The sequence below is a fragment of the Tripterygium wilfordii genome, chromosome 4 (assembly GCF_013401445.1).
Source record: "Tripterygium wilfordii isolate XIE 37 chromosome 4, ASM1340144v1, whole genome shotgun sequence".
Classification (NCBI taxonomy): Eukaryota; Viridiplantae; Streptophyta; class Magnoliopsida; order Celastrales; family Celastraceae; genus Tripterygium; species Tripterygium wilfordii.
In genome coordinates this window covers 4,707,307-4,981,493 of record NC_052235.1, presented here as the reverse complement: position 1 = coordinate 4,981,493, position 274,187 = coordinate 4,707,307, and the positions used below count along the sequence as shown (strand labels likewise).

General features: G+C 37.2%; 37 protein-coding genes, 5 long non-coding RNA genes and 2 pseudogenes across 70 annotated transcripts; 23 read left to right on the top strand and 21 right to left on the bottom strand.

The window, feature by feature from the left end:
• Positions 1 to 2,286: 2,286 nt before the first annotated feature.
• On the top strand, positions 2,287 to 4,174 carry LOC119996399. Its single transcript, XR_005467854.1, has 2 exons — positions 2,287 to 3,000; positions 3,782 to 4,174. It is a non-coding gene; the product is annotated as an uncharacterized LOC119996399 (long non-coding RNA).
• Positions 4,175 to 5,792: 1,618 nt separating this feature from the next.
• On the bottom strand, positions 5,793 to 8,820 carry LOC119996325. Its single transcript, XR_005467838.1, has 3 exons — positions 8,663 to 8,820; positions 8,184 to 8,292; positions 5,793 to 6,117 (listed from the first exon to the last, which is right to left on the bottom strand). It is a non-coding gene; the product is annotated as an uncharacterized LOC119996325 (long non-coding RNA).
• Positions 8,821 to 9,219: 399 nt separating this feature from the next.
• LOC119997320 lies at positions 9,220 to 11,533 on the top strand. Its single transcript, XM_038844250.1, has 3 exons — positions 9,220 to 9,509; positions 10,008 to 10,397; positions 10,698 to 11,533. The coding sequence occupies exons 1-3, from the start codon at positions 9,335 to 9,337 to the stop codon at positions 11,405 to 11,407; spliced, it is 1,275 nt and encodes a 424-aa protein (XP_038700178.1). The 5' UTR covers positions 9,220 to 9,334; the 3' UTR covers positions 11,408 to 11,533.
• A 25-nt stretch (positions 11,534 to 11,558) lies between these two features.
• Positions 11,559 to 17,190, bottom strand: LOC119997321 (serine/threonine-protein phosphatase PP2A-2 catalytic subunit-like). Its single transcript, XM_038844251.1, has 11 exons — positions 16,843 to 17,190; positions 15,499 to 15,555; positions 15,266 to 15,349; positions 14,372 to 14,443; positions 14,073 to 14,144; positions 13,769 to 13,809; positions 12,916 to 12,982; positions 12,475 to 12,666; positions 12,287 to 12,376; positions 12,094 to 12,201; positions 11,559 to 11,997 (listed from the first exon to the last, which is right to left on the bottom strand). Exons 1-11 carry the CDS (start codon positions 16,933 to 16,935, stop codon positions 11,932 to 11,934), a joined length of 942 nt encoding a protein of 313 aa, XP_038700179.1. The 5' UTR covers positions 16,936 to 17,190; the 3' UTR covers positions 11,559 to 11,931.
• Positions 17,191 to 18,074: 884 nt separating this feature from the next.
• LOC119997289 (DEAD-box ATP-dependent RNA helicase 37-like) lies at positions 18,075 to 24,323 on the top strand. Of its 2 annotated transcripts, XM_038844196.1 has the most exons (7): positions 18,075 to 18,258; positions 18,728 to 19,635; positions 19,726 to 19,809; positions 20,564 to 20,806; positions 21,125 to 21,292; positions 21,510 to 21,623; positions 23,017 to 23,505. In XM_038844196.1, exons 2-7 carry the CDS (start codon positions 18,886 to 18,888, stop codon positions 23,503 to 23,505), a joined length of 1,848 nt encoding a protein of 615 aa, XP_038700124.1. In that variant the 5' UTR covers positions 18,075 to 18,258; positions 18,728 to 18,885. The 2 variants fall into 2 exon arrangements, with proteins under 2 accessions (XP_038700124.1, XP_038700126.1); XM_038844198.1 differs by lacking the exon at positions 18,075 to 18,258 and having other exon boundaries at positions 18,886 to 19,635; positions 23,017 to 24,323.
• A 694-nt stretch (positions 24,324 to 25,017) lies between these two features.
• LOC119997906 (F-box/kelch-repeat protein At1g55270-like) lies at positions 25,018 to 28,585 on the top strand. The gene is made up of 2 exons (XM_038845136.1): positions 25,018 to 25,417; positions 26,766 to 28,585. The coding sequence occupies exons 1-2, from the start codon at positions 25,352 to 25,354 to the stop codon at positions 28,014 to 28,016; spliced, it is 1,317 nt and encodes a 438-aa protein (XP_038701064.1). The 5' UTR covers positions 25,018 to 25,351; the 3' UTR covers positions 28,017 to 28,585.
• A 1,444-nt stretch (positions 28,586 to 30,029) lies between these two features.
• LOC119996153 lies at positions 30,030 to 32,034 on the bottom strand. Its single transcript, XM_038842687.1, has 2 exons — positions 31,501 to 32,034; positions 30,030 to 30,296 (listed from the first exon to the last, which is right to left on the bottom strand). Exon 1 carries the CDS (start codon positions 31,988 to 31,990, stop codon positions 31,502 to 31,504), a length of 489 nt encoding a protein of 162 aa, XP_038698615.1. The 5' UTR covers positions 31,991 to 32,034; the 3' UTR covers positions 30,030 to 30,296; position 31,501.
• A 749-nt stretch (positions 32,035 to 32,783) lies between these two features.
• Positions 32,784 to 43,322, bottom strand: LOC119997425 (E3 ubiquitin-protein ligase BRE1-like 2). 3 transcript variants are annotated; one of them, XM_038844440.1, is made up of 19 exons: positions 43,224 to 43,322; positions 40,987 to 41,148; positions 40,792 to 40,879; positions 40,412 to 40,642; positions 40,079 to 40,246; positions 39,664 to 39,857; positions 39,496 to 39,579; positions 39,259 to 39,378; positions 38,993 to 39,179; positions 38,214 to 38,374; positions 37,400 to 37,471; positions 37,077 to 37,153; positions 36,063 to 36,257; positions 35,158 to 35,230; positions 34,965 to 35,051; positions 34,717 to 34,854; positions 34,424 to 34,626; positions 33,579 to 33,741; positions 32,784 to 33,391 (listed from the first exon to the last, which is right to left on the bottom strand). In XM_038844440.1, the coding sequence occupies exons 1-19, from the start codon at positions 43,320 to 43,322 to the stop codon at positions 33,260 to 33,262; spliced, it is 2,634 nt and encodes an 877-aa protein (XP_038700368.1). In that variant the 3' UTR covers positions 32,784 to 33,259. The 3 variants fall into 3 exon arrangements, with proteins under 3 accessions (XP_038700368.1, XP_038700370.1, XP_038700369.1); XM_038844442.1 differs by lacking the exons at positions 40,412 to 40,642; positions 40,792 to 40,879; positions 40,987 to 41,148; positions 43,224 to 43,322 and having other exon boundaries at positions 33,050 to 33,391; positions 39,664 to 39,789; positions 40,079 to 40,218; XM_038844441.1 differs by lacking the exons at positions 40,079 to 40,246; positions 40,412 to 40,642; positions 40,792 to 40,879; positions 40,987 to 41,148; positions 43,224 to 43,322 and adding an exon at positions 39,858 to 39,896 and having other exon boundaries at positions 33,050 to 33,391; positions 39,664 to 39,789.
• Positions 43,323 to 46,646: 3,324 nt separating this feature from the next.
• LOC119996833 lies at positions 46,647 to 47,279 on the top strand (annotated as a pseudogene).
• A 112-nt stretch (positions 47,280 to 47,391) lies between these two features.
• LOC119996216 (dirigent protein 22-like) lies at positions 47,392 to 48,297 on the top strand. Its single transcript, XM_038842772.1, has one exon. It carries the CDS (start codon positions 47,490 to 47,492, stop codon positions 48,063 to 48,065), a length of 576 nt encoding a protein of 191 aa, XP_038698700.1. The 5' UTR covers positions 47,392 to 47,489; the 3' UTR covers positions 48,066 to 48,297.
• Positions 48,298 to 59,140: 10,843 nt separating this feature from the next.
• LOC119996324 lies at positions 59,141 to 59,728 on the top strand. Its single transcript, XM_038842915.1, has one exon. The coding sequence runs from the start codon at positions 59,185 to 59,187 to the stop codon at positions 59,524 to 59,526; it is 342 nt and encodes a 113-aa protein (XP_038698843.1). The 5' UTR covers positions 59,141 to 59,184; the 3' UTR covers positions 59,527 to 59,728.
• Positions 59,729 to 68,025: 8,297 nt separating this feature from the next.
• LOC119996388 lies at positions 68,026 to 70,558 on the top strand. The gene is made up of 3 exons (XR_005467852.1): positions 68,026 to 68,449; positions 69,779 to 69,828; positions 70,161 to 70,558. It is a non-coding gene; the product is annotated as an uncharacterized LOC119996388 (long non-coding RNA).
• Positions 70,559 to 72,612: 2,054 nt separating this feature from the next.
• LOC119996284 lies at positions 72,613 to 76,751 on the bottom strand. 6 transcript variants are annotated; one of them, XR_005467830.1, is made up of 7 exons: positions 76,282 to 76,716; positions 75,362 to 75,452; positions 75,027 to 75,212; positions 74,273 to 74,533; positions 73,408 to 73,614; positions 73,196 to 73,313; positions 72,613 to 72,808 (listed from the first exon to the last, which is right to left on the bottom strand). XR_005467830.1 is itself a non-coding variant. In XM_038842865.1 (5 exons), the coding sequence occupies exons 3-5, from the start codon at positions 75,189 to 75,191 to the stop codon at positions 73,311 to 73,313; spliced, it is 375 nt and encodes a 124-aa protein (XP_038698793.1). In that variant the 5' UTR covers positions 75,192 to 75,214; positions 75,363 to 75,452; positions 76,282 to 76,751; the 3' UTR covers positions 72,941 to 73,310. The 6 variants fall into 6 exon arrangements, 1 of the variants encoding a protein (XP_038698793.1); XR_005467833.1 differs by lacking the exon at positions 72,613 to 72,808 and having other exon boundaries at positions 72,941 to 73,313; positions 73,408 to 73,532; positions 76,282 to 76,723; XR_005467831.1 differs by lacking the exon at positions 72,613 to 72,808 and having other exon boundaries at positions 72,941 to 73,313; positions 73,408 to 73,557.
• Positions 76,752 to 76,811: 60 nt separating this feature from the next.
• On the top strand, positions 76,812 to 85,941 carry LOC119996282 (casein kinase 1-like protein HD16). The gene is made up of 16 exons (XM_038842861.1): positions 76,812 to 77,567; positions 78,281 to 78,409; positions 78,521 to 78,594; positions 78,690 to 78,759; positions 78,846 to 78,901; positions 79,209 to 79,280; positions 79,444 to 79,538; positions 79,870 to 79,936; positions 80,019 to 80,148; positions 80,247 to 80,465; positions 80,535 to 80,677; positions 81,447 to 81,621; positions 81,711 to 81,801; positions 84,107 to 84,264; positions 85,029 to 85,217; positions 85,535 to 85,941. Exons 1-16 carry the CDS (start codon positions 77,217 to 77,219, stop codon positions 85,592 to 85,594), a joined length of 2,079 nt encoding a protein of 692 aa, XP_038698789.1. The 5' UTR covers positions 76,812 to 77,216; the 3' UTR covers positions 85,595 to 85,941.
• Positions 85,942 to 86,313: 372 nt separating this feature from the next.
• On the top strand, positions 86,314 to 90,048 carry LOC119996283 (protein PHOTOSYSTEM I ASSEMBLY 2, chloroplastic-like). 2 transcript variants are annotated; one of them, XM_038842864.1, is made up of 6 exons: positions 86,314 to 86,443; positions 87,062 to 87,162; positions 87,795 to 87,960; positions 88,820 to 88,912; positions 89,344 to 89,474; positions 89,676 to 90,048. In XM_038842864.1, the coding sequence occupies exons 1-5, from the start codon at positions 86,365 to 86,367 to the stop codon at positions 89,472 to 89,474; spliced, it is 570 nt and encodes a 189-aa protein (XP_038698792.1). In that variant the 5' UTR covers positions 86,314 to 86,364; the 3' UTR covers positions 89,676 to 90,048. The 2 variants fall into 2 exon arrangements, with proteins under 2 accessions (XP_038698792.1, XP_038698791.1); XM_038842863.1 differs by having other exon boundaries at positions 89,559 to 90,048.
• A 471-nt stretch (positions 90,049 to 90,519) lies between these two features.
• Positions 90,520 to 94,106, bottom strand: LOC119997689 (metal tolerance protein 4-like). Of its 3 annotated transcripts, none has more exons than XM_038844854.1 (7): positions 93,707 to 94,106; positions 93,089 to 93,327; positions 92,625 to 92,823; positions 92,084 to 92,262; positions 91,849 to 91,999; positions 91,105 to 91,235; positions 90,520 to 90,807 (listed from the first exon to the last, which is right to left on the bottom strand). In XM_038844854.1, exons 1-7 carry the CDS (start codon positions 93,936 to 93,938, stop codon positions 90,634 to 90,636), a joined length of 1,305 nt encoding a protein of 434 aa, XP_038700782.1. In that variant the 5' UTR covers positions 93,939 to 94,106; the 3' UTR covers positions 90,520 to 90,633. The 3 variants fall into 3 exon arrangements, with proteins under 3 accessions (XP_038700782.1, XP_038700783.1, XP_038700784.1); XM_038844855.1 differs by having other exon boundaries at positions 93,089 to 93,258; XM_038844856.1 differs by lacking the exon at positions 91,105 to 91,235 and having other exon boundaries at positions 90,663 to 90,807.
• A 2,489-nt stretch (positions 94,107 to 96,595) lies between these two features.
• Positions 96,596 to 100,453, bottom strand: LOC119997688 (GTP-binding protein BRASSINAZOLE INSENSITIVE PALE GREEN 2, chloroplastic). The gene is made up of 3 exons (XM_038844853.1): positions 99,185 to 100,453; positions 97,991 to 98,158; positions 96,596 to 97,478 (listed from the first exon to the last, which is right to left on the bottom strand). Exons 1-3 carry the CDS (start codon positions 100,418 to 100,420, stop codon positions 97,089 to 97,091), a joined length of 1,794 nt encoding a protein of 597 aa, XP_038700781.1. The 5' UTR covers positions 100,421 to 100,453; the 3' UTR covers positions 96,596 to 97,088.
• Positions 100,454 to 100,756: 303 nt separating this feature from the next.
• LOC119997690 (E3 ubiquitin-protein ligase SINAT2-like) lies at positions 100,757 to 104,521 on the bottom strand. Of its 6 annotated transcripts, none has more exons than XM_038844857.1 (4): positions 104,082 to 104,521; positions 102,638 to 102,795; positions 101,881 to 102,267; positions 100,757 to 101,332 (listed from the first exon to the last, which is right to left on the bottom strand). In XM_038844857.1, exons 1-4 carry the CDS (start codon positions 104,143 to 104,145, stop codon positions 101,012 to 101,014), a joined length of 930 nt encoding a protein of 309 aa, XP_038700785.1. In that variant the 5' UTR covers positions 104,146 to 104,521; the 3' UTR covers positions 100,757 to 101,011. The 6 variants fall into 6 exon arrangements, with proteins under 6 accessions (XP_038700785.1, XP_038700789.1, XP_038700788.1 ...); XM_038844861.1 differs by having other exon boundaries at positions 104,096 to 104,512; XM_038844860.1 differs by having other exon boundaries at positions 102,638 to 102,967; positions 104,082 to 104,509.
• A 481-nt stretch (positions 104,522 to 105,002) lies between these two features.
• LOC119997752 (peroxidase A2-like) lies at positions 105,003 to 106,560 on the bottom strand. Its single transcript, XM_038844937.1, has 4 exons — positions 106,303 to 106,560; positions 106,017 to 106,214; positions 105,761 to 105,929; positions 105,003 to 105,647 (listed from the first exon to the last, which is right to left on the bottom strand). Exons 1-4 carry the CDS (start codon positions 106,543 to 106,545, stop codon positions 105,187 to 105,189), a joined length of 1,071 nt encoding a protein of 356 aa, XP_038700865.1. The 5' UTR covers positions 106,546 to 106,560; the 3' UTR covers positions 105,003 to 105,186.
• A 3,099-nt stretch (positions 106,561 to 109,659) lies between these two features.
• LOC119996832 (probable plastid-lipid-associated protein 12, chloroplastic) lies at positions 109,660 to 111,643 on the top strand. Its single transcript, XM_038843625.1, has 5 exons — positions 109,660 to 109,674; positions 110,180 to 110,584; positions 110,672 to 110,725; positions 110,802 to 110,876; positions 111,448 to 111,643. The coding sequence occupies exons 1-5, from the start codon at positions 109,660 to 109,662 to the stop codon at positions 111,571 to 111,573; spliced, it is 675 nt and encodes a 224-aa protein (XP_038699553.1). The 3' UTR covers positions 111,574 to 111,643.
• Positions 111,644 to 114,510: 2,867 nt separating this feature from the next.
• Positions 114,511 to 115,994, bottom strand: LOC119996286 (peroxidase A2-like). Its single transcript, XM_038842867.1, has 4 exons — positions 115,737 to 115,994; positions 115,450 to 115,647; positions 115,184 to 115,352; positions 114,511 to 115,070 (listed from the first exon to the last, which is right to left on the bottom strand). The coding sequence occupies exons 1-4, from the start codon at positions 115,977 to 115,979 to the stop codon at positions 114,610 to 114,612; spliced, it is 1,071 nt and encodes a 356-aa protein (XP_038698795.1). The 5' UTR covers positions 115,980 to 115,994; the 3' UTR covers positions 114,511 to 114,609.
• Positions 115,995 to 117,528: 1,534 nt separating this feature from the next.
• Positions 117,529 to 120,731, top strand: LOC119996035 (protein FAR-RED ELONGATED HYPOCOTYL 3-like). Its single transcript, XM_038842537.1, has 4 exons — positions 117,529 to 117,716; positions 118,009 to 120,147; positions 120,239 to 120,376; positions 120,465 to 120,731. The coding sequence occupies exons 2-4, from the start codon at positions 119,296 to 119,298 to the stop codon at positions 120,528 to 120,530; spliced, it is 1,056 nt and encodes a 351-aa protein (XP_038698465.1). The 5' UTR covers positions 117,529 to 117,716; positions 118,009 to 119,295; the 3' UTR covers positions 120,531 to 120,731.
• Positions 118,048 to 119,184, top strand: LOC119996831 (protein FAR1-RELATED SEQUENCE 4-like). Its single transcript, XM_038843624.1, has 2 exons — positions 118,048 to 118,448; positions 118,524 to 119,184. Exons 1-2 carry the CDS (start codon positions 118,048 to 118,050, stop codon positions 119,182 to 119,184), a joined length of 1,062 nt encoding a protein of 353 aa, XP_038699552.1.
• Positions 120,732 to 122,579: 1,848 nt separating the features above from the next.
• On the top strand, positions 122,580 to 127,595 carry LOC119997280 (probable plastid-lipid-associated protein 12, chloroplastic). 2 transcript variants are annotated; one of them, XR_005467989.1, is made up of 11 exons: positions 122,580 to 122,956; positions 123,044 to 123,097; positions 123,175 to 123,249; positions 123,791 to 123,910; positions 124,050 to 124,241; positions 124,432 to 124,515; positions 124,627 to 124,719; positions 126,132 to 126,185; positions 126,298 to 126,377; positions 127,018 to 127,246; positions 127,338 to 127,375. XR_005467989.1 is itself a non-coding variant. In XM_038844183.1 (11 exons), the coding sequence occupies exons 1-11, from the start codon at positions 122,684 to 122,686 to the stop codon at positions 127,414 to 127,416; spliced, it is 1,215 nt and encodes a 404-aa protein (XP_038700111.1). In that variant the 5' UTR covers positions 122,584 to 122,683; the 3' UTR covers positions 127,417 to 127,595. The 2 variants fall into 2 exon arrangements, 1 of the variants encoding a protein (XP_038700111.1); XM_038844183.1 differs by having other exon boundaries at positions 122,584 to 122,956; positions 127,136 to 127,246; positions 127,338 to 127,595.
• A 1,735-nt stretch (positions 127,596 to 129,330) lies between these two features.
• On the bottom strand, positions 129,331 to 130,650 carry LOC119996830 (protein transport protein SEC31-like). The gene has a single exon (XM_038843623.1). It carries the CDS (start codon positions 130,648 to 130,650, stop codon positions 129,331 to 129,333), a length of 1,320 nt encoding a protein of 439 aa, XP_038699551.1.
• Positions 130,651 to 131,818: 1,168 nt separating this feature from the next.
• Positions 131,819 to 138,373, bottom strand: LOC119995860 (signal peptide peptidase-like). Of its 3 annotated transcripts, none has more exons than XM_038842313.1 (12): positions 138,233 to 138,373; positions 137,797 to 137,943; positions 136,732 to 136,847; positions 136,490 to 136,641; positions 136,291 to 136,376; positions 135,403 to 135,530; positions 134,813 to 134,863; positions 133,990 to 134,076; positions 133,794 to 133,863; positions 132,735 to 132,871; positions 132,362 to 132,439; positions 131,819 to 132,140 (listed from the first exon to the last, which is right to left on the bottom strand). In XM_038842313.1, the coding sequence occupies exons 2-12, from the start codon at positions 137,834 to 137,836 to the stop codon at positions 132,042 to 132,044; spliced, it is 1,044 nt and encodes a 347-aa protein (XP_038698241.1). In that variant the 5' UTR covers positions 137,837 to 137,943; positions 138,233 to 138,373; the 3' UTR covers positions 131,819 to 132,041. The 3 variants fall into 3 exon arrangements, with proteins under 3 accessions (XP_038698241.1, XP_038698243.1, XP_038698244.1); XM_038842315.1 differs by having other exon boundaries at positions 137,797 to 137,947; positions 138,238 to 138,363; XM_038842316.1 differs by lacking the exon at positions 131,819 to 132,140 and having other exon boundaries at positions 132,398 to 132,507.
• Positions 138,374 to 139,985: 1,612 nt separating this feature from the next.
• On the bottom strand, positions 139,986 to 164,236 carry LOC119996829 (annotated as a pseudogene).
• A 1,731-nt stretch (positions 164,237 to 165,967) lies between these two features.
• Positions 165,968 to 171,845, top strand: LOC119996203 (putative E3 ubiquitin-protein ligase LIN). Its single transcript, XM_038842752.1, has 9 exons — positions 165,968 to 166,278; positions 166,439 to 168,178; positions 168,779 to 169,066; positions 169,154 to 169,181; positions 169,267 to 169,915; positions 170,292 to 170,436; positions 170,605 to 170,868; positions 170,955 to 171,264; positions 171,553 to 171,845. The coding sequence occupies exons 2-9, from the start codon at positions 166,454 to 166,456 to the stop codon at positions 171,678 to 171,680; spliced, it is 3,537 nt and encodes a 1,178-aa protein (XP_038698680.1). The 5' UTR covers positions 165,968 to 166,278; positions 166,439 to 166,453; the 3' UTR covers positions 171,681 to 171,845.
• Positions 171,846 to 173,720: 1,875 nt separating this feature from the next.
• On the bottom strand, positions 173,721 to 176,818 carry LOC119996264 (omega-6 fatty acid desaturase, endoplasmic reticulum isozyme 2-like). The gene is made up of 2 exons (XM_038842835.1): positions 176,691 to 176,818; positions 173,721 to 175,144 (listed from the first exon to the last, which is right to left on the bottom strand). The coding sequence occupies exon 2, from the start codon at positions 175,126 to 175,128 to the stop codon at positions 173,977 to 173,979; it is 1,152 nt and encodes a 383-aa protein (XP_038698763.1). The 5' UTR covers positions 175,129 to 175,144; positions 176,691 to 176,818; the 3' UTR covers positions 173,721 to 173,976.
• Positions 176,819 to 178,446: 1,628 nt separating this feature from the next.
• LOC119997932 (zinc finger CCCH domain-containing protein 14-like) lies at positions 178,447 to 182,636 on the bottom strand. Its single transcript, XM_038845166.1, has 3 exons — positions 182,349 to 182,636; positions 181,500 to 181,560; positions 178,447 to 179,440 (listed from the first exon to the last, which is right to left on the bottom strand). Exons 1-3 carry the CDS (start codon positions 182,428 to 182,430, stop codon positions 178,678 to 178,680), a joined length of 906 nt encoding a protein of 301 aa, XP_038701094.1. The 5' UTR covers positions 182,431 to 182,636; the 3' UTR covers positions 178,447 to 178,677.
• A 725-nt stretch (positions 182,637 to 183,361) lies between these two features.
• Positions 183,362 to 188,347, bottom strand: LOC119996828 (protein NRT1/ PTR FAMILY 7.1). The gene is made up of 7 exons (XM_038843622.1): positions 188,177 to 188,347; positions 188,016 to 188,072; positions 186,633 to 186,692; positions 185,833 to 185,959; positions 185,474 to 185,691; positions 184,824 to 185,386; positions 183,362 to 184,407 (listed from the first exon to the last, which is right to left on the bottom strand). The coding sequence occupies exons 1-7, from the start codon at positions 188,345 to 188,347 to the stop codon at positions 183,549 to 183,551; spliced, it is 2,055 nt and encodes a 684-aa protein (XP_038699550.1). The 3' UTR covers positions 183,362 to 183,548.
• Positions 188,348 to 190,591: 2,244 nt separating this feature from the next.
• Positions 190,592 to 191,601, top strand: LOC119996827 (AP2/ERF and B3 domain-containing transcription factor At1g50680-like). Its single transcript, XM_038843620.1, is given in 2 exon segments — positions 190,592 to 191,273; positions 191,276 to 191,601. Coding segments are annotated over 2 exon segments (1,008 nt in total).
• Positions 191,602 to 193,145: 1,544 nt separating this feature from the next.
• Positions 193,146 to 197,995, top strand: LOC119997361 (enoyl-[acyl-carrier-protein] reductase [NADH], chloroplastic-like). Its single transcript, XM_038844310.1, has 13 exons — positions 193,146 to 193,472; positions 194,276 to 194,592; positions 194,886 to 194,995; positions 195,107 to 195,162; positions 195,250 to 195,334; positions 195,426 to 195,473; positions 195,897 to 195,971; positions 196,046 to 196,157; positions 196,269 to 196,320; positions 196,403 to 196,454; positions 196,581 to 196,638; positions 197,363 to 197,461; positions 197,566 to 197,995. Exons 2-13 carry the CDS (start codon positions 194,313 to 194,315, stop codon positions 197,718 to 197,720), a joined length of 1,182 nt encoding a protein of 393 aa, XP_038700238.1. The 5' UTR covers positions 193,146 to 193,472; positions 194,276 to 194,312; the 3' UTR covers positions 197,721 to 197,995.
• A 137-nt stretch (positions 197,996 to 198,132) lies between these two features.
• Positions 198,133 to 201,514, bottom strand: LOC119997363 (non-structural maintenance of chromosomes element 4 homolog A-like). 2 transcript variants are annotated; one of them, XM_038844312.1, is made up of 8 exons: positions 201,403 to 201,514; positions 201,029 to 201,326; positions 200,862 to 200,942; positions 200,113 to 200,356; positions 199,917 to 200,010; positions 199,133 to 199,349; positions 198,933 to 199,024; positions 198,133 to 198,623 (listed from the first exon to the last, which is right to left on the bottom strand). In XM_038844312.1, exons 2-8 carry the CDS (start codon positions 201,228 to 201,230, stop codon positions 198,378 to 198,380), a joined length of 1,176 nt encoding a protein of 391 aa, XP_038700240.1. In that variant the 5' UTR covers positions 201,231 to 201,326; positions 201,403 to 201,514; the 3' UTR covers positions 198,133 to 198,377. The 2 variants fall into 2 exon arrangements, with proteins under 2 accessions (XP_038700240.1, XP_038700239.1); XM_038844311.1 differs by having other exon boundaries at positions 201,029 to 201,486.
• A 357-nt stretch (positions 201,515 to 201,871) lies between these two features.
• Positions 201,872 to 208,806, top strand: LOC119997317. Its single transcript, XM_038844246.1, has 4 exons — positions 201,872 to 202,090; positions 205,661 to 206,080; positions 206,179 to 206,914; positions 207,315 to 208,806. The coding sequence occupies exons 2-4, from the start codon at positions 205,764 to 205,766 to the stop codon at positions 208,290 to 208,292; spliced, it is 2,031 nt and encodes a 676-aa protein (XP_038700174.1). The 5' UTR covers positions 201,872 to 202,090; positions 205,661 to 205,763; the 3' UTR covers positions 208,293 to 208,806.
• A 150-nt stretch (positions 208,807 to 208,956) lies between these two features.
• On the top strand, positions 208,957 to 214,490 carry LOC119997318 (octanoyltransferase LIP2, mitochondrial-like). Of its 3 annotated transcripts, none has more exons than XR_005467992.1 (5): positions 208,957 to 209,124; positions 209,483 to 210,264; positions 210,566 to 210,682; positions 212,848 to 212,924; positions 214,207 to 214,490. XR_005467992.1 is itself a non-coding variant. In XM_038844247.1 (2 exons), exon 2 carries the CDS (start codon positions 209,485 to 209,487, stop codon positions 210,214 to 210,216), a length of 732 nt encoding a protein of 243 aa, XP_038700175.1. In that variant the 5' UTR covers positions 208,957 to 209,124; positions 209,483 to 209,484; the 3' UTR covers positions 210,217 to 210,314. The 3 variants fall into 3 exon arrangements, 1 of the variants encoding a protein (XP_038700175.1); XR_005467991.1 differs by having other exon boundaries at positions 210,566 to 210,712; XM_038844247.1 differs by lacking the exons at positions 210,566 to 210,682; positions 212,848 to 212,924; positions 214,207 to 214,490 and having other exon boundaries at positions 209,483 to 210,314.
• A 778-nt stretch (positions 214,491 to 215,268) lies between these two features.
• Positions 215,269 to 217,733, top strand: LOC119997319. 2 transcript variants are annotated; one of them, XM_038844249.1, is made up of 2 exons: positions 215,269 to 215,622; positions 217,076 to 217,733. In XM_038844249.1, exon 2 carries the CDS (start codon positions 217,080 to 217,082, stop codon positions 217,494 to 217,496), a length of 417 nt encoding a protein of 138 aa, XP_038700177.1. In that variant the 5' UTR covers positions 215,269 to 215,622; positions 217,076 to 217,079; the 3' UTR covers positions 217,497 to 217,733. The 2 variants fall into 2 exon arrangements, with proteins under 2 accessions (XP_038700177.1, XP_038700176.1); XM_038844248.1 differs by having other exon boundaries at positions 215,271 to 215,622; positions 217,032 to 217,733.
• A 6,098-nt stretch (positions 217,734 to 223,831) lies between these two features.
• LOC119995987 lies at positions 223,832 to 227,480 on the bottom strand. 4 transcript variants are annotated; one of them, XR_005467776.1, is made up of 6 exons: positions 227,094 to 227,478; positions 226,921 to 226,972; positions 225,923 to 226,063; positions 225,798 to 225,833; positions 225,159 to 225,287; positions 223,832 to 224,267 (listed from the first exon to the last, which is right to left on the bottom strand). It is a non-coding gene; the product is annotated as an uncharacterized LOC119995987 (long non-coding RNA). The 4 variants fall into 4 exon arrangements; XR_005467774.1 differs by having other exon boundaries at positions 225,923 to 226,972; positions 227,094 to 227,480; XR_005467775.1 differs by lacking the exon at positions 226,921 to 226,972 and having other exon boundaries at positions 227,094 to 227,477.
• Positions 227,481 to 228,522: 1,042 nt separating this feature from the next.
• On the top strand, positions 228,523 to 234,140 carry LOC119995986 (beta-glucosidase 12-like). Its single transcript, XM_038842470.1, has 13 exons — positions 228,523 to 228,733; positions 228,817 to 228,886; positions 229,292 to 229,350; positions 230,379 to 230,454; positions 230,580 to 230,657; positions 230,786 to 230,873; positions 231,002 to 231,257; positions 231,363 to 231,478; positions 232,194 to 232,414; positions 232,547 to 232,578; positions 233,258 to 233,360; positions 233,523 to 233,634; positions 233,762 to 234,140. Exons 1-13 carry the CDS (start codon positions 228,569 to 228,571, stop codon positions 233,928 to 233,930), a joined length of 1,545 nt encoding a protein of 514 aa, XP_038698398.1. The 5' UTR covers positions 228,523 to 228,568; the 3' UTR covers positions 233,931 to 234,140.
• Positions 234,141 to 234,834: 694 nt separating this feature from the next.
• On the top strand, positions 234,835 to 239,591 carry LOC119997191 (beta-glucosidase 12-like). Of its 2 annotated transcripts, XM_038844049.1 has the most exons (15): positions 234,835 to 234,920; positions 235,129 to 235,244; positions 235,811 to 235,932; positions 236,188 to 236,257; positions 236,465 to 236,523; positions 236,859 to 236,934; positions 237,024 to 237,101; positions 237,254 to 237,341; positions 237,432 to 237,687; positions 237,784 to 237,899; positions 238,233 to 238,453; positions 238,555 to 238,586; positions 238,712 to 238,814; positions 238,937 to 239,045; positions 239,138 to 239,591. In XM_038844049.1, the coding sequence occupies exons 6-15, from the start codon at positions 236,874 to 236,876 to the stop codon at positions 239,394 to 239,396; spliced, it is 1,323 nt and encodes a 440-aa protein (XP_038699977.1). In that variant the 5' UTR covers positions 234,835 to 234,920; positions 235,129 to 235,244; positions 235,811 to 235,932; positions 236,188 to 236,257; positions 236,465 to 236,523; positions 236,859 to 236,873; the 3' UTR covers positions 239,397 to 239,591. The 2 variants fall into 2 exon arrangements, with proteins under 2 accessions (XP_038699977.1, XP_038699976.1); XM_038844048.1 differs by lacking the exons at positions 234,835 to 234,920; positions 235,129 to 235,244 and having other exon boundaries at positions 235,771 to 235,932.
• A 330-nt stretch (positions 239,592 to 239,921) lies between these two features.
• Positions 239,922 to 246,573, bottom strand: LOC119997190 (linoleate 13S-lipoxygenase 2-1, chloroplastic-like). Of its 2 annotated transcripts, none has more exons than XM_038844046.1 (9): positions 246,134 to 246,573; positions 244,593 to 244,861; positions 243,534 to 243,771; positions 242,809 to 243,132; positions 242,553 to 242,638; positions 242,256 to 242,366; positions 241,864 to 242,165; positions 241,116 to 241,382; positions 239,922 to 240,916 (listed from the first exon to the last, which is right to left on the bottom strand). In XM_038844046.1, the coding sequence occupies exons 1-9, from the start codon at positions 246,546 to 246,548 to the stop codon at positions 240,157 to 240,159; spliced, it is 2,772 nt and encodes a 923-aa protein (XP_038699974.1). In that variant the 5' UTR covers positions 246,549 to 246,573; the 3' UTR covers positions 239,922 to 240,156. The 2 variants fall into 2 exon arrangements, with proteins under 2 accessions (XP_038699974.1, XP_038699975.1); XM_038844047.1 differs by having other exon boundaries at positions 246,121 to 246,197.
• A 1,768-nt stretch (positions 246,574 to 248,341) lies between these two features.
• Positions 248,342 to 249,970, top strand: LOC119997866. Its single transcript, XR_005468084.1, has 5 exons — positions 248,342 to 248,645; positions 248,715 to 248,821; positions 248,952 to 249,051; positions 249,168 to 249,263; positions 249,788 to 249,970. It is a non-coding gene; the product is annotated as an uncharacterized LOC119997866 (long non-coding RNA).
• Positions 249,971 to 252,938: 2,968 nt separating this feature from the next.
• LOC119996533 (linoleate 13S-lipoxygenase 2-1, chloroplastic-like) lies at positions 252,939 to 258,140 on the bottom strand. Its single transcript, XM_038843203.1, has 9 exons — positions 257,741 to 258,140; positions 257,380 to 257,642; positions 256,468 to 256,705; positions 255,811 to 256,134; positions 255,558 to 255,643; positions 255,244 to 255,354; positions 254,853 to 255,154; positions 254,061 to 254,327; positions 252,939 to 253,853 (listed from the first exon to the last, which is right to left on the bottom strand). The coding sequence occupies exons 1-9, from the start codon at positions 258,114 to 258,116 to the stop codon at positions 253,094 to 253,096; spliced, it is 2,727 nt and encodes a 908-aa protein (XP_038699131.1). The 5' UTR covers positions 258,117 to 258,140; the 3' UTR covers positions 252,939 to 253,093.
• Positions 258,141 to 262,859: 4,719 nt separating this feature from the next.
• On the bottom strand, positions 262,860 to 267,035 carry LOC119996826 (linoleate 13S-lipoxygenase 2-1, chloroplastic-like). The gene is made up of 8 exons (XM_038843619.1): positions 266,949 to 267,035; positions 266,372 to 266,609; positions 265,704 to 266,027; positions 265,443 to 265,528; positions 265,127 to 265,237; positions 264,739 to 265,040; positions 263,966 to 264,232; positions 262,860 to 263,765 (listed from the first exon to the last, which is right to left on the bottom strand). The coding sequence occupies exons 1-8, from the start codon at positions 267,033 to 267,035 to the stop codon at positions 263,006 to 263,008; spliced, it is 2,175 nt and encodes a 724-aa protein (XP_038699547.1). The 3' UTR covers positions 262,860 to 263,005.
• Positions 267,036 to 274,187: the final 7,152 nt, after the last annotated feature.

Below are 274,187 nucleotides of genomic sequence, written 5' to 3'. Positions count from 1 at the left end.
TATGAACATATTTGATTTAGTAAAGTTCAAGAGAAAATGTCATTTACACTGAGTTTGCAAAATGAATTTGAATTTACACTTAGAATTTATCGGTTTCACTATTAGTGATCTAATTGCTAGGTTGAGTGACCAAACGATTTCTGATTGTTATGAAATTTTACATGGACATTCTAATACATATAAAATGATTTATCATGCAGTAATATGAATTTTCTGGGTTGTTTTTCTAATGTAATTAACTTATGCGCTCTATATGAAGCTCTTTGAGCTTACATGCAATTAGGGAGTTCTACCTCCTATTTCCTTGTAGGTTAATCATCATTGTGGTCTCATATGGCTCAGAATTCAGTATGTTCAAGAGTGGTCGAAGTCCTGTTTCTAAGAATGAGCTTGGAGCTCTAGGAAACTATGAAAAATCCTATATTTGTCAACTTTCCACTAAGGCATTTAATCAAGTTGAATGAATCCAACATTGAGGCTATTGGTTGTGATCTTCATGGAGATACAACTCTTTTCAAACATGTGAGACAAACCTTGTACTCTCTATCTTTAGTGATATATTCTTGTTTGACATTTTCACTCAAGACATGTGCTACCAAGAAAGTTAGGTTGGTGCAATCAAACAAGATCCTTGACTAAGAGATCACTTTTGAAGTTTTTGATTCAAAATAAGGGACAAGATGACATAGTACAATCTACATCCATGGTTGAGAATTAAAGAGAGTTTGAATGGTCAAGATTTGAAGACATACATAGATCAAATGGTTGTGCATAAGACAACTTTCTTGCTTGCAATTTTTGACTTAAAAAAGGGAGCATGTGCAACGTCTATATGCTCTATGGTGGAGATTTGTTTGCTCAAATCATCAATGATCAAGAAGAAGCTGAGATTTTAGTAGACAATGGATGCTTGAATGCTTGAAAGCTTTGAACAAAGTTCTCTCTAGATTGCAAATGCTTCTCCAAGTTGTATGAAAGGGAAGATCCTCTTTTAACGGCAATTCTCTCCTATGCTTGCAGCCATTGGATCAAACTTCAAGAGTTGATCTCTACCATCCATTGCAGCTCCTAATCTTGGTCATTGATGATTTGAGCAAACAAATCTCCACCATAGAGCATATAGACGTTGCACATGCTCCCTTTTTTAAGTCAAAAATTGCAAGCAAGAAAGTTGTCTTACGCACAACCATTTGATCAATGTATGTCTTCAAATCTTGACCATTCAAACTCTCTTTAATTCTCAACCATGGATGTAGATTGTACTATGCCATCTTGTCCCTTCATTTTGAAGCAAAGACTTCAAAAGTGATCTCTTAGTCAAGGATCTTGTTTGATTGCATCAACCTAACTTTCTTGGTAGCACATGTCTTGAGTGAAAATGTCAAACAAGAATATATCACTAATGATAGAGAGGACAAGGTTTGTCCCACATGTTTGAAAAGAGTTGTATCTCCATGAAGATCACAACCAATAGCCTCAATGTTGGATTCATTCAACTTTGATTAAATGCCTTAGTGGAAAGTTGACAAATATAGGATTTTTCATAGTTTCCTAGAGCTCCAAACTCATTCTTAGAAACAGGACTTCGACCACTCTTGAACATACTGAATTCTGAGCCATATGAGACCACAATGATGATTAACCTACAAGGAAATAGGAGGTAGAACTCCCCAATTGCATGTAAGCTCAAAGAGCTTCATATAGAGCGCACAGGTTAATTACATTAGAAAAACAACCCAGAAAATTCATATTACTGCATGATAAATCATTTTATATGTATTAGAATGTCCATGTAAAATTTCATAACAATCGGAAATCGTTTGGTCACTCAACCAAGCAATTAGATCACTAATAGTGAAACCGATAAATTCTAAGTGTAAATTCAAAGTCATTTTGCAAACTCAGTGTAAATAATCTTTTCTCTTGAACTTTACTAAATCAAATATGTTCATAGTGATGAAACTAAGATGCACACGAAATTTAATTTAAATCGGAGTTCATTTGGTTCACCACGTTCACAAAGAACACATATGCATAAAATTAGGTAAAACCTAGTTTTGGCGGAATTTAAGCATATGACCAAATATATATGTTATGCACTTAATTTCTCATGATTATAGTCCTAGAACATATATTAAACCTTCATGTGCATGTGGTTCAAGTTTCAAGTCATTTGGACCTAAGTTGGTTAAGATATGATAATTGGAAAATTGATGCTCTAACTTAGTCCATGTATGTTTGTTTTCAAAACTTAATTTCCAGCACTATCTCAAAAATATATAGTCATTTAAATTCAATTCATATAAATCAAATATTGCTTTAATGTTTCATTATCATTTATAAATGATTTAATATCATCAAAATTAGACATATAGGACCATAGGTCCAACATAGCCCACTGAAGTTTGGCGAAGGACCAGTTCCAGTTTAGCTCAAGTCCACTTAAGATACACCTAATAGGGCACAGGTATCAAAAATAACGGTGCGATATGTTTTTTACTCTTAAGAAAGTAAAGAGCACTAGTAAATGAAGGACATAATAAAAACTGTTGTTGGAATTACCTTTCGACTCTAAGAAGATTAAGAAGTGTTTTGTGTATCACAGAAGGCTTGAGAGATTTTTGTCTTTTAATCTTAGGCATTCGTATCTATAGATCCTCGCATATGTGACCACAACTTCTTATTTCTTTAGCTTTTGAAAGGGGTTTGAACTTCATATCCACCATCTTAAATTTATACTGGGCAACTTATAATTCTGGTTGTAGGCATGGTTTTATTGGTGGAATCAATAATGGTTTTCTTGGTGTCGTCACATCTCTGTTTCTAATTGCAGAATGTACTGGAAATCTCCAGACGAGGTAGAAAGCATGGGTGACCAGCAGGCTATGTTCATGCTTTTTCCGTATGTCCCTTTCATAATTAGTCTTGCTTGATCAAAAGCAGATTGTTCCTCCAAATTTGTCCCGTGATTCATCTGATGGTGATAAACAACGAACAAAGGTAATATATAGTAGCATTGATAGCTCAATTCTTCATTTTTTAAATTCCATCCTTGGGAGATTAGTGCTCTTGATTCACCAAACTAAAAGTAATATCTCCAGTATATATGATCATCCTTCTTCGTCTCCAATTTGTCAAAGATACCTTTTACTGTTAGGTCTTAAATGTTATGGTCCACAACCTCATTTGCAATTAATAAAATTTCTTGAATATTTTTTCCCGTCGGTCTACGCATGGTACACAGGAACTTGTTATAGCCCCTTGGATATTTTGAGCCTTCTAATGAATACCTTTGATTTTGAAATTTAGATACTACTTAGAATACCAATTAGGCAGTAGCCTTTGATGTTTTATGCTCTTGGTTTCTTAGGGATGGGGTTGATTCAAATGAGACTGCTTATTCTTGACAATGGGTAATTGAAAAATGTGGAAATGTACATGATTTTATTGTTGAACTTAATATCGTTCGAGTTGTAATGATATTCCCAAATTCAAATCTAAGTTGTATTTTTTTCCCTTATCTTTTGTTCATGCAAGCATGCCCGATTTATTTCAGCTGATGATTGCGTCCTATAACTAGGTCAAAGGGGTGCACTCTTTATGAGATGCATTCCCTATTTGTATCAGCAGATTTGGGTTGGATTGGTGTCTATTTGTATTTGGGGGAGTTTTTATATTGAGGGTACCTTTGTGTCTGTTGTACATCTTATACTAAAATTGATAAAGGACATCTTTCCTTGAAAAAAAGGTTTTCTTGATGTATTGTCTCTGTTTTCTATAGGAGCGTGTTTTGCGAAGCTGAAGATGAAGGAGACACTGGCCGGTCTATAGCCAGCGAGGCAGATGCTTGCCCGTGTCTCCTTCAGAACGAATCTTGTTTTATCAATAGAGAGTTCTTCCTCGGTTCAACAAAGGTAATTTATGATAGCTTTAGTAGGTCTGTTCTTTGGTTATTTTTATCACAGGATTCACTGCCTGGGGTGATATGGTAAGGTTTTGTGGTTTTCGTTTGTCCGGGAGGTATTCAGTTATTCTCCTTGGTAGGTCAGTAAGGCTACTCTTTCGCAGAGTCAGCACAGGAAAAAAACGTCCCGAACTTGATTTGGGCCTCTTTCAACAGTATAGTGGGCTGAAAGGCCGATTTGGTTCAATTTATTTGTACCATTAAACTTCTGATCCAAGCCTTCTTTATTTGGGCCTCCAGCTCAATATATTTAGGACGAACGCCCCATTTAATTGGGCTTCACGTAGGTCATCTTGGATCTGAAGCCTATGCCATTTGGGCTTACGATTAAGATTTGTTGGGCCGAATTGAATGGAATCTTAGTTGGGTTTCATATCAAATCTCAGTTGGGCTTGATAACAAATGATTTGGGCCGCCTTATTTTGTTTCCGAACCCCACTATATTTGAGCTAACCGCCTAATTGTTTGAGCCCATTGAATTTGGCCAACTAGCTTTTAATCCGAAGCCTACAAAATTTGGGCCTGCAGGCCAATTATTTAGGCGTGAAGACCATTAAGGGCCATCTTGGATCTGAAGCCCACGCTATTTGGGCTAACGAACTAAGATTGTTTGGGGCGAAAGCATCTCTCAGTTGGGCTTCTATTTGAGCTTCATAACAAATGATTTAGGCAAAGGGCTTAATTACATCCTAATGCTTTGAGCCATTTAATTGTGTCCAGATGAGTTTAGATCCAAAAGTACATAATATGGGCTTGCAGCCCAACGAATTTAGGCCGAAAGTCCATTTAAGTTGGGCTACACAAAGCTCATCTTGAAACCAAACCCATTCTATTTGGGCTAATGAATTAAAAGGACATTTGGTTGACATTTGAAAGGGAGGAATGAGAAGAACTGAGAGTGAAAATTACTTATTTTCTCGTTTGATTGAGTTTGAAATGATGAAATCCTAAACTCATTTCCTCTTTATGGAGATTAACCAAGCTCGTTAAAATGATTTGTTAATCTCTATAAAAGAGAATGAGTTTGATAATAAGAAAACAATTATATCCGTTATTGAGAAGTAATCAAAATCATTAAATTAATCTATTCTTATTTTTATTTATAAAAAATTTAGTAGTATAGAAATTGTATAATTATAACACTCATACTCATCCTTCATTTTATAACAAATATGATAATGTTCATCTTATACTCATCTTATATTCATTGAATTAACAATCGCCCTGTACGATTATTTTGTCCAAAAATGAATCTTAGATGTATCAAATTACAAATTTCTGTTAGGCCTGTATCAAATATCAGTGGGGCTTCATAAAAAATGATTTGTGCCACCTTATTAAGTATCTGAAGTCTAAACCCCACTGTACTTGAAGCTACCAGCCTAACGCTTCGAGCCATTTTTAAATTGGGTTTCACAAGTAGCATAGAATTTGGGCTCGCTCATTTTAAATGTCAAACCCAATACATTCAGTCTTTCGGTCAAAAAGCCCACCGTGAAAGTCATACGTTGTACGTTAACTTTTAATCAGGCGAACGTTACAAAATGGTGATACAGTCATCTTCAGGCACTACATATCGAGCTTTTTAATATTGAACCTACGACCCGAGAAACTGAGTCCCGAGGACCGAATACCTACGAAGCTAATCCATTGGATTTTTTTACTTCAAACTTAGGAACGGAACCAAAACAGATACACTGAAGGAATTTTTTTAATTTGATGGGACTTTTTGGTTTTTTGTTTAGGCTCCGTTTTAAGATGTTGATGAATCGGTTTTTGGCTTTTTTATATAAAAAATTAGGTTTGAAACCAAAATCCGGAAGAAAAATTACACTTAATAGAATATAATTTATATATTATCATATAGACATAGAATATTACTCTCACAGTATTAAATGTACCAAAACCGAACCAAATCAAAAGTGCGAATTCTTTTACAGGGTACGGTTTTATGACATTCAGTAATTCTTCTACAGGGTTAAGTTTTATGACATTCAGTTTCCTTTTGGTTGGAACCGAAGATTTTTTATTTTATCAAAACCGACTATTAGTTTAAACAATCTAACCAAAAAGGCATATTTACCTGTTCAGATTTCGAAGAAGCTTAAATGAAATGACATATTATTTGTCATCACCCTCAGTTATAACCACTCCTGCACACAAATAGCAGGTGCAATAAAAACCAGTCAAAATAATCCAAAGAAACCACCATGCACGCTAAAATCAACCAATATGACAATAAAAACGATTGCAAAAGGAAAGGCTAGCGAGGCTCTACCAACGGCCCCAATTAAGGACAAAACACCAAATAATCCTCAAGTTCCACAAACTTCGAACCCTTCATAAAAAGATACCCCACAAACCTAGCATATTGCTTAAACAAAGAGAAGACACAGTATCAATTATCTAAAATACGAAAACAGAGAGAACAGTTAATTGCCAGTGTACACAAAATAAGGGGTGCTCCATGCTCACATCACCAATAATACTACTTTGGTGTGTCAAGGAACTAAGGAAGTTGCAAAGGTTTGTTGCATTGGTCCTTTGGTCTAGGGGAGTTACAATTGTCTCAAATGTTGCACACTTTTATCATTGTATCTATCAGAAAGAGAACATTTGTGTATCCAAAATATTTCAACCAAATAAAAATATTGCAAATTCAGACCATCTCAAAAGTATATGTATTGGCCCGACATGACAACTGACACAATCACATCGCTGAATAAGTGTATCCATAACATTTCAAAAGTTTCTGTAACAGGCATCATTATAGCTTGAAAACAAAGCCCTTTTCCCATCTCTATTATTTACTAATCTAGAAAGAGACCATGAAGAGTAGTTCGTTAATTTGAACACAAGTTCCTGGGAACCACAGGACCTACAGAAACCCAATATATACAAGAAACTCTACTAAGGCACCAGGGGGGAGCAACATTTGAAGAGCTAAGTAGCCAAGAACGCGCAACAAAACTTTAGTTTTTTGGCTATATTTAAATTTTAGAGTTCACGTCTTGATTCATGGCCTGATACTAAAGATGGGCCAACTCTTTGAAATTATAGACATGGGCCTGGCATTAAAACATTTCTTAGACCCAAGAGCATACAAAATTTATGGGAGCAAAAAAATACTTCAAGGGGCAATTACAAATATCAAAAGCAAAGTACCGAAAAATATGAAATATTAAATGCAAAGTATCAAAAAAAAGAAAAGAAATTTCCCCTCCCTTCCCCCCTTCCCTCAAAAAAAGAAGAGGCAATCAAATCCGTTACTGAGCACAGTAAGGGGCAAGAAAATAATATGTTACCACTCGACATTGGCGAGGTGAGGATCACACCACACCATTTTATGATTAGCAGGAACATAAATTATAATCAGTGAATATCACACAAATTACGAAAGAAAAAGGAGTCACACATTTGTGAGACTTTCACAATCGACAGGAAAAGACATCACAATCACTGGAGGAATCACAAATGTCTTAGACGTCTATGTGCAGCTGCTTTTCAGCATGTGCGCATAAAAGCACATTTCAGACAACAAAAGAATAAACATCATCAAGAAACGCAAAGAATACTCATGTTGAACCAAGCAAAACTTTTTGAATTCACGAGCACAATGCTGGGATTTCAACTAGTTGGAAAACCAGAAAATTCAGAACAAATAGATGCTTGTAGTAGAAACATGCAGATTTTATAATTTTCAACAGAACTAGACCAACTATGGTATTCAGGTTAGACAGGACTACAGTAGAATTCTTTCTAAGTTACTATGGATCATGGTGCAACTACTGGTCACTAAATTGAAGCGAGTTCTGGCTTTGTAAAAGAATCACTTAGGAGATGGTCTCAAGTATTACCACGTTGCAATATACTAAGTCTAAACAAATCTACCAACATTTAATCATCAAGTGCTACGAAACAGGACTAAATTTTAAAAAGCAACAAACATGCAACGAGATTTTACATGATATTGATACAAAGTGGAAGATTGCATATATATTTAAAAAAAAAAATTCACAAATCAATACATTGAGTACTTCAATAGCATAAGACTAAACAGCTCAAGCTCATTAACACTAGCAAGCATGAGACCAATAGAACAAGATACAGACCATCTAACCTAATTACGTAAAGCTACCGGCACTGCACCAAACAAAAACGATAGAAGAAAAACGACAGAAGCACTTATTAGTGACAGATCTGAAGATAGTGGACTTACATGTTACAAGATACAAAACACACGCAGAAGATTTACGGCACCGGGATTGTAAATCCGTCATCACCGACGACAACTAGGTTTTGCCTGTCATTTCTCGAAAGGAACTTCGCTGAGATAGAAGAGTAGAAAACGAAGAGATCAGATATCGATTGAGTAACAGCATAGACTAAAACAGCACAAGCTCATTAACACTAGCAATTACGAGACGCTGAGATAGAAGAGTAGAAAACGAAGAGATCAGATATCGATTGAGTAACAGCATAGACTAAAACAGCACAAGCTCATTAACACTAGCAATTACGAGACCAATAGTACGGGACCAATAGAACAAGACATAAATCTAAATTGCGAACAGAGTGAAGAAACATAGATCTAACCTAATTACGAAAAACTACGGGCACCGCACAAACAAAAACGACAGAAGAAAAACGATAAGAGCAGTAATTAGTGATAGATCTGCAGATAGTGGAGATACAAACCACGCAGAAGATTTGTGGCTCCGGGATCGTAAAGCCGTCATCACCGACAACAAAACTAGGTTAGCCTGCCATTTCTCGAAAGAAACTTCGCTGAAATATAAGAGTATAAAACGAAGGGATCAGATAGCAGAGAGTGATCGAAGAGTAGAAAACGAAGGGATCAGATACGCTAGAGTGATCGAAGAGAGCCATCCATGAGAGAGAGGCGTCGAAGGTCGCAAGAGAGAATGAACAAAGAGAATTTCTCCGCACGCCAATTTCTTGCTCCCAATTCGCACCGTTAAGTTGCCCTTTTACGACATGTCCAACGAGCAACAATGACCCTGTGTTTAGCGTTAATTACGATGCTGACACTCCTTTTTCTTTCTTTTTTTACATTTTTTTTTGAAACAGGCTTATATGGATAAATTCATCATGTTAAATCTGATCAATTTAAATCAAAACAATTGGTGCTTGTCAGTAATAGGTAGTTCTCCATCCTTTAAACAAAATCTCTATCCATAAATAATAATAATAATTTTTTTTTAAAAAAAGCTCCATTGCTTTTCAAAGAATATTTAGAAGTGGGGCACTTGCTCAAAACGATGTCGTTTGCCCAGACAATTTCTTGAGCCGGTGCTCGCTCTGTGTGAAATATCTGAGTCCAGGCGTCCTCTCCGGCCACTCTCTCAGATGGAGACGGCGTCACTGAGTCATGTTGTCTTCGCAGGTAATCATAGACAAACAAATCGAAACCCCCAATTATTCCCAATCCACAAGCATGTAAGAACAAGAAGGATTCATCTCCAGTGCGGTCGTTTTGGACTTGGTGCTCTTAATTTCTCCAAACAATCCAATTTTTTTCGAGGTACAGCTTTTATTGAGAAATTATTTGCTAATTAAAAGTACGCAGAACTTCATGTGTGTTTGTTGATTATCTTGATAATAGGCTCCGTGCGTCTCTTTTCTTCCTTTCTCAAAGATGATGGTAGTTTTTGAATTTGTGAAAGGAATTGATGGGAAGCTATATAAAACAGTTAATACAGTGAGGAATTTGATGCACCACACTGTCTGGTTGTTAAACAAGCTGTTCTTCTTTTGTTTGCAAACAAAGACCCATGCCTATTCTAGTTTCATGAAGCATGTACTTTTGTTGGATACTTATGTTAGGACATCAGAATTTCTTCACCTATATTGTTTTTCTGCAACTGGAGGTTTGGGAAATTATTTTGCTGATTAAATTGAAAAGTTTCTTTTTGTCCCTTTCATTAAGAATTATTGTCCATTCATATCGCTTTTCATGTAGTTCCACAAGAGACTCGATAATCGCTTGATTGGTGCACTATGTAATGAGCATTTGTTTCAGATTTTCAGGGATATGCAAGACCGTTGCGTCTCTTACCAGTCTCAGAAGCAAAATTCTGCAGAGAAGTCATAGAAGAGAATATTCCACACACATCATTTAGTGGGGCTGAATTTCGGTGGTCATACAAGGTTGAGCTACAGACAAGTAGTATGTATGGCTCCGGTTTGAGCAACTTAAACGCTGGAATAATCTTATGCTTTATAGATCAGAATGGTGACTCAATATTGCAGAGGATTCCTTCAGCTTCAGCAACTCTTTATGCAGAACTAGAGGACGTAGTTGGTTCTGATGCTGACATTATCCATTTCCAAGGCGGTTCCATTGATTCATTTACCTTTGAAGGACCTAAACTAGGTCGAGTTGATGCTCTTTGGGTCTGTGTTGAATCAGGTTAGTCTTTAAGGAAAATTTGTTGTTCTGAAGATGTTATTCAATGTTTTCTGTCTCAACTGCGGAGAATACACGAGAAACTAGTATACATTATTGCTTAAAGTGTAATAAGCTCTTGGCATGAAAAATCATTTCCTATATTTCTTTCAGTTATTCTAGTTGGATTGATATAGGATTGCAATTATCTTTTTAAGATGACTTGTTTCTTTAACTGCAAGACTGTTAATTAACTGAATATTTGATAATGCTCAGCTAGATGATTGTATCGATGGCCAATTTTTACGCTTTGTTTTTCTATAGGTCAATGGAGACTAGGCGGTGTCAGCTTGATCATCATTAGTGCTAGTCAAGCCTTGAAGGAAGACATTGATGCTGGAAAGATTCAGTATATTGGCTTCGAGTATAAATTTGAAGTTGACGATTTATTGCTTGGAGAGGGAAGCAACCTATCGATGGTGGAACTTAGACCTTGCCATGTTTCTGAAATATCTGGTGATGATCCATTTACCCTGCTGAGTAGAAAGACCATTTCCCAATTAACATCATTAGATAGTTTCAGCATTTCTAATGAGGAAAGCATGAAAGAGTATGCAGATTTAAAGTCATCATTGTTACTCTACGATGCCATGCTTATTTCTACCGGTACAACTATTGCAAACTTATCTGCTGGAGACAATGCTGCTTTTGCATTCTTACTTGGCGGGATTGGCGGATTTCTTTATTTGTTGCTGTTGCAGAGGTCCGTCGATGGATTGCCGGTTCCACCATCAGATTCTGATAGACCAAGTGGGTCTGATCAACAATTTGGAGGATTCAAGAGCCCATTATCAGGCATAGCATTGGCAGTAGGGTTCACTTTGCTAGCAGTGAGATATGGTTCGGGAGATGTTTCGATGACATTGACGCCAAAAGATCTCTTGGTTGGTATGATGGGATTCATAGCATGCAAAGTGGCTGTTGTTTTGGCAGCATTGAAGCCCCTCCCACTCGGTCCAAAGGAGATTAAGTGAAATACATTGTTCCTTTGGTTCATCTGCGTTATTGATAGAACGATAGATGATTTGACTCTGGTTTGGGTCCCACAGTAATATACAACTATATAAATGTATATATATGTTCGACTTACTAAAAATACATTCACATTTAGAATTACTCGTTTGATTTCTTCAGAGCTTCACCACTTTTTCATTACGTAATCCAAGTAATTTTTACAATGACACCACGAATGCTCCATTTGCTTCAGGAGAATTTCCTATACATATTTTCATTAAACATAAAGATGACCGATTGTTCGCTGAAAATTGTACATATGTTGCTTTGGCAAGGCCAGCTCCGCTGCTTCCCCTTTGTGGAAAACTCAACCAATTCAAATAAACAATCAAAGCAACGAAGCCTCACCTGCCCATCTTACATGTATCTTGTTGCCCAACCACTACCAGAATGTAGTCTTTAGATTTAAAATACCTGTCGATGAGTAAAACAGTCGGTGGATACCATGGCTACCAAGAATACGGTAACACTGAGGTCGATTTCCTCATAGGAAATAGTCAGGAGTCCTCCGGGTCACATCTGGCTCTCCCCTCCTAGGAGCCGGCTCAAACTGCAAATTCATAAAGTTTTTTGAATATTTTCAAACTTCTGATGCCTAATATTGCCCACAGACTAGTAAAAATGAGAGGCAGGGAGAAATAAAGACCTGGATAAATGTGTGCCCCTTGCAGTCATCAACTTCAAGGATAGAGGCCATGTTTCCACATCGATAACAGTAGTTAGGCGCACTGAATATAGTTACCACCTTTTGTTCCTATCAAAGAAATGCAGAATTGATTGAATTAACCATCCAACCAAGAAAATATGAAAGAGCATCCAGAGGGAAAGGTTGTAGTTACATGACCCCAGTTGTATCCTTCCATGACCAATTGGTGAGCCCTCGCAATCAGCTTTAAGTTATTTGCGTGATTAAATTGTTCAGATATATCCTGCAAGAAGAATAAAGATTAGCAGACCAGGAAAGTGCACAATGATTCGAGGCTGCAAAAAACAAGATTATGACAGTGGAGAAAGAGAAAGCCACTACCTGGCCAAAAGTATATCCGGCACCTCTAGGTGAGATACCCCAGCCACAACGATCATCTGGGTCAGACCAAAGAAGGTCACACATTGGACCTTCATGAGGTACTTCTTGCACGCGGTCAAAATTACGTATGTTATCAAGGGTTTCAATGGAAGGGGACAATCCACCGTGGAGACAAAATATTTCTGATTCAACCTTTACAAGAAAAATAACACCATGTTAACATACAAATCCCTACTAGAGAAACCTGATTCCCATTGGACTCTGTGGCCCAAGGTCGATCCCCACCACTTGGGCCACAAAAAAAGAAATGTAAAGTTACAAATTCCTGATTGTTCTTGTTCTCTCTTCTTTTCTCTCCACATACCAGCATCCAGCAATACTCTCAAGTCTCAATTACATTGTCAGAAATATTAAAGAACAATAAATAGATGCCATACTAACCAATGCTGTTAGTGGAAAATAGTCAAAGAGATCGGTGAAGATCTTCCACACATTGGCATTGCCATACCTAGAAACAAAACAGGACACATCAGTCCCTATTGTCAAGCAAGAATGTCTTTCGAAGAACTTGGGCTTTAGAAATCTAAAGTAACATAACATCAATTCTCAGTTTCCTTAATTTTGTTATCCATGTCATATACTGTAATATCAAAATACATAATAAGTCCATCCCAACCAAACAGATTGATGAAAGGAAGTTCATCACAATCGAAAAACATTCCAATAATATAATAAAATAAAATAAAAAGCGCCAATGTGTGTCATAGATATACATACATGGTTCTAAAGTATTGACAGCAACAACTTGAATCTACAAAGAACTTTCACCTTCCTTGCTCTGAAAATATTCTACAGCAAACCTCTTCCTATCAAGTCTTTTATTCTATTTTCTTCTTTATTTGTTGCTTCATAATACGCGAACATATGGGCCAATAGTAAAGTTGCAAGAGTGCAACCTAGAGGTTACAGGTTCAATTCTGGAAACAACCTCTCCACATATTATGTGAGGGGTAAGGTCTGTGTTTATCTTGCATGTCCCCCACTACGGAAGCCTTGTTCACGGGTGTTGTTTACGATTTGTGCTACTGCTTCATAAGGGAACCATTCTTGTAATTACGCATAACTTATATACAAGAGCTTCACTTTTTTTTTTTTCATTCTTTGCAATAAAAATGAAAATTACAAGCTAAAATAAATATTACCTAGGGCTTTACAACTTGACTTGCAGACAATAGTAATATCTTCATTACATAAAATGGTAAACCTAGAAAACCAAGAACTCAATGAAACTCACTTCCTCAGGCATTCATCATAGAACCCATATACTTGAGTAATCTGCATTGCAAAGTATAAAGCAATAATCACTATAATCAAAATCAAATGCTGTTATAAAAAAAATTTAAAATATGGAAAAGATAAAACTGTAGTGCAGCTGCAAAATGATAATACAACTTTGCACCCTGATGATTAATGAAGAACAGGCATAAAGTTTTTTGATCTTCAGCTGATCAGTAAATAGTTCCAGGTTGACAAGAAGAGAGAATAAAGAATTGAGCAGCTATTCCACAAAAAGTCCCAACCTAACAATCCAAGCATACCTGACGACTTTCATGATTTCCTCTCAGAATAGTAATCCGTTGAGGATACCGCACTTTCAACGCTACCAACAGCTGAATAATTAAGTTTGTCAGTACCACATGAAAATTTAAATCCTCAACCAAACGATAAAATAAAATGTGAAGACACTCCGGTCTGTTCCTACAAACATCTCAAGAGTAAAGACAGAACAACAGTGTACCTTACAGTTACGGGATTGCTCAACTTTGCATACAATCTAACCAATAAAATAAGAACATGACCAAAGACATGGGGGATAAACAGAGTAATTGAAGCTTACCGTTACAGTCTCAACAGAGTAGTAGCCACGGTCAACATAGTCTCCCATGAACAAATAGTTTGTATCTGGGCACTAACCAAAAAATAACGAAAAAAAACTATTAGTAGTGGAACAACAAATCTTGATATTCCATGAGATAACCAAACAGTTATATCACTCAAGATTAGACAAGGTAAGACAGGATGCAAGAACAATTCAAAAACAACCCAGAGAAAGAAGCTCCAACTTTTCAAAAGATAAAACATATCAATTTCGGAGTAGCACATCAGATCCATTTTAAAATACCACCGTTTTATATCAAAGTAAAAAAACCTATACATTTTCAAACTCCAAATGAACAACATACGAAAATAGAAAAATTGATAAAAACAATAATGAGGGCCCATGACTGAATGCTATTGCGATCGTCAGTATATACACCATAGATTACCCTTAATATAAATTATAAAGGCCTCTAAATTTGGCCAGGGAAAAAATTGCTGAGTAAAAAACTAGAAAACCAAGGAAAGTGAGTATACAAACTCATTTCTCTCCCACAAATCCATGTTACCACTATAAAACATTGGCATTGGTTCCCACAGTACTTAGAAGCCCAAGTGGCTCTCCCAAGTCCCAATAATAGAAATGAAAGACTTTTCTTTCTTCTCAATTGATTAACGTTTCTTTTCCAATTTTCGGGGATAGAGATTCTAACCCCTACCTTGAGGGAACATTGGTGAGGTACCAACCACTTGAATTATGGCTCCTCATGAATTGGAGTGTCTAACATTGAGTATGCATTCCTACAGAAATATATGGCCTATGCTCTCATGACTTGCATAATTTCAGGCAGTGATCCATTCTAACACATGCATAAAAGTAAAATACCTATTGCTTCAATAGGATAATAATTACCTTCCCTCCAATGCGAAAAAGCTCAGCAAGATCATGAAATTGCCCGTGAGTATCACCACAAATTGTAACAGGGCTTTTCACCGGCTGAAAGTAAGAAAATGAAAATCAATTACACTTGAGTTCAAAATACCACATCAAAAATAAAGCATGGCTACACTGAAACTTACAAAACACCTATTGAAGAATTTATACATGCGAACTTAAGCGCAAGCAAAGAGGACTGGGAAGCAAACCTGAACATTGCTTTCTTCCATTAAAATCTCCTTAGCCTTGTCACACAATACCCTAACCTGAAAAAACATAGATAAATGCAAACATGAGCTTAAAAACATTGCACGATGTAGATGCAGAAATAGAAGTAGATGAGTTACTACAAAAAAGAGAAAAAAAAATAACAGAAGTTTTATTAAACAGTTCTCTAGACTTCAGACCTCAGAGTACAGAACCACTATAAGGATCAATGCTTCATTTAGAAATACTGAATGCAGTCAATAGATCCCTCAAGCATTATAGATGATACATTACTGCCTATTCAAGACTAACAGATCCACACGCATCTGCACATCCACCCACCATCAGCAGTATATATTGGTACTTCAACATACTTGAGCAACGAACACAAACCCAGAAAAGACGACAAAAAAAGCCTCCAATTTGCCTAGGTAATCCAAAGAAGACAAACCCGCAATTCCCATCTAACCCATCCCAAAAACCATGAGTTTCATAAGCAGAAATGACCACAAAAATTAAATGGTAAACTTTGGGGAAAAAAGACAGACCTATGATGCCCCAACTGGAAATTCATTCCCCCAATCCCAATCACCCCATTAAAAAATTATTAAAAAAACTATATCGGTGGATTAAGCTTAGTTGTCAGCATCTTCAACACAATAAACAATAATTGAACATACAGTCTGCCTTCTTACAGGGATTTAATCAGCTCAACCCCGTTCAAATATATGCTTCAATATGATTTTAACATAGTTCTTGGACATTGGCCAATTATGAGCAAAGGAAAAGTAAAAGGAAAAAAAATCAATCTGAATTGCCCACAAAGAACACCTCAAGTACCACAGCAAACACATGATGGCACATCCAGCACCCCCACTTAATAGGCTAGAGTGTCTATCTCACTTCGGTTGAGCTGCCATAAAGAAACAAAGTGTACCTGGGTTCCAATTTATTGGAACTGGCTCCATCTTATCCCAATTTGTTAGACCAATTTATCGCTTAAAAAATTACAAAACTCAAAGAAACCACAGCTGGCTGTCTACATAGCATATTCGTGAACGGATCTGATAGAATCATCAAAATTATAAAATGAACTACATGACGCCTCCAAGCTCACGCCCAGATCCATCCTAGGAAATCCCAATTCAGTCAGAGAAACGGATTACACACGCACAAACCAAAACCACACAAGAAAATAATAGCTATCCTGATCCAGCCTCCAGGTACTCTAAGAAAAGAAACCGATAGGAACATACGAAGCCCCAAATCCCACCATATAATGAACAAAGCTAAGCCCAGATAACCAAAGATATAAAGAAAACGAACCGAGAGATTGTGAATCGTACCTCTTGCTCCGACAGGGGCTTGCACTGCATGAGCTGCGAAATCTGCTCGTCCAGGTTTCCATGAGAGTTAGATGGGACCGAATCCAAACTCATCTTCCGCTAATACTCCAACAACAGATCGAGATCCCTTCAAATTCCGTAATCCTAAACCTACACTCCACGACCACTAATCCCCAAGATATGTAAAAAAGCAAGCCCAATATTTCTCTGAATCTCTAGAGAGAGAGAGACTGAAAATCTAGAGATATATGGAGTTAGAGAAACAGAGAAAGAGGAACAGTGGTGGAGAAACCGATGTATTTTTTGAGAGAACAGCCACTGCTTTTTTTTTTTTTTTGCCCTTTATTTGGTTTTTGTAATTACAAATTAGGAGTTGTGCACATTTTCATTCTATTGGATCGACTTTGTTTAATTGGATTAGGCAGAGGCCGAACTTTTAAAAAATTGGATTGGGCTATGCCCAAAAGACTTAATTGGCCTTGATTTGGTTGTATTATGTTTTGATGGTCCCCATCTAAAAGTTAATTCTTGCTAATTAAGAACTATGTTAAAATAAGGATGATTTCCCATTGTCAGCCAATTTGATTTTTCTTCCTTTTATAGGCAACTTAATTTCATATACAATAAGGATGATTACATGAAATTGAAGCATAGTGTCTCCCAACAAATTTTCCGTTCGTAAGGGTAGAAAAACAAACATATATTTTTCTTATAAGGTGTAGGGTTGAGAAACATATATTAATTTCCTAAACTACTAATGATATATCATGAAAAACAACCAAACTTTTGCAAAAAATCCACATTTTAATGGTAATTAATTAAAGTCAATGCTTTGTACTAAGACTAGTCTCTTTGAATAACACAAAGAAAATCGCATTAGCCAATTTTTAAAATTTCTTTTAAAATTTTGTTTACAATCGCATAAACAGTACAAAAAAGGTATTGAACGAGTTTGGATTGTTTTTCTCAAATAATATTGAGAAATATGTTTGTACTCACTTTGTAGTTTGAATTCAACATTGAACATATGTATGCGTAATACAATCGATTACCTTGGTCAGCCTTGAACTTCTTTTCCTTCTTTTGTCCATTTTTTTTTTTTTTACAGATTCGACGAATTTGATTTGAAAAAAAAAAAAAGAAAAAGAAAGTGAGAAGAAAATAAATAGAAAAGAAAGAGGGAAAAAAAAGGCGCACAAAAGAGGAGAAAGAACTAGTATTTAATTATTTATGTTCATAGAGAGAGAAGGAAAAAGTTTATAGAGAGAGAAAACAGCAGATATTTTTGTGTTGGCGGATACTTAACATACACGGAGTCGCGCATATAAGGGTTTTTAGTTTCTTCCATTCTGGATCTTCAACAACAACACACATCGCTTCGATTGTTAGGGTTTTGTTGTCGTGCTGCTTCATCAGGTTGGTTCCTTGTCTCTTTCTCCGTGCGTGTGGATATGCATGAATCTCTGGATGTTCATATTTTGCGCCCAAGTGTTCAAGACGGGTTAGGTTTTGTGATTTTTTTTTGGTGAGAGAAGTTGTTGCATTCCTTTATGGTGTGGATTGCGTTTAGCTGCCTTAGCAGATCAGGTTGGATTTGACGTTTGTTTGGCTGTGCACAAATTGCATGACTCCTGAAGAAAAATTTGACGCTTTTTTTGCTTTCTCTCTTCTTCTTTTCTGTGGAGGAAGCGAGTTTGTTCTGTGTTTTTCATTGTACTTTTTCAATTACCGGGACTTTTATTACGTTTTTTGATATCCAAGAGGAGCCTAAGTACTGTTTTTTGTTTTCTATTGCTGTATTTGTCACGATGGAATTGTTTTTTATTGCTGTATTTGTCATGATGGAATCGGAATGGATGATTTTCTGATCATGTTTTTGACGCAGATACCTGTCACGATTTGATTATCAAAGATTAGAACCATTTCGAATAGCTGGAGCTTTTCATTTCTGGGATTGGAAGAAAGTTATTGTTCTTTGAGCTTTCTGAGGTTCAAGTTTGATTGAATTTTCAAGTGACCGTGGAGGGGAATTCCAATTTGACCATGACAACTTCATGGGCGGATATGGCTGCAAACTCTGGGACTAATAATGCTGCTCCTGGGTCTGCAAACAACGGGGGTATTAGTAACACTTCTGCACTTGCACGATCGGCATATGTTCCTCCCCATCTCCGCAATCGGCCAGCCTCTTCAGACCCACCTGCTCCGGCTTACTCTGGGCCTGCCTCAACTAATGATCGAGCTGGGTATGGTGGACCTCGTTGGGCTGGTTCCAAAAATGATTTTCGTTCTGGGTATGGAGGTGGTCGAGTAGGAGGATGGGGTAACAGAGGTGGTGGCTGGGACCGTGGGAGAGAGAGGGAAGCTAACCCATTTGGTGATGATGACGAAACAGAGGAGGTTTTCAGTGAGCAGGAGAACACTGGGATTAACTTTGATGCATATGAGGATATTCCGGTGGATACCAGTGGGGATAACGTACCTCCACCTGTGAATACATTTGCAGAGATTGACCTTGGGGAAGCACTCAATCTGAACATCCGGAGGTGCAAGTATGTCAAACCGACGCCCGTGCAGCGGAATGCCATCCCAATATCTCTTGCGGGGCGGGATTTGATGGCATGTGCCCAGACTGGTTCTGGCAAGACAGCTGCTTTCTGTTTCCCAATTATCAGCGGAATTATGAAGGGACAGGGACAGGGACAGAGCACACATAATAGACCATTACGGGGGTCGCGCACAGCATTCCCGCTTGCTCTCATTCTTTCTCCAACTCGGGAGCTTTCTTGCCAAGTTGGTTCATTTGTTGTTTATTGTATGATACATTCTATTTTATGCAACTTCTATGATCATGAATTTAGTATATTGCTCTGTGGCTTGCAGATACATGAGGAAGCTAAGAAGTTCTCATACCAAACTGGGGTCAGGGTGGTTGTTGCTTATGGAGGAGCTCCTATTAATCAGCAGGTTTGTTCTAGACTTAATCTTTCAACTAATTTACTTGATTTCACGATTATGATATGTTTCGTCATGAATTGATTATAGTTTTGCATCTTATGTTGTCAATTCAAGATATAAGGTTTGTATACTTAGTAACTTGGTCTTTGCATTGTGAGAAAAGCATTATGACCTCATTTTGGAGTGGAATACTGTTTTTCAGTCACTGCATCAACTAGGTCAAATTGTTGAGGTTGATGTTGTCTTAGCTGTTCTAGTGACAAGCTGTTATTTACATGTTTGGGGTAAAGGATTTGATGGTGATGATTATGCTGTGTAAGAGTATTATTGATGCTTGTTATACTTGCTTATTGACAGCCTAATACAGCTCTCAGTGACTTTTTTCTGGAAACATTATTTCCGTCCTCTTAATGTTTGACATCCCGGTATGAAATATAGTGTTTAATTGAATGCTTCTTAATGTTTGGCATCTCGATATTCCAATTGGTTTATTTAGAACCTTTTTATTAATCTAGATTTGGAGGTAATGGTTATGGATCAGTCATGAGACACTTTGCAATTACAGCAATTAATAAAGCTCCATATCTTTTGTTTTTATGCGACACTTCTGTGGCTGGATTTCTCTTCATCCTATTTCTAACTTTAAGTGCCTATTTCAATTGTATGCTTGAATGATCCTACCTATTAATTTTCATTTAGCAGCATGTCACTGTAATTCTAGATTTATTTGTCTACTACCAGTGATTTTTTAATATATGGGCAGCTGCGAGACCTGGAGAGAGGTGTTGATATCCTAGTTGCAACTCCTGGAAGATTGGTGGATTTGTTGGAGAGGGCTAGAGTTTCTTTACAAATGATCAGGTATCTAGCTCTGGATGAGGCAGATCGAATGTTGGATATGGGTTTTGAGCCTCAAATTAGAAAAATTGTGCAACATTCTGACATGCCTCCGCAAGGTGTCAGACAAACAATGTTGTTCAGTGCTACCTTTCCAAAAGAGATACAGGTTTGTTTTCCCACTTGTGAAGGTCTTTAATCATGTTTCTTATTGTAGATTAGGTATATTTTTGATAAAGTACTATTTCCTTTTCATGTGTTATGGAAAATACATTTAGTTACTAGAAAAGACTTATAATCAATTATTACTTTTTGCTGTTAATATCTTTTAGGAATTTTATTTACTAATATTGGGGGCTGGAGAGTTTATTTACAACAGAATTGTCTTAAAGTCCTTCATTTAATCTCTATACAAGGTCAAATTTGATGAGTTTTGCTCTAGATATTTAAAAATATAATTCTATGAGAACCGTTTGTTGTCATCCAGAGACTGGCATCTGATTTTCTTTCAAATTACATTTTCTTGGCTGTTGGACGAGTGGGTTCAAGTACTGATTTGATCGTCCAAAGAGTTGAATTTGTTCATGAGTCGGACAAAAGGAGTCATCTCATGGACCTTCTTCATGCACAGAGGACAAATGGTGTCCAGGGCAAGGTATGCTAGAAAATGCCATATTTATCTCTCTATATTGTGACGTTTTGGGGTGTGGGTGATTTCGGGTCCTTTGCTTGCTAGTTGTTTTCAGAATGATGGCTATTATTTTTTTTATTTGATCACTTATGTTTCTCAGGTAAAAAATTGATTGGGTTATTTATCTTCATCTTGTTTGTTAATTTTTTTGACTCTTACTCTTGGATTCTTGATTTTGCAGCAATCTTTGACATTAGTTTTTGTGGAGACAAAGAAGGGAGCAGATTCACTTGAACATTGGTTGTCAGTTAATGGTTTCCCTGCTACTACTATTCATGGTGATAGATCGCAACAGGTATTCTTTTCTTCATCTTTTGAAGGTTTTGCTATGGATTCATCCCTTTTCTGCTTATTTCTGATGTTGGTGTCATCTTGTACTGTCTATGAGTTTGAGCACTTGCATCTATTCATGGAGCAATAATTTATTCCTAGTCAGAGTTCATACGTTCTCTTCATAGTTCTGATGTGGTTTCCACGGAAAACAGATATTTTCATTTGATTTGATTTTATGGATCATATGAAGTGCGCCTTATATGCATGTCTCTGAGATCCAAAGGTTTTGGAGAAATGCTGAGGCACTGAGGAAGGGTTTTTCGGATGGGGTGGAAGCCTTCTTACTTCAGCAAGCTAATTGTTCCAGTGATATGTTTTTTTTGCAGCTTGTTTATCCTACATTGACTTTCTAACCTTTTGTGTAGTTACTCTGATTTCACACTACCTTTCTGTCAGTATTCATCTTGTATGAAATGGAAGGGAAATGAGTCCTTTGTTATTGTGCTACCATATGACACTCACTTCCTGAAAGAATAAAAATGTGTGAAGATTGTTCTGTTGTGATTAAAGTCTTGCTGCTACATTTTTGCCTTTTAAAACGCATGAGAAATATGTTCATTTGGTTGACTGAACTTGAGATGGGTTAACAGAGACTCAAGTTAGAGCCCGGTTCAATATGCTTCTTCCAAACTTGTTAATAGTAGGTTGCCTCACTTTCATCCGACGTTTGTGGTGATCTTAATTGTGTGTAGTTGAGAATGTTGCAGAAGTTGTTTCCTAAATTTATAGACTTATGAACTAGTGATTGCCCTGGGTGTTAGACAAGGAAATAATTATCGTTGAGGAGCACCACTGATTCAGTGGTTGGCTCTTCACCACCACCCGGTCCCAAGGGGAAAGGTTAATATGGAATTAAATCAGGATTTCTCTAACCGATACTTGATTCTAATTTATGTAACATCTCTCTTCCCAATACTGCCTTTCTGTTGCTAGAGTCATGACTTTTAGTACATCTTCTTACCTCACCATCCCCCTCCTTAATTGCTGTCTTATGTTTAGTAGACATCCCAGACAATGAGTCTTTAATCCAACCAGCTGGGTTTGGAGCAATGTTTTTGTAGATGCTTGTGTAAGATGTCTTGAGCGAGGCTTGCTAGGCTTCTTGATTAAACAACTAAGTGCCATGGCATTTGAGCCCCTTTGTATGTGTCGGGCAGCCATGCTACCATGCGATGTTGTTCCGTCTATATTGCTTAACATTGTGAATTGTTCTTCAGTTCTGCCTGCCATGATTCTGTTGATTGAGTTAATTGTTCCAGGACTTAGTTTAACAGCTTCTACGTTGCGTGGGTGTTGCGGTGCAGATCAGTTGTCTGCTTCTTACATCTCTAGGTTCTTATTCATATATGTTGCAGGAAAGAGAACAAGCATTGCGGTCATTTAAAACTGGCATCACACCAATTTTGGTGGCAACGGATGTGGCAGCACGTGGTCTTGACATTCCCCACGTTGCTCATGTGGTGAACTTTGATCTACCAAATGACATTGATGATTATGTCCATCGAATTGGTCGAACAGGGAGAGCTGGTAAAACAGGCTTGGCTACTGCCTTCTTCAACGAGAACAATGGATCGCTGGCAAAATCATTATCTGATCTAATGCTAGAGGCGAATCAAGAAGTACCTGCTTGGTTATCTCGGTTTGCAGTGCGCTCTTATGGCGGAGGGAGGAATCGTCGTTCAGGGGGAGGCCGGTTCGGCAGCCGTGACTTTCGAAGGGACTCTTCTTTCACTAAGGGTGGTTCAGATTACTATGGTGGAGGCTACAGCAGTGGCAGTGGATTGGGGGCTTCTAGTGGTTACGGAGGAGGGTATGGCCCAGGGGTTACCAGTGCGTGGGATTAATAACTGAACATTCTACATACTTAGTGTCTAGTGATTGCAGACTATTCCCCCTTTCATAGGGGATACTTTTGGGGTTTTCTTTTTTCTTTTTTTCTCCTCTGTGCCTTTTAGTTAGTGTTTCAGTGTTACTACAGTCATTGCGGGTGAGGGAGGGGATAATGTAAGTTTGGGGTGGTTGCAGGAACATACGCGTTGAATGTTGGTAGGTTATGGGGAAACAGTTCTAACAGAATAGGGGTTACTTTGTGTTCTGGCTCTCTCCTGAGTCTTGATTTTTTTTTTCCAACTATTTCCTTCAGTTTGCTGGGTGATGGTGGGTTGTGTAGGATGTGTACAGTGGGAGAGGGAGTGCGTTCTTTCGGCTGCTGCATCCTTTTCAATCTCATAGGCGTGTTTTTCAACCCATTTTATCGGGATATAACCATTGGGGTATCTGATCCTTGACAGAGTTCCTTTGAAGTTTACTTTCTCCTCAATGAAGTAAAGTCTTTTATATATTGAAATAAACTTGGAATTTCTGTGCCCTTTTGAGATGAAAGTTTTGCTGTAGGCGATGAATGCGAATTGGGTGAACACTGGACCTTAAATTGATGGATCTCTTTACCAATTTATTTAACATCCAAGTAGAAGATACTGAAGCATGCGGTGGGCTGGGGTTGCTTTTCTATTTTGCTGTCTCTTGAGGATTCATCTGATTTATTGACATTAATGTATTTATCACTATGTTAATGTACACGGTAGTAGTATATTTTGATGATGGTTGTGCGGAGGTATTTGACAATTCTTTGAATCATCAGGAGTTTGACGTTTGCAGATGATCCAAAAGAGCAAGTATAACTACACTATCGTTGCATCATTTTGTGGCATAGATAAATAGTCATAGTCAGCTTTATTAATGTTTTGATTGCATATATGTTTACACCATCGAAGTTAATATCATCATCACCGTGACAATTCACTCCTTAATAGTCATAGATGATTTTATTTATTGGATATAATTAGTCATAGACTTAGTGATTATGTGCCAACTTATTTAATGTGGAGTCCACAATACATTTTCAGTTTCAGATGTGTTGATTTAATACAACAAATGATGATTATTTTAATAATTAGTACTGGAACTTCATTAGAAATTATAATAATTGGATCTCGTGGGCTTATCATCACAAATTACACAAGCTAAGTTTTGATGTTTTATTTAATCATTTTTATTTGCAAAAATATATATATATATATTTTTTTTATACGCAAATAACCTTGAAAATTAATTTAGCAATCGTATTTATCACGTTCTTCTCACGTGCCTTTTGGAAAAAGAAAGAAAGAAAAAGTAGTGTGATTCAATTCACAAAAACCAAAAACTCGTAATCAATCACCCACTTCCTCTTCTCTCTCATATTCATCTTAAATGTGTTTGACCCGGCCACGACACTACACCAGAGTTGAAAATCACAACTTTATTATAAAACTAAATCATTTAATAGACCGCATTAAACTATATTATTTCAATAATTTCATTCAAGCCCTTTCGTCCGTAGAGTTCTGTTCTGTTGTGTAGACTGTGGAGAGAGAAAGTGTATGAGAGGTGCACTCACGTTTTGTACTTGCAACTCGTAAAGAGCTTCTTGTTGGTTTTTTGGGATGCTTTTGTTTGCATTTGAAGAGATTTGTACATTAAAGAAAAGGAAAAGACAACAACAAAAACCGAGTATCTTTTTTCAATGGTTGCTCGGCTTGCTCAGATTTAGGTGTTGAATTTCAATTAGTTTTCGATCTGGATTTCTAATTAAGCCTCTGTTAGGCCTGATTTTGCTGCAGCTTATCTATGAATCATAGCTTCTGACAGATGGAACAATCCGTTCAACAGCGATCTTCAAATGCTCATAGGGGATTTCGAGTTCAAGCTCCGCTGGTAAGCTTTCTTGATCTTTTAGTCTCTCTCTTGCAAAGTGTTGTTGTTTCTCGGAATTGTTTGGGTTTTCCATCATTTGAATTTCAGATGGGTTTTTTTTAGCTATATTGGTTTCATTCTTCTAGAGCTGACAAATTGTTTAATTTTCCGTCACCAAATGTGGTGTCTAAAAGAAAATTTTCAGAACATATAACAAGAATTTCCGTTCGGAATTTCCTCTCTCCGTTGTTTGCATTTTGGATTCTTGGGTTTTTGCTTGTATCTGATTTTGAACATGCATCTACTAGAACGGCTGGTGAATTATGCATTCTGGATGGAGGTTTGTGGAGCTTTTTTTTATGATAATTTATGATTGAGAAATGCTGGGGCGTTTTCATTTCTTGCAAATTTTATTGGGTTATTTCCTTTTACTAGTTCTGTTAGAATCCCTGGTAAAATCCTTCTCAAATTAGAAGTCCCTTATGCAGATTTGTGATTTTGCCCTGTTTTCTATGTCCATGATTGCAATGAACATGACTAATACTGCATTTGAGTGCCAATTATTATTTGAAATTTTGAACCGATGATTTTTAGAAAGAGTTCAATACGAAGCATAACTTGTGCATGCTATGGTAAATAAGCTCAGAAGGCTATGTTGGTTATGTAGGATATCTTTTTGTTCATGGTTTTGTATACGTGTGTTGTTGATAACTCTTTGCTACTTGTCCACTGGCTACTTTATTTTTGCTTCATATGCTAGCTTGATTATTTACATGATCAGGCAATGCATCATCTTGAGCTGAAGCCATTTTTCCAAGGAGTATAGTGCTGAATGTAAGGCCAACTTTCTAAAGATGGTGATGACTATATTTTGGCCTTCTGTGTTTTGAAATTGTCAGTTGTATTCGTTTTGATTAGTTTTCTTTAAAGGGAACAAGGCGGACTGAAAGGGAAAAAATTAGTTTTTGTTTTCAAATTTCAGTCCGCCTTGTTCCCTTTGAAGAAAATTAATCAAAATGAATACAATTGACAAGTTCATAACACAGAAGGGAAAAATTAGTTTTTCGTTTTTCAAATTTCAATGGAGAAAAGTTTAGGTTTTTCTAAGATCTCAGTATTGTGGTTCAAGAGGCAGAACACACAATTCTGAGAGCGAGAGTACATCCAAACCTCTTAAAAATATACAAATTGGGAAAGTAAAAATATAATAGGATTGATATCTTTTGGAAGGCTGCATGCCCTGAGCTTAGATGAGGATTTGTTTGACAGTTTGTTCTCTCACATACATGCAGTTCACCTTACATTCTACTGACTACTTCAGTGGGAAACTGCTTTTATAGATCACATTCTAAAATTGATTGTTTTACAGGTTGATTCTGTATCCTGTTACTGCAAGGTAGATGCTGGCCTGAAAACAGTTGCTGAGGCAAGGAAATTTGTCCCAGGGTCAAAACTCTGCATCCAGCCTGATATTAATCCTAATGCACACAAGAGCAAAAACTCACGTAGGGAGAGAAGCAGAGTCCAGGCTCCACTTCTGCCTGGCCTTCCTGATGACCTTGCCATTGCATGTCTGATCCGGGTTCCCCGTGCTGAACATCGCAAGCTTCGTCTAGTTTGTAAGAGATGGTATCGACTACTGGCTGGCAACTTCTTTTATTCACTTCGGAAAAGTCTTGGTATGGCGGAAGAGTGGGTTTATATTGTCAAGAGAGACCGTGATGGAAAGATCTCGTGGAATGCTTTTGATCCCATGAGTCAGCTCTGGCAGCCACTTCCACCAGTCCCCAGGGAGTACTCTGAGGCCCTTGGCTTTGGTTGTGCTGTTCTGAGTGGTTGCCACTTGTACTTATTTGGAGGGAAGGATCCACTAAGGGGTTCTATGAGACGAGTCATTTTCTACAGTGCCCGAACAAACAAATGGCACAGGGCTCCCGATATGCTTCGAAAACGTCATTTCTTTGGCTCATGTGTCATTAACAACTGCCTTTATGTGGCTGGAGGAGAATGCGAAGGAATCCAGAGGACACTCCGTTCTGCTGAAGTATATGATCCAAACAAGAACCGTTGGAGCTTTATTTCTGATATGAGCACAGCTATGGTTCCCTTTATCGGTGTCATTTACGAGGGAAAGTGGTTTCTAAAAGGTCTTGGTTCCCACCGTGAGGTCATGAGTGAAGCCTATGATCCTGATGCCAATACCTGGACTCCAATCAATGATGGAATGGTTGCTGGGTGGCGCAACCCCAGCATATCTCTAAATGGACGACTCTATGCATTGGATTGCCGGGCTGGGTGCAAGCTTAGAATTTATGATGGAGCAACAGATTCATGGAACAGATTTATAGATAGCAAGCTCCACCTTGGGAGCTCCCATTCTTTGGAGGCTGCTGCTCTTGTCCCTCTTAATGGGAAGCTTTGCATTGTTCGTAACAACATGAGCATCAGTATGGTTGACGTTTCAAGCCCTGACAAACAAGTAGAGAGTAACCCTCACCTATGGGAAAATATTGCAGGGAGAGGACATTTTAGGACTCTTGTGACAAATTTATGGTCAAGTATAGCAGGCCGAAGCAGTTTGAAAAGTCACATTGTGCACTGTCAGGTGCTTCAGGCATGACAACCAGAATTCATTTGCTCATGTTTTTCGTAGACTACTGGGAATTATCTTGGTTAAACTGTCTGTTTATACATCAGGGAGATTGAATCAATAGTGAACTTCCTGGGGAGTGGATCCTCTGATGTTCATAATGAATTGTTAAAAATGACGAATATACTGGTGGATTGGTTTCTCAATTTAAAAAAAAAAAACGCAGATAAATTGGAATGCTCATCTTGTTTTGGAGAAATGATGGGAACAAGATGGCGCCTTTCATGTTGGTCAAGAAGTATTGACAAGTTGCCAATGGACTGTTGATTTCGGCAATAAAACTGTGAGGCCATTTCTTTTACATAAGTGAAATATAGCAGATACCTGTAAATCTTGTCCTTTGCTCTTGGGCAATGTCTTTTCTTGGGTTCCTGCCTTAGTAGTATGTAATCTCCTTAGTTGCTCTATGAATGTACATGTGTTTATTTCGGATGAGCTAGTTTACGTCTATATTACACTTGGTTAGTGAAAAAAATCAAATCTTTGTTATTACCCTTGTTTTTAGTACTCCATGGCTGATAGTGGCCAGTGTTACTGCATCTTTGTTATATCTTATGAGCCCTTGAAATTCTGAAGAGAGAGTATGAACTACAATATCTGTCTCCTTCTAGAACAAGGATTGAGTTAGTACTTAGTACACTTATTATAGCGATGACAGTTGTGGCCTGGCCATTATGTACAATAATAGATTTTATCTTTAAGCATTAGCATCTATAGAATGAATGAATGTATGTGTATTACATGTTCCTCAGCTTCAGGCAACCATCTTCATCGACTTGTCCTGCTTATATTTGAGCTGGTTGTGGAAGTGCTTGATGAAAGCATCCACTAATTCATTTATGTCTCCCTTTTCTTTTCCCATACGCAATTGCTTCACTGTCTTTTCTTTCCTTCTTGGCTTGATCTCCTTGTCATTAGTCTGATGGCCGTCGTGAATCGGGACTTCTCTGTAGATTTCCATTTAGACTGCCTGTTTGGCTTGAGTGGGACAAAGGAGGAGAGGTGAGTATGAACAATGAAGGTTTCAGGTATGCTTAAGAGCTGAATTTTTTGTTCAACAAGAAGTTGTATTTATATGTTTACAGTAGCTATACTCAGAGGCATGTGTTTTTCGTGGCTGAAACCACAACGAAAGAACTGAAAAACTGGGAAAGATGTGTGCGTGGGCGTGCGGGGGGGGGGGGGGGGGGGTGGGGTGTCAGAAAGTGTGTGCATATGCTTGTTGTTCGGCTGAATGTAGAGGATGGTGACATTAAGTGCATATAATAGATTAATCATTAAGTGCTCACTAACTGTGACAAGATTCTTTTTAGACTTTGTTACGTCACGTTTTACAAAGAATCAAGCTCTCTGATTCGCATTAGATGCATATTAAGGCCTCTACTATATTTTTAGGGAGAATCTAAGCTAAGTCTTAAAGACAGTTATAGATTGGCTGCTTCTTTTTTGATAACCGATAGCGACACTATATATATAATATGCCATTTGAACATTCGATATGCGCCTAAATTTAGGATGTCAAGCTTGTGAGTACAAAATTTTTTCACCTCCATATTGACCATTTCTAAGCATATGATTCCTTGTCATTCAAAGCATTTTTGGGTTATTGGTTGGAGTGACTCACTTGCATTGAGTTTATTGTTGGAACTTAGAAATGACCTATTTTTACTTATTTGCAGTATAATTTCCATAACATTTTTATATTGTATGCAACATTATTTGAGACCAACTAATAAGGTTTATAATATTGATGATTTAATAGCAAATTGGTCGTTGATTCTAGTTAGGCAGTCTAGTCATAATTTGATTTTTATAATGTGTATGATTAGAGCGGTTGATTCTTTATTATTCTCCAAACAACTATACTAAAGTTAGATTTCAAAGGTTTCACTCACTTTCACACCCTTTGACAGTTGAAAAGTTGCCATTCTTGACTGAAGGGCTCAATCCAACATCACAGGCAAGTAGCCATCCCTCATTCCCTTGTGTTTTGGATCAGAAATATATTATGCTTGGGGAGGAGGGTTGAGTTTGGCATTCACGCCCAATCCATAACAAATTACATACAAAGAAAATATTTATCTTAACTTATTCACATATATATAATAGAAACCATGAGATTTACATAATTTGCCTTTGATAGCATCCATTTCTTGATCGGTAGGCATTTAAGGTTTTCTGACTTTTTCTCGGAAAGCTTTGAATAAGATGAGTCTCGGGACTCTCTTTGTATCAAGTTGGCATTCTCCCCTGCAAAATGCCAAAGTAGAGATATAACCAATACAAGTAATCACAGAAATCTTACGTTGCAATATTGGCTGGCCTGATCTTTCATCAATCAAAGGACAATATATAAGTGATATCACTGCCAAATTCGATCAATCAGAATCTTATCTACACAACATCTTAAGACAACAGAGACTGCACAACATTTCAATGCAATATGTAACTTCAGTTCAGACTTCTGATATCATTGTTTGAACCAGAAGAGCTCATGTAGAGATGGTCAAATTACCCTTCAGCGTTTGGTAGCACCGATACAATTAAAATATCATCGACTAACTTAGCCTAATTGTGAGATTCAGAACCAGACATGTGGTTTGTGTATTAGTCTTCAGAACTAACATCTAACAATGAGAAGTAATTTCCAAAGAAATCCAGTTGCATCTTCTGTTAGGTAAAAAGATGAGCAAATATAGTTATTGCCAATGCCGAAAATTTGATTTCAATCTGTTAACCATAAAGCTTGTTGAGTGTGAAATATCTTCATTGGAGAACTTTAGAAAACCACATTGCAGGCATGTTCAAGCTTCTGAACTAATCAAAACTCCACTGCTAATCCGGGTAAAAAAAGGAACTGGAAACACACTGAATTAACACTCCAATCCCATCTCAAACTTAAAGCACAATAAGATTTGGCAAATTAGTAGACATAGTTGCAGATATCAATGTATCATATCTGCTCTCTCTCAGCTCATGCTACATTCACCCTAACAGTATAACTACACCGACCTCTAGACCACCAGTTGTGGGTTAAATCACCAAGTTACAATTAAAAAAAACCTACTTTGCCTCTACTTCAAGTAGGCATACCAACTTCCTTTTTTATGAATAGCATAAAAAGTTAAATGACGCTCAATCACCTAACCACAGAGTAAACCAGAAGGCATTGGTGATGGCTTTTCTTCTCGGGGAACTAATGATTTTATATCTGCCAATTACAAATCAAACGATCATACCTTCAAATTCCAATACCCAGAAAACATAATCCCCAAATAACAATTTAAGCATAACAGAGATTATCATCAAAGAAAACCAATGTTCAAACGAGAAAGGATACAAAAATTAGTAATTGGAATGATCAATATACACCCAAAAAAACAAAAGCTATCAGCCTATCACTTGTACCTGTCAATCCAATTAGGGGGAAAAAAATAAAAGAAAACATAAGTACCTCAAATGGATGCCAGATTGGTCCGCAAGGAACCCTTGCCCCTACAGGTAGGAACTTCCTGGAACTGCTTAGCAGGCAATTTCTCAGACAAAGCCCCAACATAGAACTCAAGCATGCCTGCATCCTTATCAACCTCAATCCCAGTCACAGGCAACCAGAGGAAGAGCTTCTTGGCCTGGATTCCTGATACATCATGAACAGCTCCATAAGTCAACCTCCCTTTGATTATCTTGTCATACCAGACCAGCTGATCAAATTGAACATAACATGGTGCCTCAAGATGGATTGTGAATGATCCGGTGTCGTCTTCGAGAGTGTAGGATTTGGCATTGGCCGGAATGAGGCCTCTGGGGAAGCCGTACTGAGGGAGGAGGTCGTGGACGTCATTGACAGCGAAGAGAGGGGAAATCGGATGGTTGGGATTGAAGGGTGTGGAGAAAGAGAGGTGGGTTAGAGAGAGAAAGATGAGAGAGAGAAGGAGTCGTGCCATTGAAGAGCCAGAGATGGACTTGGAGAGGGGCGGTCAGCTGTGAAGCTAATTTGAAGGCATTGTGAAGGATGATATTATGGGAAACATAAAGCTGTCTTCCGGGTTTAGCTATGCCGATAAACGACACCGGATCATTCACAATGACAGTGACACAATCCTGATCGTATGCCAACATGTCCAGGAATCTCAACGTTTACAAACTACGGATAATAAAAGCAAATAAATAATTGATTTAACTATTAAGATTACGTATAATACATAATCACGAATTAGTTTTCTAATAGCAGTTGCAGTTGGTATGAAATTGAATTGGAGGTTGTTTAGTTTGCTGACCTGTACAATTGATTAAATATTAAAGAAAACTTAGGAGTTACATGTTCATTTATCCCAAATGTAACAATTTTTAAAAAAAAATTTATGCTTTTGTTAAGTGGAGAAGAAAACAAGATAGATTACGTTTTTCTTTTTTCTTTTTTTAAAGGTAGATTACAGATTTAGGGGTAATATTATTCATTTTCAAAAAAAATTTACTTTATGCTAAATTTCCATTGAGTATGTTTCATATCATCATGCTAAATTTCCATCGAGTATGTTCCATATCACCATGGATAGAATCGTAGAAGTGAAATGAAAACCAATTTTGTTTTGTTTTGTTTAGTCTTTTTTTTTCCTTTTTATTTGGACTTCATTTCTTGGAAGCAACGATGAAGCCTCCACGTTAGCATATATTGTACAGGAATAGATTGTCCGTATATACAAAACGGCAGGATGAGAGTTTTACCAAGACAAGACATTTGAGCAACCAATAACAAATTCAGAGGCAGTTAAATCAAATTAGGTGCAACATTTGATCACTCACTAATAAAAACAAAATCAAGAGTCTATTGGGATAACTGGGATGGTAATCATGGTATTGACCCTTTTGAGTAGTTAATATATTTTTTTCGCCTCTTTTCTTTTTCATATTTTTTTGGGCCTTTCGCCCTTCTTTTTTTTATCATAGGCCCAACCACAACAACCCACACAGCCTTTGGCCGAAACCAGTGATGCGGCTCATGGAACAAATTTGTATGGGTTGAATGTACAAAGCCTACCCTTTCCTCACACTCTCCTAGTCCCTCCCCTTTTCTTTCTTTATTTTTAGTTACAACCGGAGTTCTGAAGACATCAAGAACTGATGCTTCATTGTTGGCCTCCAGTATAACCAACTACAGCACGTTGTCGGATGTAATTCAGTCATATGCCTGCACATAATAATGGAATGGACCTTCATATTCTCACAGCCCGGACATCATTTTGTCCAAATGCAGTTCCACAGCCAGGGCATTTCCGATGACGGATCTCTAAATTCCTTTGGATGCATTGATTGCAGAACAGATGATAGCATTTCAAGATTACCACCTGCCAAAAATACAAAGCACACAGACCAACAACAAGCATATCACTAGGCATGTAGCTTTGAAAATTCTGTCTAGCCTAATGCACTGTTGAGATATGTAGAATGGAGAACCATTCCGAATGTAATCAAGAGACTCTCAAGAAACAGCATAAGGATTGCAAAGAGGTTCAAAATCAAATGATTATATACCTCCTTTGGCCGGTCAAAACACACACCACATTTGAGAATAGCTTTGCAGTCCTTAATTTCATCCTGGAGTTTCTGGATTGCTGCCTCGCCACTTTCAGAGCGCAAATCAGCCATCTCCCTATTCAATTCCATAAGCTCTTCCTCGAGCTTTTCCCGTTCAGATCTACATTAGCATAACCACGATTAGCTCCACATAATTTTGCCAGTAAGAAAAGTGAGTATGAAAAGTAGAAGAAAAGGGTGTTCCAATTTTTGCTTTGGGGGAAGGGGGTGGTGTCGTGGAGTTTTAGAGTGCAGATCCATATTCAGGCTCAACCAAAGGAAGTGCGAGTGTTAGAGCTACTCACTCCAACACAATTCACAACCAACAAAACTCTCTTACATTGGAATTATAAACTCCTTCTAGCAGGGTCAGATGAACATGCACTCCCACTGATGGGATAGTTTCCACTAGTCCTGGATGCCTATTGCCTAGCCTCACTAAATGCAGCTTTGCAGGCACTGGCGGTCATAAGTTACTGAGATTGCATTGAACTATTCCCATGACAAACAGTATGATAAGTAGGAATTGCATTGAACTATTTCCATGGCAGGCAGTATGATAAGTAGGAATAACTACAATATATAGTAGCCAAATGAAATAAATATATTGGACATAAATAAAAAATAAAATTAAAAGAGGACAGGAGAGGTACATGCCTATAAATGGAATCAAATAGCTAACACTGGCATGTGAAACAAATTACATTTATGTTCATCTCCTAAATTATAATCATGAATTGCACAACCCAATATCAGAAGCATCACACTAACATACAAAGAGAAATCAGGGGGACTAAGCTTACCTTTCACTGTTTAGTTCGGTTTGGAATTTATCTGTGTTCCGCTTGAGCTGCTCATATTCCCTTTCAGAAGAAGCAACAGCAGATTTTAGCCACTTCATCTCCTTCTCAGCATCCATCAATTCCCACCTTGCAGCTTCAAGGCCGATTGAGAGATGTCTATCTTCTTCAGTAGATTTGATTGACTCCGTCATGACAACTTTCATCTGCAAGATTCAACTACCAAATGATTAAATATAACAGTAATTTTTTTAAGAAAAAAATGAAGTTGACTACAAAGTGTACAGACATATTACCTGCTCCTCTGAGCGAGCTATCCTCGTTTTGAAAGATTCAACCGACGCATTAACTTGCTGAAGTTGCTTTGCTAGTGTCTGTTTCTCAGAATGTAGAAAGCTGAGTGCCTGCTTCGTCTTCACACTCTCAGAAACAAGCTGCATCATCGAAACCGTGAGATGATAAGGAACTAACTGAAGCATCTCCTTGATGATGAAACATATGATATATCATTTACACCAAACAAATGCCAGGTCAGAATGCAGACCTTGATATTATATTCATCCCTCCCAGTCACCTGCTGCAGTAGATTTTGGTGTTGTGTCTGCATATCTTCATATGCTTGACCAATGGTCTGGAGAATACAGAAAGAGAAGATGATGGTAAGTTCTAAAGAACAGAATTCCTGGAATGTAACAAAACCGAAATTTAAACTTGGATAAATAAGCATAAAAGCATGCCTCCATTTCAGAAATATATGCATTTGCTTCTCCCTCTTTAATTTTAATAGCTTCTGTCAGCTCCAAAACATCCCTGAAGAAGTGGTAGCATACGTTCGTTCAGAAACTGTAATAAGCGTTCAAGAAAATCTCTGGCAAAATTGAGAAGTGAAAAAGGAAAGAATAAAATCAATATCCGAACGGAACGGATTCAAACTTCTCCTAGAATAGTTTCCAGTGCGAAATGAAATTCTTAGGATATATATCTCAGTTCGGTACACAAACAACTTTAACACGTACAAAACAGTATGCTCTCTCTCTAACTGCTTTCTCTCATAATGTACATTATGAATAGGACAACTCGATATTATGTATAGATATTGACATAAAAACAGCTGCAACATTTGCAATGATATCAATGCCCGCAACATAACAACAGTAATAAATACCTTATTTTAAAATAATTAGCTGATAACACAAAAAAAAGGAAAAATAATGATGGTAATATTTACATGCTGGAATAGTTTCGCTAACAGTTGCATGACTCCAGTCATAGATGGAGGTTGCATAAGAAATTACACTTGCCTAGATCAGGAATGTAATGTTTGCAATTTTGTGATAAAATCTATTTCAGGTGAACATATGAATGCCTTGGCAACATTTATAGAGCCTTCAAATACAGAAGATATCAATCATCTTACTTAAGTGAAACATATTTTAGTAGCAAAAACATCTGATAAAGAAAGAAACTGGATAAAGATATCAATCATTTTTTAATTTACCCTAAACTTTTAAGTAAAAACATAAGAATCAAAATTTTGCCAGGCCAATCAGCATCTATTGCAAAGCAAGACAAAATAATCTTAGTGCAGCTATAAAACCTAACAGAACATAACTTTCAAGTTTTTCCTAATAAAAGAAACTACCGCTCAGAAGCATCCAGTTTGGCTCTCAATTCAGCTATCTCAGCTTCAGTAGCAGAAAGTCTTTGTTCGCAAGCAGCCTCAGCCTCATTAGCAGCTTTCACTCTCAACTCTAAACTATGTTCATCCAGAGCATCCCTCAAAACTTCAGCTTGTGAGTGAGCTCTTCGTTCAGACTCTTTTATTTCCAGCAGATCTCTGAAAATAAAAGCATGGAACTTGATATGGATTGCAAGATAACATACAAGAAAAATCAAACACCAAGTGCAATAGAGAAATCCAAATATCTTTAATACCCACACCAGGAAACTGAAAGCAAAATTGAAATTTCATTCCCATCTCATAATGATGTACCCATGTGTGGCGTGCCATGCGAATCAACTTATCATCACTAAGTATTTATCGCACTCCCTACACAAGGAGAAGCTACTAAACAAACTATTATAGCACAACTAACCAAGTTTATACAGGTCTTTCCTCGCAACAATTTTTTAAATTTCAAAAGGGTCAACATGGCAAAAAGGTAAAGATAGCTTTCTGTCCTTTGAGTACTGTGACTTTAACAGCCGCGCCAGCCCTAACTTCTCAAAAACCTCAAGCCGGATATCACTTCAATGTACTGATGTGACCATCAATTCAGACGGATTACTCTTTTGCAAATTGGTGCACCTTTTTTTTAATGGGTAGGCATTGGGCGATTCGAGCCCTACCCAGTGGGCATAGATAGGACAATGCACAGTTACACCTATTACCATTCATCCACTCAAAAGGTTTAAGAATATCAGAGTACGTGACAAAATATTGTTATTGTTTATAACCAGACATTACATTAAAAGACATATTAGTCATGCTATATCATGGCCTACAAAAGATAGAAGGAAAAAATCAAAAGCTTATTGAACTCGACTTTCAATCACATGAAAGTCTAATAGCATGAACTTCACTTTTGTACTGCATGGTGCCCTGAGGCCAATGGCGTCATTAGTAGAATTCTAGATTGTCCTTGTCAAAGTGTACCTATTGTCAGAACCTTCCTTTCCATACATGTCCAAGATTATTTGAAGCTCCAGTTTTTCTTTCTGCATCTCCTCAATCTGCAACATTTGCATTCTCTTCAGTTACTATATGAATTTCGCCATAGTCTAAATAGCTGCAAAACATGACATTTTTCTCTTAGGATGAACAGTAAACTTACTTGAAGAATAATAGAGTTGCATGCTCAAGGATATGGGATGTCACAGGAGAACAGGGCGAAAGTATTTATAAAGGAAAAACTTTAAAAAGAAGAAACCCTCCAACGAATGTATAACTGGCGCAATTGATTCCGGAAAACATCTTACCAGAATTTTCAGAGACTTGATCTCCATCATCTGTTTGTCACATCTGTCTGCTAAGCATTTTTGTTCATTTACCTACATCACAAATATAACAATTTGAAGATTTAAAAGACAAAGACACTGCTAAATGGAAAGCAATCATGACAGTAACACAAATTTTACATACATTCAAATGATTTGCAGAAATGAGGAGCAAAGGAAATAGTCAGCCTCAGCCTAATCATATCTTTAGTCACAAGTTTGTCCTCTTCCTCGTCCTTCTTATTAATCGATTATACTCATACCTTTAGTCACTTAGAATATCCTAGCAAACAGCTAGCCTAATCACAGTGCCAATGCATATAATTTCTTGATCTGAGTCCTTCAGCTTTGTCAAAAATGACAAATACCACCCATCTCCCAATAAAAAGAAAATATTCAAAACAATTGACAGGGGGAAATAGAAGGAAAAAAATCCATATTCAATAACAAAGCATTTAATCCATGATTCATCAAGAATAAAGCTATCAGAAATTGGATGTAACCATATAAAAACATTAAAAAAAAAACCACTTGTGACTTGACACATAAGAAAGTACAAAACCATAGCAACAGAATGGACTGATACCGGCTTAAACAAACTCTAAGGATAGGAAAGAAAAAAAAAATTATGCACTTAATTCATGAAACAATATTCTAAAAGAACAAGTTTAAGTGTTCTCACACTAGGGGTTTTTATTTCCTGTGAAAATAAACAGCCTTAGTCTCTTTCTGAAATTAATTTTCATGGACCAAACGAATGAGGAAAAGTTGAATGAAATTAGAGGCAAGAACCTACCTTTTCTCCCAGCAAAGATTTTAGTGATTGAGCCTCATCCCGCAGGAAAACTGCCTCATGAGCAGTCTGTTTCCAGCGTTTCAACTGAGCTTCCATCATTTCCATTTCCTTAGACAAAGCTGACGCCATTACACGAAACTCTTCTTTGATATCCTTTCTCCCTAGAAGAGAACAATTTTTTAAATCAGAAATGTGATCCTATTAACCTTTCAACAAACTACGCGGAGTGATAGTGTGGAAGACTATATAAAACTTATCAGCTCAGAAGACTAGATTGGAACTAGTAGGATCTACAAAGGAAGAAAAGATTACCCAATGCACAAGGGAACTAAAACCATGTTACACCAGAATGATGAAATAGAAATAGAAATATTATTGATACCAAGCAGCAATTTACATCTTACCAAAAGCCATATATTTATTATATCTCACCAAAAGCCTATATAAAATATATAAGCTCCAAACCACTCACATACACTTCGAATAGTAAACAAAACACATTTACTTCCATCTCAATTCTCAACAGAACGATTTATCTGTCTGAACTTTAAAAACACTTACTAACTCCTACCCTTTCAAATGAGAGTAAATAAAACAGATTTAGCTATACTACCCAAGAAAAGCAAATAAATTTCTTAACAATGCAGAACTCAACAAAATATATCAACTAAAGTAGTCAAAAAGACTGCTACGAACAATTACATGAAAATCTTAATCCTAGACCTTGCAAGTTCCTGAAAATTTTCACTAATTTCGCAACATCAATATTTCATTTTCACCTGAATCCTGGCCAGCTTCTTCCATTTCAATTTGAGTATCATTTTTTCCAATAATACATTTCTGCAGCTGAAGCTCCAGCTCTTCAATTCTAGACTCAGGATTGTGAATAGTATTTCTTGCTGCATCTGCAGACTCTATTTTAGCGTTCACTTCCGCTTCCCGCCTCAAGACAAAAGGCATGTCAGCCTGAAATTACACTTTTAAAAGAAGCCCCACAACAGTACAAGCATCAAAGACATGAACAGACATTTAGACACAGTTTAACCTGCAGCGAATCTGTCTGTGCTTTGTATCGTTCCACTTCTGCGTTCCAGTGTTGCAGCTGATCAGTAACCAAAGAGTACAGACGTGATGAGCGTACATGCTTGTCATCCTTAAGTTCATCCTGTGCAAATAAAACAGAGTACTTACATTAATTTAAGAGCAAGAAAGCTGAATACTCCTAAAGAGAGTCTACGAAAGAAAGAACATGAATATCAGCTTTAGTGATATATCTATACACCTGAAGGTGTTCCAACTCTTTTGATAAGACTATATTTTCTTCCTGTGCATCTTGAAGCTCAGAGAGTCGGTCAGCTGCAAGCATCTGTAACATGCCAAATAACAAACTGTTCTGAAAAAATCAACTGATATTTTCCTATATGAGTGAATTCCACCAAAAATATATTACCTTTGTTTCTTCCATTGACTCCTTCAATTCACGAAAACCCTTCGACCTATCCGAAGGCTTTTCAGGTGACAACTTTCCATTAACTGCACCAGGGATAGGAGTCTGAACCCCAGATGCTGCATCCTTCTGCATTTTCAGATTAATCAGCTTTCTTCTACTTTCTTCAAGTTCAGCCATAATCTCTTCCAACTCACCTTTTCAGCAAACGTAAACAGCATATGCAATCAACAGAATGATATAAGATGCCACCATGAAAAGCAAGCAAGTTTGCGGAGATGAAAAACGATTTTTGCCAGCACACTCACTAAAACTGTATGTGTCAAAGTAACATTGACTTTACAATTACACATATATGAGTACATCAAGAGTCATTCGAGCATATGTAAGATGTTGGCAGTTAAGGAAGGCGAGATACCTGCTAGGCACTTAATCTCAGATTGATCCATCGAAAGGTTGGTTATGTAAGTTTGAATCCATTGAGCATATTCATTATGTTTCAAGTGCAAGACATCAATGACCCCTCGCATATTTTTTGCCTCCATCTCCATCATGTCATCAATTTTAGACAATCGTATGATGGCATCTGCGAATGTCAAATATGTTATGATTACCAACAATCAGTAAGACATTCAAAGCAAAATTAGTCCTCTTTAGATTAATTAAGGTAAATTGACCTGATTACAGGAAATAAAAATGTTATGATGAATTAACAATTGGACTTAAGTACTTAACACCAAGATCATCTAACCTTCTGCAGACAGCTTTCCAAACAATGCCTGGGCTATATTCTCAGTTTTTTTCCTCTGAACATTAATGGTTTCTTCAAGAAATTTCATCAACTCCATAGTAGATGAATGGCGTGAAGTGAGAGATTCCTCAACATATTCAACAATTCCATCATTTCCAAAGCTTTCAATAGAATTTGCCTCTAGTAGTCTGCAAAGAAACATCTCCTCTGGTGGACAAGAGGGAATTGAACCTAAAAGGTAACTCAAATCAATATTTACAATTCAATGTGAACCAAAAAATTGAAAAAAAAAAAAGAGGAAAAAAAAAACTTCATAACCTCAGCGAATAGAAGGAATGACCAAAAGGGATTTTCCATAAGAAACAAATGCTAAGATTTACCTCCAGAACAGTTTTCATGATCCAACATTTGTAAACAAACTTGGCCACCCCCAGCTCGTACTCCAAGCAGAATCAAATCATCAATCAACTATTTAGTATGCAAATAAGACACCCATCAGACAACATGAATCATGTGAAGACATAAAAAGACCAAGAATAGAAAACACAAGCATACAACTTTTTTTAACATTTGACCTGATTCCAGAGCTGGTTCACTGTAATTAAAATGTCGTCATAAGCAGTTTGTTTGTCTCTAAATTCTTCAATTCTGGCTTCAAGATCATGCAACTCATGCTTCTGAATGTCTAACTGCTGAACAAGTTTTTGATTCTGGTACTGGAGAACAGCTGCATCGACCTGGAAAATAGAAAGACAAACTTTTAAGAATATTTCTCTTAGTATCATATTATGTCATAAGTCCCATAGCATCGTCCTCATCGTCAAAGCCTTTGTCCCAAACACTTATGGGTCGGCCACACGAATTCATAAGATAAATGAGTTTGAATCCATTATGTGGGTTCTCTTTCTCCATCCTATCCTGTCTAGAGCAATACTCTCCCCTAATTCGATAGAGTCCATGCTGTATGTCTGATTTGAAAGGTAGTCTCCCTGCTCCAGTTAAACCTTGTTACATAACCAGCATCAAGAAGTTGGGTGCAGGGTGCAAGTGTCAATATAAACCTACACTTACGTAGGTGCACACCCAAAGAAAAAAGTGTTGGGTGCCCATAATCAAATACGAACCGAGAGAAATGAGAATAGGCACATTGATAAATTTGCATACCCATTGGCGCTTGATTTCAAGAAAATTCCACCAAAAATTATAAATTAGTGCTGCCTCACCCTCTTACTAATTGATGAAAGCCCATCGCTGGGATTCTGAATTCCTGATCATTTAAAACATAAAAACCCAAAAATTTAATTACCGTAGTCATCATCTAAGCCTCAACTCCAACTATTTTTGAATTGCTTACATGAATCCATGATGAAAATTTATTTCAAGTTCACTTTGTGGATTCTCTATCGCCACTCAACTTGGTATATAGTTACACTCTCCCCTATTTCTAGCTCATCCAGTTTCTTATATATTGCCTCCTTCCATGTCTTTTTTGGTCTCTACTCTCTCTTCACATCTCCTACTTGAATTTTTACCCCTATTTGCGGTGGAATGCTCCCATCTAAACTTCATACGTGCCAATACCAGCTTGAACAATTTTCTCTCACATTATCCCACCTTAGATCGACTGACATCAATTCATATCTTGCCTTTCCTAGTTTCCTTGTGTTGCCTCACACCACGTGAACTGTTTCATCTCTGCTACAATCATTCTTAGCATTTCCTCTCTCCAAAAGCCAACATTCCGCGGTATATATCATTGCAGGAAGAATAGCATACCTATAGAATTCTCCTTTAGTTTCAAAGTTATCTTTTGAGTATATAAAACACTAAATGCATTTTCCCACTTTATTCAAACAGATTTAACCCTATGGGATAATTCTATCGATCTTATTCGCCTAAAAAGCTTAACATCATCAAATATAAAAGTAAAAAAGCTAACTTGTTCTTTTCTTCAGGAAGTTCTTCAACAAAAATAAATGGGGGTAATAGGAAATTGTATGTCAAAGGATCATTTGTAAGCAAATCCTCCATCGTATCATATAATGGCTACTGGATACTGCTTAAGGTCTATCAAATATGTATATGTCCAACACTACTGAGCTCAATAGGAACTATTATTATTTTTTTCAATCCACTAAAATGGGACATCTAGATTCAAAACTCCCATTCCCCTCTTCAATTCACTTTCCAGGTAACCCACCTATTAAAACAGTAGCCTACCATTAGCGATAGTTCATTGAATAGTATCCTAGGTGAGCCAAAAATCATAAACATTTTTAACTTACAATTGTTCTCTAAGTTTGCTTAAGCTACCAAGCATTTTGTTTATTCTTCTTTTGAGATGAAAGCAACCAAACAGAGATTAAGAACAAAACGATCAGAGTAAGAACAAATGAAGGCTTCATCTTCAAGGAATGCCAAACAACTCAAAATTCATATGTTATACTTCTCCATTCCCCTGACTATCAACAAGGAGCTAATTAAACTGATTCTATAAATAAATAAGAAGCATTTTGTTTATTCTTCTTTGTATCGTTTAGTAAACAGTCTAATTCTATAAATTAACTTCGAAAAGGCACAATTAAACTGATTCTCGTTCATTTATAGTCAGGCCAAAATTTCAAATCATGTCCCCTGACATATAATTCCAATTTCCCTGATAAGGACCGTCAATTCCATTTCATCATCCCAAAATCCACAATCCAAACAAGAAAATAAAAAAATGAAAACCAAAATTGAACCAATAATAGAATGTATGAAATCAAAATAACACCATATACATTAAAGAGGATGGAGGGAATTGAGAGATTACGTTTTGGTTGCTGTTCGGCGAAGAGGAGGAGTTCCGGGCCATGGTGGGCGACACGGAGTTCAAGTTGGGACGCTTCTTCTCTGGCTCTGAGTCTTCCATTACAACACTGCAGCTGGAACCACCATTCGAGCTCCGCGAGCGGAACTGAAACCCTATATAGGACGAATTTTCTTTTCAACAAAGGAAGAAAATCTTAAAATCGGTCGAACTCGATAGGCACGAAGAGTCGGAAGAGACTTCATATCCAAAACATGACTGGGTCTGGGAATGCACCAGCCCATTGGACCTCTGCGACCCAGTTGGCAAAATCACGGTCATGGATGGTTCATAGCTGCAATCGTAAGTCGTAACCTCTGAATCCCCTTAATAAATAGTTAAATACTAACATGCAATAAAGCCATCCTCCGATGTCAGACTAACAGCTAGCTGAGCAAGTCCAAAACGTTCAGACACGGCCCATATCATGATGGATATTGAAGCATGTTGAACCTTTTGCTTTTCCTGTGATACGAATGTATTGGGCTTGAGCCTGAAATGAAGAGAAAGTCTAAAACTTTCAGACATGGCCCATATCGGGATGGATATTCAATCATTGAATGGCTTGTTTTACTTGTCAGGAAAGGAAAGAACGACTCATAAAGATATGTAATTCAGAAGTTTCACTTTCTGTCCAGCATGATTTTCCAGGAAAGTGAATATCCTTAGCGTCTAATGATCGACCTTCGTGTAAAAAATGCACGTCCAAAGGAATACCGACAAAATGAAATTGAAGTGTACAGTCCACTACTGTCATATCAAGAATCAAATTAAAAATGCTTTATGAAAGAAAAGACCACAAAGAAATCCTGCAGAACGCGGTAGGTGTATATTATTCCTACGTATACATCCAAATCACAAGGTGGCATATATTATTCACTTACTAAATATAGTGCTTAATTTATGAATACATGTAATCACAATACATAAGTGGAGTTATATATAAGGCTTTCAAATTCATTTATAGCTAATGTTAATTTAAGAATCTATTCAACTTGTAATCAACAATGATTCATGTGTTGATGATCGCAAACTGCTCCAACAAACTTGGGTGACATACATCTCTTGTCAATACTTGTATTCCCACATCGGATTGACATAACCCAACTGAATAATATATAAGCAAATGTCATGTTCCTCCAACACAAGTAACATGTTTTTTAGGCCTAAGTATTTCGAAAACAACCCAGGAGAACAAATCCGTGCAGCCCTTTGACCCGAACCTCTACTTGTTTCCACTTATTGTGCCTCACATAAACGAGTTCACGAGTACCGAAAAGTGTAAAGACTTGTAGTCCCACAACAGATTGACATAATCCAATTGAGTGTTATTAAGAAAAGGCTCAACTCCTTTCATACAAGTGACGCCTCTTTTAGGCCTAAGTATTTTAGAGACGGCACATGAGAACAAATTTGTGAGGCCTTTGACTATGAGCAGATAATATCACTTTAATGTGTTTGGGCTGAATTTTCTAACATCTTCAATTATTAATCTGGATAGATTGCATATCCAAGTAAGATCTTGGTATATATGGAGAATATAAAAATTAATTTGATATTTGTGGTCTTGATCATTTCTACACATCGTATAAAGAGCAATACAAGGTGAGTAATCTCCTTGCTCTCTTAGTATTCATTCTTGTATGAGAGCTTCTCTGAAAGTGTAAACATGAATAAACTCCTCTTCGTTACTCTCATTTTCTCCTTCATCCTCTTCCATCTCTTCACAAGCCTCGCCACCAAATCAATCAAGGAAGATAATTATGAGCACGAGCTAATGAAACTCAAGAAAGAAAAGCTCACTCAAATGCGCTTCTATTGGCATGACATTGCTGAAGGCCAAAACCAAACATCAATTTTATCCGTGCCACCCCACCCATCAACACATCCGCGACATTATTCGGCGAAATTAGGGTTATGGACGATCTGAATTGACCGTAGAGCCAAATCGTAGCTCAAAATTAATTGGAAGGTCACGAGGAATATATGCGAGCACGTCACATAAAGAATTCAAGTTCTTGATGGTATTGAACTTTGTATTCACTGAAGGGGAGTACAATGGTAGCTCGATTACAATAGCCGGGTGGAACCCAGTTATGGCGAAGGTGAGAGAGATGCCAATCCTCGGTGGTACCGGGCTTTTTAGGTTTTCTAGGGGTTATGTGAAGGCTAGCACTCACTATTTTATCTACCCAGTTGCCATTGTTAAGTATGACGCTTATGTGTTGCATTATTGATTGATCTTAATAAGGTGTTAAGTTTGAGTCTCTTATTAGACCAAACCTTGGAATTGTCTTCCTCAAGTTTGATTTCAATTCAATAAAGATTGTCGATGTTTGTTTGTAATCGATCATTTGATTTGGGATGTTTTGCTATTTTTGTACTTAGAAGTGGTTGAAGCATTTAGATAATCGGTTTTTTTCTAAAAAAATTTCTAAGATACTTGTTGTACGTCCCAATACAGCCAAAAACATTGATCACATGCAAAAAAATTTTGTAATGCATGCATATTTATGATTTAAAGTTAACATTTATATGAAGGATAGAAACATATTTATGTATATATATATATATATATATATTCATGACAAACAAATTAATTAACTAGGGATGGAATTAGCTGAAAGTGATTCATGGAATTAGGTGACGCTTTCATGTGAATAAATACACAATATCTTATTAGGGGATCAAAATGTTCATCGACAAGCATCTACATTGCTAGCTATAGCCAAATGGGATAGTGTCAATTGGGTAATTATTTGTAGTAAATGTAGACAAAGAATATGTTTTCTTTGATAAGCAACGATACACTAGACAGCAAAGAGAAAAGATACAAAAGATCATCAATAAGGATGGCATTTGAGAGAAAATCCAAATGAACAGACCTAGCAAAGTGACTGAAGAACTACGTAAAAATGTAGAGGAACACCAAAGTGAAGACAAAGGGATATATATAAATGGTAATATCTGGTAGCATTTGTTTGCCTCGCGACACCCCAGACCCACGGACTGGGGTGTCATAATATCGAACAAATGCTGGAAACAACTTTACAAGCTGTCATTTCATAGAGAGAATATTGATTCACAAGAAGGGGATAAACACAACTCAAAAAAGACTAATCAAGAAAATTGTATTCTGGATAAGAAATAATGAAAGAAATTGGGGTCTAGCTTACAAATTCCAAAAGACAAGACAGAGATTCAACTTAAATCATTTTAAAACATTTCTTTGATTACTAGTCTTCGATCCAAAATTCTTATAATAATCGATCAAAATTTTTGTATACATTTATGTAATATAATACCTAGTAGTTGCACGTAAGTCACTATAAATATGCACCCTTAAAACTTCTAGAGCTACAATTCAGTATAGTAGAGCCAGTGACCATGACTAGAGCAAGAGTTCTTCCCATTACACACGCCAAATTCCTCATCTTCCTAATCTTCCCAAACTTGTTCACGGTCCTAGTCAACGGGGAAGGAATTGATGAAGATTTTGTTCGAACCCTAGATCACAAGCTCATCGGTCTCAAGAAGGAGAAGCTTAGCCATTTTCGGTTATACTGGCATGACATTGTTAGTGGCAAAAACCCCACTGCAGCACCTGTAGTGAAATCAGTATCTAACACATCAGCGACCGGTTTTGGTGCGATAATGATGATCGATGATCCGTTAACATTAGGGCCTAAATTGAGCTCAAAAGTGGTAGGAAGGGCACAAGGGTTTTTATGCATTAGCATCACAAGAAGAAATTGGGTTGTTGATGGCTATGAATTTTGTTTTCATTGAAGGCAAGTACAACGGCAGCACAATCACAATCTTGGGGAGAAACACAGTTTTCTCTAAGGTTAGAGAGATGCAGGTGATCGGAGGGCGCGGACTTTTCCGATTTGCTAGAGGTTATGTTCAGGCTACTACTTATATGTTTAATCAAGCGTCTGGAGATGCCACTGTTGAGTGTAAATGTTTATGTGATGCATTATTGACGTACGGTGATCTCTAGATTATTCACTCTTTCTCAATGGACAAGCATGAAGTGCTATCTCGTCATTTACTTTTTTGACCTTGACTTCATATTTACGAATGGTCAAATAATGTGGGATCTGCTTTCCTCACAAAAGTCTTCCTTCACCAAACTCCCCTTGAACCACAACTTAAAACCACATAAGGACCCAATTAACTGCAATGAACTAGTCATTGGCTCCAGTAGTTCACAAATTAATCTCAACAATGGCAAGAGTTCTTCCAATTCTTGCAACTCAATCGATCATTCTCTGCCTCGCCATCGTTTCATCCACAGCAGAGAATCCCAATCATGAATTTGCGAGAACGGTGAACAAGAAACAAATGGGTCTCAAGAGAGAAAAGCTTAGCCACTTTCGCATATACTGGCACGACATCCTCGCAGGCCCAAACCCAAGTGGAGTCCAAGTCGTTCCACCACAAAACGCATCACTCACAGCCTTCGGATTAGTGAGAATGATTGATAACCCACTCACAGCAGGCCCTGATTTGAGCACCAAATTTGTTGGTAGGGCACAGGGGTTTTACGCATCCGCGTCGCAGCAGGAACTTGGGTTGCTGATGGCCATGAATTTTGCTTTCACGGAAGGAAAATACAATGGGAGCACCATAACAGTGCTTGGGAGGAACGCGGTTTTCACGAAGGTTCGAGAGATGCCGGTGATCGGAGGCAGTGGACTTTTCCGATTCGCTAGAGGTTATGTTGAAGCCACTACGGCTAAGTTAGATCTCAAGACAGGAGATGCTACGGTGGAGTATAATTGCTACGTTTTGCATTACTGATGACGCTTTTTGGTTAAGTGGGTCGTAGTGAATAATTAATTGTGTGTTAGTTCCAAATCAATCACTCTGTCTCTTTAATTAACTTTTGCTTTCTAGTCAAGGCCCAGCTTGGCAGCTGGTTCGGAGGAGCAGGGTTCGTGTTGAACCCTCTTTTCAAGGCAATAAAAATATTAAATACATGTGTCGTTTAGTAGGTTTCGCGAATTCTGAACCACGCAAAAGGGTTCACACTTCACAGGTTTTCGTTATTAAACACTTACATAATTACAATATTATCCATGATTATAATAAAACACCTCAGACAATCTTTACATTAAGGGTATAACAGTAGTTTCAAAATTTAAACACTTATCAGATCAGTACTCTCCTCTAGCAGGGTCTAAACGGGTTGGTCTGTCTTTCCTTTTTGGTAAGTTTGAGTTGTTCATGTTGAATAATTGAGGAAAAGTAGACTCCAATAATATTTTTCTCTTCAATTGTTGTTCTAATTGAGGTTGGAGAACTGTCCATTTTTTGTTTAACAAATTTGAATGTGATTGGAATGCTTTTGTTGACTCTATAGTCTATACTGCTATACTTTTGGCGTCGTCCCGTCATACTGGCCAAGCAATTAGGGATTGCATTTGCCCTTGGTGATGTCTTAATTGACAGTGATTGGGTGGTTTTGCTAGGAATGTAGCCTTTCTTTTGTAGACTAAATTTGATTCTTTACAACTAATTGTGTTGGAAGTGGAAACTCTGTGTCCACCCAAAAAAAAATGTTGACTTTGGGCCATCCGTTGTAGGACCAACGACCAAGAAATGACTTAAAAAGAAAGTTCAGAGACTACATTCTTGTTTTTTCCTGGTTAGAACTGGGCTCGATCGGGCTATTAGTTGTAGGCCGAATCATAGCTTTAAAGAAATATTTGGCCGAGTTAGAACTTAAAAGTGGGCTGCATGCGAAGTAAGTGAAGCCCAGTTCTGGGCCTAAAGCATCAGCCCAGTAATGCCAATTCTGGCTCCCATCGGAGTTCACTAGTGAAGTAATGATGAGCCATCGACAACATGCTTTCTGATGAGAGGGGCTACATACCACAACAATACAACTATATGACGGACAAAAACAAATTAACGAAAACAAACAAGATATGATCATCATAAGGGCAATTGTATCATGATTTAACAAGACAATAGCATACTAATGAAGTCATCAATATATATAGTTAATCATGTAAGCTGATTTCAACATGGACCAGACACCAATTGACACTGCCGGTATATTTATTGAACCACTCCGTTTAGTAATAAGAGTCATTTGTTTTGTTTTCTATTTTTATAATTTTTTTTTTCGTTTTATGGTTTCAAGCTGTTTTCAAGTGTTTGATTTTATCCAGAATTGTGATCTCATGTCCGCATTTTATGTTTTCTAAAATAAGCAACTAAACATGTTTTCGAGGTTGTTTATGTTTTTCATAATATAAAACATAGAAAATGCATGAAAAAATAAATATATCAAAAGACAACCCTAAACATCTCTATCATTAGTTGGCTTTATGAATTTCAAATTAGAATAGTAGAAATAAAAGCTAACAATTAAAGGTGACATGGACCACCATATCTGGATCCAACTTTATCTCAACCTTCACAAAAAAAAACCTATAATTTTCTTCATTATTCTCCTCATATAATGGTCCACGGTCGGTGGTACGTGGCATGTTGCCATTGGTTAACAGCTCACGGATAGATGAATCTCATCCACGAACAATAGTCACCGTCCCTAATTGAATTTTCTCGAGGAATCGATCGGCGGACAAAGTAGAAAGAATCTCCATTATGCAAGTAAAGCTACACAAAAATTTCACTTTTCTTCTTATCGCACAGAATCTAATCATGTCAGAAAAAAAAAATGAAAATCTCATTTTCCACTCCCTATAAATGCTTTCGTTCTGGACAACCTTTCGCTTCTCAAACCAACCACTCAACACTTTCAAACTCCTCTGTCCTTCTTTCTCTTCTCTCTTCTCAGTTCCCAACTATATGGCTAGAGATTACAGATATTATTCTAACTTCGAATATTTCTTGGAGTACTTGGCTTTCCCTCCTGCTCACCTGTGTTTCTTCATGGTCATACTGTTTTTTGTGATGGGTTTCTCATGGTATGTAGACTATGAATCCAAATACGAGGGAGTAATCAACCAGGTGAAGCTAATACTCATACTTTCTCCTATAGTTCTGCTAATAGCCCTGCATTGCTTATCGGGTGGCGCTTCGTTCTTCGTGCCGTGGCCGGAGCAGCATTCGATCCATCAAGTTGGAGGGTCTCCGTGGGGCGTAGCGCTAGTGCTTGTGTTCCTTTTGTTCATGATTTCTTATCAATCTTCTCTTCATGGACGTTGGTTTCCCTTAGTCTCTAGATGATGTTGATGTTCAACACATTTAATTTGGAAATTAGGGGACGACTTAGCTTGTTATTTTTGATGTACAAGATATCCTATGTTTTGGTTTATTTATGTGTGTGTGTGTCTATATATATATAGCATAATATCAATACAATATTAACAGATTAATTAATAATTTTTTAAGTAATACTTATGGTTGGTCACGACTGGGACCGACATGCTAAATTAAGAAAATAAAATATTATACATAGAAAACCCTGAAAGGCCCACGTAAATAACATAAGTTGATAATTTCTCAATATGCTAATATATATGATCTTATTATTATGCCTTCGTAAAATATGAGCCAAGTGTTGTTTGCTGCTTCTTAAAAGTGATGTTGAGTTGGATTTTATCTCTAACTTTTTTTAATTAACGCGATTAGATGCTCTGGTGTGCTATTCTCGTACTACAAGAAAAAATCCAACTTTGGTTAAAAGAAGGGTTTCAAGAAGTAAAAGACATATTTGTTATATTGATAAAATTGTTATATGACGGGACTTCTTTTTTAGTGGAGTGATAAAGATGACGAAACTGAAGATAATAATTCTACCTTGAAGCTCGTGAAAAAGAAGCCTCGTTTTGTATATTTGTAGTTTGTTAAAATATATATGTAATATTTTTTTGGATGAAATTGTCGGTGTGCCTTCCACATACAGTGAAGAGAATAAATCATCCACCATACTACACTTGTTTGGATGGTCCAATTGCCTACTCATCATCGTGTTGCTCTAATTCTAAAGATATTTCCGGATTGATCAAGCACTTTAAACTAAAAAATGGTAGGTCCAAGATCACACGTGAACGAATATCATATCATTAACTTTGTGTTATGTGGGGCTGCGGTGACGAGTTCCTCTTAAGTACAATAAATATGGTCCAAAGCGGACATTATATATTGGAAGGATGCTCTCTTGATCACGCCCATAAAAGGTTGCTAAGCTGCCCGCCCTGCACACCATTTTCTATAAAGAAAAAAAAAAGAAAAAAAAGAAAGGCAAAAGTACGGGTTATGAGCTTTCGGTTTCCATTCTTGCGGGCTTCTATATTTATCTTCCTACCTTCGGGCCTTCACCGCCCTTCAGCACAAATGACGCGTACAAAACTTGGGCTTTACCACCCACCTGTGAATTGTGATCAACACCCAAAAGAAAGGTAAGAGAAACTCATAATAATGTATGGGCCCTATTTTTTCCATTTGCCCAATTGCTCAGTATCTCCATAGTCTATTCCATTCATCCGGTACATAAAGTCGTGATTCGTGAAGTAACACGGTGACAGTGGCTTTTTAGACGTGTCACATCATCTTTCATAAAATTTGACGGACTAGATTTTGGCATTTTGCACGGAAGCTCAATATCTGACGCTGCATCTTTCAGAAAATAACGTAATTGAAGGTGAGGGGTTATACGGTCTTCCCATATGTGTCCGTGTAAAATCAGAACCGTCTGATAGGTATGTCACTACATAATCATAAAATTAATAAATAAAAAATTAAATACATTAATATAATTCCGTCATGGCTCTCCAGGTGGTTTGACTTTCACTTTCTGGTGGGTTCTTGTTTTTTTTTTTTTAATTAATTCACACGTGTGAACACTATAAGTGCTACCTTTTCTTTTCTATAAATTATGTCAACTTTTTTTTAGCTTGTTCACATGTAGACTGTAGAGTCAGTTGAATTAGGGTTGTCGGCAATCGATGTTTACTTAGAAATTTATGCCCTAAATGCGTTACTGATATGGCACGGGACCTAGTAATAGAGGCATTACTGCATTACCATGGGAATGCATATAGATTAAGCCAATGGTTTAGTTAGGAAAAAAAAGAAGATGGTTCAGTTAATTAAGAGTACTTGCAATGATATTATTTTGTCTGGGCCAACAAATATGTATGGGGTTTTGTATTTTGTTGATGTGGTTGTATTGGGAGATGTGTTTTGCTGATGTGGCTGTATTAGGAGATGTGTTTTGCTGTAGTTTTATTGTGGACAATATGGAGGGAACGGAATTTGTTGGCCTCTATGTTGGGTGGGAAGAAAAAATGTATAGGAATTTGTGTTTTGTCGATGTAGTTATATTGGGAGATGTATTTTGTTGATGTGGTTGTATTGAGAGACGTGTTTGGCTTGACTTTTTATGTAATAGAGGTGGGACCCAATATTGGTTTTTACTGGCCCAACAAAATGGGACCATTGCAATAGTTATTGCCTTGCCAGTACTGTAATTTACTGGTCCCAATAGGTTAAGTACTTGTGAAAACAGGGACAAACACACGATTTTTGGTGTTGTTATTTTCTTCTTCATCTATGTGCTGGTACATATACAAGTAAGGTCATGATGGCCATGATGGCCTACACACGTAGACATTTCCTAGTCTAAAATGACGGCCACGATGGCCTACACATGTAGACATTTCATAGTCTAAAATGACGGCCATGATGGCCTACACATGTGGACAAATCAACGTCATGACAAACATATCTTAGTCAACTTTGTGTGTCCCGATTATTCTCCTTGACATCCTGAATATCTGCTCTAACATCCTTGACATCTGTTTTAACACTCCCCCTCAAGTGGGAATAAATGTTGATGATTCCCAACTTGTTAATCAAGGCCAAGAATTGTGAAATCCCTACTGATTTGGTAAAAATATCTGCCGGCTGTTTCAAAGTTGGAACATGGAAAGTTTTGATCAATCCAGCTTGAATCTTCTCTCTCACAAGGTGGCAGTCAATTTCTATGTGTTTGGTTCGCTCGTGGAACACAGGGTTTGATGCAATGTGTAGGGCTGCCTGGTTGTCACAATGCAGCCTAGCTGGTTGTGAATGTTTAATACCAAGGTCATGTAAAATGTATCGTACCCAAGTTATCTCACAGCATGCTGATGCCATCGAGCGATATTCCGCTTCTGCGCTTGATCGTGAAACCGTGTGTTGTTTCTTGGTTTTCCAAGAGATTAGTGAATGTCCAAGGAAGACACAATATCCCGTAGTTGAGCGCCTTGTGTCACGACACCTTGCCCAATCTGAATCACAATAAGCATTAATCTGTATGAGACTGGTTGTCGAAAATAGAATTCCTTGTCCTGGTGCCTGCTTGATGTAACGTAACACTCGGTGAGCTGCTTCCAGATGAGGAGTACGTGGTTTGTCCATGTACTGACTAAGTATATGAACAGCATATACCATATCCGGTCGAGTAATCGTCAAGTATATCAATCTTCCAACTAGTCTTCGGTAGGAAGTGGGATCACTGATGTACTCTCCTTCATTCTTGCTAAGTGACAAATTCTGTTCCATAGGAGTATTAACTGGCTTGGCACCAAGGTAACCTGCATCTTCCAGTAACTCAATGGCATATTTACGCTGTGAAATTGCAATCCCTTTGTTGGAGCGAGCAATTTCTATTCCTAGAAAATACTTCAATGCACCGAGATTCTTGAGTTTGAACTGTCTCATGAGATCGGTTGTGGTCTCTTCGATGTCTTGTAAGCTGCTTCCTGTGAGGATTATGTCATCAACGTAAACAAGCAAAGCAGTAAAGCTTCTACCTCGGGTTCGGATGAATAATGAGTGATCTGATTTAGATTGAGAGAAACCAGCCAATTTGAGTGCAGTAGTCAACTTAATAAACCATTGACGAGAGGCCTGCTTCAATCCGTATAAAGATTTATGTAATTTACATACTCGAGTCTCCCCCTTTCGTCCGAATCCCGGAGGTAAAGACATGTAAACTTCTTCCTCGAGATCACCATGAAGAAAGGCGTTGTTGATATCAAGTTGGCGAAGATGCCAGTGTTGGGTGGCTGCCACAGCGAGGAGAATGCGGACTGTAACAAGTTTGGCAACTGGGGCAAAGGTCTCACGGTAGTCAAAGCCGACAACTTGATTGTACCCTTTGGCAACCAATCGGGCTTTGTAGCGTTCAACAGTACCATCAGGATTAAGTTTGATCTTGTAGACCCATTTGCATCCAATGGCTTTCTTGTGTGGGGGAAGGGATTGTAGAGACCATGTGTTGTTGTCTTGAAGGGCCCGAAGTTCTTGATCCATAGCTTGACGCCATTGAGGATCCTGAACTGCTTGGGAGAAGGTGTTTGGTGTTTTGATGGCAGAGATGGAAGTAGCAAAAACTCTGTACAAGGGAGACAACTGATTATAGGAAACAACATGAGAAAGGGAGTGATAAATACCTGCATGTCCAGCCAATGAAGAGGTTGATGTTGGTGGAGATCGAGCGGGCAATGAAGCTTCTACATGGTAGTCTTGGAGATAGCTGGGTACACGAGTTGGGCGTTGTGATCGAGTGGAAGGCAGAGACTGTAAGGAAGTAGATTCTGATGTGGTGGTGTTGGGTGGAATAGGTTCAGGTGTAGGAGAGGAATGTAGTTGTTGCTCATGAATAGGAAGTGTCGGTGGCTGGATGTTTGCAAGAGAAGGATGGGGTTCTTGGTAAGTATCGGATGAAGAAGGAAATAAAGGTGAAGAAGTGGGAGGAATGGCAGCGGAAGTGGAATGAGGGAATATTTGTTCATAGAATATGACATCCCGAGAGATAAAAAACTTTCCAGTTTCTAAGTTATAGACTCGGTACCCCTTTGTCCCATATGGATATCCAAGAAATATGCAACGGATGGAACGAACATCAAATTTAGTAGGGCGATGGTGATGTGTGGAGGCAAAGCATAGGCAACCGAATACGCGCAGATGCATATAGGAGGGTGGTTTCTTGAAGAGAATTTCATATGGCGTTTTACCTTGAAGGACAGCAGTGGGTGTCCGATTGATAAGGTAAGCAGCTGTAAGAATGGAATCCCCCCAAAATGTTTTGGGAAGTTGGGCTTGAAACAAGAGTGCACGGGCAACATTTAGAAGGTGGCGATGCTTGCGCTCGGCGACTCCATTTTGTTGTGGAGTGGAAACACAACTGGTTTGATGTAAAATTCCCTTGTTAGAAAAAAAATCTTGCATTGAAAATTCTGGGCCATCGTCACTACGGATAATTTTGATGCAAGATGAGAATTGTGTTTCAACAAAATTGATGAATGAAAGAAGGAATTTCCGTGCATCTGATTTGGCATGCAAAAGGTAAACCCATGTGCAGCGAGAAAAATCGTCAACAATGGTAAGGAAATATTTGTCTCCATTGAATGTTGGAATGTGATAGCCCCCCCAAATATCAACATGGATTAACTCGAATGGTATTTTTGTAGTAATAGAACTTAAATGAAAAGGTTTACGAGTTTGTTTGGCAAGGGGACAAATAACACAATCATCAATAGAGCAAAAATCAATATTCTTGGTAGACAAGGAAATAGCATGTAGGCTTTTATTGGACAAATGACCTAAACGTTGATGCCAGAGATTGGAGGAAGTTGAGGCTGCTGTGGAGACAGAGTGACACCTAGATATCTTTGAAACATCCAAATAGTAAAGCCCATTGCGCTCAGTTCCCATCCCAATCATCTTCCCCGATCGTTGGTCCTGAACAAAACAAGATGTATCAGAAAACGTTGCACAACATAAGGAGGTCTTAGCAAGTTTGGCTACGGAAATTAAATTCAGTTTGAATGAAGGAACACAGAGTACATTATAGAGAACGAATGTATCTGAAAGGCGGATGGTCCCGATGTGTGTTACAAGAGCAAGTGCATGGTTGGGTAGATGTACATGTTGGTTAAGGACTGGTGTCTTGGTGGTCAGAAAGGTCGGTGAACATACCATGTGATCGGTGGCCCCTGTGTCAAAAATCCATTGGGTATCTGGAATAAAATTGTTTGCACAAACTTTGTTACCTGACATGTTGCTCATGGTGGTGGCTGCACTCACTTGACTTGCCATGTTTCCAATTTTGTTTTGATTTATGAGGGCAATGAGATCATGATATTGTTCTGCAGTAAGATTGTAAGGAGTGGATGGTGTATCAGTTCTTTCTGATTGGGAATCAACATTATGTGCCTTTGAGCGGAAATTGGAATTGACATTGGATTGGTTGTTCCTATCACCGTGATTATTGGCTCGCCTTTCGACAAATATCAACAGTGTGTCCTTTGTGACCACAGTATTCACACTTGAGGTGTGCACGACAGTCTTCAGCAGTGTGCCCCATGAGATTACAGCGGTGGCAACGCACATTATTGTTTTGCTTCGAGAATCTCTTTTCAGCCGAACTGAAACTATTCCTGGCAGCAAAGGCTGCTGCTTCCGGTGTCTTTCCCAAGACTTGGGATGATACGACTCGCTGTTTTTCATCCTGGTTAGTGAGGGAAAACACTTTGTTGACTGGAGGTAAAGGTTCCATGAGTAAAATCTGTCCACGTGCGGCTGCGTAGACCTCATTGAGTCCCATGAGAAACTTGATGGAACGTTGTGTTTGTTGGTACTGCAGCAGCGTCTTGGCGATATCTCCACTGCAAGATGGCATAGGACATAGAGCATCTCGCTTATCCCATAAACTTTTCAATTTAGTAAAGTACTCACCAATGGTCATGTTACCTTGTAGGCAATCATGAATTTGTTGTTCAATTTGAAATAAGTATACACTGTTGGAAAGGCCAAGTCGATCCTTCAACTCATTCCAAAGATCGTGCGCGTCTTCATTATACATGACGCTTTGTCCAATGTCAGGTGATATTGTGTTGAGGATCCATCCTTTGACAAGAAGGTTACATCGAATCCATTGTTTCATCTCCACTACGGACTCTGCAGGTGGTTTAGTCACAGTCCCATCAATGAAACCATCCTTGTTCTTTGCAATGAGAGCCATGAGCATCGCATGACTCCAAAGAGAGTAGTTGTCTTGATTTAGTGTTTGATTCACTAGGACAAGACCAGGTTGATCCGAGTGATGAAGATAGAGAGGATTGCTTGGGTCGTCATACTTGTGTGATTGAACTTTGGTCATCTCAGATTTTTCTGGAGTGCCGTCGTTGTTTTTGGCCATTGGTGCTGTTGGTAGTGATGGAAGAAGATGGTTTGTTGCTGGTTTTGTTTATGTGGTGTGTTCTTGAACCTGCTCCGATACCATGTGAAAACAGGGACAAACACACGATTTTTGGTGTTGTTATTTTCTTATTCGTCTATGTGCTGGTACATATACAAGTAAGGTCATGATGGCCATGATGGTCTACACATGTAGACATTTCCTAGTCTAAAATGACGGCCACGATGGCCTACACATGTAGACATTTCCTAGTCTAAAATGACGGCCATGATGGCCTACACATGTGGACAAATCAACGTCATGACAAACATATCTTAGTCAACTTTGTGTGTCCCGATTATTCTCCTTGACATCCTGAATATCTTCTCTAACATCCTTGACATCTGTTTTAACAGTACTATACTACTATGAATCAAAGGTCACATTCAAAATTTTAAAAAAATAATCAAACAACTTTAGGTGCTATAATTGATTTAGGAGTAAATCTTTTTGATTGAGACCAAGTTTTGTTTTGCTAGTGGTTAAACAATAGGTTTGATGTTGGGGATACTTACGGCGTTAGTTATAATAATGTATGGATCAATACGTATGCACGTTTCTAGTTAGAATTCATCATTTATAATTGAGACTATTGGAGTATCTAATCTCATTCGATCCTTCAGTTTTCAACTCTGTGCCTATGTCGGCTCAATAGATTGCTTTCCCCGTTGGTGTTGTTTCAGTCATTTTATAAGATCTGGAAGATATTATATGGTTGAAACTTCAAACAGATAAAACATATAATATTAAAAGTAATTTTTTATTTATGGAAAAAAAATGACACGTCCAATATTATATATCACTCTGCATTTATCAGTTGCTGGCAATCCACAGACAAATGTACGTACATGCACAAATAGTCAACAACCACGCATAAAATGGGACCTGTTTAATTAATTTCTTATTACAAAAAAAGAAAACTAGATAATAAGGCCTTGCAAGGAAGGCTGATAACAGACGATAAATAAAAGCAGCAGCAACACAAAGGCTAAGCCCCAAGGTGAGCCTCCGGCTCGATGTATGGCCAACCTAAACTGACTTCCTGTTCCTGAAGGCTGAAGAGAGCCAGTGAACTGCTATCATCATAATTAAAGGAGATATTACCAGCAAACGTTGCAATACCTCTGATGCTGTGGCCATTACAGCATCATAAACTACATAACCCAGAAATGCGCACACAATCACTGTTGCTGTCATTAGGAACCAGTGTTCCCAGAATAAGAAATTTGAAGATTTGGGTTTTGAGGCTGCGGCCATTACTAGGAGGAGGAAATGTCTGGAGAGTGAAAATTGATGTGTGAAATAGGATACTTTGTTTCTTCTATTATATTGAGAGTTTGAGACGAGAAAAAGGGTACACATCTTTATTGCATTTGTTTTGGCTTTTGTGGTGGTGTAGGTACTCTGTCATTATTGTTGGCTTGTTGCACCACTAGTATAATATATTTTTGAATATGTAAAATAACTACTCTATTGGTAACCACTCGAACCTCTTTCATATTGTCATAGGTTCTCGTTTTTAGTGGGCTTAAGTCTATATGGGCTCGACCGAGGCCAGTTTGAGCTCAAAATTGACCGAGTCCAGACTCTCTCAAAGCTATCGTTGATTCTCAGTGGGCTTGTGGTTCATATCGGCCTGGCCCATAACAGCCCGAAACTCACCCAAGAAGTCTCCGCTCCAGTCTCTCTCAGCTGTACATTGCGAACGACAACAGCATGTCTCTGAGCAGGACCTCCAGCATGCTCCGTCAGCGCCTCTTGCCGTCTCTACGTACCCGCGGAGGCTCCCAGACGTCTGGACACAGCCGGTGGACTTCCCCCGGCCACGAGGAGCGGCCCAAAGGGTACCTCTTCAACCGAACCCCGCCACCACCGGGAAAATCGCGTGAGTGGGAGGACTGGGAACTGCCTTGCTACATCGCCAGCTTCGGCACCATTGTCATTCTTGGTGTTGGACTGAACGCCAAGCCCGATCTCACAATCGAGACCTGGGCCCACAAGAAGGCCCTCGAGCGTCTTCAGATGGAGGACGCTGCGGCTTCTACTGAATCTGACTGAATCGGCATCTGGTATGGCGCCTTTTACTTTGTGTTTTGTGGATCAACGAGGATTGTGGAGCCTTTGTTGATATGTGATGTAGAATAAGGTTTTCAAAGGCGAATCTTTGCCTCTCTTTGTTTTGACTGATTTCTTTTCGTTTAAAAAATATTACATATTACATATTGCATTTCAATTCGATGGTTATATCAGGGTTCCTCTACAATACTATTTATCATTTATTTATTTTTTCCATTTACATGTTGGATGGGATTACTTAAGACGCTAAATTGCAATTAGAATTTGTGGTGGAAATGTGGAATTAGAAATTCATGGAATTAGAAGTGCATGGGCTTTAGAAATTGAGATCTCTAGTTCTTCAACTGGAGACAGGTCAACTCTTTTACTCTTGTGCCTAGTCTTCGTTTTTTGTTTTTAAATTTCTACAGTGTGGCCTTACTTGGGATGGAGATAATCAAATAAAAGCAAGTGAATGTTTCTTCAGCTTGCTTAGGAGAGCTTAGAGATCAGAGGGAAGGAGAGATTTCAGAAATTAGAGGAGAAGGGTACCGTTTAAGCCAATGGGTAAACTCTATAGTTCTACTACACTTTCAAAGTTATCATCTGCGTAATGTTGGACTGTTCATTGACCACGTGAACAAAAATTGAATGAAGCAGAAAGAGAGCGTGCAGTGAATGTGCAGAAACATAAGAAGATGGAATAAGAAAGAAGTTTTTCAGTCTAACGTTGAGTACGCTTTGATTAGTTATAAGAAATGAGAAAATTTCCGGAGTTGGATAAACTTGTGCAATATAGAGAGATTATTGCTCTGATGGCAAACTTTAGAATTTCCTAGTAGGACACTCTGCATAGAAGAGGGAGGCTGAAAAGGACATTTATGGGAAGTATGAACGTGAAAGGATGGGCGGAAATTTTTTGCTTTTCACCTGAGCGAAAGAGTATCTAAGTTGTGATTTCACTCTAAAAAAAATTCATTTAGCATTCATGCATCCAGTCCCCAATATTTTTCTTAGTTTGAGCAAGAAGAAAAAGAGCGTCTCAGTTTTGGATATTATTATGATAGCATTGGATGTTTGTATCATAAAGCATTGAACCACTCTACAAGTGACGCATTCTCTCCCTGCATCATCTTATCCTTCCCTTCTCTCTCATCATTGTCAGCAGTGAACTCTAGAGAAACCTTGATCAGAATAACATGTTTTTGCAGGAAGCTAGTTTAGGGATTCTCACATATTGCTATTAAATGTCCTTTTTTATTTTTAAAATTTCTGAATTTGGTTTTATACTTTTATTTTAAGGGTTTTGGGTATCCTGTGTGGTGTTTTTGGTTCTTAGTTTGATGGTGATGGTAGGTGAGGCGCTTTTTTGGTTTGGGGGTGTTCTTTCTTTCTTTGGATTTTAGAGGCGATTTCAATCATTCAGAAATGTTTTGTTTGACTCCCTGTCAAGATCAGGTTTTGAAATGAATGAGGAGAATTCAATTAGTTGGTCATATTATAATTGTTAAAGATGGTGTGTCGGGAAGTGTAATTTTTCTTAGTATCCTGATTGAAATTTCAATATTGGGGGTGGCCCGTTGGATCCGTATGGAAGGATTTTAGAAGAGAGTATGCAATTAAGCTGAACTTGTGTCTGTGAATGAGCTGTATGAAACTGACCATGTTGTTGTATTGATATCCATAGCATTCCACTGCTCCATTGAGAAGTAGAATGTTTGTTGAATGGGGAAGGTTTATTTGTCAGAGGAACTGGTGTACGTAGTTGTTTGATTGTCTACAAATTTAGGGAGATAACCATAGTTAATCAATAGTTAGTGAGAGTCGAATTGAAAGTTCAAACACTGCTCCCTCTCATAATATAGTTACCGAACAGTAAATTACACTCTTAACAGAAATCTTGAATTGAAATGAAATTTGGTAGCATGCTCTACCTGTGCACAGAAGCTGTTAAGCTCGTTTCCTTTCCTTATATATTTTACAGTTTGTCTCATTCTTCTTCGTATTTACTTCAGCATCCGACTTGGATGGCATCACTCAACCAATCACGTCTCTTAGCCAGACTTCCTTGAGCAGTTCAAATCTTGCATTTTTGCAAGCATAACCTGCTTGTTCCTTGTCTCTGGACATTCCATTGCCATTGGTCAATATTGTAGGAGATGGTGGCAATTTGTCAGATATGGATGTAGAGAGGGCATTCTATTTCCTCGAGTTCCTCCTCCCTGGTGTATCTTTTTTCTTCACAGCAGATGCATTCCTCGACAACTGAGATCTCCCTCCGGCATCCTCCGTAACTTTTTTTCTGGAACATCATCAGATGATGGAGGGTTGTTAAACATACGAAGCAGCTGCATCATAAGGAAATGATCTTGTTGAAGACTCCAGACGATCTTGCATTGCCTATAACTTATACTTACTCACGAGTCTCACGATCCAGATTTCAATCATTGCGATGCATCAAAGGAATAGGAGAATCATGAATAGTCAAAATGACTACGAACTTGTGTTCAACCTATTAATCTGAGTGCTAAGCGATCTGCTTATGCTTATGATAGCAAGGAAAGCATTATACCATAGTCATAACTAAATCCACTGATAAAGCTAGAATCAAGCGTGCAAATGAGAAAACAAAAGGCTAAAGAGAGCAATAACAAAGAGCATAGGAATATTGTATTGGATGATACCTTCCCTCTTTTGACTAAAAATACTGTTTTTACTTCTAGTAAATAAAATCATTTGGATATGGCTTTGGCACTTTTGGTTGGATTTGTGGGTTATGCAATTCTTTTAGAATTGTGAAGTTAACAATTTGAATCCAATGATTTAAGAGGCGTGCCATATCATATCACTTTTTTATTTTTTCATTTTTGAAATCTATAGATTTTTTCTCTATCATTATATGTGAATTGTAAATTTTAGAGAATTGCGGAGTCCTCAAATCCCTTTTGGTCCAAACAGTTTGAGTATAATCTCTTGAATATTACTTACATGAGTCGGCGACTCTTATTTAACAAGACCAGCCTACATGCGATGGCCAAGTATTGAAGGAAAGTCCTAATTAGTGTTGATTAGTTGCTGTAAATATGGCTATTGACTTTATCATTTCTTTGTAGATAATTAGTCTGTTGTCATGCCTAAATTATAGGACTAACTTATCATGAGTTAGGCCTAAACTTTAGGTAAGATACGTGATTTCTTCTATCAAATATTTCACTAAGAAGGGGCAACCAAATAAGAAATAGTGAAGGCACCGATATATATATATATATATATATATTAAGGGTTTTTTTTGTATGGTATATATTAAGGGCTTAAGGCAAGCTAGATGATGCGTACCACAAATTTAAAAAGAACCCGCCCGAGTCGCTTTGCTGTTCGCGCTTCATTTTCGTCTTCACACCCAAAACTCGCTACGAAATATACCCTAATTGCTGTAGATCTAATACCACACCAATTCAACATCCAAATTCATGTCGTCGACCATTGCCAGGTCCATCATGCGGTCCACCGCCTCCAGGAGCTCAGCGGCGGTAGTAAGGTTCGCCCGTCTTCTCTGTTGAATAGAGTCAAAGATTTACCCAAGATTTACTTTATTGATTGAAGACTTTATTGACAAACTCAATATTGATTGAAGACTTTCCTTAATTGAAGATTCGACAATCAATATTGATTTGTCTAAGTTCATAATTGATGCCTCAATTGTTGACTTTGATAGTGACTTTGATAGAGATTGTAATTACGTAGATCATTGATTGTAAACCAATGTAATAGCTATATAGGTGTTTCCCACTTCAATAAAATTTATTGATTGCAAAATTAAGTTGGTATCGGAGGAAGGTTCTCTTAACATACTACCTCTCCATCACCGTAGCTACTAAGGGCCGACTGCTCCAACCATCCGACAGAAGCCGATTGCTTCGTCCATAACAGGTGCCGATTGCACCATTGAACCAGAATCTCATCCAGAAATTACAAACAACTCATGGCTGAATCCGGTGCTCTTATAGTTCCACCTGTGGTGACACCAACTCAAGAACCAACCTCTATTCCTTATGGGATCAAACTGAATGGCTCAAATTTCACTCTTTGGTCTCAGGTGGTTACTATGTTCGTTGCTGGACGAGGAAAGATGGAATATCTCAAAGGTACGACCTCGAAACCTACTGTTAGTGACTCTACATATAACAAGTGGATGATGGAGGATGCTACTGTAAAAGGCTGGCTTATTGGCTCTATGGAGGCCGATATAATGAATCTCTTTATTCGTTTACCCACTGCGAATGATGTTTGGGATGCTGTGTCTCAAACATATTTTGAGGGTGCTGATAAATCTATTTTGTATGATCTGTCTCGAAAAGCTATGGCAACTAAGCAGGCAGGGCGACCTGTGGCTGCATACTATTCCGATCTTAAGGTTATTTGGCAGGAGCTTGATCATCGTCGTCCAATTACCTTTACTCAGCCAGATGTGATTAAGACTCGAATGGCTGAAATTGATGAAGATCGAGTCTATTCTTTTTTGGCTGGGCTTGATGATATATATGATTCTGTTCGGGGAGATATTCTTCGTACTAATCCTCTACCTGGACCTGATAATGCTTTCTCAACTGTGAGACGTGAAGAACTTCGCCGGAATACAATGATGTCTTCAGAAGTTCCTCAGATGGCTATGGCAGTTCGAAAATATGGAACTCCAACAAGTTTTTTGTCACTTTCAGTACCTACTGGTGGTAAATGTACTCATTGCGGCAGCACCAAACATATTGTAGATACTTGCTTCAAAAAGCATGGATATCCCGAGTGGTGGCAGGCTCACAAAGAGCGATTACAAGCTCGAAAAGGTGGTAAAGTTGCGCTATGCACCTCACCTACAGTCCCAATGGCACCGACTCCTTCTTCAATGGATACCATGGCTTCCACTACTCCAATTGATATCACTCACTCTGTGGTAGACCAACAGTCAGGTAGTGTTGGTCTAGCCCTTCTTGCAACAAATTCTGAAAAAGATCCCGGTTGGATTCTTGACTCTGGTGTGACTAATCATATGACCTTTGATGCGTCCTTATTACATGATGCTTGTTTACCAAATTGCTCTACTGTCACCAATGCCAATGGTGTTTCATATCCGGTTACGGGCGCTGGAAGGGTTAACTTAACTCCTTCATTATCCTTGGAGCACACTTTATTGATTCCTGCTCTTTCCAATAATCTTTTATCTGTGTCACAAGTTACTACACAACTAAATTGTTTAGTATTAATATATCCTACTTTTTGTTTCCTTCAGGATCTCTGCAGCGGGGAGATAATTGGGCGTGGTACTAAGAGAGAGGGATTATATTATGTGGAAGATGTTAGTATGGGACGATCTCTATCAGCAAAAGGGTCATCTAGGGCATCAGAAGATCAGATTCGGTTATGGCATCATCGTTTGGGTCATGTCTCCTTTGGTTACTTGAAATATTTATTTCCTACTTTATTTTCTACATGTGAACCTTCCAATTTTCAGTGTGATACATGTGTTTTGGCCAAGAGTCATCGTGCTACTTATTCTGATAGTTCTAATAAAAGAGTTGTGCCTTTTGCGTTGGTTCATTCAGATGTTTGGGGACCTGCCCCTGTTACTACTTCTACTGGCTTTAGATGGTTTGTATTATTTATTGATGATTGCACTCGTATGACTTGGCTTTACCTTATGCGTCATAAGAGTGATGTGGCTGCTTGCTTCCGCACGTTTCATACCATGATCAAAACACAATTCTCTGGTAATTTACAAGTTCTTCGATCTGATAATGGTGGTGAATTTGTAAATCAGGAGTTACAAGCTTATTTTCAGACTCATGGAATTTTGCATGAAACCACTTGTCCTTATACACCACAACAGAATGGTGTTGCTGAGCGCCGAAACAGACAAATTTTGGAGATTACACGTGCTGCCCTTATTGGAGCCCACATGGCACCACTTTTTGGGAAGAAGCTGTTACCACAGCTGTATATCTTTTGAATAGGGTACCCACTCGTGTTCTACAATTTCAGACACCACTTGATAAATTGGCATCCTATGTAACACTGCCATCGCACCTCACACTTCCTCCCCGGGTGTTTGGTTGTGTTATGTTTGTACATTTACAGAAACATCTCCGCACGAAACTTGATCCTTGTGCCCTCAAGTGTGTATTTGTCGGTTATCATCCTTCACAAAAGGGTTACGTTGTTTTCATCCTCCTACAAGTAAGTTCTATGTTACTATGGATGTCACCTTTTCTGAACATGAAATGTTTTTTTCTTCACCCAATTCCACGCTTCCGGGCCCGAGTGGTGATACTGTTGTTGAAGCTCCAAATTGGATGGAGTTGTTTCCTGATCCACTGTGTGTTGCCGATACTGTTGCTGAAGCTCCCTCTCTCTCATCTTCGCCAGTACCCACTCCCGATACTCCTCGTACAGATCCTCCTGAGGTAAGCATTGAGTCTGATGTTAATACTAACAATATTTGTGATAATACTTGTGTCTCGATTGAAACTGACAGATACGTACTCCCACCAAGAAGTACTCGTGGTGTTCCACCAGATAGATTTTCACCAGAGGTTGTGCGAAAAGTGAAATATCCTATTGCTCAGTATGCATCCACTCACCGATTGTCAAAGGAATGCCGAAGCTTTGTCAGTAATATGACTGTCATAGATATTCCTACTAAAGTGCAAGAGGCGTTGTTGGATCCAAAATGGGCAACTGCAATGACTGAGGAGATGACAGCACTTGAGAAAAATCAAACTTGGGAATTGGTGGAGTTGCCGAAAGGAAAAAAAGCTGTTGGTTGTAGGTGGGTGTACACCGTCAAGTGCAAGCCTGATGGTTCGGTTGATAGGTATAAAGCTAGGCTTGTGGCTAAGGGATTCACCCAGACGTATGGGGTTGATTATCAGGAAACGTTTGCTCCTGTTGCAAAAATTAATACGGTTCGAGTCCTAATATCCCTAGCTGCAAATTTTGATTGGCCTCTACAACAATATGATGTAAAAAATGCTTTTTTACATGGTGAGCTACAAGAAGAAGTTTATATGTCTCTGCCCCCAGGATATGAAGCTCCAGGTGATCAAAGTGTCGTGTGTAAACTGAAGAAAGCCTTATACGGGTTGAAACAATCTCCTCGAGCTTGGTTTGGTCGATTCCGACTTGCTATGAGAAGATTCGGCTATAAGCAAAGTAATGCAGATCACACTTTATTTTTGAAAAGAGTTGGTGATAAATTAACGGCTCTCATTATTTATGTTGACGACATGGTAGTAACAGGCAATGATTCTGAAGAAATGCGTAAACTGAGAGACTATTTGTCAACTGAATTTGATATGAAGGATTTGGGAGGATTAAAATATTTTTTGGGCATTGAAGTTGTTCGTTCTGAGCAAGGCATATTTTTGTCCCAACGAAAGTATGTGCTTGACTTATTAACAGAAACTGGTATGCTTGGATGTCAGCCAATTGGATCTCCTATGGAACAAAATCATGGATTGGAATAGTCTTCGAATCAAACTTCAATAGACAAATTATGATATCAAAGGTTAGTTGGGCGTTTAATCTATTTGTCTCATACGAGGCCAGATATTGCATATGCGGTCAGTGTTGTGAGTAGATTTATGCACAATCCTGGTAAACAACATATGGATGCAGTTATTAGAATTCTGAGATATTTAAAATCTGCACCGGGAAAAGGCTTACTCTTTTCTAAGAATGGACATGCGGACGTATGGGGCTATACCGACTCAGATTGGGCAGGTAAAGGAGACGAAGAAGATCAACCACTGGGTATTTAACTTTTGTTGGAGGAAATCTGGTTACTTGGAGAAGTAAAAAGCAAAAAGTTGTCTCATTGTCTAGTGCAGAAGCCGAATACAGAGCAATGGTGAAAGGTATTTGTGAGTTGTTATGGCTCAAATGGCTTATGGGGGAGCTGAGTTTGTCCATTAAAAGACCAATGAAATTGTATTGTGATAATCAGTCAGCAATTAAAATTGCTGAGAACCCAGTGCAACATGATCGGACTAAACATGTGGAAATTGATAGGAATTTCGTGTATGAAAAGCTAGAAGAAAAAATAATTGAAGTTCCGTATATGAAGACCGAAGATCAGTTGACTGATATGTTAACCAAGGGAGTGTCAAATTCAGTGTTTGCTGATTCACTTGTCAAGCTGGGCATGTACGATGTCTATGCACCACCTTGAGGGGGAGTGTTGAATAGAGTCAAAGATTTACCCAAGATTTACTTTATTGATTGAAGACTTTATTGACAAACTCAATATTGATTGAAGACTTTCCTTAATTGAAGATTCGGCAATCAATATTGATTTGTCTAAGTTCATAATTGATGCCTCAATTGTTGACTTTGATAGTGACTTTGATAGAGATTGTAATTACGTAGATCATTGATTGTAAACCAATGTAATAGCTGTATAGGTGTTTCCCACTTCAATAAAATTTATTGATTGCAAAATTAAGTTTCTCTCCCTTACGCAGTTTCAGCCTCCTCGCTAATCGAATTTTCACCGGTCTTTAGAAAGTCGATTAACAAGTCGATCTGTCCATGGTGACTCTAGGCTCCAGCATCTCCAACAAAGTCTGCAAACGCGCCTCCCTTCTACAAGATCGCTGCCTCGGAGGAGATATGGTGTTTTCAGGAAGTCGATCTACGCCTAAGTCTCCTTACGCGCCTCAAGTCTACAAGATCGCCGCCTCTGAGGAGTTCTGGTGGTTTTGAGCGAATCGATCTGCGGAGACTCTGACAAAGTTCTGCTAACGCGCCTCCCTTCCACAAGTTCGCCTCGGATGACGCTCACCTTGTGTAGAAAATCTCGGTCTAAGACTCATCGGCCAGTCACACGTTCATATCCCCAAGGACGCGAAGGTGTCGCCTCCACTAACCATTCGAGGTTGGTTTCTCTATCTCTCTCACGTTACAGATCAGATCGGGATCCTGTTTCTTATATTTTGTTTGCTGCAGTTAAGGTCTAAGAAATGAAAATTAGCATATTGTCAAGGAACGATGTTTGTTTGTCCATGCTACTCCCTAAGTCTAGTTAAAATCGTTTGCGAAACGTCAATTTTCTTGCAGTTTCTGTCAAGCCAAACAGAAAATTAACATTTATTATTCACGCCATCTGTGTTACATGATCACGTTGTTCTGTGAAATGATTGCATTAGTTATTTGCTTTGATGATGGAACATACTGCCTCAATAAATAGCTAGAAATGTTTTTTCTCAAAATTTTTCATTCAATTTTCTTGCCGTTTCTCTCCAGCCAAACAGAAAATTAGTAGCGTGATTAAATGAATGTTTCAGGCGTCTATGTTAGTCGCTATTAACATTTATAATTCATACCATCCGTGTTAAATGATCATGTTTTTTTTGAAATGATTGCATTAGTTATTTGCCTTGATGATGTAACATACTGCCTTAGTAAAGAACTGTCTTTTTATAAAAAATTTCACTGTACATAGCTTAAGTTATGATACTTTAGGTAATTGGTATTCAACTAAAGTTTTATAGGTTCGTCCAGACAATTCGATGTTTAGCCTAATCTCATGAGTTTTGTGCAGACATTGATTGGGTTACACTTTTTTTGAGGGCAAATAAGTCACGTTCACTGAGTATAATAGATTGTTTATTGCCGAACAAGCCTATATGCATGGAATCTTCTTTTGGAGTTTCTGAATCATCCACAGCTGGGATCTTTTCATGGAGAGTTTGCATAGCCTAGATACATGCTTTCATAGTTCAGATTTCTAACTCAATGACTCAACCAATAGATAAGCAAGCTTTTATTTGTGTACCTGTTTTTACATTTGTTCCACTTCCACCATACTGGAGTATATTACTAATATTTTTTCATCGGCCTGTAGGGTTCTTTTAAATAACTCCTGCAACAGTGTTTTTGGCACCGGATTTTTTGATATCCTAAAAAGCTAATAACAATAAAGGAGGTGATATGGATGGTAGTTAATTAACTATCTAATGTCTTAAAAGTTATAATTGCTCATTTGCTATGCTTATGCTGGCAAAATATGTTGGTTTGCATATTCTGATCCTCATCAACTAATTATTGTTCATTTTATGTCTAATATTGAGGATTCAGATAAAAAGAATATCGGCAAGTGATGGTTGAAGCTGAGAAAAAACTATCATAAGATGTTGAAGGAATAAGTGAATACACCATCTAATATCTTTCTATGTACATCTACTGACACCCTTTTCTGTTACAGGTTTCACATGTACAGATTCTTGGAAGAGGCTCAAGCCATTACATCTCGAGGTATTGTACTTTGTATCCTCTCTCTCTCTCTCTCCCCCCCCCCTCTGTGTGTGTGTGTTTCCACTTGAGATCATTACTACTATAAAATGAGTTTAGGGCCTAAACCATAACATGTCTTTGTACGTTGTACAGTTTCTTGAGTTTACAACTGGCTCTCCACGACTCCACCTCGTGTTAACATTAGGTACCTCGATTCTTGAGTTTACTGTTAGCAAAAAGATATAAGATTTTTGAGAGGGTTTTTTTAAAATTTTTATTTTTGTTGACAGTAAAACAGTGTTAGAATATGTTTAAACATTGTTACGATGATAACCTTTATCCATGGTTTTCAGGATACAAGTGAAAATGCCCTTCGTCAACAGCTACTAAAGGGAATCTGGAACTCCACCGCATCAAATTATAATTTTCCGTTTCGGTGTTACTGCAAGGAGGGAAGGCTTAATTGGTAAGTACCTTAAAAGGATATTGCATGGGAACTGGGAAGTTCCTCCTTGAAGTAGATCTTTTTCATGCAAGAGGTGATGTAGGCAAGTGGTAGCTGTAAAAAATGGCCTTATAGTCGAGGGTTTAACAACTACCTACAAACTCATATTACCAAAAAAAAAAAAACTGAAAAACAGAGATTTTAAAACAAAAAAATAAATAACCTAAAAAGAAAAAACATGTGTATAGGTTAAATCCTCTGGCTCTTGCGACTTGGTTATTTTTTAGTTGTTAAGAAGATATAAAATCTGAAGCCCACCTTAGCAACAGGTTAGTTGCGACTGGGTTATTTTTTAGCTCAAAAATATATCAAATCTGAAGTCCACCTTACAACAGGTTAGTTAATCTAAGATACGATCGTTAATGGTCAATGATCATTCTAATGGTGCTGTTAAATGGTTGCCGAAATTTTAAACCAGACTTATGAAGTTGACCTTTAAGCTAACTTATGTTGGCATCTAGGATATGTTCTTATTGAATTGTACAATTTCTTTCTGTGTCCGCGAATCTTCATGCTTTGAGTTTGACGTAAGCTTTTTTAATTAGAAACATGCCCGTTGAAAATGGTCATAATTTATAGCATTTACTACCACTAAACGGGGCTGAGGCCCATTTCAGCTGGCCGCTATGTCCCAATTAAACCCATTCAAGTTGGACCGTACTAGACTAGCATTTGGGCTCAAGCTATTTGTTGTAAATTATAGTTGGGCTTTCACCGATTTAACTTTGCCGCTTAATGTAGTGGGCCTCTCTGATTATAAAGTTGGGCCGCGTAGAAAATCAAACCTGGGCCTTAATCATATGATTCATTTTCATTGGGCCTGCTTTTCAAATTTGGGCGTAACACACAATTGCCCGTCTCATTTAGGCGCATCTCAGTGGTGGGACACAAGTTAGAGCCCAAACAAATAAATGCAATGGGTTTTTTTCAACAAATACCATTTGAGATTGGGTAAATTTAGTCATACCTTTAAGTTTATTAAAAACATTCCAACTTAAGTTGATCATTCCTTGTAAAAATTAATTGATGGGGTATCTTTAGTAAATGTAAGGGTGTGATTAAAGTTTATCATTTAGATTTAAATCATATAACATTACCAAACCAGAATTAGCAAAATTGGCCGAAAGGCCCAATATTAGCAGGCCTATTCATATTTTATTATTTTTGGCCATTAAGTCAAATGGGCCAAAGTGTTTTAGGCCCACGGGCTCGGACTAACAGGCCAAAAAGCCCAATATTAAATGGGCAAAGTTTGGGGTCATAAGTCAAATTCGGCCATGTGTTGGGGCCCATGGGCCCAGGACAACAGGCCGATAGGCCCAATATAAATGGGCCAATGTTTTTGGGCCCACGGGCTCATGAAAACAGGCCATGAGGCCCAATATTAATGGGCCGATACCCAATTATATGGGCCTATGACACAATATAGCGGGCCTGGTCTATTTTTGGGCCAAAAGTTAAATTGGGCCATTTATTTGGGGCCCACGAGCTCAGAGTAGCAGGCTAAAAGGCCCAATATTAATGGGCCGAAACCCAATTATATGGGCCATTGACAGAATATTGTGGGCCTAGTCAGTTTTTTGGCCTTAAGTCAAATTGGGCCATGTTGTTCATCTGGCAGGCCCATTTCCACATTTTATCCCTTTGATGCCCACTTTACATTATTATGAAAATTGTGAAGCAATAAGAGTCGAGGTCTCATAAAACTTGGGAGCTCAACCTAGTTAATTGGGCTTGTCAATTGAAGTTGGGCCTCAATACAATTATAGGGCTTTATATACACAAATAATGGCGGGACTCTTATCCTAAAGTTGTACCATCACCGTGCTAGAAAATCCAATATGGGCCTCCACTTATATAATTTTTATTGGGCTATGACCATCGAATTTAGGCCTAAAAGTATTTAATTGGGCTTCTATCAACAAATATTGGGCACAAGGTCCAATATTAGCTCATAACAGTCTAGACTGATCGACCAAGACGTCTCCCAAAATTAGGGCCTTCGATACTATTTAACTGGGCTCACAGCCCGGCAAAATTAAGCCTAAGGACCATTTCAAGAGGAACTAGACCAGCCCAGCAAAGCCTGACGTAAAGCCCAATTTATAAACCACCGACAAAAACACTGGGACCGGAGGCCTACTCGTCTCGACCGGTATTCCAGCTGTCTTTCAAACGTTCAAGGGCCTACTAGATTCGTCACTGTGGTCTACTTGCGGGCAACAAAGGCTTGGCCGAGTCTCTTTCTTTCTTTTGCCCTTTTCTGGCAAAATAAGCCCCACCAAATCAATAAGGTGATGTTGGTTATACACACACAAAACGTGTCACTTATTTCTGTTAATAAATCATTTTAGACAAAAAGCAACAAATGAAAAGAAATCCGGCTTTACCCCATACACCGCCGTAATCTCTGCATGAAAAAGGAGGTAACCTGGCTTGTGCCCACTATACAGTACTAACCTTACTAGACTATTCCTCAAAAGCATTATCATGATCCTGGAATAAGTGAATATTCAGAAATGATCTGGTGAAGTTTCGATCAAAGGAATGCAGAATGAACAATCCCGCATGGCAAAATCACTCAATACAAAAAAAATAAAAATAAAAATAAATGACAAGCTTCAAGTGTTGAATAAAAGTCCGTTTTCTAGAAAGGTTAGCAAAGTAGCTTGAAATTCTTTAGTTTTTTAATTTTATAAAATTATGACGGTGAGAATTTACTTTGTTGATCATTTAAAGTTCTAAAACTATGCTAGACTAGGCAAGAGTATGCCACCTGTGGTCAGTCTGAAATCACAGAGATTCATTAGGGTAGAAATTTAACCACCGTAAAGAACGGAAAATAGATGTCAGTGAATTCAGAAAATATAGAAAGGAACTTACATTCCAACTAAAACTTTGAATGCCTCAATCGAAGATGCCCACTGAGTTCCAGCACCAATCATGACTCCGAAGAACCCATAGGCCACAGCAAGAGCCCCCCACAAACCTAGCTTCTTCACTGCGAAGAAAACAAACACAAGAAAATCAAATTACTAAATAGAAACAGAGGACTCAGAGATTTCAACTAAGCTAAGAAACCAAAGAGCACCCACATCAACAACAGTTGCCCCTTTGACATTGTTGGGGAAAGAGACAAGATTGTCAGCAAAACAACAGCAGCTCCGGGTTTTTCTGCATTGATTCTTTGGTGTGGAGATAGTATGCTTGTAGATCACCTCTACAATTGTATCACATGTTGCAAACTTCAACCGCGTATCAGTTAGAATGAATACCAATATGACAAAATTGTAAACCAGCAACTGTAATTATCATAGGAAAAACAATAGAATTAGCTTCCACCAAAAGACTGAACCCATAAATGATTAATCTTGTTGCCAAATATGGCATTTATATCCATAATATCTCAACCAAAATAAATACTACTTTTAATCCAGAGCGTCTGACCTGTACATGCAATAGGCATCAAACATGAACGTAGACTTAGATGAATCAATATACCATTCTTGTCAATATTATCTAGGAATTTGCTATGAATCATTTAGACATATGCGTTCATGCAAATACAGGACCCATATAAATGCAATTAGAACTTCTGACAAGTTGAAGTGTTGAACCCTTCACAAAACCTATGACTAGCAATATCACAGCGCTTGTAGTTGGCTGAACACCTAGCCTAAGAAATTCATGTCCCATTTCCAAACATGGAAGATCTAGGTCCATATCACCTGTACCGTGACTGTAATATCAGTCAAGGAAGGTTTAAAATGTGATCAGTGGAATCTAATATGTCTCCACCAATTACAATGCTACAGTTAAATTACCTGATCAAATAAAAATTACATAAAGCACACACGTCATATGATCAAATTCAGTATGGTAAAGTAACAACATTTTATTTTGCAGGAAAATAACACTGATAAAAAGAGCAGCACAAAATTATCGCTAAGTTGAACTGACCACAAAATTATAGAGGGGTCACAACGTATAATGCTTCAGTGGGGATCAATGTCCAAGTGAACAGGTAATATGCCTTGCATTTTATTAGGAGCTGGATCAAAAGGAGTGATGTGTTTAGTGAAGCAACTCAGGTCCTTTGTCACGAGATTAAACGGTAAGCCATGGGCCTTTTTCCATCCATTGAGTCATTGATAAACAGACAGACTAACGATCGTTGGAATCAAGAGTGCTCGTAGAAGCCGTAGTTGTTTGATAAGGGGCCTTTAATGAGAGAGGAAACATATTAGTACATATTAGTATCAATCATTATTATTTGACAGTAACATAAGAGCAGACGAAGCACTTAATAAGAAACTCAACTCAGTTAGTGGCTTGTTCAATATAATTTCAAGTGTTTGAAGTTCCAGAAATGGCCGTGAGAGATCAATTTCTTTCTTGAGAGACTTTGAAAGTTAAGGGATGGAAATTTACAGACACACAAAATTGAATGAACAAATTTACAAACAAAATGATAGATGCTAAATGACAAAAATTGCAGAAGATATTTAACGATCTTTGCCAGTAGATATTGAAATAAAATACGAATGCTCATAATCTTAGCAACAAGACTAAACCATAAAGGAAAGACAGGTATGCAATTGATCACATTAAAGCCATGAACACTAAACACAACCATAAAAGAAGGTCATATAGATGTATAGGGCAGATACTACTCTAATACAACCAATAAAGACATAAAAGAATGCAGGCTCACTTTAAAATAAGGCTCTCGAACAAATTTTAGTCTCACAACAAGTTTAAAGAACTGTAGAGAAAGAGATGAGACAAGTATGCCATGAGATACAGTGTCTTGTGTCTCTTCTATGAACTCTGCAGGATTGGAAATAAGCAAAACAACCCTTCGCCTGAAACACGGCATACTTTATGTGCTCATCTCCAGCTGCAAATAGAATTGCACTGCTCATAATACATGCTTGTAAAAGAAATCATGGAATAAAAATCTAATCATGTCTCAACAAAGTAATGAAAAGAAAAGGTATCCAAGACACATCTAGAGACTAGAAAGGTATTATATGCTGTAATACATACCTTTTTTGCTTCCTGACTGCAAATGATCTGCCCAAATATTTTTTTCTTTCTAGGCTTCATTGATGACTTACTGGGATGCTATTATGTGAATCTACCGAGCGAATAGACCAACAGATTTCGTTAAAATGAATATACATTAACCTCAAATGATTTAATTATAAAGAAATCCAAGACAGTGCAAAAGAGTCATGAATACAGATTGATTTTCTAAGAAAATGAACATTAAAAATAAAAATCATTGTTCAAGAAAAAACACCATATTTGTACTAATTAAAAATCAGAGTTTTCACTCTTTATAAGGTAAACAAATTATGGAAAGTAAGACTGCGTGATATGTTTCAATAGTCACTACAATTAATTTCATTCAGAAATCAGAAACTGAGAGAAGATTGTGATCATATTTGGTACTTCATTCACAAAACTTGTCAGAGTGGAAGCTAAACAACAACTTTTACGAGAATGTATAGAAAATGAGCTAGTTTCAACTACTTATGCGCCTAATTAAGCCTCTGCAATCTTAAAATTCGAATGGATCAGAAGGAAATTTTAAGCCAGAGACACAAAAGTTCTACTCTACTCATTGATCATCTCTTACATCACTGAAGTAAATTTTGGAAGCAACGATTTCATCCGAAAATTGTCAATCATTTATAACAAAAATATCAAATAACAAGTAAAATAAAGATGCCGAGCATTTATTAGCCTAAGACTCTTTTGTTTGGATGGAAATAAACCGCAAGAGAATGAGAGTAACAGAAGGGGAAAAAAATCTCTCAGGTTCAACGTTAGAATTCAATCGGTGTCCCGTCCAACAAAACAGCCTCAGCGAGTTACGATTTGAAATCACCAAACCCTAATTATTCGCTGTAACAAAAATCGTCAAAAAAACCTGTAAATACGAAGCGATATGGATGTCAGACCTTATTCAGCCGCTTCGACGTCACTTCATGATTCAACGTGGAAGGTCTTAAGGTTGCGCAACCAAGGTCTCTTACACAGATCGGACTAACGCTTCCACATCCTTATGGATCTCAACGTGCGACTTACCGATGAGGTTTCCTCGACATTACGGGAGATTGACAGATCGGAGGCTTGTACAGAAGAGCAGAGCATGCCGTTGGCGATGGCGATCCACAAAACCCTCTAAGTTTTAATGTTTTATCTCTCCCTCTCTCGTTGTAATTCTCGGAGGACGATATGAAAATTAAAAGGGATAGGCGCGCGCAATTCACATACAACTTTACGAAGGGCAGAACGAGGGTATTCTAATTGGACCTGATCAGGGGCCGAAGGGCCCCACAGACCCATACCCCTTTCAGGGCGGGCTTAGTCACTGATCTGAGCCCCCTTAACCGGGCTTGGGCTCACAACTATGCTTACCCTATTCTCCCATCAATTCCCGGTTTTAAATGCAACACACATAAAGACATACGCGATACTATAAAATAAAACCCTCTGCAACATTTACTCATGAATCCTATGGGGAGAAATTTTGGAAAAACTGATCTATTATTTCTCTCTCTCTGTTCTCTATTTGTGCTCTCTCTCAACAGTTAGAATTTAGAGTCGGCGCCACGTCTCTCTATTTCTTCTCGCACAATTTCATGGTGCCCGCATTCCCCCAACCCCAACCCCAACCCTAACCCTAAATTTTCGTTACTCAAATTCTTTATGGTATTATTGAGCTCATCTATAGTTCCAGACTGTCTCTCAAAGTGATCGATCACTCAACTCGATTTCGAGCAGAACCTTCTCTGAACTTCGTTTTCAGCCATGAATAGCGTCTCACAGCTACAGAGAGAGTTATAATGATAAGAATTCTGGGTCTTGCGCATTCATTGCATGGGTTTCAACGATGCCCCAGCGTCCGAGAGGAGTACGCCGAGGCCGTGCTAGGATAGAGCCCAACGCCGCAACTCGAAATCAGGTGAAGACCCGTGCTGCTGCTGCGAGAGAAGCAGCTGCAGAGGCGGCTCGTGAGAGGCCTAGAACGAGGTTGGCAGCAAAAAGGTTAAGGAGGCAAGAGGAGGAGAAGGAGAAGGAGAAGGTGCAGGAGGATCAGGTGATTGTAATATCTGAGAGGGATACCGAATTGAAGTCAAAAAAGGCTAAGAAGGGTGAAATGGCTGACAACAGTGGTGGGTTGAGTGCTAATAAGGCGGGCGGTAAGGAGGAAGAGGGAAATACCACTCCTTTCCCGGAGAAGGTGGGCGTGTTTTTGCTTGGTTTGCTTCTTTAGTTTATTTTTTATGCTTTAGTTTATTTATTTTTTGGTTTTGTTTCAAGTGGTGTTTCTTACTTTCAACCTGGAGAAGCTGTGCCTGTTGGTGGCTCTTTGTTTCCTGCCGTTATCTTAACGTTCGATTGGTTTTGTAAATGCCATTCGATGTCGAGTGAATACTGAACTATTTTATGTATGAATCTTGCTGCTTCGTTGCTTAATCGGCATATCGAGCTGTGTCTTTTATAGCTATAGTTGCAAAAATTTGGTCACATGCTTATTTGTATTAGTTATATGCACAAAGTTGTATCCTCTCAGGCCATTTTTGCATGTCTTATTATCTTGAGGAACTTATGGCTTTTACTTTTCCGTATGGGGTTTGAGTAGTAGTTTTGTTTTTGAAACATATATGCATTTGAGTCAGAAGTCTGTCTTGGATTGATTGTTGACATGCTTTTACATTAGAAGCGTGTCTTGGATACCACAAATTTTGCATACAAGCGGTGATGTTGCCTTCCATTGTTGGTCTCATTGTGCAATATATAGAGCCTCACATATTTTTAGCGTCAAAATCGATAGTTATTCGGTCATTTTCAGTTTTTCTGTCATTGTTAAAAGTTGACGTGGATATTTTTGTTGTATGTCATGCTTGTTATTGTTCATTGTAGTTACAAAGTGTTTATTTTCCTTTCCCCCAGGTTCAAGTTGGAGGGTCACCCACATATAAGGTGGAGAGGAAGTTGGGCAAAGGTGGGTTTGGTCAGGTGTTTGTTGGTCGTCGTGTCAGTGGTGGAAATGAACGCACCACAGGTCCTGGGGCTCTGGAGGTAAAATCAATTCAAACTACTTAGTTTCCTCAATGCTTTATGTACCTGTTGTTTTTCTGTGTTAGGTGTTTCTCTTCATGTTGTTGCTTAAGTCTGCTTGTTTTCCCTTAGGTTGCTTTGAAATTTGAGCACAAGAACAGCAAAGGCTGTAATTATGGTCCTCCATATGAGTGGCAAGTGTACAAGTAGGTATCTTATTTCATTCACATTGAATGTTTCGAGAGCTTAATGCGTTCAAAAAAACTGTTTTCGAGGGTTTGAAAAATAATTTTTTCAACAGCACCCTTGGTGGTAGTCATGGAGTGCCGCGAGTGCATTATAAAGGAAAGCAAGGAGAATATTATGTGATGGTATGAACAGGACCACCATCTATTTTCATTTAATCTCACCATTGTAATTTTTCTTCAACTTCTATGTAATCATGTTCATTGTTCAGGTTATGGACATACTTGGTCCCAGCTTATGGGATGTATGGAATACGTCTGGACAAGCGTAAGTAATTCAGTAATTCACATTTTATTTTTGGTTGGTATTGGTTTGCAAGGTAGATCTTTATTTGTTAGTCTTGTTATCTAAGTCTCAATAAGTCTCCTTACTCCTTAATTTGTTGGATTGTGTTTAGAGAATCCTTCTCTTGCTTCAGTTATGTGGTGGAATGTTGGGCCTGTACATTTTTTTCCCACCAAATCTAAATTAATGTGTGTAGTTATTTGTATCTTCAAGAAAAGTTTCGCGATGTTTTTTGTTTATATGGTTCTTATGCAGTATCATCATTTCCCCTTTTTCTCCTTTTTCATAGGATGTCATCGGAAATGGTTGCTTGTATTGCCGTTGAGTCCCTTTCAATTCTAGAAAAGACACATTCAAAAGGGTATGTGATTACTATGGTTTGTATTCACTTTTATCATCTTTAATTTTGAGAACTCTTTATTAAGTTTGGAGAATAGTGAAATCAAGTTTTATTAGCTTCAAAGTCCTCTAGTCATGTTTGATAAACTGATCGTTATTTCCCTTGTTACTATGCTTGATATCAGTTATGTGCATGGAGATGTAAAGCCAGAGAACTTTTTACTTGGTCAGCCGTGTACATTGCAAGAGAAGAAGTTGTTCCTTGTTGACCTTGGATTAGGCAAGTAAATTATATAGATATTATTCTTTTTTGTTGATCTACATAAGAATCTTCTTAAGAAAAGAATCTGGCTTAGACTCTTAAATCGATAATTTGCAGAGACTAGCAAGTTTTGGCTTTTCAGAGTTTGTTACAAATTTTTAGATACATCAGCATTAGTGGTTACTTTAAGTTATATTCTTTTCGCCAGCTTCTTCTTTTGTTATTTCATGTGTCCTTTCCCTTAGGTTTAACTTTCTTCGTTGCCCTGAATAAAGTTTCTTTGCATTAAAATAATTTTTTAATTTCCTTGCACTACCTTTTTTTGTTTTATGATTTCATGATATCGCAGCAACTAAGTGGAGAGATGGTGGTAATGGACGACATGTTGAATATGATCAGCGTCCTGACATGTTTAGGTGAGCCAATATTTATCTTCTTTGATTTTTTTAAGAATCTATTTTAGATTAGCATGGGTCTTAAAACCTTTTATTTCCCCAGAGGAACTGTTCGATATGCAAGTGTTCATGCTCACTTGGGAAGAACTGCCAGTAGAAGGGATGATCTTGAGTCTCTTGCATACACACTCATCTTCCTACATCGAGGCAGATTACCATGGCAAGGTTATCAGGTATCACCTGCCTAGCGCATATTCAGAATCTACTGCTTTCTATTTGCTTCCACAGAATGAAATGTTTAGTCGTCTTCTTTTCCTTCTGAATTTGTTAGGGTGATAATAAATCCTTCCTAGTATGCAAAAAGAAGATGGCAACATCTCCTGAAGTGCTCTGCTGCTTCTGCCCGCCTCCCCTTAGACAATTTCTGGAGATTGTGGTGAACATGAAGTTTGATGAAGAGCCCAACTATACAAAGCTGATTTCTTTGTTTGAGGGTCTATTGGGACCAAATCCAGCTATAAGGCCTATAAACACCGAGGGTGCTCAAAAGGTACTCTGACATCTGAAAACTACTGCAAAAAATTAATATTGGATGCTCATTGGAGCTACGATTTTTCAGATCATCTGTCAAGTTGGCCAAAAACGAGGCAGGTTGATCACTGAGGAAGAAGACGATGGGCAACCCAAGAAGAAAATTCGTGTGGGAGTTCCAGCTACGCAGTGGATTTCCATTTACAATGCTAGGCAACCAATGAAACAGAGGTGACACTGCTTTATCCTTTACCTTTTTATCATTTATCCTTCTGTTAGTTGTTGATTTTTATGTAAGATCATGATTTGGGTATATAATGAAACTATTATACATTTACTTGACCATCATAAAGAGGGCAGTAAAAACAATATTTTTAGTATTTTGCTCATTCAAGTGGAGAGGCTTCATACCTCATGTAGAAGAATGAGTTCAAACACATCTAAGACATCTTAAATCCTTGGTATATTTGCATTTGCTGAACTTGACTTGGTTAGAAATTATCACTAGGTATTGATGCTTGGTTTGGAGAATGATTTCAACCCTAATTTTATGATGGACTAAAAATTTATCAGTTTGGCTTGCTTTTACAGTTTTACTCCCTTAATAATTGGAAAACCTGAAAAACCGATGCAAGGTCTATGGCCATAGCATAGATCTTTTTTTTTAATGTGACATTCTCTTTGGGAGTATTCTTTGACCATGGCGTGGCACTTTTCTTAATTTTGAAGCACTTCTCTGGGTATTTCTGTTATTTGTAGTTCATTATCATTGTCGTTATCGTTTTCCAAGTGGGAAAAATGATAATATAAATGAGAGGGCGTTTTCAAATGTGATTCGAAATCATCTCTCACATTATCACTTGGGGATGTGTAGATATCATGCTTTATGCGCCTACCCTTGCTGTAGAAGAATTTTATATAGCAAATGAGGGCAGAAATGTCTCTCTGTCTACAAAGTCTCCTCACTCTTTCAATGCTTGTTCATCTTTTATGTGATTAGGTACCATTATAATGTGGCTGATGCAAGGCTCGCTCAGCATGTCGAGAGAGGAACCTCAGATGGTCTGCTTATAAGTTGTGTGTCATCTTGTTCCAATCTTTGGGCCCTCATTATGGATGCTGGAACTGGTTTTACGAGCCAAGTGTATGAACTGTCACCCCTTTTCTTACACAAGGTGAATCTTTGTTCTCCATACACTATTGTTGTCCTCCATATAAAATATATGTTGAAAATAATTTACATACTTTTGTTTTAAATTTGCAGGAATGGATTATGGAACAATGGGAGAAGAACTATTATATTAGTTCAATTGCTGGTGCCAGCAATGGAAGCTCCCTTGTGGTGATGTCCAAAGGTCAGTTTACTTTTTCCAGTCAGGCTATATATTGGTGGATTATTTTTACAATTGGAAATAAATTCTAATTTATTTCAATCCTTGTGAAAGATATGTGGGTGGCATGCTATGGTAATATTGTGACTGTCATCATGCAGTAATGTTACTTGACGGTTGAATAAGTATGAGTGGAATTTAATTTATTCCGATAAGTCGGCAAATAATCTCACAGGCTCTTCTCAGTTGAAAGGAGATTTTCCTTCCTGTGGTAGAAGCTTATGCAAAACTCTTTTATGCTGTGTGCTCTACATGTTTCATGCATGACTAGTGTGCTAGATTTCATGCTTGGTTTCTTCTTGCAACTGAATGTAGACGTCATTATGGCTTCAAATGTCATGCACACATTCTAGAAGGATTTGTCCGTTTGGCTAGGAAATGGGGAGATAGTGTGAGGATTGAAATAGGATGCTTAATGCTTCCCCAAATTTGTTGGTGCTTCTTCTTCTTTTATAGTATTAGCCTCCATTGCTTTCCTTTGTTCCCTGCCTATTGCAGGAGTTGGGTCTCTGCATCATTCTTTTGCGTCAGTTGCATATTATCACTTTTGAAATCAATATAAATTTTTGTGTCTACATGAAATGCTTTTCTTTTATAAATATCCGTGCATGGAAAAAAAACTGATACTTTTGGGTCAGAACTACATGTAGGGGCAGGGCTAATCATTGGGGTGTACTATAATTATGTATGTATAACTATTTCTGAAGCAGCTTAATTTTGTCATTTGGATAGATTGGGCTTAGTTCAAATAGGTCACTGAAAGATACCACAGTTTGCAATTAGGTCATCCAAAGAAAAAAATTTCAAATTGGGTCACTCAATATTTCAATTTTAAGTAATTAGGTCATGATGATCCAATTCCGATCAATTGATCGCCGGAAATTACTGAGGTGTCAATTTATTGCATATGTGGATCAAAATTAAAATAAATATACAATAGTCGAATATTAAAATAAAAATAAAAATGCCACATGGAATATAAAAACAACTAGAAATAATTTTAAGAAAAGAAAACCCAGAAATTTAAAAAAAAAAAGAAAAAAAATGAAGAATACAGACGTGGTGCTTTCATCTTAGAACGAAAACCAAAAAAAATCAATATGGCAGATTTCTTCTAATGGGTTTAGTGAGAGATGAGCAGCGGTCAAAATAGAGACAATCGGCCTCCGGCCAATTTGGGAGCCAACCTTGTTCTATGGGAGTGCTTCATCGGGATCGACTTCTGACCTAGCCTCCGTCCTTGCCACTTTGGGACCCAATCGGGATCGTGTTTGGATGAAGGAAATAGAAACGGTGCTATAGATCTGGTGGATCTGAGAGGGGGTTAAGTTCTTGTCAGGATCCGATTGTGTAGATCCGATTGGTCAAGGAACGAGTCAAGTTCTTGCCTTCTAATAACTCGTCGTCGGGCCATTATCAAACTCCGGAGAACATAAGGATCCGTTGCATCCATTCCCAAGTGGATGCGAGGTACAGGGTGAAGAAAAGGAAGTTAAAGGAGTTGAAGAAAAGGAAGTTGTAGGGTTTATAAGTGGTGGAGGTGGATAGGGTGGGGATGGTGGTGGCGGCTGGGAGGGTTTGATGGGAGACAAGAATTTTATTTTTTGTTTTTGTTTTTTGTTGATATATGCCACATTTCTTTTTTATTTTAATTTTAAATTCCATATCATTTTTTAATTCCACATGGCATTTTTTATTTTTATTTTATAGCATATTTGGGTCCATGTAAGCATTAATCGGACATGTCAGCAATTTCAGGCGATCAATTGACCGGAATTGGACCATCATGACCTAATTGCTTAAAATTAGAACATTGTTTGAAAAAAATTTCTTTGAGTGACCTAATTGCAAACTGTGGTATCTTTCAGTGACCGATTTGAACTAAACCCGATTCCGTATTGTCTAAACTAACGAATGCATAACGAACATGGAATGTGTATGAACATCCTTTTCTCAACCACATTCTAGTTTTATTTCCTTTTTTCTGATGACACGAGAGCCAATTCTCCGTCAAATGTGGCATTGGTGTTGTGACAAGAAATGGGACATTATTTGTAAATCGTGATGTAGAAGCAAAAGAGATGGCTAGATATATGTTTACTACATATTACAACGTGAAGAACATATGCATGAATGCTTTCAATGTTTCGTAGTGTTAGTAGTATTGACTAAATAAAGTTTCTTTGATGAATTAATAAGATTCTATCTATATAACCTTGAAGTTCAGTTCGGTGAGTGCACATTAGTAGTTACAATTGAATCTGCGCAGGCACTCAATATACTCAACAGTCATACAAAGTGAGTGAGTCGTTCCCCTTTAAATGGATAAACAAGAAATGGAGAGAGGGGTTTCATGTGACATCAATGGCAACTGCTGGAGCACGGTGGGGTATTGTCATGTCTCGGAATGCTGGATTCAGTGATCAGGTCGAATTTCTACTGTCTTATCCTCACCATTTGCTGTTTTTAGCTTTTTATCAGATAGAAGATAAACTTCTAAATCTTTTTACCAGTACTTATCATTTCCTCATTCCCTCTTTCTTTGTTATCAATGTCTTTTTCTTAATGTTTTCTGCACAAATTTACTTTCATTTTTATTTTCCTGCAAGATATCTTGAATCAACCTACGCATTTTCCTTTGGCCATTTTCTTTGCTTTTCGTTTTCTTTGTCTTGATGGTAAGTTTTTAGTTCCTCATTATAATTGTTACTGTATTCTGATGAAGATCGTGGATTCTTGAGCAACTGACTTTAAAACCGCAGGTATTCAGTTTTAGTTAATGTGAGGATGTCCTAATAAAAGGCACTCGTAAATAATCCAAATGGGTGAATGGCTGGATGCTTGGTGATGAAGTTTTACTTCTCCTACTTATCTTTTTTTTGCTGATCTCTCTCCTCCTTCCTTTCCTTTTATGTTAATTTTGCTAATGTAAATGCTTATAAAGCAACTTAAATAAATTCCTGCATTAGTATTTTAACCTTTGCTATTTGTTAGTTAGGTTTGTGCCCAGATTCAGAACTGTGATATAATGAAAACCTTGGTATTGTATGTTGCTTTAATGTTTTGCCAGTGCTTACAGATGGCAATGCTCTTGAGTGTTTTTTTCCTGTTTTCTTGTAGATTTCATGTTTCCAGTAGTATCTCCATAGTACTGCCTGCTTTCTCTCTCTAAATTGCGTTGGCTTCAATAGGTTGTGGAGCTTGATTTTCTCTATCCGAGTGAGGGCATTCATAAACGATGGGACAATGGTTATCGAATTACGGCAACTGCTGCTACTTGGGATCAAGCTGCTCTCATATTGAGCATCCCCAGGCGCCGACCTGGTGATGAAACTCAGGAAACTTTGCGTACCACACAATTTCCAAGCACGCATGTGAAGGTAATTGCAATCTCAAAAGTTGTTGAGTAGAAAGGAATTTCGAATCTCAAAAGATGTTTAATCTTTCGGGTGTCTTTGTATATGCTCGTGAAGGGCATGTGCCAGATTCAGTTTGTGCCTCCGCTCAAAGGCAAAACCTTCTCTAAAACATGATTTTTACATAGAAATCAAGCAAGAGATAGCTCTTGGCGAGATTACCTCTGGCTATCTTTTCATCGGTCGTAAGAGCGTGAAAATATGAACAATTCTTTTTAGTTTTAAGTACTTAATTTGTTATATATTCTTAACACTGATTTTGTTCTCCTCATCGTCTGTAGGAAAAATGGGCAAAGAATCTCTATCTTTCGTGTCTGTGCTATGGGCGAACTGTATCTTGACATTTCGGAACCGTTTGCAAGGGGGGTAAAGAAGTAAAGGGATTATAGGGTCCTACTCTTCTGAGTTTTTCCCCTCATTTTGTTTTAGTCATGTTTAATTGTAAAATTTCCCACACAAGGTTTATGACAATGGAGAGTTGGACCTGCTATGGAGAATTGGATTGTGACGCATATTCAGCTTTGTACAGACTTATGGCCTAGTATTTATTCCCTTTGAGCTATAGTTTTGGGACGTACTAGACCCATGGTAGGAGACCTGTCCCTGTTTGGAAACCGTGAAACAGAGAGTTATGGTTCGAAATTAATTATAAGGCTAATTAAAACAGTTACATGCTTATATTTGATAATTTTGATTTTTTTAAAAAAATCGGAGTGTATTAAAATCTTCTAAATAAAACTAAAATTTATTATGTTCATGAGGCTGCTTGATTATTGCTTCTTTATTTTTTTCGCCTGGCCAGCGGATGGTGTCTCTGTAACCATAAAGATTTATTATTAATCGTTGCAGGATCTGCCGTATCATAAAACCTTTTTGTTTAGGGGCCATAGGCCATGGAGGCTGTGGGCCTGTGGCCTAGATTGAGATTCTAACAAAAAAAATAAATTAAAAAAAAGGAATTTGGAGAAAATCTCATATATAGCACCAGAGAGGAGAAATTGAACGATGGAGGCTACTCCACGTCAGCGATCAAGGAAGTAAATTCATCTAAGAAAAACAAATACAATTGAGGAATAATTGTTTCACTTCTAATTTTAAAAAGTCGAAGAAAATGGCATCGTTTTCTTCTCATCTCTCCGCTATCCCTCAACGCCTGTCCATAACCTCAAATTCCTCCTCTCCAGTCACCTGTGAGTTCTCTCTCTCTCTCTCCCTCTCTCCATGTGTACACGTGCTGGTTTAAGGCACTCAGAGAAGAAGTTGAGCTTCATTTGTGAAGTGCCTGCATGCGGAGAAGTTACAGTGACAGTACTCTGTTTTCTATACGCATGAATTCGCATGTTTGTGATTCATAATTTTGAGTTTTTGTTAATTTTAGCATTAAATCTTAACTCCAGTTCTCTGGATAGCCTAAGCTCTTGGTAGCAGTTCTTATCAGACATCAGTGCTGCAGGAATTATTCGAATTTTTTAAATAAAAAATTATTGTGACGAATATTACAGTTGAAATGTCGAGTCTGATGTTGCCATAATTGCTAATCCATCGTTCTTGTAATGTATCGTTGTTAGGATCTGGTTTTAAAAGTAAAATCAAAACAACTTCATAAGCTCCGAACCAATACGGGGGATTTTTCCAAATAGGACCGTTTGAGTTTTTAGTGGTGCATATGTTGCTAGTAGATTTTACTTGTCATTTTACTCGTCATTTTACTCATGCTGCAGTGGAAGTCTGTGAAAATCCGTTTTCAGTTATTGTCTATTAGATGCCGAGATAAACTATCTGCTTCCTTTTTTTTGATTACATTGCAGCGACCTCAAAATCGTTTAGATTTTGTGTGAGATCAAGTTTGGAAAATGAGAGCAGCACTCAAGGTCATTCGGACAACTTGGCAGAGCAAATCAATACAAAGGTCTCATACTCTCAGCATGTTCCTAATCTTAGCTCATTTACTGGTTTTCACTTTCCAGTCATTTGGATAGAACTTCCTCAGTTTCTAAGAAAAAATTGCAGGGTAAAGTGTAGATGAATTTGTGATGTCCATTGCTCATCGCTTTAATACTCAGAGCATGTTCCTTGTGGACCATGTCTATTATTTGATGACTGCCAACTCCTTGTACCCCAAAGCACCATTTGATTGATTGTCATAATAAGGTTGTTAGAGCAAATTCATACCCATGTGTATCAGGAGTAACAAGTTGAAAGCTTCAACTACAGGTCTTTGTTAATAGTGCTCCTCTTAAACAATGAATCGTGCATTTGTTCGCAGAAGTTTATGGTAAAAGAAACGAACAACTACAATTTCAAGGTCAACGGAGCGAGTCCTTAATGGAGTCATGTTTTTATTGCCTTGACATTATGTTGATGGGTAGACTATCTTCGATAAACTGATCAAGGCATCTGTGAGATAATATTCACACAGTTCGTTACTCCACATTGAAAATATTTGTCGCTTTTTTCATCTTATTGTTTTTATTATTTTCGGATCTACTTATAATCTAAGACTTATATTCTACTTATGGAAAGTTTCGTGTTGTTCTACAGGGCTTTCAAGTATCAACTACAAGGCGCTGGTGTCTTACATGTTTGTGTTCTACAGTTGCATTGATCAGCAATTCTGGCACCTCTATATTTGTGCCACAGGCAATTGCTTTGGATGGAAAGGAAAGAGCAGTTTGCCGGAATTGTCAAGGAAGTGGTGCTATTTTCTGTAAGTATTAATTTTGCTTTCGTAACTTGGTGTTTTTTGATTGCACGATTTCTACATATGTAAAATAGTTGCACTTTAATTTTAGAGTACTGTTTTTTTCCCTGGGGCTGGAGAAGCCTGTGCTCTCTTACCAGCAGTAGCTACTGAAAGAACTCACAAAGCACGAGCGAGCATAGAGCTGGAGTTATTGGCTTGTTTGTTATATGTCACATAGATATGGTGGTGGTTCTTGCATCTTCTGCCCCTGCTGCCTTCTTTTTCTTTGCATTGCAAGTAAATATAAGTGGCAATGTGCAACACGCAAAAGAAATTTGATCCTTTGTAGAAACTTCTACTTATTCTTTTCAGTGGTTTGTTTCTCACAACATGGTAAAAGTGGTTCTGTTGATTCATTTTCATGTCTTACTGCTGTGGGAGCGAGTAATGGGTCTGTGATCTGTTTTATTTCTCTTCAAGAATTCAAATACAAAAATGTTAGGGATCCCAATAAATAGCATCCCAGTAGTGGATCTTGTCCCTTGATTGATGTAAGTGTAGGGGCCCACAAAACCTTGTGATTGAAACAAAGAGTGACACATCCACTACTGGGATGACTGAGATGCTTTTTACTGGGATCCCTATCACTTCTCATTCAGATATTCATAAGGTTACATATAGATATTCGCCACATGGGATTCTTTTTCCTCTTTACTATAACCGTTGAAAATATTTATGTTAAAAACCTGTTGCTATATACCATGTGTTCTTTTGATATGATTATGCATGGAATCTTGAATTTTTTCAATGGCAATTCTTGTTTGTTAATATAATTATTGTATCTTACACTTGTCTGTGATATGCTTATTTCTCTTTCACTTAGGTGATATGTGTGGTGGTACCGGAAAATGGAAAGCTCTCAACAGAAAACGCGCTATAGATGTCTATGAGTTTACAGAGTGTCCTAATTGTTATGGTACGTACTTCTCTGCTAATACTCCTAGCTCTTTATTGGGCCCTGGGGTAACATAAGCTAGTATGGTATCAATGCTGCATTCTTATGTTTGACCCCCCATTTGTTGGTGCTGCCTGCACTATCGTGGTGATAGATGATAGTAAAGGTTAAGAAGGCCAAAGATCTAGATAATTTCGTACTGCAAAACTTGAGAAATTGTTGAATGTGAAAATGCTCGATGATTAGTGTGAAGAATTGGGTAGTGTCAAGCAGTTTCTATAAGGACTGGTACCACACCACCACTGCCTTGTAAAGGGTTACAATATTTTCTTGTTTCATTCTGATGTCTAACCCATTCATGTAAAAGTGTTGTGGGTTTCTTTCCACCTATATTAATTTGTTAGGGGATTTGCAATTTCATTATGAATAAATACTTGCTTTTCTCCGAGCAGGCAGAGGGAAGCTTGTGTGTCCTGTTTGTTTAGGGACTGGTTTACCAAATAACAAAGGTCTTCTTAGGAGGCCAGAAGCAAAGAAATTACTTGATAAGATGTACAACGGGCGATTACTGCCAAACTCTTGAGTAAGTAGTATCCTACATAAGCAGAATTTCTCTTTTGGAACCGTGTGCTTGTGTTTAATGCTTTGCTGACCATTTGATCAACAGCTCGATATACAAATAATTATGCTTCCATTGCCAATGTTATAACGTGAAATGGCTCGAGAATGCAAACTACATAAGCTTGGCAGATGTGGTTGATGTATCCTTCTTGAACTCTTGCAGTAGGGGCTTTCTGACCGTGATGAAGCATAGCAAGAAGAATAATGGCTGTATTCATTGTACTGTGGGTGCTGACTCGGAGCTCACTCTGGAGGATAGGGCTGAAGTAGCTTAAACTTTGATTTCATGCATGACTATACTTTTTTTTTGCAATTGGAGATCAGTAGGCAGGCGGTACATCAGCGACAAATTTGTAACAAGCTAATTATCTACGCATTACCTACAGAGCTATGGAGCAAAGATGAGAGGCTATCTTCTATGTAGCTTCACGGCACAGAAAAACTATTGGATCATAGGGCATGATATCTTTTTAAACATCTATTTATGTATGAATGGTGCATTCTAAAAGTTGAGTCTGTTGTTGGGGTCCTCTAAAGTTTTATATTACACAACCGCTCTAGACTAAGAATAGAGCCGCAACATATGGCTGGCGCATTGTGTCATTGTATGTTCCAAGGAACAGATACAATAGCATGTATTGCTGCGTGTGTCCGATAATTGAACCATGGGGCCTCTGCCTTGTATGTTCCAAGGAACAGATACAATAGCATGTATTGCTGCGTGTGTCCGATAATTGAACCATGGGGCCTCTGCCTTGAGGCATTAGGTGTAGAAAATCCCACTATGGCACAACCCAGAGCCAGCCTCCCCACCATCTCGGCCCATTGGGCCGTGGCAGTTCCCAGCCCACCTTCTTGGAAAAGGCTGGACAATAGGTTGAAGACTTGGGCAAGCTTATAAACTAGACACCAAGCCCCTCAACAATCGATGTGGGATTTTTATCCCTTTAACACCTTTTTAACACTCCCCCGCACTCGTGAGTTTGCTCTGATTCCAGAGACAACCAGGGCAAGAAGTAAAAAAATTTGCAATGAAAACAATTTATCGCATTACATATGATAGCAGATATATAAAATGCCGGTGTTATGTGCAACAAGACAACACAAGAAGAACAATACCGCTAACTGTTGGGCAGCCGGCTGAGAACAGAATGCTCTGGTGTGTGCTCACATTCAAAATCAAGATGAACAAATGCTCGCTCAACTTCCGGGAGTTTCTCTATTTTCTCCTGCAAAGTTTCTCCAATTGCATGAGCCTCTTTTAAAGGTAGATCTTCTGGAAGTTCAATATCCACCTATTTAAAGGATTCAATGATTACAAATAATTAAAAAAAAAAGAAGAAGAGGTAAAGAGTAACACAATGAGATGAAGATTTGATGAAAATGACTAATTAGTGATTAACTAGCTGAAAGCACCAATTTAGCGAACGAAGCATACATGACATTCAAGAGAGAGGAATAGATTTACTGGCTCAATTCTCTAAAATGAAAACAATCACTAGTCAAAAACATCTACAAAGGAAATATATAATTCATCCTAATTTCACTATGATGAAACTCAAACTAAAAAACAGGTATACAATATAACTAACCTCTACAAAATAAAGAACACCAAAGGTGTATGCTCGGACAGTATCAATCCGCTTCACTTGAGGGTGTCTTATCACAAGATAAGTCAATTTCTGCATAACTTCAGGGGGCGCTGACTGTCCCACTAGTGAAACTTCATCAGGAAAGAAACCATGATACATATCAGTATCACTTAAGCTAAAAAGAACCATCCTACAATCTCTCTGGCTAACATACTTAAGCTCTGATGGTGATGAGTTTCCAATTGCTATCTCAAGGATATAAATAGTAGTTTGGACTTTGGACTACAAGCTGTTGGCTTTCTACTGTACATGTTTTATTTTGAAACATTTATTCCAAGTCTATTTTTTCAATAGGAAGGGCTAAATTTTCCAATATAAATGAACATTGGAAGACAAATAACCCATCTAAAAATATTTTCCATCAGGAAAACCGCAATAAGATTGGTAGATATCTATTCAATCTCTCAAAGTGCAAAAAATTCAGAACCTTCTAAGGCTTTAAGGACCAGCAATGGGTACTAATGGTAACAATAAACAAACTCAACTACCTGGATCAAATTTGAAATCTCACCAAGAAGTACTTAGTATTCGAAATTTTGAATGAAATTCTGAATGAAATTCATGTATATCATTTTCATTTTCTAATTTCCATTCTTCTCCTCTTTCACCTAGAACAGACAAGAAAATCCGACTTTTTGGAAGGGAGAGAAGCGTAAATGTAAACTTGTAAAGTAAGGGAGCTACCTGCATTTTCCATTACAGTCTCAGACCAATTTGCAATTGTGTAAATCGCGAGAATAATAGCACCAGCTGGATCAATCCACCAATAGATTATATCACCGAGAATGGCTGCAATTAGTCCTACTACATTTGTTACCACATCAAAATAGTGATCCTGGAATTGGCATTTGAAGAAGTAACACAAATCAATAAAAGCAAAACTACAGAAGGCTAATGCTCATAGAGGTTGAGCAAGAACCTTTGCATAGGCACGGACAATACTGTTCCCAGAGCTTCTGCAGTAAAACCAGAGGGCAAGCTTTACCACAGTAGCAATAATCATGATTGAGCACAACCACCCCAACTGATTTGCGGACATCTTTTCAGAAGGTTTGTCTTCAATTAGTTGCCCTACAGCCTGGATTAATATTTGAAATCCTGAAAGAAATGGAAGGCATGATGTTTTCTTCCTTCATGAAAGGAGGCCTATGAACAAGTCGCAAAATTGTACTTTAAAGCCAAGTTAAACAAGTTATCGTCAATTTAAGTTTCTCTAGAGTAATGCAATACTAGGGAAGATGGTTTTTAATACCCTGTAAGTTGCATATGCTAGTTAGTTGAATAGCAGCTATAAGAAGAATTCAAAACAAAAGATTAGTCATTCTATATCTTCTACCATAACAAAACCGAAGATGCTATGCAACATGCTAATTGATGGAATTCCAATGACTGTGGTTACTACAAATAAGAAAAGAGCAAAAATCAATGGAAAGTAAGAGAGCAAGGGCATGGGAACTTACCAAGTGTAGCCATGACTGCAGCAAATATAATTATACCCACCGGTTGCACTCTCAATTTTCCTATTGGATATTTATAGATATTTATGCTCTTCATTGAACGATGTGTTAACCATAGTATGCCACCAGCCATGAGATCAAGTAAAGAGTCCAAAGTTGATGCAGCAATTGCTATTGATCCACTCCTTATTGCAGCATAGATCTGAAAATTAGGCACACAACTATACTTACAAAAGGAGCAAGGTAAATGAGTTATGCAATGGTGTATCAAATAAACAGGTTTAAAGGATCATTGGACTTTTAACATTCAATATTTAGCAATACCTCAACAAACACATGATTGGTGCAGCTCGTGTAAAGTAAAATAGGTATATATTATGAAGAATCGTGTGAAAGTATGGACATTCATAGTTAAAATATGCATACTAAAGTCTTAAATTGATCTTGAAACGAGAAGAGGGTATTACCTTAAGTGCCAGAAGTACGATATTGGCATAATTGGAGATTTTCATGGCTCTCTCAGCTTGCACTTGTTCTTCGGAATCATCCTCCTCAATGCACCCGGATGTTACCAAAGAATCAACTTCCTCAAAGGATTTCAGAGTAGAAAATTGTTTCTCATAGTATTCCTTCTCTCCTATAAAATAACTCACTAGTTTCAAGCATGAACTGCAGTGGTGCCCAATCTCTTGATGAGAAAGCAGAACTACTCAATATATTCAGATAATTTGTAAGAAATCGATCTCAAGACGCAAGTTCCGAATACTTCAAATAGAAAATCAAAGGTTTAAAAACTGAAACAAAAACAAGTTTATGATAATTGATGCATTTCGTACTGCAACTACAGTATTTAATTTCGTTGTTTCACTACAAACAGTGCCTCACGCATAAGCTGAGGCAACAATTTAAATTTTTTTCCTCCAGTCATTTGTTTTTCCCGAACTTTCTCACCAACCAAACAGTGCCTCACATATAAAGACTAAACATTACTCTTCAGATAACAAGTCCTCTGCTAGCAAATGACCATAAAAATACACAGAGATAAAAACAAACATGATTTAGAACTTAGCATGAAGAGATAGTACCTTCGCTAAGGCTGTTGGCTTTGGAGATATTGATATGATAAGGAGATTCGACATCGAGAGACGAGCGAACCTTATCAGGCAATCGCGAAACAAACTCGTTCCTCAGAAAGTTCATCGAGTTACGCGGACTCAGGTCGCCTCCTCGCTTTCCGTCTTCACGAGTCGTCTTTCTTGGACTTCCGTTCGCCTCCAGCAAAGGCGAGTTCACGCCGAAATCCGAATTTCCCTCCATTTCGAGTCCAAATCCACGACCCGACGACAAGTTCTTGTGTGGACTATTTATCAAAAAAGAAAAAAAAATCCTTGTGTGGACTGCTGCTGTGATCTCTCTCGAAAATATCTATCTATCTATACTTCTATACTTTACTTAAGTTGATAGAATTGGACGCGAGTTCCGCATGTTTTTCCTAGTCTCGCGGATGGTGTTTGTCAGTGATCAAAATGTGTGCTAATACAGACCGTTTGATCATTTTAATGGTCTTTCATCCTGGCCGATCAACTAATACATGCACCTACTCCAGTTATCTACTTATCTCTTCCTGCACGCATCTTCTTCTTCCCATTCGTTTTCATCGAAAGCCTCTCGCTGCGGTACATGTGTTCGTTCTCTTTCATCGAAAGCTGGGATCTGCGATTCATGCACCGATGATGGTGAACGCGTAGTGGAAACATTCGATTTTGCTTCACCGGGTGATTTTGCTGCTCTCACCGGGTGAAGGGCGTCGTTTCCTATTCTTCTGAGAGAGGGTATTCTGAGATTTCGTTTCTGGTTGCTCTTCTCCGCCACCTCCCTTTGTGTCGCTTGGGTTTAGTATGTGAAGTGTTCTGGCCGACTCAGAACAATCGGATCTCTGTGTTGGTTACCCAACAACCCCACGCCCCCTCCGCGGCGTCCATGGCCCGACCAGGTGCTGTAGTGACGACAACAGGCTTCATCACCCCTGGGTTTGGTTCTATAGGCTTCATATTGATCTGATTCTGATGAGAAATTTTGGTGGTTTTTCCTTATTTATATGGTAATCTTTTTTATGTTCTTATTATTTCTGGAAACCATACTTTATATCCATGCTTTGCCCTTATTCATTGTTGAATCCCTACTTAATATTTCGAAAATGTTCAATTCGTTCGTGGAAGATGTTCATCGGGTAAAGGAGTTTGTGGGCATTGAACTTGCCCAGAAGCTTCAATTCCATCTGGTATTGAAACCCCATTTTTTTTGGTTTTACGCTTATTTCACTTAATTGGGTTATGGGATTTGACGCTTTGATTGTTATGTTGAGTATTTGTTGATGGAGATGTATAGGTAGGACATTTCCTACATTTCATTTGATTGCAGGGATATCTTAGAAATAACGAGGACAAAGAAAAGCTGTTTTCTCATGTCAAGTAAGTGAAATACATTTCTTTTTTTAGCAATAAAATAAGGGGATACCATAGGAGGTTCTTGTGGCTCCCAATCATGCCAAGAAATGTAAAATTGCACATTAATGTTAGGTTAATGGAGGCACTTACTTCTTAGTAGAATGAAAAAGAAAAATTTTGGGTGAAATTTCACCCCAAGATTTAAAAGAAAGTTTGCTACTTTTAAGGATGGATGGGGTTTAGGAAACAGAAGTTATTGGTTTCTGACATGTTTCACTTATTTTCAGATTTTTTAGGGTTTTCTTGTAAGCGCAACGTGACTGTAAAGATTCGTCTTCTAATCGGATTTATCAGCTCATAGTTGTTTGGTAAAACAAAACACGAGATTTGAATGTTTATGCAAGCGGTTCTTATATACACAGATTTGACTAATATGATTTGGTTAATTGGAATGACAAGTTGTTGTTGAACCTATGATGGTGTGAGATTGAATGGTTATAACCTCAGTTGTAGTTTAAGGCCTAGTTTGGTAAGGCATTTTGAAAATAGCAGATATACTAGTAGAAATGGTGGTAGCAGAAATGTTGGAGAATTTTAGTAGCAGAAATGCTGCTCGAATGTTGTGTGGTGTTTGGTTGAACTTTTACTGGTAACATTTTTGCTGAGTAGCATATATTAAATGATAAATATTTTATAATATCAATAAATTTATTTATATATTAATTAATTTATAATAACACATGAAGTGAGGGTATAAATGGAATAAAAAAATTAATGGGGATAATATTGACTTTTGACGGTGAAATGCTACTAAAATGCTTCATACAAGTAGCATGTCAAAAGTAGCATAAAATGCTGAGTAAAAATGTCTCGGATTACGTGTCAAAAAAACCCGTTTGGTAAGGCAGTAGCATTTATACTAGCAAGTAGTATAAATGTTACAAAAAATACTCCTCCAAACGGGGCCTAAGCCTTTTGCTTTGTGATTCCGCGCAGAATTTACTGATTTCATCCAGAATTGAGCATAGGGGATTGTTTGAAAACTTTTCAATAATGGTTTTGCGAACATGCTTATTTTGGGTTTTTATTCCAACCCATTGAGGAAAGCTGCCCATTGGGCCCAATAATGGGCCAGTCCATTAGTGGATCTACGGATCTTGGTAACGGCCCAACAGCTCATGCCTTCGCTCCATTTGGAGAGGATTCATAATTGCCCTCATCTTCCGTTTCATGAGAGTTGTTTACTGCCAAGATAAACAGCTCAGAAAATGCTTCAACCATGTGAACAATATGAAGTTTGGAGAAGAAATGTCGAGCAATCAAGAAGGATAATTGGCTCTGTTTGATTCGCGGATATTGCAATAACATTGAGTTTACTTGTGTACCCAGATACTCGTTTCCATTACAATACCTGCCAAACTACGCATAATCAGAGAGAGGGTACAGCAGTACCATGCTAGTAACTTTCAAGAACTAGATAAAGAAGAATGTGAAGAACTTGACTAGTAACAAACAAATCACTGTGAGTATATAGAATTTAAGCGCAAAGCTCCAATTGAAAAAAGATCAAGTGACATCAGGTTGTCCAAATTCCAACAGGACTTTCTGTTATTCCTATTAACAACTAGGACGTCCCATTATCCGTCTTATCTGGTCAATAAATATCTTTTACATTAACAGCATCATCATCTTCAACTACCGCAGGCGCAGATTGCCATCCTGGATTCCAGGCTATGTATACTAACCTTTGTTACATAGCATGTTTTCTTCTCGGTTTGAAGGTATGATTCGAGCCTTTCTTCAAAGTTATGATCCTCCATCTATTGCTGCTTTGAAAGAAAAGTTGCTAACCATTAATTTCATACTATCAGAAGAACTTCAGAGGCGTTGCTGTGTTGCCAGCTCTTGTATCGTATGATGTTCATACTCCGTTCACTTTATGACCCTTAGGTTGCCTCCACCGATCAAAATCGTAATATAAGTAATACATATCTTTCTTCTTCTTCCAGAACAAGGTCATTTAGCAAGAATTTGAGCTAGCTTCAACAGTTGATCTTGGCAGTTCAGCAGGAAAGGCAGCTTTGGGGTCTTTACGTTTTTTCTTTTTCTCGCTTTGGCGTTGTGGCTTATTTAAAGCTTGGTCAGCGTTGGCCACAATTTTTGATACTGTAAATCCTGACTCTTCAAAAATCTGAGATCTGTAAGGAATCAAAGAATTGCGAAGAACAACATCAATGCCTTCATATGTCCAGACACCCAAAACTGCTTCTCCTTTAAGTCCAACAGCAAACCAACCAAGACCAGCTGCAGCGATGTCAACAGAACTTGAATCCCAGGTGCTACCACTGACACGAAATTCATGTTTCACCCATTGTCCAAGCTCTTCAGCTCGTTTCTCCCCAATAGGGGGCTGCAGGAAGGACCAAACAGGAAAGTCAGTCACATGTCCAAGCAACTGAAAAGCATCATGCATATCCTGTGCATAGAGATCTCTCAACTTTCCCCAGCCCACTGGGTTATACAAACCAAAACCAGAACTGAAGTATACGATGAATAGTCAGTCATGCACTACAACATCTTGGACCTAAGTTGGGTATATGTAAACAGCACAGCCTTCACTACAACATTATTGATTCCAAATCTTGTTCAGATTTTTTCTCAAAGAATTTTCAAGAAGTTCGAAGTATAGGAAATGTGTTTTCATCAATAAGCATAAACAAGTTCAAGCTGCTGATCTCCTGCTACTTTTCTGTTTGGTGAGGCTGAGAACCAGATCTTATGCTTGATATTAAAATAAAGGATTGCATTTGACACTTACCCGTGTACTGGTTTAAGATGCTCCCAGTCCGTTAAAGATTGAGAAATGAATGAGAAAAAATATTATAGAACAGGAACTATCAGATTGATGACAGCTAATCGTACCTGCAACTGGCTACCAAAATGGCCTGTCACCATTGTCGCCACTTTTTCAGTTTTCCCCATGTGTAAAGGAAGGAGTGGAGATGCCCAGACTGTAACATATACAGTCTCGACAGATGATTCTTCAATATCTAGCCTCATGAGCCCACCAATGTGAACTGTATGACCTGCCTGTTGCAATCAAACCATGACAAACATGAGGTCCAGCAAATCTTTAAATGATTATTCATGGAAGATTTATACTTTCTTTCTTCCTTTGTAAACAGAGGTCATCATGAATTTCAGAAAGCAGAGTAGAGATCAGATGTTTGATTAGACAACAATGACCAAAAGATGAATACAACTTTGTTTCATGAGAAACTTCAATCTTAAACAGTTCATGGCACTAGCAAACAGATAAAGGAAATCAAACCGCAGAAGATACGCATCCATAGCAAACCTAAGGCACAGACCTTGACCACATCACTTTAATATTGACATAACATTTAGGATCTTGGCATATAATACAGAGTGAAAAAGGAACGCTGTCAGAAGTGGTTTACACTTTACATCCAGTAGAAAATGTATCATTTTTCCTTTCAGAAACGTTACAGCCAATATAAACTCCAATCTTCTCAATCAAATGCACGTCACTTTGTGTCTTCCAAACTAAGAAGGCTACTCCTCCACATTATTGAGCCATCTGCATCCCTACAATATGTCCGCATCTTGAGGACTCAATCTGACCCCAAGACATAAGTTAACCCTTCAGAGAGTTCGGTAAACTACGCAAAGTGCCCCGGGATCTACTTTCTATTCAGCAAAAGAAATCTAGTGTCTATGAGTCATTTAATTGTTATATAACATTCATACATCTCCTTCACCATTCACATCAAAATCCGTTTTAGATAATTACCTACAGGTTTCAAGCCCTTTTCTCCCTTCCACTCAAGCCTGGATTTCTATAAAGTAAAGAATTAAATATGATAGAAAAACCCAAGAACCTAAGGCTGTGTACAACATGGATAACAATTGTACTGAGAGAATATAAAGCATCAAACTACAATAATTATGATGTTCATCAAACTAACCAAAGCATAAGTGTTTTGTGCTAGTAATGTTTTGGTAATCATCAAGAGCTGACCTTTTTGAGTATATACCATCACTAAAGGAGTAAATAGCATTTCATGCCAATCACAATAATTCATTCATACTAACCTTAATCCTGTATGTCCTTGGTTTCAACTCCTTACTAATACACACCAGCTTCTGCTCTTCCCTATTCAACCTTGTCGTAATCTGATGGGGATGCAGAAGGCCTGGTGTGTCAAACAACTTAGCCTGAACCGGTAGCACCCCATCCACCCTGACAATTCCCAATGTGGTGCCAGGCACCGGTGCCTCTGTCAAATGACTAATAGCCCTTCCTTCTCCAACACACTTTGCTATTGCATTTAACAATGTGCTCTTCCCTGCATTCTGTGCTCCTATTGCCCACACATTGCCTCTTGACCCTGCCAATCCCACCACATCCTCGACCAAACCCTTCAATCCCCAATTCCTCACTGCGCTAACAAAATGCACTTTCGTGATCTTAACCGCTCCTCCTTCCCTGGCTCGTTGCCTCACCCAATGCTCAAATCTTGTAGGGGATAAACTACTCGGCAACAAATCAATCTTAGTCACCACAAGCACCATTCTTGGCACATTCCCAGACTTCCCTTCCTTCCACGCCGTGTAATTCTCCTCAATTGTCTCTGAAACCAACTTAGCAACCTTTTTTGGAAACGATCCATCAAAATCCACGGCATCCACTACCATTAACACCACGGACCGAGTCCCCTTGATCGAAGCCAACCGTTTCCCAACAGTGTGATCAAAATCAAAATCCGGCAACAAATTCTCCGTCGTTGGATCCTTCACCTTACCATAATGCCTCAACGAATGGCACCTCGCGCAAACAATTGGTTTCTCAGGTTTCTTCATCATCAAATCCGGCTCAACATTTTCCGCTTCATCTTCAACGATTATGCCCTTCTTGAGTGATCCGGAGAACTCAGGCTCGAACAACGAAGTTCGCACGAGATGGGCACGAGAATTGTAATCGGGATCCTTGGCCGATGGTGCTGTGAAGAAACCAGGGTGTTTAGGGTTCGAATCCTGTATGTGGACCCCGCAGCCGGGGCAGACGGCGTTTGTGGGGGTGGCTTCGTCGTAATTACCATCACGGGTGAGGGACAAACGAGTAGAAGCGAGGGAGGACGGTAGCTTCTGCTGTGATTGTGAACAGAAGTAATCGAAAAAGAGAAGTAATTTTGATTGGTTTCGTAGATGTTGCGGTCTTGAAGGCTGAGAGAGAAGGTGGAGAGAAGGGCCTGCAAGGGGATGAGCGAAGAGTGAGAGAGACAGCAGAGGCTTCAGCCTTGAAGGGGAGAGGTTTCGGCAGAGTAGCATTTCGCCTTCGGCGTTCCGTTGCTCACTGGGTTTTAGTTAGGGTTTAAGGCCTCATTATCTCTCGGTAACGGTGTCGTTTTGACATAACTAAATTTTCATTAGCGTATTATTATTATTGATTCTTCCTTCTTTTTAATACGTCTGTTATATAGCCACTGAATCACTGAAATAAGATAAGCCTCGACATCTTGCAATACAAAGGATCAGAAACTTCATTTCAAGCAGTATAAAAGTTATTAGGGTGCACCTGTGCCCTGATTTGACGGTAATTTAGGTAAATTAACCTAGTGCTTCAGATTGGTTTGTTTGACACAACATCGTGTATCAAAATATATATTTTTTAACAAAGAACAACACCCTACAAATATATCATTTGGATATTTAATATGAGTCTAAACTCGGGTTGTCGGCCCAGTGTGCTCACAAATTTTTCACCAACAACGACAACATGATAAATTAAGTTAAAGCCGACCGCATGAGCACATGCATATAAGAATCCAAAACATTTAAGGCTACTCATTTACAACAAGACTTTCTGGCTCTTTATTTTTCAACTAAAGTGTCCTACAAAACCATTGTTCTATCTACATCTCACTGTTCTTTCCAGATTCTTCCAGCCACTTTCAGCTTCAGCTCCTGTCGATCATTGCCTGAAAAGAAGAGTGCCAAGTTCCGTTGAATGATCAATCCATCCTGACTATCTCGGACTTTCTTATGGCTATCGCGAATGCTTCTAGGAATTCCTTGCCATGTAAGCTTCCTGCCATTTCCACCAACTTCCAGACTGTAAGTAAATTGCCTAGCTTCATCTTCATCGCCCATGAATCGCAGAAAGGCCATGTAAACCGGTGCATTTCCTATGTGAAAAGCCTCAAAGTGCAAGCAAAATTGTCGGCCAAAACAATTAAATACCTGAACAAGATAAGAGAACTTTCAGGTGATTATAGATGGGCTCGATTCATTTCAAGAACCTACACTAGTCAGGGTGTCTCTGTTTTCATAGGAGGCGCTAGCAAAAAAATATCATACAAACAACACCAGTAGCATTTCTGAGGAAAAGAAGTAAATTTTCAGCTTTAATACTATCTTTTGAAGCCCATATAACTGCAGAGTTCCATCAAAATCTCATCATCTTTCAATGTAGCTTCTCCGCCATCAGTGAGTGAAACTAGGTGAGAAAGTATACACAACCAGCAAAAATCAGACTCAATTCGGTTACTGAAATCAACGTTATATTCTAAGCTGCTAATTCCATAGATTTTAAAAATCAAGTTGATGAAACAGCTCACGCAAATTTTTCGAAAGGACTTTCAAAGCAACTGATGTATTCATAAGAAAGAAATGCTGTTATAATTTTAAAAAGTCATTCAGTGTAAATGGTGGCAGAATCGAAAGCAATATTTAGTTATTTGGAACAAAAATAATCTGCAGCAAGGAAAGAAAGAGGGATCTTATCTTACTGTCAACATCCACGTAGCATTTTCAATTTCATGTGGATTGCATTTGACATATCGGTGATTGAAAGTAGATCCATCGTGCAAGTCAACCTTGTGATCCTCCTTGAGATGCATTATGAGGAATGAGATGTCACCAGTAACAGAACACTCAGCTCCAGCATAGGGGCAGCTGTATGGACGATATTTACAGATCTTTTCATGTCTGAGCTTGCAGTAGTATGGGAAGATATCCTGGCAACCCAAATTTTGGTATCGGCACGGGAGTTCCAAAGATGCTGCAACCTTTTCAAGAGCCAAACACCTTATGTTTCCAAGCTCTTGGCGGCAAGTTGGACAAGAGTTGCGTACTCTAGCCTTGCACTTCGAACACAAAGTGTGGCCATTGGAACACTGCAGTAGAAATTTTTTTTTAAAAAAAACATGTGATTGCTATAAAGATAAGATTTTAGATTTTTGTACTATAAATTTCCAAGGAAAAGATGGCGTATGGTTTTAACACTGCCACAGGGTCCAAGGTTTGATTCTCTGCTCAAGAAATTAAGAATATAAACCCATAATATATCCAAAAAAAAGAAAAGAAAAGGGAAGAACACTGGTCAGCTTACTTTGTTCATTGCACAATAGTATCAGGAATAGAAGTCTAATATCAAATACTCAATTCTTGATTCTTTTCTTAGAACCACAGAGAAGAAAAGAATCAACTTCTATGCAAAATGAATGTAAGGCAATGTATATCTGACCCTCCTTATAAATAACATACCTGAAAAATTGGAGGGTACATTAAACTCATGCAAACAGGACAGTCAAGTAGCTCATGAACATCATTATTTGATGACATTCCGAGATTTCCATTGGATGGATTGGAAGGCTTGCTTAAGGGAGAGCCTCTTTGTTCTGCATTTGACGTCATACCATAGTCTGAAAATAAAACGGGAGACTCAATCACTTCATTGTAGACTATGCCTCCAGGAGCCATAATTTGTTATGTAAAATGTCAGAACTTGTATGCTTTTCTCTATCCACAAAATTGGGATTTGTTCTTATTATCTCTTAAATTATGTCATTTGCATTGTCCTCCATCTGCATTACCCTGTAAAGCAGCAATAACATGAAAAATTCGATTTTTTTTGGAATAATTATATTTCACATGAATTTCTTCAGCTTTAATGAACTATATGACTGTACTACAAATTACTTGATCAATGAAAGAAAAAGTTGAGAAATCCAACTACAGATGATTTCAATAAGCGACAAAATAACAGTTAGGAATCCCTCTATGAAATTTAATTTGACAAGCAAGGGGTTGCAACTTGCAAGTGATGAAATAAGCAACGCCAAACTCAACCTGAAGATGCAACTAAAATGACTTCTACTAAATATCTTCATCAACTAACATGAGCATACAATAAATGAACAATATTAGCCTAACTAAGTGAACAAAGAACGTTGAATTAAGTGTACAAGTGCTATAATGGATTCAACATTCATACTTTTGCATTGTATAATATCACACGAATAAGAATTAGCCTTTGTGAAAATTCTTAAAATAGCCACTAGTATATGATCTCATCCTTGTATAACTAGTAGCTATTCTTTGATACCAGTATATTTCTGTTTCTGGTCAAAACAAGAGAGCAAAGAAATGCACAAACATTTTATCAGATGAGTTTCTGGTGATCTTTACATGGTCAAATCAAGTATTATAATACCGGGTTTTTTGAGCTTCTCATAGGACAAAACCAACATGGAAATAGTACAAAACCATCTTTTCAAATCCCTTGTTCATCAGATGAGTAAAAGGTGTGAAACAAAGACAAAATGAAATTAATGAAGCTGTAGGTCTTTCTACATGTTCCAACAATAAATAAATAAATCCATTGGGGCACATGAATTACTCTAATCCCACGAAATGAACTAGCACTAAAAAATCGGCAGTGTCCTAGAATAACAACTTGACTCCGGGCCTATATCATTTGGCTTTCACCGCAATTTTTCATAACATGTTCACATTCTCAGAACAAGTTTCAGGATATCAGAAACAACCCAGAAAAGAACTGACCGTGAAATATATTTCAAACCTAAAACAAGCAAAATCACAAATACAACGAAACGTCCCTTGAGCATCAAAAAAGGATAAAGATTCAAGATTTGAACTAATCAACAACAGATGCCCAAAACAAAGAACAAAATAGAGCAGAACTGACCAAAGCCTACATACCCAGATGAGTACTTGACCCCATAAGCTTGATCCAACAACATCAGAACCATCAGAGCAACAAAAACAGCTTAAACGGTCAACTAACCGTTAATATCCAGATGAGAAGACGAAGACGAAGACGAAGACGAAAAGCTTGAATATTCAATCAATCCAACGATTGAATCTTCTTTTTTTTTTTTTTTTTTCCCCTTACAGAGACAAAAGCAGTTGGGGACGTGGAGCAATATTACCGCAAATTGCGGGTCTTAGGCTTAGCTTGATTTGGAACAAATAATGAATACACAAGAGGTCAAGGATTGAGCTCCCGATACATAAAATATGTACAGCTAGCATTTAAGAGAAATCAAGTTTTAAAGTGCGATTTTATGTTGTCCACTTGTCCTCTTAACTCTTTTAATGGAAATTCGTGTTGGCTTTTCATGCTTCGAGTTTCGGATTGTGAATGTGACATTTCCATCGTAGTGTTTTTAAAATTCAGTTTTGATGATTTGATATCGGGACATTGAATTGTTGAGGTTGAAATTTCGAAAACAGAGATGATGTGGTGGAGATAAGGTGAATGAGATGGTTTTCATAAATATGTGAGTTTTTGATTAATTAGGGTGGGATCAGATTTTTTTAATTTCTATGGAGTGAAAATATAGCGGGGTATAGTTTGAAAATAATGGAGTAAAAATAAATTCAGGCCTAGGCTGCCAGCCTATAATGAATAATTCAATAATGAATTTACATATGTTGTTTCCACATTTGTTTTAGACTTTTAGTTGGTGAGTTAGTCAAAAGATAAAGATGTAGTCAAAGTAATTTGGTCAAATTAAAATATTCACTTTTTGCAACTTGTTTGGATGTATGTGTGCTTCTGTTGGGTTCTTGTTAATTTTTATGAAATAAAGGAAGGTTTCAATCCTGTTTCGATTTCCATTTTCAGTTTCATATCATGTTTTAGTAAATAAAGCAAAGTTTATTACATGATTCATCAAACAAACGAGATCATACAAAACACAAGCTCTTACGGTTGACTAATAATGGTGATAGATGATACGTACACAAAGCTTATTTAAAACCATGTTATTAGTCTTTTTCTTCCCAACTCAAATTGAGCTAACCAGAGCACCATCACCACTTGATCGAAGCGAATTATCATTGATTTTGCTGCAGTTCAATCTAATCTCTCCTTCTGTCCCTGTCAATACGCTGATATTCCCCATTCTAATCATGGACACCACAAAGGCTTCAAAGAAAGCACTTGAATTAGCACTGAAGTTCCTAACAATGTCAATCGTGTCAGACCCATTTGTAGAGAATAGCTCTTGATCACTCTGAAGAAGTCCTTGATTAACTAAAAGATTGGAGAAGTAATTATTGTCGAAAGCATTAGGCGTGGTCGGGTCTAGATCAGCCAAAACACTGAGGTTTCCGCTTTGAGGGCAAAGCTGTTGCAGTGTTTGAAGGTAAGTTGCGTTCAATGTTGGGTCAGGACTGCCAGTGCCACTGAAATTGTATAATCTGCCTATGAAACTGCTACATTGTGACCTTCCAAATGTATGAGCACCTATTCAAAAAAGAACAAACAAAGAAGAAAATTTTTATTATCTATCACTGAAAAAATATGATGAATATGAACCAAATTACCAATATCTCCATAGTCCATATATATGTAGTTACCAGAGAGAGCAACCAAATCGACGGTAGTGTTAAGGCCGACATCTGAGAACCTCTGTTTGAGTACGTCAACGGGTTGTGTTGGACCTGGAAGGGCAGTATTGGCTAATGCTCTATTTGCTGTTGTGCTGTCTCTTCTTCCTAACAAAACTGTCCACGATGGTCCTCCTGCCTGCAAAAACCATCATTTTTTAAACAACATTTCCATGATTTCTCTGCTTCAGATTGACTGTAATTTGTCTGTGTCTAGAAAAATTACCAAGTCAACAGATTCTTCGGCAGCAACAGTGAGAATATCAGCGCACGAAACAACGCCGGGACAAGCCGTTTCCAGCGCGGTCTTCATGGCATCAACAACATCATAACCCCTCGCGGAGTTATTATTTGGACCTGCTTCCTTCTCACTCACTATCCCCAAAGTGGCATTGTTGTCCAACAAAATTGATGCATCACAGCCCTGCGAAACACATGAGAGATTTAACAAAATGAACGAAAAACGACGATTAATACTTGGAAGTGTAAATATGGGGGAGTTGTGGAATTACTTGAACAAAGCAGTCGTGGAAATGAAGCCTAATGAGGCTGGCACCGATCCGGGGATCGGACTCTAATGCGTCCTCAATGATGTCGCGTATTATGGTGGTCACGTTCGGGCAAGTTTCGTCGTAAAATGTAGGACTCAGCTGGGCGTAGGAGAAGGATCCGCCCAGCAAGAATCCACTCAGTACAACCATGAGAAGTATATTGTGAAAACAGGGCATTTTCAGTCTTTTTGGCATATACCTCATTAATTTGTGGTGTTCGATTACTCACGTATCTATCTATATAGTGGGTTGATGCCCCCATAGATACGGATGCCAACAATAATGATCATGGAAATGAGCGGTGGATATGGTGCCAGGAAGAGTGGCTTACCTTTACTACACGTAAAAGTTCACGATGGTAAATCTGACTAGACATTAGTCAGTCAACACGAAGGTAAAAACACGTTTTTAAGACACATTTTTTCTTTAATCGGAGATTAAGATGTCAATTCTGGTGAAGATATGACACTTCTACGAAGATTGAATTCATTCTGTTATTGGATGTCGAGAAAGATTTAGAGAGTGGGTCTGAGTATGGACAATGCCAATATCATACATAAATCAACCACCTAGCTGGTACGAGTGTGCAATTACTCTAATCAATAGAAAGAAGTATCATTGGTGTCTCAGAAGAACTAATAGATTATAGCATTATGCCAAAATTCACAAGATCCAAGTAAAGAGTTTGTGGATGTGTGATAAGTTAGGTGAGAGGAATGAGAAAATTTTACCTTTTTTGAATGTTACGAGTTCCATTTCAACCACGTCGAACATAGTTTGTGAGTTATTAAGTACGTGGGTTCAGGGGCATTCAAAAGTTTGAGTGTCATAAAAAATATTTAGGTGAGATGTGGATATGAAACTCATTTTTATGAATATTTGCTTTGATTTTCAGTCAATTTCCTTCCTTATTTCTTTGAAATACAGGAAAAAACGAAAAAGAGATTCGATGCACTCGTCTTCCTCTTGAAAACGGAAGTGTGGATGTTGACAAAATGATTCACAAATTGATGAAAAGGAATCATTATTATTGCGGAATTTTTTGCATGGTTCATGAATGATGAACATGCGATGGGAGAATCAACCTTTGAAAAAGAGTGTAGCCCACGGTTTTTGTGAAAGTCAATAATTACCGTATCACTTTACTTTCTTTTTTTTTTTGAAAAATAAAGCTAATGATAATAGTGATGGGACGCTGGCACGGCAGTTTGACAATTGATGCTTCATCTTTTACACAATGATGTAAACATTTTTGTCGACGAACTCGCAACTAATGGGCCGTAAAAGCATACCTACTCTCTGCCAATTTTGCAAAATTGTTTTTAATTGTTTGGTATATCAGCCAATAGACTGGAACTACCCCAATCCGAAGCCGACAAGCATGACAAATCGATACACATATTTCCGTACGTCACAAATTGTTGTGCAAAACGTTTTTCATTCTCTCATTATACTTTCCTTTTTTAAAAATTTCAAATTCCATTTTGTAATTGCAAAAAATACGATTAGTTTGTGTGAGGTACCAGCAGTAGAAAGCATTCCAAAACATGAATCTCAATATCTCATAAAAAAATAAAACAACCACCCTAAATATTAATAAAAAAATTAATTTATATATGTCTCTAAAGAGGTTGACTTAAGGCAAACGAGCCATTGGTTGAGTGACAATGACTTTGCATGTCCCTGACTGAGGTCATGGGTTCTAGTCTCACCTCCTCCGAATATTTATAAGGAGGTGCGTGGGCTTCGTCTGCCCCTACGTGGGCTTGATAGTTTGCCTCTGTGTGGGCTTGATGATAGTTTGCCCCTGCGTGGAGCCTGTTGACACCTGTACTTTCATAGGCTTGATCTGGTGGTGTGTCGTATATTGTGTTTGTACTTGTACTCAAAAAAAAAAGAGGTTGACTTAAGATTCTATGGGCGATTGTGAACACAAAAATAAATATCAATTTAGGCATAGATAATCTGAAGGTAGCAGTTATTTACACATAAATTTAGACTCATTATACACACTTATTTCGTACACCCTAATATTTCTTTTAATACACACAATGAACTTCTCAAATTACCCTTTCACAAATATTAATTACATAATAATTAAAATCTTAAACTACCCTCTTCCTCCATCCACATATCCTAAACTACATTCTTCATCAGGGAGGCTCTCGTACAACAGTGGCCCTCTCACCGGTGCACAGAGCTACGGCTACTTGATTGACAGCCTCTTGTTTTCCCTTCAGAAATAGACGACATCAAAATTTGTCATTTTTCCGAAACGTAATGTATGCAGTTCCAAATTTTCTTTTTTCTTTTTCCCTTCTCTCTTTTTGACTACAAAGCCTCACATAATGGTCCTCAATGACGATTTGCCAACCCAATGAAGAACACGCCTCAAGCTTTCCCTGTAACCAACCCCAACTTTATTTACTCCTACACACACCTTTGATTTGTTTTGATTCACTTTGCTTCTCAATTGATAAACAATTAAACCCAATTTATTATTGTGTATCATAATCATCACTATATCTGGTTTGTTTTCTCTTGATTATTTTTTGTATGATAAATTTAATTAAAATATTTAGGTGATAAAGATTAATTCAATTTAATTGTATTGAAAAACAGATGTTGGGTGTAAAAAGTAAATAGGGTTTTAAGGTAATTTTATATAAGGATTGTTTGGTAAATTAAAATTTAAGAAATTTTATTTACACTACAAAAACATATAAATTTACCCCACTTTTGATTTTTTTTACATCCATATCCCTATATGAAATGTCTAAACACCCCCTTAAATGTAAATAAATATCAATCATAACATAATCTCTTAACAATAGTTTTTCTTCTGTTAAGAGATTCTGTAGTAAAATATCAATCATAGCATTGATATTATAGTGAGAACAAGTGCGAGCACTATTGTTTTTATAGTTGTTGGAGTCACTCAACCATCACTTGGAAATATTGTCGGAAGGGCACACTCTTCAGTCTTCACCATTGAATATAACTTTTGATGGAAATTCATCCCCTCAATATATGGAGTCATCTTTTTAGTGAACAAGATCACCGATTGCTACGTATGATCTTGGAACTTGAGGATCTCTTGTTTGGAAATAATCATCAATTTGTGCAAGAAGATAATTCTGTCCAGACAAGCCTTGCATAACTATAGTATTGAGCGAACCAGGCAACAAACTTGCATTGATCGAAAGAATACACTACAGGGTTGACCATACCAAGCCAATGCTACTTCAGTCTTGTTCTCCAATGGAACTATGAGATATTTAGGTCTCAAAAGTAGAGCAGGTTCATTAGCAACTAGTAATGGCAGAGCTTAGGGTAACTCTAATTGGTCGGGAAATTGGGTCGAACTAACTCTAATTGGAGCTCCACATCGGTAATTCGAACCCATTGTTCCATTGATCATCCAGATCTGTGGCAGCTTTAGTTCTATCCTGTTCAAATATGGTGGCATCTTGTACACTTCCAATTGAAAAATTGACATAGCCCTATTGCACTGTTTATATTTTAAGCTTAGACTATTTTAGGTTAATCATTATTAATTTGGTGTAAACTTATAATAAATTGGTGTAAAGTTATAAAGTGAAATTTTGTGGTGTAAATAAAATTTATGTTAATTTTTTTTTTTAAAAAGTGTGTACAGTGAGGCGAAACTGGTGTGCGAATAATGGCTCCATAATCTAAAAGCACAACCGAGGCGGCCCAACCCAGTTGGCTAAGACAGCCCATAGAGTTGGCCCATATTGCCTGAGGCGGCCCAGTTATTATTATTAGTTTATTGATTCTTATTTTAGAGTTGATTTGGTTTTCTTTTGCATTTAAGTCTTTGAGATATGTATGGCGCCAAATTCATTTCCGTGAGAGCGAATCTTCCACGTGTCAGAAAAAGAACCACACGTGTCTGTATAATAACCTTCTAGTCTCGGCTACACCAAAATTAATTCCTTCTCTTACAATGGCACTGAAATTCTGTGTAACAAATTCAGGACTCCAATTAAATTCAGCACACGCATTTTCGTCATCGCTCAAGCCCAAACCTCTTGTTAGTCTCAAATCCCACGGATCCTTCAAAAGCTTTCGAAACCAAAGGCATCTTAAGATCTGTCAATCCTCTTTGGTCGATGAACAACAGCAGGAGACCTCGTTCTCTGACGCAGAGAACCAGCTCATCGACGCCCTCATCGGAATCCAAGGTCGCGGTCGATCCGCTTCTCCTCGACAGCTCAATGTAGGTTACGCTTTTTGTCGATTGATTGAATTGAAGGTATTTTAACTTTAGGTGACTGTTTGATTTGAAAAAGTAGGGTTGTTGCAGGACGTGGAGCAGGCGGTGAAATTTCTAGAAGGATTAGGAGGTGTACCTGATCCAGTGAGAGATTTTTTTTTGCTTCTTTTGTTCGTGAGTTTTGTCATTAGGTGCGACTGAGTTTGTCGGTTCTATGCAGACGAGCTCTAGCTTGATTGAAGGTCGCTGGCAACTGATGTTTACAACCAGACCAGGAACAGCATCTCCGATTCAGGTTTTAATGCTATTATTCTCTGCTGTATATATGACGATATAACTGATACGTTCGTTTTCAGTGCTTGTATGTCTCCATTGATAACTTCAAATATATGGCTGATATGTGCTTGTGGAAAGTACAGAACCATTTGAACAAAAATTCTATCCGTTTGATGTTGGTAGGGGAAGTTAGAATAAGTTATACTTGAGGAAGGATCATTCATTTTTTTAAGTTATTGTTAAATTTTCTATGCCTTTTTTATTGCTCTTTCAACAATCATTCTGTTGAGAAGCAACAAACTTATAAGAGGTACTCAGCTGCTTTTGTGAGAGAGAGAGATAGCCCAATGCGCAAGGGGTCTGATATTGTGAGACTTGCCAAAAAGGTCTGATATTGTGAGGTTATGGAATAACATATGCATGCAGTCTACCTCTGGATTATAAAGAGAGTGTTTTTGTTTCTTTCACATGCAAAATAAGGTCAATAATTTGACATAGGTAAAATGGTATGACGTAAGGTATAAAAGTGGCTCCCAAATTATCAATCATCCTTTTCAATAACCGCATCTGTTCTCTGGCTATAATTGTAGAGAACATTTGTCGGAGTTGACTTCTTCAGTGTTTTTCAAGAGGTCTGTCTTCGGACAAATGATCCACGTGTCTCCAATATTGTAAGATTCTCTGATGCAATAGGCGAGCTGAAAGTGGAGGTATGACTTCCTTATCTATTATTACAACCAAAATGCATGGCCATTTTTTCCTAACTTTTCTGTAGTGCAAAAGATATTATGATTTATTTTTTTCCTCGTTGTATAATGAACACTATTCATCAACACACCATTCGAGAGATTCAAGTTGCAGAGTTTCGTGGGAGGTCTTTAGACCCAGCTTCCGGGCAGAGCTTTTAAGCTACACGAGTGTTTACAGCGACCGCCACTGGACAATGTGATGCAGCTGCCGGGGGCGCTGTGTTGAAACCACAACAGAGACAAAAGATATCCATAGGCTACAACAATCACAGTTACTCCAAGAACGAAACTTGTAGATATATAGATTGCTTCAGAACTTCAGAGAGTCTTACAACAGAGCGAGGAGCTCGCTATCCAAACTAACACTAAGAAATCTCTCGGAGATTTGTTCAAAAATTCTAATCTGCCCAACGGCTACGCAAGACAATAGAGCACTTAAAAACAAGAGGAGTGCAACAGCTAAAAGAGAAAGACAGCAGAAGATAAGACAGCATAGCTAAAAAACTGGACAAAAGGACAAAAAGTCACGTGACCCCAACTGCCATCACTGCTCACTGCTGTTGGACCTAGGTTACACAAGAGGGGGGGTGAATCGTGTCTCCAAATTCCGAATAGGAATCCCCTTATATCAATTTCACAAATCAAGCACCACACCAAGCAGACAAAGTGAGTCTTACTAATACAATTGTCCTAATTTATTTCCAGGCAAATCAAATATTATATTTAGACTTGTAACTTAAGTATATAATGCGTCTAGATGCAAAATCCTATCAATTTAATCAATGGCAAAGTATAATTGTACACAAGTGGACCTATATGAGCAATATGGATAAATTGCACAATAGGAACCAATTGAAGCAAAGCTTCTAACAAGATAAACACTAGAAAGTACTTAACGTGCAATTTTACAGGACAATAACAATATGAACAGAATAAACAATAATATAAAGTAAATAAAATAAAGCAAGTTATGTTAGATTAGAAGAGTTAATGAAAGCTGAAAAAGTAAAGCAAGTAAAGAGCACACAAGTAATTTATAGTAGTTCGGAGACATTTCTCCTACGTCTACTACCTAGGTTCGCCACCTAGGATTTTCCAACACCTAGGATTTTCCAACCTCCACTAAGGTGTGACTTTTCAAGAGCTCCGCAAAACTCTTACACAAGGGTTTTAAAATTACCCCAACTCTTCCCCATTCTCACAAATATAGTACCCGGTTTGGGTTTTACAAAGATAGACTCAATGATTCACTCACTCAGTGTTTGCACTAAACAAACTAGGAGGAACTCTCAAGAGATTTTAAAGTGAGGCTCACGGATAGAAAATCGGATTTGAGTTTAGAAGAGCTCACAAGAAGAGAAGATTCTTCACACCTGGAATTGCAATAGCAATCGGTGAAGATGAACAATAAAGATTTAGTTCTTCACACCTGTGTTTGCACTAAGCAAACGGTGAAGCAAGATAGAAGAATATTATATGAGCTTGGGTGAGAAATTGAGAGCAAATAGCTTTGATAATTCTAACACTTTCTTGCGTAATTGGTGATGTCCCGAGTGCTCATTTTATAGTTCACAAGGACTCCTTGATTGCCTCTTGATCGTCGGTGATTTAATTCTTGAAATAATAGCTTTGATTTGCTCCTTCAATCACTTCCATTTCATTCAACAATTAACCCCACGTTTAGCTCTTTCAAATAGGAAATGATAATTTTCACTTTTACTTTGATTATGTTCCATAGAGAATAGAAAACCTTTATTGATTTACTTCCTTTAATAACCAAAGTCTGATTCACCTTCTTAACATAGAAACTTGACTCCTTAAAGAGTATATGCTTCAAAGATCTTTCTTTTTGTCGAAGACTAATTCACCTCCATGTAGATTAGGAAACTTCTTGATTTGTTTCCTTCTTAGATCAGACCTGACATGCACCATATAAGACTTGATATCATTCTCCATAATTCTTGGCTTAATGGCTTCAAATATGGTAAGTCTTTCTTCATTTGAAATCAAATGTCGGCCAACTCTCTTTCCATTTAGTCTCTGTAATTTGGCAGCACAAGCAGGAGATTTCCTTTATGAGAGATTGACCTCCAGCTCTCCATGATTTCGGACAATAAGTAAGGAAAGTAGACCTTTTGCTTTTAATCTCGAAAATATCACCAAGTCAAAAAATTCCTCATGGAAACTGAATCATCCTCTTTAATATAGATCTTGCATATGTAACAAAAATTTTTATAATGAACTCTTGATGAAGTCCCTCTCAACTTTCCTGAAAATTTGCTTGTAAACTCATTTGAGTTTCATGTTTGAACTATAGGTTAATTGAGGTTAAATAATTAAAATCTAAGCATATAATATCATAACATATACAGACTAATGTGCACGTAAGTTTCTAGCTCAAATAAATATCATATAGTCATATAATAAGTCACATAAATCAATCGGATAATAACATTGCGTAGCAATTTCGGACAGATATTTGGACAACGATTTTGAGCAAGAAAAAGTCAGAATTTCTTAATCATGTCCTCATGAAAAATGTTTATTATGATGTAAAAAATGTCTCTACCAAATTTCAGCTTAATCGGAATTCATTTGATATAAAAAAATCAGTGAGTTCACAAGTAGGTTTAAACCTCATCAATAAAAACCAATTTCAAATTCAATCTTAAATTCATCACATAGTGCATGTAATCAAATAGCACAATAATATTGGATCATCAAAATTAAAATGTAGGACCTTTAGTCCAACAACTGCTTGGGAGGATGCTTTCCACGTCATTGGATTCACCATTTGGTTGGGGCCTGCCTGCATCACAATGTCAGCCCCTACCTCCCCCATCTAACACTGTCATCTTCACCATCACCACCACCAGAACAACACAAAACCATCATTCCCCGAAATGTGCATAATACAAAAGCTCTTACAGTTGACTAATTATGGTTATAGATACGTACACAAAGCTTATTTAAAACCATGTTATTAGTCTTTTTCTTCCCAACTCAAATTGAGCTAACCAGAGCACCATCACCACTTGATCGAAGCGAATTATCATTGATTTTGCTGCAGTTCAATCTAATCTCTCCTTCTGTCCCTGTCAATACGCTGATATTCCCCATTCTAATCATGGACACCACAAAGGCTTCAAAGAAAGCACTTGAATTAGCACTGAAGTTCCTAACAATGTCAATCGTGTCAGACCCATTTGTAGAGAATAGCTCTTGATCACTCTGAAGAAGTCCTTGATTAACTAAAAGATTAGAGAAGTAATTATTGTCGAAAGCATCAGGCGTGGTCGGGTCTAGATCAGCCAAAACACTGAGGTTTCCGCTTTGAGGGCAAAGCTGTTGCAGTGTTTGAAGGTAAGTTGCGTTCAATGTTGGGTCAGGACTGCCAGTGCCACTGAAATTGTATAATCTGCCTATGAAACTGCTACATTGTGACCTTCCAAATGTGTGAGCACCTATTCAAAAAAGAACAAACAAAGAAGAAATTTTTTATTATCTATCACTGAAAAAATATGATGAATATGAACCAAATTACCAATATCTCCATAGTCCATATATATGTAGTTACCAGAGAGAGCAACCAAATCGACGGTAGTGTTAAGGCCGACATCTGAGAACCTCTGTTTGAGTACATCAACGGGTTGTGTTGGAGCTGGAATGGCAGTATTGGCTAATGTTCTATTTGCTGTTGTGCTGTCTCTTCTTCCTAACAAAACTGTCCATGATGGTCCTCCCGCCTACAAAAACCATTTTCTTCAAAAAAAAAAAAAAAAAACTTCCATAATTTCTCTGCTTCATATTGACTCTTAACTTGTGTCTGTTTAGTAAAGTTACCAATTCAACAGATTCTTCAGCAGCAACAGTGATAATATCAGCGCACGAAACGACGCCGGGACAAGCATTTTCTAGCGCAGTCTTCATGGCATCAACAACATCATAACCCCTCACGGAGTTATTATTGGGAAATGCTTCCTTCTCACTCACTATCCCCAAAGTGGCATTGTTGTCCAACAAAATCGATGCATCACAGCCCTGTGAAAACACGAGAGATTTAACAGAATTAGCGACAACGACGAGGATTAATACTTGGAAGTGTGAATATGCAGTAGTTGTGGAATTACTTGAACAAAGCAGTCATGGAAATGAAGCCTAATGAGGCTGGCACCGATGCGGGGATCGGACTGTAACGCGTCCTCAATGATGTCGCGTATTATGGTGGTAGCATTCGGGCATGTTTCGTTGTAAAATGTAGGGCTCAGCTGGGCGTAGGAGAAGGATCCGCCCAGCAAGAATCCACTCAATACAACTATGAGAAGCATATGGTGAAAACAGGGCATTTTCAGTCTATTGGGCATATACCTCATTAATTCGTGGTGTTCGATCACTCACGTGTACCTATCTATATAGTGGGTTGATGCCCCCGAGATACGGATGTCAACAATAATGATCATGGAAATGAACGGTGGATATGGTGCCACGAATGGTGGCTTACGTTTACTAGAAGTAACAAGTTCTTAACAGATGAGAGTTGGTTTGGTTGACAATTGATTGAGTTAGACATATGTATGCCTAAGGTTCGATTCCTATCATAAACGTAATTCTTTATGGTATTTAAAAAAAAAAGTAACAAGTTCATGACGATAAATTTGACTAGACATTAGTCAATCAACACAAAGGTACAAACATGGTTTTTAGATAAATTTTTCCTTTCATTGGAGATTTAGAGTGTGTTTGAATTGAGAGATTTGGGGAGAGGAGAAGAGAAGAGAAGGGAATGAATAATATATTTTCCTCTCCCATGTTTGGATAGATAAAAAAAAGAAATAAAATAAAATTAGTTTAATTTACTAATTTATCCTTACTTTTATGCTAGAAGTGTATGTATAAGGGTAAAATAAAATTTTAACTTATAAATAAATTAATTAGTCATCCTTCCCTCCAATTCCCTTCAAATCCCCCCTCTTAATTTTTTATAAACTATCTAAACAAGAGAATTGGAAGGAAAATTCATTTTCTTTCTCTTCCCTTTTCTCAAATTCCTCAATCCAAACACACTCTAAGATGTCAATTCTTATGAAAGGTATAACACTTCTACAAAGATGGAGATGGAGTTCATTGTGTTGTTGGAAGTTGAGAAAGATTTAGAAAGTGGGTGTGAGTATGGATCGTGTCAATATCATACATAAATCAACCACCTAGTTGGTGCGAGTATGCAATTACTCTAATCAAGAAAAATAAGTATAATTGGTGACTCAGAAGAACTAATCGATTATGCCAAAATTCAGAAGATCCAAGTAAAGAGTTTGTGGATGTGTGGTCGATCGGTTTGGGTGAGAGGAATGAGAAAATTTTGCTTTTTTTGAATGTTGTGAGTTGGATTCTAACCAAGTCTTTACATAGAATTACTACCGACTTGTATGACAGATAAAGTTTGCAGGTTATTGCGTGGGTTCATGGGGCACCCAAAGGGATTGGGGTTGGCGGGTCATAAAAAATAGTTTGGTGGATGTAGATGTGAAAGTAATCTTCATTAATATTTGCTTTGAATTTCAGTCTCTCTTTTTTTCTTTGAAATAGTAATCGGGAAAGGAAAAGAGATTCTATGCACTCAGCCCACTTCAAAACGGAAGTGCGGTGTTGAGAAAATGATTCCCAAATAAATGAGAAGGAGTAATTATTATTGTGGAATTTTTTTCATGGTTCATGAATCATGAATGATGACATGCGATGCGAGAGAATCTATCTTTTTGAAAGTGATTTCAGAAATGCTACTAGTCCCAGCAAAAATGGTCCCAGCAATCCCAGTGCTGAGGTGGCTCATGACATGAATAAAATATGTGGTCCCATTTTAACTTAAGTTAACCTCATCACTCAACCATGGTTTTGTTTTAACCTAGCCCCTTAACCAGATCTACTCTCAAACTCGCGCGATCTGCATATGCCGATCTCCTCATCTCTCTCAAACCAGGCGTGCCTCTCTCAACCCTGATTGACACCAACGACCCCCTTATCTCTGCTCTCGACCCAGGCACGCTCTCTTAACCCCGAAGTCGACCCCCCAACAGGCTGCAACTCGATGCACTTCTCCTTCCTAATACAAGGTAAGTCCCGACTGAAAAGTGCTGCACATATGTGAGAAATATGTTGTATATAAATGTCGTGGTATATTATTATACTTCTGTATTTCACAGTGCTGGAATTGCTTCTGATGTTGCAACTAGTGCTCTTGTTGGGGAATCTAATGTCTTCACTAATATATCCTCACAAAAAACTTTGCTTAGTAATCTCACATTATTATAGAGATCAAATGCAGATGATTTATTTGATTTTGGAATATGTGAATGCAAAATTATTTGTCAATGTTTTCTATCAAATTATTTGTCATCTGCTTAGGTACATATGTTTGTCACTGTTGAATGAGAAATTGGCTCTATGGGTGATCATTTTGTTGAAAGTTCAGAAGGTGAGGATGAAAGCAAAAACGATAAAATGGCACAACTTGATGAACTAGTTCAAGAACTGCAGATTGGCATGGTCTTTAGCACTATAGATGAGATGCTGAATTTTTACAGAAAATTTGGGAAGCAAAAGGGTTTTTCAGTGAAGCGGAGATCATTGAATAAAGATAAAGATGGGATAATAAAATATGTCACATTTACATGTGGACGATCAGGCAAGTTGAAGAGTCAATCAAACAATGCCTTGGAGCCTCGTTCATGTGTGAAGATTGGTTGCAATGCAAGGCTGTGTGGTCGATTATATCTTGATGGAAAATATGTAGTTAGTCATTTTGAAGACGAGCACAATCATGGTTTGAGTCCAAGTAAAGCTAGGTTTTTTCGTTGTAATCGTGAAATAAGTTCGCATGTTAAGAGGTAGCTTGAAATAAATGATATTGCTGGCATTAGACCAAACAAAAGCCATAATGCACAAGTAATTGGAGCTGGTGGACATGAGAATCTTCCCTTTCTTGAAAAAGATACAAGAAACATGATTGCGAAAGTTAGACGATTAAGGCTTGGTGAAGGAGATGCGAATGCAGTGCAAAGCTATTTTTTGAAGATGCAATCACAGAATGAAGGTTTCTTTTCAATGATTGATTGGGATGAGCATGGTCGACTAAAAAATGTATTTTGGGCAGATCCTAGGAGCAGGGCAGCATGTAAGGAATTTGGTGATGTCATTACGTTTGATACTACATACCTTACTAATAAGTATGATATGCCTTTCGCTCCATTTGTTGGGGTTAATCACCATGGTCAATCGATACTACTAGGATGTGGATTAATTTCTAATGAAGACACAGTGACCTTTACATGGTTGTTTCAGACATGGCTTGCTTGTATGAATGGCGTTGCCCCTTTTGGAATCATCACTGACCAAGATAGAGCAATGAAGAACGCAATTGCAATTGTTTTTCCAAATTCTAGGCACCGTTTATGCTTATGGCATATAATGAAGAAGATGCCGGAAAAGCTGGGTGCCTACAATGAATATGATTCAATTTCTCTTTCCCTTGCAGAGGCTGTTTATGACTCACAAAGTCAGCAACAATTTGAAGATTTGTGAAACTCGGTAATTCGTATCTATAATTTGGGCGGCAATGCTTGGTTGGCGACATTTTATGATGATAGACACTTGTGGGTTCCAATCTTCGTCAAGAACAATTTTTGGGCGGGAATGTCGACAACTCAACGGAGTGAAAGTATGAATGCTTTTTTTGATGGATATGTGAACTCAAAAACCACTTTGAAACAATTTGTTGAACAATATGAGAATGCTTTGAGGAGTAAAGCTGAAAAAGAATGTCAGGCGGATTATGAATCTTTTTGCAAGCAGGTGGGTTGTGTTACTTTCTACGATATGGAGAAACAAATTCAAGCAATTTACACAACAACAAAGTTCAAAGAATTTCAATCTGAAATAACTGGGATGATGTATTGTAGGATTATTTCAGTTGATCAGTATGATATGGTATCAGTGTTTACTGTAGCTGAGGATATTGTTTATGGGGAGAGGGGGAGAAAAAGAGTAGCGTACAGGGTTTTATATTATGCAGGCCAATGTGATGTGAAGTGTACATGTTACAAGTTTGAGTTTAGGGGAATTCAATGTAGACATGCCATTTCAGTGTTAATTCACAATAACATTAGTTTGCTTCCTGAAAAGTACATCATAAAGAGATGGAGAAAAGATGTCCGGAGAGTTCATACACGGATCAAAATCAGTTATGATGGATGGATAACCACACCTGAGCAATTGAGATATGAGACTATGATCAGTGCTTTTACTAAAGTGGCTGACTTGGCTACGGATGACGAAGATCAATACAAAAATGTCATGACTTGGATTGAAGGAGCAAACAGGAATATGTCATTGCAAGTATCTCCTCATTTTGTAACTAAAAATGTACCATTCACCAATGATCCCATCATCAAAAGAGGAAAAGGACGTCCCCCCTGTACAAGGAAGAAACCGACAATGAGAAGGAGAGGAAAAAGGACAGCAAATCAAGATGTCAACAACTTGATGGTATACCCTTATGAAATTGTTAAATTAAGATTATTATCTCTTATTGCGTGTTATTTAACAATCTGATTTGGTGGGGAATGTTCTTTAACAGGATGTTAATACTCAATCTTCACAAAGACAAACAATAGTCATTCTAACAGAGGTAAGGGGAACACAAGAGAGTCACGTAGGTTATTCTAATCAAGGACGAGATGGTGGTTTTCTATCTTTACTTAGAAATGCATCAGAGGTAAATTTTCTTAAAAAGCTCATTTTAGTGGTATGAATTATCTTGAATGTGAGCTATTTTGCTTAATATCAGATTGTTTATTTTTCAGGTTGGTGAAACTTCAGGAAGTGGAGGGTATCAGTCACTTGTGGATGGAATTGATGAAGATATGTAGTTTGTTTATCAACTACCTTTGTATTTTTTGAGTAGTAACTTGTTTATCAATTACCTTGATGAAGACATGTAGCTTTTTTGAGTAGCTTGTTTATCAGCTACCTTGATGAAGACATGTAGCTTTTTTGAGTTGTATTTTTTTAGTTCAGTGGGGGTGAAAACAACGTTATATTGAATATGATTGAATTTGCAAAGTGACTTGTTAAGTTGATGTGTAGCAAATGCCTATTCCAGGAAGGATTGGAATGAATTAGAAAAGATTTTGTTTATTTATGATGTGTCTTTCTGGAATGGTTGGAATGAATTGGTTAAGCTTAAAATAAAGGAAGACAATATACAGAACAAATGGAGCAAATTGGCTCATTCAAAAAAAAATTATACTCATTAAGTGTATTGTTCTTCAATTAGGAACAATATACAGAACATAGGGAGCAAATTGGCTCATTTAAAAAAAATTATACTCATTGAATGTCATTCTCCATGTAGGAACAACCTGCTATACTGCCCAACTTGCAATTGCACAACCTGCTTCACATACAACACCTTTCATCTACTCAGATGGCACTAATTGAACCAACACAAAATAAGTAATTTTACCCTCTATTCTATCGACTTGTACCAACACCACAATATTCTGAGTGACATGTATGCATTTCTATTGGTTTTTGGTTGAACAATCAGAACTTGTAATCTTCTCTAAATCTTCTCAAAATGATTGCCTGCGCCACCCTTGCTATTAGACTCCGTGAGCTCATCCTGCGCTACCCTTGCTATCAGACTCCATGAGCTCATTCTTCTGTGTAGAGTGAAAATTCTGGTGTGAAAGAGATGAGGAGATTGGCGTCTGGATTGAGAGAGATGATGAGGTGAGGAGATCGTCGCTATCGACGTTGGGAGAGAGGAGAAGAGAAGGGGTTAGGTTAATCTGTGAATGAAAACCATTGCAGCCAGTTGAGGGGGGTCATCGGAATCGGCATCGGCATCGGCATATCGCGTTGGTTTGAGAGTAGATCTGGTTAAGAGACAATCTCCAATCACTTGCTGATGTCTTACAGCGGCTTGCAGTGCAGGATCCAATAGAGCCCATTGACCATATCTGAAAGTTGAGAGTGGGAATGTGGTAAAAGCTTCGGTTGCCATGGATGAAAGCTTGTGAGGCTTTCGGGATGGACTCGCGGTAAACAAAACCATGGTTGAGAGATGAGGTTAAGTTAAAATGGGACCATGGTTGAGAGATGAGGTTAACTTAAGTTAAAATGGGACCACATATTTTATCCATGTCATGAGCCACCTCAGCACTGGGATTGCTGGGACCATTTTTGCTGAGACTAGTAGCATTTCAGAAGTGAATTACCCTGACAACTTTATTTTTTTTTGAAAAATAAAGCTAATTATAATAGTGATGGGACGCTGGTGTACAGGCAGTTTGACAAATGATGCTGGATCGTACACATATCAATCCAATGGATTGACTTTGAGGGTCGTATACTGTATATACTCTCTACTAACACAAAATTGTTTGGTATACCAGCCATACACAGGAACTACCCCAATCCGAAGCCGACAAGCATGACAAATCATGCTGTCTTGTTGTCACATATTGGGTTTTTCCGCACATGTCACAAATTGTTGTGCAAAACGTTTTTCATTCTCTTATTATATTTTATTCTTTTTTAAAATGTTCAAATTCCATTTTGTAATTGCAAAAAATACGATTAGTTTGTGTTAGGCACCGGCAGTAGAAAGCATTCCAAAACATGAATCTCATAAAAAATAAAACAATAGCAAGCCTAAATATTAATAAAAAAAATTAACGTATGTATGTCTCTGAAGGTTGACTTCAGAATAAATATTATTTTAAGCGTAGATAATCTGAAAGGACAACTGAGGCGGCCCAACCCAGTTGGCTAAGACAGCCCATCGATCTGGCCCATTGCCTGAGGCAGCCCAGTTATTATTATTACTGGTTTTTTTTCCCTGACGTGAAGTCTTATTTTAGAGTTGATTTGGTTTTCTTTTGCGTTTGGGATATGAATGGCGCCAAATTCATTTCCGTAAGAGCGAATCTTCCACGTGTCAGAAAAAGAACCACACGTGTCTGTACAATAACCTTCTAGTCTTGGCCACACCGCAAAATTCATTCCTTCTCCAACAATGGCACTGAAATTCTGTGCAACAAATTCAGGACTCCAATTAAATTCATCACACGCATTTTCGTCATCGCTCAAGCCCAAACCTCTTGTTAGTCTCAAATCCCACATATCCTTCAAAAGCTTTCGAAACCAAAGGCATCTTAAGATCTGTCAATCCTCTTTGGTCGATGAACAACAGCAGGAGACCTCGTTCTCTGACGCAGAGAACCAGCTCATCGACGCCCTCATCGGAATCCAAGGTCGCGGCCGATCCGCTTCGCCTCGACAGCTCAATGTAGGTTACGCTTTTTGTCGATTGATTGAATTTAAGGTATTTTAACTTTCGGCGACTGTTTGATTTGAAAAAGTAGGGTTGTTGCAGGACGTGGAGCAGGCGGTGAAATTTCTAGAAGGATTAGGAGGTGTACCTGATCCAGTGAGTGATTTTTTTTTTGCTTCTTTTGTTCGTGAGTTTTGTGATTAGATGTGACTGAGTTTGTCGGTTCTATGCAGACGAGCTCTAGCTTGATTGAAGGTCGCTGGCAACTGATGTTTACAACCAGACCAGGAACAGCATCTCCGATTCAGGTTGTAATGCTGTTATTATCTGCTGTATATATGACAATATAACTGATACATACGTCTTCAGTGCTTGTATGTCTCCATTGATAACTTCAAATATATGGCTGATATGTGCTTGTGGAAAGTACAGAACCATCTGAGCAAAAATTCTATCCGTTTGATGTTGGTAGGGGAAGTTAGAATAAGTTATACTTGAGGAAGGTTCATTCATTTTTTACGTTATTGTTAAATTTTCTATGCCTTTTTATTGCTCTTTCAATAATCATTCTGTTGCGAAGCAACAAACTTATAACAGGTACTCAGCTGCTTTTGTGAGAGAGATAGCCCCAATGCGCAAGGGGTCTGATATTGTGAGGTTATGGAATAACATATGCATGCAGTCTACCTCTGGATTATAAAGAGAGTGTTTATATTGTTTCTTTCACATGCAAAATAAGGTCAATAATTTGACATAGGTAAAATGGTATGACATAAGGTATAAAAGTGGCTTCCAAATTATCAATCATCCTTTTCAATAACCGCATCTGTTCTCTGGATATAATTGTAGAGAACATTTGTCGGAGTTGACTTCTTCAGTGTTTTTCAAGAGGTCTATCTTCGGACAAATGATCCACGTGTCTCCAATATTGTAAGATTCTCTGATGCAATAGGCGAGCTGAAAGTGGAGGTATGACTTCCTTATCTATTATTACAACCAAAATGCATGGCCATTTTTTCCTAACTTTTCTATTGTGCAAAAGATATTATGATTTATTTTTTTCCTCGTTGTATAATATTTGCTTTCTATAATTTTATGCATTATACAGGCAGCAGCGTCAATTAAAGACGGCAAACGAATTCTTTTCCAATTTGACGAAGCAGCCTTTTCTTTTAAGTTTCTACCATTTAAGGTTCCTTATCCAGTGCCATTTAGGCTTCTTGGTGATGAAGCAAAAGGTTGGTTAGACACTACATATTTGTCCTCCTCTGGAAACCTTCGAATTTCAAGAGGAAACAAGGTAAATAGGCTCTGTCCTTTAGGGTTACCACTTACCACCAACTAACTAGGCATTTCTGCTGTTACCTGATGCAAGCATTTTTTTGTCTGAATGGAACATAGAAGCACTTTGATATATTTTTCTGAACATATTTTCCTTTAGTTTGATTTGTTAAAGTCTAAAGACATCCAGCAATGTCTCTTTAGTGCAGGGCACCACATTTGTCCTGCAAAAGAAAACCGAACCTAGGCAAAAGCTTTTATCAGCCATTTCAACTGGAACGGGAGCTTTAGAGGTAAAATTATCAGTTCACGAATCGAATTAATGTGGAAGCAAATGTTACTATGTTGCTGGAATACTTGTCCTTTACTAATATCTTTCCTGCCAATCTGCCATACCTTTGCAGGCAATTGATGAGTTTATCTCCTCAAATCCGAATAAAGGCAAAGATGATCTTGAACTTCTGGAGGGAGAGTGGCAAATGATATGGAGTTCACAGGTGCTTTTATTGTCATAATTAGAATTCCTTGTCTCATTTTTGTTTAGAAACAGAAGTTCCTCCAATTCTTGGTTATGCAGTTACTATTACCTGCCAAAGGCTATGGTTCTTGGAATCAGTAGTTTGCCATTTGGAACTAAATACTACTCAATTTCTTTTGACTTTCGAGTGAGAAGTATTTGGCTATTTTCTATGAATCTGAAGAATGAAAGGATGAAGGTCAATTGTCTAGCTTGGGGTATAATGCAATAGTTGATACTAGGAAGCTACTGCTAGCAGGAATAGTTGGGCAGAGAAGGCGGAGTCCATTAAATACACAAGTTTGAGGAAATAATGCATAAGTAAAAGGTTCTAGGGGCTTAAAAGTACATTACTCAACCACGTCAAAGGAAGACAATTTGTTAGACCTATTCGGTGAAAAACAGACCAAAGATCCTACTAAGCGCAGTCTGGTGCAAGTCTATGGCTACATAGGTATGGAAGGAGACTAACAGAACATCGCGCGGGATGTGGGGAAAAATGTTATCACTCTAAATGTGGCTTCCTTATTCAAGCTGAGAATCCTTAGAGCAGTCATTTTGTTGGAGAAAATATCATTCAAAGTTCTGTTTTGACTAGTTTGTGCTCATGGATCATTATATGTTTTTCTGGACTCCATTTTAACTTTTTAATGTTCTGAAAGGTCAAATTATTAATCCACCATTCTGAGTCCGCTATAGGTGCATATTGAATGCAACTTCTCTTCTTGATCCCTGCTGAGAGCATTGATCTTAGAGGTCACAGGTTGTAAATGTGTCTTTTCTAAGTTTTCCTTCTCCGTGATGCTCGACCTCTCCCGCTTTGTTATGGTTCTATCATAACATTGTACCATCTTATTTAATTTGGTTGCTATATGGACCAGAGCCTTTAAAATCAGTTTTGGCTTGCATTTCTCTGGAGTTTATAGAACAGGACTTTGCCAACCGTTGACAGGTTTGTGTAATTCATCATCTCACCTGGCTTTTAATCACTGGCAACTATTACCGATCTTAGACTTCAAAATCACTGATGACTTTGTATCTCTCTGGAGTCTGTGAGATAGAACTTTTACTTTAATATGTTTATATAACTGCTTTTGTTCTAGGAAACTCTCTGATTTTATTTTTCCTAAATCCTTTTTCCCAGTTGTATCTACTGCGTTAGTACATTAGATAGAGATTTGAATCAATTGCTACGTCCGTAGGTATTTGTGGTCGTGTATAAAACTAAGGAAAAACAAAAAGGAGAAACTTGATATTCCAAGCTTACCGTTATGCAAAACATGACTGCTCCTTCTAAGTTCTAACCTCGATCAATTCTTCATTTCACTTTCACACAGTTTCTTTTGTCTATTCTTTATTCGACAACCTAAACTCACCATACGTGTGTCGCAGACAGTGACAGATAGTTGGTTAGAGAATGCTGGCAATGGTCTTATGGGCATGCAGGTATTACATATTTACATGTCAATACTTTGTCGATATTGCACCTCTAGCCATGATTCCCCCTTTTTGTACAGGTTAAGTTTACTTCCTGATACTTTTGTCATTATTGTTTCAGATTGTAAAGAAGAATGGACAGATGAAATTCCAGGTGGACATCTTGCTTGGACTCAAATTCTCCATGACGGGCACATTTGTGTAAGTTTCTCTTTGTTACAATTTACTGTTTGACATCTTTCATAGAGTCGTTGTTACACATTTCAGATTGTTAAAAAATTGAGTGCCCTTATGGCCGCATGGCAATTAGGTATTGAGTTATTGACAACCATGGGAAATACCTATAGTTTAAAACTGAAAGCTGATGATGTTAACATAGGATGGAGCTAAATTGTTATTTACAAAAGATTTCGACACAGAATTGTATCTTGGATAAAATACTCTATATTGGAGATAGTAGTCAAGTTATTGAACGATGACTTTTCTCTCCGAAAATTACTCTGATCTACCACCCTCCTGTCGGGGGATGAATGCTGAAATTGGAAATTGTTGTCTCCCAGATTCATTTACAAAAATTCAATTCTCGTTAAAGGCACCTCATGCTTTATTGGTATAGAATTCACCCATAACTTCTACGCACATGCCTGCCTGCAATTATTTTGGTTTCTGATAATAACTAACATGTTAGTTTTAATGGGCGGATACAGATGTGACTTCATTTTGTCCTTTTCATTTTCCTTTTCTTGACTGATAGTTCTTCCTTAAGAGAGCCTAATTTGGCTCATCCCAAACCTTGAATATCTTTAGTTTGTGATTCAAACTTTTTTTTCTTCTTCTTCAGTTGACTAAAAGGTAATTGTCTTGTTGATGCCCACACCTTGAGTTTGAAATAATTAACAATTGGCAAGTATTTTCTTAAATCGTTTCTCTCTACAAACTACTACACCATGTATTGTTAGGAAATCTGGCAACAAGACGTACAATGTCATTATGGATGACGCAGCAATTATTGCTGGCCAATTTGGTTTCCCTATAGAAGAAATGGAAAGCAAAATCAAGCTGGAGCTGTTGTAAGATCTCTACCTTAATAATAGGCACTACTACTCCATTGATTTATTAACTAATTACATGCTAATGATTACTATTCTCCTTTTGTTGCAGATACAGTGATGAAAAGATCAGGATTAGCAGGGCCTACAACAACTACATATTCGTGCATGTCCGGACACAGAAGCAGTGATGAGCCTACCAACATTAGCATCATTTGTACCTTTAAGGACATCGGGTTGGATACTTGAATATTTTGTGAATAATTTTTTTTGTTCGGTCGGCTTCTAAACTAGGTTCTAACCTTATTTGTAGAAACGCTGTTGCGTATTCAAAAAAGTTAAAAACATGTGGCGAAGAGGATACACCGTACACGTATTAGGTATTTCAACCCCTGTGACCGACACGCCCATCCACCATCCCCTTTCCCTGCATTCCAAGAAAAAAAAAATATCTGAAGGTAGACTATGCCCTATTATATCGGGCCAGACCAAGCTGGGCCTAATGACAGGGGCCAACCTTTCAAAAAACAAGTCTAAACACCAACCAGCCAAATTCTAAACACCAATAAGCACTCATAAATTATTTCTAGCATTCAGAAAAGTAAACTTTCCCGATCACAATACTTGGTACCTCCTTTGAAAAATATCTCCCAAATAATATTAGATAAAACTAGAAATCAAAAGCTTAAGGAGAAATGATAAAGAATGAAGGATTGAAGATCCCTCGTACCTAAGCATCCTTCATTAACCAGTCTTCGCTGACCGGTAACTTGCGACTTGGTGTGATCTCCTTCCTCCCAATCTCTCTTGCAAACCAAAAAAGAAGGGGACTACAATAATAATGCCATATAAACACATAAAATGGGAATTTTACAATAGTGGTCAACTTCTACCGTGGATACAACGACTCTACCAATTGGTGACATTGATAAACACCAACCAGCCAAATTCTTAGGGTGCCAACAAAACTTTCTATATCTGTCCATAAATTTCACAAATTTGGAGTTCATGATCAAAACCACATCGATCCTATTTCAAAGAAGTTTGTCCATCAAGTACAGTTGAACAGCTCGAAACTGACATGTGTAGGTGTTCGAAAGAAGAGTTCTGCAAGCTTACTCCATGAACCAGTTCAGATAGCCATTGATTCTCTCGATCAAACAACTACCCAGAAGGAAACATTCAACAGAATAGAGGGCACAAAAATGTAATCTCCAGTCGAGGGAAATAAATAAAGTAATAAATTAAGAAATAGTTATCATTTCAGAAGCTTGCTAAGTTCAGAACCATTACAGAGTAAGAGAATATTCATAACAATGCAAAAATACCAAATTATCAAACGGGGTCTTATGACATTAGATAAAGGAAATGCTTAGTACATAATAGTCCTTGATTTATCCTACATATTGAAGGTTCATTACAAACTTAAAAGCAATAAAATGCAAACAAGCGAAGCATGCTTTTAGCTCAATGAACCTTGTGCCTCAGTGCCTGCACACCCATTAGACCTGCAAAGAGCAAACCCATTCCCCTCCCAGCGCAAAAGAGAGAGGATTTAAAACCTAGAAACTACTTTTACCAGTCTAGTTAAGTTAAGCAAGATGAGGGAAGAAAGGGAAAAAAACAAAAGTCAATTCTTCCTCTTTTCCAATATAACCAGTGAGAAGAAGAAAAAAGTAGGGAAAAAAAAAAGAAACAGAAAAAGACAAAACAAAAGAACTAAACTACATTTACATGGACCGCAACCCTGAGTTGTCATACTTGATGACCTAATGCTAAATACTGTCAAATGATTATCTTTCAAGAGAAGAGACTTTACACTAACGCGGGATGATTACATCAGTCACCACCACAAATGCTCTCCTCTACAGTGCTTGATCCCTTCCCTTTGTCCATCTTTCCCTGCAATCATCTTATCCCCTACAAAATCATTCCGGCTTATTGACCATTTTTCTCATCTTTGTCATCAATAACATCATCCTTAACAATCTCATTTGAGGCACTATCTTCCTTGGGCCCCTCCAATTTTGCAACTATCTGGTCGCCCTCCGCCTCCATTCCATCTTTTCTATAATTCTCCTCTGCTGCCGCATCCTTGTTCGAAATCACTTTAACTGGTCCAAACTCATTTCCGCTACTTCATCTTTACTGACATTGTCCTTCACATGCATCTTTTCTGGTACAAACTCTTCCATACAAACATTAATAACACCTTTTTCTAATTCTTTTGTGTCGATATGAAGAATTTGTCCTTCCCCACTCCCAGGAGGATAAATAAACGCTTCATTATTATCACCAACATCTGATGCTCCTCCCTCACTCTCATTCCCTTCAGACAAGTTTTCCACCACCTCCCCGTTCGCACCCTCTACCCGACCACGCCTCTCTAACACCCGCAACCTCCTCCTTAATTCCCCCATCTCCCTCTCCATCAAAAAGAGCCTCTCCTTCAATGTCAAATTCTCCTCCTCCAATTGCCTTATATGGGAATCCTGATCATCTACCCTATTCTCCAACACATTGTGATACTCTATACCCCCGGAATTTGGATATATCATCTCAAACCGGCTCAAATCATGGTCTAATCTTCTCTCCACTTCTACATGCTCTTCTACATCACTCTCACTCGACCCTCCTCCCTCTTCCTCCTCATCATCCTCATTTTCCAGTGAAGACCTCAGCCTAATCAACCCCTTCATTGACCCATAACCATCAACCCCCCACTCTTCCTTTGCCATGTCCCCTAAAACCTCCCTAGACGGTGAGAACATAGGTGTAAGCAGCACTGCCGGTGTCACAGGGCAAGGTGAAACTAGCTCCGCAATGCCGCCAGCCTTCTTTGCACGAATAATAAATGAAGAAGTGTTCCTAGGTGCATAAGGTGCGAATCTATTATTAAATTTCTTCTTAGGATAGAATTTTCGTGCTTTTATGCGATTTTGAGACTGCAATTCGGGAAGAGTAGGGGGCTTATACGCTCCACTGCCTCCAGGACCACTTTTGGAGGCATTATTAGAGATAATCTGAAACGGTTTATCTGATCTTCTATGCTCCTTGCGCTTGTCAGTGACTCCCTTCTTGCTCTTCCAGTTGCTTCTCGGCTTCGAAGGAATGAAACCTGAATTTATCAACGGGTGGTACTTCATGCTGGGGTCTTGCTTCGGCCATGGCACGTAGCTACGAATCATCATCATAGGCTGATTCATAGCCTGTGACTGCGCCATCTGGTTCAGCATCTGAGGCTGACCCGGATTCATCATCTGAGGATGCTGATTCATTGCCGAAGGTTGGCTCAAAATCTGCGACTGAACCGGATTCAGTACCTGAGGATTCTGTAACATCATTTGAGATTGCTGGTTCAACATCTGCGACTGCACTGGATGAGGCGGCTGATTCATCATTTGGATCTGAGACTGATCGTTCATCGCAAGCGATAAACCTAACAAAACGAATACCCTAACCTGAACAGCAATTAACAAGAAAATTGGTTTGATACTCTCGATTTCAATATCAAAAACTCTAAGAATCAATCAATTGATCCTCATATTCTTCTTAAGTTTCAAGATCGATTAATTAATTTCGTAGCCTTGTCGATCCGCTGGACCGCCTCTCTCTCCTGTTTTTTTTTTGAATTTTTTTATCTGGAATGCTCTTATTTCATTGGTCTGCGTGAGGTAGGGATTTAGGTTTGGTTTTATAGAGGGAAATGAGATACGTGCACCGTTAGATTTCCGTTTGTAAGAAGGAACGGATCAGATTGAAACAGTGGTAAGGAGAATTACTTTCGGTTTTTGCCAGATCAGAAGCTCATTGTTATACATCACACACCTGTCAACATTGCAATTGACGTACCCAATGAGTTGTCGTGCCCTCGAAGGACAATTAAACGAATAATAATTCAACAAAAGTTGGTTGAGCGTTAAAGTGTTTGTGCATATTGATGTATATACACATATATCAATATATCAAATGAAATGAAACTTTAATATATACATAAATTAATTAATCTTACCGATAAAGAAATCAATTATAATTGTGATTCTTGGGTTAGCTGATAAAAAAAAGTCCACACTTCTCCTGCAACATTATTTTGACAAGTGGGTGGCCAACGTTTGACCTAATAATGTGACTCTCCTAGTTTTGTTTTAATTTTTTATAATGCGAGTCTTAAGTAATTGTATAGATACACTCTCTTGATTGATCAATTCAGTATTTACCATAATCTTCAACCAAAACTTTTCACCCAGTAGGCTTGTTTATCGTTACCTCACGAGGGTTAAATTAAGGTTACATGTCATAGTAAATGGTTAATAATTAGACAATGTCAAACTCAGTCTCTAGATACCTTTGGTCCCTGATGAGAATATCACATCAAAAGATGATGAGTTTAAAATCTAACTTATAAGAGAAGACAAACCTCCTATTGTCAACCTGAATTTGTCAACCTGAATTTTCAATAGAAAATTATGCCCAAATTTAAGACTTAGACCCCCATCCCGTGTAACGAGTATTCATCAGTCCCCTTGAGCACTCGGAAGTTGGAGAGTAGCCCTCTGACAGTATGACTTCTGTACCCAATTTTGGACACGTAAATAAATAAAGGTTCCAGTTTTTGAAAATTATAAAATAAAACTAAATAGCATCATATCATATCCCCCCCTGGAGGGGGCTAGACTCTGCCAAATTCCAAAATCTTTTACAACAAGTATGCAAGTTGGCAAAGAAGGTTGAGCCGCTTTTGGAGGTTTCGAATACTCAAAAAAGAAAACGGTATCTCTGAATCTAAATTATGGGTTTTGTATCTGGAGGTGGAGGGTCATTCCACCTTCTTGCTAACTTCTTCAGGCGACGATTTCGCATCCCCAACTTTTTCCGACGACGATCCAGCAGTTTTTGATTCGTCAAACTCCAACAACTGTAGGTCATGCCGGAAAAGGTTACCGTATTAGTCAAACTAGTATACTACATGATCACATAGCAGTTAAACCATGGCCACGCTTTCATCATATCAAAAGATCAAGTTAATACAAAACACAGACACATGCACTTACTACTCTCCATATTACCTCAAGAGCTCAAGTACCACCAAGTAACAACAAATAGAAAGTATAGTACATAAGAGTGTGTTAAACAAACCTGTTTTACTTCACCATTCATCATGCAATGAGCAGCCAAGAATCCAATAACACATGGGACAATATACAAGAGCGCAGGCTGAAAGCATACGAGCACAACGACTAAGATCAGTAGGTCAAATATGGTCCAAAATACAAGAGCGCAGGCTGAAAGCATACGAGCACAACGACTAAGATCAGTAGGTCAAATATGGTCCAAAATACAAAGGCTTAGATTGGGTAAGAAAATGAGAAAAGGGGAACTGTAATCCCATCACCGGGTGACACCAATTTTTACAGGCCTCGCTCCACCAATTTAATTAATCACACAGCTGAAGCCTGCATATCCATTATGAGATTACAACAGAATAAAAGGAGAAAAAGGTAGTGCTCACCTGTGCAGCTTGAAACCAGTTCATGACGACGATTGTAAGGACCAAGCCAACTGAGTATCCCAGAAAAGCACTCTTAAAGTACTGGCTCTCTTTTCCTCTAGATACATCAAAGCGCAAAGCAAGTGCCACAAAAATACCTGGAAGAACAAAATACAGAACATGTGAAGCAATTCTGCACTTGCTTACACGCCAACACGCACAAGACTCCCTAGCTAGCTACAAAATGAGGATCACTCCTTGTTTTGCATCCAGAGAAATGAATAAAGAAAATTAAAAAAAAAATGGCATCATATAAATGATACCAATGAATTTTGAAGCAGAAGGATTGATACAAAATATAAATGACAATACAGATAAGTTCATATATGAATTCTTAAATGCTTGATGTGGCACTAATATTGCAACACTATTACCGAGAATATTCCTCACTGTTAGTATCTTGGTTATATTATTATTTTTGTTCAACGATGTACAAAAGAATAAAAACTAGTCGTCATCATCTGAGCCTTTATCCCAAAAGTTTGGGATCGGTTACACGAGTCAATGAGAAAATCAACAGGAATCCACTACTTGTATAGCTGTATTTGTTTCGGCCATTCATTTTTATCTAGATCATACTTTCATCAACTCCTATTGAATCCACATTCTATTTCTTTTTAGGTCTTCCACTTGCTTCCTACTCTCACATATACATATATTTGATAACTAATCAGGACTTGTCTCTAATAGGAAAAAAAAAAAAAAAACCCCTATTTTCTAATTCACATGAGGTAATACGTAAGACTCATCATTCATTTTTATCTAGATCATACTTTCATCAACTCCTAGTGAATCCACATTCTATTTCTTTTTAGGTCTTCCACTTGCTTCCTACTCTCACATATACATATATTTGATAACTAATCAGGACTTGTCTCTAATAGGGGAAAAAAAAAACCCCTATCTTCTAATTCACATGAGGTAATACGTAAGACTCATTTTCCACAAAATGCTCACAACCATCTCAGACTTTATAATCAATACAGTAGATGTTTTCGTTTGAGGTATCGTTAAACTTACCAGGGATTACAATATCACCAAGTCCAAGCATGGAAAATGGTCGAGCAGAATCTGCCGTGGGGAAAAGAAGCTGCAACAATATTGATCAAATGCTTCAATCAGAAAACAAAATGCCAATATATTTGAGGAAGTAGTTCTAATATGCAAATTACCCAAGGCACAAGATATCCATACACATACTAGCAATGGAACTAACCTTTATGGGAGCATCAAATGATTTTGCAACACTAACCATCACTGGAGTGAAGAAAACCCAGAATATATCGTACACAAAAAGTCCAGCCTGATGTAAGCGAAAAATAGGAGATTATTTAGAGGAAGAAATTGCAGGGTGCAGAACAAAGGCATTAAGAAGACAAAAACGATGTCTAGGCATGAGACTTCGTTACAACGATTGAATAGACTTGCAGAAAGTAAAGCTTTCTGCTTTCTTTAAATAGCTTGGCCTACCTCACGATGAGGAATAGTATCTAGCCTTTTTCTTCCCTGTACATCAATAGTACAATCTAGAAAACCATAATTGGGCGTACATCTGAATTAATTTTGTGGCCAATATGGACAAAAGCAATGGAAAATGGCCAAATGACACAATGTCCTTGCTCACAATTACATCGTCAATTGTTAAGGTCTCCAAGATTATGAAAGGTATCTATGGTTGAGGGTGACAATAGTAGCAGAGGGATGACCCGAAATCCAGTCAGCAAAGGTTTAGTGGTGGTGCAATTGCTGGATGCTCTTATAAGTTTCTTAAAAAGATTTAGCAAATATAATATCAAGTCAACAAAATACAAATGAAGATATGACCCAAAATCCATTTTACTTCAAAAGCTTTCATGTCCAAAATCTCCATATCAATTTCAGTTCTTGGATAATTATTTTAATGATAGATCAATGTTTATGCAACTGAATATTATCAAATAGTGATAGAAGTTGCTAAAAGATTTATACATAAACTTAACATATCCCCCACTAGTCTGAGAATACTTCAAAAAAAAAAGCACCACAAAGCAGCTTCTTACCAAGAGAATGACACCGGTCTTAAAGGACCCAAGAGAAAGCATTTCAATTCCCTGCATGCAAGAAAAACAAAACCCTTCATTACAAAATGCTAAATGAACAATTATATTTTTGAAAGGATATCTCAATAGGAAATCCACAGCTTTTAAAAAAGACTCCCACACAATCACAATAACCTTTTGAAGATTCTTACTCAACAATTGTTCGGCTTACAAAGCCGTGTAAGTTAAACATCAATTCCTTGAATTTAGATAACTAAATAAATAACATATAAACCCAAAAGAAATTAATTAGAAAAACTAATCATAAAAAAAAATTGGATTAAAGTAATACTGTAGAAAACAGACAAGCTATTGGACAAATGAATAATGTTCAAAGGACTGCTTTTGTATCATTATCCTGACAAAAATACTCCTTGAACTAACGTGACAATACCAATTTATTGTCAAAAAGCACTTGCTTGGCTGAGGTATCGTTGAGGACTTTAAAAAATAAATTCCCAAGCAACTATGAACCAGACTCTAGATCAGAGTTATGATTGACATAATGAATTAATGAAAACAGTAATTCTTTCCATGAAATGCAGTCAAACCTGAATACAGAAAGCTAGGCCCAATGTATTGTTGGCCAACCAGTGCTTCTGGGAAGCATACCAAGCACAGAAAAATGTTCCAGGAATCGCAGCTACTATCTGAGATCTTGTGAACTCAATCTCCAAAGCTGTGTATGCAATTTCAAATAAAATTATCATTCTGCATGATAAAGCGATATATCGTCAACTAGATCAAGCTAAAATCATATGAAGCAAAACAGCTCTAACAATGTACACAAGACTCATCTTACATAATAGAAAACCATAGCCATGATCAACCAAGATGCAGCATGCAAATTTATTACCTACTACAGTAACTACGTTTCTGGCATGATCATGAATTGTCCTACTATTTTCTGGCATGATCATGACTTATGGCTACTACCCTGCTCTTCCCTCTCAGAATCAAGAAATTCAAGAAACAGCATTGATTAACATGAGATCGCAGCACAGGAAGTAAATTCTATTCTGCTAACTCCATGAAGCCTTTTCTTTTTCAGCTCCAAATGGTTTGATAAGCTAATGAATGTCAGAAAGTGTTGAAGACTAATGGATCAGATTGACAACTGAAAGATGCCTGTGTAAGTACTCCTAAGAAGTTTATACACAATATGTACCTTTAAACTGTAGCAGAGTTATCATTGCCCTGTACAAGTTATGCCACAATACAGCACGTCATAAATAAAAAGTACTCTAGGAAAAAAGGCTAAAATCCAGTATCAAATCAAGAATGTTAGCCAGTCCACAATCCTTAACCACTCTAAAACAGCACCATTGTAATTGCACCACAGCATTTGGTAGAAATGTCATAACACCAGAATAAAACATCAACTTACGGGAATTTACGAAAAATAATTTAAGACTACTAGAGTTAAACCAAGCACATACCACGAACATATGGAAAACGCCAAACAATAGCATTATCATTCCAATGCATAGGCAGAAAACGTTTTATAGATGGTAACAATGTTGCCCTGTACAACAAAAAGAAAGTAGACATGAGATAAACAAATAACACAGTAATAGTTCAAATTCGTTATGCGAAATGTAAAATTAGTTCTTGTAAATCTAAAAGGAAAGAGCATACGAAAGAGCAGCGATTCCAAGGACAAAGAAATAACACGTCAGTACAGCATTAACCAAGTCTTTTGACAGAAACTTGAAGAGTAAGAACAGTGATAACAGCATCGCACTTCCAACAAAGGGGAATCGCATGGCATGTTCATTAGACATGGTTTCCTGAGAAATTAAACGTTAAAATCTCAGGAATCTGGAACCAGGAAAACACAAATTAGTAATATACAAAATCTTTATGGCTGTAAAACTTACTGAAGGTGGAGTTGGCTTGACAGATCGGTAACAGCCGACATATACTGTCAGGCATGCAGTCAAAATGACATTTAAATTTGGGTCTACTTTCAGAACTAGTGGAGCCAATGTCAAACCTGCATTCAGAAATACGCGCAAGGAATTATAAACTTGCTAAGTATCTGAAGCTTCTCAGACATGAAAGATGAGCCAACATCAACATGAAAAATCATTATCTCACTTTTTTTTGCCCCTTGCCGCAGTCATTTATCATATTTCACAAGTGCTAATCAAATAAAGAATCAAGTGGAGTTTTAACATCACTGAAATGCCATTTTTCTACAATGTTAATTAATTGCACATGCTTTAAAGGAACAAGCACAACGTAACTGATAAAAGCTACCATAATGACCGTGGTCACCAGATACTGGTACATATAAAGTTTAAATTGTATTATTAAGATACATGTGAAATTTAATCGTATATGATTTTTAACTAAATCAGATTTCTAATGCTAATCATATCATAATTCATAAATATGATATATTTGTTGAGGCACCCCTTGGTGCCTCCAATAATTTTATGTTCTTCAAAGTTTATGTTCATATTCATGTGTAGTAATGATGTTTGGCCACTTCATGGTTCACAACAATCATCTCTTGTGAAAAATAATGTTTAATCAACCTAAGTAGCAAGGGCCTTACAACTTGCTGAGATTATCTCCACAAGTTGTTCACCAGAGTAACCTAAACTATCCAGCAGTCCATAAAAGCCACAAGTCCCCTGAAGTGATCCATCTCTTGTACCATTGAAAACTTGGAGATAGGGGATACAGTGCAGAAGACAACATTGGATAACTAGAAAGAGCAAAATACAAAATCCTCCTTTATGAGGATAAACTAACAGGGGAGATGCAAATCATATGAGCCAGCATGAAATGTAGCTATCATTACCATCCTAAAGAGAGAACTACCTAAAACAAATACTGAATCATTGATTACCCACAAACAGATCACCAACCACTTCTAGCACGAATTGTATTTATAGGCAGTCAACAATTTTATCACGTTATATAGAAAAGTATACCTGCAAGAGCGAAATTTCCAATACGTTCACAGTTCTTCATCTTTATGTCTTCAAAATAATTCAACCAAAAATTATATATTTTGCCACCGAGCCAACACGAAACAAACAGCTCCGATACGGCCTCACTCTTCCGATCACAATCCAAAACTGAACCAAAAATCAAAATCAAGAGCGGATTGGAATTTGTGTTACATTAAGTAAATCTAAAGCCGTTTCATTGAAAATATCAAGTTAGATAACAGAAAACGTAAAACCCTCAGATTTAGTTGAACAATACTCAGTTACCGATCAAGAAAATTAAAAAGAAGTTTCATTTCTCGTCGTTTCAATTTTCTCAGCAGCCAAACAGGAGCAAGGGTTTACTCTCTCCCTTTCCCACCTCGACAAATAGAATAAAAGAAAATTCAAAAAATCATATATCAAATGCAACGTGTACCTGAGGAGGAGAGAGAAGCAGATGAGCTTTCTCTCTCTTACTCTCTGCGGCGATTGTTTACAAACAGATCGGAGAGACTGTCGAAACTCGAAACAAGAGAGACTGTGACCAAGTACTTTAACCCAAAAGGTCAATCGCGGGGTTGACGCAATATATATTTATAATAGTAAAAAAAAATTTAAAAACTGAATTTGTTTCATTTATAAGTAATAAGGCTTTTATTGGCTCATTTTGCAATTAAAAAACTGAATTTGGCATATCAAATTTTCAAAATAACTTTTTTTTTCCTTTTATAATTACCCTTTTTCAAAAAAAAATCCCTATTAGGATTTGGCTTGTTACAATATCTTTTAATGAAATCTCAAAAATGATTCAAAATTTAATTGTTTATTATTTTGAGTACAAATACAATATATTACACACCATCAGATCAAGCCTATCAAAGTACTTGTGTCAACAGGCCTCACGTAGTACATGTGTCAACAGGCCTCACGTATGAGGCACAAATCAAGCCCACGCAGGGGCTAAATATTCCGCCCACATACCAATCAAGCCCACGCAGGGGCAGAGTAAGTCCACACACCTCCTTATAAATATTCCGCCCACATACCTCCTTATAAATATTCGGAGGAGGTGAGACTAGAACTCATAACCTCAGTCAGGGACATACAAAGTCATTGTCACTCAACCAATGACTCATTCGCAAAATTTAATTGTTTATAGTTATACCTGAACGTATCTATGTCATTAATCACTTACCATATACTATAATTATTCGATTACTGATATTCAACCCCAAAATGTGCATTTTATCATTTTTCTGAATTCCTTCGGGCATTCTCATTCCCTTATCTCAATCCAACAAGATTTATCCGAGTTGTCCTGTAACGTGCTCTACAGTTATTGGGCGTTCATGCTAATTTAGAGTGGGTGCTGTCACCTCCAGACGTTGGACTAACCAGGATTGAATTGCCCCTTACCGGTCATAGAAGTTGTTGCAACGTGACGTGTGCGGTTCTTTTCGAAATAAGCCACGTCTTTATGAGAGTTTCCTTCCATCCAATATAAATTTGCCATGTCAGCTACGGAAAACATATGTACTTTGGGCTTACTAGAAAATGGGCCTAAACCCAATGCAATAAGGCCCTTATTTAGACCGAAGAGCCCTTTAACCTCTAACCCAACTTACACAAAGGACGACGGAATTTTCTTTTGATTTCTTAAATGCACTTAATTTATTAACGTTTTTCAAAATCAAATTCATGAAGGGTAGCCGTTTCTTGCTTATATTCTCAACAAGATCATATTCATATGCTCGATTACACCAATAACGCTTGTTCACTGCTGTTCTTGTATCTCACGACTGCAAACCTTTTGACATCATGTTGACCTTTGATTCCCACAATTGATTCTCTTTTATACATGCACCTCAGTATTCAATCCTAGTTTATTACGAAGCTGTTTTCCTGATGGTTAACCAATGAAGTATTCTTTATATATCCACACATTTTGCATCCACCATTCACTAAAAAGGCTTCTTGCTGAAAGTAAGAAACGCACAAAGTTTTTGCAACTCGAGTGAAGCACTGATGCCATACGCATAATTCTACTGACTAAATAAAATAAATCATCAATGGAGTTGACAGCAGCCTGAAACGGCGATACTACGCTAGCAATAGTTTCCCTCAGATGGGATGACCTGGAATGCAAGCAGGCAGAGAGCAAAGAAAGAAACAACTAAAGATGAAGCAGATTAAAACGGAAAAAAAGAACAAATAAACTATAATGAAAGTAGCAGTAATAGTAAAGAAAGCCACGATCCTCTGCTCAAGTCCTTGCATCTCAAAATCTGGAATAAAAACTTACGGCACCGTAATGAGAGTTCCCTGAAAGCATCTCCAATCTCTCCCATGTCGAGCTACAAGCATAGAATAGGAGTTGCTGTTTATAACGAGAGAGATTGATGAATCAATTTTTTTTTTTGATGTTCCACGACTACATCGGTCTCATCCGCATTAGAGTGGTTTCATTAACCACTAAATTCCTTTAAAGAATGGCAACCAAAAAGACATACACAATGGAATTGCAAACCAAGAAAAGAAGACCCAAAAGTCATAGAAAAGAATGTTGTTTGGTTATTTACAACAGTACTTACAAGATTGGGTTTGTCATCATATCCCCGTGTTGGGATTGTTTCCTGCAAGAATGAGAGAAATTTCCAACCCTCGGCTGAACGCCTGGTTGAACATGAGCCGAGTTTGGAATGTTGATACAAATGGAAACCACGAGAATAATGCAACAGGGATGAAAATAATCATCCCCATTCCTGCATCATATAAACGTGCAATGGACCGAATGGATTGCCACAATCCCAGCTTTTTCATAATTGGTTTCCACGCAGATGCGATCTGGAAAACAAGTTGGAAAAACCAAATATTACAAATGGAAGGAAACTACAAAAGGAAATTCTTTGATCATTAAAAAAATTGCTGAGAGAGAATACCACGACTCATGATATTTCTATTAGCCTCTTATTTATTAGGATTTCATAGCACAAATATAATTAATTAACTGCTAGCTGCTCAGTATTACAAACATTTTCATTTGAACATGAAAAAAATGGTATATAATAGTTGGGGTACCAACTAGCGCCACCCATCTGTAGTTGCCAGTTTTTTTTTTTAAAAAAAAGAGCTCTAACATATTTTAAAATACATTTTCATCTGACCTAAAGTTTTTGCTACAATATGGGCTTGCAAAACTGAAAAAAAATTAGCAGTATAAAAGAGATTAAACATGCAGCTAAACAAGGAATGATGAGGATAAGAAACAACACTTTTGTTTAGGTAGAGATGCACTGACTGAATATAATGTGACAAAATCGATTAAGATTAAAAACATCTCGAGGAATAAGCATGGAGAAAGTACCCAAATTGCAACAAATCTCAGGTCAGATATGTCAAATATGCAATTAAAATGAGGAAATGCTTACACCCAACGAGAAGTGGGATTAAATTGTATGTGGTTTGGTGGACCCCAGTTAGATCCTCCAAAAGTTTTAGGATTATATTTTATGAGCAAGTGTCGTTCATTTTTCAGCTCTGAAGTCCCTGTTTAAAAAGTATGATGAGAAGATAGCAAAGATGCCAAGGAAAGAAATGTCAGATACTTCTAAGTAAGCTGACGAGCACTCACAGATAGAATCCCCCATCCGGTGGGCACAAATGCCAAGATGCATGCAAAAATGTCTGGAACTGTCAAGTCTGTAAATACAACTGCGATGGCTAAACCAGCCAGTGCCATCAAGAAAGAGATTCCTTGGATGAAGCGCAATAGGAGCTGGAAATTAACTGATATCTTCTGGCTGAATGTGAACACCTGCATATAAAAGATTTAAATGGCAATTAAAATTTGCATCACCATTGCAGTCTTGAAGTGTCAAGACCAGTATCTCGAGTTCTCCAGTCATATACACACCTTGAAAAGAATAATAATCACCGCTAGCACGACCCATGACAGGCCATAAACCTAAAAGGTATCAAACATGCCACAAATGACAGCGTTCAGTTATCATTTTACAACGTTAAAGGCCACACTTTATGCAGAACAAGAAACACCAGAAGTAGCAATAATATATATTCTCCATGGCTAGACACCGGAATGATTGTTGTCCTCCTTGCTTTATAATGAAAGAGGAGAAACAATTTAAACCACAAGCAAACTTTGCAACAAAAAGGGAAACTCTAATTAGTCTTGCTTAATGACAGCTGGCTGTCCATGTAGCAGAACCAATGATTGGCATATAAGAACTTGTTCAGGAGAAAGGCTGTTAACAAGTAGGATATCATCGTCCTACATAAAAAGCATTGTAAAAATGCAACCACCAAAATACAAGCAGCAGTTATATTCCAGGAGACCTGAAAGCTTTGAAACGGCAATCTCAATTTGGAAAACAATTTTCACATTATTGTGGAAACTATCTTGATAGTCTTCTTTTCCCTTCTGAGGAGCTGTAACTTGTCTTGTTTGACACAGGTATCAATATAGAATTTATAAATCTCACCATATTTATTTTAAAATGGTTCGAGTCATAAATTCAAGAAATCACATGGTTTAGATACAGAAAGAAGAGATGTTAAGAGTCACACCACAGGTGAATATTCCTATCAGGCCGAACATAAAATAGATGACAATAGCTTTACATAAAGAAAAATGGACACTTACAGAATTGGTAAAAGAATAGTTTCAGTTCAAAGGACAAAGGCCTAACATATAGTGGAAAACTAGGCACCTAAGGCAATCAAATACAGGTTTGGCGGAAAAATGCATAGACAAAACCTATCAGTAATGAGTGCGGGGTTACCGTCAATGATGTATTTGTTCCTTGTAACTGTAACTTGTACACAATGCCATACTGGAAGATGAAAAATCTAAGACTCAAAATAGTCTCCATTATGCTCCCTCTGATGGTTCGGATATGTGCCTGTGTATGCAATCCTTGAGCTTTATTAACAATGAAACAAGGAACTAGATAATAAGGACCAAACATAATGGTGGTAAAGCGCAGTGAGGTGATAAATGTAGCACTACAAAACCATAAAAAGGCAACAAAAAAACGTGAACCTAGAAAAATTTGATAAATAATGTTCAACTCTGTCTTTTACGGTTTTACCTGAAGAAGGGCAAGTAACAAAGGGTGCAACAAAAGTAAATCAAAGAGATAAAGACATATAGCACCAGAGTCACCTCACCACCTGGTACCCCCAATATGTTCGGGTTAATATGCATAAGGCCTATCCTACAGGCGAACATGTGGCTTGGTGGTACAATTTGAGCCATAATTACTGGGGTGCAATCTAGATGTCATAGGTTAACAAAGAGCCTACGTATTATGTGAGAAGGTCTGCGTACATCTTGCATATTCCCGACCCCAACCACTGCAGGAGCCTTGTGCACGAGTGTTGTTCACTTTTACCTTTTTATGCATAGGCCTATCCAAAGTTCTCATTGTCTAGCTTTAACTGGTCACCAAATCTTTATTAATTTAGTCAGAAACAAAGCATATATTTGAGTATTGTTTTCCCCAAGCAATAAAACCTGAACAAAACAAGTTTTACTAAAATCTCTCTCTCTCTCTCTCTATCTCATTTGACGGGTTCATTGTTAATAGCAAAGAAGTCCATGTCTGCAAAAAAAAAAAAAGAAAAAAAAAAGAGGATTTTCTTGTGCTTTTTATTATGCTGATCACATGTTAATAACTGCTAAAAGTAAAGAAAAAAAAATCAACCAAGTAATGAATTTGGGATGAAAGATCAATAAGCAACAAAAAAGATTTTATGGATAGCGATTCAGACACATCAACTGGCTGAAAACTATGTTCATATTGAAAAAGCTCTTGCACATGCAGGATTGCCTGTTACACACCATCTGATACACATTTCAAGTTGTAAATTATTTATGCGCCTACGGCAGAGAGAAGAAGCATGGGACACGTTCCTTATTCCAGTGCAGTTGGCATAATTATAGATGTTGTAATCTATAGTATGCCCAACCTTTACATGAGTAATAATGGCAGGATTCATCAAATAGTCTTTTTTTGCCTAAGATTGGATTATCGGTTCTTTTCACTTTCTTCTTGCTAGCTAGATCTGAAGTGGCCAGCACTTGGCAGAAAATGAGAAAACAAAAGGCATATATGTCAGGTCTTGCTTCCTGTTCTCAATTTAAAAAAAAAAGCAAAAAAAATTACAAGAACTACTAAACATACAGAGTTGGTAACAAGATTGTATCCCCGTGAACATGCAAGAAAGAATAATAAAAGGAAAGTTCAGGTATGTGCTCTGGGAGTGAAAAACTCGCAAGGATGTACGGAAATATATTATATAAAGATCTGATTGATAGGTTACCTTCATAAATAGTGAATAAATTGCATTCAAAAAATAAAAAAAGTAAAAACAGCTATTTTGTCCTTTGAAATTCAGGGAGCATAACATTATCCTTCAAATCCAAAAAATGTTAATTATGTTAGCCAATCATAAGCACATTAGCCCACACATAATTAGAACAGGCATGCCAAGGAAAATAAAAGTTACCAGTTCCTCATCCCACCAGGCTTCCCGGCTTTCTTCTCCCTTAACTCCAATGCCACCTCGATAAAGAAGCCAGTATGTCCAATCTCTGAAGTCCTCCACTGTCCTATAAATACAAAATACATAGTTATTACGCAAAACTGGGATTATTTTTTTTATTGTTCAATAGGGATTTAGCCGACCCCAAACTTTCGGGACAAAGACTCGGATGATGATTTTGATAATGTTCAATAGGGATTGAAACCCCTGCCCCAAGGCATGGTGGTATAGAGCTTGACAATTTGAACTAATGGTGCTCCTCATACGCAGGAAAATATAGAAAACTGTACTTACTTTTGCCACTCAAATCCAGATGGATTGAACAAATATGGAGCAAAAAGCCAAGAAAGAGCCATAACCCAACTGCTGATGCTCAGAAGAATATATGAGAGGGCACCGCCTTCATTATATCCATATGCAAGGTACACTATCAACAATATCACGACCTCAAATCTGGAGATAAGAGCATACATCAAATCAGTTATTGCATTGCAAACAAATGTGCAAGATTTCAGGAAAATAAAGGAGCGGGAGGTAGGGGTGCGGAGCTGGGGAAGAGAGAAATACAAACCCTTTCACAAAATGACTACGGGAGTAAAGCCTGTAGTTCTCAGCAAATTTAATATGCCGGACCACAAATCCTCTGCCAGTAGCTCGATACTACCAAGAAACCCAGAATGCTTTAGCAAGCTACAATGGAAAAGAACAATTGAGCAATAAAACAAGAAGAACAACATACCTTTGCACCACCATGAAGTATTGTTCGACTGCAATAATGTGTTTTTGTGCCCAAAGAGAATGTACAGAAGACGGCACAAAGCTGAAGCTGCATTGTGATTGTTGAATATCCCACATCGATTGGGAAAAGGGCTGGTGTATGGTTTAAATGAGAGTTACCTCCAGCTTCTTGATAGGCCTTTTAAGGGGTTGGACAAGGGGCCCAATATGTTAACATGGTATCGGAGCCAGCCCAATGCGATGTAAAACTCCACATGTGTGTGGTGTGAGCAGGCCCAGGTGAGGCATTGGGCTCACAGCCCACACACGTGCGAGCGGGTGTTGAATATCCCACATCGATTGGGAAAAGGGCTGGTGTGTGGTTTAAATGAGAGTTTCCTCCAACTTCTTGATAGGCATTTTAAGGGGTTGGAAAAGGGGCCCAATATGTTAACAGTGATAAAACTGACAACAGCCTGGAGTGATAATAAATAGATTAACATATGAGTGAATAAATAGTTTTGCAATTTTCTATTTGAAAATCCAGATTAAAATAAGGGGAAAAATCAACATAAGGAAAGAAAGAATAATAAAAATCATGTAAAAAAGAAATATTAGATGTAGGATCAGCATTTACCTTTAGCAAGCCCTGTTCCAAGACGAGACCAAAAATCAATGGCACAGCAGTAAATACACCAATTTGGAGAAGAAACTGAGTATTCAGAGCAGCACTCAGTGCTGTGTTATCTGTTATGCGAGCTCTCACTTGAATAGTTTCACCCACACCAGATAATGCCTGAAACAACATCACATCAGAGAGAGAAGGAGAAGAGTTCCAGTAGGTGTTATGGCAAAACCGTAGAAAGCCAGTTAGCTTAATGCTAATTAGCACATATCAAGTAAAAAATCAACACTAAAATGCAGATCTTTAAAAACTCTAATATTATATAGACCAATTACAGTATACTTCTCAATCCTCATTTAAAAGAGACATGCTCGACACCCTCCCCCTAGATAATGACGACAACTTCAGCATGAATTTGATTTTTCAAATAGCGCACGGTCTATCAAGACAATAACAAATTCCCAAAAAATTGGCTTAGAATTTAATTGCGAATATGGCACCATTAATTCAATGTTCACTCTAGAAGTCATCAACCGAAGCTATTAGAATGAAATATGGAACATGGAAACATGCAATCATTTAGATCAGTTAGCTCCATATCAAATAATATTTTAAAAAATATATAAAAAAGAAATCCCTTTCAACAATATCAGCAGAAAGCCAGAATACAGAAAAAGATATCTCTATGACAGGTCGATAGCAAATCTTTCAAATTAGATATGCTTTTAATGAAGCATTCTTTTATGACGAGCAGAGAAATTAATTTGAACAAAAGCGTGATATTTTCAGAATTCAGATATGAAAGAAATGATGCTCAGACTTACCAAATATGTCCTCCCGTAAAGGAAAATATATACAGTTAGCACCGTTAACTGCAAAATAAAATGAAAAGAACTGTTCAGACATGCAACACTATAGATTACGGCTTGGAGTTCCAAATAATACTGACTGCATCCAGTTTCTCACAAGGAGGTAAATTTTCAGTGGTCAAAACTTTTCTTGTTCATTTAATGTACTTGGAATGTAAAGCCATGGACACAAGAAGGTGATAATTGAGATGACAACAATTTTTTCAGTGTATGAGTTCCACGTCAGGATTACTCTTAGGGCAATGCAATATCCATTTTGCGATTATAAAAAAAGCAGGCAAAACAAGCAGCACACGATTAAACTGAAAAAAAAAATTGATAAAGAAAGCCCAAGAGAAGAAGAATATGCGTGAAATGCCCAAATTAGAACATCAGAATATATTGGTAAATTATTACTTGTCCCCTTCCCATTTTTCCCTCAAAATTTCTCTAGACAACTCGAGCAAACACACAACTCAATTTATCAAATGAAAGGAAATTGTCACAACGCCTAAAGACAGTGAAATATACCATGTTACAAAAGTAGTATCCCACAGTGGTAAAATAGAATGACAACATCCGAAAGAAATCAAATAGTTGTCCAAGCCTGTAAACATCTCGACTAAGAACTTGCTCGCCATTACCACCAGCAACCTTCCCCTCGAAAAAAGCAATCTGATTGAGGCCAACATCCCTTCCTTTACCAACCTGAAGACCTTGAATTAGAAAATTAACATCAAATATAAATATTACGAGGAAGTGAACAATCATACCTGAATATACTCATGATGAGTTATATTCCCTTGGCGTAAAGTTGAGTTAAATCCTGCATCATAGTAAAATTGCATAATTAGGAAAAAAATTCCTGCAAGTAAAATAACATAATTATACAATTAAGCATAGGATCTTCTCTAAGACTTTGAGAAGAGACAATTAAGGAATTCAATAGAAGAGAACATAATAGGTAACAACCAAAAAGGGTAAATCACAGAAGCCAAATTAGAAGGTCCTCACAAAATTACACACAAATTGAACACCCCCCCCCCCCCCTCTAGTAAGACAGATATTTGAACAGGATTCATCCCATTCTAGACAATCTAACTTTGGAACCCCCATTCTAAAACTAAACAAAAACTTCAAAATTCAACATTTATGTGGCAGCGTAGCACTTATGTCCCTTTTGATGTTTATCATTTTCAATTATTAGCATGAAATATGAATGCCAATAAAAGTATGGTACATCTATCAGCACTCTTTCCTGTTTGACAGAGTAGCATCATGTGGCACAAGATAAACATTCCGTGCACAATGTATAAGCCACCGGTTATTTATAGAGAATTTCACCATCATCATCAAAGCATGAACCAAAACACCAAAGGCGTCGGCTGCCCAAATCCATGTGAAAACCAGTTCAAATCCTCTACGTAGATTTCATTGCACCATTTATTTTGGTCCACGATTACACTCTACCAATCCGGTAGAGTCCACCTATTTTTTACCACTTCCATCCATGTTTATTTCCATCCATCTTGGAAAATATGTAAACCGTCTTACTAACTCCTCATATTTTGTAATTAGAGAAACTAAACAAAATCAATAGCAGAAAACTGATTTTCAGACCAATAGTGTAACTTTTAATTGAGCTATGTGAGGATAATAACAGCAAATGAGGCATATCTCGAAATTTAGATCACTCTCTATCTCATCCTTCTCTGTTCATCTTTTACATATCACACAACCGTCGCCGCCCCCTCCCCTCTTTTCATCTCCTATTGCCAAAATCCAAAATAGTATCATGCCTGAATCACCGTGTAACACTTAACACATTCATACAGTAGAACTATTAAGCCTCAACAGACACTATTCGACAGACACCAAAGAAATGTCTTTTTGATAGGAATTTTACAAAGGCTCTGCACCTTTGTCTCCCTAGAAATGTAGAATATCTCTAGTTTGGTTAGAGATGAAAATAACACCTGGCTAGTTTGGTTAGAGAACAATAGAATCTTCAATGGCAAGGAGACACTTACGGACAGACTCATCTATAATTCCCTGTGTACTCCTAAATTCTGGCTATCAAACACTTGCAAGAACTCATTTGCTATTATCAGCTTAGCTGATTTGTAATCGTATTGGGTTGCACCCCCAAGGTGCACAGCTATATTTTGACCCCAAAAAAAGTTCTGCAAAGAAAATTTTATATGGTTCAATTGTCATGCCAAACTTGATAGGTGGATAGGTTCAATTCTGAACTTAAGCTCTAACAAACTTGTTAGGTTAAGCAAGCCCTAATCAGATTTTTACAGAGAAGCCTGATCTGGCTGGACAAAACTTTAATGTCTTGACATTTAGGTTTTATGTACCAAACCAAACCCAAAGACACTAGCACTCTGCTTGGATCAACTTGTTTCCTTCCCTCCAAATCCATTGCGAGAAACAGAATACCTGCAAAAATGTCTTCACTGATGTTGATAATGCGAGAGGCCTTGCTGATACCATCTTGTGTAACGTGGGAAACTCTATCAAAAACATCAGGATGAACATAATGCATGCAAACCCTGACATTGTATAGATGCACAAAGTTAATAAATCTATGAACCTAGAAAGGAACAAATACATTAGAACCTTTTCTTTCAAGCAAACAAAACAAAAAATTTGAGCCATTAAACTGGACTTACTTCAAAGCATTTGCAAGCACACGCTGACCCAGAGTTACAAAGCTTGTTTCTTGATTGGACATAAAGGAGGCCAAAGAAGAGACACTGCACACAATCACAAGTAATCAAATGTTGTAACGGTAAAATTGGTCGAATGTTCAGATCCGAAATTGACTAAATGGGAAAATACCTTCCAGTAAACACATGTTCCCTGACACCAAGGATGGTAGCAGGACGAATACCATGATCATAATGGAATTCCTCGAGAAGATTTCTCATTTTCAAGGCTTCCTCAAAATAGTTGTCCTAGTACAAGCAATATAGAGATGGAAAAAACTTTTCAAATTCAAATGCGAAAAAAAAAAAGCAATAGAAAAAATAGGTAAGAAAAGGGATGGGGAGAAAAAAGCAACCCAACAGACAAATAAACTAAACTAGTTTCAAATTTAAGCAATTGAAATATAATTGCGCATATCGTATTTGGCAACAGTTGTAATAGCAGTGACCAGCAAAACTCAATCGAAGTTCAGATTTTTTCCCCAACTTCAATAAAGACTGAACATGCATTTTTGGTAACATAGAATAGTACACACATGCAAAGACAAAATTATCACATGTATCTACATTCGTTCTCTACATGCACAAGCAAGGGTGCATGCATCCAAGCATATTTGTATGTAGATGCACATGTGTGCATAGATGGAGAGAGTGAGGGTAGAGGGGTCAGGTTATGCAAGAGTGAGAGCAGCCCAGCGTGTCAACTTGTCAAATCTCTAGTAAAAGTGATGAAATTCAAGGCATTCAAAATGTGTACAGTTCTCCTGAGAAAATAACAGAAAGCTCAAGCAAGAAAAATCCCTACGCACTATGGCTTTTTAGGTCAACATCCAAGCTTGCAAAAAGTTTCAGGTGTCATGAAAACCCAAAATTGTTTGATGAAAGTATGAAGAAAGAATAATCGGCCACGACACACACACATGGATCCAACAATTAGAAACAACCGTGTAGCGCTAAATTCTTCTTTTATGTGAACTAAAACAACATGAAACACCTAACAATTAGAACACATCACAACTAGATTATAGGTTTCGTCAAAACAGGATGTCCAAAAGAACTGCATTGACTGACCGGAAAAACTCTCAAGTCTCACATGATTCATATCAATGGTTTGAACCGCATTTCCACGAGTAAATATAATTGCATGGTTTTGATTCTCAGGTTTCCCTTTGCCAAGTTTTGGATTTCTGGGCAATTTTATAGAGTAAACTTCCTGCAAACTAGAAAAAATAAGTGGCATGTTCGACACATAACATAATTGAGAAGAAAGCATGCCAGGATACCTAATGACTAGAGATACTAATCCACTGCAGAATGTGGGACATGAAAATCAATTTAACCAACCATGAAATAACACATTTTAAGTTTCTCATACTCTATTAAGATTCTTGTAGCAAACTCAAATATTTGGGATGTTGTGTTGACAATGATGGTCCGGTTAAAAAAATCCAATACAAAAGACAATGTGTTTGTCCACTTGACCCACATGCAGACAAACACACAAAAAAGAATACAGAGTGGAGCTACATCCCTATATATCATTTATACCCTACCACAATCAATTTAGTCATCAGAGCAACTCCACTTGTTTCCTCTCTTGAGCTAAGAGGATCTCGTAAAAAGGGGAGCAACTTCCAGTATTAGGGCCAGCAATAGGTTTTTTCTTTTTTCTTATTGAAAAAAATATCAGCACTACCATACAACAATTACTAATTAGAATTACCCTATAACCTCTCCCAGTGTTAATTACAATGCAGGACAACATGAACCTTACTGTTGCATTGAACTAATTTTATTTGCATTATCAAATAATATCCAAGTGTGAGGGAACATAATATAGTCCCGTGACCAACCAAATAGAAGTCCAATTCCACAACAACTAGTTTAACAGAATACAACGAAGAGCATATTTTTTTCGAACTTTTATAGTTGAGACATTCAAGCAAGAGAAGATTGAAGAGAGATTTAATCCTCAATTTGAGCATAATAAAAGCATCATTTCTCCTTTTGATAAAAAATATCGAAAACCCAGAAAGCATGGTGCATCATTCCTATGCAAGAAGTAATAATCAAACTATTTGAAAATTGAAATAGATCAGTTCACAGGGACATCCACAATGTCAGAGAAAACCACTGGTAATGCATATTGAACAACTGGGTTATCACAATTGAGCTATAGCTATAAAGTTACAGCTCCTGGGTAGGATTAGTATTGGTAAAATGAAAAGTTACCTACCTGTGTTCGATTGTTTTTCTTTTTCTATTTTGCTGCTGGAGAAAGAGACAAGGGGAAGGGGGTGATGTCAGGGAGGACTGCTAATTGACCTATTTTATTAGGTGTGTGTTATTGTTCCACGTGTGTCTAATGGCAAATTTAAAAAACTTTTCATCCCAATAAAATGGTCAAATACATAAAAAACTAGGAAACTTAGAAACCTCAAGCTAAAATGAAATTCCAATCTAACCCTAAACACACACACACACACACACAGAGAAAGAGAAGTCTTGTCTTCATTTTCTATTATTTGAACAAAAAAGAACAATAACCAAGGATTCCTTTAGCCATCAGAATCTAATAAATAAACAACATTCAAGTAAAGAATGTCTGAAATAAATTACTCATGTAACAAAGTAGAAAAAGCAAAAAATTTAACCACCAAATCAAATTTTATTTTTTTTTCAATATAGGATATGCCAACCTTGTCTTTTCCATTGATGTCCTCCTTCACAAGCTTTGAATAGTATTCTGTGTGGACTATACCATCCTTCAGAGTTTCAACTTCATCAATGAATGCAACACACAAAGCTTCATTTCTAAAAGAAGGGAAACAGAATATATTGGATGTGCATAATGCAAGAAATATAAGTTATAAAATACATTTCTAGCCAAAAATTATTACAGCTGGAAATGCTCAAATATCAAATTCTAGAAACTGAATGAATCCCAAAATTAAATAAAAAAAAGGAAGATTAAACAAAGACAAGAAATATGATGATATGGGACAAGTTACTATCTCCATAAATGGAATTGGATGAAACTGCCAAGAGGCTGTTTCATTAAAAATGAGCTAATGCAAGGGATACCTATCTAGTAGTCAAAATTGATGGTAACAGTACTCCTTGGAAGAGAAAAGGCCAAAAAGTACTGTCTTAGAAATAAAGAGGCAAAACCAGATCCATGTAGTCAATTCCTAGTAATTGGTAACAAAAATTCAAGTACCCAGATCCATACACGAGAGATTAAGGCTTGTAATTGTGGTTAGTATTTGTTAGAATATGGTATAAATCATGTGAAATGCCGCTACCCAACAAGTTAACTTATTGAGGTTAAATGACAAAGTAACTGATCTTAAAATGGTACCAGAGCATGAGGTCTAGAGTTCAAACCTTAGCTTCTACAATTTAGCCCCCATTTGTTGTTACCCTAAGTGTGGGCCGTTGTGCGTAGCCCTAGTGTTGGGCCTTTGTTGTGTGCACGTGTTGGGCCGTCGGATTGCCCAGCCCACACTTGAGGGAGAGTGTTGCAATATGTATAAAAGTAAAATGTCCCAACCCAACAAAGTAAGTAATCTTAACAGTATTGATAGACCACTGAAAATTAAAATAGTTCAGCTTATACAGAAGCAACCTACAGCTGACCTTTGCATCAGCAACGCAATATCAGTTGCTTCAGGCTTTTGGTCCTCCTTTTGCTTTCCATATATTTGACATGTAACCACGTATGTGAACTTAAGGTCAGCCTGAGCCCGTGCTTCAGGAGACAACTCAAAACCTTGAGTCTCAGTACCATCAATACCAGAATATGCAGTCTTAACTAGCCAAAAGAGCATATACCTGTATCATAAGGTATGTGGGAAGAAATTAGTAATATCCAGAGTAAAGGGGAATGCATTTTAGAGTGCCAGATGACGTATAACCATAAACAGAAAATGGTGAAAGAATAGAAGTCAGGGATTACTTGATGAAGTCAGTAGTATCGCTCCTTGATAGTACAAATTGCAGTATCAGCAACAAATTATGATTTAACAGAAAAATATAAAGAACCTCAACTACATATACATACATACATACATACATACATACATACATATATATATACACATATACATACATACATATATAAAAGCCATAAACAAAACTGACAACCCAAGTATAGAGGTGAGATGAGGGAGCATAAAATAGTGAAAGACCTGGTGCAACCACTTGACAAAGGGAATCAAAGGCCAGCGATCACATTGATTGGTTAAAAGGTGGCAGGCCGGTATTCTCATGAGAACACTAATAAAAAATTGGACTCCAGCATATGCACCTATAACAATCACATACAATCTGAAGAGAACAGAATGTGCATTTGGTTTACTCTCTTCCTGGTAACCTTTTCTGTATTGGAGCACAAAAGACCAGCTAGACAGTAAGCTATTATCTGTATATGAAGCTGTAAACAACATGAGAAAACAAATAACGACAGAAAAGAAACAATGGATGGAAAGCCAGGCTACAAAGAACATACACATAGAGGAAGGATATGCTAGCTGAAACAGCACCAAACCAAATAAAACGTAGAAAAATTCAAGAAACAGCAACGCGTCGCGATGTAGAATATGCGCCATACATCATGATGACATCCAAGATGCCTAAATCCCAAATGAAAATCCTCAACTGTTGACTGAACAATATTTTAGCAGTACAAGAAATAATGTGCAAACATTGGTTGCATATATAAATTGAGAAAGAGACATATTGTTAAGAATCAAAGACAGTACATGTTTTCTCTTTTGTGCATTCTTCATTTTCTGTTATAGACATCACTTTAGACAATAAAGAAACTTACTCTCAAAAAATTTCATTACAACAAATGTTGGGCCAAGACTAAGAACTTGGCGTAATGTCTTGGAGTTCAAATTTCCATCATTAAATGCAATTATTGTGAGTCCCTGTAAAAACAGTAAGGATACTTAAATTATTAATTATGAAGAATAAACACAAGAGTTAAACAAATAAACCAAAAGGGGTTTAGTCAAGTGGGAGACTAAACAAAATATCCCAATTAAAAACTACATTTCAAAGTGAAAAATCATACGAACTCTGGAAATTATTTACTGTAACCATCCTTTTTTTATATTCAATTATTTATTCTTTTTTTTTTTTTGATTCAAGCCAGCATCTAGCAGGTCATTGGTGACCCGCCTTTCTCACTAGACCACAGTGGACGTGGTTAACCCAACTATTTTCAAGTGTAAGACACTGAAGATGTTTTAAAAAAAAAAAATTCTCAATAAAAAAGAGAAAAAAATGTGAACCAGATCGCTTACTTTCTGTAATTGTACAGAGGGATAACTATTTAAGAGCAAAGCAAGCAAAACAGAACAGGGAAAGAATGGAACAGATTAGGAAAAAGGAACAACAAGAAAGAAGCAGGACTAGCGTGCAGTTTCCGCACAATAACAAAACTAATATGAGGACACACAGACCAACGGGAAATATGGAAATAAGGCTTTAAGATGAATGGGCTTACCTGCAGCATCATAACAAGAAATATCCATAAACGGTGGAAACTATGATAAAGATGAAGAAACGTTCGATGCTCAACAAACGAAGTTTTTCCATGACGTTTACTTGATCCGGATTCGAGCATATACTGTTTAAAAATGAAACAAGAGAAACCAACAAAAGTTAAGCTAGACAAGGTAAAACACAAAGGCATTCACTGAATAGCTAAATCTATTATCTTACAAATTAACTTACCATATGTGAAACATATAAGTTTGCACAACAGAGTCCATCCTGCCATAATTTCTACTGGCATACAAGTACTTGGCAATAATGCTACATTGCCAAAATTTACTGCCAAACAATACGAGGCAATGATACACAGTTGCCAATCATCACGCCAAGCAAATCAAAAGCCATTCGCAACCCAGAAGGAAAAGGAGAGCATTCGAAAGCAAGGAATCTAAGGTGTGGATTTTAATGCATAAATGTCTCCATATGATTTGTAAATGGCATCCTCTTGGTCTTAGTGCCCTTTTTTTCCAATATATTTTACTTTACCATTCAAAAAGAAGACCCAATAGGTAACGCCGTAACGGAGACAAATTTACTAGAACAACAGCATAATTTCCTTGATATTGACCTTCAAAGATTGTTAATTGAACACACCACAACAAAGAAATCTATTTGCTCATCTCCATCAAAGAAAGCCTCGTTATTCCTCACTTTAGGAGAATTTAACATTTTCTCTAGCAAGACCAGATTTTTTCGAAAACATGAGCAAGACCACATATTTACCCTCGTATAACAACAATCGAATAATATAATTAGAAAGCATCTCCCATGTCAAGAAAGTAAATCCAGCTTAAAGATGAGCAGCAAGCTTGAAGCCAGATTCAAGGTCCAAAAGTTTTTTTAAATCCCAAAGAAAACGTTGCTACTTTTCACCTCACTTTGCTTCTAGAAAGCTAAAACATACAGGCTTCAAGAATCTTCTGAAGTAACTAGTGCATCACAATAGAGCAAATGAAGTGACCTGAAATGGAGGTAAGGTCAGCACCAATACAGAAATGCTTTAATGAGGAACACGGCCTTTGGGGAAATCGTTACCAAAAATATTCATTAAAATCATCATAGTTTCTCCAAGAAGAATGAGGTGCTCTTCCATTATCTCTGTTCGCAGCTTCCTGCATATCCTTAAACATAAGTCAAAACATTTTGAAACAAACTGTGTATCTCACACATGAAAATGACAGAGACAGGTCTGAAAAACAGCGTATAACTATCATTAAGCTTCCAGGAACAAGGAAATCCATTAAAATGGACACGAAGAGACCATTCTCCCATCCATCACATAGGGGGAGAAAACTGAAAAAGACCAAAAATAAGGTATCCCTTTGTATTCTTTTTTTAAAAAAATTTGAGACGCAAATAAATTTATTAGTTGGAGCACCAACGAAATGCAGCCAGGAAAAAAAAATACCGGGCACATGGTTACTATTCTCCAATAGCTTGCTATAAAAATCTAATAGCCACAACATAAAAATGTTAAGCCATCCATAAAAAAAAGAGTTCAAATGACGTTTCAATATCATTTAAAAGGTCCAGCATTTCAATCCTTCCAAATAAGCGAGGAAGTCGCGAATGGAATAGTCCTGAAAATATTTTTTTTTAATTCTGCTATTACCTTACTGGCTTCAAGCTTTAAGTTCAGAGGCTAAATCAATAGGCAGCAAGTATATTGATAGGCACCAACCGGGCTCCACAAGTGTATAAAGATAACGACTTCACAAAACCAAAATCTTCCACAGCAATCTAAGATTACTGAGTTGCTTCTAAATTCTTCATCTATGAAGGAATTGGAACCAAAAAGATACCAAAAAAAAATACTATGACCATATAAGTTGAAGAATTTTGCAAATCTTAGCAATGAAACAAAAATTAAAATAAAGACAAACACATGGATGCATGAGCCAATTAAAAACCGCTGTCGGTGTATCTAAAAAATCTAGTAATTTCATAATCAGTCAGATTAAATATATAAATCTGTTATCAGAGGATCAGAATAGGGTTTGACACATACCGCAGCAACAACCTCATACAGAGGACCAATGACATTACTAAGGAATGATACATCATTCTCTGATGCACAACTATTGGCTGGCTGAGCAATCTGCTGTTGTCTTAAAATATCATCCATTTCCCTAACCATCTGCACACCAAGTCAAAGTTACAAAACAGAGTAAAGAATTAATATCTTTTCTTTATTGTTAAAGAATTTGTTGCAGTACCATAGGCGAACCAACAATATCCACCATATGACATGAAAAAAGGGTCCCAAGAAAATCAAACTTGAAAGAAGTCCAAAGACAATGAGGGGATAAAAGACAGGACCAAGTATTGGTGATTCTAGAAGCACTTAGGGAAAAAAGAGATGGGAGGGGGACTTCAAGAGAAAACAATCTTGCTGCAGTGCAGAATGCATGTACAGGCATAAGAAATTTATATCAAAAACAGTGTAAATAGATCAGATGTTACCAGAATTTCCATCAAGAAAGTTAATAAATAAGTCAACTGGTCATCAACTTACATGATGAAATATGTAGCACAAGCACTCCGGAAGAACCTGACGTTAGAAGCTTCACCCCATATTAGAAAATATAAGGAAACAAACAGTATTTTCTTTTCCTTGCTAACAGCCTCCAAACTGAAAAAACATCAGCACCACTCAATAACTCCCCGTCATCATATGCCAACGAATTTAAAAAGGAAAATACAGAACCAACATCCACAAGATAAGTAAAAAGGACTAAAATCCATACTTGCTCCATACAGGTTGAATGCACAAGTAGCTACACCAATTAATGTAATTTTCAAGGGACTTCAGGAACACATTCTGTACAGCAGCCTCATCCAATCTCTAGAGCAGGAGCAAAATAAAGATAAAAGTACCCAAAGTGAACACACAGCTAATAGAGAAAATTACAGCAAAGGTGATCAAAAGCCTGTACGTGCAAAGGCATTTACCGACAAACATAGAGTCATAGCAATATGATGAAATTGTACATGCAGTTGAGAAAAGTCCCACATCGACAAAATAAAGATCTAATGGACATGTTAGAAGCCCATGAGTTTCCTAACACGTGCAATGTCCATCGTAGAGCTATAGAGTTATAAACATACTTCACAAAGTTAGGGATGAAAAATGTGAGTTCTGACATTCAGGGCAGAAAATATCACAAGAGCCAAACTATTGTCTCACCTATTTCCAATGGACACCAAACAAAGAGTTTCTTGAGCAACAACCAAAACAGACCAAGACTATCGTCAATATCCATGATGTTTAATATAAAGACACTTACAGGCTCTGTTTCATCAGGAACACCAAGTTGAGATTGCTCATTCGCAAGGAGGTGGATCACGTGTTCACGCTGGTTAGAGACATTGTCTTTCTGGCAGCCAAATAATTTCATAATGAGAGAAAGGAACTAAGAAAGCATCATAGCCATAATCGAAATTTGAGAGATCTATATGAAAACAGTGCCATAAAATGGATGACACAATTATGCAATGTTGTCTTGTTGAAGTAAGAAGCCACGGCCATAAAGTTGAAATAGCAAGCCCCATTCAATTGATTGTAAAGTTTTCTTATCCATGTTCTTCAGAAAGAACAGACTAAAATAATTGAACTTAAAAGTGGGAAGGAAAGAGTAATGTATATATTTAGAGAGAGACAGAAGAGGCAAGGGCAAGGGGTAAAAGAAAATGACTGCAAGAAAACTACATATGCTCTAGGCTTCCTCCTCAACTGACAATACATAAGAAAAAGTACTAAGGGCGCAATACCAAGGCATCTAGCAATAGTAAACAAATAAAGCTGATTTTGAAGATTACAAACCTGAAACCCAAAAATATATTGCAGAAAATCAAGCATGCTCGGTATCTCTAGTAGCAGGAGTAGGAAAATCTGAAGGCAATTTTGGCAGTCCCCTATGGTACTTCAAAGATGAAACTGCTGCACATACCTGTTGACAAGTGTTGCAGGGTAATTGCACAAGAAATAAATTATGGAAATCAAAGGTGGAAGAGGTAAAATATTTGACCTCCGGAAAGGACCCAATGGAATTTGTTATAGAAGGAGCGTCCAGAGGAATTATGTTATAAGCAATAAGGTCTTCAGTCATAGCAGCATCTGATTCAATCACCCGTTTCAACTGCAAGAAAGAGCAATCATAAAATAAATGGTCAACCCCAATAACAAATAACGGCTGAGCAACAAAAATGCAAATACCACAGCATCGGTAATTGCAATAAACAACAGATACCATTCAGGTAAAAGGAATAATTAACAGAGAAGAAAGTCAGAGCAATTCACTGAGCACAATCAAATCCCCTATCATCCATTAAACGACATTTTGGGCATTATTACTTAATACAACAGTAATGTCAGGCAGGATGCAGAAAAGTCAGTCCACACAAGAAAAATCGTTCTGGATGTCAAAGATATAGTTACATTCTGCTACAGCAACTGAGCAGTAGAGCAACTAAATTCGTTTAGAGCCCAAACAGAGCCACAACATTAGGCCTCTAGAGTGTTGCTGAGAAGCAGAAGCACGCCATCTAATGAAGAATTGAAGACATATTAATTATATTTAGGAGGAAAGAACGAATAAAGTAGAAAGATGCCCCAAAGGATCTTGGCATGTTATAGTTCGATCTCTCCACCACATGCTGGCACGCCCTCAAATTAGAGGAAAAAAACGTGGAAATCTTAATAGAGATCAGGTGAGCTTAAAAAATGAGAGTGGTCAAAATTATTTCCCCAACACAGAGGAGATGGGATTTATAACATATACTTAAATGATCATTCACATATTCGTCCCCAAGAAAGAAAGAAAAAAAGGAAAATATGATTTACAACTCTCTTCTCAATGATTAAACCATGCTGACATTTATATTTTTATATGCTCCACATAAAAGTGTAAACAGCAGTCAACACTCAACAAATGTTGTTTGCATGTTGTAAAATTGATAGCATTCTCTTACGGCATTTTGAAGTACAGAATCCTTAGTTCCATGAAGTCATATATCCAAATTTCCAAAAAGAAAAAACGAAAGAAAAAATTAGATCACAGTTCTGAGCAAATTATAAGACTTTCAAACCTCATCAGAAATTTCCTTGGTAAGCTGCTCTAGTACTGTTCCCAAAACTTTCAGAGTTGCAAAAACTCTTTTCCTCTTAACTGTTTTCCACTCCAATCTAGATTTAATAAATTCATGGAACAAAACAAAAGAAAAGGTTGGCACATATAAAATTCATAAGATAAGTAATAAAGATATCTATGTGTAACTTAGAAGCTACAATAAGAACTGGTGGCAACCCAAAATCCAGAAATCAGACACGCAAAAAAATAATAGCTCATCAGATCAATATCAATAACTCCACTGATAATCACAAGCTGTTTTGTTGGATGGAAAATACAATCTACAAAAACTGCCTCACTGCCCATTAGCCATCATAAAATCCAGTTTGTTTCTTTTTCCACTTTATAAATACCGCAAATCGCATTAAGTCAAGTTAGAAAGAAAGGTCATCATCAGATTATTTTTCTCTTACACAAACATAATATTTTGTATCATTTTAAAACACAAACCATGTACTGAAAAGGATGATCAACTACATAAGCCCAAGACCATCAAAGAACAATAAAATACTATTGCCTACCGAAAGAAGCTTGAGCACCAGAGAACCAATCGAGGATACCACTTGACCTTATTGCTCTTTCCAATAAAATAAAATTACAAAAGGCACAACACAAGTAAAGCACACGAGTCAGTCAGAGAAAGCAGAGGCAAGACTATCATTGAAAATATAAGAACAAAAAGTCATATTTCAAAGGCAAAGCTCAATTCACATAATAAATAAATTTGTTTCTCTGCTCAAGTTACATACTCCCCAAGATTTCCACTGAAAACACCAGACTCCCTCAACCTCATTTCTTCCTCCCGTAGCTTGAACACATTGTTCTTCTCTCTATAAATCCTGTAAAACTCTTGTAAGCGAGCAATATCGTGACTTCTATCGATGGTTCCACCTTCCCTCTTAGCTAGCTTTTGCTGAAAATTCACCAATGAACAAGGAAAGGCAATGGTTGTTTTATGGGAAGATCACATTAAATGAAAACCGACCTTTCAGGCTTTCACCATTAGTTCGTTGCAAGATTATTTTTTTTTAAAAAAACACTAGATAAAAAGGCAAAAATACTTCATTTTCGAAACACACTAAAAAAAAATAATTCATATAACACATAACCACAGGCATGCTACCCTGCCCATCCTAACACACAAATGCACTCAGTCTTACACATATGCATCGACCAGTTAAATGGAAACTTGTGTTTTGACAGTTCAAATTTATGTGACCTGTGGTCTTTTGAAGGGCTGTCCTTAATAACTCATAGTCGCATACTACTATTTAGGTGATGGAGGTATTTTCATTTCAATAGGATTACAGAGGCCATGGGAGATGTAAGGTCAAGCTTTTCAATTTCAACCTACATCAGAATGTTAATTTTTTTGTCAAAAAATAATTCAGGAGATTGAAGGGATTTTTCTTCATACAAGTTTTTGGTGTTTCCATTGAGTGTGCAAGATGCACTCTCATATCATATTCTCGCTTTTTAATAAATTAATTATTAATCAGGAATTCAGGAGGAGAGAGAGAGAGAGAGAGGCATTGTCGAGCCCAAGGTAAAGGAGGTAAGGTTGTGTGGAGATTGGTCTTTTATCCAACATATTGTGTGCAAAGAAAAAAATGTGTAGCTAGCTTTTGGGATAAAGGTTTGGATGATGATGACGATATAACCGGAGGCATGTCTCGGCACCTTAGTAGATGCTTAACAATGTTTTCATGGTCATCTCAATAAACAACTAAACATTCACTCAATTAAGAGCAAAAGGTTAAATCTACACATTAAAGCAAACTAAACAAAATAATACCTGGATAACAGACATTAAACCAGTCTTAAATTGTAGAACCCCTCTTCCTTCACTATTGGGATCCAAATTTTAGGAAAGTGAGTAAGCATGTTCACACACTGCAGATAGACACTGAAAAGTTAGTATCTTTAAAAAAAATATACATACATATATGCATAATCATACAAACTACAAGTATATCCACAATATATCATGCATACAAACTGTATATATCATGCACATCTTGAAAATAAAAAATACGAAAAATGTATTTCCGTGATTCAAAAGAAAACATAACTCGTCGTTTTGTTATATCTACAAAATTACAAAAATTATCTGAAATATTTGCTCAAGCTAATCTCTTTTTTTTTTGGTCAAGAAAAACACAAGATCAAAGTTGCAACTCAATTTCCCTGTTGATATCACGGCTGAACAGAACGTAAAAAATTAGAGTATTAGACCCCTATTTGTTGGCTCTAGACTTCGGTATCCATCTTGTTTCCTCCACTTTTTGATTCTTCTATATATGGCCATTGAAACAGGTAAAGAACAAAGTTGAACTTCTCTTCTATCACATCGTGATTAAAAAATAAAAAATGGTAAAATAGCCCACAAACTAACTACTTGAGCCTAACAATGGAGCAGTACGGTGAGCACAAATCAAAACTCATATTTAAGAGATTAGATGTTTAAACTCCTGGGTTCAACTCAAAATGAAGCACTTTACTATCACGACATACCTGTCAGTAAAACTGGACCTGACTAAATGTTGAGAAGCTGGCCAGCTTCAATAAACCATTAGAGAGCTGAACCAAAAAAGATTTTGATAACTCTACTAACAACACGAACCTTTTCCTAAATCAAAAGTACTATAGAAGACTCAATAACTTTAAGTTTTAAAAAATGGTAGATGTCCCCAGCCCAACACATCATTGGCATACAGATTTATAACAAACACGGAACTCGTTTCTTCCAAAAAAAATCAGAAATTAACCAACTTGAATCTGCACAATTTAAAGTTTTAAACTAACTAAAATTGAGTATGAAATTCTTCTTCGAAAGGAACACCAGAAGTAAATTCCAACAAAATTTTGTTAGGAATGGCAAACATTTTTATTTATTTTTTTGGAAATAATGAGCAATTCAAGACTAGAGCATCCGGGACATTGTTACAAGACAAGCACTGTACACCCCATTGCAATTGAACAACCACCAATCAAAACCGAACATGTATTCGCTTGGCATGAGAAACTGCCTGGATATTACAGAAAATTATAGTCAGAACAGACCAGAACTGAAACTTAACTAAAATAGCCACCATTAATTCATGGTGAAAACTGACAACATAAGGCCATATTACTGAAAATTAGCATTAAACAACTGGAAATTTGTAGGATATTTCAAAATAAAGAAAACCAGCCCTAGCGCCGCAAAGTCAAATCAACACTGTTTCATCTCTACTTTACATCTCGTGAGAGAGAGAGAAAAAATGACAAATATAATAGAACATTCAAACCAGATCAATCAGCACGGGCAACCTAAGGCCTTATAGCAAAAACATGTATGAAAATAAATCCAGTCACACCCAAAAACACAAATGTAAGAAATAATTTTTTCAGAAAAAGGATACATACAAATTCTGGAGATATTAGGATCTTCATCTTGAATTTCATCAGCAGCTCTCAAAATTGTATCTATATCCCTGTTGTTTGCAAGGGAAGATGGAACATTCCCAGCAATTCCACTAACAGGGCGACCAAGTGCATCAGTCCCAATTCTTATACTTCTTAATGCAGCCCGCACTAACCGCTCCCATAGATCATCCACTCTAGACATGATTTATCAAGAATCGTGCATGAAACTGAACAAATTTTGGCCCCTCCTGTTCAACAAAAAACCAAGGCGAAAGTAGTTCAAAAATAGCAAATAGACAGAATAGCTGAGTTGATAAAATACCCAGCAAGGTATCGTGAAAGGCAACAATTATCCTCAAATTTCCAAGGCAAACCTTACATTGTTTCGTAGAGATAAAAGGCCGAGATGATAAAACACGCAGCAAGTAAAGTTCACACATGCAAGCGCAAGCCAGGTGCTCGGGAAGAAAATAATTTAGGGTCAAGCTGAATGTGAATTTGACATACACCAAATCAATTTGCAAACACACAGTTAAAGCAATAAAAGCAGTGTTAAGTGAAACAGATGTTCCTTAGGTCACAACAGTAAGCAATTAGGGAATGTTTTTCCCACCCTATCTCGGAACCAAACAAAGAAAAGCAGAGGAAAAGTTTTCGGGGAAAAGCATACCTGATTTGCGACTGTAAGAAACCCTAGAGGAGACGACGGAGTAGAGAGATAGCTGAACCAGTCGACTAGGATCAAGACGGAGTGAAGCTTTGCTGTTTAAAAAATAGAAACCCTGTAAAAGGGAAGGGAAAAAAAGAGAATCTCTGCAAATAAGGGAAAGGAAAGTTTTGATTTGCATGACGCGGTGAAGGAAACCTAACGTGATAGGGACACTGCCCGTTGCGCATCGAACGGTCATATTTTGTAATATAATAAAATATAAATAAATAATTAGATATGCAACTTGTCCTAAAAGCCCATTGGGCTTCATATGCGTGTTTTCTGATCCTCGACTCCTTTGTATAATCCAACTTGTTCTAAATGCCAATTGGGCCACAAGTGTTTTTCCTTGGACTCTGCATTAAACAAATCGGCATCCGAAATCTCTAACCACACAATAAACAAAAACGAAAAAAGAAAAATAAGAAAATATTTTTGCTAGTAGGTGAAATCAAGGCTCAATTTGAAAATTTATTTATAAAATCAATGAAATTGTATAGTATCTCTCACCATAATGTAAGATTTTCCAGATTCTATTTCACCATAAGCGAAGATTTAAATTTGGTTGCATGTCAGAGAACATCTCCTTCCCAACAATAATAACAGGAAACTCAAAAGATCAAGAAAAACATTATAAAGTCGATGAGAGCAACCACAATAATGGTTTTTTACTAGAACAATAAGATGTAATCCCTCCGTGTAAAGACAGTCCTACTTCTTTTTTCACATAGATTAAGAAAATCTAATTAATATAGTAACAGCATTCAATTTTACTCACATATTTCTTAATACACCCTTAATTAATACTTAGATGACCCTAATTAATACTGTGATAACAAAGCACATTAAATAGAAGTTTTTTAGGAAAATAATGAATTGATTACATTCTAAAAAATGAAACAAGACTATAATTTGGGACAGACGAATAAGGAAAGTATGACTCTCTTTACGGGACGGAGAGAGTATTGAAATACATGTTTTGCTTATGTGGTTGGGTATTTTGTTGATATAACTAGACTAACACAATATTTTGATACAATTGTGCAAATTTGTTGGTTTTATTTTTTGTGTAAAAGAGGTGGGTCACAATATTGATTTTAGTGTAGATATGAGTGTGTTTTATTGTGAAACCCACTTCAAAACCAAAAGCAAGTCAATTTGAAGAGCCAACCAAAGTCCATGGGATCATGGCTACATATTTGCCACAACAAAATTGACCCAATAAATCAACACCATTGCACCACTTTTTTTTCCATGGATCGTTAATTGTGACAATAAAATGCCTCCATGGGCCACTAAAAAGGGATTGTTGCAATTGCTCTGACAATGTTCATAATCGAGGACCAAAGCCCAATTAGATTTTGCAGTCAAGGTTACAATTCAAGATGGGCCCAACAATTCAACAAGAGGCTTACTACTGGCTTTACGTCCATCATCCAACAAAACATCAACCTTTGAGCCGATGTACAAAGAAAACATTTTTTGGGTACTCTATGGGCCAACTATATAGAGACTAGAGAGGAGGAACTCTACAATTTTTAGCAAGGAATTGTCCTCATGGAATGGATTTGTATTTAGATATTGAGTCAATTGAACACAGGAACAAATCAAGAATCAGAATTGATTCGTAGAATAACACCATCAACAATAGGAACTGAGAATGAAATGACCAATTCTAAGCTTGATCAACAGAAAACTAATAACAAACAGAACAAAAAATAAAACTTAGATTATTTAATGCAGACGCAGAGAGATGTATTGACAAGAAACCTCTACAAATTAATTAATTTTTGAAAGGGTCGGACATGAGAAGACATGAGAGTATATGCCCACATACATGTAACCCTTCAATGTTCCAGTCACTACTAGCCTTCTCATTTTGTCATCTTATGTTTGTCTGTATTTATTTTCTTCTTGTGTTGCTGCCTATTGTACTTCCTCCTTTTGTCGCTCATTCGCTCCTTCTCTTTGTTTTTTTAACCCCTCTGCAGTCCTTTATAGACAGCAATGGCTCTAATGGCCTGTCATATACCAGCATCTTCAATTTCCTCCTCATTTTTCTCTATCAACATTCTTGAACTTAAATGGGCTTTATTGTTTCCCCAGTATTTATTGTCCAAAGACAAAATATTTGTCGATGATTTTGAGGAATTGGGTCTTGGAGTATGCGTTTGGTTAAAGAAATTCATCTGCAATACTGAAGGTATGGGTGTTTTTAAAGCTTTTGGATTGTGAAGCATGGTATGTGATGTTTTCTTTTGATTTTAATTGTGTGCATTTCATCTTACTTTTACCTGTGGCTGTGTTATGTTTCTTATAATTTTGTTTTTCTTACCATCTATGGCATTCTATCTGGTGCACAGTTCTAGTATTGGAAAATGGCAGCATCTTTGGAGGAGCTACTTGCGGAGGAAGGGTTTAAAGGGAAAAGATTGGGGGCTTCACGGTTATCCACTTCCCGATCACAGACTGTAAGTATGCCTCTGTACCCATATCGTGATCAACACAAGAAAGATTCTCCATCAGGTAGTAGGATCAGATCCAGAATTAGGATAGACAGGTCTAAATCTAGTATAGATCAATACATTTCAAGAGGTATATCTCCAGGAAGTGAAACTGTTGCAGGTAGGAGACCGAGGGATGACTTTGTCAGGAGAAATAAGTTAGATGAAAGACCAAAGAGAGAAAATAGGGATACATTTCAAAGAAGAGATTCGAACAATGCGCTAGAAGGCGAAAGACTGGATATCAATTCGTTGGAAGATATTCAAGGAAATGAGATCATTGAGATTGGTGTGGTAGAAAATGGAAGGCCAAAGCACATGTATTCCAATCAAATATATAACTCAGATGAGAGTGAAAAAAATTCCAGAGGGAAGGAGAAGTACAAAGAGAGGTCAGGGATGGAATTACTGGTAGAGAGGAGACTTGGCAGCAATTCGAATAAGAACCTACATATAAGTTCTAGTGTTAACTATAGGAAAAGCATGAAACAGCCTGATAATTCTTATGACAGTTCTGTTAGGCAATCACAAAATAGGAAAAGCATCAAAGATAATCAGGGTCGTAAGAGTGGTAATCTTCTAATGCCAGCTTCTGAGCCTGCCCTTGATGATGCTGCAATTCAAGCCATGATCTCCATCCTAAGTGGTCATATGAAACATTTTTTAAAAGATGAGGGCTTCCGCACCACACTTCACCACAATTGTTTCTCTCCCCTTAAATTTGTTGCCTCAGAAGAAAACCATAATACTGAGAGCAAGGTCATAACCAACCTTGAACAAGCAGTTGAAACAATCGAAAGAGCTGCTGAGGGGTCTGGAAGTCATAAAGATCTGAAAAAAGCTTTACTGCAGCTTACCGTGATTACAGGTTTGAATTCAAATGATTTGAAAGATGGGGTTACTTCTGGGGTTCCGAATTCCAGCCTGTCATCTTGTGCTCATCTCTATCTTAGTGTTATATATAAGCTGCAGAAGAAGGACAGAGCTTCAGCAAAGCATCTTTTGCAAGTGTTCTGTGATTCACCTTTCCGGGCACGGACAATTTTGTTGCCTGAGCTATGGGACTATCTGTTCTTCCCACATCTTTCACATTTGGATACTTGGTATAATCAGGAAGCTGAATCTTTAGCAAATTCACCGAGCAAGTCCCAAAAACTGAAACTTCTTGAGAAATTTTTTAATGAAATTATGGATTCTGGTACTTATCAATATGCCGTTTATTACAAGGATTGGCTCACTGAGGGGGTTGAGGTACCTTCAGTTCCTTCTATCCTCATCCCTTCATTGTCAATTGAGGGATTTCAGCCGAGGGATTCACCGGATAACTCTTTGGAGATAGCTAGTCCAACTGGTCCTTTCTCACCACAGCCAATGGTGAGTAAAAAACTATATGATGCTGTATTTTCCCGCCTGAGGAAACCTGACACTGATGAGGCTGAAGATGAGGGCAGGGAAGATTACTATGATAATTGTGGAAAAAGTTCTGATGATTCTGTTGTTGAAGTTAAACAAGCATTAGCATACTCGTCTGTCACAGTCATGGATCAAAAGATTGAAGAAGGTTCTTGTAGCAGTGCACAAGATAAAGCAACCTTTCCTGTAAGTGACATTCCAATTTTCTTATTTATTATTTGTGCCACTGTTCTATGCGTGTTTGAACTGATTCTTTCACTGGCATATACAATTGAGTGGCATTTTCTGGTGATTTTAGCTTTCATTACATGCATTTTGCTTTGTGATTTGCATGTTTGAGTATTCCTGTATGCCAATACTCTAGTTACTGAATTGGTAGCCGTTTTAATGCATTTAGGCAATGCTACAAATGCACTCTGAAAGTTTTCTGAATATTCTTAAATGTTGTTAAAAGGCTTAAAGTGAGAAAAATCTTTCAACAGATGCAGGCAGTTTTCCTCGAGGCTTTGCCCTTACGTAAGGTTTACATCTCAAGTAGGCTTGTTATTAGAGTTTCTCTTCTATTTTTCTTTTATTTTCTCTCTTTATTTATTACATTGGGACCGTTGGGGTACCCCTGTGGCCCTGTGCACCAGGTGTTGTTTCCTTTTTCCCTATTATTGTGGAATATTGTGAACAAATTTTTTCCCATCATGTGCTCAAAAAGTACAAAATTTCTTGAGGCATTATGCTTTGTTTGTATTAATCATTTGAGTTACTGTTGACAAAAGTTGGTGCATTTTGTAGCATGATGTGCTCTTATTGACATATGATGAAGAAGGGAGATCGTATGAAGTGAGTGTTCGACCAGAAAATGGTCTCAGTGATGATGCCAAAGACCCTAATATATCACTGGAAACTGAAGGAGATTCTGAGTTGTTACATGCACATCCACATCAGGAAGTAAATGAAGTTACCCTGAAGAAGCTAGCAAAATCTGTTTTTGACCTACAAGAAACCCAGGATTCTCATGATCTTGCTGTTTCTGTTCCATCAGCTTCCCATTCGGCACAAGTTCTCGATTCTTCAACACAGGTAATGATGTTTTCACCATTTTCATTAATTGTATGTTTAGCTATATCTCTCTAATCCAATCCTTTTATTATTGTGTCTTAAGTGCAGCTGACCAAAACCAGGCCTTCCTTTGAAGGTGAGTAGCATATATTCTGTGCGTTAATATTCCTTTATTCTGAATATTTGGGTTCGTTGTTGATATTTTCATCATCCCAGTGCAGAATTACAAGGAAGTTACGATTACTTCGATGAAGGACCCTTTTTCTTGAACATTCCCCAGGACTTCATTTGTCCATTGACGGGTCAGTTGTTTCAAGACCCAGTGACCCTTGAGACTGGTCAAACATTTGAGAAAGCAGCCATCAGGGAAAGGTTTGATCAGGGAAACAGAACATGTCCGATTACTGGAAAAACTTTGGAGTGTCAAAGTGTACCACTTATCAACTTTATTCTGAAGCGAGTGGTTGATAATTGGAAGTCAGAGCAGTCTAGTCTTTTGTTGACTCTGGCCTCTCAAATAGTGAGGGATTCCAGGGAACAGCATTCAACACCTAAGGATGAAACAGCTATATTCATATTAGAGCCACTTCTAACTGCTTTTGGCAGAAAGGAAGGGGTAACCAATGCCAGACAGCTTATTTCTCTTGGAGGCTTGCAATTTCTTATTTGCAGGTTTGAATGTGGAAAATTAGAAGAGAAAACATGCGTGGCGGCACTATTGTCTCATTGTATTGAAGCAGATGCAAGTTGCAGAAACCTGATAGCTGAGGAAATCAACAAACAATGTCTCCTTGAGTTACTTCATTGCCAGCAGGAGAAGACAAGAACAAATGCAGTGCTGCTTCTGACTGAACTCATTTGCTTCAGCAGGTTTGTATTATCTATTTTTGGTATAAGAATATTGTGGGAGAAGTTTTGGTTGCTCTAGCACTATACCCAAGCTAATGGAAAGTTTAGCTCAAGAAATGGGCTGTGAAAAGTTACCGATGAGCCTGGAAAGAGTCATTTCTTAATTTTTGCTTTGGTTGTTTTTACGTCATAGTCTTTGTAACTTTCAAATGAACGTTCATTCCTTGTATGACATTTTTTTTGTTGAAGCAAGTGCTCTAGTTTGAAAACCATAAGTTGTCTGATGTATCTGAAAAATGCGAGAATAAGTACTAGGTAGGCTAATTTTACCGGGACATCGATTTTAGTCTGATTTTTTCTCTGCTTGAGTCTGAAGTTATTGCTCTTGTCATTACAGGAGGAAAGATGTTAAATTATATCTAAGCAGCTTGAAAAGTGAAGAGTTAATCAATACCATGCATGTTCTGCTTGAGTGTCTCCAGAGATTTAAGCCTGAGCAAAGACCCTTGGTTGCTGTACTTCTGCTGCACATAGATCTTCTGGTATGGTTAATAGAGTCAAGGGTTATACATTTGGTGATAAAGTTTCTTTTCTGATTCCTTTTTTTTTTCCATATCTTTACATCATTTTTCTTGGACCTTCCATTGCATCTGGAGTCACGATGTCCCTGTGATAACTCTTGAGTGATCTGACAGAAATACATACTGCAGGGTGAACCTCGAAAGCACAGTGTATATAGAGAGGGAGCCATTGATGCCATTAGGGTGGCCCTGGTTAACAGCTTAACTGATGAGAAGGTCCGAGAAAAGTTGTGTAGATCGCTCCTTATATTGGGGGGCCGATTTTCTTCTTCTGGGGTTTTATTGACAGAGCTTTGGATCCTCAAGAGAACTGGGATTTATGGTATGAGTAAAGAGAATTGGAAAGAGAATCATCGAGGAGATGATTTATTCGTGGAGGATACTCTTCTGTTGGTACGTTTAATTCCTGTACATGCGATTGCTTGCTTTCAATTGTTCAGTCAAAGAAAGTATTTATCTGGACTTTTGATTTCATATAGGAAGATGACGAGGAGATCTTGGCGGAGTGGTTGAGGGACATAACAATATCACTGCTTGGGACTGGCAAGGGTCCATTCTTAGAAACCATGTCGTACTGTTTACATTCGGAGGAATTGGAATTGGTGGGGGTTTGTCTAACAACAGTGGCATGGATGAGCTGCGCACTTTCTTCGCATTCTGATGCCAAGTTCATTCTGTCTGCCTTTTCAGCCCTCATGTCTGGGCTGAAAGAGATACTGCAAAACGGTCAGCTGTATGAGCACAAGGTTCTCGCGTCATTTTCTCTACTCAATTTCAGCAAAACTCAAGGTAAGCAAATTTTGCTTCATTTTTATTCCCAACTTTAAATAAATCGCTACGATTCACATCGGCATATGTAATTGTTGTGTCTACATATGCTGGACCATAGCTTCCTGGAGTCTATGACCATGGACAATATGCTACAACGCATTTACCGACTCTTGCATGAGTATGTAGAAAACCTAGACGGAGCTTGAGCATCTTGGCGCATGCCAGTTCAAGTTCATGGGGATTTAAGTACCAGTTAGAACTAAAACTCTGAGTTTTTAACGTACTACATTACCTTCTCTACTGCAGAATGCAGGATCCTATTGATGACAATTGCAGAAGAGATAGCTGGTTCTCTACGAATGGTCGCGGAAGTCTCATCGGCCGCAAAGCAGTTACATACCATCATTTGTGGGGAACAGAGATCTCTAGTCTGATTCGAAACAGTGATAATTCTAAAGTACTAACCTCCATGATGTCACAATTTCGTGGCTTCCATTATTTTTCTTGTGAGTTCATATGAGTAAATAAGTGTGCAGTGAATAACATTGAGATGGCTCATTGGGCCATTGGCTTCCACTTAGTGAAAACTTTATAGCAAATTTGCAATACCTGGACTCAAAGAAATATGCCAAGTGTAGAGCTTTATTCCGACAAAAAAAAAAAAAGAAGGTAATTTTCACCAAAAAAAAAAAAAAACATAAAATTGTAACTGCCAGTAAAAGGTCACAACACAGTTACACAGTGAGGGCAAATGCAATGGTTTGTTATTTGTTGGACCAACAAAAATATTGGCCCGGTCACACCTTTATTAAACAAAAAGTCAAGTCAAACACGTATTCTAATACAGTCATATCAGCAAAACACATCTTTCAATACAATCATATCAACAAAACACAAATTTCTATACAATTTCTCTTCCTACCCAACATGGAGGCCAACAATATTCCATTTCTCCATATTATCTACAACAAAACTACACCAAAACATCAAATATCAATACATCCACATCAGCAAAACACTTATCCTAATATGGCCACATAAGCAAAACACATTTTACAATACACCCATATCAATAAAAGACAACATCTTTATTGACCCAATAATACTGTACCATTGCATTTGCCCTCAAACAACGCAAATGCCTGACATTTTTATTTAGGTGCATACGACAAAAGGCCCAAAACAGTGGCGAGCCCATTACGATTTCTATGGGCCCAATCCACAACTGCAGAAAACGATAGGTCAAAAACAGCGCTGTAGATTGGGCCAAAAACAGAACCGACCAAAGAAGCAGTCGAAAGGCCGCGTAGATTATGCATGATTGCTCTGGCCTGGCCCACTCTGTTAAAAGCAAATAGCCAAATATCTAACGATTTACTGATTTACTTGTTACTTGGGCATGACCCATGCCGCAAGAATTTTAAGGTTTTATTTAATGTATCACTATTTAAAATCGTATTAATCAATTCATCATATTAATTCATGTACAAGAAATATGATTGAAAATATCATCATTCATGAAAACTAAAAATCCGTATTTGCAAAATCTAAGAATTTATATGTTAGAAAATTCAGGTCAAACACTATAAACCAATATTATATACACAGTTCTGTTCTTTTTGGATCGTTGTCAATGATTCTTAAGTCTAGAAAAACGTGTTGATTATGTGAGATAGATTTGTTTATGAGCATCCGATTTCGTATAAAATCTTAACATTAAAGGATGTTATATTATTCTTTCGAGAATATCATGACTAGAAAGTAGAAATACATTTCTCACCCATCACCATAACCATGTGAATTGAAATCTGAATAAATTAACATAATTCTAAATCAACAAAAAAAGAAATCCTCATTCTCAACCTCTTCAAAAACATATTCTTGTTTGTCCTCGTCCTCGTCCTCATCTTCTTCTTGCACGGTAGGGAGTCTTCCGGGCAGATTAGCACCTCTAAAAGCAGCTCCTCTTCCCTTTCTTCGCTTCGTGATGTGATCAGTCCGTAAGTGAGCAGAATACAACCGCCATGAACAACTGAAATAGTCACATTTTGGGCACTGGTAAGGATCTTTGCACAGCATTAGGGCTTGAGTTCTAACAATGACATAGTCAACATCAAAAATTTTGTTTTCATTTGCCATTGATGAGAAGATATTGGTAGTGAAAGCAAATGGGTATATAAATATTAATTGGTTTGATCAAATTGGTGCAAAGTATATAGTATTCTACCTGGTTATTACTTCAAATGTTGGTGCATATTATATATATTGGTTTGAAATACATTCCTTTTTTAGGTAACAAAATCAGGTAAGGCAATGCCATAATGAGGATGGCGCAAAAATGCTAGGTGTAAAATTAATTAGTTTACTATTTTTCCCCATATTTAATAATAAATTAAAATATGCATATTTTGGTAATTGGTATGTTATACATGAGTATATATATCCAGTGCTATTTTAAATACTGGCACAAGATCTCACCAACTCTTTCAAATTAGTTACCAAATAGGTAGATACTGGTGCTTAATGAGTATAAGTCTGATTAAACCAACACATAAGTTGCTGAGGTCCATTATACATACAGTAATAACACAAACAGACCATTGTTTTCAAGATTTATTCAGGAGAGACACAGAAACTTGGTTTTTCTAATTAGATACCCTACAGACACTGTTCTTGGTCATACTTCAGCTTAAGCAAACCCTCTTAGCAACCTCAGCCAGCACCAAAGACTCAAAACTTGTTCTGGTACCAGAACACACCCTTGGAAGGAGAATCCTCATCTGGTTCAACATAAAGACACTCTTTTGCCTCCCTCCACAATGCCTTGTAAAATGGAGTACTATCAAGCCTGTAGTACTCCCCCAGTAGTGGTTTGATTGCTTTGGTGGCCTCCATGGCATGATAGTGTGGCATCATAGAGAAGAGATGGTGAGTCACATGTGTATCTGTAATGTTATGGAACACCTTGTTCAACAATCCATAATCTCTGTCCATAGTCAGCAATGCTCCCTTAAGCCATTCCCATTCAGAGGAGTCATAATGAGGCAATGCTGGATGAGTGTGTTGGAGATATGTGATCACTACCAGGAAACCATTCACAATCAACAACGGCACTCCGTAAACACATACAAGCCAAGCAATCCCTTTTGCAGCTGCAATTCTGTAAAGCGCATAAGTTGCGGTGAGAACTCCAGCATCAGAAATGTAAATCTGAAGCTTTTCCCGAGGAGAGTAAATAGGGCCATAAGGATCATAGTGACAAGCGAAACGATCATAAGGTCTGCCTGAAACATTGAAGGCTAAATACAAAGGCCATCCAAGAGTGACTGTGACTAAGAGGGTGAGAAATCTCCCTAACGGGTTGTTCAAATATTTTGAGTACCATGAGATTGAGGATTTGGTTTTGGGGACAAATACTTCATCGCGCTCAATCGATCCAGTGTTGGAGTGGTGGCGGCGGTGACTGATTTTCCATGAGAAGTATGGAACTAAAAGAGCAGAGTGGAGGATTAGGCCAACAGTGTCATCAAGCCACTGGTAGTCACTGAAGGCATGGTGACCACATTCATGTGCAATGACCCAAACACCGGTGAGAATACAGCCCTGGAAAATCCAGTAAATTGGCCAGGCAATGTACGTGAGCAGGGGAGGGAGGAGATGAAAATAAGTGGTGGCAATATAGTAGAAAATGAAGGATAAGGTGAGGTCATGAACGACATAGGAGAATGAGCGAAGGAGCGAACGTTTGAAGCAATGCGGAGGGATTGCTTGCTTGATTTGGCTAAGTGTGAATTGAGGTTTCTCGAATGGCACTCGTCGGAAGGGATTGTCGATTTCATCATGCTTGCCATTCAGGGCAGACATTCGGCCTCCTGCTCCCATTGATCTGTTTCACCACCTGTGAACCATGAAACTCTGTAGTGAATTAATTCAAACACAAACATGACATGCTCTTTCGCAGGATTGAGATATGCTAAAATTCTAATGAATTCCACAAATTCCCATTTAATTGCCCGGACATAGTCATGTCTAATGAAAATTCAAATTCCCTTTACCGTCCAGTAAACCAATGTTAACCAGTAAAATACGGCAATAAACAGCACAGCAAATACAACATTTCACAGCATTAACTTTCTTTTTGGATTTTATGGCAGTAATAAACCAATTTCGCAAATTGACTACCAAGTATGGAAGACAAAGTAGTAATGTACGCCAAACATGGATGGTTCATAATAATAGCGGGACCATTGACAGATTGGTTGGTTTGTTTTGGTTAGGTTTGGCTTTTCTTAAGGGCGTGAAAGACATGGTAAGTGCATGGTTCCAAATTTAGTACTTATGGTCGCTAGCCTGGAAACTCTGCGCCTTTTGTTCCCTACAGAATGCCAACTGTTCTTCATTCTGTTTAGTCAGTTCATGGTTTCTGGTCAGAAACTGACACAATGCCAGAAGAGCCACATACAGAGGAAAAAATGAACCAAATGAAAATGAAATTTAACTATGATCCATCTTTTGTGGTGACCCAAAACCATCATTCAATTAAGCAATCAAATCCCCATCAATTAAACCTAAACAGTACTATCTAAGGAGTTGAAACGAAGTGAAAGGTGAATGAGAGTTTTGTGCGTAGAGAGAATTCATCTAGAAAGTGCCATCTACAACTAGTCATCAAATGATGTGCTTTTGAATTTTTTTCCCTTCAGAATCTATATTAATTGTCAATGTATTGCATTGAAGAATTTGTTCTTGACATTCATAATCAATGGCAGAGCTTGCTCAAAGAAAAAAAATCAATGGCAAAACAAATTTTATTTTCTTTCCTGATTTTTTTTTTCAAAATCAGGAAAACTATTTTAAAGCAATGAATGCATAAAGTAAAGCCTGTTTCCACATACAAGGAATAAAATTAGAAGATAAAACAAACAGAACTCTGTTCCAAATCGGCTAAAAGTCCTAAAACAGTAAAATTAGATTAAAAAAAAAAAGGTATTTAAGCATATTTTGGAATTTTTCAAAGAGAATAAAAGATATTCTCTTCAATATTAGGCAGAAAAGACAACTTTAACAATAAACAATCTCTTTATGTCAAAGAAAATGCCATTTTTGGGAAATCCGTCGACGAATTTGCCTAAACAAAAATACTAATTTGACAAGTCACTAAACAGGAAGACAAAGAACCAGCTAATCAAGCCATGAAATTATCAAAAGAAACACAATGTTATCATCTTTCTCAATCCTCAACACAATCAATCATCGATGATGGCAAACAGAAACCTGAAACAAAGAGAAAACAATACACATTGCACCAAAACAACAACAAATGAATCAAAACACAGATCTATCGAAACAAAAGCAAAAATACATGCAACCAGACATTCCAAAGACGTAAATGTAGATTTTAATTTCAATCTATGCATGTACGACGGCAGCATTGGAAGAAGTACCTGGTAACACGAAGCGATTTCCGGGAGAAGCACTTCTTGCAGCTAAGCGCTCTCTGGCTCTCGCTCGCTCGCTCAGTCTATCTGTGTGGTTTGTTTGAATGGTCCCCTTCATATCAGGTCTGTATTTAAAGGAATCTGTTTGGTTTCGAAGTTGTGTTGGGTCCCACAAGATTTCCAAGGTATACCACATGGACCCAATGCATTCACACGTGCCACTTCGTGTCCGCTTCAAAGAGGGATGGGGGAGCTGCAATACACATTGGAGCTATCACTTGAAATGTTCTTGATCTTAACCGTCCATTCCATCCAACGGTGAAGGGTAAAAAAACTCAAAAAAAAAGAAAAAGATGGAATTTGACGCTTGAGTTCCTCTTCTCTCTTCTTACAAGCACAACAATGATTTCTTCTTCAAAATTGAAGCACATACAAGATTCGAGACTATGCATAAAATGGTCAAGTTTTCTTCTGTCTCTTCCTCATCAAACAAACAATAAATTTTTCCAAGGAGGATGAGGCAAGGAGATTCTATTGATGTCGATGTAAGAGATGTGCTTATAATCAATGTCTATGCACAACGAAAGGACACTGGGGAAACCCAGCCGAACCAGTGCCACAGATTGAATGCGTTGCTAGATCGAACCACGTACCAAACATATATCCAAGGCTTAAAACTATTCAATCTAAACCATCCTTTATATACAATAATTGACATATTTCATTTTTCATCCACGAATGTTAGTGCTTCGATATCAATTCATTTTGGGACATTGCCCAGTTCTGACTTTCAGTGGATGTTGAGCCAAGGAGGTTAGGTCTCAATTGGAAAAGGATTTGTTTGAATGATTCCAATAATTTCACATGATCTGCACCATCGAATGCATTGGGTGTAGTGTTATCAAATCAATGCAGTGTTACATTGGATGATGGAGATCATGTGAAATTGTTGGAATAATTGCAACCCCCTGTCCCGCCTCAATTGCTTCATACTTCGACTATCGTTGAATTGATTAAACGGACGGTGTTGATCTTTGTTTACACCTGAAGCATTCTGTGCTGAATTGTAGGCGATGACTTTTTTTTACGCAATTTGCAATTATAAAACTCGACCTCAACTTCTAACTTATCTACTAGGGATTATTAATGGCAATTCTGCCAGCATTTAATGTTGTTAAAGGTCATCAAAATGAGCGACGAATCAATATTTTTGCAATTTCCTCTTCTTTAGGTGGGATGATATCATTGGCGTGTGTCTTCATGTAATATAATCACATATTCAATTTCATATTGCAAACAAAAATTAAATTCATCACAAACGAAAATCGAATGTTTTAAATTTATATTTGACGATTTAGAATTGTCATGTGATTTTAATATTAAATTTGACATCTATTTCGAACAAAAAAATATACTGTTAGATTCATCTTTATAAATATTACATCTCCTTATACATCGTAAAAATCCTTGTCTACATCGATTTTGTTTCACCTCTACTATCATTATTTATTACAGGAAATGTAACCCGTGGAGCTAGAGAAAAGGGCGATTCACATTTCAAACTGAATTAATACTACGACCCATCTCTATAGCCTAGACCCAGATAAGTAGATGACACCAGAAAAGGAAATGAGGAACAACATCAACATGCAAACGCTATCAATAGCAAAACACATGCAACACCTTGTGACCTATCAATGCCAAACTCATATCTACCTTCAGTCAAGAGGTTAGCCAATAACAGTAACAAGATTTGCCAAACTGCAAACATTATCCAATTTTTCCTTTATAAGACTGACTTCTAACCACATTCCATATGGTCACCATAGACAGGAGCAAATCATCAAACTTTCTGAACATGGATAAAATTTCAAATAAGTAAAATCTACCTTTGATTCTGAAAAGCAAAACTGAGATGACAAACCCAAGAACCGATGTTAATAAGTCCTATCACTGTTAAAAGGAAATAAAAGAACAAACAGTAAACACAATATTACATCCCCGGCCTGCGCAATTCTTCAGCCCCATGTGCAAAGTGGCACCTATCCCCAAAGGTGCAGATCCCCTTTGTAAAGCTTTCACAGATTTTAGTCTTAAAGTTGTTGGCCGCTCCAGTTATAGCTGGGTTCTTCATATGAGGTACAGAACCTGAACCTAGATTGTAGATAAGATCACGGACCATAGCAGTAGCTTGCTTGATTTGCTCAAATGTACCCTCCAGCTCAATGTTCCTAGAGTTAAGGTCTGTTTCATGGTCTCTAATGGAAAGCTTGGCTCCTGTTACGCGACAAATATGCTTGGAGTTCACGCCATTTTTCCCAATGATGGCTCCACAAAGCGAAGCATCAACACTAATCTTGGCAGTGGATGAAACCCCAAAGCTGGCTGCAGCTGCATGAGTTTGTGGAGGAGGCTCCATTCGACCACCCATTCTGCTAGGCATGGGCCCCCTGGTACGAGGATCTTCATAGGCTGGACCGGTTGGTTTGCCTAGCTCCCATTCACCATGGGCAAAATGGCATTTGTCACCAAACTTGCAACCCCCAGCTGTGTTGTATTTCTTGCACAAACGAGTTTTCACAGCTGGAGGTGATGATCCATCTGGAAAGGAGGGTGGGGCAACTGAATTTCTGCCAGCAGGTGCAAGAGCTGGACTACTCACACTACCAATATTAAGAATCTGAGACACAGCTTTGAATCCACCAGGAACATAATGCAAGAAATGGCATCCCTCACCAAATGGGCATCCAGAAGTGCTGCAAAACAAGCAGAACTTGAGCATTTCAGAGTAAGACCAAAATTGACACCAGATGCTAATAGCCCAAATGATTAGGAAGCCGAAGTTAGAAGCGATGTGGCAGAAATGGAAGAAAATTGCATTTATTTAATCTAGACATAGATACAGAATGACAATATACTGATTCAAAATGCATTAGGCACACGTCCAACTATCAGGTTCATTTGCTTAAAAAGATCTTCCATAATCGTCGTAAGATAGCAGTCTCACCCTTATCAGCTTGCATTCACCTAAACGGATACTTTGGGCAGAATGACATAATACAGATAACATGTACAAGAATCAAAGCATACAATCACTATAAAAATTAAGTAATAACTTACATATGTTAAGCAATTCACAGTGCATAGTAGTAGTAGGACAGAAATGACCAATAACTCAGTACAAATGGGAAAATAAAAGCCAAATAAGGTAGAATAACACCAACAATTGTCATAAATATAATCACAATGCAATGAGGGTTTTCTATATTTGACAAAAACTTACAACTAATTATTCACACCAAAATCCTGGATAAGTCAACTCTCCATCATTTAGACAGAACGTAAGATAATTTCAAGAACAAAAGAGAAATTTTACTAAGGGCCACTAAGAAAGTGGAACCCAATAAGTCAACCAAAAAACAAGACATGACAGGGTAAAAAAAAATTAAATCAAATCTCCATTGAAGACATCTATGAAGTTATTACAAATCACATTCTGTAATTGTCAATACTTCAAATACTGCATGCAACACAAACTAATCCTACAGATATTCACAACAATAACCTCGTTTTTGGAGCAAAAATCAGTCAAATAAAAATAAAAAACAACAAGCAGCTTAACCCAAGCAATCAATAAAATTAAAGCACATTAATATTTTTGAATGAAAGACCTGAAGCTGATTAATAACAGTTTGAAGTTGAAACTTCATGTCAAATGATAACACTCATAAATCATAATTCGAACTTTTCTATTTCTATTGTACTCAAACTAAGGAACAAATTATTATCCATCCAACATTTCCGCTAATGTGCATTCAAAACATTATGTCTATAAGTCTAACATATACGTTTAACAAAAAGGTTAGGAGAAGAATTTCACGTTTGAAAACTATATCAACCAACAAAGTCTTTTCCAAATTTTAAATTCGCTGTAGTCCAGTAACCGGCTCTATCACTAATCAATAAACTTTATGGGGCATGTGAAAATCGTCAAACCAAGGCCACAGTTATCGTAATCCTTACAAACTTGACAAATAACAGAAAATTAAGTATTAACTGGCCAATATTTAAACAGTAATCAATATATCATTGGCAGGCTTTGACAAAAAAAAAACCGAGACAACTTTGCCTTGTCGCACAACCAACTTCAACAAATTGCACAACAATGTTTGACAAGAATCACCAAACCATGGAAAGGTTTTCCAGGAAAGCATGAAGGTATTCAGAGAGAACCTCAATTTTCTTCAAATATAATGCAGTCAAAGATTAATCAAAAAAGAATGCCAAAGTTGTGATCACAAAATTGTAATTAACAACAAAAACCCCTCAGATGCAGATACAGCACAGTAGCAAGAAATTTGGCTGTGCTGCAGAAAAACAACCATTTACCATTATTCATTCAATGATTTAATTACCTCATTAAAACAAGCTTAATAACCCGTAAAATAACCTTACATGCCACTTCAAGTCTTCAACATCCCCAACTCATGGATCTTACTTGCGAACATGTATAATAATTACAAATAAAGCAGAAAAATATTGCATCCAATGTAACTGCTTTCATTTAGATATATCCTGGCCAAGTAGCTAGTCCAACTATATTGTCTGAATCAACTGTTTGTGTTCAGTTGCCTGTCTTACTGTAATTAAAATGTGTAACCTGTATCACAACTTAAACCTGTTCAATTCATTAGTCCAGATAAAGCTGATTTTAGTGGTAATGATGTTAACAGAACTTACGTTGAAATTTATAAATATTAGCAATACATGGCACTGCATTTAGACTATTTATTTTAGATAGGTTAAGATTTGAACCTGTAAAACTTTGTGCATGGCTTCGATTTGCTTCCTATACCAGTTGGAAAGGAGTCCATTTCTGTTGCAGAACATTAATTAATTTCCCTCAGTTAAATTTCAGTGACTTATTCATCTTCGAACTTCAAAGAACATCTAATACCATGTTGCCATTTCACATCACCACCGGAAAAGATTATCTTAGATAAAATATACACAGTGGGCCTACATTATTTCTTCAGACAACAAACATAAACCACCAAATCATCGAAATGACAATATGCAATCTAATACAATATTTGTACTATATCCGTTTATCACACATAATTCATGGAATGTCCAAAGAAAACACAATTCATATACTCTCTTAATGATACAGAACATAAAATATAAGTAAATTTTCCACTGCGGCACCATGTTTGTTCCTCAAGACACACAGTTTGAAGGCCCAAATAGCTGCAAGAAAATCATTTACTTAAATGGGCAACAAACAATGTTTCAGACATTGAATATGAGTGAATCTTAGTTCGAATTCTGCATTTCTTCTACGTAACAAAACAGAGCTCCTAATTTATATCCTTCTCCAAATTACCAGCAACCAAAACAAACAGAAATCTTTTTGAGCAAAAGAGAACATGATTTCCTAATTCCCGCACAACACCAGATATCGTCTAGCATGATACTTTCATGACCCTGTGCTCGATGAGCAACCAAGGTAACAAACTCAAGAAGACCTAAAGCGACACGGTATAAGGAATAACACAAACTCGTAGCCTACATGCTCAAACATAGAGATAAAGAGAGTTTCAATAATTACTTCGTCGATACGAATGCGTATATACGTGAAAACAAAACAATGTCAAGACGAACCTTGTTTGTACTTCTTGGGGCCGCCATTCCCATTCAATGGAGTCTCAGGTCTCCCTCTCTTGCGACCGCCACCAAATTCCATTCTTACCAGATCCAAACAACTATTTGTTGAAAGATAGAGAAAGGACAAGAAAATAGAAGCTGAAAACACCAGAGAGAAAGTTAGGGTTTCGAAAGAGGAGAAAAACAGAAGGGGCGAGAAAGAGGAGCCAAAAAAAGAAAGAGATGAATTAAAAGGGGCGGAATTGAAAAATTAGGTTTAAATGTGGTCGATAGAAACCAAGTACCAGTGGCATTATCACCGTCACCGCTTGTTTGTTTATATCATCATATTCATATCCATTGCCTGCGCGTCACGTGTTGTGAGCGCGTGAAGTAAGCCTCCTTGTCATCCATCGTAAGCCGGCAAGCCGCGATTTTATAAAGTATTGGGCCACTAATTAGGCCGAGTATTGGTTAATGGGCCGAATATTGGGCCTCTTGTACTGAAGTCTCTGGACGATCTTAAAGTCATTGATCTCACAAACCAGAAGGGCAAGAAACCTCTTTATATCAGATCATGAACAGAGTGTCAAAATCATGACCGTTCTTTAATGCACCTGATACAGTGCTAATCAACTTGTGGTTGTGGATGATAATGAGATTGATATGTAAGTTTGTGTTACATTACTTCATAAGATGTTATGGACACTGAGATTGATGTTAACCATAGATGTTGTGTGAAACATTTGGTCATAACTTGATGGACTGTGTTGAGAAGAAGAACCTCCTATAAGATTCCTTGGTTTGTGAAAGTATATGATCTTTCTTATTCACATCACATCTCTCAAAAGAAAACCTAATTGATTGAAGGCAGTGTGGGTTGGTGAGACATAAAAAAAGAAAGCAACTACTGTTATTGTCTTTCCAACCACACTTGTTGCTGGTTTCCTTTACATCATATGTATTTTCATTAGGGTCAAGCATGTCATATGATATGAGGTTACTTTATTGAATCTGATCAAAGAGGAAATTAACATATCCAAATTTGCCGAAACCGGCAAACCAAAACAAAGTAAGAAAGCGATCATCCCTTACACACACAAATATATTCTATCACATAGAAAGGTCATGCTTTCTTCTGAATATCATCTCAGAAACAAGAAAATGATAACCATCAAAACAGACATGAAATCCTGATCACAGAAACGAAAAGCTTGCCTAAACTATGCTAAGAACATCTTCTTGTTTGTTCTCCATCGGGACTTCCTTCACACTGTCCTCCAAGACAATTGCCTTGTACCATTTTGCACAAAACAGGTAAAATACGAAATCAAAAGCGGTCAGCACTGCGATCAGGAAGTAAAACCTGTCCATGTGGCCTGTGTTCAAGTCCTCTGGAATCCAGCCAGGCTTGTCACCTTTACCAGTAATTTTCATAATCATATTAACCAACAAACTACTGGTGTAGTTTCCAAGAGACATTGAAGCCATACAAAGAGAGCTTCCAAAGCTTTTGATCCCATCAGGAGCTTGGTCATTGAAGAACTCCAACTGACCAATGTACATGAAAACTTCCGAAGCCCCAACAAGAACGTATTGTGGGATTTGCCAAAAAATGCTTAAAGTGCTAACCTTTTCCCCAGGAATGACATGTCTGAGCCTTTCGATCTCAGTGACTCCCGCGGCAACCATTGCTAACATTCCAATAATAAGTCCAATGCCCATTCTTTGAAGCTCAGTTAAGCCTTTTGGATTACCACTTAATTTTCCAGCTAGAGGTACAAGGATTTGACGATAAATTCCAGTGCAGATAAGGACGCTGCAGACATCAAAGGCAGACATACTAGCTGCTGGCAGGTGAAAGTTGCCTATATTGGAGTTCATAACATCTCCTTGCTCAACAAAGAGAGAAGCCATTTGTGTGAAGATGACAGAGTAGATTATGGTGCAAAGCCAGATTGGAATCATTTTCAAAACGCATTTGGCTTCCTCAACTTGAGTTACAGTGCAAAGCCTCCATGGATTTGCCCGGCCAGCTAGATCATTCTCTGTTATTGTGGCTGCCTTGTCCAAGAACCTGATCAAATTTAGAAAATCCAATAAAAATGAGTATGTATAATCAATCCTCTACTTCACATTAACAACTAAGAATTTAGATTAAGAATGAACAATAACATGAATCTTATAAAGGAGGAGGATTCCCTTAGACTGAGAGCCTACAGCAAACTTTGTCAAAATTGACGAACAAGAGTTCTTAAGAAAACATGGTTAGTGCGGACTCTAAAATATCTGAATTTATAGTTTGATGTTGATCATAATGACAATGAAGACAAATGCAAATAAAGAACAAAAGCTAAATTTACTACCTGAGGGTTGATAATCTAACTTTGATATGAATATGTGAGTTCGTGTGAGTGTGTACATGATATAGTATGGCCAATAGCTTTATTTACTTAAAACTACCAGATTTAAAAGCAAAGACTCAGTAGTTACGCAAACTCATTGCAGTGAATGATCTTTCTACTCCCTTTGATTGCGGATTCGGGACCTTCAACCTCATAGAGCTCATCTGAATTAGCAGGGACGATTACATCCCATTTCCGTGCAACAGCCACAAACACCTGAGCAATGCGTGGCAAAGGGTTTCCATAGGCCTGCACATACCGATAACGACGTGTTCCTGACCAAAATAATACTAGGGCTAGGACAGCAGAACCTAATGACACCAAGAATCCTAGTGTCCATCTACCAGAATCCTCATAGTACGCCAAGATGGTGTTGGAGAATAGAGATCCAGCATTGAGTGAGAAATAGAAGTAACAGAAGAAAGCTGCTTTGGAACTCTTCTCTTTGGGGTTAGCCTCATCAAACTGGTCAGATCCAAATGTTGCTATAGTAGGTTGATGCCCTCCATATCCAAATGCAATCAGATAGATTGCTAAATAAAAAATGGCAGTACCAACAGAGGATGTTGGCATGCAAGTTATCTTCCCATCACCACACCCTGCCGGTTTAACCAAGAAAAGTCCAGATGATATTGACAACAAAGACAAACCCTGATGGAAAAAAAGCACATCAGTCGACAAGTTCAATACTGATTAAGATAGATTACATGATTCAAAAGAGAATCTCAGTTACAATACCAGCACAAATATTAGCTGAAAGATTGTGCAGGTTAGGTAACGACCCCAGTAAGAGTCGCTAAGGAAAGCTCCAATGAGTGAACACATGTAAACTGTTCCAGTCCACTTGCTAACATTATTGGCAGCACTAGCATTGTCCTGTCCAAGAACTCTGGTCAAGAACAAAACCAAGTTCACGCCAACTCCAAAGAAAGCTAGTGTTGCGAGCCCTTGATTCACTACAGCATATATAGTAAAGTATTAGCAAACCAAGAAAAATCAGCCAATTATGCCTGTGGCCTGTGAGCTATTGTAGGTAAATAACTTGAAAGAAAAATTATAACTAGAGAAATTTTAGTGGTTTTTTTGACTAATGGTACCTAGCAAAATGCTTGCATACTTCCATCCTCCGGTGCGCTTTTGAATTGCAAGCTTTTGTTCGTCTTTATTGATAATTTTGTTTGATATGACTGCTTCCTCTAAGCGATAATTCTCATCTCGCACCTGCTTTCAATAAAAATAATTCAGTTTAATTTGAAAAACATGATTTGTGGCAATAAGCTATGGTAACAGAAGTAACTGCACTTCACAGAGTAGAGAAAAATGGTCTGTGTCACATTAATATCCTACATGGTGGTTTTCTGGCCAAGTACTTTATGAAGTGCATCTGTGCATGTAAAGAGAATTTACTGTTGCAGAGTTTGTCTGAAAAATTCGTAATAAGTTGAAAGACAGAACTCTATATTTGAAAGGTTCTGCCCCCTCTGATCAAAATTTAAAGACTGTAAAACTTCATTGTTGGTTGTTTTTTCCCTTTCTGTTTTAAACCGTAAGTTGTAAGTATTGAAAGGATATCATCTTACTACCCTGGTCAAACAATTCATCATGATCTATGCGAGGCCAAACTACTAGTTTAAGATTTTAGCAAGTCTGTTAATAAGATGACAAAAGCTAGATTAAACAATTAGTCTTCCATTAGAAGCACCAAAAAGGTAAAACATCATATAAGAGTTTAAATATAATGGGGAATGCTTATGATCTCCTCTACATACTCAAAGAGATAAATCGATGCAAGATGATAATCCCAACATGTTAAAAAACATTGGCTTCACATCCAACAACACAAAATGTTAAGTTTGAACCTATTGACAAGGAATCAATTCCAGTGTAGTGTTCTAACCTTTAACGCAGTTTCATTGGTGAAATTGAGTGAATCCATAGCAGTCCTTGAAGGATACGTCTGCAAAAGCATTAGTAAAATTATATTTATGCTCACTGCAATCGAAATCTGTGACTATTAGAAGAGGGCATACACACAGGACTTTAGCATGTACGCAGACCTAACCCTCTACATTGTGTCAGGGCATGCCATACAAATAAAGGCAACACAATCAAATTGAAAATTCAGTTGAGCTAAACAAAGTTACTAATGATTCCAACATTTTAATATACATATGAAAAAAAAATCTACAAGATAATCCATATTTATATAGCATGACCTTGAACTTTAAGGTAAAATGATTGAAAGCAATGAGACTCGATTAAGTTTCCAGAGGACTTCATAGTATTAAATATTAATGCTCACAAAATGAGAACTTAGAGAAAGTAAAAGGAAAGAAGAAGCAACCAATTCAAAGCTAGTTACTAAGGGACCAGTTTCTTGATAATACATTGGTACAAGAGAGCTAGATATATATAGAGAGGGAGAGGGAGAGGCAGAGAAAGTGGGATGTCATTTTCAAACTTACTCTATGATTACCATTGAAGAAAAAAATTGTTGCAGAGAAAATACTGGTGGAATAGGGAGGAAGAAAGGTCTGCTTAATAGATTTTGTGCCACAAAATGAGTATCTCTTTTGGAAAATTTTGTTCAGTGGGATCTCGATTTTCACGTGATAATGATATCTTCTCTCCAAATATAAAGTGGAGGTAAGGTCTGTGTAGTCTTACCTATGCCCGATATATATTGATAGCCTCTACTCCTTTTCACTCTTTAGGTGTGTATACGTATAACATAAATTCATCACCAAGCATAAGGAACAGTGATCAAACAGGTTGGCTTATCCTCAAGAAATTCCAATTAATCAATTCTTTCATATTTGGTTGCATTGTTATGGTATAAAAAAAGATGCTTTTGACTTCGTTGACTATATATATATGTCAGTTGGTAAGATAAATCACAAATGGTTCAACCAGCAAGCACACATTGCACATAAGTATGTCACTGTACGATATATCAAGGAACAATCTGTTACAACATGCCATAAGCATTTGATTCTGCGTGTAAGCAGATGTTTGAAAGTATCAAATGATATTTGCTTACAACATCAGAATTTTAAACCTTCTTATCACATGAGAGAGCACAAACAACATGACTTGCTAACCAGAAAATCTAGGACTTGCTAACCTGTGTAACATTGACAACTAGCTTCTCCATCGTAATTTTAGCTAAGATTGGGAAGTACAATGGCTTAGACATCACATAAACAGTCTCCAAACCCGGACCGGGGTTATTTGACCTTGACTACCCAAATATCTTGTATGTTTGATCAAATGCACATACAATGTGAAGAATTAGAACCCTGATCTCACAAAATACTACATCAAAGGCAATACTAACCTAGTAACATATACAACATTGACAATCAAAATGTCCGCAATAATTTTAGCTACATTGACAATTGCAAGTGCAATGCATAGACATCACATTCCAATATAACTAACATCAAATCCAAACCTTTTGCGGAACTTGGTGACGGAGAGCGTAACGTCTCTGGGGATCGTAACGGATTCCGGTGACAGAAAAGGACTGGTATCGATCACAACGTTGAAATCGGGCCGGGAAATCACTGGACTTGCCGGAGAGCTAGAAAATCCGTGGAAACCTTTTGTCATTTATGTTCGAACCTAAAGAAATTAAGAACACACAAAACAGAAGCACGAATTCCCCCAAATAATCCCTTCAATGATCAATGCACTATGATTGAAAACTGTTCACGACTCATATCAGTATTTTTCCCAAGAAGATCGAAATGTGTATCGACGAGAGAGCGAAAGAGAGATCAGAGAGAGAGGTTTGTGCATGCAATTGATAGAGTGGTAGTAGTAATGAATAGTGTGTGGTGTGGGGTTTGTGTGGGTAATATATAAGGTTTTTGTTGCAGAATATCAGCATTTCTGTTGCATAACGACTTTCCCTGATAAAAGCTCTTGGAATCGTAACGAGATTACACATAAAACGGATCATTTTTCAATTGCCTCTCCAGAACTCTCTCAAACTAGTACTCTACTTCTTTTCGTGGAATTCTTTTTGAATTACTTCTACAGTCAACGTTGGACTCTTCTCTTATTGGGCTCAATTTATTAACAGGATGGGGGAGTTGGAATTATGGTCAACTGAAATTTTTAGAATTTTTTAAATCTTAACCGTTGGTTTAATAACATACAACTTTATTTCTTTTTCTTGGTTGTGCTCATCTTAATCTTTTTTAGGCAGTTAAAAAAATGGGTGTAAAACAAGGATTTTGATTTACAGTACATTTGTTTTTTAGATAAAATATGTATTAGGATTACACTATTCATGTAGGGTTAATCTTATCCCTAATTTTACATAATCCTTGATTTTTTTAAGACTTTAGGGTTTGTTTAGTAAAGAATTTTGTCTAATGATAACGCTAACGAGAAACACCAGATAACGCTGCCAGTTAAAAAAACAACGCCCACAATTTGAGACGTTTGTTTATACACTACCTCATTTTTCAAATAAAATGAATGCATAATCATTTGATTTTAATGGTTGACATTGTATATGGTGTCTCATCATCTCATGCATATATATATATATATAGAAGTTCTCAGATTAAACTCACAAGAATTGGTGATCCTAAACATGATTCCTTTGACATTTTAGGAAGTTTGTTAATCAACCAATTTTTCAGTGCACACCAATTTCAAGTATCTTACATGGGTTGCTTCCAAGAGAAACATAACAGAGATCCACCTAAATTGATGTTTAATTATACTATTGAAATTTCGTTGCAAACAATATTATGATACAGCTAATTTAGGGTTAATTTGGGTCATTGAGCCAAACATCACAAAACTAAATCAATCACTTGAATGCTCAATATGGAAATCCAATATTTGACAAATAAGTGTATCGAGAGCCAAAGGAGTTTCCCTAATTATTTTATTTGATCCTCCTGATTTATTTTAGCAAAATTATAGAAAATCAAGGGCCAACTTTAATTTAATCTTGATTAAAATGAATCATTGATTGTCCAACGACAATTTTGAGATAATTTAATTTACCAAAATTAATTATAATTGGAATCATAAATGTAAGTGGAACTAATTAGTCGCCCGCTCTAAGGATGGACAATAAGAGTCGGAGAATAACACTCACTAGAACAAAGATGGTGCTTTGATGATCCCTAGTACTATCTACTTTATGGAAACAATATTATTTTTGGTGGCCATTATTCCTACTTCTGCAGCGATCCGTTTATCCAAATACTAGAGGATTCAAAAAATTTGTCTCATAATTTTTACATAAAAAATAAATCCAAATTCTGTTTTTGTTTTTATTGAAACTAAACCAAAAAATAAAATGAACATCCCTACTATTATTCTTGTTATGATGCCAAGCTGTTCAATTACACAGAAGAAGTGCAGAAGCCCTTGATATGTAAATGCACATGCAAGTGCAACTAACAGTAGTTGCTAACCACAAAGGTCTTGTAATATCCTCAAATCCAGTTAAGTCTTTTGCCTATTTTAAGACAAAAACCACTTCAGATTTGTTTCAACATACTAACCTACTCTTATCTATACAACAATGTGTACTGTTATATGTAAGGAAGTTTGTTTTTAACCTTAAAAAACTGGACCTAATCAAATTTTGCTGTCAAGGATACCTAACTTGATTTCATTCTGAACTTCCATAATCTCCATCTCCCAAATAGAAAAACCTTCCATTTTCATGCAACAGATCATATATTCACATGTATCTCTTGATTGGCAGATTTACTCCTCTAATTTCTCATTGAGATATTCTACATTGCTCTCTCAATCTGCTTAAATAATTTCCCCTGAAAATCATTACTTCTTCTTTGCTTCATTAGTTTTTCTCACACAGAAATGGTGCAAGATTCACCAAGCATGATCTTGTCAAACGACAACAACTATGGCACAATTCGCGCAACGAAGCGCGCAAGAGTACTACATGATCATCAAACCTTTAATCAACATGTTGTTGCAAAATTCAAAGGTGTTGTGCCCCAAAACAATGGACATTGGGGTGCACAAATATATGCAAATCATCAAAGGATCTGGCTTGGGACGTTTAAGTCAGAGATTGAGGCAGCAATGGCTTACGACAGCGCTGCAATCAAGCTTCGAAATGGCGATTCACATCGAAACTTTTCATGGTCAGACTCTAACACTCAAGAATCTATTTTTCAAAACAATTATAGCCCTGAAGATGTACTCAACATGATTAGAGATGGGTCTTATAGGCCAAAGCTTGCAGACTTTTTGAGAACTCAATCCCAGATTGACAAAATTAGTTCCCCCATGAACCAACAAACAAGGTTGTTTCATGGTACTGATTCACAATTTTCATGTGTGCAACTGTTTCAAAAGGAACTGACACCAAGCGATGTCGGTAAGCTTAACCGGCTTGTGATTCCGAAACGATTTGCTGTTAAATATTTTCCTTACATAAGTGAAGACGTGGATGATCATGATGATTTAGAATTAGTGTTCTATGATAGGAACATGAGGCCATGGAAGTTTAGGTATTGTTATTGGAAGAGTAGCCAGGTTTTGTGTTCACAAGGGGTTGGAACAGGTTTGTGAAGGGAAAGAATTTGAAGGAGAAAGATGTTGTCACATTTTACAAATGTGATTGTCCCAGTCATAGGGCTGAAGATGGTCAAAAATTAAGCTTGATTGATGTGGTTCATGGCAACAACAATGGAGATAAAAGTTGTGTGGTGGATGGAGATGAAATGCAAGTGGGTTTGGAACTAAAGCTAGGGCAAAGCAGAGGAGAAGATGAGAAAGAGTTGGGATTGGAATCATCTTCATCAACACATACTGTGGAGGAAAAGGGGTTTAGGCTTTTTGGGGTACCCATCAATGTTTGAAAGAAATTTGATTCTGGGTTTTAGGCTTTTTTTATTTCTTTTGTTTAATTTTCCTGTGTCTTGGTATGTTTTAGTTTTCCTTTTAGAATTTGCATTGCTTTTAGTCACGTTTTTAGCTCAATCGTTTAACCCCAAACATGTGTATATGGGCACTTAATAGTACAAGGAAAGTGATAAGGGCATGTCAAAAATGGTAGTGATAAGGACACAGGTCCAGATTACACTGGGTACCATTGACTTATCAAAGTAAGGTATAAGGAAGACTGTGTATTAAATTCGATGAAATCCTAGGATCAGATAAGCTGTTCCCCACTTATTCCTAGACTCTTTGTTATGCACACTGTTGATATAGCAAATACTGTCTTCCACTCCTGTCTCCATCAATTAGGTATTCTTTAGTTGGTGGCACTTTTATATGTCACAATTGCAGATTGTTTATTCGATAGCTTTTCTTCTTCTTTTTCATGGGATATGCGTCGCAATTGTAAGGACGCTACCTACACCAACAGAAAATGAAAAGAAGCAACGCCAATGAAAAGATGCAAAAATGGGCCCTCATAAATCTTGGGTTAGACCACCAAATAGTGGACTTACGAGGTGCATGACAGGCTGGGTCGTTGTGCAGATGGGGCTGATGTTGAAGTGAGTGGAATGTGGTCCACTCACTCCCTATGCAAATATGACCCTCACCTAGCAGGCTAGCACCTAGTGCCTTTGGATTCGCTTACCATTGCACCAATGAGGGCCTGCTTCATTTTGTGCTGTTTAACTGAGCCATTACTAGTTGGGCCCAACTTTGTGCTTTATAGCATGCTCAATCCATAGAGAGTAGGTGTAAGTAACAACACTAAGCCTCGATCCATGGACTCTTTGATTCGTTGTAAAGCATTAAAGAGTCCAAGTCCATGTCTCCAAAGGAATTAAATGCCAACCAAAATCCAAAAATCTTTGTTTTTGGATTGCGGACTGATGGGCTTCATTTGCCGTCTGAATAGGGGGTTAATCCACTCAAGAACTTATCTATATTCTTGACCCACCTAGTATTTAGTAACTTCAAACATTACCAAACTTACCAAACATTGGCCAAATTTGTTAATAATTAGGTTCAATTGTCATTAAAAATATGTATTTTAACAAATCATATGGTAAAAAAAAAAGAGAGGCCCAATTCCATTCAACCACTTTTGATTATTTAACAAAAAAATTCCACCAACTGTTTCAATTCACACAGTGTGTGTGAAATTAAATTCGCCTTAATATGAAGCGATGCCTGCCTAATAAGATGAACAACCACAAGCATTGAGAATTTAGGGATGATTGATTTTTTTTTGCAAGAGTAAGATTTAAAAAATCACGTAATGCAAGGATAAATAATGTCTAATCTAATATCCTTCTATTTTTTATTTAGATAATTTTAGTTCCAGCTAAGAGAACAAAAAATTGAAACTAGGCTCTAGTGGGCTTGATCAGATGCATAAAAGCCCAAGCTCACAAACTCTCGACTTCGGAGTACATAGCCGCCATAGGGATTTTCCGAACTACTGCGCCACCAATGCCAAACCAAACACCCTTTATATTTGAAAGAGCGAATGACTGCTTTTAGCCAGTAAACCACTCTGTTACGCGCACGAGCAAGTTAAGCAACTACTACCCCTGCTACCCGTGTTGGGCTCTCGATCTAGCTTGTTTTTTTTTTTTGACGCTTACAAAGAAATCGAGACTTTTTTGTACCTCGATTTCATCGAAGCCCCCACAAAAACAAAACCCTTGCAACCAATTTTTCCTGCTGATTAAAACAAAGCCTCCCTCCTCTTTATCTCTCTGGCTACCCTCATCTCCATCTCCACATTGGCAGCCTCCGCCTCACGAAAGTAATTCTCTCTCGGTCACTCCTCCTCTCTATTTCTATGTATATGTATCTCTTGGTGTGATTGCTTTTTTGTTTTCTTTCTTTCCTGTGAGTTTTTCTGCTTTGTTGTTAATTTTGAGGTTTCTGCGAAATGTGGATGGGTTTTGTGTTTGGCTCCTAGATTTGAGCATATATGTTTGTGTTTGTTTTACTTGATTTATGGTGCATGCATCTCCCATCTGTTTTTCTGATAGATATTGGTACTTGAATGGGTAGTTTTTTGTTTAATTAATGATATTTTCGAAACATAATTTAGCTTTTTAGGTCGTTATTTCCTTCCCTTTTTTCATGTTTAACCTAACTCGTGTAGGCTAATGCGTAGGGAAAGTAGGAGAAAAGTATAATCTTAATGTGAGCCACAATTCTTCCTTCTTCTTGAGTTTAATTGCATGGACATATTGGATCTTTTTTTTTATTGTTCTTAGAGTTGGTTTGTTGTTCTTTACAAAATGAAGCAAAACCTGGTAACAACTGTCAGAGAATTGCCAAAAGAATATGTATATAGTTTTTTTTTTTTGTAAAAATTCTTGAAGAATAATATTTATATTGCCCAAGACAAAGTATTGATTGATTTCATTTGAAAGAGGTTTTGGTTTGTTGAACACTAATTCATGAGCAACTGATATTTTGTGTGACTGACCGTATTGCTTGCTACAAATTCATAAATTGCAGTTTTTGTGGAATTTAGACTTTTAATATAATTTGGTCTTCTGAAAATTTGCAGAAATAGTTTACGCAAGAGTAGTAACTTTGCATGTTCTGCAGGTCTTTATTTTCTTCTGCTAGATTTAATTTATTGAAAATGGCGGCAACAACTGCCTCTGGCGTGCAAATGGCAGCAGCTAGGCCTTGCATTTCATCCTCTCACAGAGTTTCCAAGGCGAGCGCTGCTATTTTTGCTGTGAATTCTAAGGGGCCATCATGGGCTAAGAAGCTCACGAGTGCTTCTCATATATCATCTGTACAACCTTTTCAACGAAATTATAGATCATGTTCTATTAAGTTCAATAAGTTTGTCACGAAGGCAATGTCTGACTCCACTGAGAACAAGCCAGCCTCTGGGCTACCAATCGATCTGAGAGGTCTCTTGCGCAGCTCCCTGCCTCATTTCTTCTTTTATTTTTGATCTCACTGATTTGTGTCCTATGATGGCGCTTTAAGGTCTTGCCACACTTTTTTTCTGTTCCTTCATCTCTTGTTGGTTGCTTATAGTGTTATTTCATTTGGTGACAGGAAAAGTTTATACTGAAATTTTCTTCTTCACATGTTTCCTTGCATCTTTAATCTTTTAGTTCCTAGTTAATTGAAACAGTACTACTTTATTTCCATGACGTATGCTCTACCTCTTTTAAGTAAGTAGGCTTGCCGTATGTAGGTAAGAGAGCATTTATTGCTGGTGTTGCTGATGATAATGGATATGGTTGGGCAATAGCCAAATCCCTTGCTGCTGCAGGAGCTGAAATTCTTTTGGGAACATGGGTGCCTGTGCGTAATGAACCTTCATTTTTACTGACAATATTACATTTCCTTGTTTATGAAGTATTTTCAGTACCATAAAACAATTTTCAAGCTACTGATTGGAAGATTATTGTGTAGGCTTTAAATATTTTTGAAAGTAGCTTGCGTCGAGGAAAGTTTGACGAATCACGCGTGTAAGTTGCTAGAGCTATTTTATGTCATATAGAATGAGTAATCCCATAATCAGTGACCTTAATCAATGATAATTTTTCTTTTTTCAGGTTGCCTGATGGTTCTTTGATGGAGATCACCAAAGTATATCCTCTAGATGCCGTGTATGACTGCCCTGAGGATGTGCCTGAAGATGTAATGGAGAATGTTTTAGTTTTATGACAACATATTGTAATTAGTATGATATGTCCTCAATAACATGTTTCAGTTTCACTTTCTTTTGCAGGTGAAAGCAAATAAGCGCTATGCTGGATCCACTAAATGGACTGTCAAGGTTTTTGCCTATACTCTTATGCTCTGCTGTATTAATTATTTGTGAATTCTATTTAATCTATTAACTTTGCACTTAATTGAGTGTGTGACGTCATCTGTAATTTGTTTCTAAATCTATTTATAGGATTCGTAGTTCACATCTTTGCATTGTTGCCTCAAGTTAATTATTTATATCTTGGTTATCCAAATCTTTATTCCCAACACTTTTTGGGTTGGCAAGTTAATTAAGTAGAAGAAAATAAAATTTATTAGCCACTGACTTTAGTTGTTTTTAGTCACTTTTAAATTTATCGTATTTAGCTTTATATTTTTGTAAATCTGGACTGAGTGCATCACATTATTCATGATGTGAGCCCCCCTGTGATTTCATTTAACTTGTCAAATAGGTTTTTATTTGTCTAAATGCTTTTTAAATGTTTCGCAGGAAGTTGCCGAATCTGTGAAACAGGACTTTGGCAGCATTGACATCCTTGTGCATTCGCTTGCCAATGGACCAGAGGTACAGATGCATGATTATTAAATTCGTATGACTTATTTTATTTTGTACTTAAAAACAAACTACCTTTTACATAGGTGACCAAACCTCTATTGGAGACATCCAGGAAAGGATATCTTGCTGCTATATCAGCATCTAGTTACTCCTACGTTTCCTTACTCCAGCATTTTGCTCCAATAATGAACCCAGGCATGCATCTATGAAATAATTATTCAATTCCATATTTTCTATTTGTGTGTTCCAAATTAATATCTGATTAAAACCTGTATCTGGGATTGAAATTGAGTTTTCATGAAACAGGTGGTTCTTCAATTTCACTCACATACATTGCTTCTGAGAGGATTATACCTGGGTATGTTTGCCTCGTCTTGTTTGCTCTATTCAGCATTATGGTTTTTCATGGCGGTATATTTCTCAAATTATGTCCTGAACAGATATGGTGGAGGAATGAGCTCTGCAAAAGCTGCACTTGAGAGTGACACAAAAGTGAGTTTTCATTTCTCGCTTCCCATGCCTACATTCACCCTGATTAATACTTTTTCATTACTATTTTTTTTATTTCAATTTGTTCCATTGTGATTTGTGGAGTTTTCTACTTCTTGGTTTATTCAGGTGCTTGCTTTTGAGGCGGGAAGGAAACACAGAATCAGAGTCAACACTATATCAGCTGGTACCTTAGAGACTTTATTCTTGCATTAAATTATTTTTGTTTTCATTTGCCCCAAGATTTGTCTTTCATGCTTTTATTTAAAAAATAATTTCTTCCTTGAATTAACAAGGTGATTCATTAATGTTTCCTACTCGTCTGTGAAATCTATCTAGAAAGTCACGCCTTCCAAAATATGTGACATGCTATGATTCCCTTGTTTGGGCCATATGCCCCTGATTTTCCGTATGAAATATCGTGGAATGCCTCTTGATTTTTTTTTTGAAGAATGGCACTTGATTGGGGATAGTAATTTGTTCACTTCTCAATTGTTGACGCATACCACACTGTCTTACGAAGAGATGGTTGAACTTGCCATACGTCTCTTTTGTCACTTTCAATTTCTTTGAGCAGTTCCCTAGTAGACGGTCTGACACCACGCATGGAAGTGTGTATTATTGTCATTATTTGTCTCTCCAGTAGACTTTGTGTTCTTTCATTCTTCTATCTTCTTTTTTCTTTTTAATTAAGAGGGATTCAACTGGTTATGCTTGGCAGGGGTATTCACGAGCGTATGGGAGGCGAAGGTTCTGTAGTATTCCAATGGAATTTAGGTTTAGGGTTAAATTTCTATTGGAACAGTACTTCAGAGCCCCTCTCCAACGCCTGCGAACACACTCTCCAAGCATAAGTTGAAATGTTGAATATCACCTTAGACATTTTCATTACATTTGCTTTCTTTGTGCAGGGCCGCTAAGAAGCCGTGCTGCAAAAGCAATTGGATTTATTGATATGATGATCGACTATTCATCTGTGAATGCGCCCCTGCAAAAAGAGTTATCTGCAGGTGATCTGCGGTGGTTTCCATATTTTTCTATTTTAATATATTCACTCTTATCTTTCATCTTCTTTATAAGTCAAAGTTGCTTACTATAAAAACCGATGGAACAGATGAGGTGGGAAACACAGCTGCCTTCTTGGCGTCACCCCTGGCCTCTGCCATTACCGGTGGTGTTATATATGTCGACAACGGTCTGAACGCAATGGGTGTTGGAGTCGACAGTCCAATATTTAAGGACCTAGACATTCCAACTGACAAGCACTAAGGATAATCGGCATTAGATTCGTCGCATACAAAAATCATGAGTGTTCCTTCGTCTGTACTGCTATACTTCTTTCTTTTACCCCCATAACATAAGGATGTTTTGGCTGAGTGGCTCTATTTTGTCATAGAGTTTTCTTTTCGTCTTCAGAAAGGATTTTACTAGCTTATGAATCTTGTCCTATCTATTAAACTCTGTGTACAACTTTCCATCTCGTGCTCTATGTGATATGCAAAAATAACTGCTGCTTCATAAATGTCAATGTGCTATGTTCACAACTGAAGCAGGTTAAGCCAAACTGTGCTTGGGTTCTTGACGTGTACTTTGTTACCAAAAACTGATACAGGAATTGCTGGCCGGGGAATTAGTCACTTGACGGTAGAGTAGTACCAAAGTCCAAATTTACAAGCATAAATAATGCAAAGGCTATCAACTATGTTCACATAATAAAACTAAAAGTCAAGTCCAAAAGATGGTGCACATTCTTTGAAGTCTGAAGATGACCAAAGCCTACAAATGCACCACCCGCTGATGAGCATAAGAAATCCAACAAAACAAGTAGAGTAACTGCAGATTATAGCTCCTATATACAACAAACTCCTAAATTACATGCTACCACATAGATGAAATTCTAAAAATAATCTCTCCCCATCATCTCACTCACATGAGCTTTCTCTTACATCTACGGATCCCAGTTCCTCCGGTACCATCATCAACTTCAGGAGAGTCCTCCACAACCGACTCTTCTCGTATAACTAGACCACGATTTCGAGTGAGTTTCCTTATCGGAGTCGTGGGTAAGGTTGCTTGTGAATTGTGAGCAGGTGGCTCCATTTGAGAAGATAACTTGGAATTTTCCCTATGTGGCATCAACTCCTCACCATTGGGTACTACATCCATCATTAACTGTAAAACAAGACGCAATGTGGCGTCAACAAGAAATATAGGCATTACAATAAGAAATACAAAAACTATCAAAAACATGACAGCATACAAAAACAGAGACATAATATATTTGACAAGCTAGCTTAGGCAGCCAGTCTTACAAAATTTTACGTAAAATTTTGTGATTCGCAAACTTGAAGCATACACTAGGCATATCAGCACTGACCAGTTATCACAACTACTGCATGATTGGGAACACATGCCTCAAATTTTAAATACAACTATAGCTGAACAAATTAACAGTACATAACCTCGACTTTTATTACACACCTTCCAATCCTTGAAATCAAATCTGAATGCAAAATGCAAGTATGCAACCTCGCCCGACTTAACAGAATTGGCAGCGGGAGCATTCCTGGGTGCTGAAAAAGCAAAAATATAATATACAATGGATGAGTAAATACCTATGCACATAAAAATAAACACAGATTACAGACAAATCCAATTTGATTATAAGAAGCATCTCTTACCTACAAAATGAGAACCATTTTCATGAACGATTATTTCAGCTCGACCATCTTTAACTAAAAATGACAAAGCAAACAAATTCTCCACTGTTTGTGCAAAAGACCTCCTATTCAAAATCAGACCTTCTAAGCTAACACCTTTTTTGCTCCTCAAGATGCCAAACATTGTGAACATGTTCTTGTCAGTATCTGTCTTCTCTTCAGCACCAGCATCATTAATCTATTGAACATCAGCCATATATTAGTGCAAGTTCTCATGGTTCCAATAGCAAATAACTGTATCAAATTTGTAATTTACAGAATCAAAAGTATATTAGCATATAACAGTTCATAGGTTATTTACTTTGACATTACAACAAAACTTGAAGACCTAGTCATTCACAAAGGGTAGTACACCAATCAAAGGTGACTGTATTATGACAACCTACAAGACATGAATTTGACAACAGATCACAAAAAAGTTCGCATCATAAAAGCAAGGAAACAACTATCCATGCATAGTGCTTGGTCAGCCATTCTCAAGCTTCTTGCCTAAATAACAGGCAACAAACACAATGCTAAAACATCAGTCCACATTTTCTGACAAATGTCCAAAGGTCATGGTTGAAAAGCTGAAGGTAGATATTTCCTCTCCAGCTGAAGTCCAATAAAAAATGAGATTACCTACCTCCACCAAGCTGAAGAAAAATTTGCATGCTTGGCACGCAAACAATTAGCACACACAAGAGCCATGCTTTCAGAAGGAAAAACAACTTAAAAACTAAGCCACAAAGGAACTAGTATTAACCTCTTCAGGTCTAGATTTTTCAGTGGTAGGCTGTGTTCTTTTTCTATGGACCACGAGCTTTCTTTGTTTTAGTTCAGTATCCATAGGTCCAAGCCTGAAGAAAAAAAATCAATTATTGCAAAAACAATTCAGAAAGAAAACTGAGAAGACACAAGCACTGCCACCATACTGACAAAGAGTACTTATCAAAACTCACATGGTGCAACACCCATTTGACTTTCTAAAAGCAGGAGAGACCAGGAGGCCAATATCTTTCCATTTGATCAAATTTTGGGTATTCTCTTCAGTCATATTAGATTGCCCAAACTGTGTTAGCAAACAAGTAACAAATTCTGACGACGTAATACCCTCATTGGACTGCGACTTAACAGAGATCACCAAGGTGTTTGCAAGGTCCAACAATGCCTCTGCATCTGCAACTTGTTCCCTTGGCTTCTGCACTGGAGCCCGAGGAATACAAACAAAATTAGTGAACTTCCAAATTAAACATATGTCTTAATGAATGAAAATATTTCTTAGAAAATTGCATCTTAATTGATAGTATTGGTTCATGGGTTTAAAATAGCGGTACAAAAGTTGCCAATCCTGCATTGCATTTCATTTTTCAATGGCACTTGAAGTGCTTCTTTTCTTTTCTTCACCTAAAAAGTTATATGGTGGTGAGATTCAACACATTCCATAGACAAAAACAGGGAATATATTTGTTCTATTTCCACAAATAGTATGCCTGGTGTCACGAAAAAGGTAGCATTACGCTAAAAAGGATATTTAGAAATTCACTTTCGAGTGTTAGACTATTAAGAGACACCATATTAAAAAAAATGCATATTAAGAAATGCGAATACTTCAACGGAATTTGGATGTCCGGCTACACGAGTAAAGATGGGATAAGAAGTAAGATTATTAGATCTAAAGTAGTAGCACTAATGTTGAATTGCAAAATACCTTGGCGATGCAAGTTCTCAACTTTATTCATCATACTAATGAACTTTTCCGAATCAGGCAGGGATAGATCATCCTTTTCATCTGTCCAACAAAAAAATAACAGTAAACAAAAAAAAGAGGAAGAAAAAACAGAGATGAAACAATCAAAAAAGGTAAAAATTGGGTACCGTTGATTTGGTTCCTGACAGCGAGGTACTTCGAGCGGAGAATTCTTCGTTCAGCTATCCCTTGAGTCTCCATAGGCGACTCGACACCCCCCGACTCAACTCGGCCGGCGCCATCAACCTTCTCACGCTTCACCGTCCTGAGTCGCTCCGTCTCATCCTCTTCACTCCTACCTTCCGGCTCTCTCCTCACGCTTCTCGTCATAATTCTCAGTGTATTCCACCAGAAATTAACGTTATATAGAAAGATATAGTCACATATATGCGTGAATATATTTAGGGATTTTGATCGGCAAAAACCCTAGACAGTGAAATAACCCCAATTCAGAAAGTGAGAGAAACTCAAAAGAAATATTGAAGAGGGATCGTTAACGTACTCGAGAAGGAAACGAGGGGTTTCCAAAATTTGACGTTTGATTTTAGATTTCATTCCGGTTTTTGGAATTGGTGTTTAATTTCCCGCTTTAGTGTTTTTTTAATTCGTGACCTTTTTTTCGTTTTTCGCTGATTCGTATGTGAGAAGTTAGGGCAGACAAAGTTCATGGGCCTTTGATGACCCAATGGGCCAGGCCTATTATATTCTCAAACAAGGAAATAAGTCCCTTTGTCTCTCTCACTTAGGCCTACAGATTTTTGAATTGGGCTCTTTGACAACGGGCCACAGAAGGAAAAAGGTCCATAAAAGCCCAAGTCGGGGAACGACCCACAATCCACGCAGTCCCACTCAAGTCAGTGGTCAGCGGTCAGTGTCTGACTGACTGGTATTCAAATTTTTGAGTGCCAAATTCAGAATATATTAAAGTAAAGTCAAAATTTTCAATTTCATTCTTCTCTGTCAGCGGAAAACTGATATCCGCTAAGCCCAACACCACCAACTCACGACCCATTAATGATTGTAAGACAAATTGGAAAGGGACAGTGAGATCTCTGAAAATCGAGTTGTATACAATTCACAATTCACGAATTAAATCTCCAAAACCCTCCTCTTCTGGCCCGATCCTTCTCTTCTCGTCATTGCTGGAAGCTCTAACCCTCTCTAGCTCATCCTACTTCATGTTGGATCAGGTTTGTGAACCCTTGGCTCTCATACTCGAGAAATTTTCATTGGTATTGAAGCTTTGTGTTTTATGCCCTCTGTATGATTGATTAGAGGATTAAGGAATTGTGATCAAGGCTCACTTTGTAATAATCATAAAAGGCACACTTCGTAATCAAGGCACACTTCAATTCTGGTGTGAGTATATATATACTTTTCTTTCTTTGATTGGTTTTAACGTGTTCTTGAGATGGTGATTAATTGTTTGGGATTTGCTTGAGTGGACACATGACTGAAATGGGCATGGCATTTACTTTTTGTTTGATCCTGACAAGAACTGCTTTGAATGGACATGATATTTTGTGTTTCTGATGCTTCTTTATTCATCTCCATTGGAATGCGCTCAGGGATTGTGTTCATTTGCACTTTTTTCAGCAGCAAGAGTGAAGCAGAATTTTACGTAGGATATTGAATTTTTACTTAAAATCTTTTCAGGAAGGCTAGCATGTCATAGTATTGCAAATTTTCATGCCTTCCTTAGCCAGATTGTTGGGGTTTCTTGTTATTTTGATTTTGTTTTTTAGAAATTACCACGTGTCGATTTCTTGTTTGTTCGTATGGAAGTTTCCTAAAATTTGTTCACGATTTATAATTGCATAGTTTGCATCATTTGCTTATGCACATGTAACATGGAATACACGACGACAAATTGAGAATCTCTTCATTCATTATCTTTATCCATATTTCCAGTATATGATCCATACATTATTATATTCCTTGTATGTATTACCTATAACAGTAGTTTGGTTTAATGTCTTGTAGTTAATGTCTCTTTTACTAACGCCACAACCTGTATCTTAGTGAATGAATAAAGAGCGCGAAGATTCACTTTAATTATGAGAATATTTTACCTCTATATGGTTTCATTCATTAACAAGAGTAAGGTCCTGAGTCCAAAATCCGGTCCACATGTGAGAGGGAGTGTGAGAATAAGAATACACAATACAAGTCTTGACATTTCTCATAAGCTTAATCTTTTGGCATGAGACAAGATACATGTATCCCTCATCAGCTCTCAAGATTAGGATGCAGACTTCTAACTAATCCCCTTTGTACACCACATTTTTCACTCTCTTTGCTCCAAGATAGCTATCGCTGAATAAACACCTAGCCTGCGCCCAGGAGGTTAGTAATATGTAAAGCCCTGTGTCAAACCAAGAATCTCATCAATAATCTTCTTTACTCACAATCCCTGTATGTATACATTACTGTATTCCTTGTATAGATCACTCATAACTTTAGCTTAGTTTCCAAATAAAATGTACCGTTTAGTTAATATCTCATTTGAATAGAATAGAAACATCTCATTTGCAAACACCATGACTTGAATCCTAGTGAATGAATAAAGCGTGTGAGGATTCGTCAAATTCAAAATAATAGACTTCTATCTGGTAGCACAAACCCTTGATGGGAATCAGGTTCTGTGTTGGAAACCTATGTGGCTATGCACCTTCCATTTAAAACTTAAATATTTTACATTTTGAACCTTACTCACTGACGAAGAGCCTAGCCCACACTTCATGGGGGCCGTTAAAGTGATACTTGAACAGTAATGTCACACCTTTCCATAAGTGTAAGCGTTTCTGGTAAGTGATGCCCGACATACTGGATCATTTTTCAACATGCCTCCGGTTTGTTCTCGACTTTGACACCAATGGAAAGCCAACGTTTATCTCACATCTACTCAGTAGATTACCTTGTTACATCCTAATCTTTCCCCCTGCCCAATTTATGTTTCAATCTCTTTGCTTCAAGGTAGTTATACAGAACACCTATCTTGCAGGGACATAATATTGAAGAATTATGTCAAACCAAGAATCATATCACTTATCCTCTTCAGCCACTATTTTTTCACATAATCTATTCCTCTATATCATCCCTAATTTTTATTCCTTGTTCTGCTCAACCATAATGTTAGTCTCATTTCCATATGCAATGTCCTGCATAGTTAATGCATCTTTTAAAAACACCATGATTAGTAACTTACATTTTTTGGTACATACAGTTTCTTTTTTTCCTCTGAACCTTTCCTATGAAAAAGATCCTCTTGACGCTGTTCGCATTATTAGGTCATTTCTTAACATCACTGCTCAGTGTCCTGTCTGTTTCTCCATAGCTTCCTTGGAAAAAATTGAAGAAAGGAAATGATATAAGGGAAAGTGATGATTAATCTGGCACCTAAATAATTGTTTCCTCATGGAAGTACCTATGAATATAAAACTTCAGCAAATAGCTTAAATTCGGATTGCCTCATCTTTAAGATCTTATAATACAATTATTGTGAGTGTCAAGATTGGATTGTTATTGCTGCGAATAAGTTGATTTTGTTTAACGGCTCAAACTTTATCATTCATGTGAATATAAAATCGGTTACTATGTTGTGATATTTGAAGAAAAAGAAGCTAATGTGTTGTCCAAAAGTATACTTCATTTTACTATGCCTTATCTATATTCACGTTCTTGAAACTATGTTACCATGTTGAAGAAGAGTTTTTTTGTTAATAACTTTGAATGTAGCTTTTGTAAGACATGATGCTTTTCCACTTATCCTTTGTATGCAGAATATGACAATTAGAACTCACAATATATACAACTTCTTGCCTCACTTCTGTCTGCATACATTGGGGCCTTGAGTTTAGGATGAGCTTCCTATCTCTTTACCAAATCCTTTATTATTATTAAAGATTCAATGGGAACATTAAAAGGAAGAACAAGGACTATACGTGTGTCTGAAACCAGTTGAACTGGTTACTTACTTATTCATAAGCTTGTTATTTAGATTTCGGGGATGTGCATGCTTGGCATTTCTACTCATATATTATCTTCTCTTACCATTTTGAGTTTTGCTGAGCAAAACTGTTCATGGATAAGCTAGATATGGAGATGGGGGTGTCAATTTTTGCATTGCAGACTAGTTCCTTTCAATAGGTATCAGTAGAATATATTTGTGTGTGTTCAGGTGGGGGGTGGGGGAGTGTATGCAGATTCTTATGGCCACTAACAATACCAACCAAACTGGGGTGAACACTATCATGTGCAAGCCTTGAGTGTTAGAATTGTTATGTTAAAGAGTCTGGCCTAAAAATTGAAGAAACTATGAAGGAATTAGGTCAGAATCCTACTGCATTACTCCTGCCTGGGTGTAAGATTTTACCAAAATGTAAGAGCTACCAAACCTTTAGACGTATGGGAAATTTACATGGTTTCTTTTTGATGCAAAAGTCAATATATCTGATTGTATACAAAGAGCTTGGTTTTACTTGGACAATCCAAGTAATTTCTTTCATGAGTTTATGCGGCCAACCCTGAAATGTTCAGGAATAAGACTCTGGTGATCATGATGAGTAGTTATCCCTCTATTACTTTGGTTAATAAGTGTTGCGAGTCGGGAGTCTTCATTATCCTGGGGTTTGTAAAGGGATTCATTCGGTTATGACTTATGAGAATGGTCGCAATGACCTATGATTCATTATCTTCTGCTTTTTTCTCAGGGGCTTCTTATCATGAACATAATAGACTGATATGACTTTCTTTTCCAGAGCTCCTACCACTTTCTTTCTGATATTGCAAAGTACAAAGAAAAGGGTAGAATTGACAATCAAAAACCAAAGTGAAGCAATATCCACATGATATGAGACAAGCATGGCCAAGAAACATGAAATGATTGCACAATCATGGGGCACATTAGAGGAGCTCTTGCTAGCCTGCGCTGTGAACCGCCATGGTACCTCAAACTGGGACTCCATCACCATGGATGTGAAAAACCGGACCTCTGCTCTACCCTTCCTCACTCCACAGCATTGCATCGAAAAGTTCAATGACCTTAGACAACGATTTATGCTTCGATATGACGCTGAATCAGCAGATATCACCAACTTAGTCCCCATGGTCAATGAGCTTCGTAGGATTCGCATTGAGGAGCTTAGAAGGGAGGTCCAACGACATGACGCCTCAATTTTGTAAAACATCAATCACATCCTATATGTCAAAGATTCAATTTGAAAAGCTCAGATTTTAGTTGAAATCCTAGGGGTGTGGTGTTTTATTTTTGTTGCAGGTCCTTGGAGTTGAAAGTGAAAAGGTTGGAGGAGAAGAGAGACGAGAGCTTGAAAGAGGAGGCAGATATGGAGAGAGAAAAGAAGCCATCACTGGAGAAGTTTGTTAGAAAATCATTCACTGGCAGTGACTCCGATGACTGTGATAGGCGATACTTCAACCAGTCTTATTCAAGTGAAAAAAACGAGAAGGAGTTAGTGAGTGCTAAACAGAAAATAGGAGGAAATGATACCATAGAGGCGCAGGACGAGAAAATAAAACTTGAACTGAACTTACTGGAGGATAAGTTCGAAATAGGTCTGGTTCAAACAGGATCCAAGCCTGGAGTCAAGTGGGATTGGTCTTGCAATGTTAATGTTGGACATGATGGTAATGAGGATCAAACTATGTCGAGGGAGAAGATAAGTAACAGTGAAACTAAGAGGATAAACCAGGGGTGTGCTGAATTTGAAGAGCCGAACGAGTTGCAGGAATCAGTGAAGCAGGGGACGACAAAGCAGAGCAGTGATGTGCAGAGCTCTGCTAGCTTGTCAAGAAAGAAGAAACAACATACTAGAAGTAGTGATCTCGGCACACGAGGAGGAAGTAGCGGCAGTGGGGAGCCTGATGATTATGATGAGGTTTCTCTCACCACCAAGCAGGGCCTTGCGATCAAATCTGAGCTGTTGGCTAGGCTCCTAAAGATCATTCGGTCAAATCGCCTTGGTTCCATGTTTGAGAGGCCCACCCGCAGCCAGGTAATCTCTAGACTTCAGTGAATAATTATTTATTTGAAGCATGAATTTGTGTTTGCAAAATCATATAAAAATTTTGTTCATTGATAGTGATCTAAAGATGCAACTAAGTCGAGCCTTTCTGGCAGAAAAATGGAGAACTGTGACCATACACTAATGGAGTCAGACGTTCAGTAACACCTAGGATTCTTCTTATAGCAATGCCAACGTGCAACTTGATGAATCATGTTGGATTGAAAGTTAGAGGGGTATTTTGGTAGTATGAAAGTTCCAGAAAGATCTTCAGTGCCCCTTTACTTCATTACAACAATGTGGCATTCATGCATGGGAAAGAAATGAAACAAAATCACATTTCTCCATGGAATCATACAGCGTCTCTAACTAAATGTAGTAATTCTTTCAGGAATCGGAGAGGTACAGAAACTTAATTCGGCAACACATGGACCTGCAGATGGTTCAGTCGAGGCTAGAAAGGGGTGATTACTCTGATTGTCCCCTAAAGTTCTTTCGGGATCTGCTCCTGCTTTTCAACAACGCCATCATATTTTGTAGAAAAAGCTCGCGAGAATATGGTGCTGCACAAGAACTCCGAGGTGTGGTCTTGAAGGAACTTACTAATAAGATTCAATGGCGTCAACCTGTGGCAGGGGAAACTGAACCCGAACAGGAATCCGCTTCTTTTTCAAAAACCAACAAATCTTTGACCATGATTGCATGTGGAAAATGCAATTACTTTAAAATGATAACTGAAAACAATGACCGCAATGGCAATAGGAGAGATGGCGAGGTCAAAAATAAACAGAAGTTGAATGGGAGCAAGATTGATGGTTCTTTTGCCAATACCGATGATATGGGTATACGGAAAAAACAGACTCAAGATGGGTCGGTTTCAGGTTTCACGAAGTTGAGAAGGAGCAACAGGAACACAGATTTGAAGCATGAGTTGGGTGCCAATGAACTTAGCTCTCACGATTCTTTGGATCTGAAGCTGGACAAAAGTGACAGAAAGGAAAGGCACGGACGATTGGTGACTAGCTTCTTGAAAAGAATGAACTACTATTTGCCTGGTGAGGAAACAGATGATGAATATGATGTCGATCATGGTTATGAGGATGAGGATACAGATTATGAAGTAGAAGAGAAGGAGGAGAATAGTAAGGAGAGAAATGCAAGGAGAGACAGGGTTACTCGGAGTTCAAGGGATAATGGGGTTAGAGAGAAGACTGTGAAGCCGAAGAGATCCGGTGGGAGGCCATTGAAAACGCAGGCGTCTAGCACATCAGAGTCTTTGCTGTTTGGAACAGGGAGGAGCCGACGAAACAATGGTGATTCTGAGGTGGCAGGTAATGGAGGGAGACCAAGGAAACGAACAAGGAGGTGATGGCGCTTGTTGTGTAAGATGTATTGGTATTGATAGGTTCTCGCTTCCCATCTTCTGACTTTTTGTTGCTACCTCACTAGAAGAACAAGAGGGAGGGATTTGAGCGGATAAGGAATAGTGTCGACTTGTAGAATGTTTTCAGTCATTGCACACACAGAATCTGTAGAAATAGCATGGATCACAGTTTGTTTAATTAATTGTCTTTGTTGTTATCAGCAAAATAGGGTATAAAAGAGAGAGGGAACATTAGGCAGAGGGAAAGAGAGATTTTTGTGAGTGTTTTATAAACTTGTAGAACGGCTATTTCAGTAAAAGCATACGCATGCAGAGCACAGGTAGAGGTCGCATGCACAAGCTTTATTGAATTTATCATTTATGGGTTCTTTTTGTTGTTATCAACAATGTTTTGTAAAACTGTCATAAGTGGATGTTTGCCAATTGAAGGCTAAAATTTACAAATTTAAAGCAAAATTCGCAAAAATTCTGAACAACTGACCGCTGTGTGTGTGTTTTTTAAAATATTTTTGGCAACATATAGACATTTTTTATTTCATGACTTGATGCTAACAAGATTTATGATATTATTTGAAATACAATTTTGTTTATTTAAACAATTTAAGTCAAAAAAGATATTCGTATTAGATTATTATTATTCTCATTCCCAATTCTAACAACTTAATAGGAATTTATTAAACTTAAAACATGTTTATTAGTCCGAGTCCACAACGGAGGCGTGTGACGGATTTGCTCGAGAATCGAGAATCGAGACTCGAGCTAATAATATGATTTTTCCTGATTTACGTACCTGAGATTCTGGGGAGCTTCTGTCTAGGTAAGCTTTCTTACTGTTAGAATGTTTTGCAAGTTTTGATTTAGATCGATTGTATCTTGATCTATGTGCATTTACCAGCCCTAGCTGAAAGCCTGAATCTTATATGATTCTGCACCATTGAACTCAAAAGATGGGTTCGCAACTGCAATTAAGTTGTCGGTCAAAAGCCTACATAAACAGTTTGTGAAATACTTTCTGCATAGCTTAGAGCTTTCTGTGTAGTTGAAACAATGGACTTTTAGGGTTCTTTACTGGTGTTGTTGCTGTTGTAGGACGTAAAGGATAAATTTTACCTGTACCATCTATAATGTGATAGTGAAACATAAAATCAATCATGTCAATATTTCATGGTTTGCAGGCATGGTGGTTTCTCGAAGTTTAGAGGTCTGGAAATTGGGCACTGTTAACTACTTAAAAGCTCTTAAGCTGCGAGAGAAGTTTTCCTCTGATAGGAAAGTTAATAAGATTTCAGATACTCTCTTGTCCCTGCAACATCCCCCGACGTATACAGTTGGCAATCGGAGGACAGTTCACAATTTACTGATTCCTGAATCTGAGCTGAGGAATATAGGAGCTAAACTTCACTACACACGAAGAGGAGGAGACATTACTTTCCATGGTCCACATCAAGCCATCTTGTATCCCATTATTTCTCTTCGAGATATCAGACTTGGTCTTCGGGATTATGTTGGGAAACTTGAGTTAACCATGGTTGAATTGGCGTCTTTGTATGGGGTGAAGGCTTGTGCTGGAGAGAGTGGTGAAATGGGAGTTTGGGTGGAAGATAGAAAGATCGGCGCTACTGGAGTTTGTTTCTCACATGGGATCACTTCTCACGGATTGGCATTCAACATTGATCCTGATATGAACTATTTTAAGAACATTGTGCCTTGTGGGATTATGGATAAGGAAGTTACATCTTTGAGAAGGGAGACCAGTATTTTGCTTCCTGCTGACGAAGTAATTCATGAGCAGTTGATTACTTGTTTTGCTAGAGTATTGGGTTATACTGATATTACTTGGAAGGAGAATCCTTTGACATTGTCAGACAATGCAGAAGTTGAACAAGATATGAATTCTTCAGCATCATAAAGGATGTGAATTGCTGAATGAAATGTGACACTATATGCCAGCTACAAAGTATGTATAACTTTGTGCTCTGGTTGATTTATTGACTGAGGAATCCAAAATATTTATTTTATATTTTTATAAAGTTGAATCATGCAAAACAATCCTTGTAGATTATTTGGAAAATTGGTACATGTAGAATATTTGCATAGAATATTTTGAAGTTCTTTAACACCTGAACAAATTTTATATGTTAAGGATAAATGTCCACCAAAACTGCTGAACTCTTACCACCCTAAAATCACAGTTAATCATCGTATCAATGCTTTAATACCTTTCCACATATTTATAATTCTGCACGGCTATATTGCAGATAAATACTGCGATGGACTCGATTGGGCTAAACTCCAATAACTTTAGATTCAGGATCAGAGATTTCAATGAGTAAAAATCTCAGTGATTTTTCCACAACGAAAGAATCCCCAACCAAGTAATGCTGATGTCCTGTTATCTATACTCGGTGAGTTGAAAATTCATAAAGATATTATAGTCTAGTCTCATCAAGTTATGCCTTATTTTTTGTCCACATTAGTCAGCTCTGGTATTCTGTTTTTAGTGCATGTTGGTACTTAGTATGGTTCTGATGTCATAGATCACATGTTTTTCTCAACCAAGAGTCTTAAGCCCACACGTATTCTTAGCTAATTGATCCTGAAAAATTAGTCAACATAATCTTCATTCAAATACACCTCCTTATGTTCTTTGACTAGATCCTGCATTTATAATTTTATCTTGCAACCTTCCACAGAAGGAGATGGAATCACAGGTTACAAATATTTATATCTAATAACTTAAATTGAACTGACTAGGTGGCAATGAGGTTCATATAGTTATGATAAATTAAATTAGATAGACTTGCTTAATCTAGGGAAAAAAATATTTTTGAAATGTCTAAAAGATTGCCTTAAAGGTTGGGCAGGTGGATGTTTCTGTTAATTTGTCTTAAACCTGTTAGAAACAGTGTTCTATATTCAACTCAACTTTGAATCTTCTGCAAAAAAGTGGGCATGGAAGTGATATTGCATTATATTATGCACATAAATACGAAAAAGTTTTGTCATATTGACTGGCCAGCTAAGTGGGAGCATAAGTCTACTTTTACTACTAATCTATTTCAGACATGAAACTTAAGAAGTTTGTATAAAACCACAGTCAAAGTAGAAAAATCCATGAATGGTAAAACAAAGGAAGATAAACTTGGTATTTTTCCGGAAGATGATGATTGGTTTATGTACTGAAAGCAGGCTTCCCCAGCTAACTTTAGCTGTGATTGACTGTCAGTGATTTGATAAACTGGGGAGGACATAAAATATTTTTGTTTCATTTGGTCTCACGTGATTAGTCACATGAGACATGTTGTCTAATATTTAAAGATTGCAGAGAAGTATGCTACTTAATTGTGCATTACATGATCAGCTGCTTCCAAGTTCCTACCAATAAAGAACAAAGTAAGAAAAATCATGAAAACATGTATAAGAAGGCATCTCAAAATTTACTGTGTGTATTTTATGCTTCATTAATGTACATTTTTATTGTTAATTTCATTAGCCGTGGTTTTTTTTATTTTTGGTCGCAGTAAGATTGTTGCCGATGTATATTGTGCTATTTTTTAAAAAAAAAATTAGTCTGATTTTGATTGAGAAGTGCTTCTTGTGCATTTCTTTGAACTCCCTAGAAGTCTGGTTCTCTACCATTGAGGCTAAGTAAAACCAAAACACCTTGCCCTGTTATATTTAGTTTTCAACAACAAATGAGGCAATATGACAACAGTAATTGTTGAGCCCATAAGAATATCGTAATTGGTGTGCTGCATATCTATATATATTATAACTCCATTTCATACCTACGCACAAGCTATGTTTGACAAGCATGCACCGCCAACTTTCTTGAAAAGATATCTACATATATTCTCCAGAGTCATCCCTATTTCTTCTCCAACCAACACCATGAAAATCAGACAGAGAGTTTTGGTTGCTGTATTTGTCTTGATTCTCATTCATTTTCTCAGTTTGTCCCTACTATCTGTTCATCACAAGGGAATCATTCATCCAACGGACAGAAATGAATCTAGGAAACTGCTCTCTTCCATCTCTTCACAGTGCGTGAATCCAAAAAGATTAAATGGACCAACTGAAGATCCACAGAAAGCATTGGAGACAAGTCTTAAGAAGGCACCACCAAGTATTTCAAATCCCATCCAAAACAAGTAACATTAGTGACAGTTGTAGAGAGATCTGAACAAGAAAGCGAACTTAATTTGTTCTCTTTCTCCATTTTTGCAGTTTCCTGGATAGATAGCAGAACTGGATCTCTATACTACTTCCTTTTGATTTTGCTTGCCAGCATCTGTGTATTTATGTGTTAGTATATTTTTTGGAAAATTGTTGGTATTCTAGTGAACTTAGGAAGAGATGAAGTTTGAATGTAATTAGAGACTTCTGTATCAAGATGATAAAAATAGTATTAGTTTGCCGAGATTTCCACTCTCTGTCAAGGAGTATTCCGAAGCAGTACTTTTGCAGATTGATCATTTTGCTTATGGATAGCTATATTTGCATGCTATAGCTTATTTTCTTTTCAATTTACCATTTGTAGTGAATAGAAGTTGATGACCACATGAGACTCATGGAGATGATTCAGTAGATTATATCTTCCACTTCAACTGCTTTGAGGTATTTTCTTCTTTCTTTATGCTTCTGCAAATGTCTATGTTCCAGGATTCCCATGTTATAAATTTTTCTGCTTGTTCTGGTTAGCAACATTTTTGTTGCTAATCAATTCAGAAAGCGAATGACTCTTAACTGAACTTATCAATCAGGGAGACGGACTGTAAAAGAAGTCCTCCTCAAAAACCCCGATTTTGATTCTATAATTAAATGTACAGAATTATAATTTATTCACTTTGTGCATCTCGTCGTTGATTGATTCTGTGCAGGAGATAATTGGCGGATAGTTTGTTATGAGTTATTTGGCCCACTTGTTGGTTTACTGTTATCGTAATTATATTTCTATTTGAAATTGAAGTAATGCATACTTGGCCTCATGTGGTATCTTGCAGAAGTTTCTGAGTTTCTCAATTAGAAATTCAGTACTTTCCTGTAGTTTTAAAGTACCCATGATTTTTAACAATTTCCAGAGCTCCTTGTACAGTTGTCCATGTGCAATGGAAAAGAAAATTTTTTACCACTTCCTATGTTTCATGAGGGACAAAAAAAAATCTTGTTTTATCGTTCTATATGAAATAACAAAGAATGCATACTACTATAATGCACAAGGTTCCCACAATGGGCGTGATCGGGAACATACTAGATGTACGCAGACATCCTATATAATATGTGGGAAGCTGTTTCTAGGAATTTAACATGTGATCCCTAGGTTGCACTCCTGCAACTCTACCGGGTAAGATGTATGCCGACTTTACTCATATAATATGTGTAGAGATTGTTTCCAAAAATTTGTGAATAAGTGTTTGGTGGAACGTGAATAACTTGTCAGTTGTCACTAACTTGTATGAATGACCATTGTATGTTGCTGGGACGCACTGCTAGAAGTTATTTTTTTTGCTTGAAGCTTAAGATGCCGCAAGCTACAACTACTGCAGACTGCACGATGTACAAAGTACAAACCATCAACTATAGTTAAATGCAACAACTTCTTCCAGCCTATACATATATCCAACTGCCATTAATATTCATGTTGTACAAACAAATTTGATACCTTCTGCATCATTTAGACCAGAATGCCTGAGAATGGAAACCTACAGGGCAAATGTATAGGTAAAGATGTTATATTATAATGCAAAGCAGCTATACGGCCTGCAGCAAACACACACTGACTACTGCTACCACTTATGAGCTGGAATGTCTAAGCATCCACCATTTCATTTCCAATCTCTGTATTTGAAGATATTAGTTATCTTAAATAATTTTCTTGCTATATCTTATTATCATGCAGGATTGAAGCTATTTATGTTGAATGTTGCAACAGAAGATAGGATCTGTCCACACATTTACAGCAAAGTCAAAAAGGTATGGGTTGTAAGTCTTGGAATCTCCCTTATCAACATCCCCTAAAGTGGAAGTATACAGAAATTATACGGAGTTGGTAGTTGTTACCCATTACATAAAATTTTCCAGCTAAGTGTGAATGTGCATACACATTTGTCAAACGATTTGAGTCCAGATTTGTGGTCCTTACTGCATAAAAATAGCGAATTTTTCTTGCTTGTGTTATCGTGAGGAGAACCAGTAAATGATTTTTTATTCAAAACAAAAATTTGCAAATAAAAGTGGTGTCATCTGAATCAGTTGAAAAATAATTTCCGCTACCTTAAATAGCTGTTAGGGTTCAAAGACCCAGTCAAAGTGAAACTGTAAAAGATAAATCCGGTCTTTGGATTTGTAACCTATGAATAGGCTCCCGTGTCTATAGAAAATTTTTATCTAATGACAAAGTAAATTGAGTTAAAGTCCAACGCATGTTTATAAATACATTACTTTTAGTGCTTCCGAATTTATATAGTTTGGTATGATAAAAAATCATCTCTAGGCAATATTGAAAATCAAACAATCTATTATTGTTTATTTTTACATTTTAAAGTTGTAGCCTATTGAATCTCAATTTAAAAATGAATAAAAAAAAAGTTATTTGAACAACTAAGAAGTGATATCACTAAAGAAAACAAGGAAAAAAAAAGATGTAAAAGTTAAAAAGAACGTCAAGCTTTGTACTTCAAAACAAATATACCAGGCACTAGATTGAAAAATACATTGAGTGGTCAAACATAGGACAGTATGTAGTTGAAAGTCAAATGCCAACACTGGCTTCCACCACGTGCATACAGTACAAACTACAAACTGAGAGTTCACAATAAGTACATGAGGTCTCCCTACCTAGTAACTTCCTTTTAGTTACTAAAATAGCCTTCAACCTCCACCTTATTACACCCCATGCACCCACAGATTACACAACAGTATACAGAGTCGCACGGTCTTGAGAGCCAATCCAAATATCTCTTCACGCAGACACGCTTCTCAGCTCTCCCTCTCTCCCTCTCTCCCTCTCTAACTCTTGTGTTTCATTCGGCCATGTTTTCTGAGGGACATACCTCTTGTGTCTTGTATATCAATCTTTAATCTTTTCGAATCTCTATTTCTTGATCTGGGCATCAAAGGTTTCTTCTTCGTATCCAAGCTCTGGAGTTGAAAATATTCATTTTTGTTTGCTTTTTCTTATGGTTACTGCACAAATCCACTGATAATGGAAAACCCATCTAGTTATTGGCCCCTCTTGACTTTCTTGCTTAGTTTGGATGATATAAAGCAATGGGTTTCTTGTTGATGATGCAAAGTAACCTTTTTATTATACGAGGTGAGTTCTATTTCCTCTACCTCTGTCCCTTTTGTTCTTTGAATTCGATAACTCAGATGTGTTTACTTTATCATGTGTATGTTTTGTTTTTCAATATTCGGATGATTGGGGTTCTTGCTAATTGTCTTTATTTTGATGAAATGTTGAGTTTAATGAGTTCATTCTCTACACAAGTCCATTGCTCATAATTATTTTGGATCTTATTTACTGGGTGGTTTGAGGAGGTTGTGTGGTGTTGGTGAAAGATAGGTTTTCTTCATTTATTGACCTTCCCTAAATCATAATTTCTTGTATCCATTTATTGACCTTCCCTAATCCAAGTCTTTCTAGGGATTTCAAGTGCTGTGAGGGAAATCAATTGAATTCCATTTGTTTTGGGCTAAAAGTCTCATAAGGTTTGGTTACACTTATTTCATTTCATCAGGGTATTAGGTTAGTGTATTTTCTTGATTCACTATTAAAGTACTGTTTAAATCGGCAAGGATGGAAAATTCAGAAATTGTGGAAGCTAACCATTTCCGGATAGTCACTTGAGAAAGTAAATCCTCCATTGGACCGAGCCTATATGATACCTAGTAACAAGCTTTGTTCTAACCACTAAACTGATAGGAAAGAGTGATTTGAATTGTTTTCCTTAACGAACGTACTCAGTATAAAGATGCAAAGATGATGCTTTCACTGCTTGGTAATTAAGTTCCTCTATTTTCACAATACAAAGCCATGTCGTTGCTAGTGATCCTAATATTTTTTTGTTCTTGCATCAGCTCAGTTATATGTTTTAACTGCCATAGGTTTCGATGTGGGGCTGTCTGTGATTTATCTGGACTTCCCTCACTTCTAATTGTTCATGAAAATGAAGTGCCTTTGCTGATTAATTTTATAATTTATGTGATTTTAATGAGTTCGCCCCCTTTCTTGTTGAATTGTTTGACACCTAAAATATAATTTGCACGGCTTTTAGATTTACTGACAGATGTTTTATTTATGAGAAAATTCAATCTTTATTAATTCTACTATATTGTATAGTTTTAAAGGCAAACCTATTCTAGAGTTACGGTCGCTTCACCTTAAAGGGGTCATAGGTTCAAACCAGATAAACAACCTCTCCACATTGTGGGTTTAAGAAAGTGTTCATCTGCTCTTTGTGGAAGCCTTGCATGTCCGGTGTCGTTTCTTCTAATTTATTACATTTTCTATAATACCATATAAAGGAAAACCTACTCTAGTGTTATAGTTGCTTCTCCGCAACCTAGGGGGTCCAGGTTCAAAGTACCTAAACAGCTTCTCTGCCTTATAGGATCAAGACAGCATGTCGACCGTTGTTTCTTACTTTTTTTAAAATTTATTACATACTTTCTATTAATACCATTTTTTAGCTAATTCGTTACATTTGTTCCTTCATTTGGCAGACTTACTCTCTATTTGTATGAGCATTCGTTTTGTTTGATTATAGAGTTATGGGCAGAGGTAGGGGGAAGGGAAAGAAATTGACTGCTAGCAATCATGATGATACTGGAAGTGGTGAAGAAGAGAAAATCCCTGTGCAGAAGCGAAGAGGAAGACCTCAGAAACCATTGAAAGATGAGATTGATGGGGAAGATGCTGAAAAAATAGAGGAGGAAGATGGTGAAAGTGGAAAAACAGGTCTATCAAGCGGCAAAGAAGTGAAAAGCCCCACTGGTGCAGAGAATGGGAAAAAGCGGAAGCGAAACTCACAAGCAAAAGAGAAGACCGATTTAGTGAAGGAGGAAAATGGTAGTGGGGTCAGATCTGGGAATGATGATTCAGTTAAGTCCAATGGATTCCGGCATAATGGGAGCAGGAGAAAAAGCACACCTCGTAGGGCTGCTGAGGCAGGTGTAGCGTGCAAGTGAAATCATGTTTCAGAAATTCGATGGACCTCTTCTTTTTCGCGTTACCAGCTAATTTGCAGAATAGGAAGTGCGGCATGTTTGTTTTTTTTTTTTTTCCTGCTATCATTTCAATTTAGTACCTTCAATTTATTTTAATTGAGAATTTTGGAATGGATTATGCTGGTTTTAAGTTTTTCAATGCTATCTTGTTTTTATCATGACTAAGGTTATATAGTAATCTTTCGTATTATTCCAACACATGCTTATGCAGTTGTTACATGTTCATCAGCTTTGCTAAAATATCTTTTTTCTTCTAATATACCATGTTTTTATGCAGTGTTCTTTGATATTTAGGGTTATATTCACAGCTTTTCCCCGGACTTTCCATCTAACTGCTTGATACTGTTCGCCCTAATTATTGTGCTAGATCTCCCCATCACCTTATTAGATCTAACATTTTAGCTTTCTTTATCCCCCAAGTAGTATTGACATACATGCTGGTTGTTTCCTGTTGTGTTCAAGAATTTGGTCAACTCTTCTGACTGTAGAAAATTTGTTATGAGTGTTACTTTATCGTTTATCCTGCATTGTGAGTTAATGATGAATTATAATTACTGGAAGGGGATACACTTGAGAAACCTTTATGGTAATTGAGAAGTCATTTATTAAGTAAGTGAGGCTTCAGGTCAGTTGAGAACCATAAGCATTAAAGAGTCTGGAACATGCTAGTAGTATTGCTTCCATATGTAAATGCTTGTCCTCTATGCTCAAGTTTCCTTGACTTCGATGGCATTAGACATTCTTTGGATATGTACGTAGTTTGAGATTTTTTTACTGCTTGTTGGGGCTTAGTGCTTTCTTGCTAAGTGCATGAAGATAGCAAATGTGCCTCTTTCCTTGTAATCCCCTTATATCTTCTTCATTTTGCTGGTATGACATGTGGTTTGCCTTTAAAATGTTGACACTGACTCGTACATATTTCGTTTGTCAATGTTTTTGAGAAGACAGAGTTTGAAGTGTAAGGGGAAACTGTTTTTTGAGCTAGGATGGTTGGCAAGCAGCAAAGATGTAACTTGCATCTTTGATAATGGTTCTTCTTTGAACTTCTATTACAAATCTAGATACATATGGTAGAAATCTCAATACAATTATTCTGTATTTCTATCTTCGACTGCTCTGTTTGTCAAACCATATGTTCACATCCCTTACCTTGTATGCTATAGCTTTCTAAGCAGGATTACAAATGCTCTGTGGGAAATCTCTTTCCGGTTTTGCTTGGAATTGCTAGTCTTTATTGTCCTGTCTACCATCGCTGATGCTATTGTTTCTTTCAGTGTGCCATTTAGATGGATGTATTATGTGATGAATTACAGAAGTCATTTTAGGTGCAGTCGTTGTGATTTGTGAATTATACTTGTCTTGCGGATTCTTTCCGAATTGAGGAAGGACATGATGTGATTGAACATTTGTTTTGTGTATTAACTGTGAAGACCAAGTAGTAAGGTGTGGTTATTTTGGAGCTCAGTAGTGAATACTTGCAAATTATGTTAAGTTCATTGATAAGTCTATACTTGTACTCGATGACCAACAGAGAAAGCAAGGAAATGATGACCATTGCCTGTGAATAACATTTCAGCTCATCGATTCACAATTAGTAGTATGTTGCTCATGTTGGCAGTGGTATCTTCTTCATACATCTTGTTCTTCTTATTTAGTGTAGGTGTGCATTGTCTTATATCAGTCAAATTGGTCAGGCAAATCCATCTACTTCGTGGAATGAAACTTTATGTCAAATTGAGGTAGCCAATTCATCTGCTTAATGGCTTGTAATTATTTATCTGCATAATCTACTATGGTTTTTGGGGTTGTGACTATCTGTGCATGTGTTCTTAAAAGTCATCTTCTGAATTGCTCTGTTGGACTCTTCCTTCTTGTTATATATATTGTGGCTTATCGAAGAAAAAACATTTCGAGCAAAGTTACGGTGAGAGTTGAGTCTTGAGAAAGGGGACTTGATTTTTGTGCTTTCTGTCTGATGTCACACTGGAATCTCGAAGAAACATTAGTCAAGAGGTCGTGTTGACTGGCCTTGTGGGCCACCATCTCTTCTTGCTTGTATGTGTATCCCCGTGAAGTCGGTTATGTTATTGCCAACCTGGCACCTTTTAAATTAGCGTCTCGTACAAGCAACTATTCATTCGCTATAAATAATACAACGAGATTTTTTTTTTCTCAAAATTCGTTCAGTCGCGGGATATTTCTGCTACTTTCTCTACCTTCCCCGCACTTTCTCAGGTTCAGAATTTCAGAAAAGGAAGAGATCTGAGAGAATGGACGCCATAGATTCGGTGTTCAATCCGCTCAGAGAGTTCTCCACCGTATTCTCCTTGCGAAGAGGTTCCACAAGTCCGATCGCGATGGTATAAGAGGAACTTTTCGATTTTGAGTTCTTTCGATCGAACAGTTAGTAGTTGCTTCTAAGGTGCTGATCTTTATCCTGCAACAGCAACTTCGTCGGATCTCGCTGGGTAAAGTGGACTATTTAACGAGATCAAAGTTTTTCGATCTAGGTTTTTTGTTTACGAATTTTAGACTGGAGCGTCTTCTTCCGTTGCAGAGATCGACATAAGTTAACAACGTCCAACAGGTTCAAAATTTCAGAAAAGCATGAGAAGTGAGAGAATGGACGCTATAGATTCAGTGTTGCTCAGAGAGCCAAAGACAGCGTTTCGCCTTGCGAAGAGGTTCCACGAGCCCGACGGAGAAGGTACAAAGAGAACTTTTCGATTTTTATTTCCTCCCGATCAAGCGGTTGGTAGTTGCTTCTAGTGTGCCGATATGCTGTGGATTTTGAGCCTCACGGTGCTTTTTTTGTATGCCGATAGTTTATAACTCATGAAGTTGTCATTCCGTACTGCGATAGGGTTGTGGTGTGGTCGGGTTCGTGAAGTGATCTTCATCCCGATCAATAACATCATCGTTGGATCTCGCTAGGTAAGTCTTTCTTCTTACTATTTTATTGATTGATTGTGTTATGAACCTTAACAGATTGACTCTGGTGTGCTTTTCTTTTAGATTGTTGTTTTTCATTAAGGTCACTGAAATTGCGTTTTACCAAACATTGGAATCCGCAATTCAGCGAATTCACACGGTTCTGTGGTAGATCAATATTCGGAGTGTAAATTCTTATATCAAATTCTTCAACACTATACTTTGCTCTTGGGATCTCAACAGCCTGTTGTCGAAACGTCATCTAACAGTCACATTGAGATGTCAAAGCGTCACTCTCTTGCATTTTATGTTGCATATTGTAGATGTGCCAAATTTTCCAATTGCTATCCATAACTTCAATTTATTTCAATTTCTCACCAACAACCAAACAGAAATTTTTTGTTTTAGGGTAGTTAATGTTTTTAGTTTCTTAATATTTGAATTTATAAACTGTAAGATATCTCTCTTAAACAATCAACTTTCTTTGCAAAATGATTGCATTGATGATTTGCTTCAATGTCATCTCATATTCTTTAACCAATGGTCAGTACTAGCAAAGCTTTGGTTTTCAAACTTGACTGTGTAACAAAGATAATTGAAACTTAGCTAAAGTTTTATATGTGCACAACTATTGGAGACATACTCTGATGTGATGCGCTAAATCTTGCAAGGGCTGTTAAGTACCAATTTCCCCTGGTCTGTTCCCCCCACACTTATCTTTTCCCTTTGCGAATTCACTTTAGATAACCAAATACATTGTTTTCCCAATGCATTGCGTGCCCATCTGTTTGCGTGGATACCATTAACAAGTGAGGATGTAATCAACCTTATTAGTCAGCATTACATTGCTAACTACATCGTTGGCTAACCTGAGGCCTTCTGACCTGTGGTTTCCCTCTCCACTTTTGGAACATGTTTAGTTTGTTCCTGAGACCTCACAAGAAGCCCTCAGCTGCAAGAACCCTTCATCTCTTTTTTTCCGGGTTCCTTTCGTGCATTATGTTTTTTTAGGCGTGGATGAATAACATCTATTTAACTTGTTTCTTTAGTTTCCATTATGGTGATGCATTACTGTACCATTCATTGATTGCGATTTGCTTTGATTATTTGTTGTTGCATAGTTGCTTTTATGTTCTGTTGTCACTTTGTTCCAGAACAGCTGTGAGCCTGTGACTATAAAACCTTCCTTTGGTTTGTTGTTTCGTTGCAAAGTCTCTTTTATCCTTTTTCTCATATTCCTCATTGTATGGAATGTGTAGAAATCTAATTTCTTTGTCACAGGTGGAAATAGGGTTGCCTGGAGCAAAGCTATATGGTAGGAGAAATCATGGGTGCTCTATCAAATTCAAAACCCACCGGTAAGTTTCCTTCCCCCAAGATACATGCCTCTTTCAGCACGTGGTTCTGTCTTAGTTTCTGAAATTTTTTGCAATATTATTTACATGACGGCAAGTATTAGTGTGTTCGAAACATGATTCCATCATGGTTGCAAATTCCTGCATTGTGCATTGAATAATGCTTCACTACTTTTGAGCAATGTGTGTGTAAGAACTTCATGTTGGAGCTATCGATCTTTGGACATGCAGTAGTGGTATATGTGCACCTACTGGCAATTGTAAATTCAAATTGCTTGTCAAACAATAACAATTTCATGAAGTCGTAACTGGTAAAGAGGATGAAATCCTGCCATAGTATCTGATTATTGCTTAAATCATTTGGAATTCCACATGATATGTGCATATATGTAAAACTCTTTTTGGAATCATAGACCTTTGGATTATAAACAGAAATAGGTTGTGTGCGCCAATTTACCCAATGTAAATAAGAATTGCTTATCAAGTAGTAATATCTGCACAATTTGACGAAGTGGGAAGTGTTTGATGGTCATGATTGTTCCGTTTTCTTTGTGTTAATGCTTTCTGATTTTGACAGAGAGGTTGATAGCTTGACATGCTCTGAATATTGCTCAAGTCATTAGAAATTTCATATGTGCTTCATGAATCGAGTTTTACATAGGATTGCATCTTATGGTTTAATTTTCCAGTGGTTCTTTGTTTGTTGTCTATATCTGCAGTTTCTGATGCCTTGATACTACTGTTAGTTCAGCTGCAAATCCTCATTATCATCCAAGCGTAATTCATATACTGTAACAAAGGCGTAGTTGTGAATATATATTACTTTCAAACTCATACGATGTGATGTCCAGGATTCTCATTGAATATTGTTTTCCAGGAGTGCAACGCAAGCTGGAAAAGGTCAATGAGGTAGGTTGTCCGATAAACTTTTCCCTTTTCCCCTCACGTATACTTTATTTATGATGAATAATCTAAAAAAGGCTGTTCAGGATGTATTCAACTAGTGGTTGAAATGACCGACATTCTTTTTAAAGTTTTGGTTGGCTCTAGGCTTTAATACTTGATGGTAAATGGGAATGTTTTACGATGCCTATAGATTGCCAAGAAAATGTATTGCACGTTTACCTGAAATTGTTTTTGATTACGTGAAAAATACGGGGTCTTCATGCATGTGCGCGCTCGCGAGTGAGGAAGAGACGGAGAGAGTTGTTGATGTTGTCGAATTGGAATCTCTAATTGTCATTGACATTATATGATAATCTTAAATGCAGGGATGACTCATCTAATTAAGAAGTTAGGCTACATGGAAGCCTGGAACAATGGCCTTACTGTGCTGAATAGAATGGATAGAAGGTTAAAAGCTATTATCACCATTAGATTCTTATAGCTTTTTCCTTATCATGCGAACCTGGGAGCATTCATTGAAAATTGGAAATTTAAACGCTACAAGTACTATAAAAAAAGGAGGAAAGAACAACCGGTTAAAAAGAACGCTGGGCCTCGGTCCAGAATGATGTGGGCTGGTGGGTCTGCCTGAGGCCCAAACAAATTGAACATTGGGACCAAAAAAGTTGGGCCTCAGCCCAGAATGGTGAGGGCTGGAGGGCCTGCCTGAAACCCAAAAGAAGGCCATATGGGCTGGTGGGCCTGCCTGAGGCCCAAACGAATTGAACATCAGGCCCAAAATAACGTTGGGCCTCGGCCCATAATGATGTAGGCTTGTAGGCCGCCTGAGGCCCAAAATAAAGTTGGGCCTCTGCAATGAATGAAATGGGCTGGTGGGCCTGCCTTAGGCCCAAAAGAATTGGACATCGGGCCCAAAATAAATTTGGGCCGCAGCCCAGTTAATGTGGAAATGGGCCTACTTAAAGCCCATCAATTTCAACCATCTTGTGCCCAAGGTCTAATTGGTCATAAGGCCCTGTAAACTGGAGCCTAATAATATGATAAACTATGACCAATTAAACTGGAGCCTAATAATATGATAAACTAGGCCACGTCATGATTAAAGCCCATTGATGTTGGCCAACAGGCCATTACAGTCATAGTTTGGCCCACTAATTTGATTTGGGTCTCACTGCCAATTAAGATGAACCCGAACGAGATAAAAAGACATGGGCAGTTTGGTCTAGAACTAATAAGAATATGGGCCATACAGATATCACGGCTGGGCCGTCCCAGAAGGCCCTTTCGATTGAACATTTCGCATTTTGTTTACGTATTTTACGATCCGTCCTTTTAATTCTAATAATGTCAAATCACGAGTACGTGCTTGTCCTGTATCGATATTTGTTATTATTTGTTATGATTTTCGTGGGAACATTTTATTAAAAAGCGCATTCGTTCTGTAGCATAAACTGACCTGCCGTAGTACACGCAATAAAAGCAAGTGAGCAGCTATTTGTGGAACATCTAACAGAAGACTGGATTACTCTACAAAGTAATCCTACAAGAAAATATTAGACGTCAGAATAATTTCCAGAAAATCATACTAAACAAAAGGAAATGCATGGTCTTTTAAATAAACACAGCAGCTCTCAGGTTCAATGTCAAATCAAATAGTTCATGTATGGAAATCGTGACGGGAAAAGCATTCAGAAATTAAAAAAAGATTGGCGACAATTTAATATAGCCCTTGGATGTCTTCAATTAGTGAATTCTTAACTGTCTTATCCTAAAAGTACTTAATTCTTATCATCTTCAGCAATTCCTTTTTTTCTACACAACCCAAAATCCCTGAATTTGGATGTCATAACAAATTGGCCACGCATGAAAATAACAAAACAGAAAAGAAGAGAATGTGCATCCTGCAATTATATACATAAATAAGCAAATTTGAGGATGCAAAGGAGCCATATGCTGAAAACCAAGCTTGGGAAGACACAAGGATAAGTTTCTTACATTACAGGAACATGAGTAGACTTATGCATGTGTCATGGGCATCATTGATCCAACGCAAAGGCAAGAAAACTTTGAAGACACCAGTGGGTAGACAAGGTAATTGGGTTGGGTCAGACTTCAGAGGGAGTGAAATTAGGAGTGTGGGTATAGTCTGTCACTAGCACTAAGTTTCCTTCCCAGCTTACTCATATCAAATATGCTAGCAATTTCTCTTCACTTTCTCAACAAAGATCCATTGTCAGCTATCAACCACTATTTGTAGTAATTTTGTTAGTTTTCCCAAGCTAGATACATCTACATAGTTTCTGGGTAGAAGTCATAAGTAACATGAAAGCGGTGATAAAATAAATCGACAACTTTTAACATCATGTGATATCACATACTCATAATAATTTGGGAGTTTCAGAACAGAGCATCAAGCAAAGAAAGCACTTACTATGAAAGTTCTCTTTGTTAGAATAGCTAGCTCAAGATGACCGCCCTAAGTTGATGGAGTTCTGCGTCCTTGGAACATCAATTTCCTTCTCAAACGCCTTCAAAAGCTCAGCGATGGATATTTTGCACACTGGAAAAAATTGAATGAAGAACAAACAATATATCACAAACAAAAGGATTGAAGCTCATTTTTACCCAACTAGTTGAGCAGGAACAGGTCAAAATTAAGGGGAAAACGCTTTATCTGAATCTTTAAAACAAAAACTAATCAAAAGGAACAGAAATAATGGTACATTGTCCCGCCAATCTGTGCACAAGAAGCCATGGACAATACACATGCACAAAGGAAGATATCTAAAATTATTTACAGATTTGACATAATTCCATAGACCTCTCAACATAAGATGACAGTGACACCCTCTTCAAATGCAGTAGTTTAAATTTAGTTGTCTTGCAGGCGATGCCAACTTTTGACATGGATCATCATGTTATTGAATACAACAAAAGGACTTTTCAATATGCTAACAAAGTTTATCGCATCAAGGCAGCCACATTACAAAGCAGAGGTCCTTTGAAAACATTTGAGAGCCATTATGTTCTCAAAGATCTGGAAAAGGAAAGAGAAAATTAATACGTGTACCCCAAGATGCAACGGTCTGTGCCTCTGACACGAACTCTGCATATGAAATAAGGAACAAAGAGAACAAAAAAGATATCAGAAGAAGCATCTAGATAGATATTGTATTTGTATGGTGCCGGATATACCTTCATTGCTTCCTGAGTTGTCTTTCAGGTGAAGCCAACTTTTGACATGGGTCATCATGTGGTCGAGTTCAACAAAAGGACTGACAAATATTCTTAACAAAGTTTACCACATGAAGCGAGCCACATTTTAAAGTGGAGGTACTGTGAAAACATTTGAGAGTCATTCTAATATCAAAGATCTGGAAAAATAAAGAGAAAGTCCCACATAATTTACCACATCAAGGCACCCTATACAAAGGCAGCCATACATAATTTATAATATGACACAAAAGACAGATAATAGCGGATTTATATTAATCAGCGGATTGATTATGCAAATTAAGCCCTATCAACTAACCAATTATAATTTACCATTATAAATATGAATTATTTTCAATTAAGTTTTACTAACAAGATTGAAATAGTTCAAAATGGAAAAACACACAATGAAATGATCTAGCAAAAAACACATTGACTGTCTAAAGCTTTTAGATCCATAGAAAATATTTATCGTGATTAAATAACACGTCGCATTTTTACCATTCAATATTTATAAGAATCAGATATTTCAACAAGGTAAATATAAAGCCTGTAAAGTATCCATTTAGAAATACAAACTACATGGCATGGTTGACCACGCTGGATTTGATTAGGAAATTAGCAACCAAATAACAATCAGTGCATATGGAGTTATTCACTCTGTAAACAATATAATACAATAGATGTCTATACATTACTACTGAAAATGCAACATGAAGATTTAATTGACAACACGAATTTCCAAATGTAAATTATAAATCTCTCTCAATTTTCATCAGGAAAGGAAATTAAGAAAAAGTATATCTCGCGATTTATAAGGTAATAATTACATGAAATAGCATACCATTAATAATTTTCATACGCGTAAATAATATTTAAGCGCTAGATAGTCTACTACAATATCTGTTTGGCTGGCAAGAAACCCTAAGAAAAGTAACGAGGCATATAGCGCAGCTTTAAAATGTTTGGAATACATCTACCTCTCATTCATGTCAAGCTGCAGGTAAACATCAATTTTCTCAGTCCCTTCCTCTGTTTTCATGGCAATAAAAACAGAGAGACATAACAAAACATCATGCAAAGTCACACAAGTGCTCGGTACAATATACTCAGCATTGAACTACTTGATCCGTAATTATAGAGAGAAAAGTACCATCAAACGTTTAAACACGAGGGAGGGAGGCTTCCACGTCCTTGAGAACCTCAACGTGTGACTGATCGATGAAATTTCTCCTCAGATTTTCGCACCTCCGAGACAGATGTTAGGGTTTTACGAGAAGCCGAACTCGTGGACGAATCGCAGGTGCGTTTCTTCTCGCAGCTGTTGTCGTTTGTAAACAATGAGAAATTGAGAATGTGCACGATCAATCTCAAAGACTCCTTCGGAGAACTGTAGGACGCCATCGACATTGTCGATCTGCGAGAGCGTCTCTTCGTCGTCTCGCTCAACTTTTTTGCGTTTTCTTCGTGTGGAAGATAGAAATAAACGGACGAAGTTCGGGTAGACGCGCGAAGCGAACGAAAAAAGTATCAAACAAACCCCTTGTGATGTGATGCAACCAAAGTTAAGACTGGCTGATGTCGACAACAGCAAGCCCAGGTGGCAAAAGTATTGGGCCTGAAGGCCCACGAAGGATGGTTTACTTTCTTTTTGTGGAAGGTATATTGTTGTTTACTTTCTTCTTTTGATCAATCATATAGTTGTTTACTTGATTTTCGATCTACATCAATGCTATAGAATTTCTGTCCATTATTTATTGAGTGTGTGATTAGTGATTACCATGGCCCTCCCCTTCTCCCCCTCTCCCCCTCTCTTATACATTTTAAGTAATAAAATTATATTAAAGAATAAATTTGTCCACATCTAACAGGTTGTATCTATAAAAGTCACAGCCGGCAACCCTATACACATGTCATACATACTCATAAGACAATTATATATAATTAATTTTCTCATACACTTGTTTTTTGTGCCCGTTTTGATTATTAGTTTACTAATCAACTTGACTGTAGAAAATTCTTATCTTGGGTGGATGACAAGCTAGGCATCATTAGTTATAAATCTTACTCTTAAAGATGGATTATTTGAGTACTTGAAAAGTCATGTTTGGACTTTGGATCACGTAATAAATCTCTTTTGATTTTCTCATATACTCGTGTAATTGAGATTTGATGCTCAATAATCTTCTAGAATTTATAAATGGTGAAGAAAAATTCAGACAAGTTTAATAATAGAAAAATAAAGATGTTAGATGATGTAGTACACCTTCCAAACCCTTATATTCAAATTGTAGACTATACAATTTGTGGAGCTCCTAGATCAATGTAGCCAACTCTAAATTTTTTGAACAAATGCTCAGAAAATTATGAAGATAAAAAGAAATATATAACAGATTAAATAAACAAAAAAAAAAATTCTGAATTTTAATTGCTAATTTACTAACTAGATCGAGGATAATTTGATATTATTTATTAAATAAGACGATAAATTTAAACAATCAAACAAGACAAGGAAACTATATATTAATTAAGTGGGTTTTAAATTATATTAAGGTGTTTTATTTCGTGCCCAACGTCTTGGATATAAATTAAGGACTAGAGAGTAGACACTCATGTATTAAATCGGCTATGATGGCAATGCAAAACTTATTGGTTGTATTGTTACTTCTTGTACTTGTTGGGTCGTCGGTGTCTTATAACTCTGGTATTAACGCATCTGCGGCTACTTCTTCAGTGAATCGTTCCAGTTTTCCGGCGGGATTTATTTTTGGCACTGCCTCAGCGTCTTACCAGGTGAGAATTTCTTTAATTATCACGTCTGAATCATATATATATATATACTGATATGATTATATATGATTGCTATATATTTTCAGTATGAAGGAGCAGCAAGGGAAGGTGGTAAAGGACCAAGTATTTGGGATTATTACACCCACAAATACCCAGGTCTCCTTTCTCTCTCTCTCTCTCTCTCTCTCTCTCTCTCTCTCTCTCTCTCTAGATCTCTAGATCGATGGAGGTTCATGATGATCAGCAATACTGTAATTTCCACTTGATTCGTTGAATTAACATGAAGTCCCTTCCCAACAATCCACTCTACATTTCATACATAATCAGAGCTTCAAGTCCTCTTTTTCTGTTGAAGAATTAATTATAATAAGAATATGGTTAGCAGAGAGAGACATTACTTTATAATAAGAATATGGTTTTAAAGATGTAGAAACCTAGCTAGTATTTTATTGTCGTACATGCATCAACATTTTGTAACGCCGGCCGCCGGCATATATGCATTATTGCAAATATTATATCTTTAGTTTTGCTGAAATTTAAGTGGTGGATTATTAATTGCAGAGAAAATAAAGGATGGCAGCAGTGGAGATGTGGCTAACGATGAATATCATCGTTACAAGGTATAAGATAAATAATATTGTGTTACCTAACAATGTACGTTAATTTGTTAATTCCAAGGGATTGACTTACTGTCTATTTGCCAAACTCTATCTGTTTCCATTGCACCGAAATAGCAGATCCGTTTTAAAAAAAAAAGGCTCCCCCAAGGAGCTTTTTACAACGTTTCCGTTGCAATGTATTTTTTTTAAGACGGGGCCCACGTGATGATTAACATTTACAGTGTGACCCCACTGTTGTCTTCTCTTTTTTACTTTTAATTTAACATTTATATAAATAAAATATTTATACTTTAAGACTTTTAATTTTATAGGTGTTTAATTTTACTACATAATGATAAATTAAAAAAATACAATAAATGTAAGAAAATTAATTTGATTAATTAAAAAAAATACTTCAAATTAATTTTAAATATAAATTATATTTGATTAATTAAATTGAAGATTAAAAATCATATTATAATACTATAAAAATATTTTAACAGTTTTAATACTTAATGTAAAAAAATATTAAAATATTATTAATTAATAATTAAAAATATTTATTAATTAATACTTAAAATTAATATTAATAAGAATTATATTTATTAGATTAGTTTTAATATAAAAATAAAAACTAATATTATAATACTTTATTTCAATAGTTTTTCTGCTACCGTCAGTTTTTAATTCACCAAACATCTCACAACATATTTTACAGCTTTTCGACTATCATTGAAAATCAAATTTTTGGCTGTATCAAGCGGAGCTTTAGTGATAAATTGTCAAGATAAATTATTATCAAAGACATGGGTTTTTGGTTCAACTCATATGTCAAGCGAATTTATCAAAATGTATTGTAATTGTCTGTTGCGTTGATTATGAGGTTCAAAAATGAATGACGAGAATTGATCCCATTGATTTTTTCATATATTCATGTACTAGCCCTTCCAAATTTTTTGGGTTAAAGGATCAGAAGATGATATGATGATGACATAATACATATATAAGGCTTATTTGTTGTTAATTTGATGATTTGGTCTGTTTTATAGGAAGATGTCGGCATTATGGAAGACATGGGCTTGGATGCTTACAGATTCTCAATCTCATGGTCTAGAATATTACCAAGTAATAAATTGTTTAACCCTTTAACTAATTCAGACATAAATCTAATTTTTATTGTTGTTTATTTCATATTTAATTTTCAGTTTCAATAGTTGTTAACAAAATAAATAAACTTTTTTTATACATAGATGGAAAGCTAAGTGGGGGAGTTAACAATGAAGGAATCAAATACTACAATAACCTCATCAATGAGCTCCTATCTCATGGTAACTACTAGTCCATTTTTCACAACACGATTACCTATTTATGTACTTATTTATTAATTAATTAACAGAAGTAAATAATTCAATTAACTAATTATTTTGATAAACTAATTGCACATATATTTATCTAGATATACAGCCATTTGTGACTCTATTTCACTTCGATCTCCCCCAAACCTTAGAAGAAGACTATGGTGGATTCTTAAGTCGTCGCATTGTGTAAGTGACCCATCATTCTCTAACTCATACACGTCGTTTATTTCGACATAATTTTTGTTCTTTCTAATCGAGATAACTAGTTGTTTATAGTTCCAAGTGATTAATTTGTATGTATTTACGTGATACAGATCACATTTTAGAGATTATGCAGAGACATGTTTCAAATATTTCGGTGATAGGGTGAAATACTGGATCACACTAAACGAGCCATGGAGCTTTAGCATGGGTGGTTACGCGTCTGGCTCTTTGGCTCCATTCAGATGTTCAGCTTGGCAACAATTCAATTGCACTGGAGGGGATTCGGCGACTGAGCCATACTTGACTGGACACAATCAACTTCTAGCTCATGCCGCCGCCATCAACTTATACAGGCAAAAATACCAGGTTACATATATACACACAAGGTCTTATATACCCAATTTAAGTAAAATAGTCTGTCCTTGAGTATTGAATTCGACTAGAAAAGCATTTTTTTTTTCCCTTCTCCAGGAGACTCAAAAGGGTAAGATAGGGATCACACTAGCGACATTATGGGTTGTGCCTTACTCCTCTGCTAGGCATCACCAAAATGCTGCCCTTCGGGCACTCGATTTCAACTTTGGATGGTATTCATATATGAACTTCATCACTTGCGATATATTCCGTGATTCCATCATTTCTTGCTTTAATTTCACTCACAATCACTTTCAATTTTTCAAAGATGAAGAGAATCAACGGACCCTTTTTTTTTTTAAAAAAAAAAAAAGGCTCTATTATTTTGGCATTACATGATTGACATGTGTCATTCAATGAATGTTTAAATTATTAAAACAATTAAGATCCTAATATAATTCAATTAAAATAAAAAAATGTAAACTATATTTATTAAATAGCAAAAGTATCTTCTTAAATTAATGATATTTGAAAGCCAAAATATTTAATATCATTTCGTACACGCAAGGGTGAACTACTAGTTTAATTATATATACATATATATATATTGATCCAATAGGTTACTTTCGAATAATTGAATTTAATTACAATGTGCAAATTTTCAAATGTTTGTGCCAAAATGATATGTGTCCATAATTTTGGAGTTCATAATTGTCCATAATCTAGGTGGTATATATGAGGAGAAGTGTAGGGGATCATTTAACCATTTTGTATTAAATGCTTCTCCACACTTCTCCTCAAACCACCTAGATTATGAATAATTATGGACGTGTAGTGCTTCCGATGTTTGTGTGGTAATTAAATCATAAATGTATTACTACTATTAATTGTATATCAATTCGTCATTAAATTAAGAAGTTACTAATAAATTTAATTTCAAATTTTCAGGTTTATGGACCCAATAAGTAATGGTGACTATCCCCACACAATGAGATCTCTTGTAGGAGATCGATTGCCAAAATTCACAAGAGAGGAATCTAAGATGCTAAAAGGGTCGTTTGATTTTGTCGGATTGAACTACTACACTGCGTATTATGCAGCAGATGTGCATACTTCTAATAATCCTGTGAATGCAAGTTCCTTGACCGATAGTCATGCTAATCTTTCAAGTAAGCACAGTCATACATTATTAAGCCAATACTTGATAAAAAAAAAATTATGACCAAATTAATTTTGATTATATATATATATAGATACTAACAAGACCACAATTTAATTGTTTTTGTTGTTAATTAATGTAGGTGTGCGTAATGGCCTCCCCATCGGTCCACAGGTAATTTGTGTACCAATATAGCAATATATGCCCATACTATCTCTCTCAACTTTTTCATTGTTTGATTTGTTATAAATCGAATATTCGTGAAAGTACTACATAACTACAATCCAAACAACTTGAAGAAATATTCTACGCTTTGGGTCTTCATGCAAACTTGTGTTTAATTCGTTCTAAACTAGTATCTGTGATGGAGTGCAACCCCAACGGAAAAGAATTTGTGTTTCTCCTAGGTCGTCTCTGTAGTAATTAGGCTTAGAAAACGTTTTTGTTGAGTGAGAGATGCTGAGACTTTACTTATATGACACTTGGTTGGATTAGGTCAATCTGATGTGAAATTATAAGTCTTGACACTCCCATGTTCATTTGTTGTGCTTTCGTAAAGTTTTGTCCTTAAAAGGATCCTCTTTGTTGAGAGGGATTTGATCTTTACTGATAAACCATATCGGTGACACATACCTAACCGATATGGGATATATATATAAGACTTAACATGATTAGGTTTGTGACTTGATATATATGTAACAACAGTAATTACAATTTGTACTAATTATTAATTATATATGATCTTAGGGCGTTTGATAATATGATGTAGATATGAATTAAGGAATTACTGAATAATTTCTTTTATATTTTTTGTTAAATGTTGTAATTGAGATATATCACCATTGTTTTACAGGCAGCTTCTTCTTGGCTTTTTGTTTATCCGAGAGGAATTCGAGATCTCCTGCTCTACGCAAAGAAAAAGTACAACAATCCACTTATCTACATCACTGAAAATGGTAATATTATTATATGTTATTTAATTAGTTTTTCTTCATAACCATATATATATTAACTCTAGAATAATAGAACTAACACAAGCATGAAGAAAAATTCCATGCGCGCGCGCACACATATATATATAGATTTTTATTTAATAATTGACTCCAAACCTACATTAGGGATTGATGAGTTCAATAACGCCACATTATCGCTAGAGGAAGCTCTCAATGACCAGATGAGGATCGATTACTACTCAAAACATCTTTATTTCCTTCAAAGAGCAGTAGTCAAGTAAGTTCGTCATATTCAATATTTTCCTCTAACAAATTATAATTACCTGCATATTTATTTATTTATTTATTTAATGACCCTTTTTTTTTTGGCTTTATTTGTTAATTTGTGGTCTTGTACATTATAGGGATGGTGTAAATGTGAAAGGATATTTTGCATGGTCATTGTTGGACAACTTCGAATGGAATTCAGGCTACACTGTACGATTTGGTATCAACTATGTTGATTATCAAAATGGCTTGAAGAGATATCCCAAAAGTTCTGCACATTGGTTCAAGAACTTTCTCAAGAAATAGACAATTTATTCTCATCGTTGTAACTTTATAATGAACCCCTTAACAAGTTCTCCAGTATGCCTACTATTTGGGTCCAGCCTGCAGCCATCATTGTTTTGGGCCCATTGGCATCTGAAGCCTCTTTAATCTTTATACTGCTTTCTGGATTCTATGGAATTTGGCTTGATTAAATGGGCCTACGAGATTTCATGGGCCTAATTATTCTTCCTATGTGCGATGGGGTTTTTCACTTGTATGACATGAATAAATATGTGTATTGTGTGTATGAATGTTAGTTTCATGCATCATCAAATTCAATAAAGTTCCATTTAAATTCATCATAATTCAATGTATTATCAAATAGTACACAAAATTAGATCATCAAAATCAAACATGTATGACATATGGTTCTTAATCAAACTCTACACACCCCTCATCTGATGTCAAACAATTGTAGATGGTGGTAGAACATGTCCTACCTTTTATAACTTGAAAAAATTGAGAGGGATGAAGAGTAGAAAAAGGTTTGGACCAACCCAATCCACTTGAGAATTTCACCCAAATTTATTTTTTGGGATCTAATACGAGACTCAATTGAACATGTGAAGCCTCAACAATAGTATGGAACTCAATTGAATATTTGGATGGAAGTATAAAAAGAATATTTTCTCAAGAGTTGGGTCAGAGTATGCATTTTTAAAGCCAGTCTAAATGTCCAATCTGAATTGAATAATTAATCATTTTTTTTTGAAAGAGGGGTTTGGGGAGGGGATAGGATTCGAATCCATGATTTAATGGGTGGATGATTCCTTACATGCAAGGTGATTGTCGTTGGACAATTGATTATTAAAAAACATAATATTTACTCATAAAAATAAAAATAAAAATAAAAAAGGGAGAAAGTACAGTATTTTGGTTTTACCATAAAAAAACAAACTAACGTTTGACGTTTCTGTCCGGGAAAAGCAATGAAGTGATCAACAGTTGCTCCCGCCTCCCAATAAGCCTCAGGTAGGGATTTTGTTTTTATTTTTGTTTTTAATATCTAAAAATATCTTTTTCAATATTCGATTGAATGTAAAACCCTATATGATTTGATTGGCAATCTAGTTTATGATTCTTGAATTTTATCGTTGGTCAATGTGATTAAGATATGAATTGCAGTTACAGATTTGATTGTAAATGCGTGTAATAGTCAATTCATTCCAATTCGTTTCAGGAAGGCCTGCAGCCCGCTCTGGCAAATTTGATGGAGCTGAAACTCCACTTGCGATTCTGGAATTGCTTCCCGTTTCATCCTTCTCATGTCTACAATGTCGCTATTCTTATGAGCAGGTTTTGACAACACCGTTTATTTTCCTTTTGTTTTTGTACATATATGTTAACTCAATTTGAATACGATTTTCGCAATGAACATGCGATGGTTAGGGGAGTTGGGTTTATTTTTATGATGTATTGTGACACACTGACACTTTTGTTTGGTTTTAGAGAAATCTGTTTTCTCGTTTGATTCTCATCATTAGCATAGAATGTAAGATTGTTATAATTGCTGGATGTTGAACGATAAATTTGGGGCACACCAAGTAGTCGGGGTACCCTTCAGACTGGAGATGGTTATGCATTTTGCCCTAAAATTGGAGGCAGATTTTTATTTTCCCCCCAAATACCTCTTGTGGCAGATTTTGACTTTTGGAGGCATTCCTTTTCGTTGTATCTAAAAGAGATTTATTTTTAATCCTCCAAAAATGGAAAACAATAAAACAGCATAAATGCCTTTATCAATCCCCCCCCCCCCCCCCACCCCACCCACCCACACAATGACACAAAGATACATAGAGTTGTTAACTAAATCAGATATGATATGATAGCAATGAAAAACTTATTCATTCTCTGCCTCTCAGCTCTTCTTGGTTTCACGGCTAGTATCGTGTCTGGTACGCCAAGCAATTACAGTGCTACTTCTCTTGATCGTACCAGTTTTCCGGCGGGGTTTATTTTTGGGACTGCATCATCAGCTTACCAGGTGAGCACCTCCATTTCTGTATCATTGTATGCAGGATATTAGGGGTCATAGATTCTTTCACCGCAACTTATGGGTGACAAGTTGACATCCTAAAATAATTTCCCTGCAATGGAACAGTAAGGTTGTGTACATCTTGTCCTTCCCCGACTAATTTCTTCTACAAGATTTGTGCACTAGGGTTGTATAACATGTTAACTCATTATGTGGATTTGCCTTATTCTTTTGTTTATTTTCTGATTTAATTTTTCTCTTCAGTATGAAGGTGCAGCAAAAGAAGGCGGTAGAGGACCAAGTATCTGGGATGCTTATACACATACATACCCAGGCAAGTCCCAGCGAACAAATATTTTTTACTTGGAATTTCTATTTTTTTTATTTATCCTGAATGTAATGAGTTTTTAATTTTTTGGTACATTAACATAAAATATAGCCATTTTGTATAGATAGATGGAAATATTTCAGATATATTAAATTAATGTTCAATATTTAGTTTTTAATCCTCTGAACTGATTGATTACTTGGTGAACGGCAGAAAAAATAAAGGATCGAAGCAATGGGGATGTGACTATTGATGCTTATCACCGTTATAAGGTATCTTGTTCAGCGTTCAATTTTGTGTAGGATTGCGATGAGTTTTTTTTATATTTTTTTTACGACTTGAAATGTTTATTGCGTATAGGCAATGTGTTTAATCACACTGGCAAAAGAATGACACTGTAATTTTAACAATCTTCTCTCTGCTCAAAGTTAACCATGTCTCTAATACAACGGTTCTTCAGAACCCAAAAACATACCTCATGGCCTAGGTCCAATATAAAGCCTTTCTCTTTCTTCTATTCCAATGTGGGATCTTGTGTGCATCTCATCTCTAACATTTTTATGATATTATTATATGTTATGATTGTTTGATGATTGGTATATCACAGGAAGATGTTGGCATTATGAAAGACATGGGCTTAGATGCTTACAAATTCTCAATCTCATGGTCCCGAATATTACCAAGTAAGAAAACCATTTGCACATTAGACTATATTTTTGGACTTCTTATCTTTCCGATATTGGTGTAAAAAAATGAATAAATATGGGTTTAGACGGAAAACTAAGTGGAGGAGTGAACAAGGATGGAATCAACTACTACAACAACCTTATCAATGAGCTCCTTGCCAATGGTTAGTGTTTTGTGCCTTATTTTGATAACTTGTTATTAATGTGTTATATACTAATTTAGAATATAAAGGATTAAGGGAATATATGTCGTCATAGAGTGTTAAAACGTCACTTGCCTTTAAGCACTTTTTTTTGTTGCTAAACTTGCATTCAGGTATTCAGCCCTTTGTGACACTCTTTCACTGGGATCTTCCTCAAGCACTAGAAAATGAGTATGGTGGATTCCTAAGTCCTCGCATTATGTAAGTACCTCATTGTTCGCTTCTCATATAATCCATGCACATAGATCCTTCTCATATTACATAAATCACTAATATTTAAACGATAAAAAGTGAGGATTTTCAAGACTATGCGAAGATGTGCTTTGAACAATTCGGTGATAGAGTGAAACACTGGATAACACTATATGAGCCATGGACCTATAGTGTTAGTGGTTATGGGTTTGGCATGTTGGCACCCTTCAGATGCTCACATTGGCTTCAGCTGAATTGCACTGGTGGGGATTCTGCTACAGAGCCATATTTGGTTGGACACAACCTACTTCTCGCTCATGCTGCTGCTGTTAACTTGTACAAGCAAAATTATAAGGTTAGATTTACAATATTCTAGATACCCTAGCTTTTTTAAATCATTAGTCGTCAAATATGTATGCATAATTGAACAGAAATATTGTGTTTTGTACAGGCAGCACAAAAGGGTATCATAGGGATCACATTATTCTCACACTGGATGGTTCCCTACTCCTTTAAAAGCCATGACCATATTGCTGCATTTCGCGCCCTCGATTTCATGCTAGGATGGTACATGCCGCATCATTAGCTATTGATTTCATATTTTCATGGTTTTAAGTTTTAACACCGACCACGTGGACTACCCAATATATTGAAATGATAATCCCGATACCCCTAATTCTTCCCAGCACTCCCAATTAATCACAAAGTCAGGACTTGGCAGTTGCCAGTGGCTCTGATGTATACCTTGTGAAATCCCCAACTATCTCAAAATCTTTTCAACTTATGAAAGCCTGAAAAGGTGCAAATTTAATTATTTAACCAGTAAATTTGAACGTCCTAGAATATCATAGAATACGAGGCACTTACTCTAATACTTGGCTCGTAATATATTCTTTGCAGGTTTATGGACCCAATAGCCAATGGTGACTATCCTCATATCATGCGGTCTCGTGTTGGAAACCGATTGCCAAAATTCTCGGCAGAGCAGTCCAAGACGCTAAAAGGGTCATTTGATTTTCTTGGGTTAAACTATTACACTGCTAATTATGCAATCGATATGATGGATTGTCCTAAGTCTGTGAATGCAACCTACTTGACAGATTCTTGTGTTAATCTCACGGGTAGCAAAAACATATACTTAACAACTTCAGCGATTCTTCGAATTTTGTTATTCTTCCTAACTTTGCTCTAACTCAACCACAAACTTTTGATATGGATGTAGGTGTGCGCAATGGGATTCCAATAGGTCCACGGGTGAGAAACAATTAATCCAATCACTCTTTTGCTGTTCACTTGAGTATATTTGCTCTTATCAGCATAATTAATCGTACAGAGTATATATTAGTGTGAAAGCTTCTACTAACATTCTTAATTTCCAGGCCGCTTCTGATTGGCTGTATGTTTATCCGAGAGGAATTCGAGATCTTTTGCTATACACAAAGAGGAAGTACAATAATCCAATCATATACATCACTGAAAATGGTAAAAAATAAATAATTTGTCTAAGTTATACGTCAATATTTTGCTCATGTTGTATAGAAATACGCATGGAAAGGAATACATAATTCACTGCCATTTTATATGAAACCTCCATTGATATTCAGGGATCAACGAGTTCAACAATGCCTCATTATCACTGAAGGAAGCTCTTAATGACGAAACGAGGATAGATTATCACTATTGCCACATTTCATACCTTGAAAAGGCAATCAAGTAAGCTATAACTTTCTCCCACTCGCACTAGTTACCAATATAAGGATGTATCTGACCTTTTTCTTTCTTACTCTTCTTCTTGCACATTATAGAGATGGTGTCAACCTGAAAGGATATTTTGCATGGTCATTGTTGGACACCTTTGAGTGGACTTGGGGTTTCACAACACGATTTGGTTTCAACTTTGTAGACTACAAAGATGGCTTGAAGAGATATCCTAAAAGTTCAGCCCACTGGTTCAAGAACTTCCTCAGACCCACACAAGCGATGCCTTCACAACGAGATAAAAGGCTTCATACATTTTCATTTTTGAGCCAACACTCCGAAGAATATCTATTGTTGAGTAGTTAACAGTCCCAATTGAATCATTTTTCATAGTTGATCATCTCTCAGACTTGTTTGAGTGATACTGAATTTGAAAACGATACATATTTATGCAGAGCTATTTGTCGATGCAAATATGCAATGATATTAGCCAGTACTGTGTAAAATTCTGCATAGATGTGATCTTACCATCTATTCTCAGCTCTCTCTTTATAGCTTAAACCTTTGGGTTGAGTACAAATATCATCTCTAAACTACTATTTAGCAAGAATTCTGAGATGGATTAAATAAGCCCTCACATCCATCTGCTTCCCCTCCTGGATAAACAACTGACTGTCTTTGACTATAGCAATTGACATGATAACACATCAAATCTGGCAACCCAAGAGAAGTTGAATTTTTAGCATTATTCACATGAATTTACTCCTACCTCAGAATTCAGAAATAGATTATTAATCTGGAAGTGGAAAAACAACATAGGGAAAAATAATCAGTTGTAGAAGAGTATTGATGCAGCCAATTTATGAGAAGGTTAAGGGACCATAGTCATCCTAAGCGAACACCGATTTCACTGCTGGCTGTGTAGAGTGATTACAAGAAGTCCTGCAATATGTTACACTAACCACGTATCAGAGGTTTTAACGCTCGAATCATATTCTGTAGGCTTAGGCCTTCAATCATGTTACAAGATAACGAGGATGTCCATTTTATGCAACTTCTATGACGTGTATGTATTATTCCTCTATTCATTCAACATACGTTAAAAGTACATAAAAAGTACATAACATCAAATAGATATACTGTATGGAACACCCTTCCCTGTAACTCCTGGCTCGGAAAATGGCTTCAGCAGCTCATATGGCATGACTCCAGCTCCATGTCTGTTCTTTAAATCCTCATTAGCATTCCTCTCATCAATTATTCCTTCAATCTGCCTTAGCCTCCCATTGAACCTTTCAAAAGCGGCATTTATAATGGGATCCTCACTCCATGATTTCTCCATAAACTCTCCAAGGTATTCCTCATCGGGAGAGTGAGTGGATAGAATATCCAAAACAGCCATCACTCTTGTTGCCTGTATTCGCGAAGGGAAAGTCTTTAAAAGTTGCACTGCAGGCTTGTTCAAGAAAGATTTCCACTGTTCATTGGTCGGGTCTTCGTTTGGCATATTGACTCTAGCAATGGTAGGCCTATTTGGGAAATAGCCTGCGTAGACATATTGCCCAAAGTTCACTGCTGCATGGTGCCCAGAGGTAACCCATATCATAGTAGTGAGAATTTCAATGAGGTCATGTGGTGTCTCAAGTTTAGGCCACCATGGTTCATCCTGTTTGTCCGCATGCCCTACTGTGCGAATTTCAGTCCACCATGCTTGAATCTCTGCGTCAGAATCAATGGAGCTTGCATTTGGATAGTAGTGCTTGACATAGTCACTGACCCATGTTTGGATGGCATCCCATATGAGTAGACCATCATTGGCAAAAGGATAGTCTTCTATAGTTAGGCTCAGACCATGGGGAGCAGTCAGATCCTCAACAGCTAGTCCCCTATCAATTTAAACAACTTAAAAGTCAGTGGAACATTTTGTTGCATTTCCAAGCATTGACCACAAAAAAATGACGTCTGGTTAACCTTTTGGTGGGAAATTGACATTCAAAACTAATGTGTAAATATAGAATAGAGAGAACAAATTTAGAAGTCTCATTTTGAATCTCACAACACAACTTTGAGCATATTTGCACATACCTACGAATTAGGTCTTTGGGTAAGCCCTCGCAGTCAAAGCGCCATTGCTGATCATAGGCAGCAGAGCTGATCTCCCCAGAATACTTGCCAAGTGAGAATGAGGTTTCAATGATTCCATCTACATTAATTAGTGCTTGTCGTGCTAGAGCATTGATCTCCATTGTGTACCGGAAATGTGGATGTAATAGTCTGTAGATTGGGTGCATCACGCTGAGTTGCCGGTTAGTAGCAATTATGTAGGGTTCTGTTGCACAGTGTGTCCTTAGCCTGCAAATGAGAACAGCAAAGCCTTTCTTTATGAAATTCAGATACTCTTCCAACATTATAAACCTCATTAAACTGACCACAGTGTTGATTGTTATCAACATTGTTTTGTTATAATTTTTAGGCACACAAAGAAAATGACTACGTAATTCTATGATGAGATGGTTGAAATTAAAGTAGTTAGTCAAAACTCAAACCCCCAAAAGTAAACCTAAATTTGCTGCTGCACACTGTGATCACTGTATGAGAATTTTCTTAGCATTCACTATTGGACCCATAAATATTAAACATAGATTTAAAAAAAAAAAATCCAAGGACTGTGTATAGAATTAACACGAATATGCAAATTTCTTTTAAAACAAGTGTTGTAAAGTACAATTTCATAATTTTCCATAAAATATATTTCAGATTCAAAAAGTCCTAAAATAGGAATATAGATGAAAATAATCTAAAATATTATTGAAATGAATGCAGGGCGCATTACCAGTGGCTAACAAGTTGGTGATAACCTGCGTCATGAGCAAGGAAATGAGCTTTGGCAAGTCTCCAAAGCCAGCAACCGGTGGAATGCCAAGCAGGGGTGAATACTTGCTTCCATTGAGGCTTGCCATCCATTGGCGGACGTGTCAACTCAATGGCTAGTGATTTCAATGTACCATCTGGTGTTAGGAAGAACAGTGCTCGAGAACCATATAGTGTTGTGCCTTCTAATTCTCTTACTCTGCTGACAAAAGGTAACAGAATGTCGTGGTAATCTATAATGAATAGCTTCTTTTGTTGTATGGCCTGCATATCCAAAGGTAGTCAGACTAAATGTTAAAAAAAGGATGACCATTGAAGGGCATGACTTTAATTCAAATATAGATTAGAAGCTACCTTGTCGACTGTCATAAACCCGTTAATTTCAAGCTCAATTAGTTCTGTGGTGATAGCTGATTCTGGAGGGCCATAGATATCAGGGTCAAGTTTACTCTTCAGCGGCCACTCCTGCATAATATTGTGTGATATCTAAGAAAAAGGAGTTGGAAGCATTTTCTTTCTTCCCTGCAAGTTTTCTTATTATTATGCCAGAAAATGGACCAATTACATAATATCGTGAACAGGATGCCAATGCTTCATGCACCAAAAGAATATTGACATTTATGTTTCTTCTAAGAAGCTTGTATATCATACCTTGACCAGCTGTATGCTGTATGGGTTGAGACCAGCAAGGGTTTGCCGAGAAAATTCAACATCCCTAAACCAAAAAAATCTGTCTCCTGTAAATGAAATCCTGATTAACCTCAGAAAGAGATCAAACCATTCAAAAAGAATTAGACAATTACATATGGATACATGAATACTATGACAGTGTGTGTTGAAGGGGTGTTTTCTTTTTGGAAGCCTTTTACAAGTAAAGTCAACAAAAATGAAAAACCATGTTTCTTACTTATCATTGTTTCAGGGGTCTCAAAGCACAAAAATAAATCAGTTCCACCGGTAACAGCTTTGACAAGCCTGGGCATGACAGTTCCCCAAAATCCTTTTCTTTGTTCTTGCAACGGAGGCAAGTGAATTCCTTCATTGAACAATGAATCTATGTTGGAGAATAAATGGAATCCGAGGTTACTGTCAATGACAGTTTCAAGTGATGGCACCAATGCATGTAATCCCGAGTACAATGTCTTTGCCGAAAAAGTTAGTTGCTTTATCTCGGCAAATGCTTCATCACGAGGTACATAGAAGGTGGTACTTCTTTTCTCCGCAGATGGATCTACATTAACGATAATATGGAAGTCACTTCAACAGTTCTATGCAGATACTAAAAGAGAGAACAAGCATTTAACATACATGAAAATGCAGAAAGTTCAACTTTATGTTTTCAGACAATTAAAAACCATCTATGATAGACAAATGGAGGAACATTGGATCATAACAGAAACAAGAGAAGTTGATACACCATTCTAGTATGGGAAAACAGGTTTTCGCTTACCTTTCATTACGATAAAGTCCATCAATATCTACATCTATCAATTCTTACAATCAACTTGTTTTCTGTTAATACTAGAATTCCAAACTATACGGAAAATATGAGTTAGCTAAAATTGCAGTACAAAATAGAATTTAGAAGAGAAAAAAAAATACGAAATCATGAACTTTTGTAATTACCATTACCTTTCTCACATCGCGGGCGACCTGTCCTGCAACGCCTAGGGTAAGGGTGGTCTTTTCCACCCAATACTGGCCTGGCCTTGGCCTCGCCTTTATCGGGATCCCCAATGTCATTATATACATCGTAATCATAAATCCTATCACCTTTCTTGCGCTCTCCTCGGCCATCACCTTGCAACATGATAAGCTCTTCATCTCTCAGCCTTTTCAACCCATTCGGTGTCTGTGATGGCAAGTACGACTGCAACAACAAATTCACAATCAAACAATTAAACTTTTATTCTCGATGTTTTTATACACGACAGAAAGCCAAGAACGAAAAAACCTCGTTTTAAGAGAGAGGTGTAATCCATGATTCAAGTGGCGTTGCCGCCGGCGGGGGTGGACATTGGCCAGCAAGTAGGGAGGAACATGAGTGAACGGGAAATAAAAGGGCAAAAGTAGAAGACGAAGTAATTTTAAGGGTGTTTCGTTTAAAATTTAAATGGGCAACGTGGAGCCTCCACTTCTATTTCTTGCCTAGCCTAGGGTCGAAATTGGGCTAATTCTGGACCAACTGTCTTTCGATATAATATCCAAAACAGCCCAAACAGATGGCCGCTTGGCCCCCTTCGAAGTTCATTGGCCCATTACGGAGGGGATCACTTCGGCCCATCACCGGCGGATCACTTCGGTCCAATAATTCGGCTATCGATTGTACTTTACTGCTTTGTAGTAGTATATCTCAACGTGAAAGACGGTAGAAATTAGAAAACAGAAATATCAGTATCCACTGTACGATAGTTTTGAAATGGGCCCCAATAATGACAAGCCCCGTACAGATCAATCAAACTCGTGTGCATGTGAAGTGTCAGACTATAATTTGCGATCTCAAAATATATAACTCTCATATCACTTTCAATCAATAATATGAAGTGTTGTATGATAAATAAGTCGTATATGTGTTTATAATCAATGATTATTTCACATGTCAAGTAGATTTAGAGTAAAATGAATGTCTTATTTTGGGAGCATTATTTGAAATGCGAACCCACATAAGTTAAGAATTGGTATATGACTAACCTTGTGAGTGAAGAAGACCCTCTTATGTGGATTGTCAAACTTGGAGTGAACCCAGGAATCGCATGTTACATTAACGGGACCATTTGGTAAGCCGTCGAGGACTATCACTTTGAGATACATCTCCTTGTGATGTTCATTCTCCACAAATATAGCCCCAACCTCTCCGAACTCTCCTGTAACTTCGAACTCACATTCGTACGTGACATCCTTCCCATTCTTGCTTGCTCGGTGAGCGAACCCTTTGATTGTCTCCTTCTCTAATCCAGTCTCTTTATGCACGTACACATATAATTACAACACAAAAGTACATATAACCTTGTTAACTAATAACAATGATTGACTTAATAGGCATTTATTGATTTTTACATGTTTTCTACTAACTTTCTAGCTTGTTAAGACTTCTATATCATATCGATCGGTTAGGTGTAAGTCATCGATGTCGATGAGTTTATAAGTAAAGATCTAATCCTTTTCAACTAATAAAATTCTTTTAAGGACAAATTGTGAGTGCATTAAACCCAGAGCGGACAATACCTCTTCAAATGCTCTCACGAGTATCCGATTTATAACCAAGTAAACATTCTCAAATAAAAAATTTACTATCAAAAATTGAAAACAACAGTTTTAAGGCACTCGTGAATCGTGATAGAGAGGATCACTCATTATTATCATTTAGTGCGACTGTTGTGGACATCTTGTTTGCTTTTGTTAAAGAGACATATGGAATGTGAGGTAGCTAGAGGAATGTAAAAGGATAACTTATCATCAAAGAATAATAAACATATATTTATTACTAATCTTGTTAATGATATTTAGGCTTCCAAAAGCAACATTTTGGAAGTACTAGCTAGTGATAACATAGGACAATATATACAATGTTTAGACATGTGATCTTCCGCAATTGTGTGGATGTGGGCGGAGGAAGAACCATGATCAATCAACATACAAAAAACAAACAAAAAAACAGGGCCAGGAAATAGGGCCCATTTTGGTACGAGATCAATAAATAGACATTGAAAGGGTGTTTTTACTTTTAAGGGTTTATTAACATTAGTATTAATTCCTTCTTAATCTTGCACTATTTTTTGTTATAAAAAAAAATGAACATATGAACTTAAGTAGTGTAAAACCAACCATATGAATATAATACAAAAAGAGAATCTGCAGAAAATTAAAGCAAAGATTAATTATGAAGTATAAATATGTGCCTTATGATCAGTACTCCTTCCAAGTTGATATCAGTGAAGTGTACTACTTTATTTTCATATTTTAGCTTTTAAAGGGAAATCTCAATCAAAGTTTCATTCCATTACTAGTGGAAAAGAATTAATTAGGAGGTGAAAGTCTTAAAAAATATTAGAAACAAAAAAATCTACACTAATAATTTAAGTCAACTATATATTAATCTTCAAGTATGGTAGATTTTCAGGATTTGAACATGTAACTCTACGTACACTTCAATAAAGCAATTACACTGAACTTTCGACAAAGATGAACTAAAAATTGAAAACCATGTCAGAAACCTTACTAGATAGACTTACTTGGATCGAGATCGGCACTAACAAGCTCCAAGAGAAGTGATTTACCAAGCAAATCATTAAGATCATCAAGCCCTCTCTCTATTCCAATGCTTGAAAGTAAGCCTCCAAGAGTTTGAGTGACAGTCACAGTAGCCTTGACCTTAATACACTCCTCAGCTAGAGCTTCAACAGTATCTCCTCCTGCTAGGGCGTTGGTGGTAAGATTTTTGAGTGGTAGTGATTTGTTGACTGAAAACAATATTGAGTGATGAGTAGGAAATGATGAGGAGGAGGAGACATGTTGGTTATGATCAATATTGCCATGAATATTGAATAGTTTGGGAATATTGCAAGGAAAGAGGTTTCTTGCAGTTAGTAAGTGTGATTGATGAGGATGAGGAACTTGTGGCTTCAACATTGTTTTTGAGTAACTCATGAAATAATATTTTGTTGGTGTGGCTCTGCTTTATTTGGACTACTAGTCATGAGTAACTTGTTTAAGTTTATATGTGTATATATATCTTATATGGAAGGGTGCAATGCATAGAAGGTTAATTATCATTATTTTCAATTTTTGCATGTACGTGATAAATGTTGTCCAGAACAGTGAGTTCAATCATGAGGCTTCAAGTTTCAGGATATCTAATTATATTATATTATATTAAAGATTTTGACCATAAAACTGTTGATTTTTTTCTTGTGCTATTATCATGTTTTCACATGAGTAGTCAAATTAATTATTGGAGTATTGGACCACCTAGCTACAGACTACAGTCCTTTATATTCTGACCAGTCTATGGTTGTAATCTACTTGGAAAAATACGTCTCCTTCGTTGATGCCTACAAAACATTTTCTGCACAACTTCATCATGCGCGCGCCCATACACACACATGTGTGTATATATATACAGAAATTCTCCTATGTGAACCAAAAGTGTGGATCAAGTTTGTGGATATATATATATATATATACACAGAAATTCTTCTATGTGGATCAAGTTTGTGGACTTATTTTTCAACCATAGATGTGGTGGGTCCCATAATAAATGTGTCACCCCCACTTATGTTGTGGTTTATTACAACCATTGGATTTTGCTCTACAAACTTGGTCCACACTTTTTGGTCCACACTTTTTGGTCCACATTGAAGAATTCATGTATATATGTATATATATATATATATGAGAATTCCTTTATAGATTTTTAAGGGAGGTCCTAAAATGAGGTCCTAATTTTTAGGGATCAAAATATTTTTTTAAAAATTTGAAAAAAATATATTTGTATTTTGATCTGTCTTACGAACCCAATGACATATTTTTTGTTCGAAATAAAAATCAAATTCAACATGAAAAGTCTATGATAATTCTGGATCGTTGAATATAAAATAAAAACCATTTCATACACTTTTATGTTGCATTTGATTTTTGTTTCGAACAAAAAATATATCGTTAAGTTCGTAAAACCGATCAAAACACAAATATATATTTTTCTAGATTTTTGAAAAATGTTTTGAACCTTAAAAAGTGAATTCTAAAAGTGTTGAACAACTTTGTGAACTTATTTTTCAACCATAGATGTGGTGAGTCCTATATAGTAAATGTGTGACACCCCATTTATGTTGTGTTTTATTACAATTATTGAATTTTGGGCCACATAAGAGAATTTCTCTCTATGTGAAACTTAATACATTTTGATAGTGGTCATGAAATGTTTATTCATCTTATAAACAGTTTTTAAATCTGAGAGAGATATCGTATGGCACTCCCATCCCCGTTACTTGATCTTCAGAGGATGGCTAGATCCATTGATTTCTGTAGTATAATTTCTTGATTGTTTCCGCCGCATGGTTACGGGCTTTTTTTATTTCAATCTAGGCCCGCTTTGACTGTTTGTGGACTGGCAATCCCCTTTACTCCTTTAGGCCAGTTTGGGCTTTATTTATTGCTTTCGCCCACAATCTATCTATACATATATAGTTACGGAGTCCTCTAACAGAAATTCAGCCTTCTCATGTCTCCATATCAGATGCAGAACTCTCTCTGTGTTGGCCACGTGGAAATCTTTTTGAATTAAAATTAATTATTTTAGGCCTTTTCGAAGGAAATTGAACACCATACAACGCTTTTCAACCTTCCTGCCATGGCTGCATTAATTTCAGTAATTGCCACATGAATTCACCTCCTCTTGGACGCCTCTTCTTCTCACAAGATTCATGCATCTTTCATGTTTACCAGTCCAGGTTCTCCTCCCTCTTATCTTCTTGAAGATGCTTCATATTCCAGTCCATATTCATATCCCTCAAGCCGTCATTTATACCCCTTCAATTTGTTGTTTCATTTTGCTCCTCTTGCTGCTCGGGCTCTGCAATTCTGTTATAAAATCCTCCTAATGCTATGAAATGGCGAAGTGCAACTCACGACGCAGCTTCAGATCCCGATCTCTGAAAAAGGATTCTGATTTCTATACGTCACGTCCCGCCGTCGTGAAGTGCTAACCCACTCCAGCATCAGCACCACAAACAGAGCTCATATGTGGTATGTGATTTTGTTTTGCTCTAAAATTTGAAAAGCTGAAAAATTTGATTGGTGTGATTTGTTGTTTAGGTTAGGAAGTGGTTGAGTGGGATCAGTCCATATTCACATGAAGTAGTTCCTCTGCAACATTCAGGCATATCAAAGTCGATGTCAAAGATAACCCTTCGTATCTCAATGTTAGTCAGTCTACCAGTTTGTACTTCTGCAATTGCTGTTATTGATGCTGATTTTGACAAAAAAAAATTTATTACTTCATGTGTTTACTTGCATGTTTGGTGGACGGTGCTTTCGATCTTCGACTATAAGGGTGAGTATTCCCTGGATTTCGAACCATCAGTTGTTCGATGCAAGCATCTGCGCCCTACAATGTGCTGCTTTGTGTGGGTTGTGTTGTCTTCTCTTGAAGGTTAATTTGGGGTAGTTTAATTCTGTTTTTGGTTTATTTTCTCGACGTGTAATCCCCTCTCTAATTGTGTTCATTCACCTGTGTTCTCCCCTGTTTCGCTTCTACGATTGTAACAGGCTCAGATTTGGATAGCTTCATTTCAATGCTGAGATGAACAGCTTCAGATCACCATTGGCTTACTTTATTTTCAACCAACTCCAGTCAAACTCTCCGTACGTATCATAATTTCGAGTTAACTAATCTCATACAATAGCCCTACTTTGTTAATGGCTAATCATATTGATCGAGCCCCTTTTATTTCCTTTTGTATTACTTTTTGGTTCCATGTAAGTGTGGTAAATCATAATTGGGTTTCTTTAGGATACATGTCAGTGTACTGGATGGAATTTGTGTTAATTGGTTAATTGAATTGTGAACTCATACTAGAAAATTAAATTTCTTAACGACTATTAGTTACTAATAGTTTGCATTGCTTTTTGGTTCCATGTAAGCCTCATATTGGGTAAGCCTCATGTTGGGTTGTCTTCTCTTGACAGTTTATATGGGGTAGTTTAAACCTTTTGGCCTTTTGTTTTTGGTTTATTTTTTGGACGTGCAATCCTAACTGTGGATTATTTGTATCTGTTTTTGTTATGGGTCACCTTTCATTTGTTACATTCTTTGTGCTTTTGTTCATCATCTTAAATTACTGGTGGTTTTCCTTCTTTTTTGTACTGGTGGATTTATTTTCCTACAGGGAGCCTGAGTATGCCAAGCAGCATGAAGAAGCAGCAGTTGCTACTACTAATTATCTTCTTCTCCCTACTGTCTATATTGCGCCTGATCAATAGAATGGTCCAATTGACGATTAATGGACTGATGTTCTACATGATCCTATTCCTACTGCCCTTGGTTTTGTCTCTTAAAATAGGAGAAGAAGCAAGATAAGTTGTAGGATTAATATTGCTAATTTTTAAAGGTTATTAACCTCTTTCATAAACTGATTGCATATTTCGTTTGGTAAACTGTTGCAATTATGGCCATTCTCTCTTGAAGATATGGTTTCAGAGTCCTAACCACGCTGATAAACAAAGAAAAAATTGTACTCAACCTAAAAGAAATACCAGGTAAACAAATGTTGAATAAGAGGGAATAAACAACATTCAGAAATCAGAAGTAATATGGTAATACCTACCCAAAGCAGATCTTAGAGGAAGTGGAGATGTTCAAGAGAGGAAAATAGACTGGAACGGCCTCATCTACGGTTTTCAATGGCAAGTACACTGCTCTGCTAATAGTATGAGGTCAGGAAAGGAGTGGTTTTTGGGCATTCCTCTTCACATCCTACCCTATTCTGCAACTTTTTTTCAATCACACCAACAGTAGCTGATTCATGTAGCATGTACCTTTTTGTTTAAATAGAGTGGTGTCCAGCTGTTGGAGATTGTTGCCTGAAATGATGATATTATGCTGCATATCGAAACTTTGCATTTACTTTAATTTTCCAACATAGTTCCTTTTATTTAAGTTTATCAGCTTTTGTACATAATCGTAAATTTGTTGATGGCTTCCTTTCTCTTTTCTACATGTGGTTTATCTTTCTAGATGGAGCTTGAGGAAGCCAAGCAGCAATAAATGCAGGAAAAAAATGGAGAGATGCTGTTGATCCCTCTCACCAGCAAAGTGGTAGTCTATTTACCAATTTACTGACAGCTCCTTTGCATGCATTCTTTCTTTTTGTCAGTTTATCAGGCCATGATATTGAAATGGTCTGTAAAACTTGATCATTCTGTCATTAATATTGGGCATTTTTAAAATTTTGAAATCTCATTTTTTGCAATATGCACATGATACATATAAAAAGACTAAGGGCAAATGCAATGGTTGGTAGGTAATGGGGATAGTAAACTGTATTGAAAAAAGTGTTTTGCTGATGTGGATAGGAATGGAAATGTATTGTCTCTTGCCATTGTACAATGGTGTTAAATAGATATTGGTTTAGTTAGTTAATTTTGATGGCAAACGTTTGAATAACATACGACAATATATATACTATTCAAAATGATTTTCTATAAAATTACATTAACCATAAATAATTATTTTAATTAATAAAATTTTACAGCAAATAAATACAATATTTAAAAAAAAATAGTAAATGATGGAAGAAAAATTTTAAATTTCATCCTGTCCATTTTGTATATATATATATATACACACACACACATGTATATATACATGGGTTTGGGTCTTTTAAAAAAACTAAAGAGAGAGATGGGTCTTTTAATCAAAACAGTATCTCATACGAAACAGTATCACATACGAAACAGTATCTCATACAAAACAGTATCTCATACGAAACAGTATCACATACAAAACAGTATCTCATACAAAACAATATCACATACAAAACAATATCTCTTACAAAACAGTTTCACAGGAGAGAGAATATATTTGCAGTTAATGTTTGTGTGGGCCCACACCAGTCCAGCAATTTGAAGCCCCAATAGAAGTCTTTGTTCCCAAAATTGGTCCAGCAACTTTGATTGCCAAAAAGCCCATCATTGTATGGATTTAACCTCTCCATTTCCCATTAAAGATCCATTTAACCCATCCATTCTTGCCCTAAAGCCCACCATTGCATTTGCCCTAATGAGTTACTTCCGTTGACAATGAACGAATGGGGTTGACTTTGGCAACAATAGCCACCCTTGATCCTGTTTGGGGGCAGGTTCTAGGTGATCTATTACTGAAACGACTTCTTTTGAGACACCCTTTAATATTTGTCTTTTTCTTTTCTTGGGGTTTAATACAGGGCATCAATAATGTATAAGGTTTTCAGGAATTATATGCAAGCATACGGAATGAAGGCGTTAATGATTAGTACCCCGTGACTGAGAACTGAGAAGGCTATCTTCAAGATTTCTTTTGCTGTTGTACGTTGCCTATGTAGTCTGAGCGATATGGGGGAACAAATTTTCGACCATTGGGCTTCATGTTTTCTAACTCATTGAGATGGATTGACAGTCAATAAAATGTTGCAATTGTTTCTTTGAGCGTTAAGTGGTTTTAGATTTTTATTGAATGAATCCCTGTATTAGATAGGTGTAATTATTCTGTTTCAACCTATTAATTAAATTTCACCTTTAAGAAAACAATTGTAATTTCGCTCTCATTTAGGTCAATTGATTTTGAGCAAACACGAAGAGAGTGGGGATAATATTGGAAAAGCTCTTTTGAAAAAGAATTAATACTGCGCTTTCTTAAAAATTATCAAAGATATGTTAATAATTAATTTTGAAGATATATACATCTATGATGCATCAATATATGTGTGATGAAAGTCTGTTAATTTATTAAAGTTAATTGTGAACTTAATTACTTAATGCTCTTTTTTTGAATGTACCAAAACAACACTTTGTTTGCAATTTCATGGTTAAGTGGCATTCTCAATTTAACTCATTTATTATTTTTGTTCATACACTATCGCTTATCAATTTGTTCACATATTACAAACTATTATGGACGAAAATTATACATTGATACAACATCCATCACAAATAAAACTATTGCAAATTATAAACAAATTAAAGAAATCTAGATATGTAACATTTAATTAAATTAAAATTAGACTCAATCTGCGAGGGTCTATCTACTCATTAATAGTAAACATTATCTCTAACGGAGAGAGGAGCTGTCGTTATTAGTTCATTATCTCACGGTTACGTCCTTTTCCTACAACTCAAATTCTAAATTTATTATACTAACATATTTTCAGATGACTTTATTTCTGAAATCATTTACAAACCGCGCGAAGCGCGGGTATACATCTAGTTTATGTTAATTCCATAAACGAGTTATATATTCTGTAGAAATAAAGGGAGCTCATAAGAATTTTCTAAAAAAGAGGATAAAAAAAGAGAATATAACGTAAATTATTTATTTATTAATAGCGATAATCAATATTCTGATAGAAATTTATTTCAAGTGCTAGAATTATTCATCTTAAACTCTCATTCAGCGGATGATCAACGAAGTATGTAAGCGACCAAGATTTTTCTCAATCTCAGATAGAGATACTGTTTGGCACTCCCTTCCCTGTCACTCCTGGATTGGAGAATGGCTTCAGCAGCTCATATGGTAGGACGCCAGCTCCATATCTGTGGTTTAAATTATTGTTAGCATTCCTCTTATCAATAATCCCCTCAATCTGCTCTATCCGCTGGCTAAACTTCTTAAAAGCTGCCGCTATAACATCATCCTCCTCCCACGATGCCTCCATGGACTTGCCAAGATACTCCTCATCTGGGGAGTGACAGGACAGAACATCCAAAATGGCTATCAACTTTGTTGCTTGTGATTGTTTAGGGAAGGTCTTCAAAAGATGTGCTTCAGGTCTCTCCAAGAAATCTTTCCACTCTCCATTACTTGGGTCTTCATTCGGCATGTTGATTCTAGCGATGGTAGGTCTATTTGGGAAATAGGCCCCATAAGCATATTGACCAAAGTTTACCGCTGCATGGTGACCAGAGGTAACCCACACCATAGTAGTGATGATTTCAATTAGGTCTTCCGGTGTCTTGAGTTCAGGCCACCATGGTTCATCTTTTTTGTCTCCATGGCCCACAGTACGAATTTCAGTCCACCATTCCTGGATCTCTGTGTCAGACTCTATGAAGCTTGGGTCTGGATAGTAGTGATTGACATAGTCACTGACCCATTGTTTGAGGGCATCCCATATGAGTAAACCATCGTTGGCATAAGGATAGTCTTCTATTGTTAGCTTCAGACCATGTGGAGCAGTTTTATCCTCCTCAGCTAGTCCCCTAAAAAATTGAGCAAATAGAAAAATTAGAGCAACTTTTACAAGCCTTCCCAATCAAAAAAAATAATAACACTTAACTACACGATCGATTAACTGTTTGGTGGGGCAAAACATTTGAAATGGATGGATAAACTTACAAGAGAAACAACAAATATTCTTTAAGGCTCTTTTGAGTTGATATACAAATCTAAGCGTGTTTGTAGAATACCTTGTAATTAGGTCTTTGGGTAAGGCCTCACAGTCAAAGCGCCATTGCTTGTCATATGCAACAGCACTAATCTCCAAAGAGTACTTGTTGGGTGAGAATAAGCCCTCAATGAATCCACCTGCACTGACTAGTGATTGGCGTGCTTGAGCATTGATCTCCATTGTGTACCGGAGATGTGGACGTAATAGTCTATAGATAGGGTGCATCACGCTCAGTCGCCGATTGGTTGCAATTACATAGGGTTCTGCTGCACAATGTGTTCTTAGCCTACAAATGAGACGAGAAGCCTTAGTAACTCAATTTAGATTCCCTTCCAATGTCAAAGAAATATATATAAATATAAAAATTCTCATCAAACTGACTATAGCATTGCTCCTTGACAATCTTCGACCATGGTATTCCACTTTTGGAGCGTTGACACACGACACAAGATGCAGACTCGGACATGGGAATCAGAATCACATTTTTCCAAGTCTGGTACATTTTTATTCTTGATGACTTACCTTAAATGGCTTTCAACAACTGTATCCTTGTTGCATCCCAAGCCTCAGTCATTTACTCTTACAACAATGCCATTGAAATCATCTAAATAATGGTTTTTTGAACCTCGCCCTAAATAAGCCAGGCAAATTAATCCTTAAACAGGAATATGCAAAATTCTTTACAATAATATATGTAAAATCCAATTGCCATTTCTATACAATAATATATTTCAAACAAAAAACACCCAAAAGAGAGCATCTAAGAGAAACAATCTACCAATTTTGAAATGAATGAATGTAGGGAAATTACCAGTGGCTAACGAGTTGGTGATAACCGGCATCGTGAGCAACAAAATGAGCTTTGGCAAGCCTCCAAAGCCAGCAACTTGTAGACTGCCTAGAAGGGGTGAAAGCTTGCTTCCACTGTGGCTTGCCATCCATCGGTGGACGTACCAGCTCGATAGCTAGTGGCTTCAATATACCATCTGGAGCAAGGAAGAATAGTGCTCTCGAACCATACAGTGTCATGCCTTCTATTTCTCTTACTTTGAACACATATGGTAATAGCATGTCATGGTAATCAATAATGAATAGCTTCTTTTGATGTAATGCCTGCGTATCCCAAAATTGCAAGACTGGGTGTGTTAGAACAAGGAAGATATAACCATTGAAGGCCACAATGTACATGGATTATGAGCTACCTCGTCAAAAGTCATAATCCCGTTGATTTCTCGCTCTACTAGCTCTGTGGTGATAGCTGATTCAGGCGGACCATAGATATGAGGATCAAGTTCACTCTTCAGGGGCCACTCCTACATGAAAGCGATATCTAAGAAAAGGCTAGGAAGCTTCTTCTTTTTTTCTTTTGCTCAAGTTTACTTATTATTATATTTGCATATATTTAAGCCAGAAAATGGTACAATTACATTACATTATGGACAGCTTGCCAATGCATCAGTGCATGAAAAGACTACTGGAATCTACGATTCTGCTTAAGTATACTTCTATATCATACCTTGACCAGCTTTATGCTCAATGGATTGAGACCAGCAAGAGTTTGCCGAGCAAATTCCTCATCCCTCAACCAAAAGAATTCATCCTCTGAAAAGCAACGTTCACATAATTCCAGAAAGAGACACAAACTTCAAATCAAAACACAAACTTGCATTTAAATTAGATGAATACCTTCATCAAGTGTTTGTGCAAGGTGTGTTCTGTACCTAATAAAGGTAAGTTTGCAAACAACAAAAGTTGAGTTTGTTTCTTACTTAGCATAGTTTTAGGCATCTCAAAACGCCAAAGTGCATCAGTTTTTTCAATAATAGCCCTGAAAATCTTGTGAAAGTAGGTGATCCAAAACTCTTGATCTCCAATGGAAGGCAGGTGTGTTCCTTCACCAAACAGTTTACCAATATCCGAGAAGAATGGGAATGCATCATAACTCTCAAACCAAGATTCTACTGACGGCCAAAAATTATGAAATAATAATCCAAAAATTTTGCCCTTAGTATAAATTTCTTGCTTTAGAGATCCAAATTCTTCATCACGAGGGACGTAGAAGGTGCCACTACCCTTTGCCTCGAAGGACGGATCTGCATTGATATATTGTAATGACATCAATTTTTAGAGTTCAAACAGGCATAAAATGAAGAAACTGGGCATTGAAATTACACGGACTTGATAAATAAAATCCCTTTTACATGCTTTCTAAAAATTAAAAACAATATCTTGTTAAGGAAATCTCTGGTGACAATAACGTCTATTAATTTCATTTTAATCTTTAGTATAATCAACTTCCCGCAGTTAAATCATCTACCAATTAATTTTGAATATCAAATTGAATTCTGGCGATTGAATAAACACACACAAATAACCTAACTGGGTATATGGATATGGAATCATAAAACGATACTGTATGTATATACCTGTATTACAGGGAGGGCGACCTGTCCTGCAACGCCTAGGGTAAGGGAGTTCCTTGCCACCCAATACTGGCCTTTTTAAGTCTTTACTCTCATCAGGGTTGCCGAGGTCATTGTAGACGTCGTAATCATAAACCCTATCTCCGGTCTTGCGCTCTCCTTCGCCATCACCCTGCAAGTCCTCAAGCTCTACGGTTCTCAGCCTCTTCAACCCACTCGGGGTCTGTGATGGCAAGTATGACTGCACAATCCACAATCAAAATCAAAAGGTTTATATAAATATCAGATCTCGAATTCATTCTCAACCTTAAGAAGAAGAATTAGTGGTTTGCGCGTATCAACGGAGTGAATCCTTATCCAACCAGACGGAGATTCATCTTTGAGAATTCGTCTCGTGAATTTGTTTCTTTGGTAGAAGACACGTGGCACCCTGAGTTCCGATAATAACACATATTCCCCAATAATTTGTAAACACCCCCTACCCACCCACCCAAGTCTCAGATTTTATCATTTGTGTACAAAAACATCGTTTTAGTTTCGGTGATTATCTTGTCCATTCCTTCATGCTTCGCCTGATAATTATTTAGTGCTAGTGGAATGGTTTAGGGCTATCCCCTAAACGGCTAAATCTTTGGATTTCATAATTAGTAATTGCGTGGAATGTGTATAAGACTAAAAAATTCACACATGACATAATTCAATCGATTGGTATATAAAAAAAAAGTAAAATTTCTTTTATATTGTGTACACCTTTTCGGAACCTAAGAATCAATCACAACGGCTCAAAAAAAATAAGTTCATGTGAAATCATTGCCTAGTAGATAATATATTCAATGTGTAGAGAGATTACAAATGGTTAAGGGAATAGATAAATAATATTTTTGTGAGTTGTAGAGAGCGTGTTACTTGACTGACCTTGTCTGTGAAGAACCTCCTCTCTTGATGGGGCTGAATCCATGACTTACAAGTAAAGTTGACTTTCTTAGGGTTGTCATCTTTGAAGCCAAGGACTATTTTGTGGAGATAGAATTCTATGGGATATTCATTCTCCACAAGAATAGCTCCAACCTCTCCAAAATCTCTTGGAACTTCAAACTCACATTCATACTTCACATCCAAACCAAACATGTTCTTCCGATGTGCGTATTGCTTAATTGTTGGTTTTTTTTCTCCCGTCTCTGTAAATATAAAATTGTAGATCGATATTAAAAAAGAAAAAACATATGTATACTCATAAGTACATATATAAATATATTAGAAGTTGTACTTTACTTACGTGGATCAACCTCGGCACTGACAAGCTCCAAGAGGATTGGTTTACCGGTGGCGTCGACAAACTCATCTTTTAGGGTTGAACGGAAACTGAGAGGCTGTGTGACAGTCACAGTCGCTGTGATAGTATCAGTATTAGTATAAGGGGCTGCATAAACATATGTCTCGAGAAAAGTTGCTGTGGCTTTGATGTTGTTGGTGCCAGCAAGTCGTCGACAAACATTTTTATTGTTGGGTGTTTTTATGAGGTTGAATGATGTCCTTGAGCGGCCTGAAAATGGGGCATGGTTGTTGCCATGGATGAAGTTGGAATGGAGTGGAAATGCTGATAAGAGGCAGCTTGGAGCAAAATGTGATTGATGAACATGTGGGTTCAGCATTGTTTTCGATCGAGTTATCAAATTCCAGGGGATATATATGTAGATATTTGCTCTATATAAGAGAAGCTTCTAGTAATGGTTGCTTGGAGAAAACAGCTAGCTAGCTAGTGCCTTATATAGAAGTGAGGAAGGCGAGAGGTCCATGCATTTTTGGGTACTCAATAATGCATGTGATGTAATTCTATAAGTTTCTAATGAAAAGTTTGATTCACACGTACAGTGACACTCATCTAATCGTTCATTAAAAAAATTAAAATATACGAAAACATAAATTAAAGTTTGGTAGAGCTAAATGGGAATGGTCGCAGCCCCTCATTAATTACATGCACCATGCATGTCTCTTGGACCTACGTAAGAAGTCTAATATTCAGCTGGTACCCCACAATATTAAAAATAAAGTTATATTATTAACTAAGACTTTATCTAATATTATAATAAAAACTACGATGACGTCCAAAACTGGCTCAGTCTCGTTGATGTATTTATCATTTAGTCAGTCTAGCATCAGAAAGTGGTTTATTGAGTATGCTTTGATGTCATGCACAAGAAGTATAGTAATTAAGTTATGGGGCCACGAGTTTATTATCAGGGCGCCTCTCCGATGCTCAAGTCAATTCAAGTGATATTAGTTGGGAGTGCTTGATGCTTAGAACTCTCGCTTCTAACAATTCAAAAGTGGAAAATTTGGAACCGTTTACATGGTGATGGAGGTCTCATTTTATGAGTATGAAGTGAGATTTTCTTTGAGGATTTTCCGGATGATGCATATTTCCTTGATTCATTTACACTCCTCAGCTTTTCAGGTGTTCAGTCACCCGATGTTTTCGAGTTGATGCTACTCGGGAACAATTTTTTGACTTGTCACCTTGGCTATGGCTCGATCGGCAACTCGGTGGATGCATGCTCGGTACAATAGTAGTGAGTCAGCTCGGTATCTAGACGTGATGTATCATACTTTGCGTCATGTGTCATTATTCAAATGGAGGGTGATTTTGATATCATGTAATCATTTTTTAGCATAAAAAGTGATATAAAATTGTTTTAATGTTAATTAGTCGATGAGTATTTTACCGAGTTGGTCAGATATGTAATGAAGCACCCGTGGGCGTGGTTCTAGAAGGCCAAAAATGACGTGTGCCTAAGCTTCATTTGTTGTTGTGTACTGTCCTCATGTCTAGTAAAGCCAACGCAAAACACGTACGTGTTTTTTTTTTCTTTCTAAATACCTTTGAAAAATATTTTTTTCATTGAAATCGAATCTTGAATACACATATACTTAACTGATCAGTCAATTATCAATTGAACCACCTCTCAATGGTAAAAAACACGTACGTGTTAATGCTATCCATCTTCTTGAATAATGACTTGTCCAAGAAATAAAGACTTTCATATTCATTTATGACAACTAGATTTATTAAAAACGAAACAGAAAATAAAAATTAAAAGAAAGAAAGATGACCACACTCGTAGACATGTGGATTTGCAGAAAGGCCCTTCAACCTTTCCGGGGGTAATTAAATTATCTAAATTAAAAGAAAATAAATAAATTGATAGCTAGTAAGAATTAGCAAATTCAGTTATTTATTTTTGTTCTTTGCTGTACTTTCAAATGACGCAAGCAAGTAAAGAGTTCGCATAGTTATGTACTCATCTTCAAATCAAGTTACATATTAAGCCGCACCACTTCATTAATTGGGTGGAATATATATGCAGCGCCAAGGACCATTCACCATAAAATTAAGTAGTATTGGACCATATTTTGTGTCTTATTGTACACGTTATTTTGTTCAATGTAGTACGTACTTTGTTTTTCATACTTCAATTTTAAATTTCTAGTAAGTGATATTTTACCTGTGGTCCTAGAATGGGGATATCTATATTCCCACGTTTTTATAGGATATTATATAGTTTTGGCAACCTCATAATTAATTGAATGTAATACGTAGGCTTTCCACCCCCGTAATTGTTTTGGTTGGCTAGAGACAAAACTTGTTGAATTCAGAGTCGTCTCCATAATTATGTGTCTTGTATATTAGGTGTTCACAACTGATCCGCAATCGTAGTTATTCGATTTTCGGATTTGGTTTTTCGGTTATGGTTTCGGACATGATTATGATTTTAGTAAATTTTTGGATTTTTTGTGGTTATGGTTTTTTCGGATAACCGAAAAAATCGAATAATATTAATATATATTATATATTAGATTAGATTATACATATTGGGCTATGGGAGGCCAAGTAGTATTTGTAGAACTCTAATAGATCAACTTCGTTTGGTAGAGCTATTGTGTTGATTTTCAACGCTAACTGTTAAGCTGTGGGAAAAAAAAAAAAAAAAAAAAAAAGCTAAACTTAAAGATGTAAAATAAGGTATAAGGTGTTTGATGAACTGAAAAGTGTTTGTAGCTTATAAGTTGTGGAATGAGTTGTGTAATGTTTGATTAATTAAATTAATTGACTTCATTATTTATCATATACGTGTTAATAAAATCATCACTTTTTAAGAAAATTGTACTCTAAATATAATTTATTAAGTACAATAATAATATACTAATGAAATAATTTTATCGTGTTTTTCACATGGACATCACCCAAAGAAAACTAAATTGAAGTGTGAAATTAATGGAAATTTAGATGCTTAATTTATTAGTTATTGATCATAAGATATAATTACTGAATATAAATATGTTTAATGAAAAAATAAATCTACTTAGGTGAAGAAAATCTCAGCTACCAAACAGACCTTTAATTTACAGTTATAACATGGGCCCACCTCATTTTTGAAAGAAAAATTGAGCTCATTATAAGGAGCTTATGGAAAGTCAACCGTACCATTGGTTTAATGCATGAGATACCGCTGGCTTAATGCATGCGTTTCGCATAGTGGTACCGCTTTGGGAGTCGTTGTGCCAAACAGGTACTATATGTCTTCATAACAAATTATAAATTAAGATACCAATTAACATAATAATTATACAAATTATAAATTGAGAGTGGGAAGATATCTTCATGTATGTTTTCTTTTTTTTTCTTTTTTTTTCCTGATCATATTATTTCTTTCAGTCTAGTAAATTTATTTTTCTTTAATTGTGATGAGATAATATATTTATTATCATTATCATGAATTTTTATCAAACTTTGTTAGATAGAGTTGGAGTCGATCAAGGGCTATTTTCTCACTCTATTTGAGATTTATTCATATTTTTTTCCATTTCTTCAAAAACCGAAAAACAATCCGATCCGATTTGAAAAATATGGTTATTTCGGTTTGGTTATCCTAACATATATAGTTCGGTTATGGATTCTAAAATATTAAAATCGAATTAATTCGGACATTTCGGTTACGGTTAAAAACCGAATCGAAAACCGAATGGACACCCCTCTAAATGTATATATGTTATGAACAAAACAAATTGAAATTTTTTATTTTTTATTTTGTTACTCTAACCAAACACCTACAAATGATGAATTACAAGGAATGACGGGGAAAAGATTACTGATTGGGGATCTTAATTCAAAGATTTTATATATGGTGTTATATATAGACCTAAGAATAAGATGACGAAAATTTTAATATTTGTGATCAGAATTTCATTCAAATAAATTGGAATGTATATGAAAATTGAAAACAAAGGATAAGTATAGGTTATTACAGTCCAACATTGACGTGTTGTGTGCATTGGCTTGTTAGAAGTCATTTGTTTCTTAATTTGAAAACAAAATGGCTTGGACGTTTTCCTGTACCTACAATTTAATGTGAAAATGTACAAAATAAAATGACCCCATGGCCCATACACTAAATGAAGGGAATCAATGGACCTCTAATTTCCAAAAATTAGTTATGGGAATGCGACATCAACCTCTCTTTTCAACGGAATTGTTTGGTTTCTCATCCTGCAGTTTGCACAATTGGTCTTGCTATGGCATACTTTCTATGATGCAAATAGTTGGGGAATTTTATCGAACACCTAGTGTAATTTTTCATTCGCAACCGCTTCAATGCATAAACATGCACTCAATGCAACCCAACCAGAGGATCAAACGGAAGATCATCCAAGAAATGCCCCCACCATTTGGTGTAAGTTTCGTCTTATTCTTTTTGTATGCTTTTAGTTTGTCTACCGCTGTTATACATAAATAGACATTTATAATACAAAAATGAATTTGTTTTTTGTTTTTTCTTTTGTTAGCAGTGAAACCTATACGTAACAAGAATCATACCAAAGCTAAATCCCTTCAACCCCTCCCCCTCACACACACACAGACAATGAAGCATGAGCAATGGATTCTCATAGCAGTAATTCCTTTGTGAGATTTGTAAGATTTGTAGGGCCTGGTTGTTCATCTGTTGGAGTAGGAGCATTTGTTGAGCACGGTCCTTTCAAACCAAGTAAAGACAGACACTCTTGAACTCCTCAACCGTTGATTTACTAAATTCCTATAATATAAAGATTAAGATATATTCATCACCGGCGAAAGCCATGCAATTAACTTGTAAATGACTTACACCTGAACTATTAATTGAAATGGTAAAAATGACAGTGATGACCATGGTTTAAATCCCCTCTCCTCGTTTAAAAAAAAAAAAAACTCGTGAATGACATGGCAATGACCATTTTTTTTTGAAATACCATTAAGAAGTTTTATTCTCATTGGAATTAAACATTGGACACACATATGTCTAATCTAATAGATTACCAATCGACCACAAAGGAAGCTCATTATAAAATAAAATAAAAAAGGATAATATAACGAAAATTATTTATTTATTAATGACGATAGTCAATATTTCGATAGTAATTGATTTCAAGTGCTATAATTATTCATCTTAAACTCTCATTTCAGCGGATGATCAATCAAGCATGTAAACGATCAAGATTTTTCTCAATCTCAGATAGTGATACTGTTTGGCACTCCCTTCCCTGTCACTCCTGGATTGGAGAATGGCTTCAGCAGTTCATATGGTAGGACGCCAGCTCCACATCTGTTGTTCAAATTCTTGTCAGCATTCCTCTTATCAATAATCCCCTCAATCTGCTCTATCCGCTGGCTAAACTTCTTAAAAGCTGCCGCTATAACATCATCCTCTTCCCATGATGCCTCCATAGACCTGCCAAGATACTCCTCATCTGGGGAGTGACAGGATAGAACATCCAAAAGAGCCATCACTTTTGTTGCTTGTGATTGTTTAGGGAAGGTCTTCAAAAGATGCGCTTCAGGTCTCTCCAAGAAATCTTTCCACTCTCCATTACTTAGGTCTTCATTCGGCATGTTTATTCTAGCAATGGTAGGCCTATTTGGGAAATAGCCCCCGTACACATACTGACCAAAGTTTACCGCTGCATGGTGACCAGAGGTAACCCACACCATGGTAGTGATGATTTCAATAAGGTCTTCGGGTGTCTTGAGTTCAGGCCACCATGGTTCATCCTTTTTGTCACCATGGCCCACAGTACGAATTTCAGTCCACCATTCCTGGATCTCTGTGTCAGACTCTATGAAGCTTGAGTCTGGATAGTAGTGATTGACATAGACGCTGACCCATTGTTTGAGGGCATCCCATATGAGTAAACCATCATTGGCATAAGGATAGTCTTCTATTGTTAGCTTCAGACCATGTGGAGCAGTTTTATCATCCTCAGCTAGTCCCCTAAAAAATTGAGCAAATTGAAAAATTAGTGCAACTTTTATGAGCCTTCTCAATCTAAAAAAAAAGCTTAACTACATGACCGACTAACTATTTGGTGGGGCAAAACATTTGAAATGGATGGATAAACTTACAAGAGAAACAACAAATATTCTTTAAGCCTCTTTTGAGTTGGTATAAAAATTTAAGCGTCTGTAGAATACCTCATAATTAGGTCTTTGGGTAAGGCCTCACAGTCGAAGCGCCATTGCTGGTCATAGGCAACAGCACTAATTTCCAAAGAGTACTTGTTGGGTGAGAATAAGCCCTCAATGAATCCACCAGCACTGACTAGCGATTGGCGTGCTTGAGCATTGATCTCCATTGTGTACCGGAGATGTGGATGTAATAGTCTGTAGATAGGGTGCATCACGCTCAGTCGCCGATTGGTTGCAATTACATAGGGTTCTGCTGCACAATGTGTTCTTAGCCTACAAATGAGACAAGAGAAGCCTTATTAGATTCCCTTCCAATGTCAAAGAAATATATATAAAAATAAAAATTCTCATCAAACTGACTATGGCATTGCTCCTTGTCAATCTTCGACCATGGTATTCCACTTTTGGAGCATTGACACGCTACACAAGATGCAGACTCCGACATGGGAATCAGAATCACTTTTTTCCAAGTCAGGTACGTTTTTATTCTTGATGACTTATCTTAAATGGTTTTCACTCTTGTTGCATCCCAAGTCTCAGTCATTCACTCTTACAACAATGCCATTGAAATCATCTAAATAACGGTTTTTTGAACCTCGCCGTAAATAAGTCAGGCAAATTAATCCTTAAACAAGAAAATGCAAAATTCTTTACCCCAATGTAAAATCCAATTGCCATTTCTATACAATAATATATTTCAAACAAAAAAACACCCAAAAGAGAGCATCTACGAGAAACAATCTACCAATTTTGAAATGAATGAATGTTGGGGAAATTACCAGTGGCTAACGAGTTGGTGATAGCCAGCATCGTGAGCAACGAAATGAGCTTTGGCAAGCCTCCAAAGCCAGCAACTTGTAGACTGCCTAGAAGGGGTGAAAGCTTGCTTCCACTGTGGCTTGCCATCCATCGGTGGATGTACCAGCTCGATAGCTAGTGGCTTCAATGTACCATCTGGAGCGAAGAAGAATAGTGCTCTCGAACCATACAGTGTCGTGCCTTCTATTTTTCTTACTTTGGATACATATGGTAATAGCATGTCGTGGTAATCAATAATGAATAGCTTCTTTTGATGTAATGCCTGCGTATCCCAAAATTGCAAGACTGACTGTGTTAGGGGAAAGATATAACCATTGAAGGCCACAATGTACATGGGTTATGAGCTACCTCATCAAAAGTCATAATGCCGTTGATTTCTCGCTCTACTAGCTCTGTGGTGATAGCTGATTCAGGCGGACCATAGATATGAGGATCAAGTTCACTCTTCAGGGGCCACTCCTGCATGATATTATGCGATATCTAAGAAAAGGCTAGGAAGCATTTTTTTTTTCTTTTGCTCAATTTTACTTATTATTATATTTGCATATATTTAAGCCAGAAAATGGTACGATTACATTACATTATGGACAGCTTGCCAACACATCAGTGCATGAAAAGAGTATTGGAATCTACGATTCTGCTTAAGTAGACTGCTATATCATACCTTGACCAGCTTTATGCTCAATGGATTGAGACCAGCAAGAGTTTGCCGAGCAAATTCCTCATCCCTCAACCAAAAGAATTCATCCCCTGAAAAGCGAAGTTCACATAATTCCAGAAAGAGACATGAACTTCAAATCAAATCACAAACTTGAATTTAAATTAGATGAATACCTTCATCAAGTGTTTGTGCAAGTTGTGTTCTGTACCTAAGAGCCTTTTAAAGGTAAGTTTGCAAACAACAAAAGTTGAGTTTGTTTCTTACTTAGCATAGTTTTAGGCATCTCAAAATGCCAAAGTGCATCAGTTTTTTCAATAATAGCCCTGAAAATTTTGTGAAAGTGGGTGATCCAAAACTCTTGATCTCCAATCGAAGGCAGGTGTGTTCCTTCACCAAACAGTTTACCAATATCGGAGAAGAATGGGAATCCATCATAACTCTCAAACCAAGATTCTACTGATGGCCAAAAATTATGAAATAATAATCCAAAAATTTTGCCCTTGGTATAAATTTCTTGCTTTAGAGATCCAAATTCTTCATCGCGAGGGACGTAGAAGGAGCCGCTACCCTTTGACTCCAAGGATGGATCTGCATTGATATATTGTAATGACATCAACCTTTCAGAGTTCAAACGGGCATAAAATGAAGAAACTGGGCATTGAAATTACAAGGACTTGATAAATAAATAAATAAATAAAATCCCTTTTACATGCTTTCGAAATTAAAAACAATCTCCTGTTAAGGAAATTTCTGGTGACAAAAACATCTATTAAAATCATTTTAATCTTTAGTATAATCAACTTTCCCCAGTTAAATCATCTACCAATTAATTTTAAATATCAAATTGAATTGTGGCGATTGAATAAACACACAATAATAACCTAACTAGGTATATGGATATGGAATCATAAAACGATACTGGATGTATGTACCTGAATTACAGGGAGGGCGACCTGTCCTGCAACGCCTAGGGTAAGGGAGTTCCTTGCCACCCAATACTGGCCTTTTTAAGTCTTCACTCTCGTCAGGGTTGCCGAGGTCATTGTAGACGTCGTAATCATAAACCCTATCTCCGGTCTTGCGCTCTCCTTCGCCATCACCTTGCAAGTCCTCAAGCTCTGCCGTTCTCAGCCTCGTCAACCCACTCGGTGTCTGTGATGGCAAGTATGACTACACAATCCAAAATCAAAATCACAATGTTCATAAAAAGGATCAGATCCTGAATTCATTCTCAACCTTGAGAAGACGAATTAGTGGTTTGGGCGTGACAACGGAGTGAATCCTTATCCAACCAGACGGAAATTGATCTTTTGCGAATTCATCTCATGAATTTGTTTCTTTGGTAGAAGACACGTGGCACCCTGAGTTTCGTTAATAACACATATTCCCCAATAATTTCTAAACATACAGTAAATACCCACTGAGTCTCAGATTTTATATCATTTGTGGACAAAAACATAGTTTTAGTTCTTTGGCCTGATAATTATTTATTGTGAGTGGAGTGGAAACCTTTGGATTTATAATTAGCGGTTGCGTGGGTGGGATTGACTGACCTTGTCGGTGAAGAACCTCCTCTCCTGCTTGGGCTGAATCCATGACTTACAGGTAAAGTTGACTACTTTCTTTGAGTTGTCATCTTTGAAGCCAAGGACTATTTTGTGGAGATAGATTTCTATGGGATATTCATGTTGAATAGAGTCAAAGATTTACCCAAGATTTACTTTATTGATTGAAGACTTTATTGACAAACTCAATATTGATTGAAGACTTTCCTTAATTGAAGATTCGGCAATCAATATTGATTTGTCTAAGTTCATAATTGATGCCTCAATTGTTGACTAATTGATGCCTCAATTGTTGACTTTGATAGTGACTTTGATAGAGATTGTAATTACGTAGATCATTGATTGTAAACCAATGTAATAGCTATATAGGTGTTTCCCACTTCAATAAAAGAAATTGATTGCAAAATTAAGTTGGTATCGAAGCAAGGTTCTCTTAACATACTACCTCTCCATCACCGTAGCTACTAGGGGCCGACTGCTCCAACCATCCGACAGAAGCCGATTGCTTCGTCCATAACAGGTGCCGATTGCACCATTGAACCAGAATCTCATCCAGAAATTACAAACAACTCATGGCTGAATCCGGTGCTCTTATAGTTCCACCTGTGGTGACGCCAACTCAAGAACCAACCTCTATTCCTTATGGGATCAAACTGAATGGCTCAAATTTCACTCTTTGGTCTCAGGTGGTTACTATGTTCGTTGCTGGACGAGGAAAGATGGAATATCTCAAAGGTACGACCTCGAAACCTACTGTTAGTGACTCTACATATAACAAGTGGATGATGGAGGATGCTACTGTAAAAGGCTGGCTTATTGGCTCTATGGAGGCCGATATAATGAATCTTTTTATTCGTTTACCCACTGCAAATGATGTTTGGGATGCTGTGTCTCAAACATATTTTGAGGGTGCTGATAAATCTATTTTGTATGATCTGTCTCGAAAAGCTATGACAACTAAGCAGGCAGGGCGACCTGTGGCTGCATACTATTCCGATCTTAAGGTTATTTGGCAGGAGCTTGATCATCGTCGTCCAATTACCTTTACTCAGCCAGATGTGATTAAGACTCGAATGGCTGAAATTGATGAAGATCGAGTCTATTCTTTTTTGGCTGGGCTTGATGATATATATGATTCTGTTCGGGGAGATATTCTTCGTACTAATCCTCTACCTGGACCTGATAATGCTTTCTCAACTGTGAGACGTGAAGAACTTCGCCGGAATACAATGATGTCTTCAGAAGTTCCTCAGATGGCTATGGCAGTTCGAAAATATGGAACTCCAACAAGTTCTTTGTCACTGTCAGTACCTACTGGTGGTAAATGTACTCATTGCGGCAGCACCAAACATATTGTAGATACTTGCTTCAAAAAGCATGGATATCCCGAGTGGTGGCAGGCTCACAAAGAGCGATTACAAGCTCGAAAAGGTGGTAAAGTTGCACTATGCACCTCACCTACAGTCCCAATGGCACCGACTCCTTCTTCAATGGATACCATGGCTTCCACTACTCCAGTTGATATCACTCACTCTGTGGTAGATCCTACTCTTCTCCAACAGTCAGGTAGTGTTGGTCTAGCCCTTCTTGCAACAAATTCTGAAAAAGATCCCGGTTGGATTCTTGACTCTGGTGCGACTAATCATATGACCTTTGATGCGTCCTTATTACATGATGCTTGTTTACCAAATTGCTCTACTGTCACCAATGCCAATGGTGTTTCATATCCGGTTACGGGCGCTGGAAGGGTTAACTTAACTCCTTCATTATCCTTGGAGCACACTTTATTGATTCCTGCTCTTTCCAATAATCTTTTATCTGTGCCACAAGTTACTACACAACTAAATTGTTTAGTATTAATATATCCTACTTTTTGTTTCCTTCAGGATCTCTGCAGCGGGGAGATAATTGGGCGTGGTACTAAGAGAGAGGGATTATATTATGTGGAAGATGTTAGTATGGGACGATCTCTATCAGCAAAAGGGTCATCTAGGGCATCAGAAGATCAGATTCGGTTATGGCATCATCGTTTGGGTCATGTCTCCTTTGGTTACTTGAAATATTTATTTCCTACTTTATTTTCTACATGTGAACCTTCCAATTTTCAGTGTGATACATGTGTTTTGGCCAAGAGTCATCGTGCTACTTATTCTGATAGTTCTAATAAAAGAGTTGTGCCTTTTGCGTTGGTTCATTCGGATGTTTGGGGACCTGCCCCTGTTACTACTTCTACTGGCTTTAGATGGTTTGTATTATTTATTGATGATTGCACTCGTATGACTTGGCTTTACCTTATGCGTCATAAGAGTGATGTGGCTGCTTGCTTCCGCACGTTTCATACCATGATCAAAACACAATTCTCTGCTAATTTACAAGTTCTTCGATCTGATAATGGTGGTGAATTTGTAAATCAGGAGTTACAAGCTTATTTTCAGACTCATGGAATTTTGCATGAAACCACTTGTCCTTATACACCACAACAGAATGGTGTTGCTGAGCGCCGAAACAGACAAATTTTGGAGATTACACGTGCTGCCCTTATTGGAGCCCACATGGCACCACGTTTTTGGGAAGAAGCTGTTACCACAGCTGTATATCTTTTGAATAGGGTACCCACTCGTGTTCTACAATTTCAGACACCACTTGATAAATTGGCATCCTATGTAACACTGCCATCGCACCTCACACTTCCTCCCCGGGTGTTTGGTTGTGTTGTGTTTGTACATTTACAGAAACATCTCCGCACGAAACTTGATCCTTGTGCCCTCAAGTGTGTATTTGTCGGTTATCATCCTTCACAAAAGGGTTACCGTTGTTTTCATCCTCCTACAAGTAAGTTCTATGTTACTATGGATGTCACCTTTTCTGAACATGAAATGTTTTTTTCTTCACCCAATTCCACGCTTCCGGGCCCGAGTGGTGATACTGTTGTTGAAGCTCCAAATTGGATGGAGTTGTTTCCTGATCCACTGTGTGTTGCCGATACTGTTGCTGAAGCTCCCTCTCTCTCATCTTCGCTAGTACCCACTCCCGATACTCCTCGTACAGATCCTCCTGAGGTAAGCATTGAGTCTGATGTTAATACTAACAATATTTGTGATAATACTTGTGTCTCGATTGAAGCTGACAGATACGTACTCCCACCAAGAAGTACTCGTGGTGTTCCACCAGATAGATTTTCACCAGAGGTTGTGCGAAAAGTGAAATATCCTATTGCTCAGTATGCATCCACTCACCGACTGTCAAAGGAATGCCGAAGCTTTGTCAGTAATATGACTGTCATAGATATTCCTACTAAAGTGCAAGAGGCGTTGTTGGATCCAAAATGGGCAACTGCAATGACTGAGGAGATGACAGCACTTGAGAAAAATCAAACTTGGGAATTGGTGGAGTTGCCGAAAGGAAAAAAAGCTGTTGGTTGTAGGTGGGTGTACACCGTCAAGTGCAAGCCTGATGGTTCGGTTGATAGGTATAAAGCTAGGCTTGTGGCTAAAGGATTCACCCAGACGTATGGGGTTGATTATCAGGAAACGTTTGCTCCTGTTGCAAAAATTAATACGGTTCGAGTCCTAATATCCCTAGCTGCAAATTTTGATTGGCCTCTACAACAATATGATGTAAAAAATGCTTTTTTACATGGTGAGCTACAAGAAGAAGTTTATATGTCTCTGCCCCCAGGATATGAAGCTCCAGGTGATCAAAGTGTCGTGTGTAAACTGAAGAAAGCCTTATACGGGTTGAAACAATCTCCTCGAGCTTGGTTTGGTCGATTCCGACTTGCTATGAGAAGATTCGGCTATAAGCAAAGTAATGCAGATCACACTTTATTTTTGAAAAGAGTTGGTGATAAATTAACGGCTCTCATTATTTATGTTGACGACATGGTAGTGACAGGCAACGATTCTGAAGAAATGCGTAAACTGAGAGACTATTTGTCAACTGAATTTGATATGAAGGATTTGGGAGGATTAAAATATTTTTTGGGCATTGAAGTTGTTCGTTCTGAGCAAGGCATATTTTTATCCCAACGAAAGTATGTGCTTGACTTATTAACAGAAACTGGTATGCTTGGATGTCAGCCAATTGGATCTCCTATGGAACAAAATCATGGATTGGAAGAGTCTTCGAATCAAACTTCAATAGACAAATTACGATATCAAAGGTTAGTTGGGCGTTTAATCTATTTGTCTCATACGAGGCCAGATATTGCATATGCGGTCAGTGTTGTGAGTAGATTTATGCACAATCCTGGTAAACAACATATGGATGCAGTTATTAGAATTCTGAGATATTTAAAATCTGCACCGGGAAAAGGCTTACTTTTTTCTAAGAATGGGCATGCAGACGTATGGGGCTATACCGACTCAGATTGGGCAGGTAAAGGAGACCGAAGAAGATCAACCACTGGGTATTTAACTTTTGTTGGAGGAAATCTGGTTACTTGGAGAAGTAAAAAGCAAAAAGTTGTCTCATTGTCTAGTGCAGAAGCCGAATACAGAGCAATGGTGAAAGGTATTTGTGAGTTGTTATGGCTCAAACGGCTTATGGGGGAGCTGAGTTTGTCAATTAAAAGACCAATGAAATTGTATTGTGATAATCAGTCAGCAATTAAAATTGCTGAGAACCCAGTGCAACATGATCGGACTAAACATGTGGAAATTGATAGGAATTTCGTGTATGAAAAGCTAGAAGAAAAAATAATTGAAGTTCCGTATATGAAGACCGAAGATCAGTTGGCTGATGTGTTAACCAAGGGAGTGTCAAATTCAGTGTTTGCTGATTCACTTGTCAAGCTGGGCATATACGATGTCTATGCACCACCTTGAGGGGGAGTGTTGAATAGAGTCAAAGATTTACCCAAGATTTACTTTATTGATTGAAGACTTTATTGACAAACTCAATATTGATTGAAGACTTTCCTTAATTGAAGATTCGGCAATCAATATTGATTTGTCTAAGTTCATAATTGATGCCTCAATTGTTGACTAATTGATGCCTCAATTGTTGACTTTGATAGTGACTTTGATAGAGATTGTAATTACGTAGATCATTGATTGTAAACCAATGTAATAGCTATATAGGTGTTTCCCACTTCAATAAAAGAAATTGATTGCAAAATTAAGTATTCATTCTCCACAAGAATCGCTCCAACCTCTCCAAAATCTCCTGGAACTACAAACTCGCATTCGTACTTCACATCCAATCCAATCATGTTAATCCGATGCGCGTATTGCTTGATTGTTGGTTTTTTTTCTCCCGTCTCTGTAAATTAATTAGCATAAAATTATATTGTAGATATTAAAAAAACATATACTAGCTCATACATACTATATGTGTGTGTGTATATATATATATATATTAGAAGTTGTATGTAGTACTTACGTGGATCATCCTCGGCACTGACAAGCTCCAAGAGGATTGCTTTACCAGTCGCGTCGACAAACTCATCTCTTAGGGTTGAACGGAAACTGAGAGGCTGTGTGACAGTCACAGTAGCCGTGATAGTATCAGTATTAGTATCAGAGGCTGCATAAACATATGGCTCGAGAAAAGTTGATATGGCTTTGATGTTGTTGGTGCCAGCAAGTCGTCGACTAACATTTTTATTGTTGGGTGTTTTTTTGAGTACTTTGAATGTTGTCCTTGGGTGGCCTGAAAATGGGGCATGGTTGTTGCCATGGATGAAGTTGGAATGGAGTGGAAATGCTGATAAGAGGCAGCTTGGTGCAAAATGTGATTGATGAACATGTGGGTTCAGCATTGTTTTCGATCGAGGTATCAAATTCAGGGGATGTGTAGATATTTGATCTGTATAGAGAAGCTTCTAGTATTGGTTGCTTGGAGAAAACAGCTAGCTAGCTAGTGCCTTATATAGATGTGAGGAAGGCGAGAGGTCCATGCATTTTATGAGTCTGGGTTAGTGAGATATTCTTAAGAGATTTTTCAGAGGGTGAATATTTCCCTTATTCTTTGACACTTCTCGGCTTTTCAAGTGTTTAGCCACCTGACGTTTTCGAGTTGATGCTACTTAGGTACCATTTGCCTGGTTTGTCACCTCGGCTATGGCTCGATCGACAGCTCGGTACAACAATAGCGAGTTAGCTTGGCTTGGCATCTAAACGCCATGTGTCATACTTATTGCATCATGTGTCGTTATTCAAGCGGAGGGGGATTTTGATATCATGTAATCATTTTTTAGCATACAAAGTTATATGAAATTGTTTTAATGTTGCGGAAAATTAAAGCTCATTAGTAACTAGTGGATGAGTTTTCTACCGAGTTGGGCAGATATGTCATGAAGCACTCGTGGTTCAAGAAGGCCAAAAATGACATGTATGCCTAAGCTTCATTAGTTAGTGTGTACTATCCGCATGTCCTGTAAAGCCAATGCAAAACACGTACGTGTTAATGCTATCCATCTTCTTGAATAATGACTTGTGCAAGAAAATAAGGCTTTCATATTCATTTATGACAACTAGATTTATTATAAACGAAACAGAAAATTAAAAGGAAAAAAAAAAGAAAGATGACCACACTCGTAGACATGTGGATTTGCAGAAAGGCCCTTCAACCTTTTCGGGGATAATTAAATTTATCTAAATTAAAAGAAAATAAATAAATTGATCGTAAGAATTAGCAAATTCAGTTATTTATTTTTGTTCTTTGCTATACTGTCAACTTTCAAATGACGCAAGCAAGCAAGCAAAGACTTCGCATAGTTATATACTCATATTCAAATCAAGTTACATATTAAACACCATGTCGTTAATTGGGTGGAATCTATATGCAGCATGAAGGACCATTGACCATAAAATTAAGTATTATTGGACCACATTTTGAAATTCTTCACTTGAAATTGTAGAAGATAAATACTTAATAATAAAAAAAGAGAAAACTAATATTGTTATTGAACATTTTGTACGATAAATTTTGTATTTTATTATGGTTTAATGGACATTTGACCAAAAAAATATTGGATAAGTTATTCGTTATTTTAAAAAGAATGGTACAATTTTAAAACCTAATAATTCATAAATATACTCTTTTTAAGCCTAGTCCAATACAGAAGATCCAATTCATTATAAAAGCCCAAGCCCAATCAAAAATATGTATTTTCAACTTTCACGCCCAATCTGAAATGTGTATTTTACCCTACTAATTTTAAGATTGGCATTTGCTCCTA

What these genes read in the sequence shown, in the direction of transcription:
- LOC119997320 (XM_038844250.1), top strand. Translation starts at nt 9,335, where the DNA reads ATGGAGACGGCGTCACTGAGTCATGTTGTCTTCGCAGGTAATCATAGA. An exon ending in ACAATCCAATTTTTTTCGAG is followed by an intron (nt 9,510 to 10,007) that starts GTACAGCTTTTA and finishes CATTTGTTTCAG; the next exon opens with ATTTTCAGGGATATGCAAGA. An exon ending in TTGGGTCTGTGTTGAATCAG is followed by an intron (nt 10,398 to 10,697) that starts GTTAGTCTTTAA and finishes GTTTTTCTATAG; the next exon opens with GTCAATGGAGACTAGGCGGT.
- LOC119997321 (XM_038844251.1), bottom strand. Translation starts at nt 16,935, where the DNA reads ATGAGTTTGGATTCGGTCCCATCTAACTCTCATGGAAACCTGGACGAG. An exon ending in AGCCCCTGTCGGAGCAAGAG is followed by an intron (nt 15,556 to 16,842) that starts GTACGATTCACA and finishes ATGTTTTTTCAG; the next exon opens with GTTAGGGTATTGTGTGACAA. An exon ending in AAGGATACAACTGGGGTCAT is followed by an intron (nt 12,202 to 12,286) that starts GTAACTACAACC and finishes TTTCTTTGATAG; the next exon opens with GAACAAAAGGTGGTAACTAT.
- LOC119997289 (XM_038844198.1), top strand. Translation starts at nt 18,886, where the DNA reads ATGACAACTTCATGGGCGGATATGGCTGCAAACTCTGGGACTAATAAT. An exon ending in CAAATGGTGTCCAGGGCAAG is followed by an intron (nt 21,293 to 21,509) that starts GTATGCTAGAAA and finishes TTGATTTTGCAG; the next exon opens with CAATCTTTGACATTAGTTTT. An exon ending in ATGGTGATAGATCGCAACAG is followed by an intron (nt 21,624 to 23,016) that starts GTATTCTTTTCT and finishes TATATGTTGCAG; the next exon opens with GAAAGAGAACAAGCATTGCG.
- LOC119997906 (XM_038845136.1), top strand. Translation starts at nt 25,352, where the DNA reads ATGGAACAATCCGTTCAACAGCGATCTTCAAATGCTCATAGGGGATTT. An exon ending in TTCGAGTTCAAGCTCCGCTG is followed by an intron (nt 25,418 to 26,765) that starts GTAAGCTTTCTT and finishes ATTGTTTTACAG; the next exon opens with GTTGATTCTGTATCCTGTTA.
- LOC119996153 (XM_038842687.1), bottom strand. Translation starts at nt 31,990, where the DNA reads ATGGCACGACTCCTTCTCTCTCTCATCTTTCTCTCTCTAACCCACCTC.
- LOC119997425 (XM_038844440.1), bottom strand. Translation starts at nt 43,322, where the DNA reads ATGGAAGACTCAGAGCCAGAGAAGAAGCGTCCCAACTTGAACTCCGTG. An exon ending in AAGAGTTGGAACACCTTCAG is followed by an intron (nt 39,379 to 39,495) that starts GTGTATAGATAT and finishes TTATTTGCACAG; the next exon opens with GATGAACTTAAGGATGACAA. An exon ending in TAGCTCGCTCAGAGGAGCAG is followed by an intron (nt 34,627 to 34,716) that starts GTAATATGTCTG and finishes TGAATCTTGCAG; the next exon opens with ATGAAAGTTGTCATGACGGA.
- LOC119996216 (XM_038842772.1), top strand. Translation starts at nt 47,490, where the DNA reads ATGGCAAGAGTTCTTCCAATTCTTGCAACTCAATCGATCATTCTCTGC.
- LOC119996324 (XM_038842915.1), top strand. Translation starts at nt 59,185, where the DNA reads ATGTCTCTGAGCAGGACCTCCAGCATGCTCCGTCAGCGCCTCTTGCCG.
- LOC119996284 (XM_038842865.1), bottom strand. Translation starts at nt 75,191, where the DNA reads ATGCCGTGTTTCAGGCGAAGGGTTGTTTTGCTTATTTCCAATCCTGCA. An exon ending in TTCGAGAGCCTTATTTTAAA is followed by an intron (nt 73,615 to 75,026) that starts GTGAGCCTGCAT and finishes TGATAATTACAG; the next exon opens with TTGCTGGTTTACAATTTTGT.
- LOC119996282 (XM_038842861.1), top strand. Translation starts at nt 77,217, where the DNA reads ATGCCCCAGCGTCCGAGAGGAGTACGCCGAGGCCGTGCTAGGATAGAG. An exon ending in CCACTCCTTTCCCGGAGAAG is followed by an intron (nt 77,568 to 78,280) that starts GTGGGCGTGTTT and finishes CCTTTCCCCCAG; the next exon opens with GTTCAAGTTGGAGGGTCACC. An exon ending in CAGCGTCCTGACATGTTTAG is followed by an intron (nt 79,937 to 80,018) that starts GTGAGCCAATAT and finishes TTATTTCCCCAG; the next exon opens with AGGAACTGTTCGATATGCAA.
- LOC119996283 (XM_038842864.1), top strand. Translation starts at nt 86,365, where the DNA reads ATGGCATCGTTTTCTTCTCATCTCTCCGCTATCCCTCAACGCCTGTCC. An exon ending in AGGAAGTGGTGCTATTTTCT is followed by an intron (nt 87,961 to 88,819) that starts GTAAGTATTAAT and finishes TCTTTCACTTAG; the next exon opens with GTGATATGTGTGGTGGTACC. An exon ending in AGAGTGTCCTAATTGTTATG is followed by an intron (nt 88,913 to 89,343) that starts GTACGTACTTCT and finishes TTCTCCGAGCAG; the next exon opens with GCAGAGGGAAGCTTGTGTGT.
- LOC119997689 (XM_038844854.1), bottom strand. Translation starts at nt 93,938, where the DNA reads ATGGAGGGAAATTCGGATTTCGGCGTGAACTCGCCTTTGCTGGAGGCG. An exon ending in TGCAGTCATGGCTACACTTG is followed by an intron (nt 92,263 to 92,624) that starts GTAAGTTCCCAT and finishes CATTTCTTTCAG; the next exon opens with GATTTCAAATATTAATCCAG. An exon ending in TTGTCCGTGCCTATGCAAAG is followed by an intron (nt 92,000 to 92,083) that starts GTTCTTGCTCAA and finishes TGCCAATTCCAG; the next exon opens with GATCACTATTTTGATGTGGT.
- LOC119997688 (XM_038844853.1), bottom strand. Translation starts at nt 100,420, where the DNA reads ATGCTACTCTGCCGAAACCTCTCCCCTTCAAGGCTGAAGCCTCTGCTG. An exon ending in CAAGGACATACAGGATTAAG is followed by an intron (nt 98,159 to 99,184) that starts GTTAGTATGAAT and finishes TGATTGCAACAG; the next exon opens with GCAGGTCATACAGTTCACAT. An exon ending in ATTTTGGTAGCCAGTTGCAG is followed by an intron (nt 97,479 to 97,990) that starts GTACGATTAGCT and finishes TCCTTCCTGCAG; the next exon opens with CCCCCTATTGGGGAGAAACG.
- LOC119997690 (XM_038844857.1), bottom strand. Translation starts at nt 104,145, where the DNA reads ATGGTTCTGATGTTGTTGGATCAAGCTTATGGGGTCAAGTACTCATCT. An exon ending in ATCTGGGTATGTAGGCTTTG is followed by an intron (nt 102,796 to 104,081) that starts GTCAGTTCTGCT and finishes TTTTATTTTCAG; the next exon opens with ACTATGGTATGACGTCAAAT. An exon ending in TGTACCCTCCAATTTTTCAG is followed by an intron (nt 102,268 to 102,637) that starts GTATGTTATTTA and finishes TTTCTACTGCAG; the next exon opens with TGTTCCAATGGCCACACTTT.
- LOC119997752 (XM_038844937.1), bottom strand. Translation starts at nt 106,545, where the DNA reads ATGAGGTATATGCCAAAAAGACTGAAAATGCCCTGTTTTCACAATATA. An exon ending in TCCACGACTGCTTTGTTCAA is followed by an intron (nt 106,215 to 106,302) that starts GTAATTCCACAA and finishes TGTGTTTCGCAG; the next exon opens with GGCTGTGATGCATCAATTTT. An exon ending in CCGAAGAATCTGTTGACTTG is followed by an intron (nt 105,930 to 106,016) that starts GTAATTTTTCTA and finishes TGGTTTTTGCAG; the next exon opens with GCAGGAGGACCATCGTGGAC.
- LOC119996832 (XM_038843625.1), top strand. An exon ending in TAGGAGGTGTACCTGATCCA is followed by an intron (nt 110,726 to 110,801) that starts GTGAGAGATTTT and finishes GGTTCTATGCAG; the next exon opens with ACGAGCTCTAGCTTGATTGA. An exon ending in GAACAGCATCTCCGATTCAG is followed by an intron (nt 110,877 to 111,447) that starts GTTTTAATGCTA and finishes CTATAATTGTAG; the next exon opens with AGAACATTTGTCGGAGTTGA.
- LOC119996286 (XM_038842867.1), bottom strand. Translation starts at nt 115,979, where the DNA reads ATGAGGTATATGCCCAATAGACTGAAAATGCCCTGTTTTCACCATATG. An exon ending in TCCATGACTGCTTTGTTCAA is followed by an intron (nt 115,648 to 115,736) that starts GTAATTCCACAA and finishes GTGTTTTCACAG; the next exon opens with GGCTGTGATGCATCGATTTT. An exon ending in CGATTTGGTTGCTCTCTCTG is followed by an intron (nt 115,071 to 115,183) that starts GTAACTACATAT and finishes TTTTTTGAATAG; the next exon opens with GTGCTCACACATTTGGAAGG.
- LOC119996831 (XM_038843624.1), top strand. Translation starts at nt 118,048, where the DNA reads ATGGGTGATCATTTTGTTGAAAGTTCAGAAGGTGAGGATGAAAGCAAA. An exon ending in TTGAGTCCAAGTAAAGCTAG is followed by an intron (nt 118,449 to 118,523) that starts GTTTTTTCGTTG and finishes TGCTGGCATTAG; the next exon opens with ACCAAACAAAAGCCATAATG.
- LOC119996035 (XM_038842537.1), top strand. Translation starts at nt 119,296, where the DNA reads ATGTCGACAACTCAACGGAGTGAAAGTATGAATGCTTTTTTTGATGGA. An exon ending in AAGATGTCAACAACTTGATG is followed by an intron (nt 120,148 to 120,238) that starts GTATACCCTTAT and finishes GTTCTTTAACAG; the next exon opens with GATGTTAATACTCAATCTTC. An exon ending in TACTTAGAAATGCATCAGAG is followed by an intron (nt 120,377 to 120,464) that starts GTAAATTTTCTT and finishes TTTATTTTTCAG; the next exon opens with GTTGGTGAAACTTCAGGAAG.
- LOC119997280 (XM_038844183.1), top strand. Translation starts at nt 122,684, where the DNA reads ATGGCACTGAAATTCTGTGCAACAAATTCAGGACTCCAATTAAATTCA. An exon ending in GAATTTCAAGAGGAAACAAG is followed by an intron (nt 124,242 to 124,431) that starts GTAAATAGGCTC and finishes TCTTTAGTGCAG; the next exon opens with GGCACCACATTTGTCCTGCA. An exon ending in TCCATGACGGGCACATTTGT is followed by an intron (nt 126,378 to 127,135) that starts GTAAGTTTCTCT and finishes ATGTATTGTTAG; the next exon opens with GAAATCTGGCAACAAGACGT.
- LOC119996830 (XM_038843623.1), bottom strand. Translation starts at nt 130,650, where the DNA reads ATGAACGATCAGTCTCAGATCCAAATGATGAATCAGCCGCCTCATCCA.
- LOC119995860 (XM_038842313.1), bottom strand. Translation starts at nt 137,836, where the DNA reads ATGAAGAACTGTGAACGTATTGGAAATTTCGCTCTTGCAG. An exon ending in TCAAGCCAACTCCACCTTCA is followed by an intron (nt 136,642 to 136,731) that starts GTAAGTTTTACA and finishes TTAATTTCTCAG; the next exon opens with GAAACCATGTCTAATGAACA. An exon ending in ACTGGTTTCAAGCTGCACAG is followed by an intron (nt 132,440 to 132,734) that starts GTGAGCACTACC and finishes GTATGCTTTCAG; the next exon opens with CCTGCGCTCTTGTATATTGT.
- LOC119996203 (XM_038842752.1), top strand. Translation starts at nt 166,454, where the DNA reads ATGGCAGCATCTTTGGAGGAGCTACTTGCGGAGGAAGGGTTTAAAGGG. An exon ending in AAGATAAAGCAACCTTTCCT is followed by an intron (nt 168,179 to 168,778) that starts GTAAGTGACATT and finishes TGCATTTTGTAG; the next exon opens with CATGATGTGCTCTTATTGAC. An exon ending in AACCAGGCCTTCCTTTGAAG is followed by an intron (nt 169,182 to 169,266) that starts GTGAGTAGCATA and finishes ATCCCAGTGCAG; the next exon opens with AATTACAAGGAAGTTACGAT.
- LOC119996264 (XM_038842835.1), bottom strand. Translation starts at nt 175,128, where the DNA reads ATGGGAGCAGGAGGCCGAATGTCTGCCCTGAATGGCAAGCATGATGAA.
- LOC119997932 (XM_038845166.1), bottom strand. Translation starts at nt 182,430, where the DNA reads ATGGAATTTGGTGGCGGTCGCAAGAGAGGGAGACCTGAGACTCCATTG. An exon ending in CCCCAAGAAGTACAAACAAG is followed by an intron (nt 181,561 to 182,348) that starts GTTCGTCTTGAC and finishes GTTCTGCAACAG; the next exon opens with AAATGGACTCCTTTCCAACT. An exon ending in CCATGCACAAAGTTTTACAG is followed by an intron (nt 179,441 to 181,499) that starts GTTCAAATCTTA and finishes CTTGTTTTGCAG; the next exon opens with CACTTCTGGATGCCCATTTG.
- LOC119996828 (XM_038843622.1), bottom strand. Translation starts at nt 188,347, where the DNA reads ATGACAAAAGGTTTCCACGGATTTTCTAGCTCTCCGGCAAGTCCAGTG. An exon ending in GGGTTCTAATTCTTCACATT is followed by an intron (nt 186,693 to 188,015) that starts GTATGTGCATTT and finishes ATGCTTTTGCAG; the next exon opens with ACGTATCCTTCAAGGACTGC. An exon ending in CCAATGAAACTGCGTTAAAG is followed by an intron (nt 185,960 to 186,632) that starts GTTAGAACACTA and finishes TTTTATTGAAAG; the next exon opens with CAGGTGCGAGATGAGAATTA.
- LOC119997361 (XM_038844310.1), top strand. Translation starts at nt 194,313, where the DNA reads ATGGCGGCAACAACTGCCTCTGGCGTGCAAATGGCAGCAGCTAGGCCT. An exon ending in CTGAGGATGTGCCTGAAGAT is followed by an intron (nt 195,335 to 195,425) that starts GTAATGGAGAAT and finishes TTTCTTTTGCAG; the next exon opens with GTGAAAGCAAATAAGCGCTA. An exon ending in CACTTGAGAGTGACACAAAA is followed by an intron (nt 196,455 to 196,580) that starts GTGAGTTTTCAT and finishes TGGTTTATTCAG; the next exon opens with GTGCTTGCTTTTGAGGCGGG.
- LOC119997363 (XM_038844312.1), bottom strand. Translation starts at nt 201,230, where the DNA reads ATGACGAGAAGCGTGAGGAGAGAGCCGGAAGGTAGGAGTGAAGAGGAT. An exon ending in AAAAATCTAGACCTGAAGAG is followed by an intron (nt 199,350 to 199,916) that starts GTTAATACTAGT and finishes GATGTTCAATAG; the next exon opens with ATTAATGATGCTGGTGCTGA. An exon ending in AAATGGTTCTCATTTTGTAG is followed by an intron (nt 199,025 to 199,132) that starts GTAAGAGATGCT and finishes TTGCTTTTTCAG; the next exon opens with CACCCAGGAATGCTCCCGCT.
- LOC119997317 (XM_038844246.1), top strand. Translation starts at nt 205,764, where the DNA reads ATGGCCAAGAAACATGAAATGATTGCACAATCATGGGGCACATTAGAG. An exon ending in CGACATGACGCCTCAATTTT is followed by an intron (nt 206,081 to 206,178) that starts GTAAAACATCAA and finishes TTTTTGTTGCAG; the next exon opens with GTCCTTGGAGTTGAAAGTGA. An exon ending in AGAGGCCCACCCGCAGCCAG is followed by an intron (nt 206,915 to 207,314) that starts GTAATCTCTAGA and finishes TAATTCTTTCAG; the next exon opens with GAATCGGAGAGGTACAGAAA.
- LOC119997318 (XM_038844247.1), top strand. Translation starts at nt 209,485, where the DNA reads ATGGTGGTTTCTCGAAGTTTAGAGGTCTGGAAATTGGGCACTGTTAAC.
- LOC119997319 (XM_038844249.1), top strand. Translation starts at nt 217,080, where the DNA reads ATGGGCAGAGGTAGGGGGAAGGGAAAGAAATTGACTGCTAGCAATCAT.
- LOC119995986 (XM_038842470.1), top strand. Translation starts at nt 228,569, where the DNA reads ATGATGGCAATGCAAAACTTATTGGTTGTATTGTTACTTCTTGTACTT. An exon ending in CTGCCTCAGCGTCTTACCAG is followed by an intron (nt 228,734 to 228,816) that starts GTGAGAATTTCT and finishes ATATATTTTCAG; the next exon opens with TATGAAGGAGCAGCAAGGGA. An exon ending in TTCTTAAGTCGTCGCATTGT is followed by an intron (nt 230,874 to 231,001) that starts GTAAGTGACCCA and finishes TACGTGATACAG; the next exon opens with ATCACATTTTAGAGATTATG.
- LOC119997191 (XM_038844048.1), top strand. Translation starts at nt 235,771, where the DNA reads ATGATAGCAATGAAAAACTTATTCATTCTCTGCCTCTCAGCTCTTCTT. An exon ending in ATGCTTATCACCGTTATAAG is followed by an intron (nt 236,524 to 236,858) that starts GTATCTTGTTCA and finishes GGTATATCACAG; the next exon opens with GAAGATGTTGGCATTATGAA. An exon ending in TTCCTAAGTCCTCGCATTAT is followed by an intron (nt 237,342 to 237,431) that starts GTAAGTACCTCA and finishes AACGATAAAAAG; the next exon opens with TGAGGATTTTCAAGACTATG.
- LOC119997190 (XM_038844046.1), bottom strand. Translation starts at nt 246,548, where the DNA reads ATGAGTTACTCAAAAACAATGTTGAAGCCACAAGTTCCTCATCCTCAT. An exon ending in TCGCCCGCGATGTGAGAAAG is followed by an intron (nt 243,133 to 243,533) that starts GTAATGGTAATT and finishes TCGTTAATGTAG; the next exon opens with ATCCATCTGCGGAGAAAAGA. An exon ending in GACCCCTGAAACAATGATAA is followed by an intron (nt 242,639 to 242,808) that starts GTAAGAAACATG and finishes TTTCATTTACAG; the next exon opens with GAGACAGATTTTTTTGGTTT.
- LOC119996533 (XM_038843203.1), bottom strand. Translation starts at nt 258,116, where the DNA reads ATGCTGAACCCACATGTTCATCAATCACATTTTGCTCCAAGCTGCCTC. An exon ending in TCGCCCTCCCTGTAATACAG is followed by an intron (nt 256,135 to 256,467) that starts GTATATACATAC and finishes ATATCAATGCAG; the next exon opens with ATCCGTCCTTCGAGGCAAAG. An exon ending in GATGCCTAAAACTATGCTAA is followed by an intron (nt 255,644 to 255,810) that starts GTAAGAAACAAA and finishes GTTGCTTTTCAG; the next exon opens with AGGATGAATTCTTTTGGTTG.
- LOC119996826 (XM_038843619.1), bottom strand. Translation starts at nt 267,035, where the DNA reads ATGGATTCAGCCCAAGCAGGAGAGGAGGTTCTTCACCGACAAGGTCAG. An exon ending in GATGCCTAAAACTATGCTAA is followed by an intron (nt 265,529 to 265,703) that starts GTAAGAAACAAA and finishes TTCGCTTTTCAG; the next exon opens with GGGATGAATTCTTTTGGTTG. An exon ending in TGAGCATAAAGCTGGTCAAG is followed by an intron (nt 265,238 to 265,442) that starts GTATGATATAGC and finishes AATATCATGCAG; the next exon opens with GAGTGGCCCCTGAAGAGTGA.